Source organism: Mixophyes fleayi, chromosome 11 (genome assembly GCF_038048845.1).
Source record: "Mixophyes fleayi isolate aMixFle1 chromosome 11, aMixFle1.hap1, whole genome shotgun sequence".
Classification (NCBI taxonomy): Eukaryota; Metazoa; Chordata; class Amphibia; order Anura; family Limnodynastidae; genus Mixophyes; species Mixophyes fleayi.
In genome coordinates, this window is record NC_134412.1 from 39,885,837 (window position 1) to 40,174,194 (window position 288,358).

The following is a 288,358-nucleotide window of genomic DNA, read 5'->3' on the forward strand; positions in this document are numbered from 1 at the left end:
GCAACCAATCAGAATCTAGTTGTCATTTTATAGAATGTACTAAATAAATGATAACTAGAATCTGATTGGTTGCTATAAGCAAAAACTCCACTTTTCAAACCAGCCAGGAAAGTCGCTGCTTGCTCTTCTGCCTGTTGGAGTAGATTTTTTTACATGCTTTGCCACAAGCAGGGATGGGATCTGTAGTCCTCCATGAAATCCTTCATGTGCTTTACATTCTTCCCAGATGCCATGATGAATTTTCTGAAAATATATAAAACATGTATTGTAATATTTCCATCCACACAAAACTCATATCTAAACAAAGTCAGATGTAATAAAGTACTTCCATTGGTATAATAGCGCTGAACTGAAGATAAATCATGAAATCTGTTCGGAAAGTACCAAAACTGGAGTTGCAATGTCATGCAAAAACAGCCAGAACGGACAAAGGCTAATGGCGAATGAACGTTCGCCCACTATCTTGATAGAACTGCCTCTATTGGTTCATACCAATTGCATACGCCCACTTATGCTTGAAAATATTCTAGATAAACACAGAGGAGTCTCCAGCCGCACATGACAAGATGGAGGGAGATAAAAGTTGTGAAGGAAAAAGCAAAACCTATTAGAGGGAGATGGAGATGATGGTTAGAATTCTGGGCCAACATGACTACAATTGCTTAAAAAAAATTACAAGATAGTAAACTACAGAATGGAAATAATAATGTAAAGATTGATTAATATGTTAAGAGATGAACTGGGAAAAATAAGAATCAAGTTCCAGATACAGAAACTGATCAGATCTGAACAGGGACAAGGGAAGTTAAAACATTGGCATTAAAAAAGCGAGTATAAAACTTGGGAAAAGCTTGTTAACGATGTTATTAATGATGTCAATAATGATTTTGTACTCATCTCTTTATAGAAAGAAGAATATGCGATCAACTATTTACATCAACAAAGAAAAAAAAAGTAAAGAAGCCATACGCCGGCTGTTCCCAAACTGTGCGCCGCGGCTCCCAGGGGTGCCGCGGCGCTGTCTCAGGGGTGCCGCGGTCCAGCCATCAAAAAAAATAAACAGAAACACTTACCAATCCTCGCGGCGCCGGGACCCAGCATCCTCCTCTCTCACACAGCTGTCATATCAGTGACAGGCTGCGTGAGAGAGGAGGATGCTGGGTCCTGGCGCCGCGCGGATTGGTAAGTGTTTCTGTTTGTTTTCTTATGGCTGGCGTGCGGCAGAGGGGGCAAAGTGAGAGAGGGACAGAGGAGAGTGACAGCGTGACAGGAGGGGGACAGATGAGGGTGACAGCGTGACAGGAGGGGGACAGAGGAGAGTGACAGCGTGACAGGAGGGGGACAGAGGAGAGTGACAGGAGGGGGTCTGAGGAGAGGGACAGCGTGACAGGAGGGGGACAGCGTGGCAGAGGAGCTGGGACAGCTTGACAGAGGGCAGAGGAGCTGGGACAGCTTGACAGAGGGCAGAGGAGCTGGGACAGCTTGACAGAGGGCAGAGTAGGGGGACAGCGTGGCAGAGGAGCTGGGACAGCGTGACAGAGGGCAGAGGAGCTGGGACAGCGTGACAGAGGGCAGATGAGCTGGGACAGCTTGACAGAGGGCAGAGGAGCTGGACCAGCGTGACAGAGGGACGAGGAGGGGGACAGCGTGACAGAGGGCAGAGGAGGGGGACAGCAGGGCAGAGGAGTCGGACAGTGGGCAGAGGAGGAGGACAGCATGAGAGGGGCAGTGGAGGGGGACAGCGTGACAGAGGGCAGAGGAGGGGTGGCAGAGGGGGCAGCGTGAGAGAGGGCAGAGTGTCTGGATGCAGTGGGGGCATTTATGCATACAACTAAATAAGCATTTCTGTCCTGACCTAAATACTTATTACAATTTTTTGACCCAACTACTTCTAAAACAGGACTGCTCAGTAATTATTTTGGAGGGGTGCCTTAAAAAAATGATGGAGACTCTAAGGGTGCCGCGAACTGCAAAAGTTTGGGAATCACTGCTATACGCCATATGTGGAAATAAAAGAGAAAGTCACAGAAGGTAAATAACAATAGTAAAATGTCATGTTGTGTACCCTTTGCCTATATGTGAATATATCACATCTATATTTCATTACAGTTGGTATGGACCATCATGACAGCATACCAGAAAAAACCCAAGAGGGTCATCAACACAAAGTAATTTCAAGCATTGTTCAAGGTGAGCAAACTCTAGTAGTCCATTGAGTGTTAAAAATAAATGTTGTGTCCTGTTAATCGTGGAGCGTAACTGTTCTTTGGTTCTGTTCTTTACATAGATACTATCGTAATTTCAAACGAAAGTTCGGAAGGATAAAAGAAGTGGTCAAACAGGAAAGTTATCAGGCTTCTGGTGTAGTCAAAAAGATGTCAAAGCTGCAAGATTATCAACACATTGAGGGGAAACATTAATGATGTGAAAAAAATATTTGTTCACCTTGAACAAAATTATTTTGATTTATATCAAAGGTATGAGAAAATACTGCTGGAAGGCTCTATCCAGCTCAAATGTGGAATTCTCAATATAGCTCAATCATGGTCAAATCATATATAGAATTCAATCATAGTTAAATCGTATAGTTTAAATATTTAAAGTTAGGAAGTCCCTCTTTATCAATGGGTCAACACCAGCTTTCGCATGGGAAAAGTTTTGCCAGGTTAAGCCTATTTTACAAGTGCCGCCGCAGTCCTATCACTGTCACAGGATGGAGATAGCAGGGAATAGTAATAGAAAAATGTGTTATTTAAATAAAGCATTTGTTGTGTTCTGAGTGACCCAACATAATTATTTATAGAAAAAAACAACCTATATTTGTTTTATATATTAGACCAGTGGATCTGGAAGCCTAAGTCACAGCTTCCAGTTCCAGTGTACATGTGCATCCAGGACTAGCTTGCTAAGAGGCAAGAATACAGTTACCGTTGTCAGTCTGTATCACTCAGCGATATTTTCTTGGTGAATTGTGGTGATAAGGAGGTTTTCAAGCAGCCATAAAAAACAGCCCTATCACAACTTAACAATAGTAGTAACAAGGACTGTCTGTCCTTTCTGTTTCAAGGACTGTTGTCCAAAGATTTTTGAATTTCTGTTAGCATTTTCAATGTACAGTTTTCAATTGATGGAAATATTTCTAATAGCAAATATTGTTGCTGAATAAGGATCCAAATGAGCATAACTCTTAAAAGTTTAATAGCTGAGGTTTATAAGTTTGTTAAATAGAATTAGCGGTAATGCCATGGAGGTCATTTACAATGTTGAACAGTGATACAGCCAGGGGAGGGCTGGCAAATTACAGCCCGGGGGGGCAAGATTCAACTCAGCAGCCTAATAGGAACATTGTAAAGGAAAAATATTCAGGTGGCCCACTGACCCAGCCCAAGGTAGCCCACTATGGGACCGGCCCAGGGAACAGATGCCTCCCTGCCCCCCAGTCTAGTCTGCACCTGGATGCAGCACATTTTCTGTTGAGCAATTTCTCTTAATTTAATACTGCCTACTATCTCCTTTAATTGACTTCCTTAATTAAATGTAAACCCCCCTTCCCACCGGATTTTCCAATTGTTGGGCAGATTTTCCGATAGTGGACTATATGGGAACACCCTAAAATATATGCAATCTCCACCCTGTAAAATGTCATAACAATATCCTATCCCTAAAACGAAATCTTATTGAATTGGTGAGCATAATTAGGCTCATTATGGTGATATCTTAAGTTTCACATGGAATGCCCTGACCCAGACAGGTCCTCTCCTGACAAAATAACTTCTCTTCTTGCAACCGCCGCCACTGTGCAACTCTTTAACAATAAGTGCAATAGCGCACTACAACACATTACAGGGAGCAAACAGCTTTTGCAATGGCCTGCTGCATATTTTGTTTTTTTGAGTTGTATATTACTCCCAACATGTGAATAAAAATGTTTTAATTCATCTTAAACTCAGATTGGCATGTCAGATCTCATCTTAGCCCTACCTTATATGTTTCCAACCAGATGTTAACCAGAAAACAGCGTTTTCCATTTGTGCAATGGTTGTTATTTAAGTGTTTCTCTTAGAAGCATAGAAAACCTACAGATTCCTTATGTGTGACAAGTGTTACCGAGGCAATTGAGGCATCTTAAAGTAAACACAATCCATTATTAGTTCAGATTTTTTATCTACTTTCTTGGCAGCTATTCATGAAAAAAGTTTATTGTAGCAGCATCAGACTGCGAAGGAAGAAATGCTTCAATTAACTTTTGTTTGTCTTGGAATTAAACTCAGTACATGCCAGCATTCTCAACCTTTTTTTTCTTCTTTTGCCTTGTTCTTGTGTCTTTGACAGAAGTCATAGAGTGACTAAAATTGCAGTTTTAACTTTTTCCCTATATTTGTTTAAATTTGGACAATCTGGCTCCGCCCATGCTCCATCCTGATACAGGGCCACTGAAATATCCACAATGGATATGCATATGCAAATGTATTACTTGGCAGAAAATCTATACCTATTGTTATGTTTTTCAATTGATTTTTGTTTGATGGAGTGCAGCCAGCAGTTTGTCAGTAACTAAACCTCTTAATACACAACAATAGCAACCGTGACATTTACAGCTTATAACAAGGTACTTCCCATCATGGGGCATACCAATCATTATCACCTCATTACGTAATACATAATATGTATTAAACAAACTAATAAAACAGATATAAACAAATCTGTAGCTAATTTATTCATGTATTTAGTCATTTACACATCTTTACCATGTATTAATGTGGAAAACATTACAATATTATCAGTTGTTATAGATCTTCCAATTAAAGTATTTATAACCAACAGAGAAGTGAAACAGAATTTGCTTTTAAAATGTTAAAAATAGCCGAATCTCCATAGTGTCACTTTATACACTGCTGAATGCTATTTATATAAGAGAACAATTTGTAACATAGGGCGATGTATAAAATAAGCAATAATGCATTGGCACCGAAAGATTCTGGGGCTATTTTATAGTTGGGAGTACGTTATTTTTTTTGCATGAAATACATGTTTTTATACTGGACATGAACACCAAAAACGCATACATATACGTCTGTGTAAACATTTTTAGTGTGTTGTTTTGTTCCGTCCCCTTATGTCCAGAAAGGCTGAGTGCACATAATAATTACAACACAATTAAACATGGACGCATCCCCTTTTAACAAGTGTATCTCTTGTGGTTACTGGGGTGCATGTAAAACGAAACGCAATGATGACTATAAGCAGCACAATTTAGCCTCTTCTGATTGGCTGATTGCACATTGACCCCTCCCACTGAATAGTTAAATCATTAGCAACACTGCAATATTATATGAAGTCACAGCCATCTATTTGAAGTACTTAATTGACATTTACATTTCTGCAGGAAAGAAGATTAAAATTTGATGCAGAGTTGTTTTGTATTTACATTTTTTATTGATAATATGAGTTTTGCATTTTTCAATAATGTAATTTTTCAATTAGTATTAGTTTCTCCTGTTTCTATGACACTTCATTGCATTATTACATTGCATACAAATTTGGTAATACTACTTTAGCATTTACTACTAACACTGGCAAGCCACATGTCTATATGATCTCTAACCTAATGCTTAGTGTTAAGTATAAGCACTTGTTACGCTTGGTGTGTTTCTGGAGCAAATGCTACTGTTTTTGTAGCTAAGGGCATCTTCAAATACATTGGACTCATCACACGCACCTCTTTTTTACATGCTTTTCCTACATTTAGAGCATAAATACCTCTGTTAGAATCCTCTTACCACTGTTTGTATTGCTATAGCTTTATTGCAATTGTTTAGCATCACTGGTTCTTACACTGTTTTACCTGATATTGTCATCCCACATCTGTGCCTCTCCTCCCAACACACACCTCCTTCCATTGCTAGCACTTCTACATACTCCACCTTTTCTCTAACTAACCTACCCCCACCGATCTCTGACATCCCTGCCTCTTCCTCACTGCTAGAGCATCCTTGCCTCCAAATTTTCACCATCATGGCTGCTGGTGACATCAGCTCCAACCCCTAGTTCTACTCTATCAAAAATATAAAATACCCCCAACTCTGTAACCCCGACTAACTTGGCTACAATTCCACCCAACTCCAACTACTCCAAACTTATTCCCATCTTCACTCCCCTTCTCCTGTGCACTCTATAATGCTAGATCCATCTTCACACCCCACCTATTTCCTTGCCCTTAACCTACCTTTACCGAATCTGACCACCTCTCTGCTCTCTTTTCTTTGACTTTGTTACTCTGCCCTCATAGTTTCGTCTTAGCCTCCTACACCACCCTATGCCACATATCAGTCCCCTAGCAAACTATCTGCATCACTGAACAACATACTGGCACCCTTTGCTCCTACCTACCACACTATTTATTTTCCTAGCCCATTTTTTTTTTGTCTTTTCCTACCTCTGTGGTGTCTCTGATTTCAACAACTCCCCCTTTCCTATCTCTGACTACCATCTCCTCTCCTTTAGTGTGTCCAAACCCCTTCATCTCTCACCTCTCAAGGCCTCTCTTGCTAAGCACAACCTTACACTCTCGACCCTGCCATCTTCTCCTCCTCTCTGGACTTGCTTCTCTCCCCATCATCACCATCTCCTGCTCTGATCAGACTGTCGCACTCTTACCTCTAACCAGGACTCTGCCGCCCCAGCTGTCGCAATCTGCATACAACAGTCCCCACCACAATCTTGGCATTCTAAATTGACCCACTATCAATAAAAATGTTCTCAAATTGTGCTCCCACGCAGACTTCCTCTATTTCAAATTCTTTCTCTCCTCCTATGGTTCTATGCTCGCTCTATATTCAGTCATACTTTAAGTGTCTAATTTCCACCAAACCACATTGCCTTTTCACCACCTTCAGTTCCTTTCTTTGCCCCCTCCCTTCCTCCCTCACTGCACATGTGTCACGGGCACTAGGAGTCTTTACCCAGGGATCACCAGGTGATAGGCTTACCAGAGCAGTATAGGTGGTAATATGGTACTCTGGTAGCAGGGTGATCACGGAACAGGAAATAGCAGATGATGAGATGCTCAGGAAAGTCTATGACTAGCAGCACTGGCAATATGGAGGTAGTAATACACGAGGAACTGTATGGACAAAGGACACGTGAAGGTAGTCAGTGGTCTGCGGTAGCAAGTTGTACCACTGCTATAGTGAGGAGGAATGTCCAACAGAAACGAGGAGGTGATGAGAGTCAGCGGTCTGCGGATAGCAAGTTGTACCGCTGTCTGAGTGAAGGAATGGAATCCAAGTGGAGGTATCCGGGGAGTCAGTGGTCTGCGTTAGCAAGTTGTACCACTGCTATGTGAGAGGATACTGGAACAGGTGAAACTGGAAACAGGGGTCAGTGGTCTGCCACTAGCAAGTTGTACCACTGAAAATATATGTGAGGAGGTGCACGGGGAGAGACTGCAACACAATATATACACGGGCACCTTGACTTTGATCCACAGTAATATGCACAATATAAATGTATATATGACTGAACAACACTGCCAATATAGAAAGTCTCTTGAAGTAATCCAGCACGAGATAACACAGTCAATGGTGGCAATAGACTCAGCGGATAGCAAACTCCAGAGGAGAACCAACACAGTCCAGCAAGGTATGCAATACACAGCACAGTCAATGAGAAGTATGCATACCGTGGTTCAGGAGAAGGCAGTCAGACAGGAGTGCAGAGATACCTGAACGGCAGGAGGCCGGCAGGATGCAAAGTCCCTGGATGGGTGAAGCGGTGGTCTAGCAGGTGCAGCGCACAGGTAGGTAGACCAGCAGGGAACACAGGAAGGCGTGGAGAGCGGATCAGCAGTAGATGGATGAGTAGCGCTGAGGAGTAACAGCAGCGGGTCTCTGCGGGAACACGGAGGTAGCCAATAGCAACCAGCAGGTGCAGTAACGATGGGACACGGGAGAGCAGAGTTGAACTGGAACTGTTGATCACGGATAATAGCGGGTAGCAATAGTGGCAGCAGACACAAGGAAACACGGGAGAGTAGACAAGGACTGAAGACTGAAGCGCACAGGGGCAGCGGATAGGAATCAGCCAAACAGTCACGATGAAACACAGACGGGTTGCAGGTTGAAGACTGTAGTGCACGGAGGCAGCGGATAGGAATCAGCTAGCAGTCACGATGATGAAACACAGACGAGTTGCAGGTTGAAGACTGTAGTGCACGGAGGCAGCGGATAGGAATCAGCTAGCAGTCACGATGATGAAACACAGACGAGTTGCAGGTTGAAGACTGTAGTGCACGGAGGCAGCGGATAGGAATCAGCTGACAGTCACAATCATGAACAGGTGAGTGGAAGTGAATGAAAGACTGTAGTGCACGGAGGCAGCGGATAGGCATCAGCTAACAGTCCCAATAATACATGGTAGAGTTGAAGTGGTTAGAAGACTGTAGTGCACGGAGGCAGCGGATAGGAATCAGCTAACAGTCCCAATAATACATGGTAGAGTTGAAGTGGTTAGAAGACTGTAGTGCACGGAGGCAGCGGATAGGAATCAGCTAACAGTCCCAATAATACATGGTAGAGTTGAAGTGGTTAGAAGACTGTAGTGCACGGAGGCAGCGGATAGGAATCAGCTCACAGTCACGATGATACAGTAGATGGTAGAAGTGGTATGGGAACCACAGTAGTAGAAGTGGTTTGGAAACCACAGAGGTAGAAGTGGTTTGGAAACCACAGGAATCAGCTAGGCTGAATAAACGAGGAAACACAGGCACACCTTCAGAGACTCATGGGGAATGAGACTCCAAGATCAGGCAACGTGGTATTGACCACAGGTGCTTAATATAGGGAGGTTGCCTGATCTGCCAATTAAGTTAAAGGAACATACCCTGAAGGTTTAGAAAGGGCTGCGCATGCGCAGTCCCTCAGGATGGAGGACGGCCACGGTTCCTAAATGTCCGGGAAGAAGCACTCACAGTCCGGTGAGTGACAACATGACTTTGTCACCTGCTTTAGCTCTAAAATAGAGTCCATTCTACTCTCTTCAGGCGCTCGTCTGCCTTGGGCCCACATACCCTGTCCCCCTGCCCCCCTCAGTTTATGAAGTCTGCACCCCACCCTCCTCTACACCTGACCCTTTGACCTTATCCCTTCTTGTCTTCTCTGTTCCAACTCTCCTGTTGTTTGCTAATGCATTACCCATCTTCTCAATCTATCGCTCTCCTCTGGTACCTTCCCATCCTCATTCAAACATGTCCTGGTCGCCCCCATAGTAAAAAAAAATGCTCCCTCAACCATGCCTCTCTCTTAAAAATACCGTCACTCTTCCTCCTCCCATTCACCTCGAATATTCTTGAACAGGTTGCCTACAACTACCACACCACCTTCCTCTCCTCCCACTCCATCCTAGATCTGCTTCATTCTGGTTTTTGAACTCTATACCAAAACTAGCCTCCAGTATCACCTCTATGATGATGATACCCAAATCTGCTTCTCCTCCTCCGATCTATCCCCATCCCTACTCTCTTGTGTCTTTAATTTTATATTAGCCATCTCCTCTTGTATATAAAGCAGCACTTTCTTAAGTTGTACATATCTAAGTTGGAAATCATTTTTTCCCCCAAGATCCTCTCACCTCTCCTCCTCTCCCTCTCCATTGACAATACCACCCTCTCCCCTGTTCCTCAAGTCCGCTGACTGGATGTCATCCTTTCTTTCTCCCATGTTGCTCCCAACCTCTGGAGCGCATTCAATTAGACCACCCACCAGTTTCCAAGCCTTCAAATGTGCCATTAAAACTCATGTTTCAATCAATTCTATCAGCCGTACTCCTAACTCCTCTATTTCTGCTCCACCACTCAGTTCCACCCTCTCTGTGTCCACCCATCTCCTCTAGAATGTAAGTTCTCACAAGCAGGGCTCCCTTTCTTAGTGTTTTACTTATACGTAACTATGTAATCTTGCAGGCTGGAATTATGTAATTAGTTTGTGTTTATATTTATATAATTTTGTCAGTTTGTTTATTTTCGAACCCCCTATATACGGCACTGCAGAACTCTTGTGCCACCTTATAAATAAAAGATAACCTGTAAATGAGCCTCAATATGTCAAACACAGGACTTTCTATTAATAGAAACATTTATTTTATTCTATTGCACTTACAGTGGTATGTAATACAGTTATTTGAAGTTTTGTGAATATAAATGCATGACAACTATAGAAGTCTTACTTAAAAACACATTGCAATAGCACAAATGTAATGTAAGCCTTAAACAGTGCTGTAGCAAGAAAGTATGGTGTCTGGGGTGAGACCTTAATAAGCCCCTCTGCACCTTTTATTATCGTGCTCCTGATAAACCCTGTTTTACTAGTGATAGCTAATAAAACAGGGTTTTACTAGCTATCACTAGGTCTCCCTTTGTTAAATAGGTCCCTGTGAAATATTATGATAATATCGTTTTGGATCCAGGTCCATTGAACCCAGACAATAAAATTTTTAACATAAATAATAATTGTACATACAAACAGTGTTATTTTTTTCAAACTTATCCAGTTGAGTAGCTCAGCTGCCTCCTGGGGCTCATCCTCAAAATGAGGCTCAAGCAAAAAATAAATCCAGATATTGATGTGTTGAACTCGGCTCAGCTGATATGAAAGCCGTGTTTGCCCATCCCTGTCAACCAGTATATTACTGCCTGCTATATGCACACTGATGATATGAGTGACTGAGCGTGCTGATGATGAGTGTGCCTCCATGGACACCAAGCACTGTGTGAGCACCAGGCCAGAAGTAGCAGGCTTTGGTAGATTAAGACAATCTGGGGCCCTCGGATGTTCATGTGCCACTTGCCCATCCACACCCCACACTCTTCCAGTTTTGGGTGTCCCCCTTCTACTCTCACTTTGCCACATATCAGCCCTACTTTACCCATGTCATATATACTTTCCACCCATGCCACACTCTTCCCTTGTCACTTGTGACCCCTGCACTCTCACCTTCACAAATGTAACCCCCAACATCCCTTCCATTGTAACATATACCTGTTCCACTCTCCCCTTGTCATGTATGCCTCCCTCCCTTCACCACCACTACCACCAAACAGGTTCCTTCCTACCTGTAGTATGTGATAGAGGAGAGCTTGATGTATATATATTCTCTGCAGAGCACCAGTGACGCTCACTGATAACATCACGGACACTGCACAAATTACAGTACATTTGTTAAAAACTATTGATTTCTATAGGAAAGTTAATAAGTTCATTTTTCCAGTGTGGAAGGCAAACATACAATAATATAGTAATTCAATATATATAAAATAATTTGTACATTACGAAATAAACCGATTTGTGGATACCAAATGCTTTACTTGTTTTCCTTGCTCTGCTGTAATGCGGTGTCTCCACTGTCCGTGTGCATTCTCCATTCAACATGGGAATCAATGATCCCCCTTTCAGGCTTGGTTTGTACTTTGCCAGCCTTTGATGCATGGGCATATTAGTGGTTTTTTTAGCTGAATTTTGACATCTGAGTCCTTATGCATGTTTCAGTTTGTAGCATTTGTACACATAATTACATTTCATTCAGTTCAGAATTACACAGCTTTACTTACAATTATATAATTGAAACATATTTACATTGAATCATTTATTTTAAGTTTTTTAACCTTATAAATGTGATTCCTTATTGAATGGGGAAGGTATAGTTACATGTGCTCGAGAGGCCACCCAGTGCGAACATTGTAGGTATTGTGTTCTAAATAATGAGTTTCAGACTACGACTGAAGGGAATGTGAATGACATTTAGATTTTCTCATTCCAGTCGTTTGTCAGCCAACAAAAATGTTTTATTTGCGAGTAAAGTTTTGTGCATTTTCATAATAGGGTTTGCTTGTTAAGAGCTCTTACATTCCTGAGGTGTTGCTTCATGATGGTGTAATCGTAGTTAGTGTGTAATATATTTATATTGGCAACAGATTCACTTCAGGTGTGTCACATTTATTCATACAATGTCTTTCTGGTGTTTTTTTTAGCAGTTCACCTGCATGCTTGGTGTTTTTGTATAGATTTGGAAAAGCTAATAAAAGTCACTCACTAATGGTTATTTTAAAAAATACAGTCTGTGTGCTTATTTATTATCAGTTATGTAGGTACATATTAAAGTGCTTTTACAGAGTATACTTAATTGTTTACATCATCCCTGCCCCAGGGGAGCACACACACTAAGGTTAATTGGCATCGGATGAAATTAACCCATCAGTATGTCTGAGTGTGGGAGGAAACCAGAGCAACCAGCGGTAACCCACACAAACTGGGGGAGAACTTGCAAACTCCACACAGATAGGCCCCTGGTTGGAATTGAACCCATGACCCAAGCACTGTGAGACAGCAATGCTAACCACTGCTATCTTGCTGCCAGTACATATGCTATTTTGTCATGTTACATGCCTTTTTTGCTTGTACATGCCTGATTTCATGTAATGTTCATAAAATTTTCACACACAATTTTATGATGTGTGCAAGGGTGCAACATTTTGGTCAGATTGGGGGTGTTGACAACTAAATGCAGGTAAGAGCTTTATTTGCCACATTTCACCCCCACATGCAAAAATGATCGGGCCCAGTGTGCTTGTTTTTCGTGACAGGTTCTTTAAGTTAGATTAAAGTGGGAGGAGGCACATTTACTGGGTTATTTCTGGGAGAAAGGGGGGTTGTCCTAAAGTGCTAGAAGAATGTTATTACTGGTGCTGTTCCAAAATCAAATGATGAGAAGCTATAGATGTTCACTTTGTCATATAGGAGGCGGACAAATATGTGCATTTGCACAAATAGAAATGTAATGCGTGTCCGAAGATTTTGTAGATGATTATAAACTTTAATGTGTCTTCTGGTCATAGCTAAAAAACCAATAAAAGTAAATTATACAAATTCATGAATGATTATAATATTCCTGATCAGCCTCCACCTGATTTTTACCATATTCCATTCCATGGCGTGCAGTGACCTGATTGCGCCTGTGCTGTACAATGCCGTTGTGCATACGCTGGCCTGTGCAATGCTACTGCACATTTGCTGGTTGCTGCTTATGTGGCGCTCAACAATGCCTCAGCTTATGTGCACAACTGTCTTTCGGACTCTTACTCTGCACACTGTGCAGCGACAATGTCATTACCAGGGAGTGTGTGTAACGGAGTAGATGGAGCAGTTTGAGTGGGATTCCAAGCACTCCTTCATTGAGCATTTACAGGACTGTTCCCTTTTTTTTGGCGGAGGGTGCACAGCCTGTTCCTCCCTGTAAAATGCTTTGAATTCTCTGCCAGCTCCGATTCCGTGGAGATCGGTCCTCAACACTATATTTATAATGTATTTCTAGGCACACTTTAACCCATGAAATAAAAATCTTTAAACACACAAAAGTTACTACAAATGTAATAAATAGAATTCTGATTTCCTATCACTGTCATGATTAATTATACTTGCCTACTATCCAGAAATGTCCGGGAGACTCCTGCATTTCCTCCCAGAAAAGCAGGCACTCCCTGGGTCCTGGATGGAGGCGGGGCTAAATTACGCACTCTGAGGCTACACTGAGTAGTATTTTAGGAGAAAGAAAACCAGAAATTTAAATGAATAAAAGTAGGGGTTCTAAAGTGGTAGTAAGTTGGACTTTGATGTGACCTGGAAAACTAGAAGCAGAATGCATTTGCATACGTCCCAAAAATGTATACATATTAATACAGGACAAAATAAGCCCAACCCTCGATTTGCCTAAATCCCACTCCGATCGGCCACTTTTGGGTGAAACTCATCCTACTTTTGTGTAAGTGCCACCCCTTTCACAGTCCACATACCAGGACTGTTCCACCACAGTCAGGACTGTTGGGCGGTATGCATTTGCAGTGGGGAATCCATGCTGTGACGGCACCATGCACATTGAAATGTGCCAAGCAGCTAAGAAGGCATACTTGCATATAAAAAAAAACATCCTTCTGTGTCTGGTAGACGATTCTCCTTACCAAGTATGTTATGATCAGCAAATGTATTTATTTTTGTAGACCTTATAGTGTTTTTTCCATTCATTTATACCTGATTAAAAAAAGCAGCACACGACAGGTAATGTTTAGACCAATGTACAAATGCACTCCATGTTAAGTAATCATCACATTAGCAGCTTAAGGCCACAAACTAAAATTCACCAGAAGAGGAAAAGAAAACACATGGAAACAGTAATAGAAAAAAGAACAGGGGCGAGTAGGGACAGTGGGAAATAAACAGTGCAAAGTACAGAATGTCAAGAAGGGAAAAACAATAACAAAATAAATAAATAAATACCACTGTAGATTTAAAATATATAATAAAATGTATTTGTATAAGCATCAATACATATATAAAGCAAAAATTTAAAAAGAAAATATCAAAACATACTCCTCCAAACCATTAATCTGGACTAATTTTGGTCTTAAATTATATTGAAATCTCCTATAGTGCACATATAGGGAAAAAAACAGTCTCATAGACAATAATTCATTGCATAATCTGGAATTTTTGATAAGAGATCACTGGATTAGTCCAAGACACGATGGTATCTATTAAATTTTGCATATTCGCTGTATGATATACACCACATTATTATGTGGATCACAATTTCTTGTTCAGTCACGATCATTCATATGACAGAATCGTCAGTATAACAACCTGGATATACAGATCATACTCAGTACATCTGACTCATGAAGTCCTGCAAGCAGCTTTTAGCTCCGCCTGCTAGCGCTACAGACGGAATCACTCTTATGTAGCTTAAACTTGTTTTCTCTTCCTTATATAATAATCTTAACCCATCATCATCATTTATTTATATAGCGCCACTAATTCCGCAGCGCTGTACAGAGAACTCATTCACATCAGTCCCTGCCCCATTGGAGCTTACAGTCTAAATTCCCTAATATAGACACACACTCATACACAGACAGACAGAGAGGAAGAAACTAGGGTCAATTTTGTTAGCAGCCAATTAACCTACTAGTATGTTTTTGGAGTGTGGGAGTAAACCAGAGCACCCAGAGGAAACCCACGCAAACACAGGGAGAACATACAAACTCCACACAGATAAGGCCATGGTTGGGATTTGAATTCATGACCCCAGTGCTGTGAGGCAGAAGTGCTAACCACTGAGCCACTGTTCTGCCCCACTCCAGGCTTTGTAAAAAGGGGGAATGTGCAATATTGATGGTGGAATCCAACGGAGATTGTGATCTCTCCTTAAATCAGTCACTCCGATCAGTAGAAGTCCTGTGATCTTCTTCTCTAAGGAAACCACATATCAAAAGTGGAGAAGTAAGTTGAAAAGAAGGCTAACCAAACAACCAGCCATCTCTGAGGAAACCACACATCAATAGTGGAGAAACACGTCAGGGGAAATTCTTTGAACTGTGATCACAGGACTTAATTATAATTCTACTGATTATATATGCTTTTATATATGTATTAATGGTTATACAAAAAATTTATTTTATATATTTTAAATCTATGGTGGTATTTATAAGATAGGATCCATTTGCGTTTGTGTTTGTTTTTTTGTTTTCTTCCATTATAATTGAAGTTGATGCACAACAACTTCTATAAATAAGCAGCAATTTTTTCCTATCTAAGTATATTAATTGTTATTTGGATTGGTTTTGTATCTATACTATACGAGGTATAGACTGCTATAATCAGCGCCAGGTTTTTCTGCCCATTAGGGTTTAGAATTGTTAAAAACAATAACAGCTCATTTAATTAAATTTATCCTGAAAAAAAATAATCAAATGTGCTTGTCTACAGTAAGAACATGAGGAATATCTGAATGTTACATCCTTAGAAACATTTGCTTTACTGTGCTTCCCACATGAATGGTCTTCCTATACAGGAATATCTCCCTATGCTATAAAGGTTTGGAAATCTTTGTTCGTTATCTGTTAATTGTTTTTTAAATCTCTGGACACCGCTAACCCCTTGACATATGCCATCCCTAAAGGCTCATGCCCACTGTCACGAGCCGCGGTGGTACTCACAGCCGCCGCGGCTCGCATCCTCTCGATCCCAGCGTCCCGGCCGTCGCTATGACGACCGGAACGTCACTTCCTTCCAGCTCCCGACCGTTGCCAAGGCAACGGCCGGGCAGCGTCGCTGCAGCCAGGCGCGCCTGCGCATTAGGGGCTAATAGTTAGATTCAGCCTGTGGCTGAATTGGCAGTCTTTAGCCTGCAGGTGTGAGATTCTGATTGGCCTTTTTAGTATCTGGCAATTAGTCTGCAACTGTGGCTCTGTTTGTGATTGGCTCTTGGCTGCATTTAAGGCAATGAGGGCTGATGCCTCATTGCCGGTTATAGCGTTCTGTCCTCAGTTCTGCTACCTGCTTGTTCTCCCTGTTTGGTTATTATTACCTTTGATTGACTACCCGTGTATGACCTTTGCTTGTTCCTGGACCATTGAACCCTCGCTTCTTACCCTGACCATTTGCCTGAACTCCGGATTTTGCTCCTTTTGCTTGTGCACCTGACCTTTCGCCTGTCCCTGGATTTCGTACCTGTGCTAGTGACCTTTTGACCTTGGATCTCCTCCTCACTTCGGCCTGCCAATCACTCCACTCCTGGGTTCTCCTTTAAGTCAGTATACGTTACTCGACCCTCGGTCGGCCCGCAGCCAAGTCTGTCCCCACCACTAGGGGCTCCAGCGAATACCGGGCCTTCAGTGTAGTCCCCGAGTTTCACTGTACTGGCTTGGGAGTTCCTAACACCCACTGGCATCTTTTAAATGCGTTTGCTAGTATAAATCATATAAAAGGATCTGACATTAGAAATCATTATTTATAGTGTCACCAAACCCGTTGACAGTTTTATTTACATTGTGTTATGTTTAAATTAGGTAAATAATCTAAGTGGGAAACAATGTTACTTTAATTATCTTGTCAACTATTCTTATTACTTTGGTCCAATGCCAATTCTATTCAAAAAAGCTGTTTTTAAATGATCTGTTTAGGACAGCAACTCTATGGGCTAGATTTACTAAGCTGCGGGTTTGAAAAAGTGGGGATGTTGCCTATAGCAACCAATCAGATTCTAGCTGTCATTTTGTAGAAGGTACTAAATAAATGAAAGCTAGAATCTGATTGGTTGCTATAGGCAACATCCCCACTTTTTCAAACCCGCAGCTTAGTAAATCTGGCCCTATGTTTACTTACTCAAATTGCTTTGCCATGTACAAATTGTTTTCTTATATTTTACATTTAAAGTTCTAGAGGAGATTATGGTCAAGGTGTGAAAAACAAACAACTTGCAGCTTCCTCACAAAATGTTCTTAGAAACAATGAAATAATGCAGCTTGCTGACAAGTCTGCCTCCTCTGATCTTGGGCCTCAACCACTACTTGGTGTGAGAAAAGAACAGCTGCAGATACTTTCCAAGCAGCGAATGTAGTTAAGTAAATTGTGACAATAATATATCTCAATTTCTGCCAACCCTTGTTTAAAGGAAAGCTCCGGGAAAGGCAATTTTTAGAGCAACAATTATTGCTCATGTCTTTTCTTCCGATACCACAAGTTAAATTATAAAGTATGGAATGCCCTGATCAGCCCAAGCCACATACATGATCAATCCAACCACTCCCTAGCTATGCCCAACCAAAATAAAGTACATACTTGTAACAATTAATTGCATGTTCAGGTATCTGTTTTATCTGTAGGTGACAAGTATTTAATCCCTAAATAAAGGAGATGGAGAGTATTAACATACCTTACGGATAAGGATAAGTTCATCTTTTTTTTTCCATTAAACTAGATTTAATATACCCAAAGGGGCAATTTGTTTAGATACATTTTCCAACACAGTGTATTTATGTAGTCCTGTGCATACATGTGCTCCCACAACCTCATCATAGCTATATGAGATGATTATTTCAAAGCCAGTGATGTCTGGAAGATGATGCACTATGTTGACTGGGCTTATGGCAGTGGTTCCCAAACTGTGCGCAGTGGCTCCCTGGGGTGCCACGGCGATCTCACAGGGGTGCCGCGGCCAGGGCCAGTGATATTAAAGATATCAAAGCAAATGGATGGAGCAGTAGTAAAAATACTGATTTAATTGACTTTATTTTCACAGAATTACTTCATCCTAAAGGTAGCAACTGCCTTTAATCTATTAAAATAACAGAGCGAGCTGGTTAGGCTTTACTTCATATGCCCCCATGTGCAGAGTGGGAGCCACAGAATGATGGACTGCATAACCACTCTCCCACCCATCAAATTTTGCTATGGAGTATGGTGATGTAGTGTTCCAACCATTGAGGTAGCTGTAGGTGATTTCAGTAAAGAAATGCAGGGCTGACAATCCTGGTCATTTTAAAGTAATCCTCAAGATTATTAGGTACGTAATTGTAAAATTGCCCTGTACCTTTTCGTACACAATATTACCCCCAGTAGGTCTAGCTAAATGTGTTATGTAGCACAAACATTAGCATTTGTAGCTTGTATAGTTAACAGGATCTATCTCTTACCCCTACTGCGCCATAGAAGATGTGTTTTTCCTCATTTCCTATCTCTCAGAACTAAAGGGTTGCATTTGCGATTGTAATCACTCTCCAAAGCGATTCATAGAGTTTGGACAAAACTGATTTTGATACCAGAATAGTTTGTTTTATTCGCATTCATGCATCAGCCCATTTCTATTAAATGCTACTACCGAAGAACAAGCTTTCTGCTTCAGTGCTGTGGTAAGACCAGTGGGCGAAGTGGGCTGGTATTCGGTGATATGCCATACTGTCACTTCTCCTACTGCTTTTCATTGTAAAACTATCAAATTCCATTTCTAAATTTTCACTTCAACCACTGGGTAAAACAATAATACCAACCAGTTGTGTACTTTTGATTATAGTCTTGCAAGAGCTGTCATAGGCAGTTGACAAGAAAAGTGTAAAGCTTACAGTATTAACAAAGGGACACAACACTATTTGATAACAATGGACTATTTTGTCTATTTAAAAAACACAAAAAACTATAGTGTAATATAACACGTAAATAGGAATATATGCAGAAAATTATTTAGAGCATGGTGGTGTAAGCTTCTACAGTATACACATAGAAAAGATACAAATCTTGAGAATTACAGCCAGAGAGAACAAAATTAATTCGATAATCACATGTATCCTAGACTCCCAGTGTAAATGTTTTGACAAGCCAAGGAGTCACACGTAAAAAATGGATTTAAACATTTCTGATTGGATGGCTAGTCCAGCCTTTCATAAGTCAACGAGAGGCCTTGTGTCGTTTATTTAGTGCCATCTTTCATCCTGGTTGGGGAGTTTGCCAGGATTTTGTTTGGTGTTGACTAGGTTGGATCAAGAACAAAAAAACAGAATTGTTTTTCATTGGTCCTTTATAATGAGCATTCAACAAAGAGAATTGGTATTGTGTGTATTTGTTTAATTAAAATTAACTTCTATAAATTACGTTGGAGTATTTATTTCTGACTTTTATAGGTATAACAAAGAGAGTTCTTATGCAACCCCTGTCTAATATGCAGGGACCATTGAAAGACCTGCATGGCTGACCAATGCCGGTTACAGAATTTGTAGAGGGGCTCATGTTCACTATTATTTTGTTTTTATTATTTAAAGTTTTTCATTGACAGCTTTGATCTTCTGTTGTTAGGAAGGGCAGTGGTGCTTCAATATGAGGTTGTCATATTAATGCAGGATCAGAGCTGATAATAAAACAAATAAATAATTAAAAGAATTAGCAACATAACCTATAATTTCTGTAACAAGCCACAGGAAAGGGTGATTATAACTATAAGAGGGAAACCAGTAATGGTCTCTGCATAATTAATAAAGGGGTCCCCTATATGCTAAACTTAAAAAGTAATGAGAATCAGATGTCAAAGTCAAATAATTAAATGAAGTCGGCTAAACTGATTAATATTGTTTTACTGTGCGATTGCAATTAGTACGCTACGGTTAATAACGCAATCGCACAGGTAAACAACACACACTTACATTCACACTTACATTTTGTAAGTAGTAGACATTTATTAATGTTTCAATCAACATTAATTTATTAGTAAATGTATAACAGATTTTTTTATACATAGATAATACTACAGTCAAGGTAATTATAGTTCAGGTTCTCAGATATGTGTGGTCTCAAATTCCATATTTTACCAGCTGAAATTCGGTGTCAACAGAGTTGTCATTGCACATAAAGATCGCAAGTTATGAATGGTGTCAGAGATAAGCCCCTCTGGTTACTCCCTGATTTAATATCCTATCATATATTCTAACAGTCATACAATATCTTACCTCTATTTTGTCTGGAAACTGCTCATGAACCCCTTTATCTGTCTCAAACCACCCTCTGCGCACTTGTGACTTGGAAGCTTATTGTAAGGGAAAACATAGGATTCCAGCCCAAATCTCACACTCTCCTCTTTCTCTAAGGCTACAGATTTACTGGTCCCTTTCCCAACACAGACACCAGCTTCCACACCTCTCCACTAACTGCCACCAGCTACGTATAATGCCTGCAGCAAACCTATGACTCAATTCAATTGTGCACACTCGGTGCTCTGGTAGCTAAACAGTTAACTCTTCACACTCTGGTTTCTAAAGAGTTAACCCCAGCCAAGCAATCTTGCTCTTCGAAACAGACAATGGATTTGTTTAGAGCAATAAGGACATAACTATTAAATTGTTAGATTTAATATACAAAAGGTGCAATGCTTAAAGATAATAAAAAAAATATCAGATAAAGATTTGACATACAAATGAAAAATAGCAAACCGTTATAAAAACAAATAGTATAAAAGTACAGAGCACCACTTACTTATAATACTCTGCCTGGGGGTAGGCAGAAAAGAAGGACTGTCCTTCAATTAGATTGATCCCCAAGTAACTGAGAATTTGTTGTAACTGGGCTCCGCTTTTTAAAGACACCTTTACCTTTTCCCCACCTCCAGGGGGGTTGTGGTCAGTGACATTTTTTTACAATCACCATTTGCATGCTGCCTGATTTACTATCTACTAATACTATGTGACCTAACTTTTCTGTGGAGTGTCACACAGACCCAATTTTATTATTAATACATCCCCTATGTGCAGAGCTACCGAATACACACACAACAGACTCTCTGACTTCACATTTTACACTTTAGTAGCTCAATTTATCAATGGATTCATTTGATATACATATTTACACTGCAGTTATGATTTAGGACTTATTCCCCACAATTATGTGATAGGTTAACTTATAAATCACTGTAAGTTCTCTATGTTCATGACAAATGGTATGAGATTAATACTCAAAATCACTTTGTTTATGGGTCAGTTTAAACTGATTTTTCGGCGCAAAAACACGTATGCAACATTTGGAGTAAGCTGCCCCCACCTTTGGAGAAAGATTTAATGAACTGACCTATAACCAGCAGTCTACTGGAACATAGTGAACCCTGGATCAATGTAGAACTTTCTTAGTGTTATCTGTGAATATTTGTGACATCATCACTATTTATGTTAGCTCAAACTGTATATAAGCAAGCTCTTGGCCCAGTATTATATATTTTTGACTGCAGACTTCAAGACTGAAGCTGTACCTGAGTCCAGGGGTGCAGGCATATTGTATTTGGCTATACTTTCCTGTATTTTGTTATACCTTCTTATGCGTCATCATGGTTTGCTGTAATTCTGCTATCGTTTGCAATTAAATCTCTTTGTGAGTTGAAATCACAATAATCGCATTGGACAATATTTATTGGTAGTGACAATACAAACATAACACAGGATACAACAATGACCATGGTCAATATCATGAGATACCAAAGCAAGTTATGGACCCCACCTTATGTTCGGTATATAACAATCTTCATACTAAACGATGACCTCAAAAATGTACACCAAGATCTTAGCAAACAGACTTAATCCCCTTTTTTCTTCCCTCTTTCATCCTGTTCAGGTTGACAAGCTCCAGACAACACCAGACAGGCTTATCAACCTGATTCACTCTGTAGACTTGGTACTAGATGCTGAAAAAGCGTTTAACTGCATTGTCTGGGCCTTCATGCTTAGGGTGCTGAGGTCTAAGGGCTTTCACAGTAAGATTCTAGATAGCATAAACAACCTTATATTTCTCCCCAATGCAACGGTATCAGCTAATGGAGTTGCATTGCTCCTTTCTGTATCTCTAATGTGACAAGATATGGTTGTCCCCTCACCTGATTGATTTTTGTGTTTCACATTGAATAATTAACCGCCAAAATTCATGCAAACCTCAATATTTCTGGCATCAGAGTCAGAAAATTAAACACAACATTTTTCTATATACAGATGACATTCTACTTACGATGGTGGACTCTACAACATCCATTCCCCATCTTCTTGAAGAAATTGATAATTTTGGCCTACACGACAAAGTGAATCCCTAAAAATCTGGAGTCCTAGATGTCCATGCTAACTTCCGTCAGCTCCTTTCCCAGATAAAATCTGATTTGGAGACTGTTATGCATGTTTTATAGAACATTTAAGTGGTTAATACATGTTGTTTCAGTGAAAGTGATACTTCATCATCATCATCATTTATTTATATAGCGCCAACATATTCCGTAGCGCTTTACAATTGGGGATAAACATAATAAACTAATAAACAAACTGGGTAAAACATACAAAGAGGTGAGAAGGCCCTGCTGGCAAGCTTACAATCTATGGGACAATGGGAGATTGACACATGAGGTTAAGTATACATTTTGCATCTTGGCTCAGCCAGAATGCAAAGGTAAGGTGACTCATAAGCTAAATGATCCTGTCACACAACAATGTTGGTCAGGGGGTAGTTGTCTTGTGTGAAATTGTGTAACAGGCTAAAGGTAGTGAGGTTAAGAGGGTGGTTGAGGAATATTATAAGCTTGTCTGAATAGGTAGGTTTTCAGAGAACGCTTGAAATTTTGTAGACCAGAGGAGAGTCTTATTGTGCGTGGGAGAGAGTTCCATAGAGTGGGTGCAGCCCAAAAAAAGTCCTGTAACCGGGAATGGGAGGATGTAATGAGGGTGGATGAGAGACGCAGATCTTTTGCAGAACGGAGTTGCCGAGTTGGGAGATATTTTGAGACAAGAAGATGTATGTTGGTGCAGCTTTGTTGATGGCCTTGTAGGTTAGTAAAAGTATTTTATATTGGATTCGGTAGAAGACAGGCAGCCAGTGTAGAGACATACAGAGTGATTCAACAGAGGAATAGCTATTTGCAAGGAAAATCAGTCTTGCCGCAGCATGCAAAATAGATTTTAGGGGTTTGAGTCTGTTTTTGGGAAGACCAGTAAGGAGGGAATTGCAATAGTCAATGCGGGAGATGATTAGTGCATGAATTAAGGTTTTAGCAGTGTCTTGTGTGAGATATGTGCAGATTCTGGAAATGTTCTTTAGATGTATGTAACATGATTTAGATATAGAGTCAATGTGGGGAACAAAGGATAGGCGTGAATCAAGGATTACACCTAGGCAGCGAGCTTGTGGGGTGGGATTTATGGTCATGTTATCAACAGAGATAGAAATGTCAGGTATGCTCTTGTTGGCGGGTGGGAATATTATTAACTCTGTTTTAGAAAGATTAAGTTTGAATTGACGAGAGGACATCCAAGATGATATGGCAGAAAGACAGTCAGTTACACGGGACAACACAGATGTCGAGAGATCAGGAGAGGCTAGATAGATTTGGGTATCATCCGCATAGAGATGATACTGAAAGCCAAAGGAACTTATTAGATTTCCAAGAGAGGCGGTATAGATAGAGAACAGCAGAGGACCTAGCACCGAGCCTGTGATACTTGCATATTGTTAATATTTTACTGGATTGGTCCTGAGCCACAGTATTATGCATCTGTACTGAAAATTACTGAAGAATGAATGATCTCATTCATCTAAGATGCTCTAAATCACATATTAACTGATTGTGGATATTTTCTCTTGGTATTAGCCGTGACCCATCGAAATCATTAGACAAACAAAATCTGCATAGCACTATCTAAGCACATTGAACATTGTGTACAGTTTGTTACTATAACATATAACACATTTGCTATAGTGTGTGGATATTGCTTATATGCAGGAAACCTGGTTTTGTGCAGTTTGTTGGTCAGGTGTCCAAGTTAGACATTTTGAGGTTGAATTTTATGAAGGTATGAGTGAAAAGCAAAACTTGCAATGCCATGTTAGAACACGTAAGCAAGCAAACATGTCTCCTATACATATAATATTGTATTCTGATGAGTGAATCCCATTCACTGTGGGCTTCTAGTCACATTGGTTTGTTGTTATGAATGGATTGTCTGTTGACAATGGTTCTTCAGAGGTGTAACTAGAGGTGGTGCAGAAAAGACAGGTTGGATAGGACACACAAAATCACACTGGGGAGAAAAAAAGATCAAGTAGAGGAGGGGGTATAAAAATAAAAAAAATTGCAATGGACCCTGTGCAGTGTGACTGATAATGGAGCTTGCTATGTGATAGTACCTCATAACTCTCAGTAACTGGTTTTTACCTATACAAATTTTCTATTGTGCCATAGTTCTCTTGGTTACATAGCATATTGAGAAGGGGACATAACATTGTTAAAAAGGTTCTGTGGCATAAGTGTTCCAAATCTTGACCAAGAATGACGTATTCAGACGTTTAGCCAAGTAGTGATAAAAGTAAGCAGAATACTCTATTTTACTTGCATCTGAAATAGCAAAGCAATACAACTTTATAAATTACACTATTGCACATAAATATTGTTAATTTCCTGCAGTGTGTATCTCAATACGGCAAGTGCTGTATATGCATGTGTACCTACACCCATATTCAATGACATTTCTTTAGATCCGATTGTACTTGAATACAGACGTGCAAATGCCCAATTTACATACGTTTTTAAAAACAAATACACATTACAATCGTTTTGCATTCCTTAACGTGTGTATATATGTTCTATATATAAAATCTTCAGCAATCCCATTTCATGGAAGACACTTTTATTTGGTGTATTTGGAGGTTTGTTTGTATTTTAGTGTTTAGAGCAACGACTAGGACTTACCCTTGGGGGTACATTAACTAAACTGCGGGTTTGAAAAAGTGGAGATGTTGCCTATAGCAACCCATTAGATTCTAGTTGTCATTTATTTAGTACATTCTACAAAATGAAAGCTAGAATCTAATTGGTTGATAGAAGGCAACATCTCCAATTTTTCAAACCCGCAGTTTACTAAATATACCCCTTGGTATTGTTTTGTAATAAATATGTAAAATATATTTTCTCCAGTTGTTTAGTTTACTAAAAAGTTAACCTAAAAATAAATAGTTTAGATATTTTGAGATTAGGGAGATATTGAATATACACTATGTCATTTGTGGAATGACGTAAGGGTATACATGTTTTTTCTTCATTTGTTTTTTTTTTACTGTGTTTTGTCAGAGCAGACCATAATGAATCATATGAGATTAAAGTGTTCTTCCTATTGCCAACTGCCAGGTTCAGTGGAACTTTGATCTAAAAGTAGCTGGCATCTAATTCTCGACCACACCCCTATTTCCCCTTCAGCCAGGGAAATCCTTGGTGACATCATTATGATCTTGTACATCATTCAGTTTAAACACTATGAGTAATGATTAAGTGTCCATGAACAGACTTAAACAGATCTGGTAACAACACAGGCTTCATGCTGTTACTGTAAAACATGGTACTTTATAAAATCCATGTAAAGGGAAGGAGTTAAATACTGTGCAAACTATGGCTGTTGTGGAACATCCAGGTAATAACAGATGACATCATCAACAAAGATCACCTGGTAAGAATATGATTCTGACAAAGCTCATGTTTGTCCTCTAGAGGAAAATAATATAGCTTTGCACATTGGTAATGCAACTGATATATAAGCCCCATAGACCAAATGTACTCTGTCTAGTTGGCAAGAATCGTAGAATTTCTTTTTTTTATTTCTAGCTTTTTTTTTCCTATATAAAAAAAGCTAATTTTTGCTGTCTCCTACTCAACCCACGTACTCAGGCTACCTAACATATAGACAAAACTATCAGTTAATTAGTGATAATAACAAGCAACTCTTGTTTGCAATATATTGAAAATCAGCAGTCATTGAGGCCGAGGTAGAGAAGCCAGTGGTAGTCACTCCAGTGACAACCATCATGCCGACACCACTTAGCACGACAAGAAGATTCCGAATGCTGTAGTTCCGATATGGAGTTAATACACATGTTAAAAAACTGACTTACAACAATTTCAGCATCAGGACATAGCGGCAGTAAGATTTACATCACTTGAAAGAGCAAAAGTTACTTTCATGCTATTAAGGGGACAATGCCGGCTCTGTAATACTTTTAAGGAAGGGTTGGACAGTAGACAGCCGCCGGTCCCTGCACTGCCCCCTTAATAGCATGATGGCATAATTTAGACCCCTTGTGCAAAAATGTATCCACAAAAAAGACACTTCTAAATGCTATATTAAAGCATCAATGTAAATTATACACAGCTAGCTGCAAATTTGCAGTCAAGCAAACCATGTTGTACTGTAAGAGGTGCAAATGCAAACATTGATTTGCATGCAGGACAAATACTGCATGATTTAGCATGCTGCAAACATCATCATCACCATTTATTTATATAGCGCCACTGATTCCGCAGCGCTGTACAGAGCGCTCATTCACATCAGTCCCTGCCCCATTGGAGCTTACAGTCTAAATTCCCTAACATACACAGAGAGAGAGAGAGAGAGAGAGAGAGTGAGAGAGAGAGAGAGAGAGAGACTAGGGTCAATGTTTGATAGCAGCCAATTAACCTACTAGTATATTTTTGGAGTGTGGGAGGAAACCAGAGCACCCAGAGAAAACCCACGCACGCAAACACAGGGAAAACATACAAACTCCACACAGATAAGGCCATGGTCGGGAATTGAACTCATGACCCCAGCCCTGTGAGGCAGAAGTGCTAACCACTTAGCCACCGTGCTGGCCAGGCCTATTTTTATATTGCATTTTAGAGTTGACCTATGCCACAACCTCCTGACAACTCTGGCTCAGGTTGTGCACTTTACAAACTTTGCTCCCAGTTGCTGAATTTTCTCCTATCCATAAATCAGCCCCAATATGAACTATTAAGACTCAGATAAAGTAATTCCTAAAAAGTAAAACCCAAGTTAAAGCGTCCCCCTGCAGAGTACATGACGTGGCCACATGTAGTATTGTACTCTAATATAGAATGCTGCACTTGGGAGATCAGGAATGGGCTGTGGTCTAGAAGGAATTCATCATGGGTTCTATCAGAACAGTAATTAATGAAGGTATTTTGACTTTGATTTGTCCCTGCTCATTAACCTTTTAATCACATCCAATTGATGTCTGCTAATGTAGCTTCCTGGTCAGCGACCTTCTATTTGTATGATTGCCGCTACCTGCATGTTTGAGAAGAGTAGAATATTCTAGTACACCCCCAGTTCAAGAAATCTATATATTTATTGTGCAATTAAATGTTTAACACTTACTAGCATATCACTGCTATGGTGTATATGTGTTTATCTATAATATAAATGTCTAGTGGTGGGTGTTAGTCTGTCTGTGTGTGGAAAAAATAAAACCAAGCTGCAGCGCCACCTGCTGGGCGGAGTTATACACTGACCTACTAAATTCTTAGTGTGTGTGGGAAAAAAAATTCAGAAAGGGCTGAAATTTGGTATACTAAGATGTTTTTAATTTGTTAATTGTTAAAAGTGTTTATAAAGATTTAAAAAAAATATATATATGTTTCTTGAAGGAGAAGTGACAGTTGGGAGTGGTTGGTGGTTGCCGGGGGTGACAGTGGGGAGTGGTTGGTGGTTGAGGCCTGGGCTATGGCCCAAATGCATGACAAGAACCTTTTTAACACCTTAAGTAGCTTGATTTGACTAGAATGCATGAGTATCATGCACGGGTTAACTTGTATGATATATGTATGTATTGTGAGCATACCTCTACAGTTCTCATTCTACTATATAACTTTTACGTTTGTGAACACCCCACAAATTTTTGCCTTTGAAAATTGTTAGACAAAAGTAGAGTGTGATTGGCATTGAGAGGCTATAATAGGTAGGGCACATGAGGGGCTACAATCTGTGTTTCACTCTGGGGTAAATATGTGTAGGACGGCGGACTGACTGGAACTCCTGCCAACATGGAGGTCTCCATGGAGTATCCTTGAGGGAAAAACTAATATAGGTCTCTTACAAACGTAAAGACTGTATAATTTGCTCAGGAATTCATTAGCTACAGACCGCCCTTTACTCTGCATTAATATCTTCTTATCCACTCCTCTTTTGGCAATGCTGTCAATTCCCCCCCCCCCCTGTACTTTTATAGTCTACAGGTCCACGGAATTATAAGTACTCTATAAATATACATTCTTTAGTCCTCCTTATTGTATATGTTAGGATAGAATCAATGACATTTATAGATAAAGCCTGAAACTGTTGAAAATTAAATTTAAGGATCACATTTTCTTATCGATACTAGTCAATATCAGTTTTTTGCTAGAATGTGGTCAGAATATGGAATTTTAGGTTCTTTCTGCTAATATATGTATTAGTCCTTTGAACCTTGTGTTTGATACCGCTAGTGTTTTTTTTGTTGTTTATCATTATGATTGCTTGTAAAAATTCCAACGTTATCAGAGAGGAGTGTCTTCCAGAAGAGACCTTAGGATGACAAGGTACAAAGATGACTTCAATTAATCAATGTCATTCACACAAATGGATGTGTGAATGACATATGGCACACAGAGTTTCCTCCAAGATCTTCTATCTTTACATTGAAATTAACATTTCCATTAACTCATCCTAATTACACAGTGCAATGTAACAATGGATCATTGGTATTATTTATTTACTTATTTTTTGTTTGGTGTCATTGTTATTCTATGGAAAGGAGACAGATGGTTTAACAGGCATTCTAATACTTTAAGGTAATACTTTAAGGTAATTAAAATGTGGAAAAGTAATTAAAACATAATCTTTGTAAGGTACAACAAATCCAAATTCCAACATGGGTGTATGTGGAAATGACTCTTAAGGGGTAAATGTATTAAGCTGCGGGTTTAAAAGAGCAACCAATCAGATTCTAGCTGTCATTTTGAAGACTGTACTAAATAAATGATAACTAGAATCTGATTGGTTACTATAGGCAACATCTCCACTTTTTAAAACCCGCAGCTTGATAAATTTACCCCTAAGACGCTATTGAATTCCCCATTTCAAGAATTATCATATACGAAAAATGCAGGAATTGTAGGGTTCATCCAATTCCTGTCTCCTTTATTCACACCCATATTATTTCCCCATATAGTCTGCACATGAAAAGATCTATTCAGTTAATTTCCACATAATTTTCTCATATGTACAGTGAATTATTATGGTCTTAATCTACTCACCAAGTGATTCAGTGGCAGTGAGATTCAAGCACAACTATACGTTTGAATTCCACACCAATAAACATATATATATACATGCACCTGTATCCGTATGTATAGAAAGTGTCTATATAAACACATTCTGCAGCCAGAGACTCAGCAGTTCATGCTGCGTCTCCAGCTGTAGTCTGCAGCCTTGCTCCTCTTGAGGTAGAACCATCTCTCATTAACAACCCATGCAAGTACTATGCCACCAGGCATACTGATGCCAATGAATGCCTGGAGGAATGGCTCCCATCTGGTATAACCACCATATCAGAAGCCATCCAGTCAGGCAGTCTGCGGCCACCAATTATTTATTTGAAGCACGGTCCTGTGCTTTATCCATTACGAGGGCCCCCCATCTCACTGGAAGTGGCGAGGCTATTGTCATAGGGTGCGTAGCTAGATTCACAAAAATAAAATAAAAAAATCCTAACAAAATAAATATGCACAAATGACCAAAGCAGCAGACACCCTGGTATATAATATGTTTATTATTATTATCTGTCAGTTATAATTCACCACAAGTGGTGCACGGCACCGTACAGGGAGTGTACAGTATAACATTACATGGCAAAACAAAAAGCAAAATGGAGTAAGAAAGCACAAGCTGACCCTGTTTATTACGTGGTTTAGGGCTATCAGAATTTCCCATGGGGCCCTATATCTTCTAAAGAACTCTGCATTGACAACAGTGGGAAAAGTTACCCAAATAGGTGGTGAGGGGACAGTTAAGTGTGCACCCCCTTCCCAGCACTTGCATTGAATTTCCTCAGGTTTCTCCTCCCCAACAGCTTAGAAGGGGAGGAGCCGCTCCATCACATGAGCTGCACAGACTCCAGACTGCATTGAGTTGAATGGCAATGTCTCACTGTCCGGTGACTCCTCCACCAGCCAGGTCGTCTCTGTGGTGAGGTCTGCTCCAGGTATCCAGTAGCATACAGGACACAGGGGGTGCTTGAGGCATGACATCAGAGCGGTAGAGGATATTTCTAAGACTTTCAAATTGAGTTTTTTTCCCGCGAGCTACAAATTGTCCTTTCTCAACCAAATGTCTCCCAGTAAGGATTTTCTAGTAGAGAAACCTAACTGATTACCGAAACTCATCTGCAGCCTTTCCAAGTTAATGGTTATAGAAACTTTAATTGCAGCTGAATTCCTTTTCTGCTATTAATTGTGGATCATTATCTCATAAGCCTCTCCTTGCAGCCATAATATAACCTCCTTTCAGCTAGACCCTAACTTTCCCCTGCATCCAAATTCTAACCTCCCTCTTCAGCGGGGAGGACCTACATTTTTTTTAATGGAGGGAGAGGGGGGGGGGGGCTATTTAGTGTCCATCCCTGTTTTCACTCCTAACAGTATGGTCTGCCTTTAGTCAAACACTATGTATATGCTGCCCGGCCACAATCAGAAAGGCCAGACAGGATTTTCTGTGTGCCTCTCAGCCAACAGGCACATGTATACCCTAACCTTCCCCTGCAACCAGACTCTTACCTTCCCCTGCAGCCAGACCCTAACCTCCCCTGCAGCCAGACCATAACCTTCCCCTGCAGTCAAACTCTTACCTTCCCTGCAGCCAGACTCTTACCTTCCCTGCAGCCAGACTCTTACCTTCCCTGCAGCCAGACTCTTACCTTCCCTGCAGCCAGACTCTTACCTCCCCTGCAGCCAGACCCTAACCTCCCCTGTAGCCAGACCCTAACCTCCCCTGTAGCCAGACCCTAACCTCCCCTGCTGCCAGACCCTAACCTCCCCTGCTGCCAGACCCTAATCTCCCCTGCTGCCAGACCCTAATCTCCCCTGCTGCCAGACCCTAACCTCCCCTGCTGCCAGACCCTAACCTCCCCTGCAACCAGACTCTTACCTCCCCTGCAACCAGACTCTTACCTTCCCTGCAGCCAGACCCTAACTCCCCCTGCAGCCAGACCCTAACTCCCCCTGCAGCCAGACCCTAACTCCCCCTGCAGCCAGACCCTAACTCCCCCTGCAGCTAGACCCTAATCTCCTCCTGCAACCAGACCCTAATCTCCTCCTGCAACCAGACCCTAATCTCCTCCTGCAGCCAGACCCTAACCCCCTCCTGCAACCAGACCCTAATCTCCTCCTGCAGCCAGACCCTAATCTCCTCCTGCAGCCAGACCCTAATCTCCTCCTGCAGCCAGACTGTAATTTTCCTCTGCAGCCATCCACAAATCTCCCTCTGCAGGCACACCCAAACCTCCTCCTGCAACCAGAGGCTAAGTCTCCTGGACATTCCGGGAGAGTGGTCAAGTATGGTGTAAGCTTTCGAGCAGAACACTCGGAATTCATCTGTTTGTTAATACCCAGTCTTATTTGATTACTGTGTTCGTTCCCAGTTGTAACCCACTGTGGGGTATGCTAGCGTTATATAAATTACTGTTAATAATAATACTATAATGTACTACTAAGTATGAGCGATCCAGTCTATGGTTACCTGTCCCAAGAAGAAAAGAAACTAGCAGTAAGTCCTAAGGATGTGCTTAGAAAGGGACGGGTGTAATGTGTAGATAAAGGAGAAAGCCATAGATGAGAGAATTATAACACAGTTATGCTGTTGTGGAGAAAGCAGTAAGGAGATGACAGCATAAGTGGAGTAGATGTTAACTGCTGAAAAATGAAAAGCAGCTATTTGTTTTTACAGTCTGAGAGGCTATCATCAATAATTTGACACCACATATATTCTAGTGTCTCTACAGTTTAGTAATGTTAATTTTAAATTCATATTCCACTTTTGCATATTGCTCCTCATGTTGACAAGAACACAATAGGCTTATTAGAGAGGATTCTTCACAATTTACATATCTTAAGCAGTGGGGGAAGTGGAAACTTAGAAGTGTCGGTATGGAAAATGCGAATGGAATTTGATCGTTTGAAATTAACTTTATAGCCCCCGAGCCACCACTTAACATTAAGCCCCGGGCCCAAAACCTTAATCTGTAATAACAATAATTACACACACTAACACTATACACATAGAATATAAACACAGAGAACTTGGCCTACCTTGTCCCTAGCCAATTTTCCCGCAATACCTGTCTTTTTCCAATGTTTTAGGGGCAGGATTCTTTGCTTATCTAACACAATGGGGACTTTCTCTTACAAGGCCATCAACAAAGCTGCACCAACATACATCTCCTCTCTTGTCTCAAAATATCTCCCAACTCGGCAACTCCGTTCTGCAAAAGATCTGCGTCTCTCATCCACCCTCATTACATCCTCCCATTCCCGGTTACAGGACTTTTTTCGGGCTGCACCCACTCTATGGAACTCTCTCCCTCGCACAATAAGACTCTCCTCTGTTCTACAAACTTTCAAGCGTTCTCTGAAAACCTACCTATTCAGACAAGCGTATAATATTCCTCAACCACCATCTTAACCTCACTACCTTTAGCCTGTTACACAATTTCACACAAGACAATTACCCCCGGACCAACATTATTGTGTGACAGGATCATTTAGCTTATGAGTCACCCTACCTTTGCAGTCTGGCTGGGCCAAGATGCAAAATGTATACTTAACCTCATGTGTCAATCTCCCATTGTCCCATAGATTGTAAGCTTGCGAGCAGGGCCTTCTCACCTCTTTGTCTGTTTTACCCAGTTTGTTTATTAGTTTATTACGTTTGTCCCCAATTGTAAAGCGCTACGGAATATGTTGGCGCTATATAAATAAATGATGATGATGATGATGATGATGATAGTGGTCTCAAGTATATGCACATTCTGTTTTTCCTTATTTTCTACCTAGCCTCATGTCTGCTACCTTATATCTTATATTACTTCCACAAATCTTACTTGTCTATTGGAATTATATCTCTCCCCACTGCTTCCTCTCCTCATTTCTCCAGTACTCTTCCTGTCTACCCCTTGTCTCCATGGTCCTTCTTCTGCAGGCTCCTCTCACACACCCACTTGACTTATGTCTGTCTTTCTTGCATCCCTCATGGCTCCCTTGTACTCTGCCCACTTTATCTCTCCATTTTCTCAGCTAGACCTATGTGCCGTTATACCTTGCTTGTTACCTCTGTCCCGAAGTGTTGTCTCCTCCAACCGCTTGTGAGTTCCATAGTCCTATAGCTCCTAGATGCAAATTCACCATTAACTGATGCAGTTTTGACAGATAAACCTTCATTTTTATTATTTACGTGCACAGTTTTATGGCCTTTAACATAATTGTATGTTTTTCATTAATGATACACCATAAGCACTCTATTATTATTTCTTAACTATAAATTGTCAGTACAATCTGCTACTGGTTACAAATTTGAACAAGTAGAAGCTGCTATTATTCATAAGTACATTATTCATTAATCTTAATATTTCAACATTCTTATGGAGCAACAAACGCTGTATCATGACTCAACCTTATATCTCCTATCTTGTCTACAATTATTTGCTAGATATACTCTCTAATAGACTGTATCTAGCACTTACCTTAATTGTATATTACTGTGATGAAGAGAGTAGGACAAGACACGAAAGCCTTGATTCTTGGCTTATGTGTGACATTGAATCCCAAGCCCTTGTAGTCATTATAAGAAGGAGGGATGTGCGAGTGAGAGTGTGCCAAGACCTGAGACCAGCAAGGCAGTGTATCTGGGTTCCCGAAAGGGGGGTCCTAGGCCACATGGCTGCAAGAGGAGCCAGCATGTCTGGAAATTCTTGTGGAAGCACAGAAGCTGCATGTCTGATAAATAGGGATCTGGCTTAATGCCAAGAAAGGCAAAGAAGGGACAGCCTGTGTGTAACAGGCAAGAGAGACACCCCAGGACAACTTGAGCTGCAGAGTGCCTGTGAGGCCAGATGCCTGTTTGACTGATGTGAGTCACGTGACAACTACTTACTGAAACTATTTCATTGAAACCATCACTTAAGAATTTTGCTGCACGAGAAAAGAGATGTACTACCTTGTTCATTCAGTTAATTGCAATTTGAGAACTGTGCTAGATAAGTCAGACGATGTAAATTAAAGCTGTTCTTTTATTGCCGAGTGTGGGGGCGTGGCCTTGCGAATAGCATCATTGTGGCCCTGCCCATGCTGCTCAATGCTGTGATCCTTGGTATAATACAGCGGGGGCGGGGCAAGGATGACTACATTCAACACAATTCACTAGGAGATGGATAGTAGGCTGGAGGATGCACTGCTCCCAGACATTCCGGGACAGGAGGGAACTATGCTTTATTGTTCATTGGCCACAACTTTAATAATGAGAGACTGCACCACACTGCCATGCCTGTGTCGACACTAGACTTAACTGCTTGCCAGGAAACCTGTTCACCTAATCACCCACAACACCCTATCGGGATGGAGAGCTGATCTAGTAACCGGACTAGCCATGTTGCACCACCCACACAACACTGCCAGTAAACAGGTGGCTACATTTTGTTTAACAGTTGTGTGGTGTAAATGTCCTGTATTGTGCTTTCAGTGATCTCCTATTGCATTAGGATGCTATTTTTCCCGTATAACTGAAATTACGGGAAACAATAGTTTGTAAAGTTGTTTTGTTTTCTGCTAATGTTGATGTCTCATTCTCTGTTTGAACAATTTTGAATTTGAATATGCAGACCTACTGTCTACTATGAGCCTTACACAGCAGATCAATTTTCACAACATCTTTTCTCTTCTACAGTTATCAACAGATTGGTTCAGACTACCTAGGTATAGACAACATGAATGTTCTAAACAAATCACAAAACGGTTTGAAAAGTAGTGTCCCTAACAGGATCTAGGAGTAAATGTATCAATGTCCGGATTCTTCAACTCCGGCGTGTTCAGCGTCTTTGGCGATTAAATTTAAAGCGGTGCTGCATTGTAAAGGGAAAATGTCCGGATTCTTCAACTCCGGCGTGTTCAGCGTCTTCGGCGATTAAATTTAAAGCGGTGCTGCATTGTAAAGGGAAACTTCCCTTTACAATGTAGCGCCACTGTAAATTTAATCGCCGAAGACGCTGAACACGCCGGAGTTGAAGAATCCGGACATTGATACATTTACCCCCTAGTGTTTTCATAACCCATTGAATTATAGTTGGGCTTCGCTAGTGGTCTGTTTTTAAACCTTGTTTTAAACAGACCTGTTCATTACTTACTTTTAAATCTTTATTCTAAATCATATAACTTAACCCTTGAATTTATTTAACGAACCTACAAGATTTATCTACATACTTTTCTAGCTCCTAATAATGGCCACTAAGCAGGTTGTATGAGGTATAGCTTTTTCTGGCAGACGGTTGCTATCATCCTGCCCCACCCCTGTAGATTGTCTCTCTGTCATTGTCCAAGTATTTCAGTTCATTTCACACACAGCACACACCCTACCTGACTGACGGCACCTCCTGTTCCTGGCATACTGCCAAAGGGTGGTGAGCTTTTACTGTGCATTTTCTGCCCTTTTTTGGAAGTGAGAAAAACTAGTGTTTTACTCTCCTCCCACCTGCAAGCACATTTAGAAGTCTTGCGTGATCTACAGGGTGTGAGTTTAGGAGTGGCATATGTTATGCTAAACCTCTTTGTATATTACTGCATTTGGATTTTCAGGATTTAGAAAACAACTAACCATCTGCATGCAGTGCACTGTTAAAAATAACAATACACAGTTGTACAGTCAGGTATTAAAGTTTTATTACATTCTTTTTTTAAAAAAAACCTCTTATAATTGGCAATAGTAGGGTCATTACCTACTAGAGTAGGAATCAATGATGGTTTGTTCACACATACTCAAGTTAAAAGGAACAGGCCTCAAATATATATCAGCATAATATGTTACGGTGTATACACATAGGGCCTGATTCATTAAGAGAAAAGCAAAAAAATTAGTAAATTTGCATCTTGGCAAAACCATGTTATATTGGAGGGGGAGGTAAATTTAAAATGTGGGGACAGATTTAGAGTTGGGGATAAGGAATGTCCTAGAGCAACGTTAAATTTCAGTGTAAAAATAAAGCTATCAAATATTTGTGTGATTATATGAAAAAACAGCCATTATTTTCCTTACGCGCAAAATAATAAAGAAATTCGAACCCATTGTATTATATCATGGTTTGTCCAGGAGCAAAGTTACTCTTTTTTTTTTTTTTTCCTGCTTTGCTCTCCTTAACAAATCAGGACCATAAAAGTATAAAAAGTTTGTCTATCCATGTTTATTCAAATAAAATATTGGTAACCTGCAGTTCAGCCATGAGTATTTGTATAGGAAAATGGAGACAAGTTTTTGTTTTCCATTGAATGCCCAGGAATGGTGCTTTCATGCCCTAGTTCTCTGAACAAAGTGAGAAAACACAAAAAGGTGCAAAAGGGTGCGATCTTCAGGCCCTACTCCAAAGAGAAAGGGCCCCTCTTTCCCTGAACCCGACAACAAAATGGGGCAAGGTTCTTCAGACAAGCTAGGGGACCCCTTTGCCCTGGGAACTGCCAAAGCCTCACCCAGGTTTCAACAACTTGCCCATCTCCAGGAAGAGAGGGCATCTGAGAGGTTCATGGGGTGGGAATCTCAGGACCACATCAATTCCCCTAGATCTTCCAGGATACGGAAACATAAAAGCCTATCTGCACACAAAAAAAATCTGTGAAGCAAAAAACAAATAAGTGAAGGTGATAAACAAACTGTGTAATAAATAAATAGGTGCCAAGTGGGTACGGACCCAGCCTAATGGCTGTATTTTTATAAACATTTTCCTACCCAGCCTAAAGGCTAGGGCAAAAAGGAAGGCGGTGCTAAATTAAAGTGGTACAACGTGCTAGTTGCCAATAAAATCACTTGCCATGGTGCAGTAACTGTGATTTGCAGTTGTGACTAAGCACAGCTCTGCCACAACTACACCTGATCTTGGCCAAAAGGCTGAGATATTTACTGCATATAATTTCGTTAGTGATAGACCAATAGTTTTGATTCATGCCTATACAGACCACTTTCCTGCATTGACAAGTTGTGTCAAATTGAGTGTAAAAGTGCCAACTGACACTAGCTGGTAACTCGCCCAGTTATATAGCAAACTGTAGTCTTCTCACCTTCAGGCTAATGTCAGTGGACCAGTGGAGACAACAGGGCACATACTTACATTATCTGTTGGCACTGGCCATTTTTTTCAATGCTGCCCCATTATACACCCACCCCTATCGCTATAGCTCTCCATATGCAAAGTCACCACAGCATCCAATCTGTTCCATCCTCCTGGTGGATCCCTGAGAACTGCACATTGAAGTATTCCTAGGGGGTCCCCTGTTTATGTGCCTCACTAAGTTAAAGAAAGACTAAAATGTCTGCTCGATGGTGGTATGTCCTCACTGACCAATAGGAAACCGCAAGCTCCCTGCTTGCAGCTTCCTGTTGAAATGCACTTGTTTCAGTGTGCAGTTCTTCAAGGGGAAGCAGTGTAAATGAACTTTAAAGTTTAATTAAGAATGCTCCTTTAAGCAAATATTAATAATGTAAAACTAATTCATCCTAACTGAAATATGAATTAGTAAATTATTAATCTATAAAATAAACACGCAGAATAAGTAACATGTCATGCCTGGTGCCTAGAGATGGGTCACATTGCACCAAAACAGGATGCCACATTACAGATCGCTTTACAAAGGTGCAACAGGCTCGGTTCCCCAAGAACCAAGCACACCTGAACTTCGACGATCTGAGTATGGAGTCAAGCCGGCTTGGTACTTTTGCGTGCCATCGGAATTGAAAACGAGGCAAAACGTCATTGTTGCGTCGCTGGATCTTGCAAGTTTTGGATTCTATAAGTACCACTCTCCACGGCGATCCAGCGCCATTTCACAGAGGAACGCAGAAGGGGTAGCATGGTTCTTGGAAGTCTCTTTTGCAGTTGGGCAGCGTCATAGCTAGAAAAGAAAGAGGAGGGGTAGCAGTGTTCTTCAAAGTCTCCAGTGACATTCAGGAGAGCTCCAATGCTCCATTGCTAATTGTCATTGCTGAAATAGAAATAATAGGACTGGCAGTCTTGGTCTAAATCTGCAGTCAAATTGTACGGTGTTAAATAAGTAACATAGAAAGAGGAGAGCTCCATTGCTAATAATCATTGCTGAAACACAAATAATAGGTCTGGCAGGCATGGTCTTCCAAATCTGCAGTCACATTGTACTGTGTTATACAGGTAACATACAAAGAGGAGAGCTCCAGTGGTAATTGTCATTGCTGAAATACAAACAATAGTGCTGGCAGACTTGGTCTTCTAAATTTGCAGTCACATTCTACTGTGTTATATAGGTAAAATACAAAGAGGAGAGCTCTATTGCTCCATTGCTAATTGTCATTGCTGAAATACAAATAGGTCTGGCAGGCTTGGTCTTCTAAATCTGCAGTCACATTGTACTGTGTTATATAGGTAACATACAAAGAGGAGAGCTCCATTGCTAATTGTCATTGCTGAAATAGAAATAATAGGGCTGGCAGTCTTGGTCTTAATCTGCAGTGACATTGTATGGTGTTAAATAAGTAACATAGAAAGAGGAGAGCTCCATTGGTAACTGTCATTTGCTGAAATACAAACAATAGTGCTGGCAGACTTGGTCTTCTAAATGTGCAGTCACATTCTACTGTGTTAGATAGGTAAAATACAAAGAGGAGAGCTCTATTGCTAATTGTCATTGCTGAAATAGAAATAATAGGGCTGGCAGTCTTGGTCTAAACCTGCAGTCAACTTGTACCGTGTTATATAGCTCACACACAAACAGGAGAGCTCCATTGCTAATTGTCATTGCTGAAATAGAAATTATAGGGCTGGCAGTGTTGTTCTTATTCTGCAGTCACATTGTACTGTGTTTTCAAAATGGATTCACAGCAGTAATCCCAGTAAGACCAGGAGCACCAAGCAGCTGCTGGCACCAGTCATGATGATAGTAATCCCTCTACATCATCTGCTAAAGCCTATGTTGCATAGTGTTTTTAAGTCAGGAAAACAAAAATGTAAAAAAACACCTTTTACCCTGGTAAAGATAAAACGACCTGTAATCCAGGCAAAGTTATCTGCAGAAAAAAAATTAAATTACCAACATGCCATTGTATACACGCAGTGGCAAGGAAAGTATGAGGCCTTCTCCTTTGTCTATGAGTTCTAGTTCTGCAACTATCACTGAGGCATCTTCTTGTAAGTTAAGTCATGACCAAGCAAGACCTTGTCATTCTGACTCAAAAAGTGGTGCCCAAATACTTTTCCGTGTAAAAGCCAAGCTGGAAAAAAACAGTAAGGCATTAGAGGAAAATGTATGTTCAGATTCAGAAATTACACGAATCCCGAGGAGAGTCTATCAACGAGTGCTATGTGTAAGCCTGACCTTTCTGATAGTGTACCAATAAAGAAGGCCCCTTTCAGCATTTCTGCAGATGTGTGCATGAACAGCCCAAGTGTAGCTGGTGATACACAAATTGAGGATGCCACTTTGGAATTGCAACAGGATGAGGTGGATATTTGTGTAAGGGCGCTAATGAAGATGTTGATGAGGATGATGTTGTTTGTGTAAGTCCTGCACCAGTGGAAGCAGTTCTTGTACGTGATAAGAAGAAGGCCATCGAAATGTCTGGGCTTAAGACCAAAAAATTCACCTCTTATGTGTGGAATTATTTTTACCCAAATCCTGACAATAATTGTCTAGCCATTTGTATCGTTTGTAAAGCCACAGTCAGTAGAAGTAGGGACCTTAACCATCTAGGAACTTCGTCCATGTTACACTATTTGAACCAAGTTCATGGCAAGCTGTTGGGAAAATCGGAAACTTATGCTAAAAAAATAACAAGCAGTCCAGTATTAGCTAGGTCCCTTCTCTCAGCTAGATCCCGACACCTACAATCTACACCCACTACACCATCCTCATCAATATCCTCAGTAGCGATCGGAGTTAGTCCTGCATCCAAGTTGCTAAGGCTACATGACTCCTCCACTACCCTGGATTCCTCAGAAGAATTCTTGAGCGTTAGTTCCGCTGCTGCTGCTGCTGCTGGGAGGGGATCTTCATCCCAGAAGCAGACCAAGAAGAAGACTACTAGTAGTTTACAACAATTGACTGTTAAAAAATCCTTTGCAAGAGGAAGCAAGTATGAAAGCTGTCACCCAGTCGCAAAGTGGATCACAGACGCCATGACTACTATGCTAGTATTAGACCTGCGTCCAATATCCACTATCAATGCAGCTGGTTTTAGACAGTTACTTGAGGTCTTGTGTCCCTGTTACCAAATTCCATCACAACACCATTTTACTAGAAAAGCTATTCCTCACCTCTGCCAGAAGGTTCGTAAAAATGTAATTATTGGGCAACAAAATGCCATTCTACCCACTGTACACTTAGCCACAGATAGGTAGACAAGTGGAACTAAAGATTATATGACGGTGACAGCCAACTGGGTTTGTGATTCGCCTGCAGCTGCAGGAACAGCAGCAGCATGTACCCAAGTACGTCACATTTTTCAGAGGCAGACTACTCTGTGTTTCACCGGCTTCACTAAAAGGCATACAGCTGACAATCTGTTACAAAACTAAGGGATGTCATTACAACATGGCTTATCCCACTTGCACTCTCCTCAGGATATGTCATTTCTGATAACGCCACTAATATTGTGAGAGCATTACAGCTGGGTGAATTCCATCACATTCTCTGTTTTGCTCACACAATAAACTTGGTGGTGCAGAGCTTTTTAAAAAATGACAGGGACGTGCTGGAGATGCTGTCTGTGGCCTGTAAAACATCTGGACATTTCCGGCATTCAGTAACAGCATGTAGGAGATTGCAACAGCTACAAGAGCAATTTAATTTGCCCTGCCACCAACTGAATCAAGAGGTGGTAACAAGGCGGAACTCTACCCTGTATATGCTTCTGAGGATGGAGAACAGCGAAAAGCCATCCACGCACAAGCCATGCCATTGGGAAAGGAGGGGGATGTATTTTACTCAAGCGCAGTGGAGAATACTTTCCGTGTTGTGCAAGGTGCTGAAGCCATTCGAAGTAGTCACCTGTGAAGTGAGTTCAGACACTGCTAGCTTGAGCCAAGTGATTCCCTTAATTAGATTTTTGGAGAAAACAGCTTGAGAAACTGAAGGGGAAGGTTAAACAAAGCAATTACGCCAAGTATGTCAGAATTGTAGATCAAGTACTTTATTTGCATCGCCAGGATCCAAGAGTTATCAAAATCTTGAAATCGGATCACTACATTTTGGCGACTGTGCTTACTCCTAGGTATAAGAGCTATGTCTTCTCTTTGTTTCCAACTGACCCAGATCTCAAGAGATGCAAGGAGCTCCTGGTGAGCAAGATGCCAGCTCAAGTGTTACGTGACAGGACGGCGTCTCCTCCTTCAGTTTCTCAGTCAACTGCTACTAGGAAAAAAACTTAGCTTTCCCAAGAGACCCAGGGATGATGGAGATGACTCTGCACAACATTTGGACATCTGGTCTTGTCTACTGTAAAAGAATTGTCCAAAATTAGTGACACCTCTGCTGTAACTTCACCTGATCCTACTATCAGCTATCAACATCCAAAGAATGGTGGAGGATTATTTTACATTTTTTGAACTGTATAATGACAACAGTTTTATTAACAAAGAACAACGTTGCTTGCAGAAGTAATGTAAGCATGGATGTCTAAATAGACGTGTATATATATTACCTTCCACTTTGCTGCTCTTTCATCAGTTTTGCATAAAGTGTTTGTAAATCTGCACTTTATGTCAAAGGTACCTAACTATATTATAACTTTTGGGAATTGGGGCTGATTCGAAGCTCAGTGATGAACTTGCTTTTTGCTGTGAATTAGAATGGCTCTTTTTAGTGCATTGTCTGGCACCCTGGATTGGTCTTTGTCTGGTAAAAGCATGCATCCCGGGGGAGTCAGCGCTCGTCCTCATCATGTATTAGCTGTAAAATTACCAGTTATCCAAGCAACGGGTTGATCAAATGAACCATAACTGATTTCATGATTCATTCTCAGTTTCACTGTACCGGCCATGTGCTCAGGGTGACGGCGATCTCCTTGTCTTCATATTCCAAAGCTTAGTCTGCAGGGGCCAGTGACACACCCATTTGTTTTCTCAGGTCTCTTAGCTGTTCTTTAAACTGGACATATTTATCGTCCTGCCTCAAGACCTCCTCTGTATTATTCTTCTGAAGCGCAGTGTATCTCTCGTGTACAAACTATGTTAAGTCCGGGATCTCATCCAGTGGGTCACGTTTTAACTTAAGTACGGCCTTCTCAACTGCGTCTATATATTGGTTTAAATCTTTGTTCAATGCAGAGTAATCCAACATGACAGATTCCATGCTGCCCACATGTTCTGTGTCACAGTTTGTCTGAAGCAGATCTAATGCCACTCCAGTTGTAATATCCATTCCTGTGTCTACATAAGTTTAGCAGTTGTTCAGGGATGAGAGGGAGGTATCCACAGAGGAGAAGGAGATTATAGATGCAGCACGAGCTGACATGGTTTAATAATGTAGAGTTCATTGACAGCACTGTTGGGCTTAAGGCAGTAACGCTATTGGTAGCTTGTTTTGTGGGGGCCAAAAAAAACCCAAGCACTTCAGCCACAAAAGTGGCACTGCTTGTCGCTGGAGTGCTTGCTTTGTTAAACTGTACATGTCCATTTCAATATTCAATCTTACATAAGGGTGGGTGGGAGGTCCCAATGACAATTCCATCTTGCAACTCTTTTCTTTTCTGCCACTGCTATAGATGTGCTATGAACTGCCATGTGTTTGTGTCATTGCTCTGTCGCTTTGCATCAGCCAGGTCACTGCAGTCTTTGTTTGAAAGTGTATGAAAATAATATTGTGACCTGTGAGGTGGTCAAATTGACTGCAAATGACTTGAAATCAGTGTTTTTGAGGTTAATAATAATGTAGCAAAAAAAAGAGCAAAATTATGTGATTTTAGCAAAAAAATAGGGATTTTAGAAAAAAATAGAGATCCAAAACCAAAACATACAAGGGCGGTTTTGCCAAAACCAAAACACGAACTTAATCCAGATCCAAAACCAGAACACGGGGTCAGTGAACATCTCTAATTTCTAGTGATCTTCATTAATGCTTCACCATTCCACTGAATGCCATGTTGCACTTTATTTGTAAATTTACATTTTGTGGAACATAGTGTATTAACTTTCTGGAAGTCAATTCATTATGCTGTGTGGTGTGGTTGGTGTAGGACTGGGGACACTTAAAGCTAAATTAAATATTTTGCGGAACAGTTTGAAAATTTTGCTCATCTGTATTACTGTGCAAGACCCAGAATTTTGTGACTTTGCCACAAATCCGGGTTGTGTACCATCGGTCTATATCACAGCTATATAAGTAATTTGTAAGCAATTTTCTCTTGGAGTGACTACGGTGGTGTTTACACAATTATATGAATTATCAAGAAACATTAAATATGAAAGTGAAGTTACATAATTGGGTTGAAAACTGATTTCCTTTATAACATGATGTTTTAAGGACAATTGCAGGACATTTGCAAGTGTTTTTTTAAATAGGTTGTTTCTAAACATGCTCAAAGTAAATTACAAACTGTTTCATTTTTAACCCACAGTGTTGAAATCCTGTTGCAAAAACAAGGTGGTTTTATGGCTCTTGTTTTTTTTATTTTGTTTTGCTTTTTAGCAAGAAAAAGAAACGTTTGGTTGCTTCTCGGCCAGATGTTAAATATCAATTTTTCTAAGCCCTGAGAAGGACCCTTGCTGCCACAAGAAGCAAGATGTAGCACAGTCTCGCAAAAGCAAGAAAGATACTACACTGGATCTTAGCCAAAGGCAGAGAAACGATCTGATTGGTTGATATGGGCAACATCTCCCCTTTTTAAACCAGCAGCTTAATAAATATACTCCACACTGTTAATTCCAATATTCTGCCACCAGCATGTTTGTTTCAAGAGCTGAACTCCAGGCGCGGGCTGGCAAATTTCAGCCCGGGGGGCACACAGGCGGCCGCATCACGTGTCATGTGATGCGGCCGCCTGTGCACTGACGCGGCCGCATCGCATGTCATGTGATGCGGTCGCCGGTAATATTCAAGTAATATGGCATCCACGGGTGGGGGGGGGGGGGGGGTTGGGGGGGCGGCCGGCCCAAAATGCGGTTAGACTGAGCGGCCTTATAAGAAGCATCTGTTCCTCATTGCCCTAACTCAAACTACAATCAAAACCTAAAATCAACCTGCATTATCATTAATCGATGAATACACTATATTTCAGTTATGGTGTGATAAAGAGTGTATCAAACTGTTCCGCAAAATATTTAATTTAGCTTTAAGTGTCCCCAGTCCTACACCAACCACACCACACAGCATAATGAATTGACTTCCAGAAAGTTAATACACTATGTTCCACAAAATGTAAATTTACAAATAAAGTGCAACATGGCATTCAGTGGAATGGTGAAGCATTAATGAAGATCACTAGAAATTAGAGATGTTCACTGACCCCGTGTTCTGGTTTTGGATCTGGATTAAGTTCGTGTTTTGGTTTTGGCAAAACCGCCCTTGTATGTTTTGGTTTTGGATCTCTATTTTTTTCTAAAATCCCTATTTTTTTGCTAAAATCACATAATTTTGCTCTTTTTTTTGCTACATTATTATTAACCTCAAAAACACTGATTTCAAGTCATTTGCAGTCAATTTGACCACCTCACAGGTCACAATATTATTTTCATATTCTTCAAGTTTAATAAGCACATTAATTTGCTAAGAACACATAGACGGGACCTCAATAAATGTGGTTTAATATTAGAAATACAATGCTTAATATATAATATATAAATAATAAAGTGGACTGGAGGCCCCAGAAACATATACCATTTACTAAACACGGTTGGCCTCTAAAATTGTAACAATATTTGATAACATACAGTGACTTTATAATCATGCTTACAACTCAGTCCTCCAATCCTGTGAGGGAACTAGAGGAGGGATGTGTATATGCTAATGGTGAGGAAATTCACACCTGGCTGTGAATCACAGTCTATTCAGAAGCAGCCACACATTCTTATAACTGCCATATGTTTTCTCTGACACATCACAGAGATATAATTTTTCATTCAATAAACAGGTCATAATTTACCAGAGTATTGCATATTAAACATAGTATCTGAGGGGAGCTGGACCATACACCATGGTGCCAATTTGAATTTATCTCTATAAATCCTGGGCTGGACTCTGGACCTCTCTTAAGATGTAAATAACCCCATCTAACTATTTATACCCACAGCTTGTTGACACTTTCTTGCCAGGACAGACACCTTCTAATATAACATCCAGTTTGGAGAAAGCTAGGCAAATGTGAAAAATTAATTTTTTAAGATAGATATACTAAAACTTCTAAAAAGGAAAAGTGGAGGTGTTGCCCATAACAACCAATCAGATTCTAGCTATCATTTTCTAGAATGTACTAAATCAATTTTAGTTAGAATCTGATTGATTGCTATGGGCAACAGCTTCACTTTTCCTTTTTTGACATTTTAGTAAATCTATCCCCTTGTGTGCACAATAAGTTCACAATCTATATCTGGAAAAGAGGGACAGGACTGCCACCAGAAATTGCAGGGCCCAGTACAAATGTAACATGCAAGGCCCCCTTCCTTCCTTCCTTCTCTAACCCCAACTTCATTTTTAAATTATTCTCTACCCAACAACTGCCTTCTCCCCATTCTCTACAGTCACCCCCCCCCCATCCCCGGTTTCATCTAACCCCTGCAGTAGTTCACTTATGGCACCTCTCTATTGAAAGAGCTGTGACGTTATTAATTAATCTCTTTCCGGGAGGGGGCTGAGACTGGAGCAAATAGCAGCAGCTGTGGGGCCCCATCATCTTGGGAGTGGAGGCAGACATGCTGCCTACAAGAGGGCCTGCTGCTGCATCCTTACGTACACGCAGAGATCTCTCCCCACACCACGTCTCGCATCTCAGGCGCAGCTGGTGCCTAGTAGAAATGGCGTCTGCTACCTCCCTTAACTCACTGCGGAGGCCTCCGCCCCTAATAAATTTGTTTGGGCCCAGGGCTGATGGGGCCCAACTCAGCTCTGGGGCCCCTTACTGCTGTACTCCCTGTACCCCCTGATGGCGGCCCTGAAGAGGAGGACAAGTATTTTTACATTTATACTTTTACTTTATTAACTTGAGGTTACTATTTAGTTATAACATAGGCCATTAATAGTCAGTCCCTACAAACAAAATAATAAAGAGTATTTGTGAATATTGCAATCAGGTCGTTATGCAGAGAAACGAGATTGCTGTGAAAGTTATGAATGCAATCATTCACAGCTTAAACGACATATATCACAAGTGTGAAGATGAGTGATCAATTCTCAATATTTTATCAGCAACCTTGAACAGACAGCGCCTTTTATTACAGTACATGTCGAAGCCAAGCTTTTAATCTCTATCAGTCGAACAGTAATAACTGAATGACTAGTAATACTGTAGTTTCATATTTGTGAAAGACGACTTTTGCTACTTCCTGGTATTTCTGTATTTGTTTAGTTAGTGTCTCTGATTGGTATTTACTTAAATTGTTCACATGAATATATCATTAACAGTTGAAAAACTGCCTATATATTTTTATATCCATGTTTCAGTATTGTAAATGTAAGTAGACTTGCTGCTGTAAGTAACCACTTACTAATTCGATAGTGCAACACAGAATTATGTTATAATAAACAATAATTAGTGTGTGCTGTAACCCTGTTATTTGTCTCCCTAGTGATGTTTCCCATCTATGCAGACATATACACACCTCAGTTTCATTATCTTCTGCATATTTTATAAATTATGTAAAACCACCATTTATCAACTGAGACATGCTTACATGCAATGTCATTTCAAATATACAAAGAAAGCAAAACATTTAAGCTTGGTACACAGGGGCGCACGCAGGATTGTTATAAAAACACTGATAAAAACAAAAAACAAAAAAACAGCGAGAGAGCTGCTGCGCATGCGCAGCATCTCCGTTTCGGCAGCACTGTACTATACAGCAGCTATGGCGCTGTCAAAGAAGCGTCCATGGCGGTGCTGTATACAATACAGCACCACCGCGGACGCTTCTTTGACAGCGCCATGGCTGCTGTATAGTACAGTGCTGTATGTAGGAGCACTTTGTTAGTGGAGGGGAGGGGTTTCTGGAGACCCAGAAACCCCCCCTGCGTGCGCCACTTGTATACACTATACAAAATGTCTCCTGATGTGTTTTACCAACAATTAAAAGCAAAAATCCCGATCAGCATGCCGATTCATGTGTACACACTTAATGCATTTTACACGATTTACCTTCAGATCTGTACTCTTCATCTGTCATAACCGTCAGCTGAAAAGATTCTGACTCTGCACACTCCATAGAGATCTATGAACACTGTCATGAGTGCATATACACTGCAGGATTGGAACGACATCATTCCATCGTAGTCCAAGATTTTTAGTCTGGTTTAAAAATCAAATTAAATTATATGATGTGCTTTGCAACAATAATCGTACATCACTGCAGCGTACACAGTAATGCGATATCAAGCTGAACGGTCCTTCATCATTTGATTGGCCTGATAACAGCCTGAATACACTGTAGTGTGTACCCAGTCTTACATGATTTTGAAGATGCTTAACTTTTATAAATTTATTACTGTTGTTGTGTGAAAAGTAAGAATGGACTGTAGACAGTTAACACTACTCCAAACACACCCACTAAGAAGGTAAATATTTCAGGTTCTACATGAGCCATTGTATTTTTGTCTCCAAGTCTAACATATTCAAATAGTATACAAAGGTGTATGTAAAGCAATAAAAAGTAATGCCGTTCTTAGATAGTTGCTAAATGTCACTGACATACAGGAATAATCCTGACGGTCAAAGATGTGTCTTTGTTTTTTACATTAGGAAACATTTCTGTAAATGCTATAAATTGCATTTAATTAAGTATTTATATACAATAGAATGTATATTCTGGTTATTATCACAGTGCTGAACTGATGTACAATACGTTTAGGGTATCAATGCTCAGAGAAGTAAGAAGATAAAAGAACAGGATGCTCTGAAATCTGCTATAATGCTCAGTATTGGACAAGAACATGACCTGAAGGAGGTGGCTTTATGAGGAGAAAGAAGAGTATCAGTGCCAGAGTATGTATGAAATCAGGGTGGTCTTTTAAGACCTCTGCGGGCCCAAGGCAAAGATCCAATTAGTGGGTTTACATATACCTTGTAAGACACAATGGGCAACTGTATCCCAAAGGAAGATACAAAATATTGTTTTTCTTTAATTTGCTATTGGTACAAACTATGCTATGTGACAGTTTCTTACACAGATCTGTTGGATCTCAAACGTTTCATAGCTTCAATGAGATTTACCATTATTATTTGCCTACTTTTCATACCTGACGTTCAAGAGATGTGGAGGGCAGGTGTGGAAAGAAGAACGTGACTTGATGACTCTATTTGTATCATAAAGCGGACAGAGGATGCTACTTGTATAATTAAGTCCCTGCCCTGGGGCTTATGTTGAGTTGCGACTTTTGCACAAGAGCACAAAGCAGTAGTTTAGAAACTAGTGGTTTGTATGTATGTTCACATGTAAAAAAGCGTATTTTATGCCAAAACCGCAATTTCTGCTCAACTCAACATGAGCCCCTTAGTGTTCAATGTTGTGGACAAGGTTTAATGCAAATTATGTACTCACAGCACGTCCCCACCCACCTTGCAGGAAAATTGCCGGCTCTCTCGGGAGTTATGATTATGACCTACATTTGTACTTGAGTTACAGTGATACAAAGTATTTGATTTCTCTATTTCATTTAAGATCACCGCGATCTAGTAAATTGAAAGAGGCCACTCTCCTCTTTAAAATGTGGTCACTTTTCTTCCTAGGACACCAGGGACTTACTGACATATATGCACTTACTTATACTGATAATAAGTCAGATCGTGGGCCCCTGTCCTAATGCGGTGGCCCCAGGGAAAATGTCCTATTACATTCATAGTGAAGATGCAACACTTTGTGATTTTGCAGGCAAGATTAGTGCCCAGGGTGTGATTATGATGAAGGAGAAACACTTTTTGCAGCCATGCAAGATCAGGATTTTCATAGTGAACATTCCACATTTGCATTTCACCTTAATTTTCATATATATATATATATATATATATATATATATATATATATATATATATATATATATATATATATATTATATTTGCAGTCCTACAATAGTCTATAAATCATCCCTGCAGAAAGGATACCATAAATGGGTTTACTTTCTACAGTCATGGCCAAAAGTGTTGAGAGTGAGAGTGGCACAAGTATTGGTTTTCACAAAGTTTCCTGCTTCAGTGTTTTTAGACCCTTTTGTCAGATGTCACTATGTTATACTGAAGTACAATTACAAGTATTTCATAAGTGTCAAAGACTTTTATTGACAATTACATTAAGTTTATGCACAGAGTCAATATTTGCAGCATTGACCCTTCTTTTTGAAAACCTCTGCAATTCACCCTGGCATGCTGTTAATAAACTTCTGGGCCTCATACTGACTGGTGGCCCAAGTCCTCAATGGGATTTAGTTCTGGGGAGTTTTCTGGCCATGAACCCAAAATTTCAATGTTTTGATCCCTGAACCACTTAGTTATCACTTTTGCCTTATGGCAAGGTGCTCCATCATACTGGAAAAGGCATTGGTCATCACCAAACTGTTCTTGGATGGTTGGGAGGAGAAGTTGCTCTTGGAGGATGTTTTGGTACCATTCTTTATTCATGGCTGTGTTCTTAGGCAAAATTGGGAGTGAGCCCACTCCCTTGGTTGAGAAGCAGCCCCACACATGAATGATCTCAGGATGCTTTACTGTTTACATGACACAGGACTTATGGTAGCGCTCACCTTTCCTTCTCCGAACAAGCGTTTTTCCAGTTGCCCCAAACAATCTGAAAGGGGATTCATCAAAGAAAATAACTTTACCCGATTCCTCAGCAGTCCAATCCCTGGACTTTTTGCAGATATCAGTCTGTCCCTGATGTTTTTCCAGAAGAGAAGTGGCTTCTTTGCTGGCCTTCTTGACACCAGGCCATCCTCCAAAAGTCTTTGCCTCACTTTGTGTGCAGATGCACTCACACCTGCCTGCTGCCATTCCTGAGCAAGCTCTGCACTGGTGGGAGTGGGATCACTCGACAATTTTGCCTAAGAACACAGCCATGAATAAAGAATGGTACCAAAACATCCTCCAAGAGCAACTTCTACCAACCATCCAAGAAAAGTTTGGTGATGAACACTGCCTTTTCCAGCATGATGGAGCACCTTGCCATAAGGCAAAAGTGATAACTTGGGGATCAAAACATCAAAATTTTGGGTCCATGGCCGGGAAACTCCCCAGATCTTAATCCCATTGAGAACTTTTAGTCAATCCTCAAGAAGTGGATGGGCAAACAAAAACCCACAAATTCTGACAAACTTCAAGCATTGATTAGGCAACAAGGGGCGGCCATCAGTCAGTATGTGGCCCAGTAGTTGATTGACAGCATGCCAGGGCAAATTGCAGAGGTCTTCAAAAAGAAGGGTCAACACTGCAAATGTTGACTCTTTGCATAAACTTAATAAAAGTCTTTGAAACTTATGAAATGCTTGTAATTTTACTTCAGTATACCACCATAGCAACATCTGACAAAAAGGTCTAAAAAATACTGAAGCAAACTTAGTGAAAACCAATATTTGTGTCATTCTAAACCCTATTGGCCATGACTGTACATAGCTAAAAATGATTGCAAAACAGTTTATCATATTTAAAAAGTATGTTAACTATTTTTTGTTAAAAGGTAATATTCCAGACCACTTTTTGGTGATGACTTAAAGGTGCAGTCTATCTGTGATATGGACAGTGAGACTGTCAGTGTAACTGTTTTATGTATTTGTGTGAATTGTTAGTGCAGGGTAGGAAACTTTTCTCTTTTGTCTGTAAAATTTCTTTATGTAGCTCACTGATTTTATCTTACACCATTCTTATTCTTCTGCTTTGTTATCACTTGTCACTGGTGCCAGGCACCTTGTTTACTATGCATATTGTTTTTTTTGTATATTCATTATTTTTATATTTGAAATATTTGACAATGGGCTTAATTATGGTTTACATTTATTGATTTTATATAGGCAGAATGCAGTCAGGGCTGCTACATCAAACTATGGTAGTGGGATATATTATAGAATTAGTAAAAAAACTGTATATCAGGTCTCAATTGTCATAGTTATGCAGTCTTCCAGCCACTTCTTTTATATACACTTTGACCATACCTCCCCACATTTCTAATCAGAAAGTCAGGACAAAATAAGCCCCTGTTCTGCCCAAACTCCACCCACAAATGAACAATTTACTTTAAAACTCCACCCACTTTTGGTTAAGCCTGTGAATCGGGATGTCCCGCCAAAATCCAGACAGTTGGGAGGTATGCATTGACTCAACTACACCTGAGCTGACAGAATATATTAGTGGCAATCTAATTTACAGGGAAACATATTCCTAAAATACCACTCTGAGCAATCAGTGTCAGTCACGTAGCATAAATTATGTTGCTATGATCCATAGAGGCAAACACAGGTTTTCAAATGCTTGATTGAGGAGGGGACATGCCCACCCATGAAAGGGGTGTGGCCACCCAATGGAGGTGGTGTGTCTAGCCCCTGAATTTTCCCTTGTAATACTGTGCATACCACTACATACTGTGTGTAGCTCTCCCTTCATGCTACTCTTGCAGAATAGCACAACGGGGGACATACCTTCCAATTGTCCCCAGAGTGATGACTCTGTGGGACAGTGCAACTGAGTCACAAATCCTTCCCCCTCCATACACACACACTTTGAAGTTCCCACCCTCCCTATCCCTGGTAATTAATTTCTCACCCTCCCTCTCCCTGGTAATTCATTTTCTCACCCTCCGTATCAATGGTAATTCATTCCCATTTTCCTTCACACCCACCTTCTTGCAGTTCATCACCTCCATGCAATTAATTTCACATTGATCTAATACAGAGCACAGCATATATAATATGAATACTATGGATGTTGTATAGTATTATTTATTATAACTGTATGATGTACACTCTATGAGAAGATATATACACCCTATGAGGAGATCAATGTATATTTAGCTATATGTGATATTATGTAGAAATAAATCAAGGAGACCACACTGTCTTGCATAGCCTCTTCCCTGGGGTAAATATGATGCACGTTCACAAACATTGATAGAAGCAAATACCTGGATCCAGGAAACCGTATTTGATGCAGGGGTTGAAGTAGAAATGTACCAGTGGTGGAATTGAAAATGTAAGAGAATGCAGTTTGGTAGTTTTACAATGAAGGCAGTAGAAGTGGTGGTACTCACACCACTGATTAGGTAAATATAAAAAACATTTATAATAGAAGAATATATACACATTGTTCTCCTCATATAGTGTTCATAATGTAGTATAGTCAATGTAAATATAAAATTTCTTTGCGTTATTGCTGCCATGGGAGCTTTGAATGCTGGTTGGGGGCTAGTTTTGAGTCTCCTGAGCTGAGGAGACCAAGCTCCAACAAACAGGGCATCTCTATGATTACTCTGCCCTGAGCACTGATTGGTCGAATGGAACGGAATAAGCAGCCTCTTCTACTAACTCGACAAATCAGCATTCGTATGACTGCGTGAGATTCGAGAGAAGAGTGGGGTTGTTTCTGAGAGCCTGATCTAGTAATAACAATGTTCCTACACCTGTAGGGAAAGATGGGACACAATGCTAGATAATAATTATTATAATAATAAGCGAATATAATAAGCGGAGTCATGTGGCCACAGGACTGTATGTACTGTTGAGATATATGTGGCCTCTGGTTCCAGTTGAAATCAGGATATCTATCTATCTACCTATCTCAAAGTTGCCTCCTCTCGAACTTCTAGGAGTTCTCCTGGAGAGCGGTGCAACCTCCTGCAGCTGCCCACTTCCCTAGGGAAGAGGGTGGGGCTTAATGACACGATTCACTGTGAATCACGTCATCCTGGCACCGCCTCCCGCTGTTATAGGCCTAAAATTGAGATGTTGAGAAGTGGGCGTGACCTCCCCTCCAGGATCTCCAGGAGGGCAAATTGAAGACATTGGCAAGTACGATATATATTCACAGAATAAGGCATTTTTCATACATTTTCTTCTGTTATCACCATCATGAGATGACGATAACCGAACAATGACTGCGGCTATAAATGTGCCACTGTGATCCTTGTTAAATAGGCTACCATAGGCTTTGCATGAGTAAGCTTATCCCTTGAATCTTTTTGTGGGCAGGTATAGCAGAGATCTCTGCAGAAACTGCAATCTGCAAAGAAAAGTGTCAGTGTTACTGATACTGTGTTTCCTATTCATGATTTAATACCATAAACTTGAGTAGACTTCTGTTACACAAATGGAAGACCGGCACTAAGATCAGCGTCTAAGGAACTGGACACTTGGGGGGATATCCAATTGACGGCGGGATCGCCGAAAATCCCGCGCTCAAAAAATATTACCGTTATTACGGTAATCCTGCGCGGGAAAACTGTTAATACGGTAATTTGCTTGCTGGATTTCAGCTCGCAGCTCAGGGAGCTGCGAGCTGAAATCCAGCGAGATATTACCGCATTAACGGTAATATTTTTCGAGCGCGGGATTTTCGGCGATCCCGCCGTCAATTGAATATGCCCCTTACAGAGAAAAATATTACACCAGACTGAGGATCTCCTTTATTGCTAAATAACACCTGCATAACGGTCAGCATTTGAGAAATAGGACACCAGCTGAGAAAGCATATTGGTAAACTGGTGAAATTGTATATATCGGTTCCTTCAAGTGGTCTGGATTGATTTTGGGACATGTGATGCTAAAGGGCAAGTCATTTTTCTGGGATGAAACTTCTCACCTAAAAAAATTGAAAGTGGTGACTCTCTGGTCTGGCATTATATATGACAACTTTAACTTTTTACCTGTGCTGTTGGCTTAATTAAATCTGTATGACTGATTTGTACCAATTTTATTTGTATAGTGACCTTTGCTGATCCTGATTTAAAGTTATGGCTAATTTTTGGGCAATTGTATGTATTGTAATTATCATATTTTGTTATATTATCATAAAATTGATGTACTGTAATACTTAACTCACTCTGAAAAGAATTTACTATGTTCTAGGATATTTATAAGTGGATGAGAATTATATAGTGCTCTTGCTAACTACCTTTTTATGTTGCCTGTGGCAGGGAAGCAGGTATGATGTCATTATGGAAGTAGCATGACATTTTTGGAATGTGACAAATCCAGAGGGTCTGAATGTTTAAACAAGAGTAAGCAAAGTATGTGAGTGAGGGGGACAGTGATAAACATCTATATTTGGTTAATCGCCAATAAACAGAGTACATTCAATCTAGGTATACCTTATGCATCCCCTTGTACTAGACACAATTAAGCAAATAACATTTTGAATACTGTATTTTGGTTAAATGCAGACAAACATATATACAACAAATCACGTTGGACAAATCATTTCATGTTGGGCAAATCATTTCATGACTCCATCGAATGAGGGTTAGCTTAAGTTCCTTAAAACCGTGCATGGGCAAAGTGGTTTTTCCTAGTATGAGTTTTCTCTTATTAGAACATGTGATCATACAGGACCTGATCCATATTTGAACGCAATGTGAACGTACTTGCGGTTAAATAAATTGCACTTAACTTGCAGCACTTACACCTATATTCAAGTACAAGCGGTCTCAAGAAACATTTACATTTGAATATGGCTATAAGTACACTCTGGCTATATGGCACTTGCCATATGCAAACAGACTGCAGAATATGCACATATATAAGTCCCATCAGAATGCATGCCAAAAACAAAATACTGGTAAATAAAGGAACAACCCTTAATAGTATAATCATTAATAAAAATATATTTTTTGTTTTCATTTTTTTTTTTTTTTTACATGAAATACATAGATCAGTTTGTTCCTAATGTGTACTGTACATAAGATGCATTTTTACAGTATCTCTTGCAAACACAAGCTCTGGTAGCATACGTATCAGTCATCACTATCAGTCGGCACTTACACCTGCCCTGTAGCGGGTACAAGTGATTCAGCTAAATAACATTTGCCTAAGAGATGTCCAGAGCTTGAATTGGATGAATGTGTGCACTTGACATCAGCACGCCCTTACTGTACATTGCCTACGTGCGTCCGCCCTTTCCTGCCCCGTTCTGCCCTTCAAGTCGTAGGCATTTACATTTGGACATTAATTGGATGCATTTGCGTTAAATAAACCCCATAGTTTTTAAATGTAGTTTAGTACCCTGTACATTTAGTGCCAAACTGTAACAATTATTTACTGTATTATCATTCTAATATAAAGACCTTTCTGGTTTCTATATTGAGATCTGGAGAAGGGGATCCACATTTAAAAAAAAAAATGTATGACTTTAATAACTTTTAAAAGATTCTTATATGTGAGAGTCATTTGTCCTGAGAATAGAGTATTGTGTTATATAGTGTTATATATAATACGTTTTTCAGGAATTCCTGTTCTCCAGCCTCTGTTCTCTGTGTAAGAGAAAGAAGTAAAATAAGTGTAGTGAGAAAGTCTCATCTAAACTACCTGATCATCTAAAAACTGCAGACAGAACGAAACCCTTTACACCTTAGTCACAATAGGTACAAATAAGAAGTTGAGCCCAACCCTCTGTCTCCCAGGCACGATGTTTGTTTCTGAGGTTACAGCACTTTACATGGGAGAACAGTGCATTCCTGGCCCCTCCTAGCTCCGTGACATCAGGGACCTTTGCACTCCCACTCCTCTCACTTCCCGAAATGCTCTGACAGTTGAGTGTCTGGATGCACTGCGGGCTGCGAGAGACATCCACCTTGGCCGTATCTACCTGCATTACATTACAAGGAATATCCTTCTGATTTAGATATTTGGCCGCAGGAAGAAAGGTTCATTTGAATAAAGGTAATGTGTTTATTCCAACTAAGAATATAGCGTTAACTATGTATTACAGCATACTCATCGCTGTGCTTTAATGATATTCAGTGCATTCAAGAAAAGTTTCTTCAGTCTATCCCATTACCTTGGATTTTCTATAGCTTATCTTTTATTTAATGTGTGAGGTTGCAGATGTTGCAGAATCCACAATAGCCTATCTACTTGATAATCCTGGAAACCTTTATCACAATGAAAGGGCAGAGGTTAAATGACATTTAACTATTTTCCTCTTAGAGGTTCTTGTAACACAATACTTGGTAAAACTAATTTAGGAGCTAAAGGCTAATTGACTTCTTAGTGATTGGAGTGTATATGTGATCTTTACTGCTTTAGTTCCTACTCCAGAGTCATTTTGTTTATTTTTTGTTGGTGTTTTACATGAAACTATATTGAATTTTCCTGTGTGTGTAAGAAAATATAGCAATGATTATAATGCACTGTGTAAAGAGCTTTATAGAGTGGTGCTATAGAAATAAACAGGCATACATATATTCTTTACCCCAAATGTTTTGTTTTGTAGTAATCCAAATATTATTATATTTTTATTATTTATTGCAATCATTGTGGTGCTTATTCAAAAGGCACCGTTCCTGAGAGCTGCAGAACTGCTGACCAGTTATTCAAGTTGTTTTATTGCACAGCTAGGAAATAAGGTGAGAACACCTCCAAGCAATCCAGTGCATTATAGTGACAAACCCAGCACTTTAACTAGTCATTACAATAAACATTGTTTGTGTAAATGTAGCCAGAACTTTCTCTTATGCCTCACATAGTAAATGGTGATGTATAAGTTGTAAGGGACCATTCAGCCCTTGGAGACAGTGATGCAGGTGCACAGGTAGAAATAGCTAACTAGGATTCTAACATTTCTGTAAAGAAGAAAAATCACAGAAAATAAAACTGCAAATAACAAATTATTATTTTGGTTATGCAGGAAAATAGTCATTATTTTTTAATTATTTACTGGACTGCAACTACAAAACTACTATTCATTTAACAAATAATTTATGGAGAGGGTCAACTGCCAAAATGCAAATTTGCATTGAATACTTTTTGCGCAAGTGCGCCTTTTTGACTTTTATACAAGTGCACATCCGCAGTCACATTTATAACTCTCCTTTAATTAATTACATATTTTCCAGTGTTCTCCTTAAATACTGCTTGATTGAGGCTCATGTACGTCTTAAATAACGTATGACAGTAAGGTGACATTAATATAATTGTATTTTCCAATGTAAAGAGCACCTAGAGAGCATTATTGAAAGTACTCTGCAAAATATGGAGTAAGTGCCCTGCTGCAACTTGTTTTGTTGATTAGGAAACTAGATTTCCTTTTGCAGAGTGAGAATATTGAAATGAGATAAAGGAGTGGAGGGGGCACTTTTTTATGGGCGTTCCTTACTGTCTGCAAGAAGACTTGAATTTTGTACCAGCTTTCATCCTGTACTTTTAACAGGGTCCCATTTTGTTGCTTCATGTTGCACTAGAGGGGACAACCGGATTCCAAACAATGTGATAAAAAAAAATTCAGACAAACAAAAGTGTAATGTCATGAATAATTTAAGATGAGGTTATTTGTGTCTCGCCGCACACCAAGCACATTTCTAGTTCGCATGAAACGGAGGATCACCATTTAAACTAGTTTTTCTTTTCAATTACATGCATAGCCATTTTCATCTGTCTGGTGGCTGAGGCAGATGGGAGTGGCCACCGACCTAAGTAGCTGATGGAATTTTTATGCTGCCAAGTTAATCGGTGTGCTAGTTGCACACCTTAACACCGCTCTTTGTCTGTTTATGACAGATTATCTTTCTTTACTTATGGACTCAACTATTTGAAGTAAAAAAAAACAACTTCCCAGCCACTGCCCCATGTCTTCAAACTAGAAAGTCAGTGGTATTGCTAGGCCCCAGCCCCAGGGATCATACCCCATGTCACAATCACAGTGCCCGATGTCATGAGTCGAGGGTAAGCTTGTTTGATGAAAAGTGAGCTTCTAGTGTTAGCATGAGCACTGAATAACTGCTGAATAGTCTGATATAACGAGGCAAAGAGTTCCAGATAAGAAATGCAGCACTAGAGTGAGAGGTGTTTAGTAACTGATCCTGGGATGAATGTATTATGTTTGGGGAGAATTTGTAGAGATGACTTTTATGGGGTATTCGATTAGGTTTCCGGTTCGCAATAACGCATGTTACCGTGAAAAGTGCACAGTATTGACGGTAATATGGTACCGCAATAATGCAGATTTTCCTTCACAACCCTATGGGGAGCGCACGAAAATACACGTTATTGCGGTATACCGTGGATTGCCTTCGCGGCCCGTTCCGGAGCGTTACCGCGGACCGGAAACCCCCTAAGTGTGTAGGGTGGGGAGGATGGACGATTGGGAAGTTTTAAAAAAGTGTTGCAGTTAAACTCTTCTTTTACCATATTTTTGTTTTTTTTGCATCAAATATTGCAACCGGTCTCCGTTATTAGTCATTTTAATAAGCACAATCGGCAGCATGCAGTGTGTCCTTCAGTAGACATAAAGGCACACCAAAAGGCACACCTGTTCGTAACAAAAGAAAAAATCTCACACAATCACAAGTTTATCACAAATGTATTTAATAATGGTAAGCTTCTAAAATGTGATGGCGTTAGCATAGTTGCCAATAATCTCAAATGTCCAGAGACAGTCCCTGGTTTTAATCATCCCCCTTTGGGGTTCTTTGTTCTTGGACATTTCCTTAGTTATCATTACTGACCAACTACACAGTATAATTACATTTATTTTATACAACATGCATTTTTTACCATTTACTCTTATTTTCTGGGCTTAATAAGCTAACATTTATTCAAATTATTATCACTTAAATGACAAATAATGTATATTAATCTTGTTCAGTGCACAGGGCATGTTGTCATAAAGGATACTAGGGTCTGCCGAGACCCTGCAGTGTGACATGCTTACATTAATCTATTCAGCAGCAAAGTGCCCCTTAAACATATTTTCAAATATTATAAACCATGTATTAGTAACTTTTTAGGTAAAGCAGCAAATATTTTAGGTTTGATGGTCATTTATCAGAAATCTGTATTAGACAAAAGTTAATATATTTGCTTGTGTAGCGTTTAAACTACGATGTAACCTATCTCATGCTGACTACAGGTGGTGTGAGTTTAATTTGATGTGTCACATACACACTGTAGTGAATGGATGGAGCCAATATGACTCAATCCACTAATATTTCTTTTGTGCCCTTTGTTTGAATTAAACATTATCCATCTGTGTACTCACACAGGGACCCACCCCTCAAAACTTTGTGTACATTTAAATAAAGGAGGTACTATTGCTGAAAATAAAGGTGTCTATTTTGTAGCCATAAAGGATAAATTGCAATAGTATAATTTGTTATTAAAAAAAACTAAAGGAACATTTATTTTTAGAGTAATTCTTACTGCTCATTTGTTTGTAGAAATCAAACCAGAGGGCTTATTATGTCCCGCTGTACTCTGCATGCTGCCATATTACAGGGAGAGTGCACAATTTCCACATTCCAATACTTGTCATTGTCTAGCTACTTCCAATGATCGTATTACTGCATATTGTGTCAGTAGTTTTCATTTTCTTAAGCTATTAAGAACAAGTCTCAATTGTTATAAAACTGTTTTACTATTTTGGTTTGTATCCTTTGTGACTGATTCTACTCTTAATTCTACTGCATTAGCTGCTTAATGGAAAATGCTTAAAGACCACTACTTTGAGAGCATTTGTAGTTACATCTGTTTATGGAATATTGAGCAAGACATAAACGTCTCCCATTTTTCTAAAGTGGATGAATAAAATCGGGTTTCAGGCGATGTCAGCTATCCAATCTAGTGAATCCATTTTCAATGACTGATAGATACTCTGTATACTTTCCTCAGCAAGGCCTTGCAAACACAGGTGTTGTAAAAAGGTGTAGACAGACCTTTGTACTTTGTCATCGCTTTTAATAGAGTGTTTTAAATGTGCTCTCAAAGCTTCCCTGCAAAATAGTGTACTATGTTAACAGTAACATGTTACATTAACACCCACTAATGCTGCAGGCAACATTAAAATTGACGCAAAGCGGACACTTGTCAGTAAGTACGTGTACGTGTCTATTTTTTGCTTTTGTGGACAAGCAGGGTTAAATTGTGTTTGCCAGACTTTAAGAATCCATAGTAAACGGCTGATAGTAACACCTGTGTGTATCTTGAGTAGAGAGCATTATAACATGGTCCGTATCTTTACAAGAAGGAAGGCAGGTAGAAAATGTCTCTGTAATTTACAGCAGCTCACTTTCACTTGTTCATGGAGGAGGCATAGTGATAAAACCCAAACATGTTCCAGTCTGTTGAACTCGTCACAAATCACTCTCTGCTTAACTTGAGAGGTAGCAGCATAATGAGGCAGGTTACAATATGCCTTTAGCTGCTTGTGAAGTTGTGGGAAAATAACAGGTTGGGAAAGGACAATTTTGAGAGCTGTTGCATTTCAGAGCTTGTGCTAATTACAATTATAATTCAACCTAGTGCAGGAACAACCAGTCCTGGGAAAATAACTGATCGGAGGATACCTGGCCTGGGAAAGATCTGAGTGGTGAAAAGGAGGTTGAAAGGGAAAAAAAAGCGCTCCTCACTGCAAACGACGGGCGTGATGATGTCAGATAGCTGGCGCGGCAGCGTCAGATAAATATTTTTTATTTATTTATATTTTATTTTCTCTGGGCCCTAGCGAGGCCGCAAAAATTCTGCATTTGGGATGTGATTTTGACACCCCTGTTTTAAACCATCTAGCATGAATGATTGTACTGAAATTCAATTATTACAAGCTGAAAGGGCCGCAAAGACAACTGGGATCTCCATGGGTGATTTTAACTATTGTCATCTCCCTTTTTTTTTTTTTACTTATATCTGAACCCAACAGGCACAGTTGTGGGAAAAGAGACACCTGTCTGTAGGGAGCTGGAGAGGAATGCTATGTCAACACTGCACAATATATATTTATCTTCATGGTTCATATCTACACATTTCAGTTTTGTTTAGTGAACCTCTAAATTGGAGTTTTGTTTAGCTGTTATATATATATATATATATATATATATCTCACACACAAAGGCATGGCACTCTTAAGTAAACAATTCATTTATTTATAACCTTGTTGCCCTCCTCAGTACTTATCTGATGGTACAAGATATCCATTTCCAGTGAGGCGGCACTCAAGGATTTCAGCCAAATAGCCATGATGAATAAAAGGTGTTTTAATTAATTTTGTTCCAATGTTTAATTTTTTCAGCTTTCCCCAGGGACATCGTGATCATACACTTTATACATTTTTGTCTTGTTCACAAGACGTACTGTGCCATAAATACCATAAATATAGTAGAACATCGTCCCCCCGGATTGTGCGCAAAATGGGAAAATGATGGGCATCCAGCCAAAACTGACCCTGCCAAGCACATCTGAATATGATGAGAGTAGTGCAGTTGATGTGATATAGTTATGTTTTCTACAAATGTAGAGTAATGTACATGTTGCAAACATAGAATTACAGTTGCATAAATCATTACTTAGAGCATATCTTGAAGATGAAGTGTAATTTTGGCCAACTCTCTCCAAGAAGGACATAGGAAAACGTAAGAGCAGTGCTTGAAGTGGGCTGGTGTACGGTGGTCTGCCATATCCACTTCTCCTACTGCCTGTATTGTAAATTGTCATTCCATTCACTTACATTTTCCATGCCACCACTTTGATAAAAGGAGTGAAAAGTTAAAACCATAAAGAAAGGTTTAAAATGTTTGGTTTGTTTTACTTTAGAAAAAAGGCTCTTTAGAGTTTTATCTAGTAAATATAAATGTATAATATAGTAGGAGTAGTACAAAGATGTATAATTGTATCTCATATGAAGCTAAATTGGTAATGGCTGCGCTAGTGGCTTTGTTTTGCAAACAACAGGATCAACAGAATAAGAATTTATGTGAGGTTGAAACCTTACTATATAACTGGGATTGTTCACTTATGGTGTTTTTTTTTTTTTTTTAACAATGAGACTAATAATATATAATATATTGGTTGAGGTCAACAATGACATGTACAGCTTCATAGGAACTCCTTTAAAATACTCTCAGTGCTGTGAAGCAAATTGTGAATACAGCCTGGCAACATGTAGTTTTTAACTTGACACTTATAGTAATAACAATACTATTGCCCCAATAGCTGAACCTTTTACAAGTATTTGAGATAGTGTTTCTTTTACTGGATAGAGCACCTTTATCTGTTAATCTGTTTTTTCTTTTTTAGTGCTGGCAATAGAGCACTCCATTTTCTACCACCAAAGGGATTTGGGTGGGTTTTCTATCCACAGTACACCAACAGTAAATGTTAAATGTAAAATTAACACCACGGGGTAAATGTATCAAGCCGAGATTTTCCAGCGGGTTTGAAAAGTGGAGATGTTGCTTATCACAACTAAGCAAATTCTAGTTATCATTTATTTAGCACACTCTACAAAATGATAGCTAAGATCTGATTGGTTGTTATAGGTAACATCTCCACTTTTCAAACCCGCCGGAAACTTTCAGCTTGATACATTTACCCCCACATGTCAGATTGCTAAACATGTTTATGTTTAATTCAATCTGGGGAACGGATGCTAGAAGGGGGACGACTGAGGAATTGATAGGGTAGCAACTGGATTGAAAACGAGAAGGAGGTCTAGGATGTAAAAGCTGATCTTTAATCCGCTCATTCAATTTTTGCTGTACTTTTTCAAGCAATTTATGTGAAATGTGAACTAGTGAGACAGAAAACAACAGTGTATATTTATAATTACAATGCTGTTCCTGGCTATGTTGCCTGTTTTTTTAAAAAATATTTTACAGCTATCCTGCCACATAATAATTAGAGTGGGACAGGATTATCTGCTAAGACCAAGGGCATTCTACATTGTTTGCAAACTGTGAACTTGGCATGAACTTTGCATGAATGAAGAAAAGCACTACAGTTACAAAGTTAACTAGGAAGCATATTTATTCTATCATATTTTACTGATTATATTCCTGCCTTACTTTAAAAAAATGAATTGCAAATTTTCTTGTTTACTGATTTTTTTTCGTTCTACATGAAACCTTATTTTATTTGTAGTTTAATATCCTTTCTTTCTTTGAGATTTACGTTGACTCTTCCCATTAGGCGTCCTTTTCACATTCTGTACATATACAGTACATGAACTTTTATTATTTTGTTATATAGTAATCTAATTGTTTGTATGTGGCATCAAATAGGATCAATGCGATAAACTACATAAAATTTGCAAGGCCATTGTACATTTTTTTTCTGGCTTCTGTAATGCTAACTTTGTATCTGTCAAATCACCCAAATACGGCCAAACTCTTAGCATTTGTGGCCAGCACAATCAAAACTGATGATAGTTTATAAATATGTTTTAGCCATTAACCATATTAGCATGTGTTTAATTAGTCATCTTAATGTTAAGTAACCCCCTGTCATCCGCTTGTTCAGCCTGGCCCTAGAGATCCGCAAAAGTGCATACGAAGATTGCTTTATTTTCAGAGGAGCAGAAGTTTGCACTATCATCATCATCATCGTTTATTTGTAAGGCAAAACAAATTCCGCAACACCGGAATGCCAGCAAATCACCCACATATAAATTACACATAATAACAAGTCATACAAGTACGAATTACAAGTATGAATCATAAAAGTACATAAGTAGTAAAGATACAAGTACAAACTCCAAACATAAACACATACAATTAAACATAAAAATCAAAGTAAGAGCAGACATGAGGGCATAGGATAGAAAGGGCCCTGCTCGTGAGAGCTTGCAGCAATTGGGAGAAGTTAGAGGGCCTGATTCATTAAGGAACTAAAATTAAGAAGTTTCTTATTTAAGTCTCCTGGACAAAACCATGTTACAATGCAAGGGGTGAAAATTAGTTTTCTGTTTTGCACATAAGTTAAATACTGACTGTTTTTTCATGTAGCACACAAATATCATCTTTAAATTTCAGTGTACAAATAAGCTATCAAGTATTTGCATGCTACATGAAAAAAACAGTTAGTATTTAACTTATGTGGAAAACAGAATACTAGTTTTCACCCCTTGCATTGTAATATGGTTTTGTCCAGGAGACTTAAATAAGAAACTTCTTCATTTAAGTTCCTTAATGAATCGGGCCCAGAGTGAGGACATTCCTTATAAAATATAGAGAAGACAAACTAGTGCATGTAGCTGTGCTGAGCAGAACAAAAATGAGATTTTAATTTGCGGAGCAAGGGTTTTGAAATTAGAAAAACACCTGGAGAAGATGTATTTCCTTTGGTGCTCTTGCAGTATTAAGTGGCACATGGGTATTTTCACTCTGCAGAAGACTTGACTTGTGCACCAGCTCTGTGCTATGGAGATCAGGAATCATTTTATACTTTTAATGAGTCGCATGTTGCTCCTTCCAGTTGCACTTTGGTGAAGAAGTGAATTTCTAGATGCACTTTGCCCAAATTTTTAAATCACTCCACATACCAAGCTGCCCTTCTAGATTCCAGAGCTATAACCAGAGAGTGGAGAATAGATGAACACCTTGATGTGCTTTCGGCATTGAGTGTGCTTTTTAAATGTGGTCCAGAATTGACATTGCAAAATTAAATATTGGATTATTTAGATGTCATGTCATTGTGATGTCAGGAGAAGGTAAGGAGTCCTTAAGCATCCCTCCTAGCAGAACAGAGAGAATGGAGTTGTATAGCTCAGAGATCTAAATACAAGATGAGATTTTGAACCATTGGATGGTGTAGTCTCTTAATTTAATTTTCAGAGTCAATTTAAAGATTTAGTTATTTAAAGGTTTTTGAAAACGGCAATGTTTTTGAGTCCAGTGTGTGCAGCGATACTGATTTGAATGCAAGATGATTAAGGATTTTTACGCCAGTTAATGGTAACTAGGCCAGTTAGGTTACATATAATTGATGATAGTGTAGTGTTACGGTTACTACTATAAGTAATGCTTTTCTTTATATTTGTGTCATTATTAAATTCCGTAAATACTGGGTATTGCAGAGATTAGGAAATTAGAAAAGACAACTGTTTGTTATCAGCGATGTGAAAGTAACATCAGGGTAATGGAGTAATCCTCTTTAAAAATGAAGTGTTTTAAACATTTATTACTCTGGTTACCTATAAGAAGAGAGATCGTTTGGCTCATTTTTCATTAGAGTTGTGATTCAAGCTGCTATTAATGATTAAAGCTGGGTGCACATCTATGCAATCATCATGCAGATCACACGATTCGCGACAGTTTGGTCATGTTTTATTGTGCCAAAAAACATGGTTAATCTGTTGATTTGGTTTCCTAAACTACCTTTTAAATCACAATCAGCGATAGAACGATGTCAGACAGCGTATACTGCTATCTGTAGAGTGTCTATAGAGTTACAATCTATTCAGCAGGTGGTTATGAGAGATGCAGAGCACAGATCTGACGGTAAATTGTGTAGGTGTAGAAAAATCATCTGGACTTTCAATCGTTGGTGAAATCGTTACAGAAATTGCATCTGAAGTTAGATTACATAGGTGTGTACCCAGCTTTACAGTTTGCTTATTTCATGCAGTTACAATTGCAACCAGTCAGACGTTAGATGTAGTGAGCAAGATGACTATGGGATGTATGGTAGCAGCAGGACTGAAATCCATGGAGAGAATTACATGTAATTAAATGTACCTTACCTTCCAATGTTCCTGATTCTTGGGTGCTAAACTGGTGGGCTTTCAGGAAAGTGGGTGGGACTTTTTAAAAAAGTAGTTGGGTTTTGGGTGAACTGAATGCTTGGCTTGTCCATATTTTCTAACACTGTACATGAAGGGAGGGGGGAGAATGAACCTCTACTCGGGAACAAGCTTATATGCAAATGTCTTTGACACACAAATCACTTTTGTAAATTGACAACTGGGTTATAGGGCAACATTTTGGAAAAAATGCTTCATGGTACAAAACGTGTTGTTTAAAAAAAAAATCAAACCTAAAATTATTTTTGTATGTTCTCCCCTTGTTTAAGTGGGTTTCGTCCTGGTGCTCCGGTTTCCTCCACAGCACAAAAACATACTGGAAGGTTAATGGGCTTCTGACAAAATGGACCCTAGTTGTATGTGTGTGTGGTAGGGAATTTAGACTGAATGGGGAAGTGACTGTGGGAATGATTACATATACACTGTACAGTGCTGCGTATTATAATTGGTGCTATATAAGTAAATAATAATAATAATAATAATAATATTAATAAGTGGGATTGCACCTTTAATTGATGGGAGAACTGTCTATTATAACAGACACTGGATTCTAGTTTTTAGGGATGATTTGTCAGTGTCCAATGTTATGATTACCATTTGCAATGGACAATTTAATCTGTATACCTTAAAGCAAGCCCTGCAGACCTGGTTGAGTAATTGGAATTGGTGAGAAAGCTGTATCTGCGTGTGGGTGGCAGCATTTACTGCACATAAGTACTATATAAGTTGAATACTCAGGAGTCATAGTTATATTGTGTGATGACTTGCAGTATACATAACTAATAGAATATATATCCATATATGGTATATTAAAAATACATGTGTTGAATACATTTGTTAGATAAAATTAAATACTCACACATGCACAATTTATATATGCTTTGTTACTGTCTACATATTAATATGTGTATTCATAACGTGTATTTTCTTCTACATTCCTAAAAATAAAAGCTCATTAATGTATTAATATCATGTCCAAATCATTTTCTTTGCTCCATACTATAGTTTTTGTATACTCTATTTAAGGCTTTTAGGGGCATATTCAATTAGCATCCGTGCGCACCCCATAGGGTCGCGGGGGGAAAGCCGCGATGTTGCGGTACCGTAATGACAATTTACCACACAGCCGCGCGTAGGAGCGAATCCTAATTGAATTTGCCCCTTAGACTTTCAACTAGTAAAAGATTTTGTATACTGAAAAGCTCCTGTATATATGAAGTGCAGACAACAGGAACATTTACAATTAACTTGTATGCTTATGTAATCATCTCAAACGACAGAATCCCCCAATGCACAGGAGTGTACTTCATCTTTTAGACTAAAATTCCTCTTTGCATTAAAAGTAAATAAATTGTTTGAGGATATAGGTGCATTTATCGGATTATACAAAGTGCTGTTTTATACAAGAACAACTTTTAGCTTTTTAGATATAATTGTAATTTAAAGCACAATTTTAGTCTGTAAATGAAATGTACATGACTGCAAATAATTGACTGTTTGCAGTCATGTAAATTTCAACTTCTGTACAACTTAACTTCTGCTACCAATGATTGTACAATGAGAATTTGTTCACTGATGATTTTCACTTACTAGTTTACAGTAATGAGGCAGTGAGTGCTGGATTATAATGAGGATATGGAGGTGCATATTTGTCACAGAGAGATGAGGGGGCCTATCCCCTAAATGCATACTCCTGCCTATCCTGTTTTTGGGCTCTCCTTTTAGAGTTGGCTTTGTTGATCCGATGAGGGTCTGCAACTTCAAACATATTATGTGTTGTACCTAGCACAGGGGGAGCTATATGCTAGATATATTTCTATGGCATCTTTGCCTGCCCTCAGTCATATGTACAGTCTTTTTCTGACTTACCCATGCCTCAGGCACAGCATGTCCTGCCCCCAATTATGTCACACATACCAATTGCCACTATGCAACACCCCAAGTCCTTGTCTTGAGACTCGATTGTGACAGCTCAATAAGATTGACAGGAGTGCACTGGGAGGAAATAAAGGGAAGACATGGAAAATAATTGAAATGATGGTAACTGTATTGAAAGATCTTTACAAGCAGACATTTAACTACCTGCATACAAACTAGGTATCATGTAAGAATAATCTTTGATATATTTACCCCTTTTTAGTTATAAAGGGGAAAGTAAAAACTAGGGTCTCCCTTTGAATGATGCTCCATCATGCTTATAGAAAACAAAATGAACATTATCATTAGTGTGGTAGCATTATAAAATACACTTAATGTAATTTTAAACCCGTAATTTAGACTTGTTGAGCAAGAGAAATGTTGAAACACCCCTCCTCCTTCCACCAAATCTGCTGCCTTTACACAGCTGTCTCCATGCGCTTCAATATAGACACACCTTTGTCTATTCTGTTGTTTCAGGGTAGATTTGGCACCACACCCTTTCCCTGTTTAATGTTCTGGCTGAAGGATGATCTACTTGCATTCAGACACAGATTAGACTGAAGCATGGATGTAGACTTGTTCTTTCTGCCTGTTTTCTATTGGAGTAGCAGAATGAGTGAGCGTGGCTTCCTGCATACAGCACGGAAAATGTCTGAAAGATTGCCCATAAGAGAACTCCTCACACACATTCATCAAGTCTATGTATTTCCTTGAGATTCCTTTCTTAACCTCAATGTGTGTGAGGATTAAATCAATCATTGTCTTAAAACTCTTAGGGGGAATTCAATTCGGCCAGGAATAACGCAGCGCTAATAGTATTACAGTTAATACAGTAATTTTAACCCGGATTTCTGCTAGCGGCTCCCTGAGCCACGAGTAAAAAAAAAATCAACGTTAAAGATTACTGTGCTAATGGTAATAATGGGCACTATTATATAGTGCACAGGCCGCGTTACTTTCGCAAGTAACGCAACCAATTTAATTCCTCCCTGTAGATTATTTACATAAGGGCCATATTGTAGTTTTGTAGAGTTAACATTTCATTATATCAATTATGTCTTATTTAGAGGAAGGAGAAGAACACAATATGAGGCTAGTGCACCCTAATCTGAATTCTTTGTGTGACCACTATGTTGACTCGTACACACAGAATTTGTACTTGTTTTTTGTGTTGCTTGTAACTGCTCGAGCAGAACTCATACTTGGGTTTTGTACCACAAATCCACAATTATGCTTAATTGTATTTATTATTATACTTATGTGTATTTTATGCATCTGTATGCCGACTGTCCATGCTGCAGAATCTCTGGTGCCTTGTAAAAAAATGATGATGATGAAGTAGGTATAGGCTAAGGCTAAAAATATAAATGTACTGTATTACAGGGGGGGGGGGGGGTGCTAGCTGTGACAGCTGTTTTTTTGTGGTTATCAAAACATCTATAATGTGTGCTTTCGAGGAATCCGTATCTCAGATGATTAGATTTACCATCCAACTGGAAAGAACTAGATTTGTTCACTATTAAAGGAATACATTTGGATACAGACCTATTTTAATCCTCTTTAGGTTTTTGTACTGTGATGTACGTTTAGAAATATATATTTACAGCTAGAAGTATATATTCATATTTTGTCCCTCACATAAAAAATAAATCTACAATTAGGTTACAAGTTGCCTTAGTGGCTTGTACAGTGGACTCTGGCAGCCAAGAGTTCACAGTAAAAGCATTCTAGCCAGCTAGGCAATTAAGTGTTGGGTGCTAACTGATAGTTGTTAATGGCAGCTCCTGACAGTTGAAGCCAATTGGGTTAACCCATTGCATTGCGGTAGTATGGGGGCCTTGTACATTACTGGGAAGCTCTGTGTTTTACTTGGGGTCAGTCTGTGGTAGCAGTATGCTTTATTGGGGGCTTTGTGTATGTCTGGACAGTGTAAATTACTGGGTGTGGGGAGATAGATTTAGATTGCTTGTAATGGCCAATGAGGATTACTGGAGCAGTATGGCTCACTCAGCATTGGGAAGTTTGGGCTACTAGGAAGGGACCATGTTTGGATTGACAATACAGTGGTAACTGGAATAAAGCGAGATTTGTAATGCAGCTGTATGTAGAGCACACTCCTTTTTTTTACTTAACTTTTACTTCAATAACCAAGGTGGTCTTAATCTTCTACTGGCCAGGGGATGAATTCATAAATTAATAATTCTGTTCAGCTTTATGTGATTTAAAGCTCTCAGAAAACTTTACATATTGCAAAACTCTTTTACAGTATGCATGCTCAGTAAAATAAGTACCTGTAAAATTCATATTTTGGTCCTGATTCATTAAGGAAAGTAAGGCAAAAAAATGAGTAAGTTTTCTCCTGGACAAGACCATGTTACAATGCAAGGGGCACAAATAATTTTTTATTTTGCACATAAGTTAAATACTTACTATTTTTTCAAGCAGCAAACAAATACTTGATAGCTTTATGTTTACACTGAAATTTAAATATGATCTAGGACATGCTCTACCCCAAGAATAAATCTGCCATCACATTATAAATTTACATCACCCTCCAATGCAACATGGTTTTTCCAAGGTGCAAAGTTACTCATTTTTTTTGCTTTTCTTTTCTTAATGAAGCAGACCCTTTGGGGTATATTTACTAAGCTGTGGGTTTGAAAAAGTGAAGATGTTGCCTATAGCAATCAATCAGATTCTCGTTGTCATTTTGTAGAATGTACAAAACAAATGACAGCTAGAATCTTATTGGTTGCTATAGGCAACATCTCCACTTTTTCAAACCCACAATTCAGTAAATCTAGCCCTTTGTGTACTTCTTATATTTTTAACAAAGTAATTTTACCTGTAACTGAATATAGGGCAAACAGCAATGGACAAATTCCAAATGCCTAGGAGCCATAATTCCTACGGGATTTAATGCTAATATTATACCCATAATTGATGAGTTTACAGTGGATAAGAGGTGAGAAGGTTGAGAAACAGGTCACCCAGAAAGGAGGAGAAGGCATGAAATGATAGGGATTTTAGTGGTGACCTTAGATTGAAAAGCACTTACTAGATAGTACAATATAAAATTGAGAGGAACATGTTATTGCTAAGAATGTGTCTTCTTTTAAAGTCAAATATTTTATTATATAATATTGTGGTCAGCTTTATCAGTGTCTGTTGAACCTCATCTTTAGTTGCTGGAAATTACTCTTTGATCATTATGTCAATTAAAATGGAATTTCAGGTTGATTACAAATTTTATTACGCTTACAAATAATAAATGTTAATAGCCTTTATAAGGCTATCTACATAACTGAAACAAGGCTCGACCATATGTGCAAGCCCTAAAAACAATTGCCCTTATACACAAGCACTACTGAACAGAGCATGGAGAACCGATAGGAAGAGTACCAGTGTACTCTTTCAAATTCCATCATCCATTTTTAATGTCTGTCTGTAAATAACATCCATTTTTTAGATGTAAATGCAAGAGATACGGCATGTGACTAAAATACCAGCATATTTAAATTCTGATATGCAAAGTTAATGTTGACACAAACATGGACCTTAGGGTAACCTATCAACCTGAATTTTGCAGCAGCACTCAGGGCCCAATTATTAATATGCAGAGATAACAATGATTTATGATTGCTGCTTGTTGCGTCTTTAAAAAATCTGTTATCACCACAGTTTAACATCGCGTTTCGGCAGCTGAACGATACTCAGCCATGCTGGTCCAGAGCGGTAAGGGTTAACTTACTGCTTCAGCTGGCCAATCTCAGGAGATATATGCAGACTTGGACTTTTAATTCCACAAATAAAATAAAAAGAAAAAATTAAATATTAGACTAAAAATGTAATTATATATATATATATTTATTTTCCATTGAAAGAATGCTTTATTCAAAGAATTTGCTTCTAATATTGCCATACTGAGAATCTCTTTGAAACAAATTTCTCATGATGCAAATCCAGCATGAATGCTTAGAAATTATCTGTAGAGGCATAAAACTGCTGATCTCTGTTCTGTATTGAGGATGGCTGATGAATGAATAAAAATCCACCGTCGTTTGTATCTACTAGTGCAGAATGTTGTTTTGTGACTCTTCTGTGTTAAAACTTTCTTTCCTCCCCAAATGCAAGATTATTACTATTATATCGGGCTGCATGTTTGTACTTTTACCTATGCATTCCTATTCCCCCCCCCCCCCCTTTTTTTTCATTTTTGGATATATTTATCATAGAAATAACAGTTAAAGTTGACTAAGAGGTTATTTGTAACATGAAAAGCTAGAGACCATGATGTGAGTCTCTTTTATTAACAAATAAGTCACACAAAATAGCCAAAAATGTTAAATATTTGCTGGCCAGGCAGATCTAGTGTGTAAGCCAACATACTGTCTGTGTGTGTGTGTGTGTCCGTGGAATGAGCCAGGGGGCGCAGATTTGTTTGACTAGGCTGCAATACAGTGAGCAAAGCCAAAGAAAGTAAACAAACTGGCAGCCAGCCTGTTGTTATGCCGGTTGGATTGTGAAACCAGTTGGCCTACATGCCAGACTGACCCTTCAGTGTGTTATAATTATGTTTTTTAGTAAATATGTGCAACCTTTAAGGCTGGGTACACACTACAGAAAATTTCTGCCGATTAACAGTTTTACAAATGTCTGAAAAAGAAAAAGTCCTGATCAGCAGCCGATTCATGTGTATACACTAAACACGTTTTACAAGATTTACCTTCAGATCGGTGCTCTTCATCTGTCATAACCATCGGCTGAAAAGATCGTGACTCTGCACACTCCATAGAGATCTATGGACACTACCGGTCATGAGTGCATACACACTGCAAAACTGGAACGACATCGTTCTATCGTTTTCTAAACAAGATTTTTAGTTTGGCTTAAAAATAAAAGGAAATGATACGATGTGCTTTGGAACGATAATCGCTCATCGTTGGAGCGTACACAGTAATGCGCACACTCGTTTTTTTTTTTAAACATCTATTTTATTTGAATTTTCAAACATTATACATAAAATCATAGAAAACCATCCAGAAGCAGTCTGTCAAGGCAGTGTTATGCATGTTATGACAATATACAATAAGTTTATATGTGTATATGTATGTATATATATATATATATATATATATATATATATATATATGGAGGATGAGCAAAATAGGAAAGAACAAAAAAAGAAGGATAGACGTAGGTATTACTGACGTATTTCTGCTCCGGTGGACGATGTTATGGAGCGAATACAAGATATCAAGTCAGAAAAACAAACAGATTACAAAAGTTAACAACAAGTAGCTTTGAAGCAATTCACCTGACTAGAGAAGCCCTATAGGTACTTAAGCAAACGAGACCGCAGAGCGTGCACCGTGAAGAACCCAGGGGAACCATAGCTCTCCTGTTCTCCTGTGAGTGTACTATAGTCAGGGATGTGCGGGGGAGGGGGGGGGGGTTGCTGGGGGACGACAGTCTCAGAAACGCATCACAAACAGAGGTAATGGGAGAATGGAGAAATCAGTCACTTACCAGGGATCAATACAAAAACCAAGTTGTATTATCGAATATTTTTGAGTAGGCATCCGCTTATCATCATGTAAAGATTTGATGTTTGGACCTCATTTTGCGTAAAATTGAACTCCCCCTTTTTCAATATCTGGAAGCGTTGCCCTTCTGTCAAAATACAGTGTATTCAGTAGTTCAGCCTTCACTTCCTAGAGAAAAGGGAGGACAATCGTGAGAACCACCCTTAAGGAATGGCTTAATATCCTGGGACTCTCTCCTGGGGAATGATTGAGATCCAGCTGTCGTAGTTGGCCGGCAGGTCTACGGGCAGGGATGCACATTTGATGGAGTTGAGAAAAGATTGGACCTTGTTCCAGAATTTGTGGATCTTCCTGCATGACCACACATTATGGAATCAAGGGGCAGGCGCATGTTTACATTTGGGACACCCCCTGTCTCATCATCCACATAATGTTTCTTTGGGACTGGGAACCTCAAACTCATAAATCATTATTTGTCTACAGATTTGAAAAAAACATAAGTATTAAACCCCTGTGCTGTGGAATCTCCCAAGTTTATATAGATGAAAGATATTACCTTAATTGGCTTTAAATTAGCCTCTATCTTTGTCAATCAATAAAAAATAACCTGTTGACTTTTAGGAGTTGAATACTTCTGCAGGCCGCTATATAATGTCAGCGACTAGTACATAGAGCTGTAAAAGCCTCAGTTCCATAGCATCGGAGTTTAGGTGGCTCATTTATACTGGAAATCTTTGTTGCTGTCATACTTAGGAACAGCATATATGCCTTGTAAAGACTTTTTGAGATGTAAAACATTAAGTTGTCATCACATTGTCTGGGATGGAGATATTATATAACAAATGAATACATAATATTTGATAATGTATTATTAAATATGTATATTTAAGTATATGTAAAATATATCACTAATCAAAACATAAAATACTCTTATATTTAAGAACAAAGTGTTTGTGTGTGTGTGTGTGTGTGTGTGTGTGTATACATTGCGGGGTTTTAGCTCCTTTCCAGGTAGACTCAACAGCTCTTAGCGGCATTTACAGTCAAATAGTTAAATTATAAGGGTTTAAATCCAGTCTGGCTGGCTTTTATTGGCATCAAAACAAAAGTTACCATGCTTCTGGTCATAATCAAACATTAATATAAAATAACTCCTGCTCGTCTGAGCTCTGACAGGAAAGAAAATCCTGCCTTACCCAGTATATCCTACCAACACTGGTCAGATACAGAAACACAGGCCATTTCACAAATCCCCTCCAACACAGTTCTACAGACACACCCTGCTTGTAAGAGATCAGACCCCAGGTGATCTCTAACCCTATTAACCATTTCTAGAACACATAGGACAATGTCCTAGGAGAAAAATGCCTCCCTTCCCAGACTGTCTGTCACCTTTTTACAATATGGCCAGAATATGTGGACTCCCAGACATCACAACCATATGTGAATGTTGAACCTCTCATTCCAAAACCATGAGTGGTTTGAACTTCTGCACTGGGCGGTCCTGTGCAGTGAACTTGGGTGGTCTAGCGATTTGTGGCTGTTTATATTAGATGTTTCCACTTCACCATAACAACACTTACAGTTGAATGGGCAGCACGGTGACTTAGTGGTTAGCACTTCTACCTCACAGCACAGCGGTCATGATTTTGTTTCCCGACCATGGCCTTATCTGTGTGGAGTTTGTATGTTCTCCTCAGGTTTGCATGGGTTTTCTCCGGTTCCTTCGGTTTCCTCTCTCAGTCCAAAAACATACTAGTAGGTTAATTGGCTGCTAGACTGATGTTCGTGAGTTCTCTATACAGCGCTGCAGAATTAGTGGCGCTATATAAATAGTTGCTGATGATGAATGGGCTGTGTAGTAGGGCACAAATTTAATGAACAAATACACTAATTAGAAAGAGTATCCAGATACCTATGACCATGCAATATATAACTCAACAGTAAAGAGACTTTGGAGCTGTTCTTACTTCATATGTAACAACTCATACCTAATTTCCAGGAACAGATTTTAAAGATTTGATCCTGGGAATTTTTTTTGTCCCCTGTAAAATGTTGACATCTTTACAGTATAATGCTTATTTTATATACATAGTTGATGAGGTTGAAAAAAGACACCAGTCCATCAAGTTCAACCTATTTTGGATCTCCTGCGATCCCTCACTTATATTTGAAATTGATCCAGAGTAAGCAACAGCCAATCTGTTTCAATTGTGAAAATCCCCCCAGGCTCAATATTTCAGTCCTATTTTTACCCTATATCCACTACTATCCTTCATTTTAATTAACGGTCGTATCCCTGGATACACTTGTCCGCAAAAATTTGTCTAACCCTTTCTTAAACATATCTATTGAATCTGCCATCACAACCTTCCCTGGCAGTGAATTCCATATCTTGACTATCCTTACTTTAAATAAGTCAAAGTTCTTTGCTTGTTGTGAAATTTCCTCTCCTATAACCTTAGGGGGTGACCGCGTGTCCCGTGTATAGTCCTTTGGGTAAAAAGTTCCCATGAAAGTTCTCTGTATTGACCCATAATGTATTTCTACATAGTAATCATATCTCCTCTTAGACGCCTCTTTTCTAAAGTAAACATGCCTAAACTGGCTAACCTTTCCTCATAACTTAATGACTCCATATCCTTTATCAATTTTGTCGCCCTTCTCTGAACTCTTTCTAGTTTCAAATGATCTTTTTTGTAGAGTGGTGCCCAGAACTGTACTGCATATTGCCAATGATTTATACAGTGTCAACATTACACTGTCTTCCCTTGCATCTATACCCCTTTTTATGCATGCCAGTACTTTATTTGCCCTTGCAGCTGCTGCTTGACATTGAGCACTATTGCTAAGTCTACTGTCTACGAGCACTCCCAAATCCTTTTCCATTATAGATTCTCCTAAATTGATTCCATTTAATTTATAGATTGCGTTCTTGTTTTTGATCCCGAACTGCATAACCTTACAGTTATTCTCATTCCATTTGGCCGCCCAATCCTCCAGTTTATTTAAGTCCCTCTGTAGAGAAGCTACATCTTTCTCTGATTTTATTACCTTACAGAGTTTAGTGTCATCTGCAAAAATAGAAACTTTACTCTCTTAACCATCACCAAGGTCATTAATAAATATATTAAAAAAGGAGTGGTCCCAGCACGGAACCTTGAGGTACTCTACTTAATGCTTTTGACCAATTAGAAAATGTTCCATTTATCACAACTCTCTGTTCCCTATTCTCTAACCAGTTTTTGATCCAAGTACAATTCTCTCTATCCTCATTCTGTTTGTGCTAGTGAGTTCAGTAAAATGCCATTCAAGTAGGTAGGGCCTGTTTTTGAGTACATACTTTTAAACATTCCAAATGATTATTGTTCTGAGGATTTGTTTTCACACCTTAAATTACTCTTTACACTTGAATAGGGCAAGCACCTGTTACCAGGAGTACAGCCTTGAATGAAACGTTTTATGCATGTCATTACATAGTTTCATTAACTCAGAAACTTGGCCATATATGGGAATGGCATTCAGAATGACTACTGTGGTTTATAGCAACCAACAGTATCTTGTGGACTAGTGATACCGTGATTAATTTATGGCAGTCATTGGCTTTAGCACATAAACTGGGAACCAGGCACATGCTCACTGTATAACTCCCTCTAGCTGCTGTTTAGAAAATAATATTTTATAATGTTTTATGATAATTTTCTTCTTATTTTAAATTTAGATATGATTTAATAATTTCAGTGTCACAATTATAAATAGGAACAAGCTGATTGCAGGTGAGCCTACAGCAGTGCAAAAATCTGTCACAGAGTCACCTGCAGAAGTCTGCAGACATACTGAAATTATTACTCATGTACCTATTGTGTGGATGGAAATTGCCACATTAAAGCCATCAATAAAATTAGAACTCTGGCCAAAAATTTATGTATTTTCCATGGAGTTCTCTAAGTTGTGAGTTCGACTTATTTGGCATTTCAGCAAGTCTTCCTGTAGACTCCAACAGTCTAACACTCCTTTAAGGGAATGACCGCAAGGATGCAGTAAAAAAAATATGGTGGTTTTGGAAGATGTATATCACAGTTTTATTATTATTGTATATAAAAAGCACCAATGTATTCTCCATGTCTGTACAATAAGAAAATACAGTGGCCATGAAAAGTCCCTCTGACTTGTTTGCAGTTTGTTGTTCATAAATAATTTGGACAAATGATTGGATAACATTTTTTGGGACATTATAGTGGACTTTGTGTTGATTTGTGGGAATAAGTTTCAAATAAATCCATAATGGTTCTATGCTGTCACACAGCAAAATGTGATACAGTCCAATGGGGGAATGTATACCTTTTATAGCCACTGTATAACACTATATTAAATACAGACCATAGCTTGAGATAGAAGGACTTACGTCTCTGCTTGCAGGAGCTTACAGTCTAATAGGAAACAAATGAGTGCTATAATAGTAAGTTATCAGCGCTTATCCTTTAAACTGCATATCTGTGTGTGTCTAGCAAAATGAAAACATGAGGTATTAGTACATATTTTGATCAAAAGACTTAAGCCTGCATCCCAACGTCAAGGGTACCTCATTATATGCAGGTCCTACACTGACCTATATGCTTTAAACACTATTAAAATGCAGTTAAAATCAGATGCACTCACCTCCCAGTAATAGGGGTTTACATCTAGCAAAGGCTGGCTTGTGAGCCACACCCAAATGTGCCTTAAATAGGCTTGATGGACAGCTGCTATGACAATAAGGCAATATTTTGAAACAAAACCAGAGAAAAATAAGCCCGTGCTCGGTATATCCCACATTATATATGGTACCAGCTGCTTGGCAATAAGCCTGCGCTCGGTATATCCCATATTGTATGTGGTACCACACACAATATGGGATATACCGAGAGCTGGCTTATTTTTCTCTGGTTTGCTTCGGTATTATATCAGAGAATATGGTAGATTATGGCATACAGTGCAGTATAGTGTGACCACTAGTTGGGAAGAAGGTAGGTGAAAAACCATAGGTAGGTTAGTTTCCAGGAACCGCTTGAAGCTGTTGACGTTAGGGGATATCCTGCAAGTGCAAGATTATTCTAGAGGGCAGGTGCAGCATGGTGCGCCTGGGAAGGGAGAAAAATGGAGATTAGAGAGAAGAAATAGGTCAGTATAACATTATGGAGGGCTTCAAAGGTGAGAACAAATATCTTGAATTTAATCCTGACAGAGATCAGTGCAGTGACTGTCAGGGATATAGCACTGGAAAAATAGTAAGGACTATTAACCTAGCAGCCACATTCATGGTGGATTGCAGGCTGGTTAGTAGAGACTTACAATAATCAAGCTATGATTAGTGCTGTGGTAAGGACAGATGTATTTGATGGGCTAGCGACAGTCTGGATGTCAGAAGTTAGGGATAAGGCAGATGTGATCCCTAGACAACAGGCCTGTGGCGGAGAATTGCAGCATTGTTGATGGAAACAGAAATGTCAGATTAAATGTTAGTAGCGAAAGACCAGTAGTTTAGTTTTAAAGAGGTTAAGTTTAAGATAGAGGGAGGTTATCATGGAGCTTACAGCAGAAGTACCACCAGTAATGTCACAGAGAAGAGGGAATGCTTTTATTTTTCTTAACAGTTAATGCTGTTTTTTGTAACAGAAATACTTGTCTAAGAATAGCATTTTTGCCAACTATATGTGACTGCTTCTCCCTGCAATGAAAGCTAAGCTCATTTGTGCACACAAGGTGCTGAATCTATACATTCCTGTGTGTGGAGGACAGTGTTTCATACACATATGGTATGCAAGCTATTTCTCAGATACCTGTTTATGGCCGTTTTGAACTTTAACAATTCAAAGTTCTTCTTAGTACTTTATTTGTAACATGATTCTGTGCTTAATAAATATACTGGAACTCGTTTCTGAAGCACATTGAATGTGCACCACATTGTATCAGTACGACTAGGTCTTCCCAGTGTATTTCAAAGACCATGGCTTCTCTGCGGGAACGAAAAAATCTGATGGGCATTGTGGAAAAGTGTAAATGCCACATCAAAGTCCAACTTCCTACTTTTTAAAACGCTTTTCCCAGTTTTTTTTCTTAAAATACTGGTTGGCCTTGTCATATTTTAGGCTTAAATTAATCATGAGGTTGAAACAACAAAGAAAACCCTGTAGTTTTCCTTATATTAATTTGGTCACCCCGTCCCTGGAACCCTTTTCATTAGTTTTATTGCGTGTTTATGATATTCTTCTACTTTTATTAATCTGCACCTACAAATACTCTTCTCTGCCAACATAGGGCCCGATTTAGAGTCGGACACAAGTCCTTCTGTCCAGCGCAAAAAACACTTTTGGTCAAAGATCCGTCTCAGTTTGCACTGGGACGGATCTCCCTGTTGCACCTCTCTGCACTTTGAGCGGTGGAACAGGGGAGGTAGTGGGCGAGCCTAGCAATGTAAAGGCGTGTTCACGGACTTTACATGCTATTTTGAGAAAGCAAACGCAGATAGGTCTCTAGGAGGGGGGAGCAGTTTTTTTATTTTTTTAATTTTTTTACAGTTTTTTTTATTTTATTTTCTGCTTTACAGGGCGCTGTACATGATACAGTTGCACGAGGCAGATGAGGAGGCATGTTTGTACAATTTGCCGTGCCACTCAAAATACTGTGTAAATTATGGGATGCAATTTACACTTACAATTTCAATGTAATTTGCGTTTGACTCCAAATGAGGTCCATAGTGTCCTAACATTAGCCCTAAATCCAATTCTAAGCACTAACCTAACAGCTTTAACTAAGTCCTAAAGGATCTCTTTTATCGGAGTCCTAAAAGATCTCTTGCTGATCAAGTTGTAAACATGTCTCACACACACTGACTTGTACCGGTGGAAATATTTTTGTGATAAAGAACTTACTACATCCTAGGTCAATTAAATGAATTCACTTATTTGGAAAAATGTAAACTGCTCCTGCTAGACTGCTTTCGGCTTCCTAACAATCAACAATTTAATGGAAAATGGGAAACAAATACAAAACAATGAAATAAAAATCTCAGCTGACAACTAATTGCTTAATATTTACAGAATAATGTGAATTTATATAATAGTTTTGATCAAGTACAATTGCTCAGAAAAATGTACTGTGAAGCCATAATGGTACAGCTGTAGGTTATGTTACCTTAGTCCCTTAGATGTGTGCGAGTTATATACTTCTCTGTATAACTATCCTTCTATTCTGTATGTGTATAGTGTAAATAATTAAATTACAACTGAAACTTGCTCCTAAAATGTGCCAACATGATCCATTTTACCTGGGAATTAGTGTTCTGCAATTATGTCCACTTTGTTTCCCTGTGTTTTACCCTTGGCAGAAGTACATAATTGATGTAAGAAACTCAACTTATATACTATAGCATTGGTGAAGGACATATATTGGTGCTAGCATAGGTACTTGTTAATTATACAGGCGCCACTGTAAAAACTCAACAGCACTGCTCCCACTTGCACACGGTAGTACAGCACACCTGGTGGCAGCAGCAGCCCCTCCAGGGACCGGCCCCAGACTTTAGCACTAAGTCAATTGTACCTGCACAGTTCATCCTCTGCCATGTCAAGTGGCATGCATATAATTAACAAGTACCATTGTGTGTGTGTGTTTAGACACATAATTTGGTACTTGTTTCTAATATACATACAGATATAATCTCATTAATCCAACCCTCACATAAGCTCTCACATGGCATTACTACACCCCACCCCACATAATATTACTACACCCACCCAGATATAACTTTATTACACCCACCCAAGATAACATTACTACCCTCCCATATAATATCCATTCACCCCCTCACCCCAGATAACTTTGCAACAACACCCACCCAGATATTATTTTATTACACCCACCTAGATAACATTAATACCCTCCTCCTTAGATAACATTAATAACACCACCCTCCTCCTAGATACTTAACTAACCTTGAAAGAAACACTCTGGTCTCTGTGTGCAGAGGAGAGGGGTAGAGCTAGAAAGATATGGAGAAGGAAGGATCTTTGATAAATGGTGCAGGGCTCCAGCTGGGCCGGCCCCCTTTTTCCCTGGACTGACACTGTTAATCAGCATGTGGATCACCCGCTAGTTAATGTGGAATAGTAGTATGGTAACATAGTTACTTGTCTTTGTCTCCCTGGCCAAAAAGTTGCCAGCTGTCCACTGTTTTATCGTCACTCAGAACCGTAAAAGGTGAAGCTAAGTCACCCAAGGTGAGGGTCTGCCATCTCTCCGCAAGCAAAAGGTGCAACTATCGCCTTTAGTTGATCGCAAAATACACACAGCCTGCTCTCACTTCTACAATAGAGATGTCTACCTAGAGGAGGACACAGCTGGCTACATAGCCACAAGGAAAGCAGAATTCTTCAAGTTATATTGAAAAGATTTGTGTTGACTGTGCTCCCCCCTCCCCCCCCCAACGTCACTGCCCCAGTTTATAAAAACACACACAGCGAGTCAGGTGAACATTACAATTTTTATTAAAATACATTTTCATTGGTAATAACTGAGTCCCCATGTTTGTTAAAGGGCACTCTGCACATCTCTTGCTCTATGATTAGCTGTTGTTATAAAGCACGGTATGCAGATGCAGCACCAATTATTTAATGGAATGTCATAGTGGCGCTTTCACACCTGACATCTGCATCCCTTGTTTGATAATCTTCCTAGTGGATGTGAAATATCACAACACTATATAGCCATAGCCCAGTTCCTATATATCCTGAGTTAATAGTAAAGCCATACTTGCTGTGTTAAACATGATATTATGTTTCCTTGTATCTCACCAACTCTCATCTCTCCTATAATGTTAGTGCTTTCCATACAGTATTCTCACCATTGTTATTACAGCCCTTGTACACCGTTCCGCAGTATTCATTGCAGTTTATAAATAAAATATAGTTATAATAAATAACGACCTTACCCTGCTTTCTGTGTAAGTGCTTTTTAGTTCCATTCTGTACTTGGCTAATGGACTGCAATGTATTGTGCATTATTTCACAAATACTCATGTATTACTTTATAAAATGGCTGATCTTTATCTTGCATTGTATAATAAAAGTATGTACCCCCATACTTGAATACTGTGGTCGTACTCGTGACACCCTCTTACCTTGCACCCCTCACCCTCTACTTTATACATTTACAGGAGGTGGATGTTAATGAAATACAATTATCTTTATATAATAGAAAGAAATAATAAGCAGTGAAGGCGCTAGGTGAAAGTGTGAAACCAATAACAAAAGATGTGTACTAACACAAATCTGTGCAAATATATAAATAAAATCACATACAGTAGGCAGCTTCTCAGTCTTAGCACTTATTTGCAAGTGCCCAAAAACCTAAAAAATAAAACAGAGAAAAGAAGCCCCACACATAGTGTACCAAAAATAAAACCATCAATTTTTTATTAGTTTTATTTTTGGTACACTATGGCGCTTCTTTTCTCTGTTTTATCTTTTTATAATATTTTTTTGATTTTTAGACTGCTGGATAAATGATTTCACCTGTACCAGCAAGCAAATTGTGCAACTTGCCTTTTATTGGTAAATGAAGAGGTTTGGGATACCCGGTTCATGAATTTGAGGAGTGTACTTGCAATTTCAGAAACCAGGTCACAGATTAAGCCAGAGGCCACATGCGGTACTCCTGGACAGATTAATTCCTTTTCCAGTGATTCTGGTATCTAAGAGTCCTGTGCTTATAGATGTAACAGGTTAGCTGGCGAATGGATGGATTAGTCTTCTGTTTGGAATTTATGTTTAGCACATATGCGTCTTCTCAGCTCTCATAATGTGATCTAATGTACGGTGCCCTCTGCTCTCATAATGTGATCTAATGTACGGTGCCCTCTGCTCTCATAATGTGATCTAATGTACGCTGCCCTCTGCTCTCATAATGTGATCTAATGTACGGTGCCATCTGCTCTCATAATGTGATCTAATGTATGGTGCCCTCTGCTCATAATATGATCTAATGTACGGTGCCCTCTGCTCTCATAATGTCATCTAATGTACGGTGCCCTCTGCTCTCATAATATGATCTAATGTACGGTGCCCTCTGCTCTCATAATGTGATCTAATGTACGGTGCCCTCTGCTCTCATAATGTCATTAATGTACGGTGCCCTCTGCTCTCTTAATGTAATCTAATGTACGGTGCCCTCTGCTCTTTATAATGTCATTAATGTACGGTGCCCTCTTAATGTAATCTAATGTACGGTACCCTCTGCTCTCATAATGTCATTAATGTACGGTGCCCTCTGCTCTCATAATGTGATCTAATGTACAATGTGCATTTATCTCAATTCATTTACTGCCTTCCTTACAGAGAATGGTAATTCAGCAGTAAAATTAACCTCAACTGGGAAAGCAGTTAATTGAAAGAAATATGACCCACGCAAACCTTTTTCCAGTTATTTAAACCTTATTATACAACTCAACATTAAAACAAATATGTTTAGATTATTTCAGCTTGGAGTAATTTCCAAAGCTATATCATACTTACCAACTTTTCAATGTTGGCCTCCAGGAGATCCCGGGGCAGGTGAGCATGTGGGGAGCGGGGCTGGGGAATCGCATCATTTTGGCCACTCTCCCCGCGATGCAATGACGCAAATGCGACATTTTACAGCAGGGAGTGGTCCAAAGTGACGCGATTTCCTGAGAGTCGCATCATGGAGGCCCAAATCCTGTCCATTTTACTAGGAAATGGGCAGACGCGGGAGAATGCCCTACTCTCCTGGGAGTCTAGGAGACCTACTCAGAATTTGGGAGTCTCCCGGACATTCCAGAAAAGTGGACAAGTATGAGCTATATCTTGGTGTTTCCTTAATTGTGGTGGGAAGGTTTGTGTGTATATTATAACTGCCTGCTGGATTGTACATGCAGAGGCACTAAACAAACAATATTTTAACTATGTAAAGGTTGGACAGTACTGTCAGAACAGCTTGGCTTACTAGAAAAATATGGTATAACTTGCTCACTGGATGCTGCATTATGTTTTAGAGCACCTTTTCATTTTATTTCATATTCTTTTATCATATGTAAATAAATATGCATGTAGCAAATATAAATGACCATACAGGAACAGAAATGCAAAGTGTGTTTAAAATAGCCATTTACAACCCATATACAGGAGAAGTGGCGGTATAGCATTCCACCTTATACCAACCCACTTCAACCACTGTAAACATATATCTAAATATGTGTGTATATGTATATATACTGTGTGTGTATATCTATCTATCTATCTATCTATCTATATATATATATCTATATATATATATATATATATATATATATATATATATAGATATAGATATAGATACATATTTCTTCAGTACTGCTGCTAGATGGTCATGAGAAGGTACAAGGTATTACAGAGCCAACAAACCATCTCTTTGAGTTATATAAACATATGGCCCACCAAGAAATTTGCATCTTTCTGCACAGTTACCATTTATGACTATATTTCATGTAGTAGAATTTTACTCAGATCTCTTTATCATTTTTGATTGCATCTCATGAATATTTTCTTAGCTTACAAGAAAAAAATAGATTAATAGCAACTTGCGTTTCCTAATATATATAACTCTGAATAGTATCTAATACCAATGTCGCTGTTTTGCAAAAATAAATCTGATATTGCTTGTACAAACATTATGGTCCTTATTTCTCTCTAAGATGCCGTCCTGCTGCATTTGACGGCACAGTCTTTGGCAACTCTGTCTGTTGGTATTTTCCATTTTCTAAGGCCACATTTTCCTTGCAGTCAAAGAGTCAGGCACCACTAGAGTTTATGTCAACTTCACACACATAGGTCATTGTTATACCAAGGAACACGCACTTCCTTACCCGGGAGTTAGATTTTCCAATAGCTTTTCATTTTTTCCATAGTCTTTTTCTCCTTTCCTTTACTCCTGCAGTAGATCTGGCTCAAGCTCAAGTGCCATTTACTTTATTGGCTCTCCATTTCATTCACTGTGATGTAACATTATGTCACATCACAAGATCCCCGACATGTTTGATTGCTTGTGAAATTGGCAACTCTGTTGTGTTTCCTGTAGATTTATTATTATTACCTGACCTGCAGTCACTGTGCGTGAATCCATACAGTGTTAGATTTAAATAGAAAACTAAAACTAAATCTGAATGCAGCACAATTAAGAAATGATGGCACATTTTATGTACTTATGTGTATATTAATTTCTACGTGTATTTCTTCTAGGAACCTGATCAGTATCCAAGATGTCATCTCGAAATTCATATAGAGATGATGCCGAGCGCTACCTTTTTGTTGATCGAAACCCTATGGGGAACACCGCTATGCAGGCTGACTGGACGGCCAAGAAGCAGGTGTGGGTGCCCTCTGAAAAGCATGGGTTTGAAGCCGCCAGCATTAAAGAAGAACGTGGTGATGAGGTGGTGGTGGAACTGGCAGAGAACGGCAAAAAAGTAGTGATTAATAAGGATGACATCCAGAAGATGAACCCACCCAAGTTTACCAAGGTGGAGGACATGGCAGAACTGACCTGTTTGAATGAAGCATCGGTCCTACACAATCTCAAGGATCGTTATTACTCTGGACTTATCTATGTGAGTAACACTTACTAAAACAGTTTGATATGTCATTTAATAATATTTCTTTAAGGGTAACTACAGATTCTTGTGTTGACATTTATCATTAAACACTAACTCCACTCCAATTTGTTTTTGAAATTCATCTATATTATGACTCATGATAAGATGTTTTGAAAACCATTATTATTGTTTCTTCATTGTAGAAATTGCTATTTCAACATCTCTACTGGACACCAGGGGAATTTTATTTGCCCTGTATTTTAATTTGTTGAAATATACTAGTTTCAGCTTTCACATTCCACTCTACCTTCACTACAACAAACCTTGGCAGGCAACCAGAAACCTTTACTACCTGTCGCACATTATGGATGCATCCATGTTATGGGCTGAACCTATATTCACCATAACAAATAACTGGGTGTTAGGGACATCACTGAGGCATGAGGTACAAAGGGCATTCTCCTGATTATTGGTTGTGCCTACAAAATGACTGCAATGTGTGTAGGTTACAAGTACCTTTACTTACGTATAAGGCACTTATAAATGACAATTCTGTAGAGCCCACATCTCTGAATGACCATTTATGAATGGCTGTCAAAAATGGTGGTAGCACTCCCTGTAGCGCACCACCAGCACTCCACTCCCGCTGTCTGTGACAGCCTGTGGATCCAGTCTTGGGGTCAGAAAGCATTGCTTATAGTTACTGGCCCCACAATCACTAAACATAGCATCAAAACTAAACTATATGCGCTTCTAACGCACGCACAGCTTCCGTATTGGTAAGGGAAATCCACTAAGACATCACTTCAGTGTAAAACAGACTAGGGAAAGGCAGTGTATACTTAACAACGGAACTATAAGAACTATAAGAGCCTACTGAAAGGACCCCCTGGTTTTTTTAAAAAAAATCAGAATACATAAATAAAAGTTAAAATTTAAATATAAAAAACCACTACCCCTTTCTCAAATATTTATAAAAGTACACATATTTGGAATCTTTCTCTCTCACTTTCTGGAAAATTACATAATCACATTTTGTGTAAATGGATGGGCTTTATCTATGTTCGTGGAAGTAACCTTTTAAAGAATTTTAAATACATTTATTTTTTAACCATTTTTGTCTTTATGTTCCTGTATATTATATTTAAAATAGATAAAAAATTATATTTATTCAGATATAAAGCCCTATCTGCCCTACATTATACTACATTTTTCCCTATAAAGCCAACGCATCTCAACAGTGTGAAGGTAAAATTAAGGTACAATATGCATTGTGTCATTAAGAGGTTAAAATATTTTCCCAGCAGTCTTACCTTTAGTGCTGCAGAGAAGCAGATATATTTACATGCTGCTTTAAATAAATACATTTTATTTGCAAATCATATAATCATTTTAGGAATGTGAGTAGAGCCCTTAGTTGATTTCTTGGAAATACACTTCGACATCTGTATTTTTTGGATAAGCTGATAAGGGTTTCTTGTATTTGTTTTTGTTTTGCTGCGCATTGGCGACATATAAAAACGTGACTTATATTGTTCATTTTCCCTTGATTAACAGAACAGATTCATATTTTTGGGGTTTTTGCCACAGAAATGTTGGCTTTAGCCTGGGCTGTTTTATTAAATATATGAAAGACCGGTTTGCCTAGGAATATCAATACGATTCCGAGTAGATGGATGAAGAATTTAAAAATAGTAGAATTGATGTTATGCCCCTGGCGCTACAGTACTCAAATTATAAAGTTATTTGCTCTACTTTATTTTACAACACTGCTATAATATTTAAACGTGATACAAATGATTATTATTCATAGTTGTCTACTCTCCCGGAATGTCCGGGAGAGTTACGAATACGGGGTAGGTCTCCCGGACTCCCGGGAGAATAGGCCAGTCTCCCGCATCTGACCACTTCCTAGTTAAGTGGGCAGAGTTTGACACAAAATGACGCGATTGTCATGGAATTGCGTCAATTTGCCCCGCCCCCCCTCCACTGTAAAATTATGCATTTCGCCCCCCCCCTCCCCCGACACAAATACCCCCCCAGCATCTTCGGACGCCAACTTCCTGAAGATATTATTATTTAATGAAAACATTGACAACAGTGACATAGAGGCACAAGTTATTTACAATCACCAAATGGTGTTATTATTTTATTATCATTGTTTGAATACTCTGGTGCCAAGGGCATATTATCAACTCTATTTGTTTGAAATTTTCCATCGGTAACAGATAACAACCTACCTCCCCTTTGGCAACCATAAAATACCAATTAATACAAGGGGCAGTGTTATTTCCCTCCTGTACCTTTACACAATTGAAGAATTTGAAAAGCCTCCATCTTTAGTACAGATAGACAAACCGAGGATGTTAAGAGTTAACTCTCCTCTTACTTTTTTATTTTATCATCAGTAGTTTTTATTGAGAGAGATTTTCAAACTTTAGAGATACAGAAAGTAAAGTGGGGCGAGGAAATATAAAAACCAGCGGGAAATAAACGGGGGAGACAGGCAATGCATTATAAACAGTGCTCAACATTGTAAAAGGTTTGGAAAAAAGGTAAGAAATATTCAGAAATAGAAATATGGGCTTTATTATTATTATATTATTACGTCCATTATCCAGAAACATCACAGCGCATAATCTGCATGATTGGAAATGTAAAAAACATGTATATTCCTAAAAATGTTGTACAACAGCTTTGGGAAACTATTATATTTTACTGTGTTACAAAGGGATTTGGACCACTAATGTGATTTTTGTCCAGGGCCCACTAATATTTTATTATGGTCCCTGTCTGAGTGGTGCCCAAAGTGTTAAGAGGGGATATTAATAAAGAATAGGAGATTGTTCTCGTGCGTGTGTCTCACACTCACTGTGGGTCATGTTGTGTTGGACGCATTTTCGTACATAAACGCAGATGTAAAATATCTTACGCAAAAAATGGTGCGTTTACTGTACGGGTTTATTTTAAATTGTACTTATGTTACGATACATATAATTCAAAATGAACACATCGTTGCGTCCGCATAAAGATATATTTAAAGCGCATCAAGATGCGCTTTGAGTGTAACATGATGCGTCAGTATACTAGATATACCCTTCATCACCGTCAACCTGATGATGAATGGCGTTTTTGTTTGTTAAAATTAAAAAAGAATAGATAAATAAAAACGGTGTCCCAGTCCACCATAAAAAGGGATCCAAGCGCTCCTAGCTTGTGCTGGTTGTTGCAATTGTAAGTGTACGAATAGAGTGAGGTTCCTATGCACAAACAGCAACCAGCACCCGGCTATAACAAGGACACCGCATCATAATGTGGTACAGCCTCATCCTGTTCAGCATGAATTCCCTATAGGCCCATAATGCCACATAAAAAATACTGGTAAAGAAACACGAACATTGGGAAAAAATACTATAGTAAAATAAATAACCCACCAATTCCTTGTTTATTCCATTTATTCTCCAAAATCAACAGGGATCCTCTTCTTTCTTACAACATTTAATCCAAATGGAATAATACCAAAAAATATTGGCAACTCTAACCTGCTTCTTGCGGAGCCCCAAATGCGACTGATTGGTCAGAGCGTGAGAAAGCTGTTCTGATTGGTGAGTTGCGCCTAAACCCCAGTTGCTGACAGGATTCCTGGCTGTCAGTCATGACGGGACCCTGGAAGGAGCGAGTTAGCGTCGTCAATATGTGTGTTTTTCTCCATTTGAATTAAAAGAGGATCCCAGTGGATTTCGGTGCATAATGAATTATTAAACGAACGAATACGTAAGGAGGAACACGCCAGAGATACGCAAAAATCAAGATGCAGACACATGCATTTTTGGCGTGTATGCGAAAAAAGAAAATGCATAATTTACGCTACAAATTGGGGCTTATGTCTAACTCAAATTGACGTACATAGGGGTATATTACTAAACTGCGGGTTTCGAAGAGTGGAGATGTTGCCTATAGCAACCAATCAGATTCTAGCTGTCATTTTGTAGAATGCGCTAAATGAATGAAAGTTAGAATCTGATTGGTTGCCATAGGCAACATCTCCACTTTTTCAAACCCACAGTTTAGTAGATCTAGCCCATAGTGTGCATTCAATGTTTGTTCCCAATTGTAAAGCGCTACAGAATTTGCTGGCGCTATATAAATAAATGTTGATGATGATGATGATGATTGCAATGCATGGTAACCTCAGGATTAATACACCCAAGAATAGAGATTACTGAACCACAGTACTCAAGAACAAGGATGGAACTTGCTCTATTTTCTTCCGTACATGCTCTGTCTACACTCTTGTTGAATCTAAAATTATGGATGAGCCTTTAATGTTTATCTTAGATACAGCCCTGCATTTTAGATTTAAACTAAGTGCTTGTTCTTTATGCAGAGCACAGATTGAATACATTGTTTTTTTGACTCCCAATGTGTATTGTTTTTTCTTACAGTCAAAGTGTTCATATAATAAATGTAGTTTGAATATTTCATAGACAGGAGCTGATGTTCCTACATTGATCCTCTCATTTCCTTTTAACCTGCTTTGCGCATTCCAATACAGGGATTAGTAAACCTGTTTTCTGAGGACCTTGTGAAAGTACTGCATCCAGTAGACAGGTGGAAGCCTGCCCAGACTTGTATTTAAGGCAGGTGGATTAGTTTGTTGTTGTCTCTATGATACTTTGGAATGTAATGAGCTCATTGAAAATCCAGGTCTCTTCTTCAGAGGTGTGTGTATCATCACGCAGCAGACACCAGATGTGTTTTTAGGTCAGAATGTAAAACCGATAATGTGCATTTTCTTTAAAAATAATTATTATAGGTGGTACAATAAACTAAAGTGGCAGATGAGGGTAAAACAAGCCTGACTATTAAAAACAAGCTCCAGAATAAACAGTATATAAGAAAAGAAAAAACTGTAAAAAGACAGAAATTGAGGCAGGTTTGAGAAGGGCCACAGAATTGGGAAGGAATATCTGCTAAGATGACCACCACAGTGCACATTATTGGCCTGAGTCATGTTCGGACGTACATCGATTTTTGTAGCATATCTTGTGAGAACTAGCTTTGCACATGTTCAGAAACGGACCTTTCACCAACTAGCGCAATTGTATGTAATTCATGCCCGAACGCAAATGGCTTTTACGACTGCCTACAGCTTGAGAAGAAAAACTGGGGAGGGAAGGGGAGAATTAACTTAGGCCATGTACATTAAGGGGGTTCCGACGCAAATACGGCCAATTCATGTCTGCGTTTCTCAAAAGTGAGTTTGTTTTCAGCCGTGTCATTTGCAGTCACTACAGGGCTGGTGTAAGTGCCAACTGATAGTGATGACTGTTACTCCATAGTCTTTGATTTAAAAGTACACATGCGTGCCACTAGCTAGCACACAACATCATTATTTATGCAATGTAAAAAAAAGAAAATGAATTATTATTTGAAATTAAATATTAATATAAATGATTATGCAGATAACAGTTGTTTTTTTCTTAAAAAAAATTTTGTGTTCTATTATGACCTTTTATTGTATATATGCTTGTGCTTATAACGCAATCTATTTGGTGTGTCTACGTATGGCAAGTACCATGTAGGCATAGCGTAGCTGCAAATGGAAACGTATTTTGCGATATTCTTGGATTTGAATATGGTCAGAACTATGCAAGTGCTCTTTTTTCAAAATGTATTCGGTCTTGAATCGGGTCCTATGTAGCTAGGTGAAGATGACCTCTAGATTACTTTCTAAAAATAAGGGAAGAAAGACCAAAAAGATTATACACTGTAACACAGTGCTGGACCATTTCCAGAAGTTAGGAGCCAGAGCCAAACGTTTGTGAGAAACAATCTGTGGCATGCAGAATGTTCAAAATTTTTCGGAGTGGGTTTGCTCAACGCTCACCAACAGTAGCCAGCATGTGCCAGCAGCTTCCAAACACATTTTGCCAGCATGTTGTGGCTGTGCCCAACAGAGTAATCAGATAAGGATCAAAATTACAGGTAATTCCCACTGCAAAGTTTGCATCGTTGATCACTAGTTGGAGTTATCCTGTAAATTCAACAAACTACCTGCAGTTAAATGATGTATAACTAAGCAGAAAGGGAGTGATTTAAGGGCATATGAAAGCAGTTTGAGCAGTGTTTTGAATGAGGGCGGATACAGTAGAAGTGGACAGCTGCCAAAGCAAAACGAAGGAGCAATAACAGGTTTGTCTCCCCACGTGTAAGAGCGTTGCTCAATGGACATCCATTTCCTCTGTTTACTGTTAAGTGACCAGTCAGTCATTATGTCTAGCATAGATGCTTTCGAATTAACTTCAATACCTGGGAACATTTAGTGGTTTTTGAAAGGAAATAAATACAAAGTTTTGTTTCAAATGAATTGGAAAAAAAAACAACTGAATATCAGATGAAATGCATTCCAAGCAAATCTGATAAAAGGATAATACTATGTAATACATCATTCACTTGAATCCCAGCCAGCAGACAGAGAACTAGGATCAAAGCCATTTTATGACTCCTTAAGCTGATCTGGCATAGGGCAGCCTTCATAAAGTTCCAAGCTATCCAGGTGAATGTTATCTCTGCCTATGGACCTTTTGTGGTGCCTTCTAATAATAAATATTATGTTCAAGTATACTATATAGCCCTTCAGACTAAAGTGGGCTTGTCACCTGCACATTAAACGCAGATTATCTGGACAGCATACAAATAAGTATATGTCACATTTCTTGTTTGCTACAGCTGTATAATTTATTTACTTTTACATGTCTACATGAAGTAGTTATCACTATGCTTAAAGCAAACCTCTAGAACAGGGGGGCCAACCAGTCAGAGCCCAAGAGCCAAAAAATATCCTTAGATACGCAAAGAGCCAACTTTACCTTTTATATATGTGTGTGTGTGTGTGTATATATATATACATATACAGTATAAGCAAGCACATACATAACGCACACACATACATTGAAAATAAAATATAATTTACTAATATATTGCTAAGTGAAAAAGAAGATACCCAACAATGCCAAAATATTCAGAATAATCAATTCAGCTCTTACCTTGCTGTTGTGTCCAGCGGAGGAGGGTTCAAAGCATACTTACAGTCTCTCCACAGTAGCTTACGGTGCTTCTGTATCCACAATCGCTGTGGAGGGACCTGTTGAAATGGGGATAAAAAAAGTTATAAATAGCCAATATGCCCCTCAGATCTATTCACATTCCCACCAGATCTCACCACGTGCCCCTTGCATACACATCAGCCTATCTCCATGCCATGAAATTTTCCTACATGCCCCATACATGCCAATTAGGCTCCCCACTTGCCCCATACATGCCAATCAGCCTCCCATACATGCCAATCACCCCCCTCACATGCCTCATTCATACCAATCGGCCTCCCCACATGCCTCATACTTGTGGGCAGGGCAGCACGGTGGCTAAGTGGTTTGCCTTACAGCACTAGGGTCATGAGTTCAATTCCCGACCATGGCCTTATCTGTAAGGAGTTTGTATGTTCTCCCCGTGTTTGCGTGGGTTTCCTTCCACACTCCAAAAACATACTGGTAGGTTAATTGGCTGCTAACAAAATTGACCATAGTCTGTGTGTCTGTGTGTGTGTGTGTGTGTGTGTGTGTTAGACTGTAAGTCCCAATGGGGCAGGGACTGATGTGAGTGAGTTCTCTGTACAGCGCTGTGGAATTAGCGGAGCTATATAAATAAATGGTGATGACGATGATCACTAAGCCACCGTGCTGCCCAAGTTTTCCCTACCAAAGACTAGTCTCCACCACACATTTTTTTTGAACTCATGCCATGCCTCGATCAAAGGAGATTTCTGAGGAAAAAAGAGTTGTCGATACTCATTAGGCTGAAAAAGGTTCTAAAACGATTACTAAAGACGTTGGGCTTCACCAATCCACTGGCAGGCAGATAATATACAAATGGAGAAAATTCAATTCCATTATTACTCTCCCAGGAGTGGTCATCCAACAAAAATCACTCTTGCAAGCAAGGCATTCTTTATTATAATATTCCAGGAAATCACAAGAAGCCGCATGGTAATGTCAAAGGATCTGCAGGCCTCTCTCAATCTGGCTAATGCCAGTGTTCATGAGTCCGCTATCAGAAAAACACTGAAAAAGAATAGTGTGCATGGGAGGATAGCAAGGAGGAAGTCACTACTCTCCAAGAAGAATATTGCTGCCCGTTTAATGTTTGTAAAACAAAACACCTGAGTGCATACATTCAGAAATGAATTCACAAACTTTCCAGCACCATCTTCACATTATCAGCGGGAAGATTTTTAGCAGAACGATGTATTTTGGATGAAATTTATTATATTTGAGTTTATATATACAAAACACAATGGCTTTATGTGTTCCATCTTGGTAACTACATTCCCTTTCAAGCTCTAACAGTTTATGTTCATTCCACTATGTTGAATCGTTGTACAGTACCGCTACCAATTACATATCACGCTTCACTAGTCTTCAGGTGTGTCTCTTAACTGTCAGAAGCCATTCTGGGAGAGCTCTTCTGTTCAAATTCAATGGAAAAAGACAGCACAGAGGCAGTAACTGAAAAAGGTGTGGGCTCTGGTATCAGATTCCACCTGCCCAAAATCCTGCTGAACTATAGCAATAGTACAATTAAAGGAGTTGCCCACAAACATTAAATGTCAGTTTAGATAGAAGAAAGAGAGAGTCTGTTGGATGAAAAGCTCATGGTGTCAATGATAATTAGAAGAATTATGTGTAAATAAAGATATAGGACACAGCTATGTTAATTTAGGCCTCATAAAACACAGTTCTTAAAATCAGGTGTTGAATAATGTTCTTAGGCGAAGAGTTAATGGCCACGTTGCCGCCATTACAGTGCGAGGAAAAATTAGCGGAGATTCCAGTCTTGACATCAGCACAATGTGACTCTATGGACTGTTCCAGAGAATCCCCCCTTTAACGTCTGGAAAACGTGATTTGCCCCAAAAAATAATGTAAGCAAATGGAGAGTTTCTGACATGTTTCTGACAAGCGTTTACTTTGCATCAATATCAGTGTTGGCTGCAGTGTTCGTAAGTGTGAGCACCCAGTACAATATAATGTAATTCTGTGGGAGTGGGATTTAAGAACAAAATACAAATTCTTAGCTATGCTTTTAACAGGCATGTATTCCAACACATTGGTGATTATGAGCCCTAAGACGACATGCCCAATGCTTTTTTCTTTCTTTTAGCTATTGTTATGGAATTTTCTAAACTATAAGTTCTACATAATTAACAATAAAGTAGTCATATTTCTGTGCCTACAAAGCAAACCAGATTTGCTAACTTGCTAAATATTTTCATAAAGAGAGAGTATCAGAACTAAAGAGCTGTGTGCAGAAGCCAGTGCAGTATCTCTAACAGTGATTACTTTATTAGAGCAGTAAGCGTAAGCATACCTGGAGAAAGAAAATAACACATTTTCTCCTCTCATCTGGTTTAACAGTCCTCTGTGTCAGCTAATTTATTTAAAAAAATGGGATTATATTAAAAAGTTCTAAAGGATAACACAACCCAAAACTAATAATCTAGTTTCCAGTGGAGTTCAATGAGCTAGTATAAATGTACTTGCTGTTGATACAATGCCTTCCGGCAAGCACCCGAGTGGGGAAAGGGTACCGCCCTCAGGAGCCATCCACCCGCTTCTTACCATGTGTGTCCATCACCAGTATGCTGCCCCTCAATGTCAGCAGCTGGTGCACAGTGTGAGGCATGGGGGGGGAGGATGGGGAGTAAAAACATTGAATTAGTGGCATGATGTCACTCATTCAGTGTTTTATGCACCCTCTAAACCTTTGAGTCATAGGCATCCACCTAGGTTTGCCTAGTGGTAGTGCTGGAAAGTCGTTGATGCTATTTGATATTTCTGGTGTTTCAAAAGCTGTTAACAAATAGTCTACGAGGATACTTAGCTGATAAGCTGGTGCATCTAAGCACGGCACACACAATGCTGTCTCTTGGACCTTGGATCTCTACAATCTCCATCAGGTTATGTTTCTGTAATTTGATTATAACATACTTTTATTTTGCATAAAAAAATAATACACTTCAATAAATATTAACTTATTAACCCCCAATAACAAATAGGAATAAATGGTAAGTATGATCAGTGTAGACACATCCCTAAAACCTGGGACTGTCTCCGGAAACTCAGGAAAGTTGGCAATTATGCAAAAGTGAGATTTTGTTTTGCATGAGGACATATTTAAATGGATTCAAGGTGCACAGAGGGCTAATTCATAGATGTGATGAAAAGTCCATTTGAACTCCCCTTCCTCCTACCTCTGCTACATTATCCTCCCGATACCAACAGTTTTAGAATCCCCAGTAAGAAGAGCTATTTGCACTGCAAGTTTAGGCAGATGATACGGTAGAGGGGATCGGATGTATGCAGAGTTCCGCATGAGGTCCCTCTACCACTAAAGGGAAGAAAGAACATTCTTATACAGATATTGTTTATTCTAGCGGCAATTACAGACATGTGCACATTTCTCTGCAGGCCAGAATACAAATGATTAAAAAACAACTTATAATACACAAACGTTACTCGCAAATCATTGGAACACATAATAATAGTATAAATTATTTTTGAGACAAGCACTGTTTGGCACAATGGAGCTAGTTTAATCTATACATTAAATTTATCACAGGTACAATTTGGAAGAAAAGAGAAAACTTTTCTGAAGCAGCCAAAAGCAACGTCTGTGTCAAGTTTTTCATCAAATTGTCATGTCTTTAATCACTTGCTGGCTTCTGTTTCTTTTGGGCTTCAAACAGGAGTAGAAAGACAAGTGACAATTACATTTTCAGGTGAAGAGTCTTTTTGTTAATAACCCCTTTTAATTGCGACTTTCATCTATCGCCAAACCTATTGGCAGCTTTCCAGCAGTTAACAATTCGAAGGGAGTTTCTTTAACTGACTTAAAGCAGCAATTCCTCATGGAAGATTTATTTATCTATTCTGTAAGTAGCAAGTTAAGTACCTTTTAAGCATGCTTCTGATAGTCATTTTTCTTAGTTGTTCTTTTAAAAAAATCATTATCTCCTTTTCAAAATCTCTCCGGAGGGCAGACAAGTATGAATGCCATTGGCTCACAACTCTCAGCAAATGATATAATGGCATGAAATTGCTAGATAGGGAAGGAGGGCCACATTTTTGCAGCTTTCTCTTTTCTCATTGTGAATGTATGGGGTAATATGTATATGTTTGTAGTTAGGTATTATGGTTTACTATTACCAACAAATGTTTCAAACCTCGTGACAGGTACACTTTAAAGTGTAAGTCATATACTTAAAGTTCACTATGTCACTGGACAGCTCAGAAGCAGCATAACTATCACTTATGACATTGCACCTACCATTCTGAATTTAAATTGGATGAAAAATGCTCCTCCCTTGCTCCCTAGTGGTCAAATCATGTTTGCCTTAGGCATTACTTTAATACCTGCATGTTGAAGACCGTCCAGCAGGTGTCCCTATGGGGGTCCCTTCCTTGCTAATCCACAATAAACTCACAAGACCAACAGGTAATTCTCATTCAAAGACGATTACATGCAGCATATGTGCTGTAAACAGTAGGGAAGCTCAGGTAGTGTCAATAGAAGTGGTGTGTTTGTGAACACATTAATTAATGACCTACGGTTGCATGAAATGCTGGGCTAATTTGCATAATCACACATAAATACAATTATGGAGACTGAAAGCAGTAGGCTAGTAATTAATTAACTATCTCAGAAGTTATCATTTTTGTGTCATTAATACTACATTCAGCCTTTGGATTTTTGAGACCCAGGTGCATGATTTTGGCGTTGAACTGTAGTTGCTACACTCTTGTCCATTTCTCTAATCTCCCTATATCATCAATCATTTTGGTCGCCCCTCTATCTCCCCCAATGTATCTGCATAACTGCAAAAATGTAGACATTCCCTTCAATAACTGTAGTAATGGTTCCAATAAAGTTATTAAAGAAGACTGATCCAAGTGCAGACCCTTGGGATTCTCCACTGGTAATCTCTCCATCTTCTGAATGTATTATTTTTGCTATAACTCTGCTGTTTATCCTTGAGCCAATATCAGTGTTCTCCCCAGCACCTATTACCCGAGTGCTCCACCCAGCTGCTTTTACTTTCCACCAGGCTCGGAGCCCAACAGAGTCCTATTATAATAGAATAAACCATTGTTTCTCCTAGTATATCAGGCACTATGTGAGCACTACAGCCAGCAGTGTGTGTTAGACCACTGACCACCAGTCTGACCAGTCCTGGCAGGTGTGGGCAATAACCTCCAACATTTTCCAATATTATTGAAAAGTATTACACCTGCCTCCACTCAGCTACTTCTTAATGCCATCCAGATGGTAATATTTTTTGGGGAGAACACTGAATATTTTATCTACTCAACCACCTATGAAGCCATTCCCAATAGTTCTTCAACTACTACTACAGACTGTTCACAAACAAAAGTTCCATCCCTGGATGCAGAAAAGCGATTGATTAAAGAACTGTTTTTCTGATTAAACCTCACAACACTTGTAGAGAAGTACATATAATGCAAAATTACATCTAATAAATATGTACAAAAGAAAATGAATAAAACCAGAAACCTTTTCATCTTCCATCCGAGCAGTTATGGGAATACAACTTAGGAAGACAGTGGGAAAATTAGTTATGTTGATCACTCTCCAGTGATAAGAGCTCATAAAGTATCATTTTGGATCTTCTTAGGGAAGCAGTTCCATTCTGCCAAGCTGACATTATCCCCTTGGCTGCAAAATAGAGGTACCTGGGAATAGAGACAGTTTAAGACTGGCTAGAAGTCAAACAGGCATGTCTTTAATGATGTACTTGTCACAGACATTTTTTATACCATTCAGTATTTGAGACTAAGGGGGATATTCAATTGTTGCCGTTAACGCTCTCAAACGAGCGCTCTAAAAATATTAGCGTTAATACGGTAATTACTCGCTAAAATTCATCTCGCTGTGAGATGAAATTCAGCGAGTAAACTACCGTATTAACGGTATTTACGCGCATATTACCGTATAAACTGTAATATTTTTCGAGCGCTCGTTTTTTTTTGTTTTAGCGTGTTAAAAGCAACAATTGAATACCCCCCCTAAGAATAAAACTGCATTAAACATGGGGAGCTTAATGCAGTCATAATAATTAACCATTTATTTTAAGTTAATTGTATTGAATGTGGTTGCAAGGCAAACTGCATATATAAGATGTCTGAACACTGCCAGTAACTCAGATTGGTTAATAATAACCTATCAATAGAGGAGATTTCTCCCCATAATGGTCTTGAAGTGCCGGAGTGGTTGGGATTTGGACATAAATATATTTAACTAGATTGTTCAAAAAAATGTTTTGTGAAGTGAAAGCACTTTGCAGAATTTGAAGTAGACAAGAAATTATCTGATAACTACAAGATAACCTAGCACTAAGGGCTCCTTGAGACCACTCATATATATGTGAAAACTAATAAGCTTCACACTAGTTGGAAATATAGAAATCTGTTAAGATGACCATATATATTTTTTATTAAATTATTAGAAAATCAAAATGTGCGTGGGTGACAATAGATTATATACAGTCAGGGTTAGATGTTTTAATTGATTGACAATATGATGAGGAAAATTTTAATTTTAAATGGTCAAATTGAAGTTGTAATAAATTCATATGACCGAGGTCTACTAATGTTATGTGTGAAGTGATCGTCCATTCTTAATCTGATTGTGTATATCACAAAATGCGATCGCTACATTTGTGTTATAATTGAACATTTATCGCATATCAAGCCTATTCATTCTAATATGTGAATAGTTGTTGTATCTATGGACACCTTTTTATATTATGATTTTTTAATATTGTATGCTAGAGCAGGGTTCATCCCAAACTTTGTTATTCTGACATAGATACAATAAACAAGGAGCTCACTTAAAATGTCAGGACCATACATATATGCTATTATTATGCTATATTATCTGTACCACTTGTTGGCTACTGCTAATATATTATTAATTTTTTTTAACTTAAAGATTGCTTTGTGTACAAGTTGAGTTTGAATGTGTATTTATTAACATTGCCATGATAACTTTAGCATTAAAACATATGAAGGACATAGGGCAGTATTGTTGCCTTTGCACATTTGAGTTATCAAACTTATAAACTCTCAAAGAAAAATCTGACTGACAATAATTGCTAGGTATTGAGTGACTTTCTCCTCTCTAATTTACTGGCAAACAAGAACAGGGTAAAGAAGCCTGTAATTGTATGGAGTCATTCCCCTAACATAGTCTTTAAGAGTATCGTGAGGAATAGGTGTGGTCACTTTGGCTTCTATGGCAGGAAATAGATCTTGCTTCTCTTCCTTTCCTATTTTCATTGTGTATTCTTTATTTAACAGACATTTTAGTTTTCGCAACTTAGACATGTGTGTGCAGGTATATGTTCTAATGTACTTTATATAATACTCACTTGGTTTGAGCTAGAATAATCTCTCCTTTTCAATAACCGAGGAAGCTGCAGTGTTTGTTGCATTAAGCTGATTGGCAGTTGGATAGATCTCTCCTTTTCAATAACTGAGGAGGCTGCAATGTTTTACACCCACTAAGTTTATTGTACAAGGTGATCTCCTTGGTCAAATAAAAAATAATGCTCACCGTAGTATTTATTTTAAAGTCTTAAGTCTAACTCTTACATAGCTCTAAAATTAGCCCAAGTCATAAATCCGAACCCAATTCAAGGCTAACATTAGTCCCTGTCCAAAACCTAAAATCACCTCAACTTTTAACCTGACATATAATATGACATATAATATTAGTCAAAGTCCCAATGTAAGCTTCAGTCCTAACTAGATCCTAACCATAAACTTGTCTCGGGTCCTAAAACTATCCAAAATTGTAACAGCTAATACTCACAGGTGTTTTTTATAATGTGTTTTTTTTAACATATGTAACAGGTCTGACACTAGGAGGTAAATGTAGCAAGCTGAGAGTTTGTAAAGTGGAGGTGTTGCCTATAGCAACCAATCAGATTCTAGTTATCATTTATCTAGTACATTCTACAAAATGGTAGCTAGAATCTGATTGGTTGCTATAGGCAACATCTACACTTTACAAACTCTCAGCTTGCTACATTTAGCCCTAGAAATCATAAAAAACCATTGTAGTATAGTGCTCCTTGCTGTTTGTCTTGCATCACAGTAGCATTTTTACTTTTTACTTTTTTTTTGCATTTACCTTATATAGACTCAAATCTGGAAACTTACAGCAATGTTAGTAAAATAAAATATATCACATGTGATGTGTTTGTCATGCGTTATTACTAGTTTTATAAGCGCAAATAAAACACCAGTGGGTTTGAGAAATTATAAAACTGATCTTGCTTCTCCAATTGCTAGATAACCCTTCACAATTGAGTCTTACATACTTACATTAAAATGTAGTTTGCATGTCCATATTTATAATTTATAGACACAGAAATTGTTTGGTACATATTCACTCTGATTTATGATTATTTTTCTTTTTACCTGTGTGTATTCTTATCTGAACGCAGTTGTTAGTGCTTCTGCAATGAAATATTTTTTTTTTTGTTTGGTTTTAATAATTTTATGGGTGTGTCTTTGTTTTGAAAAAGGGTTTAAATAACAAGATTCCAATACAATGCCATCAGTGTGGAGGCAGTTAATTAACTAATGGCACAGCTAGCATGTGGAAAATATGGGCTAGTGTTCCCTAAACACAACCCTTATAGAAAAGTCCTTTTAACGTCTATCATCAAACCTGCGATGTATGTGCGAAAAGGGCTTTTGTATGCTGACACATACTCAGGCTAGAGGTTTTTGTGAAGTGAGCCATTTATTTTTGGAGGATTCTCAGTGGTTAAACAGCGGATTAATTTACACAAATTATTGCTTGAAATGTTGAGCTTTCCCATACTAACAACCCCTACAAGCAATTCTATATGTATCATAGATAAGTGCATTTAAACTAATACAAAATGTGTATATTGACTTTCACAGCAATTTAGGTTCAAAGTAAACTAGAAGTACACCTTCTTGGGTAGATACAAAAGCAAGGACAAAAAAAATATTGTGAAAGGATTAAAATCTATCAAACTTTCTAATAAAGAAAAAGTTGCTGTGTTTCCGATTGCAATTTATCTAGTACATTTTGTAGAATGAGCTAGATAAATGCTAGCTGGAATATTTTCCTTTTTAGAATGTTTGATAAATCCTACCCATAAAAGTGTAATCAAATTAAAGTCATTCATTAAACAAAAATAAACATTTAAAAAAATAGTAAAAAAAACCCCCAATATAACTGGATAGAAAAATATCAGCTAAGCAGGTTTACATGTATTTAAAGGCTTGACACTGAAAAGTATGTGTAAAGAGATTATAAGTATGTGTACATAGTATACATATTATTATATCAATAGAGCCATAAACCATAAATTGATGACCCCAGAACTTTGAGACAGCTATGCTAACCACTGTGCCGTCGTACTGTTCTATATGTTATGTGCTAATATTCAGTAATATTAAATCTCTACTTCTAATTTCTTTTAAATTGTTTTAAAGTAACTACTCTAATATTTTTATTTATTTCTGCAAAGATCAATATTGGGGACATGTAATAATGCTTCATATTGGAAAACTTTTGCTGAACCTTACAGTTGCTTACTTTAAGATTATTTCAAATTATTTTTGAACATAAATTGATGCTTGAAATATTTTTGATTTTCATGCAGACATACTCAGGCCTCTTCTGTGTAGTGATTAACCCATACAAGAACCTGCCCATATATACAGAACAAATAGTGGAAATGTATCGAGGAAAGAAACGCCATGAAATGCCTCCACACATCTACGCTATATCAGAAACTGCTTACCGTAGCATGCTTCAAGGTATGAGAAAAGCATACATATTTAACAATGATAATATATTCTCTTTTTGTCTAATAGTGGAAAAATGTATCTTGTGTGATCACATTATCTGTATACCTTTCTGTACCTAACAATAAAACAAGTTATTTTTTCATATAGCTAGACAGATCCAGGTAGAAAGTGTCTGCAAGTCTTTGCAAACCGGTGCCTTTTGATAGAACAGGTCGCATCCTATCTGCGTATAACTTGTTCGCAGCAATTTTATTTGGCTGTGATGCTTTTTGTACTTTCACTATCTGTATACAGCACTTTGTTTAACCTTTTTATATTTACACCTGGAAACTTCACCTGGGTGGGGGCAGCTAAAAGAGAAATTAATCAGAGTTTGCAAACGTTATGACCCTCACCCATTTGGCCTCAATGGTAAAAAGACTCATAAAACTAATCTTCAGTATGATCTGATACAAACGTTCTATGTAATAAAATAAATACATGAGAATGCAGTTCCAAATGTCACCACTTTGTTTTTGCACTGCTCCTGCAAATAATTTAATAACTTTTCACCTGAGAAAATGTCCACATGTCATCATGGCAATATTATTATTTGCATTTCTGTTTAATGTATTCAGTTAATTCTGCAACTTCTTTATTTATTTACAGATCGTGAAGATCAGTCAATTCTTTGCACGTAAGTAATAGATACTACTACTTACTACCCTACTTGATTTAAAACATGAATATAAACAAATATTAACTAAGAAAAAATATTATTTATATGTCATCTGGTAGTTTTGTCCTCCTGACATTCTTAGCAAAGCCCACAATTGAAACTAGCGATGCTGTCACAAATTAAACTATATTAGCAGTTTTCTTCTTTTATAACATTTTATATGTTGTGCTCTGCAGTACAACAAGCTCAGTTAGGCATTTTCATGCCTTTGTTTACATGGTATGCTATAAATTAGTGAAGAAATTTGTACTGGTGTACAGTATATCTCATTGTAGGACAACACAGCATTAAATATGAAATATTAATATGTTAAAAGGTCAGACAGCACACGATCTGGTACCACTAGTGTAAAATGTCCTCTTGGATGGCACAGCCTTTATACCTTATCTTTGGTAGATAAATGATAGCTAGATACCGCTAAGAATGTAATAAATTATTTTTTTTTACTTTGAACTCACTCCAATTTAGTTTCAGAGAGTGCAACTGAACTTAGGTCTAATATAAACCAATCTATGCATAGCAGTGTTCTCCCCAGCACCTATTTCCCGAGTGCTACACCCGGCTGTTTTTACTTGCCATCCGGCTCTTGGAGCCCTATTATTATAGAATAAACCATTGTTTCTCCTACTAGAGCAGCCACTATGTGAGCTCTGCAGCCAGCAGTGTGTGTTAGACCACTGACCACCAGTCTGACCAGTCCAGGCAGGTGTGGGTAATACATTTTTCCAACATTTTTCAATATTACTGCAGGTTATTACACTGCCCACAGCCGGCTACTTCTTAATGCCACCCAGCTAGAAAAAATGTTCCCTGGAGAACACTGCATATAATACTGTCGTTATTATATTAAGAGACGCTTTCTATTTGCAGTGGGGAATCAGGAGCTGGGAAGACAGAGAACACAAAGAAAGTTATCCAGTACCTGGCACATGTGGCATCTTCACACAAAGGGCGTAAAGAGCACACAGCTCCGGTAAGCCATCTGTTTTATAGCAGCCTCCTCCTTTATGTTAATTAAAAATGTTCAACAAGTTACAAGTCCAGAAAAATTAAATTACTGTGATATTTTGCGGTGTAGCTGGCTGCCTCAGGCAATTGCATTTTTGCTTTCCAACTTTTACTTTGCCATTCTGCACAATGTCATTGTGTACTGTATTTGTAAATTTGCTTTTATTGCAACCTATAGCCTACGAATAGAGTAGGGATGACACCAGCCAATTCATTCTGCTTTGTGATATGGATGGGCTAGGACTGAGAACATTAAGGCTTAATTCAGCCGGAAAGGCATGCAAACTTTTGTGACGGAATTATGCTGTCATTTGTGGGGGACTGTTTTAATTAGCCTCATTCTTCCCCTACTGACCGCTGTTAGTCACAGTAAATTAACTTCCCATGAAATCATTTCATTTAATTCCCTAACAAACAACTGACACCTTAAAATGTAATTGCATGTCAGTTTGTAAATTTACAAGTGCTTACATTGGCTTGCTGCAATCTGTCTTTGGGGGCTGTGTTTTTTCTTTCAAATCTAGAATACCGTCATCCAAACCTGCACCAAGTTATTAGGCATAGGGTCATATTTAGTATCATAGCACAAAGAAAAATGGTGTGTTTTAACACACAATAACCAATCAGATATCACCTTCAAGCAGTCTAGTGTGGTCGCAATATTGAAAGCTGATATTTGGTTGTTATCAGGCCCAGCGCTCCCATTAGGCAAAGTTAGGCAATTGCCTAGGGCGCCGGGCTCTGCAGGGTGCCTCAAAATTTAAAAAAATTGACTATGGTCGTTTAAAACTGCGGCAGCCGCCGCACAGCTTCCGAGAAATCCACGGGGAGGGGAGGGGGAAGGGGCTATGAATCCTACCTGCATTAAGCTGCTCCTCTCTGCTCTGTCTCCTCCCCTCTGCTCACTGACTGTCGGGCGTGACATCATCATCATGGCCCGATGGTGTCTGTGAGTGGAGGGGAGAAGACAGAGCAGAGAGGAGCAGCTTAATGCAGGTAAGATAAAGAAAGACGTGGGGAGGGAAGGGAAGCGCCAACTTTAACAGGGTACCCGCGGCGGGGGGCGCCGATTTTTAAAGGGGGGGGGGCACCGATTTTTAAAGGGGGGGGGCGCCGATTTTCACAGTGTGCCTAGGGCGCCAAGGACCCTAGCATCGGCGCTGGTTGTTATGGGTTACAGCACATTATTGCTCTGCACCATGTTATTAAATAAGCATTACAGTCTTCCGTTAGCACAGTTAGGTAGGTCCATGTACAATAGGTGTTACTGTAAATCATGTAATATGAAAAACAAACAAACAGTAATGTGCTATTTCATGCTGAAAAAAATTACAGCTATACTTAAATCTGCCAAAGGTTAAGTTACCAAATGACAAGAAGTAATCGCCTCTAGAGGTTTTGAGGATTTTCCTGAGCTCTTTATAAATATATCAGAGGTTCTCAATGTTATCATTGGTCAGACATTATACATAGGTGAGATATCTTGAAGTTGTTCAATGCAATTGAAGCATGTTACTTCAGACTTCACTATTGATGGCTGTGGCATTTTGTCACAAAGCTTTCTTTACTGACGGCGATTTGAACAATTAAATGCTGCAGTCATTTACTAAAATTGCTGCATTGTTAAAATAAGCAATGACATGGTACAGATAGCACAAGTGTGCTGCATCACTATGCTGTGCCATTAATGTTATGGATTGGGTCAGATTGGTGCAAACGGTGTAAAGTCAAATGTGTTTTTGGTTTGGGAACTGCACATACAGCTGTTTGATCCTTATAGTTAAGAATTTTGCAGCTCCTTAGTATTTTAAGGTACATTTGAATATGAACACTGTTTGCTATCAGTTTTCATTTGTTGCCCATCCACGTGTTCCTAGTATGGTAGTTTGTATGGGGAAAGAACAGCCTGTAGCCAATCAAGTTATAACATATTCAACATTTTTCTAGGCTTTGTAGCTGTGTATAAAACAAGTCTTATTATATCACTTTTGTCAAAGCTAACACATTTGTGCTTTGTGTGACATGTTTAAATTAATTTGCCAGAAATATGTGAAGGTTATAGGCAGTATTTTAATCAAAGGGTTATCAAAGTCCCTGTGTGCAACATGTAACCACAATAAATGTATGATCTTTATGTTGGTCCAGTAAAAGGTATACCAGCCTGCATAGAATACATTCTTCTGGGACAAGTCCCCCTACTGGACATGCAGACTGCAGACAGAGCAAACATGAAAACATCTAATATGTAAACAGTAATCTTCTTTATTTTATAATGTCTGCACGTGTCTCAATGAGATCACACATGTTGCATGAATTTTTGTGTGGCAATAAGTATGAATACTCTAGTATATGACTCCTAAATATACACAGAAGCAGCTCACTTTCTGCCTTAGGAGCTAGCAAAGTGTTGAGAGTGGCACATTCCGCTGCAGCGCAATGTCCTGCTGTTATATCTGTCAGCATTGGGCATTGTAGACTCTGGTTACTAACAGTCTTTGTTGATTATCTTGTACTCTTGTACTAATACCAGATGGAATCTTTCAAATCTATCAAACACCAGGCAAGTTTGACTGTGTGTGTGCATCCTGCATGATTTATGTAATGCATGCCACTAGCACATCTTTAGTCCTGCTCTTTTTACAGTGAGTATCAGATTAACAGTTTAGAGTGGTTATTGTCTTTAATTATCTTATCTAGCCATGCGTGTATAATTGTGGTTAAATACCACGATATTTAGCAATAGTTTAATTCATCCTAAGTCATTGGGTAATGACTTTAATACACAGGACATTTAAGAATAATAGGCACCACATTCCATACAAGCATGCATACATTTTAAAGGGAAGCTATCACCAGATTACAGCTTTTAATTTGTTGTGTACCATTACTTTTTCTGGAATTTAACATTTTATTTGAACAATATATAACACGACTTACATAGTAGAGTGCTTTGTTGTGTTACTTCCCTTTTTCAGTATGTTGTAATCTGTGAAGATTGTCAAAATATCTTCATTGACAGTAATAGTGGTACATCTAAAACACCTTAATGAAAGAAAATGATACCACCTACATCTGTTCTGTTATATTCACTTTTTATACACATACTCGGTCTGTATTGTGATAGCTTTTCTGTAAATGTTTTAGTTCCTATAGTCCAGTTGTTTAAAAACAGTTTAAGAGTTTGTCTGCTATTCACTCAAACCCTAATGTTGATGTGTATGTGTACGCTACACTCAGTGAAGGCAGACGTCTTGTGGACTCAATTTCCAGGATTTCAATTCAATAAGCAATAGTGACATTACTGAGGCATAAGGCACAGAGTGATGTCTGTAGTCCCTAATAAATTGATAGTTTGCATCCTGTAGAATAATGGTTCAGTCCACAAAATGGCTGCCTCCAGTGTGTGTAGGTGACGTAAACACACATGTCAGGATTTGAAACTAAAATTGGATATGAAGCTGGTCAATGTTAATTAGTGGTCAATGTTCATTTGTTAATTATTACAAGCTATTCACTATGGAAGAATCTGTCTGGAAAGCCTTAAAATTTTAGCCTGTGGTTACCTACATGATAATTGTAATTGTAATTATTAGTAGTTAGAGACATATTATATTTACCTCTTTACTTCATGTGAGAGGTACATTTGCAAATACATCATTCCTTGGGGTTATTTTTAAGAGACATATGTAAACAGGTGCAGCCTAGTCAATACTGAATTGATGTATTGCTTCCTTTGTGCTACTTGTGTTAAAATGCTTTCATATCTGTGGATTGAAATATTTACAATGACTTACAACCATTAAGAATTCTGCACACATCAGCTTTCACCAATGCAGTGTTTTTATTTGCATGAGACATCGGCAAGTAGCAAAATGTAACCAAATACAGTAATTCAATGTATGTTCACTGTATTGTTAAAGTTTTTCACTTTTGGGGTTCTTATGAAAATTGTTTATATATATATATATATATATATATATATATATATATATATATATATATATATATATATATATATATATATGTTAGGATTTCAACCCTAGGGACATAATACAGATTACATCTTCACAGGCTGGAATTATTATAGCAAAAACATGCTCCTACATTGTATTTATACAATCCCTAGTCATTGTCATATAGAATGTTTATGTTTATAGAAATCTGTGTAAAATATCTTGCTTCACATCAAGTAGTGCTTGTTACTTTAGTTTTATATATCATTTAGTTACTTACTTCATTGTATGTTTAGCATTTATTTTAATGATGTTTAATTTCTACCACATAGCCCATTATTAACACTATTCATCATCAGTTTTACCTACTTTATGTTGTGTTTTGTTATTTATTGCTCATTTTCATTTTCATTTTTTTGTTATCATTAACATTTGTTTTATGTATGTTTTTATTTTCTGTGCTGTTTGCGGTTTCGCCTCAGAACTCCAGCATTGTGTCTTACGTGAGTAACGCTCATTTTGTTTAATATTAGTTTCATTACGGCTTTTTTTTCATGTTTTACATTAAATGTGCTCATTTTACGTTCAGAAACAAATTAGTGGCCCGCACATTTTGTTATGACAATGAACAAGTGATTAAATTATTGACACTGCTTGCAAATTAACATTTTTCATCAGAAAAATGGATTTAGGTATGAGTTTATGTGGTGTGATGTTCTAATAGTGCTCCTCATCAGTATGTTGCTACCTGTGGAAAGTGTTGAGTTTCAGGTTGCACCTCACCATAAACTATAAGGCACCCCAATGCTTGTAGTTAATAAAACAGACTAATCAAAATAAAGTAGGATTGATATAACTCAACCAAAAGGATAATAAATAGGAAAACCTAATAATAGGAAAGAGGAGGAGCACCATAACCAAACAGAAATTGTAATAGGTTAATGAAAAGTAACTAAAAAAAATCATGTTTATTTTAACACACAATGGGTATGTATTGCTTGATAGGCAATTTAACCATAAGAAATCTTTAATAACAAAATTAAACACATTTTAATATGATATTTTTATTTTATATAGAGTATATTAAAAATCTTAAATATTTATCTTGACACAAAGCTTTGTTGATCTAGTGTAAGTTAGTCTATAGTGTGGCTTTGTGACCTGATGTTAAGCTGTGGAACAATACATAGGGCAGAGCATTCTCTTCCTATTTCATCTCATTATCTCTTGTGCATTGTATTAGGTATTATTTCTAAGCTGATTGAAACAACGTGGAATAGCCAGGCTCACACATGAGTGAGCTCTCTTTTAGCAGGGACAGTATCAGGTTCCTTCTCTGTCCTTAGGTTACAGTGTGATCTGATGCAAGCTGTAAGACCTGACAGAAAGGGGTAAACTGAATGTGGGTCATTTGCAGACAGACAGCACAGTGCAATGTTGTGGGTCTCACTCAGCATCGATACCGCTGCTGTTGCAGATGTACAAATGTAGGTTCAGACCTGAGTGATGACAAGACTGCCCATTTAACCTAGTGCATTAGGGTGAAAGGTCAGATGAAAGCATTGTCTATGTACCCATGTGGTTCTGAATGGGTTATAAAATAATGTGTGGGACATAGTTATTTCATGATATTTTTAAACTGTAAATTGTAAAACATTGGCGGAACTACCATGGACACAGCAGGTGCGGTGCACCGGGGCCCATGGAGATAATTGGGCCCGCTGCATGAGGAACTAGCAAGCTGTGGGCCCCGGTTCCCTCCTCCCTGCTTCCCTGCACCGGTGCCCATAGAGATAATGGGGCCCGCTGCATGGGGAACTAGCGAACTGTGGGCCCCGGTTCCCTCCTCCCTGCTTCCCTGCACCGGGGCCAACAGCTTGCTAGTTCCGCCTTTGTTTTAAATACATTATTGTTTGGGGCCATACAGTCATCCCAGCACAAAAGATGTCTAGTTGATTCCCCATTCAACCTAATGCTTAATTTCACTTTAATCTGGCATTATAAACATGGTCTTTTGCATTGTTCAGAAACTGCACAGCTGAAAGATTTAGGCAACACCTTTAAGTTTGCCATATCAACATCCTTTACAGCTGATTTAATATTAGCCAAATTGACTAAATATACTTTTGTGCTGCACCTGAAACACAATTGGAACTAAATGATTTAACACACCTCTGCCTGTCCTTCAAGGCAATTATTTGCACTTCTGCAAGTAATGCCATCTTGGCGCTCCAAGAAACATGAAGTTACAGATGTAAAATAAATGGCTCTATCCTGTTGCACTAAGCTGATTGTTTATAAGTGACTCTCTTTATGTTTTATATACGTACATTACTCTGCAACTTGCCATATTTGTTGTTTATTATTCTTAGGGAGAACTTGAGCATCAGCTTCTGCAGGCCAACCCCATACTGGAAGCCTTTGGTAATGCCAAGACTGTGAAAAATGATAACTCTTCACGATTTGTAAGTTGGTTTTCTTTCCTGGTGTTTTGTATTCCTACGCTTACATTATTTCAAATTGGAACACAAAGTGTCCCATCTGAAAAAATATATGAATAAAAATTGTCTTTCCCAATAAATCTAAACAGGAAAAAGTAAATCATCCCAATTAATTAAAGAGGCATTTATGTAACTGGTACACAGGAAAAAAATATATAGGGACCAATGCAGATGTTTTCTTTTATTTTCCTTTTTTACAGTTCAAATATAATTGGTTGCTTTAGGCTAAAGTATATTTTTCCTATCCGGCAGTTTTCCAAAATGCACTCAGCAAGTTAGATACATTTTCTACAAGCAAAAAATAGCTGTCTATACATGGCAATGAACACTAACATCAGAATAATATATATTTTATATTTGTTATATTTTGTATAGATAGGCATTCATTCTTTATAAAAATAACAGATAGAAATAATCTGGCTGATAACCTGTTTTCAGGACACATGTGCTTGCTGTAAATGTATAATTATTTACAATGACTTAATGGAAAAACAGCAAATTGAGACATGTCACGTATAATTTTTAATGGCATGTCACATAAATATTTTTTCCCTATTCTTTCTTTTTATTGCGCACTAGACATATATGTTGATATGTGGTTTTTTTTAGCTTGTTCCTCTACCTGTACCTGTTTACATAATTATTATTTAAAATCTTCTAGGGCAAATTTATCCGAATTAATTTTGATGTAGCTGGGTACATCGTTGGAGCCAACATTGAAACCTGTATCCTTTTGGCACGTTCATTTGCATTAAGGAGCTGGATTCCTGCACTTTACAAAGAATGAATTTAATTTACAATGTTGAGTTCTAATGTTGTTTTTGTTCCACAAACGAAATACATATTGGTATTGGGATTAAACGATATGTCCATGTTGTGGACATTTTTGTTATATGCATTTAAATGTCATAGACTCACTGGGTCTGTTTTCCAAACAGTGCTGCCTATTTAATTCAATTGTTGTTTAGATGTTCTCTTCACAGGTTTCACTTGTACAGCACAAAACCTACAGTACAAAAAGTACTCCCCAATGAAATAAAGATGTCCTCTGTAATCAGTAGAATATTTCCTGGGTGTATTTGGTGTAACAAGACAGCTTGATCTGGTATATATCCTCCCAACACGATATATAATAGAGCGCCAAAAGTTCATGGTATAACATTAGAAACCAGTAAACATGCCACTTGTCTACACTTAAGTACATGAAAATAGTTCTGCAGTTTCCTTTTCCCAGAAGAATATTACTTCAAAAAGCCAAAACATCAGGATAAATATCTTACCCAATATGCTGGTGACTCGTAACTTGAGGACAGATAATACTCACACTGGAATTCGCTGCTGCTCCAAATGTCTTCTTTCTGTGTTTTTTGTGTGGTAATCATATATATCAATGAGCCTAGAAAGTATCTCTTGGGCAATTAAATACAATTTATTAGCAACTACTTTGCATGCAGAATAGGTTAAAATACAATATAGACAAATGCTGAACATACTGCCCGCTTACTCTGTGTGTTCCATAGTGGAACGCAGTACTTCCGGGTACCGTCTAGCCCCAAATACCTGAAGAAGGCTTAAAATATAAGCTGAAACGGGTTTGATTCGCATAGTTCCACTACTTCTAACATGAGCTAGACGATATCCAGATGTACTGCGTTCCACAGGGAAACACATGGAAGAAATCTGCAGCGAGCAAGCGCTCCTGTAGTAAGCAGGCGCTATTGTCTTTTTATACCACTAACTATTCACCTGATTTCCATGGACATCTCTATTTCATTGGAAAGGACTATTTTCTTTTTAATATTTAACACTCCTAAGCATTATTTAGTACCAAACCTAAGGGAAGGTGGAGACATAAGATAACCTTAATTTATCACTGAACCATTTTATGTTGTAGGTGGATCAGACAGATTTAAAATGTACAGACAGATTTAGAGTTGGGAGGGAGCCATGTCCTAGCTCAACTCTAAATCAATGTGTAAACATAAAGCTCTGCAGTATTTGTGTCCCACATGCAAGAGAAGGTAGTATTTTCATTACATGCAGAAAAATGAACTTGCACATGTAAGCGAAAAAGTGGATGTATCCTGTAAGAATGTTTATTCTGCAACATGGTTTTATATGTGTAACCTGTTGTAGGGTTTGGAAGCAGAACACTCATGAAAAGAATATCCAGTATTTGTGGAACTGTATTGTTTTTATAACTGGTCAATAAAACCCAGAAGACATAGGTTACGTTATGCAAGCTGCAACAGACTTACATAAACCTCTATACATTTAGGACCTCATTTAGAGTCGGACGCCAAGTCTGTTTTAGGCGCAAGTGTCCAAGATGCAGGCGGATTTGGTGCTTTCTGCACATGCATGATAGTGTTTTTTTGTTGGATGCGCCTAAAACGAACTTTGCGTCCGACTCTAAGTGAGGTCCTTATTGTTAGTGTTACAAATAGATAAATGTTTCAGATCAGATAGATGTTGGATATTCATGTATTCATTAAATTATGCATTGGCCATGCAACAGTTTTCGAGTCATATAAGCTGTTAGTCGTTTGGGCTCTAGTCTAGCAAATTATGTAGATATCAGTGAATAGTTATTTAGCTGTAAAGATATCTGTTCAGAACCAAGGTGTTATAATTAAACTAGTAGGTGCTATTCTCTATGCTTTGCAATTAACCAGTTGTTTAGTAATCTATTTCTTAATAAGGTAAGCACTACTTTGAGAAACCTAATGATACTGACGTGTTACTTTATTGTTAATGACTTTGCCGTATTCTTTGTTATATAGTTCCTTAACCACTTGCTTTAGATTTACTGGAGAAATCTCGAGCGATCCGCCAAGCTAAAGATGAAAGAACATTCCATATTTTTTACCAACTTTTATCAGGGGCAGGAGAGCATGTAAAAAGTAAATTTTTATTTTCTATATTTTCCATGCAAATCCCAGACATTGGGGCCATGTTTAATGAAATTGTGTGATAGGACATTTTTGAGACCTTTAAGTCAAGTTTTTAATGCATGCCTGACAACATCACTGATTGGAAAATTGGGGCAAATTTGGCTATGCCCTCAATCCACTCAAACCAGGCTCATTTATGGTGCGGAAGTCTTGTTATGTTATTTTCTGTCCTGAAGAACAGAAAGCCATGAATAAGCAAAAGCACTGATTTAACCATAGTTGAGTTTTATTTCAGATATTGACAATTGCATCTAAAATGACACTGGAAATTGATACAAACTCCACTTATTGTTGAGTTACTGTATTTTACATACATGTGTTACCTAAAGTTGGGGAATGTAAATACCTAGTGGCCCATAGTAGTAATAATTGTGTTTATAATGTCATATATGTTGGCCGTCAAATATATTAACACTATTGCATATATAAAAATAATTAACATACTTAGCTATCGCCTTTGCATAATGTATACTAACCAAATCTATCATGTAGATTCACATGAAAATTGTTTCATATTGTAGAAAGCAATGCAGTGAAGTAAGGATAGCCAATGGCACTATTTTAGCTAAACTAGTTTACTTAACAGTGTTCTGGCATTATTGTTACAAAGCACACATTATACTGGGAACCACAGCACAAAATGTATTCTGGTTATTGTTTTCTAGCTGACTTGCTATTGGAAGGCTTCAACCAGTATCGCTTTCTGTCCAATGGTAACATCACTATTACTGGACAGCAAGACAAAGAGATCTTCCAAGAGACAATGGAGTCCATGAAAATCATGGGAATTAATCATGAAGAAATCATGTGTAAGTAACAGGCTGTCCCCGTTTTGATTATAAGCATTATTAACTGAAAGAATGTCATTGTAGAGCAGTTGCCATTACTGAGTGGGGAAATACTGCAGCTGTTTGAGAATGAGGCTAAGACTTAAGCTGGCTACTTGGTCCCACTGTAGTATGGCTGGATTTATGTTTTTATAACTCTCGGAGCATGTGAATTATATATCACGAAATCCGAATATTTAAGATATTGTAATGTGTAGCTATCAAATCAATTATGACATTTGCAACCCAAAATTTTCACTATAGATAGTTCATTTCTTTGACAATTGCGTGCTTTTAATATTGAGGGGAAAACTATTAACACAAATAAACACTGCTTTGTACTTTGTACCTTGATTTGGGTTGGACTCATCTCTTATCTTATCTAAGCTGAGGCTCCTCTTCCTTTAAGACTCACATACACATAATAAACCCTCTTAAGTTAATGATGCTTAAAATACTTATACTGCACCTTTGAAACACCAGGAAAGAAATAAGGGTGCTTTCCATGGAGCAATAATATTCTCTATACATTTCCGTTCTATGATAGTCTGACATAGAACACATCTGCATTGTCACTGAAATGTGGGAAATTTAATTTGCCTTTCACCTTCAGTTTGGTCTGAAAGTTAGTACATTTTAAAATAAAGGCAAACATGGGCAAGGTGTAACGGCTGTCCAGTTTCAGTACAAATCTAATCATTGCACGAGGAGGTTATAGTGTTACAAGACCAGGAAGTGTACTCCTGGGACAGCAAATCTAACCCTACCCGTTGTATGTGACCTAAATGCTGAATGACAACTATTTGTGTTAAAAATTATGTTACTATATTTTTTTTATTTTTCTCTCCTTTCAACTAGCTATGCTGAGGATGGTATCAGCAGTTCTCCAGTTCGGTAATATTGTTTTTCGGAAGGAGAGAAACACAGACCAAGCTTCCATGCCAGATAACACAGGTGTGTAGTTGTGTTTAGATATTGTGCGTCATGTACATACGCAGGTCTTTTAAAGGTGCCCCAAATATAAATGTATCCGATATAAAAACATACCATGGTACATTAGCTTAATATGTTGAAAAGTTTCCATAACGTAACTGAAGTAATCATTTTGAGATGGTGTCTTTTGTACTTTTCTATTTTGAACTACCTACCGTGGCATTGACATTTTTTTAAAGAGAGTTGTCAGTGGTGTAAACAAAATAAGCTTGACAGGTTTGTGATTTAATTGCCATGTCATTTGATATGGCTGACTGATATGCAGGAAATTAGGTATTCTACATGCTTCGTCTTTATTTCTAAGTATTCCTAATTGTCACAAACCAGCACTCACCTAAGCCTGTATGACGTGTGTGAGACAAAGGGTTAATCACTGCAAACCCACCTTCTGTGTCTAGCAATGTTTAAAATCCCCTTTTATGTCACACGTTGAGGGGCCTATTCAATTTTGCCGTGAATTACGTGGCGTTAACAGTATTACCGTTAATACGGTAATTTTTACCTGGATTTCATCTCGCAGCTCAGCGAGCCGCAAGTAAAAATCCACCAATGAAATTACCGTATTAAGGGTAATTATGTGCAGTTTTACCATATTAACGGTAAAACTGCTAACGTATCTGCAGAATTGAATCGGCCCCTTACTATTAATCCAAAACTGCCACCACCATGAGTTATTTTCAAAGCTAGCACCTTGCATGAGCTCTTACGTTCTTCCCTTAGCTCAGAATGTCATCACAATGCTTATCCCACTACAGATAAAGTTTAAATCAACCAGAATTCATTAACACTACAAAGACAGAACGTTATTAAATGGAATTTAATATGGCAAATAGCCACAATGCTTAAGGTAACAAAGAGAAAATGAATGAGATGACATGCAGTGTTAAAATGAAAACACAGTTTCTTAAAATAAAAAGGAATACAAACAGAAACAGAACTAATTTCACTTTGTGTAGCTGCACCTGGGAGAGGTTGGAAAAAGTGGGCGAATATCCAATTTGAAATTGGCTTCTAAAAAGATGACAATTGTTGATGACATACAGTGGCCTTTTAAATATGTTCCTTCAGCCTCCCTTGAGATGGCCCTCAGAGAGGCAGTGTATATGCTATGTTCATTTGGGGAGGAAATTCACACGCTGTGATTCACAGACTATTCAGAAATAGTCAGAAATTGTTATACAAGGCATAAGAATTATTTTTTGCCTTCAATGGACAGATCATAAATGTACCTACGTGTAGCCATGAAACATCCCTATAAAATATGGATTATTTGAGCCAATACTTAATTTCTATATATTTGCTATTAGGTTGATCTCTAAACTCGACATATTTGATTAATTCAATTGTCCTAATTATGAAAATATATAGCGGACATCTCGAATATTAATTATGGACAATGAGTTACATTGTAGTATATGAAATCTTGATGTCTGGACTTATAATGAACACAGCACTATCTTTTTTAAGCCCCATTTGGTGTCTACCTATAGCCTCTATCTTGACATGTTGGTTTAATCACTGTTCTGAGAAGACGCTGAGTCCCCATGCTATGACACAGAGCATAATGAACAATAGGGTGCCTGGTTATGACTAGTTATGACAAATGGTCAGTAATGTCAGCAAAGCTAAGTTAACCCCTTTGTTACCTTCCCACGGTGAGTTCAGAAATTACACAAAATATGTAGTTTAGTTATTTTTAACCCCTGACTATGTTATAACTATTACACTAATGTTAACTGATCCATTTGTGCTGTTTTTTCTGTAGCTGCACAGAAACTGTGCCATCTTTTGGGACTTAATGTCACAGAGTTCACTCGTGCCATCCTGATGCCAAAGATTAAAGTTGGGCGTGATTATGTCCAGAAGGCACAAACAAAGGAACAGGTAACAAATCTGAATATTTGTTAGCAATCAACCTAATTAAACGGGCATATTCCTGATTACGTTTTACAAATTGATACTGATTTCTGACTTTCCTCCTATGCAGGCTGATTTTGCTATTGAGGCACTTGCTAAAGCATTGTATGAAAGGCTTTTCCGCTGGCTGGTTCATCGCATTAACAGAGCTCTGGACAGGACCAAAAGACAAGGCGCGTCGTTCATAGGAATCCTGGACATAGCTGGCTTTGAAATCTTTGAGGTAAATATGAAGGTTTGGATGATATATTGTAATATAATTTGTCATTTTGACTTTAAGAGAACTATATTGTATTCGTGAGCAGGGTTTATTGTTGCTTTTATATTTTTCAGTAAATGTTCAGTGAATATGGATCCATTGGATACATTGTTCTGTACAAAGGACTTTTTTCTCTGTTTATTGGAATAATTTTGCTATACTTTTTCCCATTTTACAGTTACAAAGGGTTTCAGGTCGCATTTGCCCTCACAAGTCTCTCTTCTTTTTGTAATATAAGGGCCAGCAGTGAAAATGTGCCTTTCTTTACCTTAGGCTGAGGCATGCATGTGATTATAAGCCAGTCCAGCAGTGTGCCCACATGATTATATGCCAGTCCAGCAGTGTGCCCACATGATTATAAGCCAGTCCAGCAGTGTGCCCACATAATTATAAGTCAGTCCAGCAGTGTGCCCACATGATTATAAGCCAGTCCAGCAGTGTGCCCACATGATTATATGCCAGTCCAGCAGTGTGCCCACATGATTATATGCCAGTCCAGCAGTGTGCCCACATGATTATAAGCCAGTCCAGCAGTGTGCCCACATGATTATAAGCCAGTCCAGCAGTGTGCCCACATGATTATAAGCCAGTCCAGCAGTGTGCCCACATGATTATAAGCCAGTCCAGCAGTGTGCCCACATGATTATAAGTCAGTCCTGCAGTGTGCCCACATGATTATAACCCAGTCCAGCAGTGTGCCCACATGATTATAAGCCAGTTCAGCAGTGTGCCCACATGATTATAAGCCAGTTCAGCAGTGTACCCACATAATTATAAGTCAGTCCTGCAGTGTGCCCACATGATTATATGCCAGTCCTGCAGTGTGCCCACATGATTATAAGCCAGTCCTGCAGTGTGCCCACATGATTATAAGCCAGTTCAGCAGTGTACCCACATTATTATAAGTCAGTCCTGCAGTGTGCCCACATGATTATAAGCCAGTCCTGCAGTGGGACCACATTATTATATGTGCCCATTTGATCATATACTAGCCCAGCAGCGTCCAATTGATTTTATACCAGCCAATCAGAATGTTAAAACCATTATATAACATCCATTATTATGTATTGTTTCAGTAGAGTACACACTTTTTTATGTACAAGATGAGCAGAGTGCCACCACCATTATATTAACATTCAAAGTCCCCACTGGATTATATATTTAATTATATACTGTTACTGTAACTCACTCCTGTGTACTGATGGTGGTGTGTAACAAGCTAGCAGAAAAGGTAACTGAGCACCAATGCCAGTAAAAACAAGGCATGGTTCCTATTCCAATGCTGGCAGGCCTACCACCAAAGCAAGAGGGTAGGGGAGGGTGCAAAAGTATCATTGTAGTAACACTGACATCACTTCAACATCTCAGTCCCTCCTGCTTTATTAGGCTAGGCACAGCAAGTCCAACCCTCCATCAGCATATTCATTGAAACCATCCCCTGCTACGTTTGCTGAAACCATCCCCTGCTACGTTTGCTGAAACCATCCCCTGCTACGTTTGCTGAAACCATCCCCTGCTACGTTTGCTGAAACCATCCCTTGCTACGTTTGCTGAAACCATCCCCTGCTACGTTTGCTGAAACCATCCCCTGCTACGTTTGCTGAAACCATCCCCTGCTACGTTTGCTGAAACCATCCCCTGCTACGTTTGAGCGAACAAGATTTTGACTGAAGAACAGATTTAATAAAAAATGTTAAAACAAATGGCAGAAACTCAAGGGGCTCTTTGGGTCTTTGACAATTTCTCTCTTTGCCCACCCCAAATGCTGAGCCTGAATGGCCAGGGTAAATAGAACAGTTCATGCATCGCAGGCTTCAGGAGTAGCAGTGAATATCTTGCAGGAGTTGTTAATCTTTGCAGATCTTCATGTGTTTGCCTGTCAGTGTAAGCATGTATGAATTGGTGGAGCCCTTTACTTGTGTTACCCCAGGGTCAGAAGCTATAAGCCCTCTCATGTATTGAAATAATTAAATATTGCCCCCTGACCAAATTAATTGGTAGAATGCTTGCTGAGAATTAAAGAGTTAAAGTTTGTATAAAGCAATTATGAGAGATGATTATATAATTGTTTAATGAAGCAATAAGCGCCATGTATCATTTTACAAATAAGACCTTTTTTACCTACCACTTTCCAAACAACAAAACTACATATATAGAAGCGTAAAGCAAATGTTCACAGAATATTTGTTCACGCCCAAAAATAAATTATACATAGAACTTTGTCTGCCCTGACTCTGCAGTACAAGTCTGATTTATTGTGCTATCAAGAAATATGCATGACTGATATTTATGCATTGGTTATGTATGATTTAAATTTTCCATTGATTTTCCACACTTGCAAAATGTGATTACAGTCAGTGCAATGAGTGAAGAGAGAAAAATAATAATGCAAAAGTGAGCTCATCTGACTCTGGTGTCCATCATACCCTGCTTGTGCTCCTCCCCTGGTTCTGTCTGTTTTGACTAAACAAATATTGAGTGATTTTTGTATGTGTGGGATAGGCTTATTAAAGATAACCGTGTTGTCAGAAAAATATTACATTTGCATAAAAATTAGATAAAATAAGTTATATGACCAACTAACAGAAGGGAATTTGCAGAAGCATGGCGATGAAAGGTGCATGTTAAGTGAAATGTTCCTTCAAGGAAAGGGCTATTTGGTGGAACTGTATACACTATGTGAAACTTCCCACTGATTTTCACAGATTGATTAAAATTGTGTCCACTGCAAAATGTACTTAGTGCTGCACTGCTGATATTCCACTGCTGTCAGTGACAAGCATTGCTATATGTGTGTGTCATTCCTATGGAAAACACACCCTTAGTAAACACTATAGCATTAACAGCATAATGAACTATGTTGCCAACAGCAATCATTGTAGATTATAGTTATCATTTTTTAGAATATACTAGATAAATCATAGCTAGAATCTGATTGGTTGCTATGGACAATACCTTCTCTTTTCCTTATTAGAAGGTTTGATAAATCTATCCCCATGTGTATTTTGAACACATTCTTCTTAAGGATCCCTATTCCAAATAGAGTATGTCCTGCATTCGGCATGTAGTTTAAAAACAGCACAAAAACAACAGATGACTTTTGCATGACAAGCACCACGGGTACACACCATAATTATTAAAGACAAATCCAATCCAGTTATTTTTGAATTATTATTTTCATAGTTCATTACTAAATATAATGTGTTATTAGAGGTTAGAGACATTTTTGAAAGCCTTTGTTTCTGGCTAAATATTTTTCTTATGTTCTATCATTTACAGCTGAATTCATTTGAACAGTTATGTATTAATTATACAAATGAGAAATTGCAACAGCTCTTCAACCACACCATGTTCATTCTGGAGCAAGAGGAATACCAGCGGGAAGGGATTGAGTGGAACTTTATTGACTTTGGTCTGGACTTGCAGCCTTGTATTGATCTAATTGAGAGACCGGTAAGACGGAAATTCTCACACGCACAAAACATTTTCTCAGTAGACGTGCACGTATACCAAACGCTAGCCCTAAAATTGTGTAACTGTATCTGTAAGACAATCCCTATTATATACCATGATCTCTTCTGTTGCCCAGGCTAATCCTCCAGGTGTTCTGTCTTTGCTGGATGAAGAGTGCTGGTTCCCCAAAGCCACTGATAAAAGTTTTGTGGAAAAGGTAATCCAGGAACTCGGCACACACCCTAAATTCCAGAAGCCCAGGCAACTGCGAGACAAGGCCGATTTGTGCATAATCCATTATGCTGGAAAGGTGAGAGAAATAATCAGGGTTAAACTGTATATATACTATATCCTTTATTTGTAAAATAAATAGTCTTTTGGCATACTATTTTTGAACTGATACCATTTCAAAATTTGAAAGGCAAAGATTAAAAAGGTATTTTTGATCTTTTTTATCATCAATAGTTTTTATTATTAAGATTTTGTACGTATTGGGTGGGGGGGGGTACAGAAAAAGAAGGGGTACAGAGTGGGGAGCAGGCATAACAATAAATATCTATTTTTGAGACACTAGTCAGGAACAGCAGTATCGGGTTAGAGGGTCATAGGTTAGCACCATATTGAGAGCTCAGCTGAAAGTTGAGGGCGGGTCACCCGAAGTATTTGCAATCTTGATATTTGCCAACCATGAATGTCTAGTTGTCATCTTGTGCAAAGTACAGGTCTTACCCACTCATGTGCATGATGTCATACAGATTGGCAGGGCTAGTTTAGTCTAGCAGTGCTTTACATCAGAATTGGGATTTGGAGGGAGTAGATCACATGGAAAGCAAAATGATAATAGAAGTTTAGGCGGTTTTGTATTTAGGTAAATAAGGTTTAGGTCGGTGGACACATTTAAAACACACAGGTAAGAAGTGTATACAGGAGACAGGTGAACATTTCTGCAAATAGACTAAAGGTATCTAATGTGAAGAAAGGAGCATTTACACAGAGATAGTGGATTAGATAGACATGGAGGAAAGATTAAAATGCACACTGATTACAAGAATATATTGGGCAGACAAAAAAATAGAGATAAATGCAGATAGTCCTTATGTGGATGACAGGAGCACACAAATATCAGCACATTCTATATACTGTTAACAAATCCTGACTATATGTCATGTTCATCTCTTTGTGCTTAACTATTTTGCTGTTACTGTGTTAATTTTGTAAATACAGCTTCAGCACCAGTACTATAAACTAGTGTAAGGGTCACTAAAAAATAAATAGTTGGTCAACAATAGTTAATTCTGTTGGAAAATGCATTTTGTGTCATCTGCAAATAAGTAAGTAAAATTTAGAGTTGTCCAGGCAGAATTGCAATCCAAATATATTTTAAACATACTCAGCCATGATGCTTATTAGAGCCCCACATAAGCAGCCAACGGAATTACCATGTGTGTGGCAAACTACAGTGTCCTATGGTATTTACCATTTTCAGATCTAAATGACTCGCTGTTTTGTTACATAAGTCTACATACAGTAATATATAACAAATCACCATCTTATGTCAAATATCTTTAGTTCAGAAAACTATTCTGACATATGTATTTGTGAATGTTACTGTCACAAATACGTTCCCAGCGTCCCTGATATGGATGTTTACTGTAAGGTGTTACAAACAATTTTAGCACTCAGTCTTGCACTCAGGTTACAGATCTAAGTGAATCACTCCCATACAATTCTCTTACATCCATACACACCTATTTTCTGCTTCCACCTATTGAAACAGGGCAATATCTCCCCGAAAGCTCCAATGTACAGAGTTCACACACCAGCATTCACAGGATTAACATATCAAAATTCTGTTACACAAATGTGTATGCTGGCACACATTACACAATTGGTAGCCAAAAGAGTTAACAAGTCACATACCAGTATTCAAAGGGTTAATATGGACAAGCAATACTTCTGTTTATAAAAAAAAGGCTTATGGATTTGTTAGAGTATCAAGGACAAAATGTATTACATTTATTATAACAAGGTGCAGGGCATTTGGATGTAATAAAAACTTATAAAATAAATGCAATACAGTCATAAAAACAAAAGAGATACAAATTACAGAGAATAAACATTTACATATCATATAATCTGTATGCTAGGGACTATTTTGTTGCCCAAGGTGTGCTCCAATCACCCGGTGCAGTACAGAGACTGTACTGGGGCTTGGGTCTTTGGACCCTTCCCTAAAGGGAAAGGACTCTTTTTCTCCCCATACCCCAGAGAGGGATAAGGACCTTCAAGCCCCCCTTTGCAGATTGTTGGGGCCCCTTGATATCCCCGACCCCTGGAGAAATAAGGCCCCTTTGGATTGAGGGTCTTCAGTCCCTGCTCCGCTTCAAAGCTGTGGTGTGCCCCTTTCTCCCTGAGGCCGACCAAATGTTTTATATAGTTGGAGAGAGGGCTGCCCATAAGGATATCACCCATACCTCTCATAAAACGTACACACATAAAACGTGTAAAAATTGCATAGTACAAAAAAATGCTGGTGTCAAAGGGGCCAATTCAATTCTGCTGCGAATAGCGCGGCATTAACAGTATTACCATTAATACGGTAATTTTAACCTGGATTTTATCTCGCAGCTCAGGGAGCAGCGAGTAAAAAATCCTCTGTTGAAATTACCGTGTTAAGGGTAATTATGTGCAGTTTTACTGTATTAACGGTAAAACTGCTAACGCCGCGCTATTCTCGGCAGAATAGAATTGACCCCAAAGAGTTAAATAAATAAATAGTAAATAAAAAAGTGCCTGAATGCCCCAGCCTTATGCCCCCTATGTGTAAGCATTTTTCTTTCCCAGCCATTTGGTCAAGGCAAAGAAATTATTGAAATGAAAGTGTAATTGAAAAAATTTGCTGTGCAAAGTGCCTTACTAGGGCAAAGGTGTTCTCATCCACTGGTGCATGTTCATGCACCTCTGGCTTAGGGGGCACACTGCACCTCGGGCTTCCAGCAACCGGCCCCTTGGCTAGAGGACCATGTGTCGTCCCATTGTCTACAGGGGCGTCTTTAAGCTCCATTGCGAACATGAACATCTACACTTTAGCTTAGCCCAAAGGCTAAGAAGACCAATGATTTGCCAGATCAGGCACAGGGTGATTAAACATGTTTAGCTGGGAGGTGTTATTCATAGTTTTTCCAAAACTAATCCAAAATCTTTTATATTCCCTAACTTTCCTTGGGCATATCACAGAGAGATACAGAAAAGGAAGTGGGGCTTAGGCACAGTGGCTTAGGAAGATGGGAGGATACAGGTATAGGGAGGGTCATGTATTCTTATACTTGAATGATATTGGTAGTGTAATAGTGAAATTTCAAATAGACTGGTGTCTTTTGTGTGATGTTAATTCACAGTTTTAATGTCAAATGATGTCAAAAGTGTATAGTTAGTGTTGCTATTCTACTGTATAGGTGAGAATTAGTCACTATTTACAAAAACACAAACGTAAAAGTAGTCTGTGCAGAGTATCTGACACACGTGTAAAGACAATAAAGCAATTTCGGATTTGTTGTATTCTCATTCCAGGTTACTAGTAATAATGTCCTATGTTTTTAAGGCTTTCATTCAGTTCACTGTTCAAATAAAGGCAAGGGAGAATAAGTAGGAGATTCTTACAGTTCTGTAGTGTAGGTCAATAGTTTTTCCCTCCTGTTCCTTCTCAGAATGAGCACACCGAATGTATGACTTGCTGTGTTTCTTTATCCTTAACAATCATCATCTCCTTCTTTAATTTTGGAATGGGTATTTCTGATGTATTGCTTTCTCCTTTTTTCTCCAGATTGGACATATACATGAAATGAAAGCCAAGCATAGCGAAACACTATGGTAGTTAGTTCCTCCCACTTAGGGTGATATTTGTACTTACAAAAGGGCTTAAGTCAGTCGTATTAAGCACAGAGGTTATTGTAGTCTCGTTCTGGTCAGCGTGGAGTATTATGGAGAGAAGTAGAAATGCATATACTTATATTAAAGGGTTTTTTGTACTTAAAATAAGTTGCACTTACACACAAATTATCTTGTACAAGGCATTTATATCTATCTTACGATATCCTTCTCAATCAGCTTTTCTAAGCTATTGCTTAGATTCTTAATTGCAATTATGCAGTTACTGTAGGTTTTCCATACATCCGTATGGAAACACCTTATGCATTTTTTGTCCCTGAACATACATTGTCCCCAAGATGTCCCAAATCATGAACTTATTAAGAAATTGTTCTGCAGTGTTATATTTTCATATACAAATATAGGCTGCTTGTACCCTTTGAGCTGTCTATAGACGTGTTCTCTAGTCAGCATAGAGTTTTCACTGATTTACAACTAAAAGAACATAACACCGGTCTATGCCCACATCCTCTGACTTTACAAAGAAACTTTGATGTAGGTACTTATCAGATCAGATCCTGTGATTTGGAAGCCAGTTAGACTATTGTGGGACATTTCTTTCTTTCAACATACACAGCCAGGACAGCTTCCCATCAGGGGTCTGGAGCTGAATAAAATGAACTCCTCTTTTTACTGGCCAAAGTGAGTTTAGATGTTACACACAATAAATATTTCAGATATTTTAAGCCATGATTGTGAAAAAACTATGACAAATCACTTTTAATCATTTTATTTTAATTATATCGCCACAGTTATGTAATGGGTTAGACTCCTTAACTCTAGTTGCTCATTTACTACAGTTACTAAAGGTTATTTTTATATAAACCAACTTGCAATTTAGGTTCAGTTATCCTTAAGTTAGTCACTGACAAAGCCATGAGCACTATGATTTTGCTGAAGATGGACAGGTTTCGAATTCAACATATTGATATTCTGTTGCTATGAGCTGTAAAATAGTGGATTACTGTATACTAAAATGTTTTGGCTACTGATAGGTGGACTACAAAGCGGATGAATGGCTTATGAAGAATATGGATCCTTTGAATGACAACATTGCAACTCTCCTTCATCAGAGCACAGATAAATTCACTGCAGAGCTCTGGAAAGATGGTAAGTGCAAGACAAGTATGCTAAGCAGTTTAATGTACTACTAAGAAATTGAGTTCAGTAAATGTTTTTCAAAGTGTCCTTCAGGAAAAGTAATATTTCTCCTTCAGCAGTAGGGTACACAGATGGTGAGTTATCTTTCCACCCCAGGAGGCAGGGCACTGGAAAAATAATAACTGGCTCCTCCTCCTTCCCATGACCTCCTGTTCCCCTGCTCCTCCTCATGTTTTACAGTGCATAGTAATAATAGATGGGCACAGGACCTTTGCACTTGCTTGATTTTATAGTATTCATTTTTCAATTTATATTTTCAGTAAAAAAACTTACAATGTAGAATAATAGAGAGTTACAATGTTTCTCTGCCTCTCCATCTACCTGCTTTCATTGTCCCTCACCTGTGTGCAGGACCTTGGCTGCCTTGGGTGAGGAGGGGTCAGTCTTTGCTGCTAACCTCTGCAGCATCGCAATGCCTCTCGCACCAGTCACCTCAGCACCCCAGGCTGGAAGGACCGAATGGTGACTGCGGCAGCTTCTCGGAGGTCAAGACTTGCCAGAAGTGGCAAAGTGGGGGACGAGTGTTTTGTTTGGCATTTCAAGATGCCAGTCCCGATGCACGGTAGCAGTGATGCAGAGGAGGAGAACTGCAAGTTTCCTAGGGGTGTTCCTGGAGACTTCTGCTTGCAGGGTGTAAGACATGTTGGATGGCACTGAGACAATAGCGGCTCCTGTGAGGTGAGAGTGTTGTCAGTCATACAGGATCCTGTGCCTACTGCAGCCTCACTCCTCAGTGCTTTTAGCCTGTACCGTGACCACTCATCAGTCTAGCTTAGGGCATACTGTTGTTGCCTATGAGGATCTACTCCTGCCCTCCCACGATTCACAGTTTTTAGGGAAGTGTTTTGTCTTTCTACCTTTGCTTTCTGACTATTGAACCGAGTGACAATCCTCACTTTAGGTAGGATTGTCCGTTATTAAATTTTCCCTTCCGGGGTGTGGACATGTCAGGTTCTCAGTAATCCATGTCTAATAAACTCTGGTGCTAGGCCCTCAATCTTGGTGGTCCACAGTTATGTCTGTTTCAAATGCCAGACTAAATTATCTGCAGGGCAATCAGACCCCCTCTGTGCTACCTGCATCGCTTCACTGACCCATTCAGCACCCCCAGGTTTTGAAGCTCTCCGGGCAATGTCTGAGCCAGAGGTGACCCAATACCTTGAGCATTCTGTAAGCTTATCCTGGAGGAAATGGGTCTGAGTACATTAGACATTTCCATCCAGGAACTTGCCTGTAGTGGGTCCCTAATTTAGTCTGTTGTGAATCTTTAGAGAAAAATTTAAGCTGTTCTTCAAAAAACAAAAATCCTCTTTACCTGCTTACTAGGCACCTGTGGAATGTTTTGAATGAGTCGGTGGTGAGATCTTTTTTGAGTAAAGAGAGAGGCAAAACTTATGAAGATGATCAGTCCTGCTGATTATCTGTTGACATTCTTATCATGGGCGCTTGATAGGCAAATGGTCCATCCATTACAATGTTTTTCAGAGTCTTTTTCACATCCCTGGAAATAGATCTTTTGGGGTCAAGCCTAAATAATAATTACATAATAAGCTTTCCCTCTATAATACCAGGTCCTGGGGCAAAGCTGTGTTTTTCATTAACACATGGGCATTCCATTTCTAAATGTTCTATTTGACTCCACTGAGTTCTTCGGATCTTAAGTCAGTTCAGGTAAAAGGGGAGTTGGCATTGTTCCTCATCCACATTTGAGTAAGATAGTCTTGACCCACAGATCTTGTCAAACTTGATCAATCAACCTTAGCTTTTCTCTCTTAGGTCAAACTCTCTATCTCAGGGTCCCTTCTTTTGACAAGGGCTACCAGAAAGTTAAGTATTGGCATGGCCCCTGAAGGTAAGATTTTTAACTGAAAGGACCTTGTCGATCCATTTATTCAGACCATCCTGTGCGAACAGAGTAATGAAATAAACAGAGGGAGCACCAGGGGACTAAAACTTATAATGCCAAATATCTGTCATAAATATAGCGCAATCCGTGATTTAAAACAAACGTTTATTGTAAAAATTAAAAAGCGCATGATTACAATAGTTAATTGTATTATGTACTTCTCAAACAGAATGGAGGGTGCGTCTCCACATATATTTCCAAAGTATTTATTTTGCAATGTGTATATTGCACTAATCCCAAATGTCCAGGTCACTCAAGATAAGCAAATATAAATCATATACAGTGTGCACATTTTATTCCCACAAAACCAACAACTCAAACTGGTTCTTGGTGTTCCAAATATTTCAATAGCGCTAATTGAAGATCCAGTTCTCAAAATAAAGTGAGTGGCCAGTTCACTTATTATAGAAAAGCAAATTTATGCACATTGTTTATATATCACTGTCCTCAATCCAACAGTGTCTGGAGCTGTGTAAAAGTTACATGCATGTAGACACTTCTAGCATTATTTAGGGCTGATCTCACCCAGTCTGACGTGGTGATTATTAGGGAGAAGAATCTTCCTTTCTGGTTGATCACACAGCCGAAGAATGTACCACGTTTTGGGTCTCTCTCCAAACTGATGTTTTCACTGGTTGTACTCAGTCTTAGTCAGATTAAACACAGTTCCGATTTCCAAATTTTGGCATATAAAAACACATCAGTTATAAGATGAACACTTGTCTGCTTATTAACCCCTAGTGCTGGACGTGGGAAATAGAATCACTGACGTATAAAACTGACTTTCTCAAAGATGTGCAAACAGAATCCCTTTTCTTCCCGTGGCTATCATTACAATTAAAAATCCTACCAGGAAGGTGCCCCCCTTCTGCTGAAGTAGAAATGGGTTTTTTTTTTTGCACTTATTGTTAAATCCCTTTATCTGAGGCTGTATAGGGACACGGATAATCCCACATCTCTGTTTTACTTTGCTTTTTTTGTTATCTCTTTGCTTGGCTAATTAAAACTGAGGAGGAGCATGGAAACAGGGGAGTTATGAGAAAGAGGAGATGTCTGCTCTTTCTTTCTTGAGAGCCCTGCCTCGTTGGGGTAAACCACCATCTCTATCCCCCTTCGTTAGACGAAGGAATTTAACGGTAGCTATACAAACGCCATTTCTTCTTTCCTCCCACCAGTTTATGGTGGTCATTATTTTATTTATTTGTACTTACCTGTCTAGTGATTCCAGCATGGCTTGAACGGTATATGCTACAGCACTCAGCAAGCTACTCCCAGTCTACATGGAAGTGATTTCTCATTCAGATACACATTTCCTTGCAGTTCTTCTGCCTCTCTAATACACTGTAATTTGCTCCTTACAGTGAAGCTTATAGTACAGTGTCTGTACACTGATTAGGAAAAAGTATTATATTGGCTTGAGAACCCCTATGATTGTATTTATTAACATTACTGAGTGCTATGGTACTTGTTTGGCACAGTTTTTTTTTAAGTAGCAACCATAGTTGTCATCTTACACAGTATGTACCTTTACCCACCAAGCGTACTAAAAAATATGACTGAGGATGCATGGCACGTTTAAATAATAATAGGCTATATGTAATATAGTGTCATTGCTAAAAAAACAAAGATAAACTATAGTAACGCGATGGGTATCATCGTTAACAAGAGAAATAAATTACCTCGGTTAGTTTCATAGTATGGAGGGGCATAACTCTCATCCTAATCAGTTGTAGTCCAAAAGACATTAATGAAGTCTTGAATTAAGTCCTCAGCCCTTGCAACATGTTTGGATGTTGTTGTATAAAATTACACTTATCAATAGGAGGACACCTAATTCTCCTGTGGAGCAGCATGTACAGATGCCAAACTATCTTAAACAATGTTGGACACTAACAATACTTTTTTGCAAAGTATCTCTCAAACATTTAAGTAAGAGTAACCCCAGACACTCACTTACTCACCAAAATTGCCACTGACATTGAGCAATTGTCCAATACTACCTCAAGTATGGCCTTTACCATGTTGGTTAATGTAGCAGGAAGAAGACAGTTATCAGTATGTGTCCTTCTCATTAACAGGCCACAGTGAAGCCAGAAGTGATCGGACCATATGCCAAACAGCCTGATCTAGTTCAACTTGGCCACCCATGTATGTGGCCAAATTGGACAGTAATCTAGGCGCTTGTGCCGAGTGTTAGGATTGGCCCATGTGAACCGCCTTAAACAGTTCTTTCAGGTTAAGAGAACAAATTTGTATTCCCCATGTGAATTTGAATCCTCTGCTGTTTTATTTTTAATATTCTAGATAAGCAAGAAAGGATTTAACAATCCTATTCTTGTTCACAACCTTATTAACTGCATCCAGTGCAAAATAATGTTTAACAGCCTTATTCTGCAGGTGTAACTGAAAGTTTTCATGCATAAATAAGCAACCACCAATTGAAATCAATGCTTTGTCTGATGGTTGACTGCCTGCAACTAAACATAATGGGCCTGATTCATTAAGGAAAGGAAAGCAAAAAAACAAGTAACTTTGCACCTTGGCAAAACCATGTTGCATTGGAGGGGGAGGTAAATTTAAAATGTGATGGCAGAATTATAGTAGGGCATGTTCTAGATCAACTTTAAATTTCAGTGTACAAATAAAGCTATCAAGTATTTGTGTGCTACATGAAAAAACAGCCAGTATTTATCTTATGTGCAAAATAATTTGCACCCCCTACATTGTGACATGGTTTTGTCCACAAGAAAACTTACTAATTTTTTGCCTTACTTTCTTTAATGAATCAGGCCCAATGAATTAAAACTGAAGCTCTGATTTTTTTAATCGTGTCTTTTAATGACAATGTAAAGCTCAAACAAAACATGGTACATTATACTGTCCTAAAAAAATAATTTTGCTGTAAAGCATTACTTGGATGAGAAAAGCCTCTAAAACTTGTTTAGCATAAAACATTCTAACTATGTGTAAATATGTATGATTTGTATAGTGTCATTATATATTTGATATAAGCTTATGTTGTGACATACATTGTATCTTTATCTAACTTTACGCTGTTTTTATTTGTGAGTTACATGCTACCAATTGGATTTTCATTTCTACTATCCTCTGACCTATTCAACAAACTTTTGTTTCTCTCTCTTTGCTTTGCTATCCCCCCCCCCCTCATATTTCCCTAAAACCACCATTATATTCTAATGATACCCAATGAACATTTTTTCATGATATCTTTTGTATGTTATCCATTTTTTCTAAATTATTATTTTATATTTTTTTCTTGTTTATATCGATTTATATCTTTCCAAAATGCTCTATTATGAAATCCTGTCCTGACACCCAAACTTATTATATGCGCTGCCTTTTTTAATTTAATTGCATATATTGCCACTCCATTTCAAACACTATTTCCCTTTCCTACCTTGCAATGCCATATTTCTTCAGATATCCAGAATATTCAGGCAGTTTATTTCTTTGATACCTACGCTGTGCTGCCACAGGGTCCAAGTGAAAGTAGGTTACTTGGTTCTATGCTGTTATACACCATTCCCCAGCAGCCATGATTTATCCCCAGCATGCAGTTCAAAAACTAAAATGATGCTTGCTTACAGACTGTTTCATTTCTGGCTGTCACTTTCAGCATTCTCTGCTCCTGCTCTGACACATTAAAGGCATGCTATGTACTATTCAGATATGAAAAAAGACTATGAATACTTTGATGAGCTGTAAAAAAAACAAAATTACAATTAGAGTTACAATGATTAAAATAATAATTGGTTATCAATAATAATTTGTAACCAAATAAGATATCAAGTGTAACATTGAAATGTTTTTGTGTTTGTGTGTTAGGTTAAAAGCCCTACAAGAGAACTTGTCATTTGACATAGCCATTGTGTGGGCTGAACCAACAATCAGTTCACTGGAAAGACAGTTGTTATCAGGGCTTATCCTTAATACTGCAAATCTGTATGTATCTGGCAAAATTAAAGTATGAGGTATTGGTTCAAATTGTGATAAAAACATTTAAGCTTGCAATCCAATGTCAAGGGTATTGAGGCTGACATTGTAGTGAAGATTTGCTTTATAAACCATACCCAAATAATCTCTTGTTTGAAGCATAGATGTTAGTGTAGGACTTGCAAACAAGAGGACAATTGATGTTGGGTTCTAAGCTTAAATATTTTAATCAATATATGAACTAATACCACATACTTTAATTTTGCTAGATATATACAGATTTGCAAATAGTAAGTATAAGCTCTGTCAATGGCTGTGCTTATTGTTTGTATCCACATAGGGCATATCCATTGCCATGCAGTCTGTTTCCTGGACAGTATGGGATTATCCAAGTTTGGCCTTATTTCTTTTCTATTTTGTTTCCAAATATTGACTCTTGGGGGGTATTCAATTGTTAGCAAGTTTTCCCTGCAGCATTAAAAAAAAAAATCCCCCGCGGGTTTTTGGCGGCAATAGCGACCGTTTTGAGTTAGCGCAGCGGGAAAACTCGTGCAATTCAATTGAAAAAGAGGGAACCCTGCCCCGCGCGCTAAAAATTGTGTTTGCAAGATTTTAGGGGAGTGAAGGGAAGTTCTAACGCGGGCATGTATAACACAAGAAAAAGGTTATGCATACATTTCCATACATTAGATTGCATTACACATTGATAATATCTACATTACAGTACTTTATTTACCATACAATCATCTATACCACGTCAAAACACTTTACTACATTCATATTTGTACCAAAAACATACATAAATATAATTAATTAGTGATTTTTATATTTAATTTTTTTAATGTTTTATATAATTATTTTTTCACAAGAAAATCAACTTACACAAGTTAGGCATTAGTGATAAACATATGTTTAACTTTTTTTCCACATTATTACATGATTTTAAATACTTTTCAGAGGTTTTTTATTTTCTGTTAAAAATAAAAAACCTCTGAATGCCAAAGAGGTGCGAGATAAAACAGCATTTTTTTCCTGTTTTACCCGCCGCATTAAAAAACAATTGAATAGCTTTTAACGCGGATGCCTCTCGCACATCCTATACTTTCAATAGACCTTCTACTGGACCGCGAGAGGACCGTTGCATGAAAAAAAATGTAGCGTTAAAAATTAAATTGAATTGCGGGTAAAGTTAACTCACTCGAAAATGATAAAAAATAGCTTTAAACTGACTTAACATGGTCAAAAATAAAAACTCGCTGACAATTGAATTACCCCCCCCTAGGGTGGAATTCAATTCTGAGCGGTATTTTTTTTAACATCGCGGTAAGTGATTTTAACGCAGTTTTCACTCATTCCGGAGCACATTAACTTTACCCGTTTTTCAAATCTATTTTTAACGCACCATTTGCTTTTAGTTAACGGTCCCATCATAGTCAAGTAGATGATCCATTGAAAGTATAGGGAGGGAGGGAGAAGCGATAAAAGCTATTCAATTCTTTTTTAACGTGGCGCGGTAAACTGTCAAATCACCAGTTTTATCTCGCACCTCTCATGGCTGTGCAAAAAATTGAAAACATAAGAAAACTATTGAAATCATGTAATAATGTTAAAAAACAAAAATATTATGTTTCTCAGTAATGTAATGTTTTTTTACAAAAAGCATTTAAAAAATAAATAAATAAACACAATAATCACTAATTAAAATATGTATGTATGTATATGTACTAATGTGTTTGGTGATGGTATAGATATAAATTAGTGTGGTAAAAAAAAAAGTGCAGTATGTAGCAAGTATAAAATGGAAGGTTGTGTATTGCAATACAAATGTATGACAATCTATGCCAAATACTCACAGCCAGATGCATGCAGTCACTAAACGAACCAACGACTACCAGCAAATGACAGTTTGCTTATGGGCGCATTATTTTTTATATTCAAGATGACAGTGTTAAACCCTCCCCGTCATTCCTCTAAAAATTTGCTTACACCTATGAATAACGCGCAGTGGCAGCATTACCGGATTTCAAATTGAACACCACGATTTTTAGCGCTGCGTTAAGTAAGAACGGCCGCAATTACATTCCAAAGCCTGCGCGGATCGTTTTAATTTTTTTAAAAAAATAAACGCTGAGAATAGAATACCCCCCCCCCCCCTCATTGGCTTAGCTGCTTTCCATCCAGCCTATATCCAGCCTACTTGGGGGTGGTTTATACACCAGCCCTTTGTTACAGGTCAGCTGAAAGCTGAGTGCTTTTGATTCTAAATGAATTTTGGTGTTGTTTTAAGCCTTGACATTAGTGTAGGACGTACGAACAGGTGTACTTTTTAAGGAAGCAACAACAATTAATTTAATTTGAAGAGACTGACACACACAGCTGGCTTTGGTCATTCCGTCTGACCTTGTAGACCTCATCTTGTAAGAATAGGTTGGTCTGTCAGCATTGATAGAGGGTTTGACAAGTAACTACTCATCAAACCTCCCATTGTACAGAGTTAGACATTTGCTCACTTCCAAAATCATATATTGTATAGTAAAGTTCGAGAAAACCAACTGAGAAATTATTTGTGGATATTACATTTGAAAAATGATACTACAAAGCGTTTTTTATCACAGAAAAGTCACTGGGCAGACTAGATGTCCTGGGTGGTCTTTATCAAGTCTATGAATCTACTATATGTTCTAGAATTTATGTATATGCAGTGTTACACATGACATCTATTACTGCATAATTATATTTTGCAAGTCTACATTGTCACAATTGTGTTTGTAACAAATAGTATATATAATGTAGCCTGCCTTTGACTGACTGCATTGTTGATATGCAAAGTGGAGTATTTGTGCTATATCATGCTCCTGTGCAATGAAAATCACCTAAAGCTTAACATTGACTTGTGATGAATAAATCTGCATTTGACTACAGCTGTTAGCATTAAATGAGAATTTATTTAGTAGAAATATATAACTAAAGTATATAAAGTTCTACCTCCTACATGGTTAATCAGTTATGTGGTAAAAATAATTATATTTTCAGCCTAGATTCCAGCTGGTCGACAGTAGGGTCTTAAATCTTGGATACAATTTCATTTAGTGGGCTCTTTTTTGCTGATAGTTCTGATAAGCGGTACAGTATGTGTTATATATTCTTACTCTTCAAATTATCCTTATTGTTGCTTATGGGACAGTTTTACAGTTTGTGCTGCAATTGGCTGCTATTTAATGCATATATTTCAAATCAGTAATTGTGCATCCAAAATGCTAATACTGTACTGCCCAGAACCCCCTAATTCTATTTTTTTACTGGATAAATATCTAACTGGATCAGACCAACTAGCAAAAAACAAATAAAACATAAAACATGTCGATCACATTACCATTAATATATATATGTCTAATGTTTCTATTAAACCCACTGCTCTAGGTCAGTATGGTAGCTACAGTACTGTTCACAATGCTTGGATTAAGTTGTACACATACATGTTACTCATACATTATAGCAGAAAATCTGCAGAACACTGGGGACCTCACACCGTTTAGCTCCATCTAGTGCTCATTGGTATTAATTATAGCCTATGTCTGAGTGACAGTAGATCAGGCGTAGGAAACTTGCAACACTCGGTCAGTTGTCAATCAGTAAACTCCAGAAAGGCCAGTGATTCATCGCCACAGTTACAATCCCAGGATAGAGTGTTTCAACAGCATCATGGATGATTTGTAATAAATGTTAGATTAAGAGTTTATGACAACTCCTGCATTAGTGAAGATAATAGTGTACTGTAAGCCATATGGAAATGTTGGGCTAGTAGCAGCTTTAAGTTATTGTACTCTCAGAAATAATTGTTTTTAAGCTAAGCCTATATATTAACTCATTTGATGCTAGACCTTCCTGCAATGACAACTTTATTAATAATTTTTAAATCAAGATAGGCTGCATTTTTTAAAATATGTTTTACAATATAATATTATACAGGAATTGTGTTACACTTACACCAACATATTGTGCCTGCGTTGTAGTGCAGTGTCAATGTTGCACACTTAACCACTACAGGACTTCTGAATATTTGAACATCTTAATTGTGGCATTAAGCGTTCTGCAATAGCCACTGATCTTTTTTAAGCTCTTTTGTTGCCAATATTTTTCATTATGGCAAGTGCAGATATAAAAATGACCTTTTGCCACAGTGTTGTTTTATTTAGTCCCTTTTTCTAACTGCCACAATATACACAGTGGATAATGCATCCCATTTATTCCAACATGTTTGCTTTAATTCCACATCTCAAACTGATTTCTCTTGCCATCAGTGGATAGAATTGTGGGACTTGACCAAATGACTGGAATGTCTGAGATGTCGTTTGGGTCAACATACAAGACGAAGAAAGGAATGTTCCGCACAGTTGGACAACTGTATAAAGAATCTCTGTCGAAGCTTATGTCCACACTAAGAAACACCAATCCCAACTTTGTCCGCTGCATCATTCCCAACCATGAAAAGAGAGTAAGATCAGATTCAGAAATGTTGATTTCTATATGCATTCTACAACTTTATTTCACATTACATTGCATTCTCTGCCAGTCAAATGTACCTAAATGGAAGTTTATTTAATGTATTTTATCATAATTGAAATAAAATGTCAATTTCATATGTACTGTACATACTATGTATTTTTAGACATGTGCGGTACACACTATGGGCCTGACTCAAGTCCAAACTCAACTTACACATAAGTTGCACTTAACTTGAGTGTAGTTCCAACCATATTCAAATCCAAGCGTGTCTCAAGATATGTTTCCATTTGAAGCTGGGTGTAAGTACGCTCTGCCTACACAGTATTTGTCGTACGTAGACGGAACCAACTGCAGTATACGCACAAGCATATGTGCAATATAAGGTCACATCAGATAGCATAAAAAAAATGATATTCTAAAATAATTGAACAACTCGTTACAGTATTAGAGAAAGGGGCATCTATACCAGCGCTTCAAAGCCTCTGAATGTAAGAGCTGCTCAAGTATGGGATGTCCAGGTCCCAAAATACAATTGCAGAAATAAAGCGAAAAGGACCCCAGCACTAAACATATAAAAATATGGATTTTCTTCAACATTAAATACATAAATAAACATGCTTTTGATGCGTACTGTACATACAACACCTTGTATTGTCTGTCTTACTTGCATACACCTGTTCTGTGCTAGCTAGTGACACACATGCGTGTGGTTTTTAAAACAGACTATTCTGTGTCAGTCATCACTATTAGTCATCACTCACACCTGCCCTGTAGTTGGTGCAAATCATATGGGTGAAACTAAGTATATTTACGAGAAACCCAGGACTTGAATCGGCAGCATCGGCGTCAGCCCACCTTCTCTCCTTCACTCCCCTGTCCGCAGAGCTGGATTAAGGCTCTGGGGGGCCCGGGGCACTTTAGACAGGGGGGCCCCTATGATGTAACATGGTTATCATTTTATACAAATGCACAGGCAATACAGTGTGCACTACTGTTAATTGCACACAGCTCTGCCTTCACCAGCAGTACAGTGTGAAGCGGGACATACCTCCCAACTGTCCTTGTAGTCGGACCCAATCCTGACTACACGAGACAGTCACCCAAATTCAGGACTGCCCGACCAGATTCAGGACAGTTGGTAGACTGTCCTGCTCTCTTACCTGTTCTTATCACTGACCCCACCTGAGGCTGCTGGTGTCTTTAGCTCAGTTGCTGCTTGTCTGGATTCTGGAATGTTGGAGGCCCTATATGGAAAAAAAAATGGGTACATGAAATTTTAGAAAATTCCAACCAGCCCCAGCATTATTACCACAATAGTATTCCTATTTAATATATAAACAAATTTCCCTTCCTCCAAACAGCCTCAGCAATAAATTAAATGGCGTTTAAAAAATATAACCATTTCCCACATCCACGGCATTAAATAATTCATATCCACATTTAATAAAAAGACCTAATTTTCCCCAAAACAGACCAACATTCATTTTTGAACTTCCAAACCACCCTAGCATTAACTTTTAAGGTCCAATCACCCCATCTTAAATTGATAGACCCCACTATTAAATTAAATTGCCCCACCATCACCCCACAATAAAATAGCACCCATTAAATAATTAGCATCCACCTGCAATCCAAGATTAAATTAATAACCTACCTCCCACAATATATTAAGAACCCCCCTTCCCTCATACTTTTTATTAACATACTACCCCCTCTCCCTCACACATTTTATTAACATACTACCCCCTCTCCCTCACACATTTTATTAACATACTACCCCCCCTCACACACACATTATATTTACATACTACACCCACAAACTTTGTTCTATCCATGCACTGTATGACCTTGTTCTCTTCACACATGGGACGGCACCTGTCATGTGGTGCACGTCCCATGTGACACCAATAGCAGCCACACATAGGGTAAGGGGGGGAACGTATAGTAAGGATCCGCGGCCAATGATAGAAGTAATAGAGACTTGGGCCAGTGCAGGGACCTGCCCAAAATAGTCTCTTTTTTCTGTCCGGCCCAGCGGGCATATGCCCCCCAGCTCTCTGTCCCAGCCCGTCCCTGAAATTAGCATTGATACTGCACATTAAAAATAAAGAAGCACTGATAAAATGACATCAGTTTTGACATATATATATATATATATATCAAAATTGGTGTCATGTTATCATGGTTTCTTTTTTTTGAATGTGCGGTATCATTGCTATATATGTGAGTGTGTGTGTGTGTATGTATGTATGTATGTATGTATGTATGTATATATATATATATATATATATATATATATATATATATATATATATATTCTCTAATAATGATTAGATGATTAAGGATTATGACCCAGACCCACTCCTGTCACCCACAGACACCCAGTCACACTCAGACCCACTCCTATTACCTACAAACAGCCAGACCCACTCCTGTCACCCACAGACACTCAGACCCTCCCCTGTCACCCACAGACACTCAGACCCTCTCCTGTCACCCACAGACACTCAGACCCTCTCCTGTCACCCACAGACACTCAAACCCTCTCCTGTCACCCACAGACACTCAGACCCTCTCCTGTCACCCAGACACTCAGACCCTCTCCTGTCACCCACAGACACTCAGACCCTCTCCTGTCACCCACAGACACTCAGACCCTCTCCTGTCACCCACAGACACTCAGACCCTCTCCTGTCACCCACAGACACTCAAACCCGCTCCTGTCACCCACAGACACTCAGACCCTCTCCTGTCACCCAGACACTCAGACCCTCTCCTGTCACCCACAGACACTCAGACCCTCTCCTGTCACCCACAGACACTCAGACCCTCTCCTGTCACCCAGACACTCAGACCCTCTCCTGTCACCCACAGACACACAGACCCTCTCCTGTCACCCACAGACACTCAGACCCTCCCCTGTCACCCACAGACCCCCCATGTTCAGTCACCTTTGGTCAGGCCTCTGGCTGGCAGGTTAAGCTGGCCACTCTTCATGCCGCCTTGATCAGCCCCTGGGGCACCGCCGGCTCTCTGATCTATGAAGCTGTCCCGGGATTAGGAGCTGCTGCTGCTGCACATGCGCAGCAGCTCCATTTCGGCCTCTTAGAATGTACAGCAGCCACGGTGCTGCTTGTACATCAGGCCAGCTGACACATTTTGTGAGGGGTGAGGGGGAAGGGGGAAGGGGGGGGTTGCGCCTACGTCAGGGGGGCCCCACAGCCGCACGCACAAGCAGAAGAATCGGATCACCAACTGACAGGTGATCCGATCAGCGTGTGGCCGGCGGCGGCGGGGGGCCCTCAGAGAGAGGGGGGCCCGGGGCACATGCCCCCTGTGCCCCCCCCTTAATCCGGCCCTGCCTGTCCGCCTCTCAAGTTGTAGGCAGTCGTGTCATTTGTGTTCGAACATGAATTGCCTGCAGTTGCGTTTATTGGCATTATGTCTGTTTTTTAGCATGCGCAGAGCTGTTTCATGCAAGATATGCTATGCAAACAGCCGTATGTCCGAACATGTATATATCTGTCTAAACAATTATGAAATGTAGTCTATTCATTTTTCCTTTTACTTATTTTTATTAATTAGGCTGGAAAACTGGAACCTCACCTAGTCCTTGACCAGTTGCGCTGTAATGGAGTCCTAGAAGGAATCCGAATCTGCAGACAGGGATTTCCAAACCGAATAATCTTCCAGGAGTTCAAACAAAGGTAGTTGAATTTTTGAGTCACATTAGTAAAGAATTGGTTATGCTGCTAAATATGGAGGAGAACAGGACAATATAATTTAGGACGACTGTCAAAATGGTAGTTATAATTTCTATAGTGTTTTTTTTGGGGGGGGCCTCCATCTTTCTGGGGAGCCTCGAAAGACTATTGTATGATATCACTTTTCAATGGTATTTAGCTGTCAAACATGTTTTTCCTAACAGGCTCTCTCCATTTAAAAAAAATAGTAAAACACTGAGTTAAAACAATGGATAAAATGCATGGAGAGTGTCAGACATGAACTTTTGACAGAGAGTACCAGTTTGAGCTGGACTAACTGCACTGGCCACATTACTTATCCTCTGTGGCTCAGCCCACAGACATCACCAGCCCTACTTAGATATATTGAAGCTCAGCTTTTGCTTTCAAATTACGCTCTTCAAAGCGCTTTAATGTGTACATGTTTTTGAACAGAATTTGTTTTGTTTTGATGATATTTTAAGACTTAAATTCAATCAACTTTAAATGAAAAAAAAACCCAAACAAACAATAAAACAAAGCAATAGTGACATGCAATTTGAAATGCACAGGGGTAATTTTATCAAGCTGCGAGTTTCTGGCGGGATTGAAAGTGGAGATGTTGCTATAGCAACCAATCATATTCTAGCTGTCATTTTGTTGAATGCCCTAAATAAATGATAACTAGAATCCGACTGGTTGTTACAGGCAACATCTCCACTTTTCACACCCGTCGGAAACTCAGAGCTGGATACATTTACCCCTCAGTTGTTCAATATTTTCAATTTTATACTAATTGTTTGTTTTTATAACACAATCACAAAACATGTAATTGTGTTTGCCAAAATAAAACAATATATTCCTTCCATACAGCATTGTATGTATTTTAGTACATTCACAATGATAAACAGATTTAATTAATATTATATGTTGTTTCTAATCGTTAGGATATTTTCATTGAATGCATTTATAGGAAATTTCTGACATGTTTCATATGCTTACAAATAATTCTATTTGTAACCAAACTATAAAAAATATGCCATAGATGATTTTGCTATGTTGCTCATATAAAGAAGTTTTGACTGCAGTATCTCCCTACTCTATGCCATTAATGCCTGAGCTGGTGTTCCTCTATGTCAGACCTATGCAATCTGTTGTTCATCAAGGTGTTGTGAAACTATTTTGGGAACTTGTAGAGCCACAGGTTGAATACCATTGTTTTATGTAAACTGTGAGGTTGTGCCAGCTGAAAACTTGGCACATATTGCAGGCTACGTCTGTATACCGGTCTGGGTACAAAAAGCAAAACAGTGGCTTAGTGGTTAGCACTTCTGCCTCTCAGCACTGGGGTCATGAGTTCAATTCCCGACCATGGCCTTATCTGTGAGGAGTTTGTATGTTCCTCCGGGTACTTCGGTTTCCTCCCACACTCCAAAAAACATACTGGTAGGTTAATTGGCTGTTAACAAATTGACCCTAGTCTATCTGTGTGTGTGTGTGTGTGTGTGTATGTTAGGGAATTTAGACTGTAAGCTCCAATGTGGCAGGGACTGATGTGAGTGAGATCTCTCTACAGCGCTGCGGAATTAGTTGCGCTATATAAATAAATGGTGATGATGATGATGATGATGATGATTCACATTTTGAGATTATTTTTAAACTAACAGGAAATAAAATCTGCTTTCAAATACAGGTATGAGATTCTAACGCCAAATGCTATCCCCAAAGGATTTATGGATGGCAAACAAGCTTGTGCTATAATGGTAAGGCATTTTGAATTGTTTTCTCTTACAGAGCAAATATTTAATATTTATATTAGAAAAACTACATTATAACACTGTAGGGGAGGAGCTTCATAAAAGGTTCCTAAAAAAACGTGATGTGGTTGCTGTTACAACAAATAATTTAAGTTAACGTTTCCAGAAATTGAATTTAAAGCAAATTAAGCCTAAACCTAAAACACACATTTCTTTTTTTATGAGAGAGTGGATAATACAATTCACAAATATATATGTGCAAAAGTTCCTATACCTTGTCAGAACTTGGCATCCTATTTACAGTTACAGCTTTGTGTAAGAGTTACCCGTTGTCAGTTTTTTTATGTATAAGAACTCTATAAGAGGCTAGTTTCAGTGTCCATTAATTGTATTATTGACAAGAAGTCTGCGATGGTCACCACTTTACCAAATATATTATCCATATCAAATAATATATGTTCTGATAGGTTGCTAACATACATAAAGTATTCTGCATTGCTATTTTTGAACAGCTTTTGGATCTCACTACTATCATCCAATGTTAACATTAATTCAGTTCATCACTGGCATATTCTGCCTCCCTTTGTGATGTGACCAACTATTAACTTCCCATTTTGATCGCTCCTATTTACACAAACCCCAACCAGTTCCTTCACAGTGCGCAACAATTTGCTTTCCATGCTCTCTCCTCTTGTACCGCAGTATTCACCCTGGTATTACTGTTGTACATGTACAGTGCAAGATGTTCACTAGATGGCATTAGTGCTATTAAAGCACCCATAATTTTTTATAAATAATAAAGTGTTTTAATCATTACCTGTTTGTTCTCATTCAATACTGCTATTGTTATTATTGTTATTGTTTAGTGGTAAGGTGCCACAGTGCTCTGCAGCTCTGGATAGTGGGACATACATAAAATAGGAATATACAAGGTAGACAAGATAAATGCAGACATGAAAAGCAGGGATAGGGAGGGTGCTGCTTATGGGAGACCTTGTATTATAATAGGAAGACGCACAGCTGAAACAAGTGTGACTGAGTAGCGAAGTTGTGAGGGTGCTTTAGTGTGGGTAATATAGGTGGGAGAAGGGTAAGATCTAATAAGAAGATGGGTTTCCAGAGAACATTTCTTTGAACATTTAAAGACTTGAAAGCTGTGGGAGAGTGTGATCGGCGGGTATGGAATTTCGTAAGTGTGTAGTGACATGTGAGAAGTCTTGTAGGCGAAGGTGAGAAGTGTGTACCAGCATCGAGGCGCTAGTCAAAGGTAGCTCTAAGAGGGCGGGAGAGAGAGTATTTTGAGATGAAATTTGTGATGTGTAAAGGGGTGCAGTTGTTGAGGGCCTTGTAGGTATTGGTGAGTCATTTGAATTGGATTCTGGAGGACACACGGAGTGAGTGTAGGGCTTTCCAAAGTGGTGCAGCCGATGTGGAGCGTCGAGAGAAGTGAAGTCGGGGTAGATGGGTGAGGGGAATGCCGGAGAGTTGGTGGTTGCAGTGGTCAAGGTGGGAGATGATGACAGAGTGGATAAGAGTTCTACTAGCATGTTGTGTTAGAAAAGTGTGTATTCTGGCAATATTTCTAAGGTGGAGGCAACAGAACTGGGACAGAGACTTGGTGTAAGGAATAATTCATAGGGCAGAGTCAAGTGTGACACCAAGGCAGCAAGACTGAGGAAATTGTGGTGTTACTGATAGTGATGGAGATTTAAAGGGTGATTCTGAAAACATTACAAGGATTGACTGAAAGATTGATATTGACAGCTCTATGGGCAGATGCAGTTTGCTTGTTCCATAGCATAAGGCAGAGGTGCTCAAACTCAGTCCTCAAGTTCTACCAACAGTTCATGATTTCTTAAATTATGCACAGGGGAGTTAATCTATTTTCCTGTGTCAGTAGTTATCCCACCTGTTTCTACAGACAGAAATCCTGAAAACATGACATGTTGGTAGCTCTTGAAGACTGGGTTTGAGCATCTCTGGCATAAGGTAACAGAGCAGACAAGAGTAATGAGGAGAATGGAAGTCAGTTCATACTTTAACATATCAATACACATCATACATTATTTAATCCAGATTTACTAAATAAAAATACAATGCATTTTTGAAAACTTTCCTTTTAAGCTGTTATACTATACTGCTCTACTCTGTCTGTGCTGTATGTGTGTGTATGTTAAGGAATTTAGACTGTAAGCTCCAATGGGGCAGGGACTGATGTGAATGAGTTCTCTGTACAGCGCGGAATCAGTGGCGCTATATAAATAAATGGTGATGATGATGATAAATATAGTTTAGCTTTTATGTCTGAATGATGTCTCCGTGAGTGTAATATCTGTACATCTCATAAACAGTTATGGTAGTTTGTTGTTCAGTTTTTTTTATTTGCAACATTATAAATGTATTTGGTAAATTCTTTGAAAACTGTTATTAAAAAACGAAAGATTTGCAAAAAAATATGTTTACTATCTCTTTTTTAATTTTTATCCCAGATCAAGGCTTTGGAGCTAGACCCCAATTTATACCGCATAGGACAGAGTAAAATCTTCTTCCGAGCTGGAGTGTTAGCTCATCTGGAAGAGGAGAGAGATTTGAAAATCACAGATATAATTGTGCTCTTCCAAGCTGCTGCCAGAGGATACCTAGCCAGGAAGTGAGTTACAAGAAACCCTGATAACAAGGGAGACTTTTCTCAGTCCTTATTTAGGTTTTGTCATGTTGTACAATGTTGGCTAGACAATCCTTTCTCTCAGGGTACATGTTTACATGTTATTTGATCATTTTAAGGTCATTCATGGTGATGTGAACTTTAAAAGGTTTGCCCATTTTTTGCCAAATTCTATATTGATTGCCTAACCCCTCAGAGTAGAACATTGATGGGACCCTTCCCTGTGACCCTCACTATACCTTGTTACCATCAACTGGACAGTACCAATTGACAGGAAAAACAGAGACCTTTTTCTGCTAGAGGTTGTACTGTACAGGCGATGAAACTACTAGGGAATGGAAGTGTAAAGTGAATGCGGTACCTTATTAGACAGAAGCTGTGGCCATACAGTCAGTGCCATGTTCATTGCACATATCCTGCTTGAATGTTCAAGGCAACTGAATTTCCCTAGCAGCAAAAGACACATACCTGGCAGCTGGATTCAGGTAATGGTGAGTGTTTCAGGGGAAGCTCTCCAACTTATGTGCTACACTGCAGGGGTAATCCTTAAACTGGGCAGGTTCCTCTTTAAAGACACAATAAATGTAGTTTTGGATGGAGTTAAAGTAGTTATTTTAATAAAAAACAAAAGTATTCTTGTATTGCATGTGCCGTTCACCGATTCTTTCAACTTTGTTAACATTTATTAACATGTATTTGTTAACATTTTTAGTTTTGAATGAAGTTATCTTTTACGATTTTATAAATCCGTCAGAAGTTTGCTATGTTCTATTGTAGTGTATTGCATTAGTGACCTCTGTGAACATTTCTTTCTTGTGTGTTGACAGCTTTCCTATTATTACTCCTATTGGGATTGTCTATTTTCCCCCTAGGGGTTATTTTTTATCTGTTGTGGTTATAATGCTGTCTGTGGTTAATAAGGCACTGTAGTCAGGCATTTTTCCACCTCTCAGGGCTGCCACCAGAAATAGTGGAGTCTAGTCCAAATGAGACAACAGGCTCCCCCCCCGCAGATCCGAAAAATACATTGACACACCCACATCGCTCATCTTAAAAGACCCCACACACCCCTCCACCTGCTCCAAAATTACACCACATGTCATTCCGACTTCCCTCATGCTCCAAAATAGCCACACATGTCTGCAGACTCCCACAAGTACTTTACATCCCATCAGTCCTCCCCACATGACCCCTCAGGGGACCACATACTATTACACCGTTCCTGACAATAGGTTCACACAACAATAATGCACTCTTCACTTTATAGTATGTGACCAGGGGCAGCGATTGTTGATTGTCTTGATTTCACTGGCCTGCAGTATTCTCCTTAGGATTTCTCCAGCATGGATCAAAACGCTTTGTACACACAGTGATATGACAGGAGGCTGCTGCTTCTTATGCACTATGTTGTTAGCCATTGTAAAAGCTTCTGCATTTATACACAAACCTCCCTGTTTACCCACAGTATCACATGATCACCAGTAAAAAAAGTGGTGGTCATATAAATGTGGGGTGATAGGTAAAATTACTATATTAGTTGTTCCAAAAGATCTTATACTAGTAAGTATAAAACCAGACAGAATTCAAAGAAAGTGGCTCAACAATGCATAAAAAGTATTTGTTAATAAAAAAATATAAATTAAAAACAACAACTAATTAGTAAAGTTGAAGGTTACCCTTGTGCCTGGATGATAATAAATGGATATTAATCAATATATACATGTATTTCATTGTGTATATCATTATATAGCCTGATGTTGAAAATCTCTATGTGCTCCTCTAGCATATAATAATGTCTCATCACCATTACGTGTCTCTGTTTTCACAGATATGTAGGGAATAAAATGTCTGTTTCCCATCATATACTCCAAACAGGACAGGTTTAGTGGACCTCTTCTGTCTGTAATAAGAATCAGTTTTACTAATTAGGTGTTGTTTTTAATCTATATATTTTTTATTAATAAATATGTTATTACGCATTTTTTAATCATTCACATCCCTTTCTCTTTTATTAATAAGTACTTTATTATGCATTTTTAAACAGTATACTACATATAGCCCCACAAGCCTAAAGCTAGACAATATGCCCTATTTAGACAAAATACATTCATAGAGCCTCATATACTAGTACTGTATATAGTCAATATACCCCATATAGCCTCATATACCATAGAGAGTCAATATAACTATTGAGACCATGTAACTTCATACTGGTTGCAGACATACCCAAGCTTGAAGAGAATGATGGGGGTGATTTGAGAGAAGTTCTTAGTCATGGAAGCCGAAGGCAGGATCCAGAGACAATGTGTGACTCACAATTTATGGATTGGCACTTAGGTTTCCCCCAGTGTCTTGAGCCCCTGTCAATTGAAGTGGAGACAACATTAGTTAGTCCTTCAACATGCACAGTCTGCTGCAATAGAACAAAATTAGAACAAAATCTCTCAGAAAAAGCCTTACCTTGTCATTTCTTTAGTTCCTGATTCTTGACATGTTCTAGCGGCTCCCAGACACTGATGGATTGGGAGCGCACTGCACGGTGATGAGGTCACCGCACTCACCTATCAGGGACTGGGAGCAGCCACATTGCTGAAAATTAAACCATATATAAAAGTTAAGTTCAAGTGGGGGCGGAGCACACAAGTCACCGCCGGCCCTCTAGACAGTCCACGTCACTTACCCCTGTACGGCCCTGGCACCGCTACATATTTGCCAACTTTCTCTGATACTATCAGAACTAACTTTCTACATACTGTTTTCGAATTTGAAGATCTGTCCCTGGATGTGCCTGGTTTTTAAATTTGATTTATTGCTCGGTCCTACATCTATGCTCAATAGATGCAGTTTCCAGTATCATTTCTTAACCTGTGCACTGCAATGATCATGTCCAGTGGTGGTGGTTTGTTGGGTGGCTGTGGTGTCCTACAGTAAACTGGAAATAGTGTTAGCAAATTATCTCTATTTGGTATTCAGAGTGTGTTTTGTTATTTCAGACTATGCTTTTCCATGTAGTTCTTAAACATGTTTAAAATATGCATTTTTCCGAGTGTTTGTTTTTTATTTTGCATGCTTGTTCACTTTAACTCATCTGTTAGTTGACTTTAGGTCTTGTGTAAATTTAATTTTTTATGAAGGTAGGAACCCCCTTTAAATTTTGTACAAAGTTTATATGATCTGTGTTGCTTACCTTCAGTGAATGAAGGCAGCAGCCATTGTAGATGTCTTATGTGAAGGTACCTGTGTGTGCATCAGTAAGTCTGTAAGACTTTTATTTTTTCATTATGCAAAGTTAGAATAACACCAATATGACTTAACAGTGAAGAAACTGCCAGTTTAATTTTCTAATCTATTGAATTTGTTTTGATTTTGAAGTATAGTTTTTTTACAAAATTCAAACAATTCATTGTAGTAAGAGATCCATGTTTATTATATCTAGATATTCACAGTTTTTTTCTCACATGGAATTCTAAGGAAAAGAAAAATTACAAGCATTCATATGGGGAAAAATCAGTGTGTATGCATAATGCTTTATAACACAGGGATCCATAATGCCAATAACAATTATTATGATGCGATTGGCATGTAGCCATGCATAGCTTACAACATGTGTGTACCCTAAGTTTCGTTCTGCTTTTGATATTCTATTGTTTTTAATCAACCCTCCTGGTAAAGATAATGTAAGTTGTATTAAACGTCCACAATCTTCTTTTTCAGAGCTTTTACAAGGAGGCAGCAACAAATGAGTGCGTTGAAGGTGGTGCAACGAAACTGTGCTGCCTACCTGAAGCTGAGACACTGGCAGTGGTGGCGACTGTTTACCAAGGTTCAGAATTTTCACCCTCTGTCTTTTATGTATCTTACTCTTGTCATTTGATCCCTGCAGCTATCTATTGAGATGTTTTCCCCAAAACTAGCAGAACTGGAATGGTCCAATGTCTGGGACAAAATCCATTTGTCAGTAACACCCCACCCTGGCTGTTGTTTACCGGTCATTGTTCTACTGACCCTCAACAGGAGAATTACCCATACAGAGGTGTGAGCTGGGGGGGGGAGGGGTATTTCCCAAATAGCATGGTCCCAGACATTGGACTACCACCATTTTGATGTACACTATACAATTTATAGATTTTCATGCCATAAACAACTGTAGCAGATTTTAAACCAAATTTGACCTGCACATATATAGTTGATATGATTTTAGAGTAAAACATTTTAGTTGGATAATGCATTATATTTTTAGTATGAATTTGCGAAGGGAGTTTAATGAACAGCAATAGCAACAGTGACTCCTACGGGTTATAAAAACAAACTAGACAAAATGCAGGAAGTGTGAGTTCATGAAAACCAAGATATAGAAACTAAGGGCTAGATTTACTAAACTGCCGGTTTGAAAAAGTGGAGATGTTGCCTATAGCAACCAATCAGATTCTAGCTGTCATTTATTTAGTGCACTCTACAAAATGACAGCTAGAATCTGATGGTTGCTATAGGCAACATCTCCACTTTTTCTAACCCGCAGTTTAGTAAATATACCCCTAAGAGTGTAAATAATTGAACAGAGGAACCATTGCAGGGGCATTTGATACAGAACTTTCTTTTATTTTCATATATTTTACAATCTATTTATTTTCTTTTCTATAGGGGACATTCCAAAAACATGTAATCCCCCTGCATTTGCTTTGTGCTTGTAGTATGCTCACAAGAGCAACATTAACCAATTTTAATAGAAACACTGGAAATTTTTAAAGCCTTGGTTTTCAGGCACAGGTAATTATGGAAATAACACCATAATTGTTTAAGAGAATTATCCACATTGCAGTAGGCCCCGCTTATTACTGTCCTCCCCAGTGGGCCAGAATACAGTGGTGTGCCATACCGCCACTTGTCCTGCTGCATTAATTGTAAAACGGTCAAATTCCATTCACTTATATTTCCATACCGCCACTTCTAAATTTCCACTTCAACTACTGTTCCTCCCAGTCTGGAGGAATGTTATAGGCTTTTCCCCTAGGACACCCACCTATTTTCAAAGCATATAAGTTCAGGGGTTAAATTTATCAAGCTGCGAGTTTCTGGCAGGTTTGAAAAGTGGAGCTGTTGCCTGTAGCAACCGATCAGATTCTAGTTATCATTTATTTAGTACATTCTACAAAATGATAGCTAGAATCTGCTTGGTTGCTATAGGCAACATGTCCACTTTTCAAACCCGTCGGAAACTCGTAGCTTGATAAATTTACCCTCAGGTCTCTTTTCCATCTCTGGATCTATCTTCTCTCTAAGGTGCTTACAGAGTTAAAATGATCTGTAATTATAGCCAACATGACTTTAATTTTGTTTATGCAAGAAAATTAAATGTGTAACATATGGCATTTTGGAGAATGTCATATCTCTAATATTATCTACAAAACAGATGCATCAATGACAACATTGTATAGTTTTGTCCTCAAACCATACATTAAGCTGCAATACCCTTTAGTGCATTACTACTGCAATCATTGCATTATGATACACTATTTAATCTAAGCCTTGCATGTGACATTTCTAGTTATTCTGGGCAGCATACAATGGGGGTTATGTACTAACAAAGTGCAAGTGTGCAAGAAAAATTTAGCAAACAATCAGACATTTGCTTCCTTGTCTAACTTGCACTAAATCCCAATGACCCGGTGGTCTAAATATTCTTTATTTTCCCTTTCTTATAATCGTCTTTCTAAAACATTTAACAATTCATTTGTAAATACTTTTTAAATAAAACTCTTCAATAAATTGTGTCTTTAAACTCTTAAATGATTCTTCCTGCAGGTGAAGCCGTTGCTGCAAGTCACTCGGCAGGATGAAGTAATGCAGGCAAAGGTGGTAGAATTGCAGAAGGTAAAAGATAACCAGGTAAAGGCAGAGATGGACCTGAAAGAGATGGGAAATAAATATCAGCAGGTAAGGACATAAAAGCAATGTGGACACAGATTACCACTATTTACCATTTTTCTCCTTTTAGGACGACACATTTGCATGTTCCCGCTTCACAGTGGCTGTGTTTATAGACATTTGATCTGTAGTGATGCACCACTGTAAATACTATATATCAGTGATTACTAATGTAAATACTATACTACCAGTAAGGAAAACTGATTTAAGTTGGGTAATGCTAAAAATATGTACTGGGTTATAGCTTGATTTTTTTTTTACACATTGTCATCATCATATCCTAATGATATTTTAACTATTATGAATAATTATGACTTTAAAATAATGCATGTTGTGAATTAGGGGGTTAAGGAGGAAAAAGAAGCCAGTCATTAGTGGCTCTCTGAAGAACTTCAGATCTGAAGGCTTCTTCTTGCAAGGATAAGGTGTCCAAACAGCCTATTCTGCTGGGTGAAAGTATGAGAGAAAGGATATTTTGCTGTGTTGCAAATGGGATTAAGCGACACTTAAGCATTTAATGTGTACAGCTTTTTCTGAAGTTAATTCTATGGTTCAAGAAAAGAGGGTGGAAGCTTTAGCTCTTGGTTTATATTATCATCCAAGCCGATTTTAGGAAGGAAAGTAGGAACAGTTCTATGATCAACAGAAATATTTTGATATAATATAGTCCCTTGTAGTTCAGATGCTGGATTTAATTTACTGTATTTGGTGATGTGATCGCAACAAGCAGAAACACCTTCAGAGTTGGTTCCTCAAGAGGTTCGATTAGCTGTTCCATTAATTTCATTAACTCCACATAAAGTTCAGTAGCTGCAAGGATGTTTTGTCTTAGATCTTGATGGCTTTGAAAAGTACCGTATTTTATCAAGTGAATCAGACCCCATTCGTGGCCTAATTGGTAAAATAATACTACCTTTTTAATTTCTGCTCCCTGAAGATGAGGACTTTCTGCTCAACTCCTTCACATTGTCTGCGCTGACAAAATGTATTGCTGAAATGTGGGAAAGATCTGCCCAAATCATGATTTTGTGACATTCATCCAACTGGTGGCAATGCTTTATTTCCACCATATCTCAGACTCAGTCAAACATAGAAATTGTAAACTGCTTAGAAGGAGATATCCGAGTTGACCATCATTCCATGCTTTTGTAAAAAGGCAACTATTCTGTCTAGGTGGCATTTGAGTGACCTGTTCAAAGAGTTAGTCAATTAGTCAAACGTCGAGGTAGGGAACAATATAAGTAACTTCTTGATTGAGTGCTTCAGCAAGAACAACTACCTGCTTCCTGAGAATGTTAATGTATGTGTCTTAACTCTAGCCGAAAAAGTCTTTCTCAAGAATGTTTATTACTGGTCCTATGGTTTACATCTTGAATGTTTTCCTTTTTAGATACTGATTTAGATATCTTAGATTGTGAATCTATATATTTCTTTGGTGCAACAAAAACATAGGAGTAGACTCCATGACCTCTCTCTGACAGAGAAACTGGTTTAAGTACATAAATGTTGACAACGTCAACATTCATGTACTCAGTTAGTATCTGGTTAAAAAGTATGCTTTGTTGATTGTTGATATAGACTCTTCAATGAGGCAGACTTAGACATTTTCAATCGCAGCCCTCTAAGATGGTCCTTAGTATTTAAATATCTACTGATTTGAACTTCCATATTTTGTAAAAGAATGTTAACCTGCCTACTTTTTAAAAAAAATAATTTTTTTAAGGTTTTTACAGAATTTTACAAAAATGTAAAGAGAAGCAACATTGTGAAAAACAACATAGAGAGAGGTGGGAGCAAGGGATATGAGGGCAGGACCTTTTCCGACGTGCTATATGTGGAGATCAGTAACTGAGCATCAAACATGTAAACTTAGACATTGATGGAGAAGGCTAGAATCATATACAAGACATGTTGACAACCTCAAGACAATGACATAGAATGTTAAGTAAACAAATAATCTAGGAGAGGAGATGAGGAGGGGACAGGGCAGATAGGGGTGTTATTAAGGGGAAAAGACATGACTTCTAACATACCAGAAGCATGTATAAAACAAACATAACCAAACAAGGCGTAGAGTGTTGCACTGCGTGTTCTTACTCATAATCAGAACCTCTGAAACTACTATAGATGCAAGTCAAACCCTTAATCCACACCTTTCATTGACCTTTTTATATATATATATATATATATATATATATATATATATATATATAGAGAGAGAGAGAGAGAGATGTGTGTATGTGCGTGTTTTATTTTTTTATTTATGTGTACTGTGTTTTGCATTGCATACATTTAGGAAAATCTAAATAAATACAGATTTCTATTTTTATTGTTACCAGTTAAAAATGGAATAAACAATATATATATATTTTTATTTTTTCCCCAGTTGATGGAAGAGAAGAGCATTTTGGCAGAACAATTGCAGGCAGAGACAGAGTTGTTTGCAGAGGCGGAGGAGATGCGTGCTAGACTTGCAGCAAAGAAGCAGGAACTAGAGGAAATATTGCATGACTTGGAGTCTCGAGTGGAAGAAGAAGAAGAGAGGAACCTGCAGGTCCAAAATGAGAAGAAGAAGATGCAGCAACATGTGCAGGTAAAGTGGTATAGTATCATCCCCTCTGCATTCCACATATTGCCTTCACCTGTCTGTTCGTATGCACAAAAAAAACCCGGCCAGTTATTTATAGAATAAAATGATACAAGATTCCAATGTTATACTTTCCATTGTAAGCCTATGAAGGAACATCTGGGCAGGAAAGCAAAATATGAATTTAGAAAAATGTATTGCACAGTGGCTGTAATTCCTTGTAGATATCACAGGTTTCTAAAAAATCTTTGTCCTAAATCTTTGGTTACCCCAGTAATAATGCTGAGTGGATGTTTTCTGCTGTTCTTTGTAATTCAGGATTTAGAGGAGCAACTAGAGGAAGAAGAGGCCGCACGGCAGAAATTGCAGCTGGAGAAAGTAACTACAGAATCGAAGTTCAAGAAGATGGAAGAGGATATTCTCTTGTTAGCAGACCAAAATGCCAAACTCAGTAAGGTGTGTTCTATTTGTATTAAGAGGCAGAGGTTTAAGTGGTATTTTTTTTTTTTTTTTAAATCAATGAGACACACAGCATACACATATACATTTGGACACAATAAAAGATTTTGTTAATGGAAAATACTAAGTAAAGTACATAACCATTTCAATTATAACAGGAGAGGAAGTTGATGGAAGATCGTATTTCCGATTTTACTTCTAATATGGCTGAAGAAGAAGAAAAAGTAAAGAGTCTGAGTAAACTGCGCAACAAATATGAAGCCATCATCGCAGACATGGAAGGTAGGAAAATATTACTAAATATTTTTGTGTAAAGACCATGTGTATGTGCTTGTGTGTGTTATGGATCTTATTTTTCCTTTATTTATATAACTCCACAGCACTTTATAGTCAGGGAGAACTCGATAATGCATTGTGTCTTCTACACTACAAAGCAGTTGGTGCAGTCCCTTGGTCCCTTCCCCCTCCCTTGTGTAAAGAAGTTGTCCACATTTTCCACTTTGTCATATAACAAATAGATGGATATCCCTCCAATGTGGCCCTCACCGTTACCTGACCAACCATACAAAATATCTGAAGACAGTGGCTGCAGTTCAAACAGCAGAAGGACTCAGTACATTTAACCCAATTCATGTATTAGAATAGAATGCTCATGGTCTATCAAATCAGATCGGATTGACTGCGTTAACCTGTAAAGTGAACTGCAGCAGCTGTGTGCAAACAATTTTTTTTTTAAATGATTTGCACGAATTTTGATGAATATTTCAGACCGCTTAAAGAAAGAAGAAAAGGGAAGACAAGAGATGGAAAAGTCAAAGAGGAAGCTTGATGGAGAAACAAATGATTTACAAGAGCAGATTCTAGAACTTCAACAGCAGATTGAAGAACTAAAACAACAATTGGCCCGTAAAGAAGAAGAGCTGCAGGCTGCTCTGGCTAGGTAACTTTCAGAGGATAATTATATATTTTAATTGTATTATTGATATTGTCTTAAATTTTTAGCTTCCCATGGATGGGATTTTACATTTAATATATTGATCGCTTTATCTACACAGAATCGAAGAAGAAGCAGGACAAAAGAATAGTTTGCTGAAACAACTTCGTGAATTACAGTCTCAGATCGCTGAATTCCAAGAAGACTTGGACACTGAAAAGACTGCACGAGCAAAAGCAGAGAAGCAGCGCCGAGACCTAGGGGAAGAGCTGGAGGCACTGAAAACTGAGCTAGAAGACACTCTAGATTCTACAGCTACCCAGCAAGAACTTAGGTGAGAGAGAAAAGTACTACCATATACATATTCATACAATACAACTGGTATCATGGTATAGGTGTTTCTCAAAACATTTCTGTAACACCAACAAGCATCTTTAGAAATTCAAGGCAGATAAAGACTAAACCTCCAGTTTTATGTATCCCTCAATGTGACAAGTAAAAATAATCAGTACCTAGATATTTATTGGTTGATCAAAATGTTATGGAAATATTAATATCTGCTTTGGTGTACATGATGTATATACTGCTGCAGCTCTTTAACATAGATTTTTGGCTACAACTGTTCTTAACCATGGATAACCGTTGTACAGACAACAAATTCACTGTGGACTAGTCTTCAGGTCTATTCTATTATTATTATTTTTATTAGTAGTATTACCTTTTATTTATAAAGCACCAACATATTGTGTATCGCTGTACAGTGATCATGATACAAACAAAAAACATACAGTGGCATGAAAGACTACTTAAAGCTGGCCCTGCCCAAATGAGCTTACAATCGCAATACAATCTGTTCTAGAACAGTTACATTGTTGTTTCTTTTACTATGTACTGTAGGACAAAAAAAAATCATACTACAGAACCCAGTGGTTCCAAACCGTTTTGGTGGGGGCAGGGCCGGATTAAGACATTGTAGGCCCCTGGGCTAGGGGTACTGTGAGGCCCCCATTTACATCTACAATGTTTTACGTCATGATTAGTGTATACAAACTGTACTATGGTTCCTTACCAACACCTATGTGCTAGATAATCAAATACTGTTTATTATTCTATGTTCTCAATTTATTTTAGAGAATAAGTATTTTAAATATGGAACTATCTTTTATTGGTAGATTTGAAAAATTAATTTAGGGCATCAATCCCTTCTCTAATTAGATGTACCTATGGTGTAGATACAACAATGATGTTTTGATTTATGGAAAGGCAATTCATCAGCTATACAGAAAGAAAATATTCCCAGATCTTAATATTGGATTTAATATAGACAACCATAAAGTATTTATTTATATGCACTTCAAATCTGTTAATGCTTACATGTACTAATTCAGACAATTACAATAGACGAGCCATTTGTTTTTTTAGAGAAAGGATACAGTCGCAATTTTCTTAAGGCTATCAAGTTAGTGGTGGATAAAATTGGTGGGCAGCATCCAATAAAATAGCCAGTCTGTCCATATTCCAGATATTAGTGAACCTACTATAAAATTAAATTTTGAATCTGAATATCATCAGGGTCGTGGAAGAATAATATGTATTTATACAAACAATTTAAGTTACTTAATCTTGACACCATCCTTTTACCTATTCTTTCAAGACAAGCTAGCTATATTTTTACCAGAGCAAATCATTTGAAAATCAATTTAATACCATCTATAAAACTGGCTAAACTTATAATGGGAAGTCAATGAAAAACCTGTAATACATTTATGAGTAATATCAATTGATAATGTGAAGTTTGTGTTGATTAACATGTACATGCACCAGAACCCCCCGTTCCCGAGCACCTACCTACGAATCACGTCTTCTGGTCCCTCTCTCTCCCCTCTTCGCTGCAGACGACACCTTTATTCTTCTTGCCCTGCTGTCACTAGTGCTGGCACAGTGAGCGGTGCGCTGCTTGGTGAGGAGATCTCGTGAGACTATGACATAGAGATGTCATGGTCTCACTCTCACAAGTCCTCCTCACTAAGAAGCGCACCACACCCGCACTAGTGACAGCAGGGCAGCTAATGGAAATAGTTGCATAGAGTGACAGTCGGGGGCAGGGCCACCCCCGACCCGATGAAGAAGCCGGCTTAATTAAAAGAAGAAAAAAAAGTGACAGAACTCATAAAAATCCTTTTTAGGGCCCCCCAGCTGCCCGAGACCCCTGGGCTGTAGCCCAGAAAGCCCATTGGGTTAATCCGGCCCTGGGTGGGGGCACACCTGCTGATACACCTAGTTTAATGGCACATTAGTGTTTTACTATTGCATTACATAAAACCAAACTTGTGATTAGTTGAGATGATATATAGAGCTTCATTAATAGTAATTAAGTAATTTAAGTAAAGCAATGTATATAGTACAAGCTGCAGGAGGACATGCACAAGTCAGTAAATGAAATGAATCCAAATGAGGTAATTCTGAGCGATTAAAGTTGACACAGCTGAAAATTTACTCAAACTTTTTATTTTTAGTGAGATATAATCACTGTGACCATTTGCAAAAAAATAAAAATATTTATTGCAAACTACAAAAATATTGTAAACTAGTGTATACTCCATAGCTCATGTAGTCTTCCCATAAGATCATCATCATCATCACCATTTATTTATATAGCGCCACTGATTCCGCAGCGCTGTACAGAGAACTCATTCACATCAGTCCCTGCCCCATTGGAACTTACACTCTAAATTCCCTAACATACACAGAGACAGACTAGGGTAAATTTTGATAGCAGCCAATTAACCTACCAGTATGTTTTTGGAGTGTGGGAGGAAACCGGAGCACCCGGAGGAAACCCACGCAAACACGGGGAGAACATACAAACTCCACACAGATAAGGCCATGGTCGGGAATTGAACTCATGACTCCAGCACTGTGAGGCAGGAGTGCTGCCACATAAGACACCATTTCATAAACACAGCTACTTAAGTGCATGTTTGTTCCTTCTAATATGATATTCTTGGAAGGTGTTTCAGCTGTATATGATTTCTAAACTGTGTCACTAATTTAGGACAAAACGTGAGCTTGAAGTGACTGATCTAAAGAAGACAATTGAAGAAGAGACAAAAGTCCATGAGTCTCAAATCATTGATATGAGGCAGCGTCACACTCAGGCTCTGGAGGATCTCTCGGAACAGCTTGAGCAATCACGTAGGGTATGTGCAAAGTTTTAAAGATTTTCCTTGTAAATATCCTATTAAAAAGAACATGTTTGAATAAGTAAAACTTTTACTTGTTTGTAACCCGCATTGTTTAGTAAGCTTTTCAATGTGTCTTTGTAAGGGGGTTTCAAATTAAACTAAGCTTTTCAGGCAAGAGTACTACTGTGGGTAGCCAGTTTAAATGGATGCCCACTGTATGTAAGCAGTTGTGAGAATGTACAAATATATCTTCAAGGTAATCTTGCACAGGCAATAGTAGTACAGAAGTTGTAGAGATGAGGCTTCAGTGATTTTCACTTGTTTTCCTTTCAAAATAAAGGCTGCAAATAGCACAAATTTGGTTTCAGGAACAGATGTTGTTTTAGTTAGATGTAGACTAATTTCTAGTGTTAGTGGAATCATTAAGTAAAGTAAGGCAAAAAAAGGAGTAAATGTTCTCCGGGACAAACCATGTTACAATGCAAGGGGTGCAAATTAGTTTATTATTTTGCACATAAGTTAAATACTGGCTGTTTTTTCATGTAGCACACAAATACTTGATAGCTTTATTTTTACACTGAAATTTAAAGTTGATTAAGTCGTGCCTTACCCCAACTATAAATCTGTCCCCACATTTTAAATGTACCTCCCCCTCCAATGCAACACGGTTTTGCTCAAGTGCAGAGTTACTCCTCTTGTATGCTTTGCTCTCCTTTAAGGCTCAGGCCTCTGTCTTTGCCATACAAACTTGACATGTGTTTCTTAAGCATACCATTCAAATGAAAGCTGCATTCCAGTCATACAAGCACTGATACCCTCTACAAATTTGACATGCTCAAAGCACCTGGGTAACACTATCCTATTCTGCCTCAGACTGATCAGACATCATTTCAGTCCATTTTCTATCCTGTGTGCTTTGATCTGTGGAAAGAGTTTTTCACATTTCCATAGAGTATGGTCATTTGTTGAAATTCCCACAAGTTGACTAAGCAAAAGACATATATCCAAAATAATAAAATAAAAAAAAGAAAGGATTCTCAAAATTCTATCACAAACATACATATATGTATTTTCTTTTATAAATCTTTAAATAAAAAACCCTCAATATATGTATGTCTGAACAATAAAAAAGGAAATAATAAAATAAAAACCCATTAAATTATGTTTACAGTATTTTCCTAAATAAGAGCAGAAAGTTCTAATTGTATTGGATCTATGAACATTTTTCACGTCTAAGCAAGGCTATGCATCACGTCCTAAATGTGATATCTTCCATAAACCCTTTTATTGTGCATGTATTTTGTCATTTCTAGGATGGAAAATAAGTGAGCTTTAAAGGGCAACTAATGTGGGAATGTAGATTATAATGTCCAATCTGTCCCCGAATCACCACAAAATACACATTCCGACTATTGAAGTGGATCAAGGGGCTCACATAGCAAAGAATAACATACAGAAATTAAAAAGTTGGTTGTACCCCCATTTATCAATCTACTATCCTATACAAAGCATGCCAACTACAAGCAGGTCAATCAATCTATGTGGCACTAAGCTTCAGTTTACTGCCCTTACCTCCTCCCCTATCCCATAGCTGTACACGTCTGAACAGTTCTTGTTTTAAGTCAATTGTCGCCAAAGGCATAAGACCAACATTATAGGTGACATATTTGGTGTGATACAGCCCAGCAGTATACTTGCTTTGCTATTGCTTTCTTTTTATTAGTAATTTTGCTTACTGTTTAATCTCCTATTTACACACCACGGAAATGATTTATTAAAAAAATAGTTTTCTCCTGGACAAAACAATTACAATGCAAGGGGTGCATATTAGTTTATTATTTTGCACATAAGTTAAATACTGGCTGTTTTTTCATGTAGCACACAAATCATCATCATCGTCAGCTATTTATATAGTGCCACTAATTCCGCAGCGCTGTACAGAGAACTCTCACATCAGTCCCTGCCCCATTGAAGCTTACAGTCTAAATTCCCTAACATACACAGAAGGAGAGACACTAAGGTCAATTTGATAGCAGCCAATTAACCTACTAGTATGTTTATGGATCGCTTTATTTTTATACTGAAATTTAAAGTTGATCTAGGACATGCCCTTCCCCAACTATAAATCTGTCCCCACATTTTAAATTTAGCTCCCCCTCCACTGCAACATAGTTTTGCCAAGGTGCAAAGTTACTCATTTTTTTTGCTTTACTTTCCTTAATGAATCAGGCCCCACATGTTATATCAGTTGGTAATGATCTTATTAAGTGCTATTAAGGAGTTGTACACACTATTTATTTTATATTCCAACAGTGTTTAACTGCTGTATGTGTATTTTGTTTCTTTTTAGATCAAGGGAAATCTGGAGAAGGCAAAGCAGACCCTAGAGGGTGAGAACACCGACCTGACAAAGGAAGTCAAAAATCTTCATGCTTCTAAACAAGAATCAGAACAGAAAAGAAAAAAATTAGAGGGACAAGTGTCTGAACTTCAGATCCGAGCATCCGAGAGTGAAAAAGCCAAGAATGAATTGGCAGAAAAGTTACACAAAATACAGGTAACTGTAGCATATAATATTATATTGGCTGAACAGTATTTACGAAAGATTGATCAGAGTTATATCTGAGGTTTTCAGTAAGTATTGAGATCTCATTTGAGCTGTATAATTAAAGTAGAGTTGGTCACAGACCCCCGTGTTTTGGTTTTGGATTCGGTTTTGGATCTGGATTACCGTCGTGTTTTGGTTTTGCAAAAGCGCCATTGCGTGTTTTGGTTTTGGTTTTGTTTGATTTTGTTTTGCTATTTTGTTGGAAATTCAATGTTTTTTGAGCCTAAAATAACCCAATTTAGTGCTCCAACTGTTTCATAGATAAGTAATCTAATTGTAGAGGTAATAAATCATCCAAAAAACAGTTTAATTCCTGGTAGGTAGGCCTTCATTTATTCTACACACAAAACAGATTGTCTTCATCTATGCATATTGGCAATGCAGCCATCGTCTTTGGATGTATATTACACCCTACACTTATAGTTCAATATGTAAAGAAATGGAAAAAGGCAGTTTGCTTTCTGTCTCTATAGGCCCCCCTCCACTTGTTTAAAAAAAACAAAAAATTTAGCCGTTATAGACTGTATCAGCCGTTATAGACTGTACAATATTAATTGAAATGGACAAAGCCAGTTTGGTTTCTGGCTCTCTAGGCCCCCCTCCACTTGTCGAAAATACAATAAAATTCAGCCGTTATAGACTGTACAATATTAATTGAAATGGACAAAGCCAGCTTGGTTTCTGGCTCTCTAGGCCCCCCTCCACTTGTTGAAAATACTAAAAAATTCAGCCGTTATAGACTGTACAATATTAATTGAAATGGACAAAGCCAGTTTGGTTTCTGGCTCTCTAGGCCCCCCTCCACTTGTCGAAAATACAAAAAATTCAGCCATTATAGACTGTACAATATTAAGAGAAATGGACAAAGCCAGTTTGGGGTCACTCTGTCTATGACACCCTACCCTTAAGGATAAATTGCCCAAACAGCAGCCTTTCAAGACGGTACGTGATATGGAAATGCCACAAGTCCCTTTCCTCTTTGGGGGTAGATTGCACCCTACACTTACATAGAAAGTTTTAAAAAGATGTTATCGTCATCATCTTCAGCTTCATCCTCACCCTCATCAGTGTGTATGTCATCATCACAGACTATCAATTCAACGCCGCTTGAATCCGCCATTAGAGAACAGTCAGTGCTTGGATGTCTTGGATGGTAAAGGCCTTCCTCGTGGAAGATGTAGTTCATTTTTGTAAACATCATTTTCTCCACATTTTTGGGAAGTAACCTTCTACGGCGATCACTGACTAAGTTCCCTGCTGTGCTGAACACTCGTTCAGAGTACACACTGGAGGGTGGGCAGCTTAAGTATTGCAAAGCAAGTTTGTACATGGATTTCCAAATTGCCTGCTTTTCTTCCCAGTAAGGAAAGGGACTGTCTGACATTTCCATATCAACTACCTCTTGAAAGTAATCCTCCACCATCCTTTGCATTTTTATACTCGTATTGGATGGAGTTATGGGCAAAGTGACACATTTTTTTGAAAAATCCTTCAAACCAGCCCAGATGTTAAATTGTTCTGGTCTGCCCCCTGCATCTTCCTTGCTTCTTTTTGTGAAATTTAATTTTTTACGAGCAGCAGCAGCTTGAGAAAGTGAAGGAGGACACGTCGTCAAGCCGAGGCCCAGTTCAGCGGCCAACTTGCTGAGCAATAGTCCTTGCAAAAGTTCACATCTCGCTCATTTACAAGTAAAGACTCAATGTAAGTTTTAAACCTTGGATCAAGCACAATGGCCAAAACGTACTGATCCGAGCTCAAGATCTTAATAACTTGAGGATCATTGTGAAGCGAATTAAGTACTTGATCGACAAGGCCAACATACTTTGCTGAATTGCTTGCTTTCAGCTCCTCCTTCATTTTCTCAAGCTGCTTTTCCAATAGTCTAATTAAAGGAATGACTTGGCTCAAACTAGCAGAGTCTGCACTCACCTCACACGTCACAACTTCAAATGGTTTCAGCACCTTGCACAGCACTAAAAGGATTCCCCACTGTGCAAGAGTGAAATACATCCCCCCTCCTTTCCCAATGCTTGTGCAATATGCTTGGATGGCTTTGCGCTGTTCCTCCATCCTCTGAAGCATGTACAGGGTGGAATTCCACCTAGTTACCACCTCTTGCTTAAGTTGGTGGCAGGGCAAGTTAAACTGCTCTTGGAGCTGCTGTAATCTCCTACATGCTGTGGCCGAATGCCTGAAATGGCCTGAAATTTTACGGGCCACCGAAAGCATCTCCTGCACCTCACGGTTATTTCGTAGGAAGCTCTGCACCACCAAGTTGATGGTGTGAGCAAAACAGGGAATGTGTTGGAAATCACCCAGCTCACACTATATTGTTGGCGTTATCAGAAATGCCATACCCTGGGGAGAGTCCAAGTGGTATAAGCCATGCATCAATCACATCTCTCAGTTTGCGTAACAAATTGTCAGCTGTATGCCTGTTAGTGAAGCCGGTGATACAAAGAGTGGCCTTCCTGTGACAAATGTTACGTAGTGGTGTACATGCTGCTGCTGTTCCTGCTGGTGAAGGCGAATGACCAACCCAGTGGGCTGTCAGTCATATAGTCTTTGGTTTGGCCATTTCCACTTGTCCACATATCTGTGTTTAAGTGAACAGTGGGCAGAATGGCATTTTTCAGCGCAATCTCTACATTTTTACACACTTTTTGGTATAGTTGTGGAATTGCTTTACGGGAGAAATGGTGTCGCGATGGAATTCTGTAACGCGAACACAAAACCTCAATTAACTGTGAAAAACCAGCTGCGTTTATTGTGGAGATTGGACGCAGATCTAACACTAACATTGCAGCCATGGCGTCTGTGATTCGCTTGGCGACTGGGTGACTGCTGTCATATTTGCTTCCCCTCGCAAATGATTGTTTCACAGTTAATTGCTGAAATGTAGGACTGCTCATTTCCTTGACCTGCCTCTGGGATGACGATTCACCCCCAGCAGCAACAACAGCAGCAGCAGTGGGACTAACGCTTTCTTCAGAGGAATCAATAATAGTGCAGGAGTCATCCAGCCTTAAGTAGGATGCCAGGCTAACTCCGAGCGCTACTGAGGATATTGATGAGGATGGTGTGGTGGGTGTATTTTGTAGCCGTCGGGATGTCGGTGAGCGGAGGGTCTTAGCTAATGATGGAGTGCTTGTAATTTTTTGGGAAGAACTTTCAGCTTTTCCCAACACTTTGCCATGAACTCTCGTTAAATGGCGTAACATAGATGAGGTTCCAAGATGGTTAAGGTCCCTCCCTCGACTGACTGTGGCTTGACATACACTACAAATGGCTATACAATTGTTGTCTGGATTTGGGTAGAAATAATTCCACACATAAGAAGTGGATTTTTTTGTTTTATGCCCAGGCGTGACAATGGCCTTTTTCTTGTCACGTGCCAGAACTGCTGCCACTGGTGCAGGATTTACACAAACAACCTCATCCTCATCAACATCCTCATTAGCGCCCTCGTCGCCTACACAAATCTCCCCCTCATCCTCTTCTAATTCCAAAGTGGTATTCTCAATTTGTGTATCACCAGCTACACTCGGGCTATTAAGGCACACATCAGCAGAATGCTCACGATTAGACATCCCACTGTTGGATGGACTCTCCAGAGGGATTGGTGTCATTTGTGAATTAGAGCAAACATTATCCTCTAATGCCTTACTGTTATCTTGCAGCTCGGCTTTGACGCGTAACAGTAGTTGTGCACCAATTGTAGGCTCGGTAACTTTTTGGGATCTGCCACTAATAGCCAAAGGTGAAGGCCTCATTCTCTCTTTGCCACTGTGTAGAATGGCATGTTGGCAATTTTTTTTTTTATCGGCACTTAACTTTTGCTCAGTAACACTTTTTTTTCGCTTCAACACAGTAAAAAAAAATTGGGATTTTGTTTTTTGGACTGATTTCGAAACACTCTGTAGTTTGACATCGCCTTGTAGTTCTCTTGCATTAACTGGGGAACACTGTAAACATGGGGAATAGAGGTGGCTTTAGGAGTTCAGCCACTTTAAGAAATTCTTCACTGAAGTCTGGATAATGTCAGTTTTTTTTCAAGTGTCCATAGGAGCAGGGCACCTTTATATAGGGTTCTGCCTATGGCAGAACTAAATGTGTGTTTTATTTGTTTGTTTCTTCTTTACTTTTAGGTTACACTGCTGCTGGTAACAGCCATGCGGCTGTCAGGCAGTTCTGCACTCAGTGCTAGAATCGGAGAAAGAGGCACCGCAGGTGTCTCTCATGGCCAACCCTGTCCCTATTGCTAAATTGTCAAAAATAACAGAAATCCCTATTCTGAATGCCTCTTCACTTAGGAGTGATTCAGATAGAAAATGTGAAGCTATTTTAAAATCTATATGTGTGACTGCAGGTGCTCTTAGACCCATTCTGGATTCGGCCAGGGTAAATAAATTGGTTATTCAATGGTCAGACCAGCTTTGTGAGGGTCCTCTCTCCAGCAGACTTGTATCAGAATTATTAACTCTAGTGGTTAATATCCAGAATGCATTGGACTACTTAGGTGATGTGGCTTTCGATGCTCGTCCTATTTCGGCCTCAGTGGTAGGAGCGAAACAGACAGATGGGATGTGTAAGGCTACAGATGCTCAGGCTCCACTAACCGGTATTAGACTCCGCACCCGCTAGTACAGTGTCGCTAATGTGCCCCTGGTATTCACCAGGGACCCCAGCAAGGAGGTTTGGGCTTAGCTGCACAGGGCATGCAGGTCGCGGTTCTATTAGCCAGTTGCCAGTGTAGTGGTAGAGAGAGGTCAAACGGTCCGGGTCAGAAGCCAATTGGGAATACACAGTGCCAAGTGTGATCCGAAGAGAAGTCAGGCAGGCCAAGGTCGCAGGAGCAGAACGGGGGCTGAATCCAGGAGAATAGTCGACAAGCCGGGTCACAACAGGAACAATAGCACGATCCAGAATGTTAGTCTGGGAAGGCAGGTCAGGAACAATAGGTAAGAGATAACGCTAGAGGCAGGTGACCTAATACTCTGGCACCCTAATGGTGTCAGAGCAGAGTTTAAATAAAGGCAGGGATAGGCGGAGGACCAAGGGGGCGGTCAGACACGCTGACCTCCGGATATTAAGCGTCCCATTGCCTAGCAACGGGACGTGTCAGAGCGCGTGCGCCCGACAGTAAGAGAACGGCCAGGGACGCTGCATGCCTGTTGCTTGGCAACAGGACGCCCCCTGTTGAGTCTATCAGGCGGCCGTCCCTGCACAACAGAGGAAGAGCAGGGATGGCGCCTGAGAGCAAGAGTGGTATATTTTAGACACAGTTCTCCGTCCCCCATTGAGGACAACAAAAGGGAAGATAGGCCTGGTCTGGCAATAGACTAGTCATCAAACAGTTTGAGAAAGATGAGCACTTCGTCCACCCGGGATCTCCTTTGGTCGGTGCTCTTCTTCTCTTCAGGGACCAGTGGTTGAAAACTATTCGGGATTCCTAGGTGAGAGGAATCATGAATCAGGGTTACATCCTTAATAGGGACCATTTACTCTCCTCTGGAGTGATCATTTCTGTCCAGGAACATCAGAAAAGGTTGGGTTTGTATTCAAGTCTTTTTCTAGTCCAAAAGCCAGATGTTGCTTTTAAGCCTGTTTTGAACCTGAAAGACTTGAACCTCCGTCTTCAAGTTGACAGATTCAAGATGGGGTCCCTGAGATCTGTGATAAATGGCATGGGGAAGAACGATTTTCTGGTGTCCATGGATATCAGGGTCGCATACTTACATGTTCCAATTTGGGAGGGACCTCCTCAGGTTTTGGTTCATTATCAGCATTAATCAATATCAATTTCTTTTTCCATCCCTTTGGCCTAGTGTCTGCTCCAAGAGTGTTTACAAAGCTCATGGCAACAATGTCGGCTCTCATGAGAGCCGGAGGCGTAACTGTTATCCCTTAAATGTACGCCCTTCATTTCAAGACATACTAGGATGACAGCTCGGAGTTTAGAATCTTACGGGTGGCCCATAAATGACCAAAAATACTGTCTAGTTTGCACCAGGTGGATGATATTCCTAGGACTTCTATTTAATACAGTTCAGCAAAGAGTTTTCTTATGTGAGAACAAGATCCTCTCATTGCAGAGACTAATAAGGTCTGTTAGTTGTTTGACAGATCTTGATTCAACTGGGAATGACAGTCCTGAGAAAAATTATGTCAACCTTCGAGGTGGTTTAGTTTACTCAGTTCCACTTGAAGGCGTTCCAGATAGAACTTCTATTGAAATGGAACAAATCACACCATCACCAGTCCAGTCAATTCATCAAGTTGTCCTCCTTGGTAGGTCAATAGAGGGAGGGCCCACTCATGACTAGAGATTGGACAATTGTAACTACAGGTGCCAGTCTACATGGCTGGGGGGCACTGACACTACAGTGCCATCTTTAGGGGCTGTGGCCCCAACAGGAATCTTGACTTCCAATTGATGTACTGAAACTGACAGCGATTGAGAGAGCGGTTGGCCAGAGACTAAGCAATTAACAGTTAGAAAGATTACGTCTTTTATTCAGCAGGCATTTATTAGAGCAAGCTTGCCTGTTCTTTTGAATGTAAGGGCACATTCCACCATGACGTGAGAGCATCTTGGGCTGTGCGGTATGAATCCTCAGCGAAACAATTGTGCCCGGCAGCCACTTGTTCTTTTGTCCATATTTTCACTACATTTTACAGAGTTAACGTTTTTGTGTCCAAGGATGCTAGTTTTGGGAGGAATGTTTTTAACTTTTCAACCTCAGAGCCTTCCTTCTCTTTTGGGCTGCTTTGGGAACTCTCCATATTTTCAGTGTCCCCAAGTTGATGCAAGAGAAAAAGAGAATGTACTCATGTTAAATCCTTTTCTCGAAGTACATTGGGGGAATACTGGACACCCACCCATTTTACGCTGTGTGGTTTTGTCCTTTGTTTGTTTTAAATTTCTTGTTGTTAGGGAAGTTCATTATCCATGTTGTTTCTTCATCTTCTTACCCTTTGTTTGTTATGTTGTGAGCGCTCTTGTATTGGAGCTGTGTTAGAAAAATAACTGACAAAATCCCATCTAGGGGATACAGAGGGGGAGGAGTACAGGCTTCAGTGAAGAATTTCTTAAAGTGCCTGAGCTTCTACAACCACCTCTATACCTCATAGATCCAGTGTCCCCCAATGGAAAGGATTAAATGCCAGTACACAACTTCCTTTTTTCTTCATTTTCAGATTTTCATTTTCACGGATTCCAAAATAGTACAAAAAATCTGCAATGTTTTAAGAAATTTTAAATATTTAAAGTATTGCTTACTATGGCACACACCAATTTAGCTATTTTAATTTCTGTATTTGTGATTTGTGTGTTCACAGGCTGAAATGGACAGCATGTCTGGTGCACTTGGGTCCACAGAAAGCAAATCTATTAAGCTAAATAAAGACCTGTCTGCAGTGCAATCACAGCTGCAAGATGCCCAGGTATGTCATTCTTTCTTTTCACCTTAATTGACTACTTCCTTTCTTATCTTTGTATTCTTTCTATGTATCATATTTGGGTTTCTTTTTTTTTTCATATTAATTATTAGAACCATTTTGTTGTAAATAATTTTGCAGGAGCTATTGCAAGAGGAGACCAGACAAAAGTTGAACTTCAGTTCTAGAGTCAAGCAGTTGGAACAGGAGAAAAATAACCTCATGGAGAACTTAGAGGAAGATGAAGCACACAAGGGTCAGCTCAGCCGTCAAATTCAGGTTCTGCAACAACAGGTATGTTTTCTGTAGAATCAGCAAACTTATTTCAGTTAGTTACAATATGTAAATAACCTTATAGTTTAATGAAAGACTTGCTTCTGACAACAAATTGATTTCAGCATATTTTGTGTTTGAACTTTGTATTTGGCTCTTAGCTACTTGAGTCAAAGAAGAAAATGGAGGAAAATGGAGGTGCAGTTGAAGGGCTAGAGGAAGCCAAAAAGAAAATAGCAAAGGAGTTAGAGCTTATGCACCAACGTTTTGATGAAAAGCATCAAGTTAATGACAAGCTGGAAAAGACTAAAAATCGTTTGCAGCAAGAACTGGATGACCTAATCGTTGATTTAGAACAACAGCGGCAAATCGTTTCAAATCTGGAGAAAAAACAGAAGAAATTCGACCAGGTAAATACAGTATAAAGCAGTACATTTACAGATAACTGATATTAGTAAAATCACAAGTTTTTACCACTGGCTGTTACCAGCAGAAAAGTGCAGCATGACAACAATTATATTTAGTTATATGAATCAAATACCAATTAAAGTGAACCCGTTTTAAAAGCACCTGTAAATGACCAGAAGAGGCAGACATGTTATCTGTTTATGTGACTTTAGCCTATCAATTCACTAGGAACCGATTACATCACTGAGGCACTTTATGACCACTATTAATGAGATACTGCTTGGTAATATATTTATAGACTGCATTCTGATGAATATTGGCTCAGCCAACAAAATGCTACTGCAACTTTGTGTAGATGACAATAGTAAAACGGGGATGTCTGCCCCAGGACACTTGTCATTTGTTAGGTACTCGTCCAGGTTAGTGTCTTTAGTAACAATATTCTATATTCCACAGTGCCTGGAGTACTTTTGAAAGTCAGTGGTTCTGAAGCTAGTGTGCTGAGAGATGCTGATTGGACAAGATAAAAATCAAATTGGCACACTGGCTTCAGACCTGCAGAGCATCAGAATTTTAAGACTCTCAATGATAACAGGAGGTTCATAAATGGACTTCTCTTTTACTGGTTGTTGGTAGGAGGGCTGTATATTACAAGTTCTACTTTTTATACTTTTAGAAATTTTCCCAAACATACACATTAATCACTAACATGACTGCTTCTGCTGCTAATAGTCATTGTGTAACTACACATCTCTTTGACATATTCTGAAATATTTGATGATAGGTAATATAAATAAAATTTTACCTACAAACAACAATCTAATTTTCTCACAAACGGGTCCTATAAATAAAAGTTTAATTTCCTGTATAAGTAAACTGTCTGTTACAAATAAGATTAGAACATCTTTGCATGTTGCATACTTGCAGGATGTTATGGCAACCAGTGCAGCATAAACTTGTAGAACTATAGTAGAAGAGGTCTTCAAGTTTAGCAGCCACCTTTCCCGTAGAGACTAGTTACGCTCACAGGTACTCGGATGCCCCCAGGACTTACACTCACTGTAGTACAAGTTTATGTTCACACGGCAACGCACAGGTACAGGAGGTAATTCACAGGGTAGAGAAAGGCCAGAGATCTATGGACTGGACAGAGCACCGGTGGAGACATCAGGCACAAGCAGAGTCAAGGTCACAGGCAATGGTTCAGAGTCCAGGAAACAGGCAGAGGTCATACATAGAAAAAGCAATCCAAGGTTTCAACACCAATAAAGCACAGGAGCAGGCAGCAGTACTGAGACAGAACGCTATAACTGGCAGTGAGGCTCAGTCCTCACTGCCTTAAATAGTACAAAGGGCCATCGGGGAACAGCCCTACAAATGCTCCCACAGACTTGCATAATTAATCACTGGCATAGCAGCCAATAAAGAGCAGAGTGCCCAGCAGTATTCCAAAACCTAATCAGCCATATTTGGCTGAACTACACAGCCCTGCACGCGCGTGCCTGGCTGTTCGACAGCTGGCTGGGCGCGGCGATAGGGAGCCTGAAGAGTCCCGGTTGTTGCCTAGGCAACAGAGACGCAGGACCCGGAAGTGACGCCTCAGTCATCATGGAGATGGCCGGGCCACCGTGGCTGCTGACACATGAACATCACTTCCATAGCATTTTAGAGGTTTAACAATAAACACAAATAAACACAAATGTGTCACATGTGCTGTTAGATTATAATTGTAGTTTCTAAAGCTTTATTAATACTTTAAAAGTGAACACTTGATAGATTATAGCACCTTTCCATTAAATAACATCAGTTAATAGAATACTGTGATTTGTAAGGTGACTGTTTACTGCCACTGAACAGCATAAAACAGCTGTTCAGACATCATTGAAATGTAAGTTGCTGTTTTAAAATGGCTGATCAAAATAGCTCTGTGCCCTTCCTCCATCCAGCTCTAGAACCTGGCTGTCACCTTCTGATTTGGTTCCCAAAAATGCTATATAACCCCATATTGGGATTTCGGCAAGGGGATGCCACTTAAGTCTGGTGACATTACTTCAGGCTGCTAATAATAGTCTTGAATTGCTAGCTGACATACAGTATTGGCTTATATTACAAGTGATCTATTGCTGCAGTCACACTTTTGTACGCGGCACTGGGACAGGCTCCCCCTTCTCTGACATGCCCCCGGCCATGACTTTAGAAATTAAATAAAAAGTGAAACTGATGCATCTCCAAAACGCATAAATTGGTCTGTTCATGAAGGGGTGAAAACACTTTGGTGCTAGTTGGAAGTTAAGTAGCAAAATTGCTGTAGAAAGAAAAGTGTTTGAGTTTCACTAATAAAACTGTATTTATAGCACTTGCCTGTGCATGCACTTGTTTATTGCGTTTTGTAACTTTCTTATTGCAAAAGACATTTGTAATTTTTTTTAATTGTACCTGCTAAATATATTTGAAAGGCACTTTTAAATAAGTAGACAATTAAAGAAGTAGAAAAAAAATCACAACGCATGCTGCAAATTATACATATTTGTAGATTACACCATTTTTAAATCAGTTGTAGGTTCAGAAACTACCACACTAGCATTATGGCACGTACTCTGAAGAAAGATTCTGCTGGTATTTCAATAATGTACATAGAAAGATGTCCTTGTCACTGTTATTTTAGAGACATTTCTGTTTTTTACACATTCACATTGATAGATCCTTATTTCATGGTCTTAAGCAGACATAACAAGTCTTATTTATTAAATGGGTTTTCCATGAAATTTACTAAATACCCTCCCATTCCAATGATAGGAATTGGGTGGGTATGACCATCGCTATTCATTGTATTTAGCAGGATTCTGGCACTGGCATTGAACTGGATCTTCTGCAATGACCTTCGGTGCTGCTTGGCTCTCTCTTTAGCAGGGGAAATCTGACAAACAACTATATGGCTTTTAATTAGAACTGCTGCAAAGGATCATTCCTACTATGGAGAGAGCTGCACAGTGCTGAATGTGACCGGCACCTTGCTAAATACAGTAAATAGCGTTTGTCCATTGGAAAACCACCAAAGCACTATTATTGGCAAGTACTCTTCTTAATTAAAGTGGAATATCCCGTTAAATATTATCTTACAACAGCAGTTCTCCCCAGCACCTATTTCCCAGGTGCTCCACTCGGCTGTTTTTACTTCCCACCCGATTCATTGTTTTTCCTATTATAACAGGCACTGTGTGAGCACTACAGCCAACAGTGTGTGTTAGACCACTGACCACCAGTCTGACCAGTCCTGGCAGGTGTGGGCAATAAATAACCTTTAACATTTTTCAATATTATTACAAAATATTACAATTGCACCCATCCTGCTGCTTCTAATTGTCACCCAGCTGGCCAAATTTTCTAAGGAGAACACTGCAATAGTTTCACTGAGATAAAAAATATGTTCATTTACCCAAATGTTTCTTGGTGTATTGGTGACATGGGTCTGTTACAAGAACAATTGGCGATATCATGCCAGTTTGACAGAAATCAGTTTTAATACAGTAGTGGGAAAATAATTACATAATCATGATTGCTGTGGACAAATTTGTGCTCCAAACTGTAAATGATCTTCTTGGCAGTTGGCAGAGCATATATGTACATGCATAATATAAAATTGTGAGCAATACTGTTACCAAGAAGTCAGTGCGACCGTCATGTTTTATGTATTACCCTAATATGATTGTTTCTTCTAATGTATTTTTATTAATGTTGGTACGTCCTTTCTCCAGATGTTAGCAGAAGAGAAAAATATATCGGCACGCTATGCGGACGAGCGGGATAGAGCTGAGGCGGAGGCTCGTGAAAAGGAAACAAAGGCTCTGTCCCTAAGTCGATCCCTGGAAGAAGCTCTTGATCTAAAAGAGGATCTCGATAGACAGAATAAGTTACTGCGGGCAGAGATGGATGACCTTGTCAGCTCCAAGGATGATGTTGGCAAAAATGTAAGAGCTTTATTATCTTATTTCTTCCAGAGATTTTTTTGTGACACGGCTATTTGACTAATGTCATTTGCTAACAATCTGAATGTGCACATGTAGGTTCATGAGTTGGAGAGGGGTAAAAGAGCTTTGGAGCAACAGGTTCAGGATATGAAGACACAGATAGAAGAACTGGAAGATGAGCTTCAGGGCATTGAAGATGGAAAACTCCGCCTAGAAGTCAACATGCAGGCCATGAAAGCTCAGTTTGACAGGGATCTCCAAAACCGTGATGATTCAAATGATGAAAAGAAGAAACTGCTGTTCAAACAGGCGAGTTTACACACATAAATTATATGTGTGTGTGTGTGTGTGTCTGTGTGAAATGCTACATGTAAACAGAAATTTACAGATTCAGCTCCTGAAATCTACAACAATATGTGTTCTAGGTGCGAGATCTAGAGGTGGAGCTGGATGAAGAGCGCAAGCAGAAAGCTCAAATTGTTGCTGGCAAGAAAAAATTAGAGATGGACCTTCATGAAATGGAAATTCAAATTGATTCTGCTAATAAGGGCCGTGAAGAAGCAGTTAAGCAGCTAAAAAAACTACAGGTAAGTAATATTAAATGTACATATTATTTTTCCGTAGATTACTGTATCTTGGTATAATTAGATTTTTTTAATTTTATAAACTTGTTTTAAGAATTATATTTTTTGTACCTTATGTTAAAGTGGTAGGAACGAGTATGTACTACATATTGAACTTTTAACTCTGTAACAGCTTTCAGTTTTGCAAAAACTGTCATTTACAGTATTTTGTGCTTTCGCGCCCTCTGACAAAATCAGTTAATGTATTGGGGTGTGAATTAAAAATTGAAAGGGTGTGGAAAGCAGTCTGACTCGAACAATGAAGTTATCAACAATATAAAGATACATTGGCTCAGAAAATGTGTAAAACATATAGATTGGTAAAACATGCATTGAGAGGTTTATTTTCACATATCCCTCATGATAAAAATCGATAATTGAAACAACGGAAGTAACAGTTGACCTGACCTTTGTTACAGCTCCAGTTGAAAGAAGTATGGCGTGAAGTGGAGGAGACACGGTCATCTCGGGAGGAAATGTTTATTCAATCTAAAGAAAATGAGAAGAGACTGAAAAGTTTGGAGGCAGAACTTCTCCAGCTACAAGAGGTTTGTCATGTCTGGACAATGGGCATCTGAGAAATCTATAGTTACATCAACACAGGTGTTACTTAGGTCAACATGAATTTAAGAAAACTGGTTGAGATGAAAACCATTATTTCATTTGATTCATCCACAGATGTCACATATAGTAAAATGTGATTTTCTCTATGTTGCATCTAAAGGCTGTGTTACATTTGAGAATTGAAGTGTGTCTTTATGTACTTTGTTACAGGACTTGGCAGCTGCAGAGAGAGCCAAAAGACAAGCTCAGCAGGAAAGAGATGATCTGGCCGATGAGCTGGCTAATGGCGTTGGTGGCAAGTACGTGTCTGAGCTTCAGATTAGAAGCTATTACTGTGAACCTATGTTACATATCAATAGTTTGATATTGTTTTAGAACTAAAACAGTTACCCTTTGCCTGTTTTGTAGCTGTAGTCCTGCGATAGTTAATGAATACGTACATGTATATAAGAAAGCTGGAGTCCCTATTTTCATTCTTAAAAAAATTTACAGATTCTATTAGCCCACACTATAGATGTATTAGCAGTCATAGAAGGAGGATGACATACTGGAAATTGTAGATCAGAGGCATGAAAGTATTTTCTCAGAGTTAGGGGAAATATTGAAAACATAGAGGAACTGATGGGGCAGTGGCTGTGTCCTTGGACACAGCCAAGGCCTTTGATTCGGTGAAATGGTCTTTTCTGTGGAAGCTTACGGCAGATTTTGGGTTTGGCCCTAAATTTCTGGGTTGGGTGAAACTGCTTTATTCTGCTCCGGCGGCTAGAATGTGCATTAATGGCTACACATCCGCCTCGTTTTCCCTAGGGAGAGGCACACAAGGTTGCCCTCTCTCCTGCCCTATTTGGTCTCGCTACAAACGCTTTAGCTTGTCTTGTTCGGAGGCATCCCAAGATATGTGCGAAATGGATAACATTGCTCTATAAACAGACAATATGCTCTTTTTTTGGAAGTATGTAGATGGTTCCCTTAGCAAACTGCTGTCAGTGGTTGATGGGTTTGGTCTTTGAATCAACTGGTTCAAATTCAATATATTCCCCATTTATGGACACATACCACCGAATGCACAGTCTCACACCTTTCCGCAATGGACAACTCAATTTAAATACCTGGGGATACAGATTTCTACTTAACATAGACCGTGTCATTGAGTACATTAATACTAAACTCCATACATGGAGGAAACTTCCACTGTCCGTGACAGTCGTGTAAATTTAATAAAAATGATTATACAACCTAAGCTCCTTTATCCATTACAACATGCACCTGATTATATTCCTGAGCAGGTTTTCTCTAGGATTAACAAATATCTATCCTCACTAGTCTGGCGGGACAAAGGGGCACGTCAATATGAGTAGACAAGCTTTGCCTATTATCTTGCAGCTCAATTGTCACACTTGAAAGAATTGGTTGAGAGCAACCTTGGTGACACCCTTTGCTGGTTTTTATGTGGGCAGACGGGTTCCTCCGGGTCTCAGATGCAGATACTTCTGGGGTCCAGGGTCTCTAGGGATACAGCTACTCTTCTTAGACAGGCAGGTTTGGTTTGGAACCTGGTACATGAATCCTTGGATTATTTGGGCTGGGATTCCGAGACACCTCTTTGGGGAATTCTCAGTTGATTGAAGTTCTTAAACTGGAGACTGAAACTACTTGGCTTAAATATGGAGTTCGGTCTGTTGGCCAGCTCTACTCTGATACCTAGTTGAAGTAATTTGAAAAATTTGCGATTCCCAACAATTTTTTTTATCATCATCATCAACAACATTTATTTATATAGCGCCAGCAAATTCCGTAGCGCTTTACAATTGGGAACAAACATTAATAAAACAATACTGGGTAATACATACAGACAGAGAGGTAAGAGGGCCCTGTTCGCAGACTTACAATCTATGGGACAATGGGAGTTTGAAACACAAGGGCACGTGTTACATCATATTGCACATTGGACCAGCTAGAATGCAAAGTTAAAAAGTATTGAGTGGGCTGTGTGATTAGTCACACAGCAATGTTGGTCAGAGGGTTGTTGTCTTGTGTTAGCTGTGTAGAGGGTGGCAATAGGGTAACCTAGGAAGACTAAGATGCTGGTTGAGTTTATAATCTTGTCTGTAGAGGTGGGTTTTTAGAGAACGCTTGAAGGTTTGAAGACTAGAGGAAAGTCTTATTGTGTGAGGGAGGGAATTCCACAAAGTGGGTGCAGCCTGCAATAAGTCACTTATGTCCCCCCCTTGTCCCAGCTGTCAGGGAACAGCCTTATATACAGACAGATGAGCCGCCGCAGCTCGTAATAGTAATTAGGAAAAGTGGGTGCCAAAAAGTCAAGACAGACAGATTATCCTCACTATCTTTGATTAGTTTATACATGAATAACTGGAGATATAAAAATACAGATCCTGAACATGTATCAAATAAATAACACCGTTGTAAAGTAAAATAAATAAAAACTAATGTGGTTGTACCTGTGTATTGAAAGGTGTCATTCACATGTGAACATGGCTATTGAATGTTTAAATGCATGAAGTAATTTTATTACTATTTTCATGATTTTCACTCCTGTAGATCTGCCCTACTGGATGAGAAGCGTGCCCTGGAGGCAAGAATTGTTCAGCTTGAAGAGGAGCTTGATGAGGAGCAGAGTAATATGGAACTTCTAAATGACAGATATAGGAAATACACTCTACAGGTAAAGTACCATAGCAGTATTAATACAGAGAAGACAAGAAAATAAAAAAATAGTGGCAAAGTTGTTCAAGTTATCCTTTGCTCTACGTGCACAGTGATTAAACATGGAAGTTGTACCTCAGATGCAGTCTGCGCGCTTATAGCCTATAGATCTGCATACTGAGATTACTATACTCCCCATACTCACTAAAGAGAAGGTACATTCTGTATTGCAGGTGGATTCTGTTCTGTAGTAAGTATGGAGGTCACGTTTAGCATTGAGATCAGAGATCTTTATAGTGACAGGCAGTTGATGCAGCTTACTGTAACTGAAGTAAAACACTGTTATTTTAACCAGCGTGTACATAGGTATTGAAAATCAACCTTTACATTTATTTTCATATCACTAAGTATTGCAGCAAAGTAAAAAACTAAGAATAACTGTGACTGCCTACCAAGTTTTATTGTAGTATCTAGGAAAAAGAAGGCGGATGAGATCTCAAGCTGTCTTCATATTCTCTTGTCAGCTGAAATATCCAGCTCATAAGTGGATCTGTCTGCAGCACAGTTAAGAACAATTTGTTGCAATTATAACTATTTTCAGTTTCCTTCTCAACAAGAACTAGTCTCGGTCACACATAGCAAGTGACTGTGCTTTTTATACTGTCATTTGTTCAACGTATTGTTTCGAGAGCTGGCCGAAACACTGCAACTTTTGGCCCACGGGACAAGGACAAGCACTGTAGTCTCATCTGCTAGTTAACCGTAATAGGCTATTATTCAAAGAATACAGAAGTAGTTATTCATAGCAGTCCAGACGCTGTCGCCTTCTGCAGGATAGTCGTGTTTATGACTTATTTCTTTAATGAAGTCTTACAGTGAAATCTGCTATCATCATCATCATCATCATCATCATTTACTTCTATAGCGCCAGTAAATTCCGTAGCGCTTTACAATTGGGAACAAACATTGATAAGACAATACTGGGTAATACATACAGACAGAGAGGTAAGAGGGGCCTGCTCGCAAGCTTACAATCTATAGGACAATGGGAGTTAGAAACACAAGGGCATGTGCTACATGTTGATATCTAGTGAAAGAGTCACATACTATAGGTGCTTGGTACAGTGACATTGCCTGTTGAGTTGACTGTATACAGAACTAAAGAAAAAGCCTTATCTCTCTTGGTGTGACCAAGAGACAAATACCTACTGTCTCTATTGCCATTCTGTCCTTGATTCGTTCACTGTTTTAAATTGATGTAATGTGACAGTAGTTGGTGAAACTCAACCAGCATGCAGACAAATTATGTAGATTTAGAAATCTCTCCCTGATTGGTCTACTTTGGGCAGTGAATCTCCTAGATTATCACATTATCTGTTTTTTAAAATCCACTCTTCCGTGGCCTTCCTCTTATTCCCTGAAATCTAATGAAGCAATGAAGGAAGATTTGCCATGAAAACTATATTTATTGTACACTATGTTGCACAGATTATGAGTACCACACTGATGAAACAACTAGAGGCAAGATCATCACCTCTTTTAGCTTCTGAATAATACTTTGCATTGTAGTAACTCTTCATTTTTATTTGTAGTGAAACTTTCACATTAAGTAATCCTTCAACATTTGTGCACACCAATATCTTTTTGTTCATGTATTTGTCTTAAAGTTTTTCAGTTGCTCATTTTTTTGTACTCAGAAATTGGAGGCGAATGTAAATTTGCAGCTACAGTGCTTGATGTTTCCATTAGGTGGAGTCAATGACCACTGAACTGGCAGGAGAGAGAAGCTTCTCCCAGAAGGCAGAGAATGCCCGTCAGCAAATAGAGAGGCAGAACAAGGAACTCAAATTGAAATTAAATGAGATGGATTCCACTGTCAGATCTAAATACAAGATTACTATTGCTTCCCTGGAGGCTAAAATTGCTCAGTTGGAGGAGCAAATGGAACAAGAATCAAAGTGAGTGAAGAATATAATTTTTCAGTAAGAGACAAAGTCGAGTTTACTAATGGTTGTTTTTCAGAAATAGTGATCAAAATTGCTATTTTTAGTAATTTACAGCTCTACTTGCTAATCATTAAACCTATTAAAGGCAAATTAATCTATAAAATGTCAGTTTTATGAAAACTTGTGGGGAAAAAATTTGGACATTGTAGTATCACTGCAATCACTGTATTCACATTCTCAGTTATAAGTATAGAACAGGCATCATCTATGTTTTCACTGATTTCAGAAACTTGAGGTTGCTTCAAACCAGTGAGCTGAACGAGAAAACAAAACCGTATATGTGTGTTCAAGTATTTTTCCCCAAATGAATGGGGAAAATAACTTGTTTTTCCACTACAATAGAGGGACCCCACAGCGGTCTATTGTTCGGGCTAGCTGAGTATTTGGAGGATGCGGGCACACTGTCCAATTTGTTATTTATCACTTTAAGCCACTGGTTTCATTTTCCAAGAGCCCAAACAAAAAAAGAACTAATATATACTATACTGTAATATACACGTACATATAGAAACATTTCCTTCATCATACTCTTTCCATTGCCATTCATATCTCTCCCATTACCACCGTCATATGACTCTCTTTGCTCCTTCATATCTCTCATTGCTCCCTCATATGTCTCTCATTGCTCCCTCATATGTCTCTCATTTCTCCCTCATATGTCTCTCAATACCCTCTCATATGTCTCTCATTACCACCCTCCTATGTCTCTCATTGCTCCTTCATATGTCTCTCATTGCTCCCTCATGTGTCTCTCATTGCTCCCTCATGTGTCTCTCATTGCTCCCTCATGTGTCTCTCATTGCTCCCTCATGTGTCTCTCATTGCTCCCTCATGTGTCTCTCATTGCTCCCTCATGTGTCTCTCATTGCTCCCTCATGTGTCTCTCATTACCACCCTCATGTGTCTCTCATTACCACCCTCATATCTCTCTCATATCTCTCATTGCTCCCTCATGTGTCTCTCATTGCTCCCTCATGTGTCTCTCATTGCTCCCTCATGTGTCTCTCATTGCTCCCTCATGTGTCTCTCATTGCTCCCTCATATCTCTCCCATTACCACCCTCATATCTCTCTCATATCTCTCATTGCTCACTCATGTGTCTCTCATTGCTCCCTCAGATGTCTCTCATTGCTCCCTCATAACTCTCTCATTGCTCCCTCATGTCTCTCATTGCTCCCTCATGTGTCTCTCATTGCTCCCTCATATGTCTCTTATTGCTCCCTCAGATGTCTCTCATTGCTCCCTCATAACTCTCTCATTGCTCCCTCATGTGTCTCTCATTGCTCCCTCATGTGTCTCTCATTGCTCCCTCATGTGTCTCTCATTGCTCCCTCATGTGTCTCTCATTGCTCCCTCATAACTCTCTCATTGCTCCCTCATGTCTCTCATTGCTCCCTCATGTGTTTCTCATTGCTCCCTCATATGTCTCTTATTGCTCCCTCATGTGTCACTCATTGCTCCCTCATGTGTCTCTCAATACTCCCTCAAATGTCTCTCATTACCACCCTCATATGTCTCTCATTGCTCCTTCATATGTCTCACATTACCACCCTCATATGTCTCTCATTGCTCCCTCATGTGTCTCTCATTGTTCCCTCATGTATCTCTCATTGCTCCCTCAGATGTCTCTTATTGCTCCCTCATATGTCTTTCATTGCTCCCTCATGTGTCTCTCATTGCTCCTTCATGTGTCTCTCATTGCTCCCTCATATCTCTCCCATTACCACCCTCATATCTCTCATTGCTCCCTCATGTGTCTCTCATTGCTCCCTCATGTATCTCTCATTGCTCCCTCATGTGTCTCTCATTGCTCCCTCATGTGTCTCTTATTGCTCCCTCATATCTCTCCCATTACAACCCTCATATCTCTCCCATTACATCCCTCATATCTCTCTCATTGCTCCCTCATATCTCTCATTGCTCCCTCATGTGTCTCTTATTGCTCCCTCATATCTCTCCCATTACCACCCTCATATCTCTCTCATTGCTCCTTCATATGTCTCTCATTGCTCCCTCATATCTCTCCCATTACCACCCTCATATCTCTCTCATTGCTCCCTCATATGTCTCTTATTGCTCCCTCATACGTCTATCATTGCTCCCTCATCTCATTGCCACCCTCATATTTCTCTCGCAGAGAACCAGATATGTTTGTTAGTATTTTTAAAATAACCAAACAAGACACATCTCTGTTGAAGCCCCTAGTTCAGCGATGGGTAACAGGGCGGCCCTCCCAGCCATCACCTGCAGCCCCCAGCTCCTTCCTGCTTTATTGTCAGATTTGTTTGTTATAGCTTGTATCACTTATTTAAATGCCTGTTGATATGTTATTACAGTAGGTATCTTTCTTTGATTAAATGTATTATTTTAACTTATTGCTGAGATTAAGATTAATGTACATCCCTTTTGAAGGTTAGAGGGTCGCACAATGCGCCCCCTCAAAGTGTATCAGGTTGCCTTAGATTCTAGTCTGTGTTTCTTATAGCGGCATCATTATGATACAGAGAAAATAGACAAGTATGGACTTTATATTTCTATTTTTCCAGGGAGCGTGTTTTGGCTAACAAATTGGTGCGACGTGCTGAAAAGAGGCTGAAGGAGGTGCTCTTACAGGTAGAAGAAGAGCGAAGAAATGCGGATCAGTTTAAAGACCAGGTACACTCTCATCAATTCTGATTGTGACTTAAATGTTTTAGGATTTGCCCAAATTTATCCTCAAATTTCTTTAATCATAAGTCTACCATTATCATATTTATACAGTGTTTAATAGTGCATAGGTTACAGTTATTTTTATACTGCATTTGCAAGGGAATGATTTGGAATTAAGTTGTAAGAAACAGAAGCAACATATTACAGCTTTCATGAACATCAGTCACAGATCTGTCACTATTATAAAAAGGGGTAATAACAAGCCATTTATTTTATAGAATGAGAAAGCACATATCCGCATGAAGCAGCTCAAGCGCCAGTTGGAGGAAGCTGAAGAAGATGCATCACGAGCCAACTCAAATCGCCGCCGACTGCAGAGAGAGCTGGAAGATGTCACAGATTCAGCAGAGTCCATGAACAGAGAGGTGACCACACTTAGGAGCAGGCTAAGGTAAGCTTGGTGATTTTCTCTTTTTAAATTCGGTTTTGAATAGGGAGAGTAGCAAGCAGAATTCTATTCTTGATAAATCCACTTCAGTCACTGAGGTGTCATTTTGGCTGCCAGACCTGTAATTAATTTGGCATAGACAAATTTTTTTCCAAAGCCGTGCTTTAATCTTTAGTGTTGTCTTGGGTTAGAATTACATTGTATAGTTACTAGTCTGTTTCTGAAGTTATGGCATTTTACCTATTACGAACAATTAATGTGTAGACTTCAGACAGTTTATCAATGCAAACGTACAATGTAAATAACAGTAGGGTACAATGTGTGTAATAATTTCTATGTACACATTAGACAAAGTGAGAAAATCCTAAAGCTGGCACTAACACTGAATGATATGTACACATAGTTTTCATAATGTGAATCATTCTGCCCGATATTAGTTCTTAGCAGGACATTTATTTTAAGGATGTATGAATAGTTATAACAATTGGGGTAAATTGAATGTTGTCTTAGACTTTTCATAATCTCCAGCACGATAAGTCCTTTTACTTAGTACTGTTTTCTATAAGCCTTTTAAATACATGCCTCTCAACAGTTCTGATTTTCATGAGTAAAGGGTGTTTCCTGCTTGAAAAAAGGTGCTACCAATAGGGGTGGCATGCGGATCAGGGGTGTGACCTAATTTGTCTTTGAGTTTTCCCATGTTGAAGATTTAGAGATGTGAGACTAGTCACTGCTTGAACAATTTTGTAGCAGAAAATGGAAGTGTATATAAATTACACTTTGCAGACTACCGATAGATATTTCAAACCCTCTAAAAAGGAAAAGTAGAGGTGTTTCCCATAGCAACCAGTCTGATTCTAGCTATCATATGTACTATATGTACAATATTAATATCCCCCTGTTGCACACATTTATATCCCTTAATACCTCCCACTCCTGCCACTATGCAGTTCTCTCTCTATGCTAATCAGGAAGCCATCTCCAGCTGGCAAGCAAGTGCGTGAACAGATGCCATTGTGCATTGCCTACCTCTTTCAGTCGTTAAACCAGAGGGAAACACTCTAACCATACACAAGATTTCTGGGGCTGTCTCGCTCCATAATAACAGCTGCCTGATTCTTCAAAGTAAGACGTGATTTGCTCCCAATATATTAGTGGGAAATTGTGTTTCTCAAGAAAGACCACAGCCACAGGAACTGTTATTGACAGTGGAATATTAAGAAGTGTTTCTGATTTTAGTTTAGTGGCCCTTTTAAAAAAAAAAGTGTCAGACTTTTGTCAAAGATTTGTAAGGCTCCACAATGCCATACAGTAGGGGAAACAGGATATACATAAAACAGGGAAAAGGTTAAAAAAATAAATGCAGACAGGAAAACAAAGGGTCTGGAGGGCCCTACTCATGAAAGAGCTTACATTCTAAGTGGAAGAGGGCACAGCTGAAGCAAGAGCAGTGAGTGTTGTTCATAGCGGAGAGTGGGACAGTTGTGACCCTCACTAGTGTGAGTAGTATCATTGGGGCACAGTTCAGAGGTAGATCTAAGAGGGCAAGGAGGTGTATTTAGATGTGAGATTTGAGATGTATGAAGAGGTGGTGTTGCTTTGTAGGTAAGGGTGAGTAATTTGAATTAGATTCTGGAGGACACAGGGGGTCACTGTAGGGATTTGCAAAGTGGTGCACCAGATACAGAGTGGTGATAGAGGAAGATCAGTCTTGCAGCAACATTTAGAATGGATTGAAGTGGCAATACATGGGTGTCGGGAATGCCAGATAGCAGGAGGTTTCGGTAGATGAGAGAATGGATAAGAGTTTTGGTAGCATGTTGGTTATAAAAGAGCGTATTCTGGCATGTTTTTAAGGTGGAGTCAACAGGACTGGGAGAGAATCTGGATGTGAGAAATAAAGCAGAGGGCAAAGTCAAGTGTACCACCTAGGCAGGGGGCTTGGGACACTGAGGAAATTGTGGTGTTATTGACGGTGAGGGAGATTTGAGGGGAGGTGGTGACTTTGGGAGGAGGGATAGATGGTAGGTTTGTTTTGGTCATGTTGAGCTTTAGATAGTGTTAGGACATCCATGTGGAGATAGCAGTAAGATAGTTTGTTACATAAGATAGTACAGAAAGGGAAGATTTGGGTGCATCAGCGTAGAGGTGGAACTAGAGGGAATTTGTTCCCCAAGAGAAGAGATGTACAGTGAGAAGAGTAAAGAGCCAAGAACAGAGCCTTTTGGTACCTCAACAGATAGTGGGAGTGCAGGGGAGGATGTGCTAGAGGTAGAAACATTAAAGGAACAGTTCGATAGTTAGGAAGTGAACCTGGAAAGAACTGTGTCACAAAGGCTAATGGAGTGAAGGATGGCTAGAAGAGGGTGATCAACATTGTCAAAAACAGGAGGTTGAGTATGGAGAAATGACCCTTACACTTTGCTGTAAGTAGATCATTGATCACTTTTGTGAGAGCAGTTTTAATGAAATGTTGGAGGGGTAGCCTGATTGCAGAGAATCGAGAATGGAGTGAGAGGAGTGAAAGTGAGACAGGCAATTGTACTCCAGTTACTCAAGTAGAGACAAAGAGGATGAGAGAAATAGGGTAATAGTTGGAGATTGAGGCTTTTTTCTTTCGAATTGGTGAGATGAGTGTTGAAAGGAGGATGGTAATGTGCCAGTGGGAAAAGAAAGGTTGAAGAGATGAGCTGGAGGTGGGCATTCCGTGGGGGAGAGGCAGCAGAGAATATGGGAGGGAATATGGTCAAGGGGGCAGGTTGATGAGATGAGTGCAGAGACTTTATCTTCAATTACTGGAGAGAGAATGAATTGAGAAAACGTGGGTAGAGGGGGTGGAATTTGACATGAGGAAATATCTTGTTGAATGATATCGATTTTGTTTTTGAAGTAGGTGGCAAAATCATGGGCTGTGAGGGAGGAAGGCAGAGAAGGTGCAGGTGAGCAGAGTAGTGAGTTGAAGTTGACAAAGAGGCAACGTGAGTTAGAAGTCTGGGTGGATATTAGAGGTTTGAAGTATGTCTGTTTGGCAATTGAAAGGGAAGTGCTGTAAGATGAAAAGATGAGTATATAGTGGAGGAATCAGCAGCAATTTTTCAGGTAGCTGATCTGATCAGTGTGCCATGGTTGGGGTTTGGATCGTCGGAGACTGTATGCACCTGGAGCTGCATTATCTAGGCTCCAATGAGTGTTTTGTTGTAGAAAGAGGCAGCCTGATTAGGGAAGGACAGTGCAGTCATAGGAGAAAGTAGTTGTTTTAGTGAAAATGAGACGTGGATTGGGTTGAGTAATTGGATGTCACTTTGTACTTGTGGATTTGGTGCAGGGGGGAGGGCATATGGTAAGATGAGGCTGAAGGAAAGAAGGTTGTGATCGGAGAGTGGGGGAGGGGGCTAAATTTGAGAAATTAGAGAGAGAGCAGTAGCTGGAGAAGATAAGGTCAAGGAAGTAAGTGAAAGAAGTTTAGTGGGATTATCAATAGAAATGTTGTAATCACCTAGTATAAGAGTAGGCAGGTCAAAGGATAGGAAGTAAGGAAGCCAGGCTGCAAAGTTGTCAAGGAATTAGGAAACTGGATCTGTGTGATGATAAATGACAGCAAAACAAAGATGGAGAGAATAAAATAGATGGTTAGTGTCTTCTTCAAAGGAAGAAAACGATAGGAAGGTTTCTGAAGGTTGAAGGTATGACTTGGAAGTTGCAGCTGGGAGAAATTAGAATGCCGATTCTGAAAGTGTAGCTGAGGTAAAGTTCCCCATAGGAGAGAACTACAGGGGAAGTAGTGTCAGAGGAGGTGAGCCAGGTTTCTTTTAATGGCAAGGAGGTTGAGGGATTCAGAAATTAATAGATCATGAATGGATTCAAGATCTAGCATTCCAAAGTGCACAGTAGAAGAGAAGAGAGGGTAGTGAAGATAAGGGTAAGGTTGGCAGGATTAGAAGTACGGGGCGGATGGCAAGTCTAGTGGTTGAGCGAGGAGCGTTAAGTGAGATGCCACCAGCAGCCATAGGTACAAAGAGGACATGCGAGTATGGTATGTGGGTGTGAATGAAATTTCTCTTTATGTAGGATGTTGAGGTACAAGAAACAAAACAGTTCATGTGTGCAGACTAGCAAGGTGGGATCTAGAGAAGTTGAAATAATAATTGGGGAGGAAGAAATAGGATGATGAAGAGTGCAGAGGAGTTTGAAGTGTGGTGAAAACGAACAGGAGAAAAATATAGTGTAAATTGAGTAGGTGCATGATGGAGAGATGTAAGACATATGGTTGAATGTTATGAAAAAAGGAAGACAAATAGAAACATGTCTAATAAGGGCACTCTGTGTTAGTTATACATTATTAAAATTAGAATTGTTGTTACTACATTAAGTTTCCAATATCTATACCTGTCTTCTATCTAATCCAAACTACCAATTATGAGCTATCATAGATGTGGCTACATATTTGGATGACTTTTATCTGTTTATCAAGACAGATAATTTGCAGCATTTGGTTTCTTTATATAGAATCATAATAAAGATTATATAGAATAATAACACAACAACACAGCGCGGCTTGGCAAATTTTTGCCATTTTAATTGTTTTGTTTTTTTTATTATTATTTTTTTCACTTTATTATTTCTTTTTTATTTCGCTGCTAATGACACCTAGGTTAATTGGGAACATTCTAAGAATATTTTAAACTTAATCAATAAAAGGTATATTTTAATCAATGTATAACTAACACAGAGTGCCCTTATTAGACATGTTTCTATTTGTCTTCCTTATTTCATAACTTGAATTGCTATACATGCCTTAGGTGCACCAATCCAGTCATAAGATATTAACATAAGTAAAGCAATAGTTGACTGGATATGTGAATGCCTAGTGCGGTGGTTTAGAAATTCCTTTATATGGATGAATGTGTATTAGCTAGGGTAGGTAATGAGAGAGTTGGAAGGAACAATTAATCCCAATTGTGCAGGACAATGGAGGATGTGAAGAATACTTTACTGCCCCCTGGCAGGGGTTAATAGGGTAGGCATTTTCTGCAGCTCTGACAAGACAAGGTCCAATATGCCGACAGTTAGGTGCAGAGGGTCCAGCAGCCAAACAGAGATGGCAACAGCAATCACAATTGGGTTCAGTGGGCAGCTGAACAGATATTGCAATAGCAATGACAGTTGAGATCAGTGTCTCCAGCAGCTGAATAAAGTTGTTAGTTCGGTATATCCCAAAACAGCCTTGTTTTGGTGCCGTCGATCCTCAGCGTTAACTGTGACGTTTTGCCAACACTGTTCAGAAATTTACAATGCTTTATATTTGGGAGAATAAGGAAAACTGGGAGCTTGTGTAAAGAGCTGAGCTAATGTTACAGCTTACTTTAACTGCCATCCGCATGCCACTTCACCATTTTATCTTAATGCAACATCTCATAACTTTTGTATGCCTTATTTGTATATCCTAACTAAAAAGTACCTTGTACTTCTAGTAGTATATTCAGAGGGTTTCCATTGAAAACAGTGGATATAATCTATTTACAGGAGGGGAGAGTGTACTTACATTACACAAGTGTTCCTGTTTTTCTTTCTTTATATTGACACTATAGTATTCAGCATTTGCAGGTGAATCTAAGTGCACTTCTAGTTTCTGTAACCTTAAAGATATTCTATTTTCTGACATCATTTCTTTCTCTTGTTCTAATAACAGCAAGTTAGAGCGACAGCACCGCAAGTATGTGTATTTGCATGAACCTGTGTGTGAAAGATAATTTGCTTTGACTGCTACATTAACGTTCGCATACACAAATATCCAGCCAAAGTGTCCTGTATTGATGCAGATCATTGAGTTGCATGAAGCTAAATAGTGATAAACAACACCTGCTAACCTTGTTTCTTTCTTGCTGTGCTATGTAATATATTTAATTGGATCTACAGCAACCCATACCAAAGCAACCAATGTGATACTATAACAATTTTGGAGGTTTAATTAAAAATTTAAACATCTACTTACAAGATAGGTACATACAAGAAAAATAGTTTAATAATATACTACTTACTAACATACCACTTACATATACGTAAGTAGAACGTTATTTATATATTATATATATATATATATATATATATATATATATATATATATATATATATATATATATATATATATATTTTGTAAATCCCAGGTAGGTACAGTATAAAAATAATTAGCAAGATGATTGTTTAAAACTCTCCACCACATAATAAAGGGAACACGCCAAATATGAGCTTGTTCCAAACTTTGCATTTATCGCACACATCAGTTACAAACATTCACCTGTTGGAGTGATCTGATCCCACTTGCACTTTTTTTGTACATGATGTTGTGATCTCTGATCTCTGTGGCAACTCAGTTTAAATTGTGTTACATATGTTCACGGAAGAGTGAATTCAGGAAACCTGTCCACGGCAAAACTGCACATAAAATACATGTGCATGAGCCCGACTATCCCTGGTTGTACAGAAACATAGCGATCTATAATACAATGTAAATATTGTTTCAACAATTTGCCTATGTATGTGTAAAGGAAAAGTGAGAATAAAATATACAGTAATCAAATAAAATTGAGCCCAAATTACTATAATGTATTTATTAAAAAGGTTGTTTCAAGTATATTCTATTTGCTATGCTGCTCAAGGACAGATCTATACATGTACATTGTCTTTTGTGCAAATATGGTGCACAATTATTATTTTTTTTTATTTAAAATAGATCATCTGATTTTCATCACAAAATAAATTATCAAAAACATTATGACTTTTCATAAGTGAGGCACACAAGCTCATTGTTGTTGTCATCATAATAGCCAAACTAAGGGGGAATCTCAAGTTTTACAAGTTGTTTTATTAAAGCAATTTATATATTCTGTTGTGAAGGGGATTACTTCTGACCAGGACTTTCTCCTTGTAAGCAATGTAAGACTACCTGGATTTGTTGCATCTACACAGATATATATATATCTGTGACTTGGGAATAAGTATGTTCTGCCCTATGTTGCAGACAATGGAGGACTTCCATTTTTAGTTTTAGAACATTGTCAAAAGTTATCGTAATCTACAACAAAGAAGTTAAAACGTTCCAAGCATTATAATTTTTTTTTTAAATTATCAACAGGATGGCTTGCACATCATTATTAATGTTTTCTGTTGTCTTAGATTGAAATTGTTTGTAATCTACTATTTTTCTTAGTTTGCACTCCCATACCTCTCCCTCTTTGTCCAGTACAATACGGCTTTGCAGACAGGCAAGGCTACTGTTATGGCTCAGAAAAACTGGATTTTTTTTAAATGCATTTGTCATGCGTTTTAACCATACTTGCCAACTGTGACAGGATGGACCGCCTATACCACCCTGTCTCCTGTTGCTGGGAACTGGTTGAAGTTACTTTGCCACCGTTCACTTTCGTTATCCAAAATGCGCCAGCTTGCCGCAATAGGAGGGGTTTACACGTGCTGCCACCAATAGACTCCTTATCGGCATCCATAACCGGGTTTCTTCGGCATGAGTGACGCTGCTAGCGTACCCTGTTACTGGTGTACCTGGGCTGGTACCCCTGACCTTGTCCTATAGATCAGGGATGCTGTAGATGGATCCCCCCTGGCCTATCACACTGGCCAGAGCTGCTGGGTAGCGGGCAGAGTGGTGGTACTGGGTGCTGGGTCCAAACCTCAGTACAGCCGTGAACGGATTAGAGTTGGGGGCTCGACTAACTCTTCTCCCCTGGTGCCTCTTTGTGTGGGGCGTGAGGTTTATCTTTTAAATCTCCCGCCCAAACTGACTTCCAGGGACTGGGCGCCGTGGTCTGGCTCTGCTCCCTGGCTGAAACTAGTAGCAGGGGAGAGCAGCCAGATTCTGGGGCAGCAGTCCCTGCCTTGTCGCTAGTTGAAGCTATTTGAGCTAGGGAATTGGCTTCCTGGGACCCCGCTGTACCTCCTGGAACTATTTGCTTCCAGAAGGCTGGTTGTTCAGTCCCTCCGGCAGCCACTTCAAGATTAAGGAAGCAGACATATAAGCAAAATTGCTTGCAGGTCGTATTATCAATTGGGGATTATCAATTTAAGAAAAAAATGGTGTGAACATTTAAAGTTAAAGTAAAAGTACTGCAGTTTGTTTGCCCTCATATTTTAGTCTTATCACTTATACTTTATATTTGACTGCAATAGTGTTTCTATCACACAAGAACTGCTAAAGTTCTATGAATGTTGCCTGCTGCATCATGTGACTGGAACTTAACAAGAGAACCCCAGTGCTTACACTGCCTAAAGAAGCCTTACGTCTTTAAAGATGCAATCCTTCCCTATATGTTTAAAATATATCTGCATTTATAATAAAAACACCTTTCCATTTGCACTCTTTATAATAAACATATACATTGATTATAAAACATTGATTTTCAAGTGACTTATTGCAAAAAAAACAAAACAACACATAGTTAAATACTGTTAAATTAGAGAGATTGCAACTTTTGGATGAAAGACATAACTAATTCTTTGTAGTGCTTTGAAGTGTTATTTTTAAGTTAAATAACCTGATTAAAATAACCTACTGATTCTTTGCTATTTACTTCCCTCTAACTCCTTTAATTTCTGGCATGTTTTTGGCTGTGTCTCCTTGTGCTGTGCCATCCCTGTCTTATGTCTGACAATGTTGTGTCTCTTCATAGCCGCTTTTGCACTGCAAAAGAAAATAAAAACAGGTCCAAATTTATTACAGTCCAGGTGCTCATAACCACCCGGTGCACAAAGGAATCCCTGTCTGACATTCAAGGATGTTATGCCCATTGACGGCAAAAGCAGGACCCCTGCTGGGCAGAGCTATTAATGAGGAATAGCTGTGCACAGAGAGTTGCCTGTGCTTCAACCTGCTGAGTTATCAATATCCATTTCTTGATGTACATGGACACTTAACTTTCCTTATGTTAACCATTTTCACACACGATTTTACATAATCACATATGGCGCTAATAAAACACAGGCTGTGGTTTGAAAATGAACTATACATTCACTTCTCTTTTAATAGTATCTTTATAATACTAAGGGTTACATGTTTTTAAATATTGTGTATTTCTGTATATTTATTTGATATATTTACTAGCTGTAAAGTAGCAGCTTGTAATTGTGTTAGTGGTCATTACAGAAGCATTAAACTGCGATGAATACCAGAACCTATTTTGTCTTGGTGGCCTCCCAGTACTTGTCTCAATTGAATTTAAGTTCAGTATTTCAGTCGTTTGTACATTAAGTTCTATTAAAAGATTCAGTGACCCACTACCCTTTCAATAAAATATTTTGTTTAAATCAGGGTACTATTCCTTCTTCAGGCTAGAGACTCACAGTTTACAGAAGACAATGCCCTGATTGTTTATTTCAGGATACACTATATTTTAACTTGTTGTCATCATGTGAAGCGCTGTAAAATGCTGAGGAGTTAATGATTTTTGTTTTCCTTTGTGGGACTATATATTAAAATTTTAACACAGGGCCTGATTCATTAAGGAACTTAGGCAAGAAATTTCTTACTTAAGTCTCCTGGACAAAACCATGTTACAATGCAAGGGGTGCAAATTAGTTTTCTCTTTTGCACATAAACTTAAATAATGTCTGTTTTTCATGTAGCACACAAATATTAAAATTTCTTGCCTAAGTTTCTTAATGAATCAGCCCACAGACCCTAAAATGTAAGTTTGGTAGACAAATTAAATGCAAGCTGGTTGAGTACATTTATGTCATCATCAACATTTCATCATTATCAACATTTATTTATATAGCGCCAGCAAATTCCGTAGCGCTTTACAATTGGGAACAAACAAAGATGTCTTGTGGGAATATCATATTAAAATGCTTGCCTGTCATAAAAAATGCAAATATATATTGTATATTATTCTTTTCTCTTACTACAATGATGGGAGAAATCTGTCCACAAAAAGGGTATTTTTTGTTTAAAATAATTGTTGCAAAATGTGTAGGTTTTTAAGGGTGGATAAATAAATTTATATATGAATTTAGCCAATACAGATATGCCAGCATGACCCATTGAACCAAGTGATGCATTTATCTGGAGCAGCATTTTATACTTACCTCTTGGGGCACCTTTTGCTTACAGGATGAAAGTATGACTTATGTGCATTTTGCACTTGTAAACATGTCAGTGCAAACTGACAGCCCATTTGCTATAGAGATCATTGATGTGTATGATTACATCTGTTGTAACAGTCTACACTGCCAGAGTATATTGCACTTATAAACTCATTAATAAGGGTTATCAGTTGGACATCTCTTAAGTGACAAAAGCCAAAGGTCTGTTGTACTTCATGAGTCAGGTTGGGTAGTTGGCTCAAATTTTGCCATCAGAGATGCAGCTATTTCAACCATCCATTTCAATCATAAGGCTGTAGTAAAATGTTTAAAACATTATCTTGTTATTGGGGACATGAATTTCCACTGTCAAAATCAAGTGAAAACTCAATTTTTGTTTCCTTTGACTTGCAGGAGGGCACCTGTTCAGTTCACCACACGAACCATCCGCCAAGTCTACCAGCTTGAAACCGTCTCTGATGAGGAACCAGATGCACATAGTGGAGAGCCATCTGCCAATCATCAGCAGCAGCCTCAACCAGAGTGATGTCACCATACAACTAGAAGGGGGGTGGAGCTTCTAACTGTCCCTTTAAACCTAAAGACAGACTTGTTAACCAGAAACAAATGGAATGATACACCACTTAACATAGCGTAGAGACTGTTTTTGACAACTTAAATGACTTTTCAAAGAGTGACTAAACACTCCATATGAGTACATTTAATCCTTTGTCTTCTTATCTCAGCCATGATTTTCACAGAGCACTTTATATTGGATGAATTCAAAATTTTGGCAAAATGTGGGCATACTCATTTATACCTATATAGAAAAATAAATGGAGTACTGTGGGACATGTTGATATTTGAAGATCCGTCAAGGCGGCCCACTAGTGTAGTTAGCATCATTATGCCAGGGTTAATTTTAACAACAATATAAACAGTACCACTGAATTTCAGTGACTTTCATTCACAGTGGTGTGTTCCCGACCTATAGATAATATGACTCAGATCTTCCCCACTCAAGCTCAATTGAAAATAAGATGTAAACATAATTGGTGATAATTACATTTGTACCGTTAAGTGATATTTCAAATCACATTTCACACAAAGTACAGGCGTACTTCTGTTTAAATAATAGAATTATACTATATGAGTATCAAATTTGGTTAAATAGCAATAAATTAATTAATTATACCAAGCTTGTGCCCATTACCAGTAACAATACATGACACTGTGTATCCCCCTCATGCTTCCAAAGGCATTCCTTTAGTTACTGGTGTATAGAACCTTTTTTAATGTAATGGTATATATTCATCACTATTGTATTGCATCCCTCTAACAAGAAGAACTTTTATTCACAACTAGTGCTCTGGGTATTCTTATGTTTGTTTGCAGTGCAGATGCTGACCTTGATTTAAGCAGAATGTGTAAAATGGATTTTTACCTGATGAGATCTAGTCTTTGGCAGATTTTTACAGACAGAGAGCCGTCTAATATAATATAATAATATGGATATTCCTGATTGTCTTTTAAGTTATCAGAATGACTACACAGTCTTCCATTCTTCTTACATATCTAAAGTCTTAAATAGCTAAGAGCTTCTTGAATTAACAAAATCATGAAATATAGATGCAGACACTGTTTGATGAATGCTATAAATCTCATTTAATTGCTTGGAAACATAAAACTTGATTAAGTCACTTTCTTTCTAAGCCATGTCTTATTCTTATTTTATCTTTGAATATTGGGGTCATTTGTTTCCCTGTGTAGATGTATCATGGATAGGACTACAAAAAAGAGATGCATTTTACTGGTGTCTTCATGACAGTCGGCATTCATATATCCTGAAACACTAATAGACCTGTTGTTGAAAAGTGTATTTTACTTTCATTCCTACATCAGTGGTAATTCCCCCCCACTTTAAGAACCTCGTAACCTTTTCAAATCTGTAGGCAACATGACTGTCACTGGATAATGGCAGCTTTAATGCACCAAGTTATATGCCTATTAATATATATGTACAGACTGCACTTTTGCTGACTAATTAGTCCATAGTAAGCCTATTTAGCTCCAAATCACATCATGCAAGGGCTCAAAATGACAGCTTAACCGGATTAACTTCTGATTGGAGTCTGTGAGATGAAATCAGGAATGGTGGAGAATGCTAACTGTACTAATTGTGAATTTAGGATCCCTCCACTCAGGCCAAGTTGCCAGATCTACCAGTGTGTGGGCACCTTTACTACTCCGCTTCTCCATCTTCAGAGCAACAAAAGGGAATTAAATCTATACTAGGATTTTCCAATTTAGTTCAACCAAAGTCCAAGGACAAATACTTATCAATATAAGCAGGATATATGCTTTGGAAATTTAGTTTGGGGCTTTGTAGCACTTAAATTGAGAACTGATTTTTTTGTAAAAGCAAACTTAGCCTACAAAACACTCAAACAGGTCAGTATTTAGAGATATTGCTGCTTGGGCACAGGTGATCTTTTATTATAGCATAATTGTTAAAAGAAGAAACTGCCTAACACGGGACTCCTGCCTACAGGGTATACAATGATAAGATGCTGTCTGTTATACATCTGACCAGTATACAACATTATTGGAATACATTATTCACACACTGGATTTTGTTTTGATTTTTAAATAAATGTGCTTGTGAGCTCTATGGCATGACACTCAAAGTTTAATACAGTTGTTAAAATAGCATTAAATATTATTCAGTAAAATGCAATGCACAAATATTGTTCACTATTCCATGCTAGCAGACCTACTGAAGAGACTGATGTGTATGTATCTGCATGACTTTCATGTTCATTCTTAAAAATTAGTCTTATATTTTTCTGTCAATGGAATTTATAAAAGTTATTTTTAAAATGATTTAATTGAGAAGGCAGTTTTTTCCTTATCATTGTTTTTTGTTCTTTAATTGGATTTTGCTTTTTTTTTAATAAAGAAGAAATAAGAGGTGTGTGTAATTGACAAGTAAAGATGTACAAACTTCTTATAAAATTCTTATTCTCCTGTTAAATCTAAAAGCCACATCTACAATGAAGGAAAGGATACATAGCTTTTATTAAAATGTCATTAAACCTTTTTTCTTTATGCAATGTCTTTGTTTAGCTACCAAGCTCACATGGAAATTCCTAATTATTGATCTATTATATTGTCTTCATTGTAAATTCTGCCATCTGCAATTTTGTTTTTGCTTTTAAATTTATCTTGTGTGAAATATACACTTACATAAACTAAATGTGAATATGAAAATACACTATAATCATTCGAAACAGAACTCTAAAATTTTAACTTTTTGAAAATGCAATATAACTCATAAAATGTAATATAAGAGGCATGAATGAGTTTTTTCTGATTAGCTGTCCTCCTGTAGCATGTGTTGTGACTAACAGTTTATTTACTTATGTCACGGTTTTGGTATACTGGATTCTTGGATCTGCCCAACTTGGCGCTACTACCAGCAGGGCGCAGAGTGACCACCGCAAGGTGATTTGGACTTAGCGGCGTCCGCCCGCAGGTCACGGCCCCTACAAGGAGTGTCAGGCGAGACCCTAGGGGAGTGAATAATAAGATGTTATGACGAGACACGATGGAAGTGGCTGGAATGTAAACTCTATAGCCGGAGGTCCAGGGGAGACTGATGGATACAGGTGGAGCGTATGCTCTTCAGTCAAGTAGCGGAGTGAAGAATTCAACTAGCGGGTTAATGGAGGCTAGTGTGGCATGAGCAGTACAGCCTGTAGTGTAGTTGCTCAAAGATAGGTGCAGCGTGAACAGTCCAGCCAGCAGGGTCATGGGGACAAGTGGAGCTTGAGCAATACAGCCTGTAGTATAGTGACACAATAAGAGTAGGTGCAGCGTGAACAGTCCAGCTAGCAGAGTAATGGAGACAAGTGCAGTTTAGGCGGTTGGGCCCATAGTATAGCAGCACAGCAGAGACAGGTGCAGCGTGAACAGTCCAGCCAGCAAGGTAACAGAGACAAGTGCAGCTTGAGCGGTTTAGCCCGTAGTACAGCAGCACAGTGAAGACAGATGCAGCGTGAACGGTCCAGGCAGCAAGGTAACAGGCAGGTGCAGCTTGAGCGGTATAGCCCGTAGTATAGCAACACAGCGGAGACAGGTGCAGCGTGGACAATCCAGCTAGCAAGGTAATAGAGGCTGTTGCAGCTTGAGCAGTAAAGCCCGTAGTACAGCAGCACAGTGGAGACAGGTTCAGCGTGGACAATCCAACCAGAAGGGTAACGAGAACAAGGAGGCACTGAGGATCCAAGGTAAACGCACAGGAGACAAGACTAAGTCTAATCAGGTAGGTAACTTGATCTACAGGCACTGAGGAGAGAGAGGAAGTGCCTTTTCAAGTTTGGAGCCAGAACTGAGAACCAATGGAAAATGTGCAGAGGACATAAAGGCTTAGGGTCTGCGCAATGCGTAGAACCAAAGCCAGGACGCCAGCAGCTGAAGTATGCTTCAATGGGGAACAGGTAAGCGTCTCGGTTTTCGGTTGTGGAAGCCGAATGAGCGCCATGTGACAACTTACCTCAATTCAGTGACTTTAAAGGGTCTTCCACAGACCAAAGATAGTGTATTTATAGCTGCTCCAAATATAAAGACAATGTTAAAATACACCAACCACCTAGCAGGGTAGGGTACGTTATAGCAACTATCACTAACATGATACCACTTACCAGAGCTGGATTAAGGCTCTGGGGGGCCTGGGGCACTTTAGACAGGGGGGCCCCTAAAGTGTACTATGGCTATAATTTTAGACAAATACACAGACAATACTGTGTGCACTACTGTTAGGTGCAGGCAGCTCCCCCTTCATGAGCAGAGCAGTGTGAAGTGGGACATACCTCCCAACTGTCCCTGTAGTCGGGACAAAGTCCTGACTGATTGGGTCAGTCCCCAAACTCAGGACTGCCCCACCAGAATCAGGACAGTTGGCAGACTGTCCTGCTCTCTCCTACCTGTTTTTCACGCTTTCAATACTTGTTGCTGCCGCTTGGGTCCTAAGCTCAGTTGTGCTTGTCTGGATCCTGGAATGTTGGTTCCCTGTTTGGAAATAGAATAGGTACATGACATATAGAAATATCAGCAATGAGTGAACACAATAGACCTCCCTGCCTCTATGCAGTCTGACATTAAATCAAAACAATTCATGTTTTATTATTAGTGCCCCTTTTCTGTTACAAGTCCGACTGTAAAATAATTTTATTAATCTTTAATAAAAAGACCCATTTCCCCCAAACAACCCCAACATTAAATTAATAGTAATCACATTTATTAAATAAACCAATTTCCTACCATACATTAAATAACTTGCATTCACTTTTAAGAAATAGCAATCCTTTTTCCAAAACTCTGCCACACATTTAATTAATAGCGCCCAAACCACCCCAACATTAAATTAATCATCCCAACCTACATTGATAAGTCTGCACCAACCCCACTATTAAATTAAATTGCCCCACTATCACCCCACAAACAAAATAACGCCCATTAATTAGCCACTACCTACCTCACACATTACATTGCCACAAGCCCCCTGTTGCCCTCACACACATTATACTGCAACAAGCCCAGGGCCGTCTTTCCGACTGGGCATGATAGGCAGGTGCCCGGGGGCCCAGCGGGAAAGGGGGCCCAAGACAGCAAGACAGAACTGCTGTGAAAAAGAAATCCTGTGTAAAAAAAAACTGGAAAAAAAACCCACTTATCTTTTGCGGTCATCTGACCGTTCAGATCAGGCGGTCAGGTGACGATCCAGCTCCTTCCTTGGTCCCCTCTTCCGTGCTGTGCCCGCAGTGAATGCCCGACATTCACTGCGAGCACAGCACGGAGGAGCACAGAACAGAGAGACTCAGCGAGAAAAAGAAGAGAAGGGGATCGGACTTAAGGTAAGTAAAGGGGGCCCATATTTATATTTATATATATATATATATATATATATATTCACTGCAACAGAAGACAGGCAGGGCGACTCATAGTGTAATTCAAGTATAAAGAAAAGTAGCGATTGTATTAACATGCGTACCGTGAAGTTGAGGTAGAAAATCTTGAGATATGTTGGATTATCCTCAATAGCTGTACCTCTGGATCTCAGCTCAAATAGAAAAAAATGCAAACAGAAGCAAACATAGTGTAGTATTGTATATGATATAGTCTACACCACGTGAAAGTGACCATTTGCCAATGTCACAACTGTGAGAAAAGGTGTTATAACCCAGGTCCAAAAAAAAACCTATTCACATAGAACAGCAATAGAGATAGGTAATTATATAATCTGCGTACCAGACATCTCTGAAGAAACCAGCATTTCAATTGAAAAAGTGACACTTCTCTGATGTAAGCTCAGGCACTTTCTGTATATAGAGGATGAATTCCACAGCCAAACAATCTCCTTCATTTCAGAAGCTTTCGTCGCCTATATATATATATATATATATATATATATATATATATATATGTAAAAAAAAAAGTGATTATATAATCACTTTTTTTTACATATATGTATATAAAATCACTTTTTCTTTTACACACACACACACACACACACACACTATTTATATATAGTGTTGTTAAGGGGGACCTGCACAAGCCCCCCCTGCACAAGCCCCCTTGTCATCACACACACACACACATACACTTACCTAGCTATCTGCACCATCACTCTGCGCTGCTCAGACAGGAAGTGAAATGAGCACTTCCTGTCTGAGGCCAATCAGCAACAGGCAGCCTCAGGATTGGCTGCCTGTTGCTGCCACTGACCACCAATGACGTTTTTATTAACATGCTTTTTTCACCCCCCCTCCCCGGTCGCGGAAGGGGGGGTGCCGCGAGCTGGGGAGGGTGAAAAAGAAAATTAATAAAAACTTCCAGCAACTTCTCTCCTCCCTCAGAGAGAGGGGGGCCCATGGCACGTACCCCCTGTGCCCCCCCTTAATCCGGCTATGCCACTTACCCCAACAAGGATTAACCGACCGAATGTAATTTAAAAGAATTCCAATGAGATAACATCCCGTCACCTGTAAATGACGTCACTTTTAAACCCGACTGTATTATTTCTTGTCTTAAAGGGATAATTTAAGGAGGTCCAGGTCAGCAATGTGTTTTAGTGAGGTTTTTAAATTATAGAGGCGGCGCCTCCTTAAATTATCCCTTTAAGACCAGAAATAATACTGTCGGGTTTAAAAGTGACGTAATTTACAGGTGGCTGCATGTTACCTCATCGCATGTTACCTCATCGCATGTTACCTCATCGGAAGTCTTTTAAATCACATTAATAAACTTTCGGTCAAGTAATCCTTGTCGAGGTAAGTGGTATCGGGTTAGAGGTAGTCGGTTCAATGACTACCACCGACCTAGCATATCATTAAAAATATTTTTTAGGTTTAGTTCTACTTTAAGATACATAGGAGTAGAGGTTACTCCCAACACGGCCTGCACACGATTACCGTTACTACGGTAATTTCAATGCAGAGGAATTACCGTAGTACCAGTAATAATGCGCAGCTGTTACCATAGTAACGGTAATAGTGTGTGGGACGCGTTGTTCTAAAGAACAAACTGGGGAATTGACTCTATCCCATAGATGTAATGTATTTTTTATGATTGTTGTTTTCTATGGTAGAGTGGTCTTTACTAAAGTATTTATGTAACAGACATAAGCACCAAGCTAGCTTTCTGGGGTTTCTTCAAGACGTGAAAAAATAGGCAAGGAAAGAGACAAGTTCTGACTGAGTTAAACCATACAGCTGCCACAAATGCTGTGATAATCAGTGTGACACCCGGTGTATGCCACTGTCTTCACGCTACACTACACTAAAAAATACCCGTATTTGTGGCCAAATTGAGATGGGATTATGATGTTGTTTAAACCAATCTCCAGTATTGGGTATGGTGCGGCTAGCAAAACAAATTCCAGTGGAGCCAACTCGAGGCTTTTTAAATATTGCATGGTGAGACACTGGGACACTTTTATAAATGTTCTTAACTATACTGCATTTCTTTTTATCTGACCCATCCCCTGAAGCAAGTATTGGCGTCATGCATGTGCAAGAAGAAAGTTGAAACATTCCATGCACAGAAATATTAGATCTTTAAGACAGAAAAATATGTTCTGATCATGGCAGTAAAAGAGGTGCTTCAAGACCATGAAAGTAATTGTCTCCCAATATCCTATTAACATGTCATGATGAGACCATTTAAAGAACATTTAATTGTGTTGCATTTTTTTCACTGCAGAACACTTTAATATAAATGTATCCAATTATGTTGATCAATGTGGGGTGGTGGCTGTTCAGGGTTGTCAGTGTTCATTCTATTTATTCAGTCATAATAATTCCCATAATTTCTTCAATAGAAATACCATCTTAATTTATTATGCAAGTTATGAGATGAATCATAGATTAGATTACTTTGATTTTTAAAGTGATTAAATTTCTAATGTTATGGAACTTTTAAAATAAAAAAATGCAAAAGTCAATACAACAATACAATATTCAGTATAATTGTGCATAGTCTAGAGAGCATGAAGTATTCCTATTTGATATGAAATAACACCGATATCCAATTCCACTTTTCTGACAAAAGAGATACTGGCTTATTTTCATGAAAGGTCCCCCATAAGGTGCAATTTATGGGTATCCAGTGCAGTACATGTAGTATGATGAAATACTAATGGCTGTAGCCTAGTAAGGATTGTATTATTCAATGGGGTTTATATCTGCAAACAAGTTCACAAATACGTTTTATGACTATACCACCCAGATCTTTTAGCTGAAATCACTTAAAATATATTATGTGGTGAAATAAACTGACCAAGATCTGAGAGGGAAGGCCCTATTGATTACAACATGAGAGGTGTAAACATGGATTACAACATGAGAGGTGTAAACATGAATTACAACATGAGAGGTGTGAACATAGGGATAGTGTAACCATCTATTAATAAGGCCACAGATTCATATTGTCCTCATACTATATACATGAAACCCTTAGGATAACTGATACAAATAAATTGTGTTGTGCCTAGTGATGACATAAGGAAATGGATACCCTTATGATATTCAGTCCACTGGAGAGATCAGCTATTTGTACACAGTACTTACCAGTACGATATGTGATTATTAAATATAGTAGATTGCAACAGTACTACATAGTAAAGGCTATTTCATTGGAAACATTTTGCAAAAAGATAAAATATTTTACAAAATAATACAAATTGGTCACATAAGTTTATGTTTCACGCTCTATCAACAGTTAAATTGTAGTTTCAGTTGGAGTGTTTACTTTGCTTCCTAGGTGTCTAAGTAATCCATAAAGGATTTCAAGAGCTTCACAGTGGATGACCCATCTGTTTCTGTGGAAAATAGTAGTATATACCCGACAAAGACTACAGGTTTCCCTTACACCTTTTATGGCTTATCAGCTTCTTTTACTTAGTAATAGAATATTCGTTTACTTAGTAATAGAATACAACCTGCAGAAGCCATTGTCAGGAATGTTGCAAGGTTCTCAAAAGACCTATATTCGTAGTCTCTCCTGGCACTACTCCTAGCAGAACAACTTACAAGTCACCCGGTGCACTGGTTAGCAAGTTACTATAAATTGTACAGATTAAAGCACTATACCACAGAAAAAAAACATAATTAATAAAATATGTATTGGAATTCCCTAACATATCAGAACTTAATGATAATGCAGAGATAATTGTTTTGTTATTTTTATAGACATCACCACCCATGTCAGCTTTTAAGTTGAAAATTATATATACATAACATGCATACTCCTAACTGTCCCACTTCTGTCAATTTTAAGGGATGGTCCTTCACAATCAGGACAGTCCTGACTGCACCAGACTGTCAGGAACTATGTCCTGGTTACTGCTGGTCTGGGGGCTGCTCTAGTGTTGTAATGTTAGTGGAGGGCCGGGAGCATGCAGACAGCCTATCACTTCTAAAGTGCTAGGCACACCCAAGGAGAGAGTGATGCACCCTCAACATAGCATGGTTATGATTTCAATCTTTTCCAGATCTTCGATAGTCAGCATATCGATGCTGACTACCCCGACACTACTTACCCCGACGTGGAGAGACCGAAGGGCTCCTTCCCCAATCAGCATGCAGGACGACTTCTGTGTAAACCAACTGGAAGTCATGGCGATCCCTGAAGAAGCCGGCGCCAGCTGATGACGTCACTGATAACCGCAATGCAGTCATTGGTGCTGTGAAGGGGGTAATACTTACATTACCCCCTTCACAGCACCAATCCTTTTGCCAGAGATAAGGTCGATGGGGCAATCCCAAGGACAGTGAGGCGGTAGAGATTCTGCGTCAGTCTTGCTGAAGACGTCCAAGAAATCTGACTAGGCTTCAGGGAGGATAGGTAGAGCTGTAGATGTGAGACAAGAGATCAAAGTCTTGGCAGGCAGTACCAGAGACCGACATCGATGCTTGCATGTGGAACCCCAGGAGATAACCTGGACAAGGTGCCAGTCGAATTGGGGTGAATGTGATCTTAGTCAGGGTATTGCCAGTATTACTGGATTGATGGACTTTGGAAGAATTAGGAAACTTATTCATTCACAGTGGAGAGCTCCTACTGACAACCGTACCGGTTATGCGATCAATGGAGCTGTTGGTGACGTGGTTGCCATCTATAACAGTCAGAACCAAGTGCCGCGGCAATGGGTGAATGGAGAGATGGCGCTTGGAGGCCAACTCAGCAGATATGAAGTTCCCAGCGGATCCAGAGGCAACAAAGTTAAACCTGTATCTTACTAGGAAACATCCTGCAGATTGTGAATGCAAACCTTTCGGGTGGAGCCCTCATTAGAGTGACCTTTTAACTCTTTCCTTTCCAGATTGCTCAGCTTAGAGAGAACACTGGTCCCTCTCATGGTTACGTTCTCTGTGGAGTATATCCACCTTGATACATAGAGAGTTTAAATCATCCAGATCGGATGGATGGTCACGTGAAGCCAGGTCGTCCTTGATACGTTCGTTTAAGCTTTGCCAAAATGTAGCTACCAGTGCCTCATTATTCCAACGCAGTTCAGAAGAGAGAGTCCAAAACTGAACGGCATATTGGCCAGCAGTTAGGGAACCTTGATGAAGTGCCAGGAGACGTGAAACAGCTGATAAAATCCGGCCTGGCTCATTGAATACTTTCTGAAAATTCTTGATGAAACGAGAGGAGTTCTGGAGCATTGCATCGTCCCTCTCCCAAAGGGGAAAAGCCCAGGCTAGAGCTTGGCCCGTGAGGAGAGAAATTATGTATGCCACCTTGGGACGTTCTGAGACGAAATTCTCAGGAGCTAACTCAAATTGGATGGCGCATTGGTTGAGAAATCCCCAGTATTTCTTGGGATCACCGTCAAACTTTTCAGGCAAAGGGATTTGTAAACCTCTGGGGGCTGAAGTGCTAATGGTAGCCGCTGTAACAGAAGAGGAAACAATGACTGTTACTGGTACTGGGTTTGCAGGCAAAGATTCCTGGAGTATGTCCAGACGGGATACCACCCCCTGAAGGCACTGCAAAAGCTGAACTTGATTTGACTCTTGCTGATCCACTCTCTTGGCAGGATGAAATAGAAGATCTTGAGCGGAGGGTTCACCCTGACCACCCATCTTCTTAGCCAGAGTATACTGTCACAATCAGGTTACTAGCTGGTTGTCACAATAAGGTTGCTAGCTGGTATTTGCGCAGCTGAGCAAGGAGGCGTGGAGTCTACCGCACCCTCGGTATTCACCAGGGCCCCGACAAGGCAGTTTGGGCTTTGCTGTAAGAGGGTGCATAGGTCGCAGTTCTCCAAGACAGCCACCAATGTAGCAAGCAGAGTAAACAATGCGTAGTCAATCGATCCGGGTCAGAACCAACGGGCAGCGAGGTACCAAGGGAAATTCAAAGAGTAGTCAGAGGCAGGCCAAATGTCAGGAAACTGGAGCTAGCAGCAAGGTACAAGGTGAAATCCAAAAGGTAGGTCAGAGGGAAGCCAGGTCAGAAACAGGATCAGGAGCAGATGCATACAAGGTGCTGGAGCAGGGTGAAACCAATCCTCTGGCACCATAGTGATGCCAGAGCCTTCAATAAATACCCCCTAGTAAGGGCCTGTAAGGAGGGGGGGTGTTGGAGGTCAGAGACGCTGACCAGAAGCCGCCTGGTGTCCCCGTTGCCTAGCAACAGGACGTGGAGAGACGGCGCATGCTCACGCGTCGTGCCCGGAGCTAGGAAGGCCTAGTCCCGTTGCCTAGCAATATCAGATAGCAGATATCGGAAGTACAGGTAGCCGCCTCTCGCACCTGGAGATAGTGTGGAAGCGGCGCGTTACAGTAATGCCCCCTCTGGCATTGTGATTTACATCTCCCCTAGATTTGTGGCCCGACACTAGAACCCAGAGAAGAGACACAAGGAACCATTGCTTAGCAACAAAAGGCTTGGATGAGCCAATCATAGCAGAAGCATTTGAGAGTGGCAGTTGGAAGAAGAGTCAATTGAAGTTGTCAAAAGTCAGGAGATGGTGTGAGCCATGATGTTACTCCTACAGAGAAGGGGTGAACACTGCTGAGAGAGATAAATGTGTGGTAGAAAAATATTTTAAATGCAACTGTCCTATTAGCACAACAATGTTACTCACTTAAGAACTGTGCAGGAGGAGCTAGGACTATATCTGAGCTGTACATATCTGTTTTACTGATTGCAACCCAAGTATTGTCCTGGAATGCAAAGGAGTGTAAATAAAGGTATATATAGATGATCTGTTGTCCAGCTTACTGTTACACTGCATCATCACTCTACAAAACCTGTGTCTACTTTTAACAGACATTGCTGTAACACCTGCATGAGCATGGGCACTCTGGTCACGTACACCCTCAGCAAAGAGCTATCCAGAGAAAAGAGAATTGCACCCCAGGACCACATACACAGTCACAGGGGCTTACATAACTTTTAAAATGAAGATTACTTGGGGCGATCGTTAACACTTTTTTCAGTACTTGGACTTGTGGTTTTGTAAGTTCTAATTTTCTTAAATTAAACTCTGATTTTGTTTCTTTGTTTTTAATGTTAGTGTTTGCCTTTTTTCACCTCTGACTACTGCTTGACTCTGAAAAACATTTTTTTCTTTTTGTTGCTGTTGGGCTGCTTGTATTTTGCCGATTTATTGTAGGTCTGGCGGTGTATGTTGCTGGAGGAGGTATAAAATATTATCCATGCATTCTTCAGGCTCCTCCTCCTCTTTGCTCTCATTATACAAAGTAAAATTGTGGCGATCTGAAATATTTTGAATGGATGCTTTTGCTAAGTGATTTCTCTGATCCATATCCCTAATGCCTATTTTTAAGTTCTCTTTTTGCACATTGCATATCTTAGTGAATTACTTAATTTTTCTGTACAGATGTAGGCTTTATTAAAGGGTTTATAAGCCAGGCATACATACAGCCACATGTACAACAAACAATCAAGTCAAAGCACAAGAAAAGTTTGTTAATATTTGTTTTCATAGTAAAAAACACATTTACCATTAGGCTTGATATAATACAGTCGATATAATTTTCATCATGTATGACTGAAAGCAGCAAAAACATATTTCACAAAAAAAATCACAAAATCATATAATATATGCATGATCGATTCAGAGGTGAATTTGCAATCCACCAATCAGAAGTGTCTAGCTAATGCTGTCGACCGTACACCATCATCATCAGCATGTATTTGCACCAGCCCTAGGGCGCCTACAAGTTATATAGCCTTGACAGGACTTGCTTCTCAAGTTTCTTATGGTGATGAGGTACTATCAGATACGATTAATAAAGTATATAACCAGGCAGTGTTTTTATAAGAACATTTTGCTCTATGTACTTGAAATAAATTGCTGTTGGAGGAATACTGTGGGTGGAATGTATTATATCTGTGTTTAAGGATCTCTTGCTTTATCTGGATGTACTTTTCATGTGTTGTGGTGTGTGCCTTGTTTTTAGGTGACGGATGATGTTGGAAGCTGTCATTTGTTGTTTATGTGAGTGAGTGATATACCAGTGTCTCTGGGGCAGGGGTATCTTCAGTCTGGGGTTGGTTTTAGGTTCATAGGGTGTTCTGTTTTTTTTGTTGGTAAGTTGGTTGCATATGCAATGAAGAACATTATATCAATTATCCTTGTTGGTGGAAAATCAGTTAACAAGTTGTTTCTGAAGTTGACTGTGTTTTCTTTTTCTCTTATTTTCTTGCTGTTGATTGTGATTTAATATTGTATTTGTAGGTTGTGTCCCTGTAAAATGAATACTGTAATGTTGTATAGGTGGTTTAAGTGCTTTTGTCTATAGCTTGAAAATAGTATGTTTTATAGTTCTTTTTAGGTTATAAGTACAAGTACTCTGTATAGGACAGTGTTGTATATGTGGTTTGATAATTCAAATAGGAAGTTTTATAGCTCTTCATTGATTATAAGCACTGGTACTCAGTATGGCACTACAGGTAATTAGTATTGCTCTCACGGGAGTAGCTATTTGAATAATACCTAAACCTCCACAAATTTGCGAGAAAATTGCCCTCAGAGAATTCTTCATGAAGGACAAAGATGAAACCATTATCAACAACAGCCAAACATCTGAGTTCACCCACACAAACTTGAAAACACAATACCCAATTTACCTCAATAATGGTTTGGAAAGGATTCTGAACAAAAATAAATATATGAATATCTGGCAATAAAGAGTCCCAAACTTCCAGTTTTCTACTATCTAAGATACACACAAATCAAGAACACCCCACAGAAGACCTATTGTCTGCAATGTGGACAATGGTTACAAACCCACTAATGGAGAATCTGAACCATATAAGCCTATACCCAACACAGGACAGGGGAAATTCCAGTCAAAGAGACACCAGGATTATACCCTCACAGATGAAACAACAAATGATAGTTTTCTCACCTAAAAGAGGGTAAGAGGCACACATCACAACATGCGGTAATTATATTCAGAACCTTTACCACCCATACAATACTTTCCACACCCCCAACCCCCGCACACCATAGTATACCTCCAACTGCAATTTATTTCATGTGCTTACAATAGAGAACTAGCTCTAACATCTACACACCATTTCACCTCCTTCATAATTTATTAGTCTCATCTGATATATATGTATAGATATATATAGTCTGTCATTACTGTTACCATGTCTTAGGTGATCTCTGTGGCTTCCTTGATGGCAGCCATCGCCACATCATGACAGAGAAGAGGTATGCCTTTAATTAGGAAGATATTCCTCCTGATATACTGAACCTTGTCCAAACATTAAAATGGAACCATATAAATATATATGCACACTATATGGAAAAAAATTATATATACTGCGAAATATAATACATTTACCTGAATATGCTGAGGTATGGAGATAATCCTGTATTTCCCAACAAAAGTAAATAAATATAGGGGGTCAACATGCAGATAAAGGTGCATATGAATACTTATAATAAATACACTCACTCTATGAATGAATAAGGTCATGATTTTAGAAAAAGCTGTCACAAGCAGAGGATCCTCCAGGGTCAGGTATATTTTTCTAAATCATCATTATTTTATGACTAAAACAATGATTGTGCAAAACCTTATTACCATAAAATGTTAGAAAGCTAGTATACACTCACAAACATAGGTTAAGGATTAATAATGTTCATGTGTTTATGTCCAAGTTATACACTAATAAAATGTTATACTTAATTTTATGGGCAAGCAATGTAACACTTAATATGGTTTGTACAACATTTATTTGTTGTGTTGAAAAAACATATTGAAGGTTACCTAGGAAAGATAATCCAGTAAAAGCACGGGCTGGAACGGCACAGTAGAGCAGAGCTTCGGTGAATGATAGCCTGGGTAGGTTGATTTTACCCCTATCTGGAGGTGCAAGTTTAATTTTGTGGGTTAATGAAGATCTTGCTGAAAAATATGTCATTATCTTTGTTTCTAAAGCTTTAACTGTGTTTATCTTTACAATGGAACACATTTCAGTATGTTTTGTCCATCACAACAACAAATAAATATTATACAAACTGCTTTTTTAATAGATTGTAGTGTTGAGTATCATTGTATTTTGTACAATATATTAAGTGTGACATTGGAACATGACGTGGCACATGAAATTAAGATTAATATAGCAATGGAAACCATTATACATTTTTTTGTGTGTGTTTAACTTGAGACTGTTCGGCAAACATTGAGACTTTTTGGGGAAGGTAGGCAGTACACAAAGGTAGCATACCACAAATGAAATATGATGAGTTGTCTCTTGCAGGTAAAAGATAATAGATCATATATTTTAATACAGTGCCATAGCAATCTGCGATGATCAGGTACCTAAAATATTAAAGTGCTATAAAGCCTTAGGAACAGTCTGCATTTTTTTTGGGGTTCCATGACCATGAATGGATCCAATAATCTCAGCACTTTCTTGAGAATTTTACCATAGTAATATATAAATACACATTATTACCCTGTACCTTACGTTAGTGGATGTCAGGTTCCTTTTAAATCAAACAGCAGAAGTAGCAACAAGATGTGCCAACTAGTTCAAATCTGTTAGTACTTTCTGTCCTTTCTTCTCAGAGAACACAACAAATTTTGTGTTAAATTCATCTTCTCTGAAACACAGTTTTACGAAGCATCGTTAAATGTTTAAAGTTTTCTTTGTCCCTGCTGGTAGGTTATGCATAGATCATCTGACCCCCTGAAGTGAAAGTTCCTGATAAATTCCTGAGCTTCAGATGTTTCTGATCCTATCAGACCTAAAAGTAGGAAAAAGTGATCATTAGTGGACAACACAATAAAGTAAGACATAAATAAGACACAAAGCAAATAAGACATTTTATAACTAAATTATGCATTAAAATACATATTTAAAAACAAATTACTTTTGTAAGGGAACACCTTTAAAAATATGTAAAAGAAGGTATGTAAAAGTTTCCATTTTTTTGACTGTATGTGAAGCTTTGGTTAATTCATGCATTGTGCCCAAATGCAGCATTTCGTTCATTGTCAAAAGTGAATAAAAGTTTTGTTTCAAGTGTATGGCAGTAATACAGGTATCTATAAAAAAACATTGTCAATGCTAAAGAAATGTGCCATTTACCTGACCTCAAAACCTAAGATTTCGTTTATATAAATATTGGCTAATACATTAAGAAATATGGACATAATAGTCCCTGTTTGATGCATTTTGCACTCCGAACGTATGTGTAATTACTATAGTGATTTGATAGCTATATATTGTGGACTTATAGGTTTTAGGTTTTAATTACTTTAATTTATTGGCTTGTGATAACTTTTATTAAGTACAGTTTAGTTTTTGGTTTAGCTTTATTCAGTACTGTTCACCAATACTATTATATCATAAGCTAGAGTTATTAAACATTTGTTCTGGAATATAATACAGATCTGGTCTCTGGATACAACTTTATCCATTGCAGATAGAGCTGTGTGATATACCAGGATAACACATATAAACAGGTCAGCCTGATGATATAAATACATGACTAGAAAGCCCACAATAAAACCACCATGATGAAGCAATGTACTTTCTAAAATTTTCAGGAGGGTAAGCTAGTAAATTAAATCAGAAGATGGGTAGTCTTTTTAGACCCACTTGTCATTATCACATTTTAATCATAATATTAATAAAGTCAAAAGTTTTTTGGGTAAATAATATTAACTAGCTAGCAAACTAATATATGCAAAATATAAAACATTTTGTTTCCTATTTATGCAAGGAAACAATCTGTAAGTTGCTTTACTTTATCTTTCTGTACTTTAGATCAGTTTTAAACCTTATTTAGAGTGGTTCTGATTGATGTTCATATACCAAAGCCCATGTATTAAAGACTGTTAAAATAGTAATACAATATAGAAATGACTTTCTGACATTTAGAACATACGTTTGAATGTACCAATACCTTAAACCTAAAATACTTCTTATTAACACATTTTTTAGGGTGACCAAGTCTGGGAGACTGGAAAGAATAGCAGTACTTGTTTTCCCAATTCCCAGTTTAAAAAGACTTCTATGTGGCAACATTATGTGGTTCCATGAGACTTCTTGCAGTTTTCTTTATAATACAATTGGTGCATCTTACTTTTTCCATATATTTCCATTTTCTTACTAAGAGATGCTTATTTGAAGAGCCATTTGTATTTTAGTATAATTTCTCCTTTAATTACTTCTGGCAAACTTATCATTTTTAAATATCATGTTGTTTAAGTGTCACTTTATAATCATCAGGTTAAAGATGAGGCTTGCACGTGTCTGTGTGCTCTGCATCCACTGGAGCTGCTGCCGGTCTGGTGATAGCTTTGTATGAAGACAGAAACCGAAACATTTATAGGATCTAAGTTGTGAGTATTATATGTAATATATTAGCTACAATTAGATCCATCTTGCCTGGATCTATTAGTGCAGACAATGCAGGAAACCTAGTACAAAAAATAACCTTAGTTAGCAAGGAAGCAACTGCACTTGTGCTGTTCAAAGCAAGATGATGTAAGTCTTCTTATATGGAATCAGTATCTATGTTAGCATTAGTAATAAAAATGGGGACGCTGGAGGCTTCTCTAGTTTTGCGCATACAACGGCTACTACTGAGCAGGAATTTACAGTATGTATAGCATTCAAGTAGACTTTTATTTTTTTTTTAACAATGTCACTTTAAGATTTTGATATCTATCCATAAAATACAATGGGTTAATGGGTGTGCGGAAGTTCCATTGCAGGCACAAAACTTATTTGGCCAGCTGACCTGCTTGTATTCTTGCTATCAAAGTTAGTAAAGATTCTGTTTCAATATAAGAAGACTAGCAGCACTTTCCATTGCATTACCAAAGGTATATATGTGCCACAAAAACATATAAAATTCACTTGTGCAGACTAGAAAAGTGAAGGACAACTAAAACTTAAATTCAACTTGGTTTAACTGAAGCACTAATCACACACACAGCTTACTTCCCAACATTTGTCACACCCCCGGCAATAGGCTGTCCAATACTCCCCCTCCTCCAAACACCATTCGAGACACCCTTTCACCATTGCCTTGTCATGCAGAGCAGCAGTGAACGGCATGTACTTCCCAAATTTCACACCAGTGGGACAAAGCTGTCCTGATCGAGACGGCAGGACAGAGCCCTCAAATTGTGACTGTCCTGCATACATACACACACACACACACACACACACACACACACACACACACACACACACAATCCCATTTGCTGAAAAGGGTGTGGCCTCACCCCAAATAGGCATTGCTAGTATGAGTTTGGCAAGATACAGGTGTGGTGTATGGTAAAGGAGGCATGGTCTATTTTGTGTCCAAAATCCAGGGCCTGATCAACTACTAGGCTGACCAGGCTGCAGCCTGGGGCGCTGGGTCCCGGGGGGCGCTGCCCTATGGGTATTTTTCGGGGTGGGGGAGGGGGGGGGGTCGCCGCGGGGGGATGGACGGCTCGACAATCAAAATCAATGGTGGTCAGTGGTTAGCAACACACAGCCAATCGCCAGGCTGCCTGTTGCTGTGCAGCAGACAGGAAGCAGGACGTCTTCACTTCCTATCTGCTGATCTGAGGAGAGGAGCGACGCTGGCACAACTACAGGTAATTGAAGGGGGGAACTGCCCTGCATATCTATAGGGAGGGGGGGGACTGCCCTGCATATCTATAGGGAGGGGGGGGGAACTGCCCTGCATATCTATAGGGAGGGGGGGAACTGCCCTGCATATCTATAGGGAGGGGGGGGGAACTGCCCTGCATATCTATAGGGAGGGGGGGGAACTGCCCTGCATATCTATAGGGAGGGGGGGAACTGCCCTGCATATCTATAGGGAGGGGGGGAACTGCCCTGCATATCTATAGGGAGGGGGGGGGAACTGCCCTGCATATCTATAGGGAGGGAGAGGGGGGACTGTCATGCATATATATAGGGAGGGAGAGGGGGACTATCATACAAATCTATAGGGTGAGAGGGGGGGGGCTGCCATGAAAATCTATAGGGAGGGAGAGAGGTTGATATGTATGAAGGAGGGCAGAGGAGGGGGGCTGATATATGTGACTGGGGGAGTTTTGATGTGACGGGGGGGATAGCTAGCTAGCAGAGTGGAGGTAAGGAAAATAGCTGCAAGGGGGATGGATGCAGGGTGGGAGGTAAAGAAAATGGCTGCAGCAGGGGTTAAGGAAAATGGCTGTGGGGGGGTTGTGGTTAAGGAAAATGGCTGCAGGGGGTATTTAAAAAATACAGCAGCTTTGGGGGGCAGAATCTCATGATTGTGTGGTGGTCACATGGGTGGTCTCAGCAATCACTAGAATACTAAATATTAGTGAGATGGGGCTGGTAGAGGTTTGTATTTGATTGACAACAAATATTCAGATATTGCTTATATATGCCTGTCCAATGGGGTACTTTTAGCTGGCCATAATGGAGTGTTTTGTTTTAACTAAAGGGCCTAATCATTCAGGGTTTGCATTATAATACATTTTTGCATTTTCAAAACAGGACGCCAACTTTCCAGAAGCCAGCGAGAGGATAACAAAGTTGCAAGAGAGAAGAGCAAGAACAGGTAAGAGACAATGGCACAATCTGTCTAAATTTGAATGCTGGAGAATACACCTGAACATTCATATTCAGGAGTGTTCCTATACACCTATATATTCGGAGGAGGGTGTGGGGGGGGGGGGGGGCGCTGCGGCCGTATTAGCCTAGGGCGGCCAGAACCCTTAATCAGGCCCTGCCAAAATCCCAAAGATATGGCAATTCGACTTGTGCAGGCTATACCCCCATGTTTAAAAACTATAATACAAACTCTAACTAGCCTGTGGATTGTGGATTGTTATCTATAGGACATTTCTCAGTATGATGCGTCTTTAAATGTCTCAGTGAAAGGTACTAAAAGTGCTCTGGAGATGGATGGTTTTCATAATTGTAATTTAACATTGATGTTTGTGACTTCAAATTAAGTGGCCTATTTATCATTGGTGGGCAGTGGTACTTAAGTATATTGACTGCTGCTGATTGCAGCAAGGCAGAAACATGTACCGCTGCTATTCAAGAATACTTACCCTGCAATCCTCGGTGAAAAACACTCTCTGCAACGAGGCTCTTGTTTCATTGTGAAAGGGACTGGCTCTGTAATTTACTGCGCATGCGCCCATCTTTATCTGCAGATGTGCAACACAGTCAACCCTGGTCTAAGAAAGGGAGGAACATACATCCTGCGAAGAGGATCCTCTCCAGCAGGACCGCACGCCACTGGAAAATGTAAGTAACACCATCATTAGATGGCGTTATGTCTTTAGTGCTAGTGGTGAAAGCTTTCACCTCTTCATGAATTGATTGTTAACTGTGCCCATTCAGGTATAAGCTAAACAGCTCTAACAGCTCTGATTTCTCCCATGTTAAGTCTTTTTGTTAAGTAGGACAAAGTGCATTTTCTTGCATTTTCGCAACATTTTTAGACTCTTCACCGCTTCATAAATAGACCCCTAATTGTCACTGTCAGAAACTCACAATAAACAGATCCTAGAGTGCCCACAGTGAAATGTACAAGAATATATAAAGCAGGACAGATACACATTGCAGTGAGCCACCATTATTATTGAGAGATTTTTATGTATCACCAGTAAATTTCCGTGTATTTGTTGTTTATATTTAAGTAGCAGGTGCAACTTTTGGTATGACCTTTCCCCCCATCTTGTGCATGCTATTCATAGCTCTAAAAACCTTCTCAGCAGTAGCCCAGCAGTATAGAGGAAAATAGGGCTATGTCTATTAAAAGGATCTGTCAAAGTGAAAGCCATCCCATTTGTATGGAGTTGAAAATAACTAGGAAGGAGTTAGCCACTTTATGCATATTTGAACTGAATTGCAAGAGACAACATATTTGTCATCCCCATAGGCCCATATGGTTGCTGCAGGGATGGCAGACTTCCTCTCTTTTCAACATTTGTCTGTTGTGGCATATATACTGGCAGAATATGACAGATGATAGGTAGGGGAGGGTTGTTACAGACATGTGACATCCCTCAGAACTGTCTGCTCTGCTACGAAGAGCCAAATATCCGTCCATAGTTGGTAGAGCAAGCAGCTAAAGATAACTATATAATTGTATATAACTATCCACACACAGACGTGAGTGCGTGTATATATGTATATATATATATATATATATATATATATATATATATATATATGTATATGTGCATATATATAGTGACCATGTGAGGGGAGTAGGTACCATCTCCTGGTGTAGAATGTGACGAACAACAACAATACATTACTTGAATGCAGGATTTTGGGTGTAACTGGCCTCAACCAGTTTTATTAGCATATACAAAGTAAACAAAACACAAATAAAACCTTGCCTACCAGCACTTACTTAAACCATTGTGGAGACCCTCTCTCCTGTGCAGGCCTTATGGCAGAAAATCAAACATGTATTATTGCTCACCAGAGCAAAGTCTCTCAGGAGGCAACTAGCCTCCTCCCCAGGACTTAGATCCAGATTGAGGGAGACCTGCACCCTTTTACAGCCATCACTCAGGTGATTTATAATCATAAATAACTATATTACTGACAGGTAACATTAATTGCTTAATATTTTTTTTCTGTGTGTTCTTTTGAGATTGTATATGTCACATAGGTATTGTACATATTCTGCAGTGTCTGGTCTAGTAGAGCAGGGTAAAACTACACCAGTAGTCATTACCATACTTATATTTAGATACCTTCCTTGTTGACTTCAGGAGTACGAAGAAATGATTTACGTGAGGTTTATAACAAACGCAGAATGCGCTCAGTATGTGTGCCTTAATGACTCAGGCCCAGTATGTTTAGGATTGTTATCATGCTGGAAGGTAAACCATAGCGTTCATAGGGGCATATTCAATTGACGGCGGGATCGCCGAAAATCCCGCGCTCCAAAAATATTACCGTTAATACGGTAATATCTCGCTGGATTTCAGCTCAGGGAGCTGCGAGCTGAAATCCAGCGGGTAAATTACCGTATTAATGGTTTTTACGCGCAGGATTACCGTATTAACGGTAATATATTTGGAGCTCAGGATTTTCGGCGATCCTGCCGTCAATTGAATATGCCACATAAAGTTCAGTCCAGAGTTTTCTATTTTGGTCTCACCTGACCATATGACTACACGATTTGCTGTGCTTATGAACTTCTCTTTTATGTACAAAGTACAGTACACACTGGTGGCATCCACAAAAAAGCAGTGAGTTACATTATTTATATTGTAAGAAAGTACACATCCACCGCTTCTATGGAGATTTCCTATACAATGCTTTGCCCCAAAGAATGATCCATTGACAACGAAGACTGATCAAGAGGTAAAATCTGCTTCACCCCAGTAAGACCACTGCAATATTCTAAAAGCACTACAGTATGTAAACAAGGTAGGTGTAGGTGTTGTCCAAGGCATATTTTGTTTTTTATGTTGCGTATTAAAAAGGCAAAATATATTGATAAAAGGCAATTAATCAATTCAATATATGTGCTTTATATGTGGTATAATGAACTGAAGTGTGCTTCAGTTATTAATATTTAGCAGAAGTAACTAATTTCATACTTATTAGGTATAATATATTAACAACAATAATAATAATAATAATAATTAATAACAATAGAAAAAATACAGATTGAAAGCTTACCTTATCTTCACACTGGATTTTGTGCAATCACTGCTACCTTTGCATTGCTTACTGTAATAGTCTCTGTGCACTGTTGGCTTCTGCTCAACAGTGACATTTTTGCAGGGTTCTCTTGATATCCTGCTCCACTCTTGATGCTTACAGATCCATGTCCGCCCCTCTGCCTGTTGCGGAGATACTCTTTGTAATTTCGGGTAAGTAAAGTGTACAAGAAGGGATTGATACAGCTATTGCCATAGGTCAGACATGTCACTAGATTGTTGACATAAATCTCTGTTTGAACAGATACTCTCAGCTCATCTTGGCTGTAGAGGGGAGCTAACTGCCATAGCCAAAATGGGAGAAAGCAGGCCCAAAATGCAAGCACAATAATGAAGATCATCAATATCACTTTGTGTTTTGGAGATCTTTGTAGTTCTTTGTTCAGAAGACTTTTAGTTTGTGAGATCCAGTAAGCCCTAGCCAGTCTAGAGTACAAATAGCCAATAATAACACCAGGAGCAAGGATGCTGGTAGTGAACAGCACGGTAAGATAGGCTTTATATTGATCATCACTCCATATGGGAGTACATAATTTCCTTATGCTCCCATTGTCCAATGTCCTTTCTTCTTGGTGTATCATCAGCATCATGGGTAGTGTCAGAAAGAAGGAAAAAACCCAAACTCCACATGCCAAGCTCTTGCGGTAGCTTCTCGACCTTCTGACAGTATCAAAAGGTTTAGTCACAGCAATATACCTCTCTGTGCTCATTACGGTTAAGATGAAGATGCTGGCATGCATTGTCAGAAGATCCAGACTCAAAAGAACCCTACAGCCAACTTCTCCAAAGTACCAGTCCTTTACAAAGCTATTGTGTACAATAAATGGAATAGTTGAAAGATACAGAAGATCGGCCAACGCCAAATTAACTATGTGGATGTACATTGATGTGAACGTCGTCATAGAGATGCACATTACCACTAATATATAAAAGTTACCAACCACACCAGCAACACACATTAAAGATAGTAAGATGCCAATGACAGATGTAGCAATAAGGTCATCCGTAGAGTTATAAAGGAGGCTTCCATGGTTGGTGATATTGCTCGAAATATTTTTAAAATGAAAAGCCAGGTTTGTTTGATCAAATAGCTCCATGTTATTGTATTATTCAAAAATATTGTGGTCCAACTGGTAATGGGCAAAGTGAGAACCAATACAGAAGATCAAATGTTCATCTTAGGTGGGTGGCACTGAATATTGTCTCAAGGTTCCCAAACGTCAGAAAAGAATGGGCTTACAGTAAAATCACGTGACGTTGGTCAATATCTTTTCTCAAATCTAAGAAATGTTAGAGTTCATGTTCTTCTTTTCAAGTGACCTTGAAAGACATACAAGTTGATGAAGTTAATAAACAATTAAACAAAGTGGATAAAACCAATATATCAATATTTCAAATGTAGTGGTTCAGCGTTGACAATAACATTTTAAAAGAACATCAAAACAAAAACATTTTCACAGAGTGCACTTCATACAAACACATAATTCTCAGTCTCTGTGAGCACCAACATACATATTACTTATGTATATTTACTTAGGCCACATAACTATTAGTGTTTTCCATGTGTTTTGTTTTACCGCTAGTAAAAATGCTAGAGAACATGATTCATGTTTGATATGTGCTTTTTTAATAGTGTTTGCAGCCTTTACAATGTGTTCAAACACAGAAACGTATAGCAATGGAATAAATAGCGTTCCTAAAAATGTTAATGAACCAGAAAGCAGTACATGGAAAAACACCAATCGATATGGTAACACTAAAAATAATGATTTCTAATGTAGGGCCCATGTACATACATGCATTTTACAAACATTAGAAATGCACGTAAAACGCATTAATAAATGACAGTGTGTACGAAGCATTAAACTTTTCTTTGGTACTCTCTCTTCTATATCATCTTCTGTAACAGTGATTGGCTAGTGGCACTTGAAAGTTATTAACAACTATAAAAGGTGAAGCTGTCTGTTAAACTATCAAAAACTTTGCAGCCAATCATACACAGCACAGACTTTTTTTGTGGCGTTACTGAATATTACAGTTTTATCAGAAAGACAGTTGCTAATCTGTTGAAAGAACTTATGAAACATAACGAATATTAAATAATTTTCCACCTAGGCACACTGTCTTATACCTCAATTAAAGGGTGTGTTTATCTCTTTCTGACTCCTGAAATATTATGCACTCTTTGCTGGTTTGGCATTTTGTATTCCATCGTGCCAGCTTAGAGAAGCGAAATCTATTAACAATGAAACAAAATTTGAAAAGCAACCCACTGTTGTAAAGCCTCATACCCAGTGTATTGGCTTGCTGAAAACGACAAGTGTGGAACTATGCATAGGATCGTGTTCTAATAGCAAATATATCAGATTGACATTCTTGGGTTTAGTTGCAGAATGCAAGGGTTGCAAATTGACGTATTTTTTGCACGCAAGGAAACTACCGGCTGTTTTTTTCATGTAGCACACAAATACTTGATAGCTTCATTGTTACACTGAAATTAAAGTTGATCTATGACATGTCCTATCCCAACTATAAATCTGTCCCCACATTTTAAATTTAGTTTCCCCTCTAATGCAAAATGGTTTTGCCAAGGTGCAAAGTTACTCCTTTTCTTTGTTTTGCTCCTAACTCTAAATCAGGCCCTATAGTGTTTGCTGTATAATGTTCAGTATGCCAATGCTGCACTGTAAAATTATGTCTGTATTCACTAAAATATGATAAGCTCTTGTGTGAGTTATCTACTTACTGCAAGTTTGCAAATGATCATTGTATGGACCAAAGTTCAAGACGCCTTGTTATTTATATGGTGTGATCGAATAGTATTTAACATTGTAACAATTATTATTATATAATATTATTAATTTATGGTACTTAGTTTAAGTAACATTGCTATTTTAAGGAATTTCACTATTATGTAACAAATACCTGCATTCCTCCTGTTACCCCACTATCACTGGGAATTTACAGATGTAGACAACCCAAAAAGCTTTTTACAAAATTATTTATCACACAATTTACATTCAGACATTTTATTAATTTATTTAGGAAATGGTCCAGTAGCTTTGATTTTAGCCATCTTGCTTTGTATGCTGTGTAGATCATAAAACATAGGACAAAGTGTCAACAAAAATACAATGCAGAGCTAGATAAACTATATAAATAGTAAATAAATAATGGACTAATTATTCACTTTCAGCAATAGCAGCTTGTTTCAAATATCATGTTTAATTAAGGACAAAATAAAACTGCTAGAGCGAAAGACACATTAATACTATGTTCTGTTTCCACATGTTTTCTAAAATGTATTACAATATATATATTTACATTTTTAAGATATTTAATTTCATGTTAATCTATTTTTAGTTCACAAATGTAAAAGTTGTATGTTATAAATATGTAACACTAAGAAAACATAATTTATTAAATAATTAAATGCTTTAAATGCTGTCAGAAGCCCTAAATGTTGATCTGGTAAATGATCCAAAATAAAAAGCCTTGCAGATAACGTGTAGAAATAACTTACCTGGTCTGATGTCCCCAAGAAAGTGTTTTCTGTTTGTATCCTGGAGTGCCACACTGCAAACGCCAGCGAAAGTGAGAGGCAGAAAGAACTTACTGTTCATTTTCTAACCCTCTTTTCTCCTGGAAAAAAATAAAGCCTTCCTGGGCAGACAGGTTGGTAAAAAAAACCTCCCAGTCCTGTTGGCTCAGACGCTTTTTATGGCACTGAGCAACTTCAGTCCATTAGAAATGAAGACTAGTCATTCCATATTATTATATTTGGTTCGATTATACTATTATAATTATTTTCTTCCTTCAACAGTGATTCACTTGCTCTTCCAGATTCTATGCTCGTGGACCTAAAGAGTCACTGAGAAACATTACTGGGATCATCTGTCAGGTTTTCCTCTTTCTTTTTGTGGCTTATATGTGAATTCTCATATGTTAACATTCCATGCACCCTGCTAATATTGGTATGTCAAACCTCTTTTCCAAGTCCTCCATTCAAGCTCACTAATAATGTATCCTCTCTCAGCTGTTTTTTATATTCAAGCCATGTCTTCTTTGTACTTCGTGCCATCTACTTAGTTTGCCTTGTGCAATACACATTTTTTTGCTCCTAATTTATTAACTGTCTTATAGCCATGTTGTATAGCCATGTTTGTTAGTGATCACATATATGCAACCAAACTAATTTTTGCATCCCACCTGTTTTGTATGTAATAAAACCACCTCAGCTAGCAAAACCGAGAGGGAGAGGGGGCTTTTCTTGAGAAATCCATGTTTTGAGATCTTCTCTCTTCTACTAGTGCCTATAGTTCCTCAATGTTCCATGGCTCGCAGCCTTTAAATTGATTATAAATTCCTGCAAATGCTGGTTTTTAACATAGTTGGTTTTGATATAAGATGGGATATAGGATAAGAAAATGTGGCATTTCTGCTCACTGCTACCTCCTCTTTGTATTTATTAATCTTACCTTTGGAATGGATGTCTGAATGTTTGACTATATTGCCAGAGCTTAGATCTGCTCCTAGCAACCAGAAGGACATAGTTTTTGATATGAACGAGTGACTGACTGTACAAGAAGTTATAAAGGCTCTGTCAGAATCTTGTTAGAAAATGGATAGTATGCTCTGTTAACAGACAAAATACACTGGGCCTGATTCATTAAGGAATGTAAAGCAAAAAAATGAGTAACTTCGACCTTTGGCAAAACCATGTTACAATAAAAGGGCTGCAAATAAATTCATTATTTTGCACATAAGAAAAATACTGGTTGCATTTCATGTAGGATGCAAATACTTGATAGCTTCATTTTTACACTGACATTAAAATTTGATCTAGGACATGCTTTACCCCAACTATAAATCTGTCCTCACATTTTACATTTGCCTCCCCCTCCAATGCAACGTGGTTTTGCCAAGGTGCAAATTTACTATTTTTTTGCTTTACTTTTGATACTGAATCAGTCTCACTGTCATTATTAGGCCTGAATCACAACATAATCTGCAAAATTGCAATATATACAATTATTTTTGGAGAAATAGATGCCAACATTGGTATCCAAGTGATTCTAGATAATTATATTACTATTACTTACATTACAGTTATATATCATCTAGTCTGTAACATAGCAGAACATAAGATTGAGATTCTATTCTCCCTTGATGATATCTGAAACATGCATTCTTATCTGCAAAAAACATAAGACTAAGAATACCATTTCTTTGTAAATATAATTAAGCAATATAATGTTTAAAATATGTCTGCAATGGTAGTTAAATATAATAAAAGTTTTCTCCTGGACAAAACCATATTACAATGCAATATTAGTTTTTTTATTTTGCACATAAGTTAAATACTGGCTGTTTTTTTTTTGTAGCACACAAGTACCTGATAGCTTTATTTGTACACTGAAATTTAAAGTTGATCTAGGACATGCGCTTTCCCAACTATAAATCTGTCCTCACATTTTAAATTTAGCTCCCCCTCCAATGTATCATGGTTTTATGAAGGTTCAAAGTTACTAATTTTGTTGCTTTACTTTCCTAATTGATCAGGCCCAAAGTGTTTGGTAAGATTTTATTTGATGTCTCCTGAAATTAGAATTACTACTTGTCCCTCTGTAGAAACTCTACTGGATATTCTGTTATACTTTAAAAAAAGTGAGTAAAGCATTAACTGAAAAGGCTGCCATGTAAATAGCTTTTCCCAAAAGTCTATTCTTCTGAATAGGAGTAGCAAAATTTCATATTGGCTAAAGATCTCTTTACTTGTATTTTTTTAAGGCTGTAATTATAACAAAATACTTAAGGACATTGCTTATCTCCTTGGCTATGTTTGACATAAGTTGATAACTACAATAGTTTATGTTGTAGAAATGTCATCCTATCCTGTCCTTTTAATTTTAACTTATATATTGTTTTTTGTGAGCACTGGACAACAATTTTCTTTTGTTTGCACATACACATTGGTCTCAGTTGTCCTTGGCTGCCGTCTCAATTCACTTGTACACATTTCATTAATTTAAATAAACGCCCCTTTTCTTTTTCACTCATTTCTAGTTTGTTTTTCTAGGAGTTGACCACTCCCTCCAAGTGCTGCATGCTTTAGAAAATAGGGATTCAGGGAAGGTTTTAAATGTGACACCGTGAATATATGTTTGTTTCACGGGCTAGGGAGGGTCTCGCCTACAGGAGATGTCTTGATGTGGCAGGTGAGCTTAATCCCAATATAGCTATATTGTGCTCAAAATTCTCCTTTATGTATATGCTGACACATAGTGATTTATATATTGCTTGTTTGTGAGTGCCGGACAACAATCTTATGTTTGCACATCATCATCATCACCATTTATTTATATAGCGCCACTAATTCCGCAGCGCTGTACAAAGAACTCACTCACATCTTTCGCTGCCCCATTGGGGCTTACAGTCTAAATTCCCTAACATACACACACAGACTAGGGTCAATTTGTTAGCAGCCAATTAACTTACTAGTATGTTTTTGGGAGTGTGGGAGGAAACCGCAGCACCCGGAGGAAACTCGCACAAACACGGGGAGAACATACAAACTCCTCACAAATAAGGCCATGGTCGGGAATTGAACTCATGATCCCAGTGCTGTAAGGCAGAAGTGCTAACCACTAAGCCACCGTGCTTGCACATACACATTGGTCTCAGTTGTCCTTAGTTGCAGTCTCAGATGATTTTATTCACTTGTACACATTTCATTAATTTAAAGAAGCGCGCCTTTTCTCTTTCACTAATTTGAATTTAACCCTCTCCCTGTCACCATTTCGCACCCCTAAAATCCTAAAATCCTTGTGTTCTAGGCTGCAACCTAGTCTGTCTAATGGATTATCAGACCCCGATCCTATGTGCCGTAGAATATAACGGTAGTATAGTGGATGTGATATGATTACTATTAAAATGCTCCCTGTTGAAAACAGTTTGATAAGATTGCATTAAGTTTGTTATTAGGATGCAGATAATTCCATAATTATTTACTACAAAGAAAGACTGTCTGTATGAACAAGCTATAGATACCATTGACAGTGATTTTTCCTGATCAAGTTCTATTGACTGATTCAATGTGAAGTACGAAAAAATGGCATGGGTCTAGTATAGCTTCTTTTGACACAGGATGTATGGTAATGCCTTTAATATTGCATAAAGAAGGGAGAGGGTCTAGACTGGAAGAAAAAATATGACTTATGTGTTTGTTACTTTTAGATAACTAGAGGTCATTAATGTTTATATGCCATTCAGACACTGCTGTTGTATCCCCAATTGCGTTTCAAAATTTTAACTTTACGCTTAAAATTTTAGAACATAGCTCATGCGACCTGATTGTATTGGTGAAAGCACAACTCGTCAAATGCATTGAAAACACACTAATGCATTGCTAAAGTGCATCTAAAGTGTGAGTCAGTTTTAATGTGTTTTCCCCAATGCATATATGTGAACTAGTTCTTAATAATTTTATCTTGGTCGACTAAGGCATTATTCTATGTATAATTACATGACCTATGGTCCCTCTCATGTAGTGAAATTGTAACTCAGATGTATTGTTTTGCTAATATTAGTCTTCAGTAAATATTAACTTACACAGCATAAAGGAAAAGAATAGTTATTGAGAATTATACCATGCATATTGAACAAAAAAGTGTCACTGTGCATTTGCCCATGCATACAACAGAAATGTAGCCCCCAGTTCCACAAGTGTTAGTACCATAGGTGCAGAACTGAGTGTTTTGGTTCTGATTTCATGCCCAATCTGTAATGGTGCACCTAACTTCTGGTCAGTGTACCCTTGGACTAATTCAGACTCTTTACATCTCTGGGCTCTGTGGGTGTAGAAAAGGGGACCCTGAACATGCAACTTTAAAACCTAAGTGGACAATGGAAATCCTATGTGCATCAATACAGATAAAAATATGACTTGTGTTATCTTGGACACCAGACCATCGCCTGATACAATCCACTCTTTACTGAAAAACTCTGACACAAATTTGTGCAAAACAATTCAACAGTCCATCAATGTTGTTAGAGTTGACACTTCATGCCTTTGGGATAATCACTCTCACATTTCTTCTATGTATTATTATTATTATTAATTTTTATTTATAGGGTGCCACAAAGTATCCGTAGCGCCGTACAAGGACAAACAATGGCACAGTACAAGGTGAAACAGCACAGTACAAGTAACAGTAAGCACTATAACTCTGGGGGCTCAGGCACAGCATGAAAGAGAGGGAGGGAGGGGAAAAGTGAGTACACACCACTTTAAACAACTTTCATACTGTCAGGTCACTTTTCCTTCACTTGAATGTTCCTTATCCCTTACTCTCTCTGGACATAGATGTTACACACATGTTATCGGTTCCTGTGCTCATGGGATTGGATACCTGTCATCATGATTCTACTCACAGCTTAAGCTGATTAAGCAGTGTTTTAGGCTTGGCATGCTATAGGCCTCACCATGCCCGTAAATGCACTCAAAGTCTCTGCAGCTCCGCTTGGCTCTCATTTCTTTCCCCCTCAGAACTCTGCCTAGTGTATATCTCTTGACTACAGCTGTCTGTACCTCATCAGTATACCTGTCATTGTTTACCAGACAAGCCCAAGGCTATCATGATGGACAGTGCTCACTGCTATTAAACTCTTGGGCCTTTGTTAAAAATGAATAGTGAGACTAATCAAATTTAAACCTTTGTCTATCAGCAATGGTCTTCATTCTCTCAGCATATCTGTTGCACACAGAACTATATGAAATTCCTCTCTCTACTCTAAATCCTCCGATCCTGATACTAACTCCTAATAACCTTCAAGGGCAGAACTCTTAGTTAACCTTATAATGGATACATTCCAATAGCAATGTTTAGCTTAAAGAGGCCTTACATAAGGATAGATACTAAGATTTTCCTAATAAACACTAAAATAATTACATTAAAATAGAGTGTTAGACTATCACACTAAAAGTAAAGCCCACTTGGCATCCCCTCTAACCATTATGTATATATGTTTGTTTATATAGTAAACAACAATTATATATTATATTTTAACAACTTTATTTCCAGACTTTTACAATCCCATCCCTAGAAGCAGTTACTATAAAACCTTGCGTTGTTTGAAAGGTGGCCATGTCTGTAATAATATCATGATGTCCTGCAGGTAATGATTCGGGTCCTCTCCTAGGGGCATCTTCACTAGGCCCCATTGTATGTTTACTCTGAATTTCCTGTACAACTTCTGTGCCCTCAATTATCTTCCTGAAATAAGATACAGGTGGAAATTTGTTGGTGCTCCCTGCAATTATGTATGATCTCTTTGGACAGGCCAGATTCCAAAATCTTATTTTCATGTCCGATCCTGCCGTCAATAATATGGGGTTCCCATCGGCTGGGCTACAGTAAATCCCGTGAACACTGTGTGGTGAGGGCTGCATTTCTGAGAGTGGGGGTGCATTGCTGGCCCATAAGGTGAATCGTCTGTCTCCAGTCTCCATGTCCCACATGGAGACTTCATTATTGCCTTGAACAGCTGCTATGACCCAGGACTGATACATTGTATGCATGCTCAATGGATGCATGAGGAGGCGCCAAATCCGTGCCCGTGCAGGATGAGTATGGCTGGATATTGGCAACTGGAACCTCATATCCCAGCATGCCATTGTACCACTGCTGGTACCAATACAAAGCCAGCATTGGTGGATATCCACTGCAAATGAAGTTATCAGTCCCAATCATATATATATATATATATATATATATATATATATATATATATATATATATATAGTAACAGAAGGAGGCATTTAGCTGGCAATATGCAGAGAAAGCAGGGAAGTAGAGTAAAACATTGGCACAGTTATGTACCTTGGTGGAGATTAAACCAGGTAAAAACATGTGTAGTTTAAAATTGGTTTACTTACATGATTTAAAAGCTGCATCCTCTCAGCAAACAGACAGGGTGTGTCTGATAGTCTAAACAGAGCCAGGGATGGGTGTTTCCTTTTAAAGAGAAGGTGGGTGTGTCACCTGTCCATCAAGCTAGGCCTGTGGGAGAAGTGTCAGGTATAAAACCCAGCTTGTTTCATTGTTCAGGGAGATCAACGCTGGGCTAGCTAGCTGATCTGGACAGAGAGCTGGACTATGCATAGTAAGCGTCGAGGGTCTACATAATTGCTGTGCAAGTATACGGTGTCAAAACATTATTACCATCCTGACAATAAAGAACCATAAAAAGGAAGAAGTTGTACGCGTGTGCTTCTGCAGTAGCGGGCTCTTGCCACAATATATATATATATATATATATATATATATATATATTGTCATAAAGAGGAGCTACTGTCACCCAACCAAACTCTAGGTCCCAAATTAACAGCTGACACACAGTGAAACTGTTGGTTCAAATAGTTTAATGGCCAAAAACAAGGGGTTAAGCTTGCAGGCAGTCTACAGTGTCTGTTTATCTGAGTAATTATGCTCCTTTGTACAGACAAGTGAGACCCTACTTTTCCGTAGCAAGTCAGTCCAGCCTACCCTTAGCTGAGCCCAGCAGAGTGGCTGCAAACTATGTGCTGTACAAGGGCCGGTTGAAGCCAACTTCTTCAATAAGAAGGTGGCAAGCCAAACAATGCTTGCTATCTATTCCCCTTCGAACACCCATGCCATGCCACAGTGGGAATCTGATCAGGAATAAAAGGAAATTCAGCCCCAGTAATGAGAGACCTAACTTGGACTAACTGGGTATTATGGCTCCCAATGTACTACTGGTCAGGACCTGATATTGACAACACCTGGACTTGGCTAGAAAACTCTGCTGACTTTGTTTCTTTGTGTATCTGACAAAAGTGGGGTGAACTTGGGCTTGATCGCTGCCTTGCTGGCAGAGGAATGAGTACTAGAGTTCGGCTCAGCTGAAGCAACATCTGGGGAACTATAACAGTATGGTATGTTGAACCCCTGATACATTTACTGAAAGTGAAGTAGTCCTTACAATGTAGTTTGATCAAATAAAATGTTTCTGCTTTCATCAAGATAATTTCCTGAGTATGATTTATATCCACAACTGGTACTGTGTGTGTTGGCTGGTGCTGAGGTTGCCTTTGGTTCACACTGGGATCCTTCTCATTGATAAACACAGTAAAAGAGCTATCCTGATAGCTGGTGTCTTGACATTCACTAACAGCACAACTCACCAGCTATACAGATATTATTTACAGGAATTTACAAAAACATTAGCATTACTTGTGAATTATATATTAGGATGTTATGTAGCACTAGGTGATATCTGCCTAGTGACTGATTCTATTTGTTTATGTATTTTTTTGTGTGAGGACAAAATATACTTTTGCATCAGGGCCCTCCATTCCATAGTTTCACCAGTGGTTGGAGGTGATCTAGCAGCCATAGCACTGTTTGGTGTTGGTTTCAATTAGCCTGTGATACAGTATACTTTCCTTAACAGTATGTCTTTTGGGCAGGATGGGGGCAGCAGCTTTTTTTATACTAATCATGTGCCTGTTGAATAGCAGCTGCATTCATTACTTTTTCATTTTCACCACTTCTTCACAAGTGGGTTCTGACAATAGATTGTCTAATGGCATTTCAATTTCTGGCAATGTCACCAAAATTTGCAAACACATATTGCACACAATTAACAAATGTTTGCCACCCATTCCTTTTTTTAAATTCTAAATAAGTTGGATGAGGATGAGGATGCATCAGCAATACATTTTTTCTTTATTGCCACTGGCAATTGCATTACTTCCTTTATTAAACAATGTTCTCAGTAATGTGGGGTTGTCTGAGCACATTTGCCCATTTTTACTGGTTCCAGATTTAGACTTGTTACTTGATTGTAAATGTTCATCCCCATCTGACCACCTTAGAAGAAGGGTTGAGAGTTAATGTCAATTGGCATGTAAGCTCTCTCATGAGCAGGGCCCTCCTTACCTTTTGTTTTCCTGTCCACATTTATATTGTCTTCCTTTTGTGTTAAATCTTACCCACTGTCAGGTGCTACAGAACGCTCTGGCACCTTAAAAAATAAAAATAATAACAATAATATTCATCCTCATTATCCCTCTGAGGTTGGTTATCACATTGCAATAAATCTATCTATTTATGCAAACTGCTGTGAATAGTCATTGGCACTTAATTGTAATTTCAGATGTACAAAGCTTTCACCACTGCTAGAACCTGATATATTTTTTCTCAAAGTCCACAAGGGTCTTGCTAAATTAAAAAAGCATTAATTGTGTCATGATTTGATAAAGGGGTTGATAGAGATTCAAAAGTTTATAATCTGAACTACATTATTAACTTCAATAACACTAATTTCCGGTCATTTCCAACAAATTTTGACCACCTCACAGGTCACAGTATTATTTTCATCCAGTTTCAGCCAAAGACTGCAGCGAGCTAGCTGGATACAAAGCGACAGAGCAACGGCACAAACATATACGACAGTTTATAGTACATTTAGGAAACACAGCTGTTGCAGAAAAGAAAAGTAGTAGAAGATGGAATTGTCCTTGGGCCCTCCCACCCACTCTTATGTTGGATATTAAAAAGGACATGTACAGTTTAACAAATCAAGCACTTCAATAACAAGCCTAACGGTTTTGTGGCTGAAGTGTTTGGTTTGTTTGGGTTCCCACAAAGCAAGCTACCAATGGGCTTAAGGCAGCTAAGCTAAAAGTGCAGTGAATGAACTGTAAGACTGCAACAAGCTGGCTGGATACTAATTGACAGAGCAACTGCACAAACACACGGCAGTTCATAGCACATCTAGGAAACATTGCCACACAGCAGTGGCAGTAAGGAAAAGTGGTGCAAGATGGTGCAAGTCCTTAGGACCTCACACCCACCCTTAAATTGGACTGACATAACATTATTTATGGGCAGCAGACTCGGCAAGGTTATAAGGTCCACAATAAAATGACATCAACACTATTATTAAGACAACAATTGAAATGTACACAATATTTATTAGGTTGACAATTCAAATGTAGATAGTATTATCCATAACTCTAACCCTCTCCCTATCTCTAGACCTGTCCCTAACCCTGTCCCTACACCCATCCCTAATTCTATCCCTAGACCTGTCCCTATCATTATCTCTATTCCTGTCCCTAGACCTGTCCTTAACCATATCCATAGCCCTATAATAAATCCACCTCTTATGAGTGTAATTATTTTTATCCAAAACCTGACAACAGTTGTCTAGTCATTTGTAGCATTTGTAAACCCACAGTCAGTAGGAACCTCATCCATGTTACGTCATTTGAAGTGAGTTATGGCAAGCTTTTTTTGAAAATCAGAAACTTATCTTAAAAAAATAAGAACAAGCAGTCCAACATCAGCTAGCTCTCTTCTCTCAGCTATATCCCAGCACCTGCAATCTACACCACCAACCCCTTCATCATCACTCACTAGTGAATAGAGTTAGTCATCATCATCATCATCATCATTTATTTATTTATATAGCGCCACTAATTCCATAGTCCTGCATTCAATTTGCTAAGGCAAGATGACTCCTTGAGCATTAGGCCCACTTCTGCTGCTCCTGCTGCTGGGGATGGATTTTCAACCCAGAAGCAGGCCAATAAGAAGACTGCTTGTAGCTTAAAACAACAATTAACTGCAAGAGGAAGCAAGTATGACTGCCAATCCCACAGTGGATCACAGGCGCCATGGTGACTATGCTAGTATTAGATTTGCATCCAGTATCCATTAATGCATTAATCCAGTATTAATGCAGCAGGTTTTAGACAGTTGATTGAGGTCCTGTGTTCCCATTATCAAATTCCATCTTGACACCATTTTACTAGACAAGCAATTCCTCACCTGTACCAGGAGGTTACAAATAACTAAATTTTTGGGCTACAAACTGCCATTCTACCTACTGTACACTTAGCCACAGATATGTTGACAAGTGGAACTGGGCAAAGTAAACATTATATGACTGTGACAGCCCATTGGGTTGGTGAATCGCCTTCAGCAACAGGAACAGCAGCAGCATCTACCAAACAACGCCAGATCTTTCAGTGCAGGCTACTCTGTGTAGCAACGGCTTCACTAAGAGACATACCGATGACAACCTGTTCAAAAAAACTAAGGGATGTCACAGCAACATGGCTTATCCTGCTTGGACTCTCCTCGGGATATGTGATTTCTGATAACGCCACCAATATTGTGAGAGCATTACTGCAGGGTTTTTTCCATCACATTCCCTGTTTTGCTCACACAATCAACTTGGTGGTACAGAGTTTTTTAAAAAATGACAGTGACATGCAGGAGATGCTGTCTTTGTCTTTGTCCCGAGTTAAACACGGGAGTGTTTGACATCACAGCAAATCGCCAGAGATGACCAGCGATTTTGAAGATCAGGGTATAAATTACAGCTAAATACATTTGATAACTTTTGGACTAAATTTAAGCCGCAGAACAAATCGGACCTTGATACATTTACCCCCTGGTCTAAAAGACTTGCCTAAATATTGTGCCATCTCTGCCGTAAAGTGAACTACAATTTCCACGAGGAAGGCCTTTACCGGCAATTACATCTGAGTACAGAGACTTTTATAATGGTGGATTTCAGCAGGGATGAATTAATATTGTGTGATGATGATGTACACAGTGCAGAGGGTGAGAATGATGACAGTTTAGATTGCAGGTGGTGGGATCTAGTTGAGAGAAGGGAGCTAGCTGATGCTGGACTGCTTGTTGTCATTTTGGGTAGAATGGCATGTTGCTAATTTTATGTTTTTCTACAGTAAACTTTCCCTTTATTAGAGAGGAGTTTTTTTCTTTACCAATGTAAAAGTTTTTTTTTTGAATTTCAGTATCCCTGACTTAAACCCACTATGCCATTAGGCATAGGCTTTAGTAAATGATGTAGAAGGACTAGTATCATCATGACTGGTGACAGCAGCTGGTTGGTGCTCCTGCTCTTATATCAACTGATCATGATCCATATCGATGGCACTGGAGACTGGAGAGTGACAAGAACACCGCTACCCCTGTTTCTGTGTGAGCAATGGCACTGAATAATGGAGAGTGACAAGAGCACTGCTACCCCTGTTTCTGTGTGAACAATGAGCAATGGCACTTGAGACTGGAGAGTGAAAAGAACACTGCTCTCCCTGTTGCCGTGTGAGCAATGGCAATGAGCAATGTCACTGGAGTCTGGAGAGTGACATGAACACTGCTATCCCTGTTTCTGTGAGAGCAATGAGCAATGTCACTGGTGACTGGAGAGTGACAAAAACACTGATACCCCTGTTTCTGTGTGAGCAATGAGCAATGACACTGGAGGCTGGAGAGTGACAAGAACATTGCTACCCCTGTTTCTGTCTGATCAATGGCAATGAGTAATGTCACTGGAGACTGGAGAGTGACAAGAACCCTGCTACCCCCCTGTGTCTGTCTGAGCAATGGCGCTGGATCTCCGGTGGAAGGAGATACTTATGGAATCCAAAACCTGCGAGATTCAACGACAAGAGGATGACATTTTGCCTCGATTTCAGTTCCAAGGAAGTGGGAAAGTACTGAGCCATCTCGACTCGGTACTCGAATTTGTGATATTCAGAGGGGAGCTCAGTGTTTAGAAAACCAAGTCTGCGCATTCCTAGTTAGTATTGCTCTTTATCATTAGGTTATTTTATGGGAATCAAAAATGGGCTATTTTGGAATCAATTGTCTCACTTTTTTCATACTTTATACAACAAATACATTTAGAAATGACAATGGTTAAAAGCTGTCTAACTTATTGAACTAACCAATGACCTGCATTATACCAGACTGTCCTGAAGCCTGAACCAATGGAAACATGCCAAATCATATCTATTGTTTTCAATGTAACACCAACTGTATATAAACATGAGCTCTGGGACTAACAGACAGTCTTTTTGACCACAGACGTCAGGATTGACTGACTGTATGCTGGATCCAGAGTGCCTACGTATGTAGTCGGCTGTACTTATTTTATTGAATTGTTACTTTGCTACTTTTTGCTATTAAATCGCATTGTGAGTTGGAACAACACTATTCGAAGTGGACAATTTTTATTGAATAGCGACTAGACGACCATAACATAGACTTGCTTTCTCTAAAACAGGATGCAGGAAATTATAGCAAGTATTAGGATATCACAGATAAGTGTAAATTTTGTTAAGTATGAATTGCATTTAAATCTATGTTTGGAGAAACATATATTGTATCCTGATACTAAAAATAGCTGAGACATTGCGGAACCATCTTGGATCAGGGGGCTGGCTTACCCCCTGCCAGGAGTTATGTCACAAAGATCACTAGTACCACAGACTGGCGTGTGAACTGTCCTTGTTAGGACTACCTGCGCTAATAAACCTGCTTTGACGACTACTTACACTGCTGTAAATTGCTGTGACCTACAGATTAGACCCAAATCTAATCTGTTCTCCGATTGATCTGAGGTGGACCCAGCATTCCAGTGACAACATTTTGCCTGCTACCTACAGCTCTGGACAGCGTGTGGTGGAGGAGAGGTGGGGACAGCGTGTGGTGGAGGAGGGGGGGGGAGCAGCGTGTGGTGGAGGAGAGGGGGGGATAGTGTGTGGTGGATGAGGAGAGGGGGGATAGCGTGTGGTGGAGAAGAGGGGGGGATAGCATGTGGTGGATGAGGAGAGGTGGGGACAGTATTTGGTGGATGAGGAGAGGGGGGCAGCAATGTGGATGAGGAGAGGGGACAGTGTGTGATAAGGGGGCACTATGTGATGAAGGGGCCACAACCAAACGAATCTGCCAAAAATGTAAAATCTTATTTCAAAGAATACATAATCTTCATTTATATTATTCATAAAGCAATTCATGTTTGCTGTTTAATGTATTTACCGTATATACTCGAGTATAAGTCGACCCGAATATAAGCCGAGGCACCTAATTTTACCACAAAAAAATGGGAAAACGTATTGACTCGAGTATAAGCCTAGGGTGGGAAATGCAGCAGTTACTGGCTCTGACAAACCGTGCTTTAATGACTTGTTACAGGTCCATTCGTTTATATAAAAATCCAGACACCAAATTTATTCTATAGGTGGAATAAATTCTAATCAGATTATATCCCAGTTACTGATTCCAATCGTGACATGAATAACAATTTATGTTCTTAGACGTTCTGCCTCCATGGGGGAGACATTTGGCATTAAATCCTCTTTGTGCAGTTATTTTATGTTCTATTCAAAGCTGTCATTTCACACTGCAAAGTACAGTATAGCGCACAGGACGAATCAAGTTTGATTTTGAGTTAAGTACCATAAAAGCCATGCAGTCGTAATTCACATGAATACCACTTTTTCCGGATTACTGTGATACGGGAACATTTTAAAGCTTTCTACACAAGTGAAATAATTATTTCAGAGTCCAGTTACAATGTATAAGTTTGCCGCTGGCTGCAGCATATTACAACGGCCATTGTACATAAATCACACAGCCCGATTAAGGGAACCGTAGGTTAGGGAGAGAAAATTTCTACACCCAGAGGAAATAAAACCAAAAGACAACCGTTAAATTACATATCTGAGCACAATACTCACATGCAGTGAAATGCGGGCGCCGCTCACCCGGAAGCATACAGAGCAGAGCAGGTCACCAGCGCAGTGGAATCAGACAGTGCAGACAGGATATCTCACACTGCTGCCGCCGGCCACCTCAAGCAGGTACTTTTCATTGTGGTCCTGGAGCATCACTCGAGTATAAGCCGAGGGGAGGCTTTTCCAGCACAAAAAATGTGCTGAAAAACTCGGCTTATACTCGAGTATATACGGTATTTGTATTACTCTCTTTATTAAAGTGTATTATATGATTTGTATTAAAAGCAAAAGTATTCTTGAATGAACAAATAATGTATAAAAGAGGAGGGCGCAAATTTAATTTTTGCATGAGGGCACCCAACATGCTAGCACCGACCCTGCCTGCACAGCAGGAGGTCTGAGAGTTATAGAGTAAACCGTCTTGGAAAAGAGCATGATGTAATCTGAAAGCTGAACTCAGAAGGCGAGTTGGGTTGCAAACATTATTAAGACTATTCCCAGCAGCTCTCCTGCTGTTCAGGCTGGATATGGTCTACCCTGGAGAGAGCTTAGTACTTAAGTTGCTCTTATTTGAGTTCAATACAAAGAATTGTCTTTCAAACTTTTTTATACTAAGGACCATACAGAGGACAAGGGGTCATCAATTGTGAAGAGCATGCTAATGTGTTCTTTAAAGTAAGGGTAGTAGTAATAGTCTGTGTAGTTCCTTACCATATGAGAATAATTTAAACATTGGATGCCCATCTGACAAGCAATTGTATCTATTAGAGGATATTATTAAGGTGCACCATCCAGGGAATGTATGCAATGCAGCTATTTGTGTGGTCAGGAAGGATTTTATTTTCCCAAATGTGAGGCTAAATTGGTAACTGTAACACTAAGGTTTTCTTTTTCTTTGGATCAGCACAATTGGAATTTATGAAAGGTTGAACTTGATGGACCTGTTTAAACCCTACTAACTATGTAATAAACTGGTTCATTACCTTGAAGAGTTGTGTATTGATAAAGTTTAATTTATTCAACACCATGCACTACTTACCAATACTGTACAATTTTTGTTTTTGTATTTGCTATCTATTAGGTCTATGACATTTTAAAATAATGCTGATGTATAAAAAAAACAGCCATTATAAACAAAATGAATATTGTACTTCATGAGACTAAGAATCAGATGCTATTCTCAGAGGTTGTTGTCAGTATTGTGTAATCGTGATCATCAACGTTTTGATTTGGACATGCTTATATTTTCCCTACCTTAACTGACACTTTTCCCTGTATATCCTCTCTCCCTCCATATGCCACATTCCATAGAGTTGTGGTTTCTTAAATACTGTGGATGAAGTGAAGGGGGAGTAGATGGAAAGGTAGCAGAGTATCTCAGAGTTAGCCAAGTCAAACATACCAGGACAGCAGGATTTATTTAACATTGTGGCCTTCTTACAACAAATTTATCATGCCTTTGTGAGGAACAAATCTCTAACAATGACTAGCTATGCAATATGTATACCTATAATCACAATAAACAGACACATTTAACAATGATTTATTAGTGGAAATCCGATGCAAGGCTATTAGCTTGAATAGCAGCATCTAAACTGTCATTTGAAAGCAGCCTTTTATTATACTTTGCGCTCTCATATTGGGCCTGAGTCATTAAGGCACATATCTGGCTGTTTTGATCGCATCCTCCGCAAAATCATTCAGTGCATGCGCAGAACCGGCTGGTTCTTGATTTAAAAAAGGCTTGCTACGGCCTACATTTTAGGGGAGTGAACAGGGTGGGGAATTGGAAGTTAAACGTAAGCAATGTACAATAAGGGCGTTCTGGTACTATATGTTGTTACTGTCAGCAACCCTTCGTGTCTGTGAGTATGGGGTTCTCAATACCAAAATCTTTAGCAAGATGAGATAAAATGTCAGTGATAGTCGAGTGTGATTCACAAGAAATAACAAATAACATCTATTTATTCAGAGATGAGTAGTTAAATGAGAGTACTCCTTTTAGATACTATAAAGGTAAATCTCTGTCTCTGTGTCCTGATGGCAGGATTTGAGTGTACAAACTATACATAGCTGCTCAAATGTCACCCAGAGCTTATCATCATCATCATCATGACCATTTATTTATATAGCACCACTAATTCCGCAGCGCTGTACAGAGAACTCATACACATCAGTCCCTGCCCCATTGGAGCTTACAGTCTAAATTCCCTATCATATACACACACACACACACAGACTAGGGTCAATTAACCTACTAGTATGTTTTTGGAGTGTGGGAGGAAACCGGAGCACCCGGAGGAAACCCACGCAAACACAGGGAGAACATACAAACTCCACACAGATAAGGGCATGGTCCGGAATTGAACTCATGACCCTAGTGTTGTGAGGCAGAAGTACTAGCCACTTAGCCACCGTGCTGGCCATAATCTAATCTGGCTTATCAAACACGGGAATAACCACAGCTTGTCACAAGGTACAGTTATAGACTTCTCCTCATCAAACTCTGCCTCTTCTATTTGATAAAACACTGTTCACTCACTTATTTCTGAGGTACCTTGTCACAGTCTCTCACCATATGATGATATGACTCCTCTATGGTGCATACATCTGGAATCACTGATTCCCATGTTATTCTCCTTGTGCCTCCTCTGATCTGCCAGGCTGCCCCTTTCTCTCTCTCTATAGAGGACCAGAGTTTGACTTTGTGCCCTGCCCCCACACAATATTGTCTATATTGCGTGTCACTTTTGTGTAGTTGAAAGCCTTTATATTGGTCAAAGGGCACCATTTAGTTGCACTTTTAGGCTGATTCTATACTATTTCTAGTTGCATTATTTAATAAAGTGTGAAATTGTTTATTTAAAGAAAGACAAAACAAAGAAATGCAATACAATGTAATAAAAATAGTTATCTCTTTGCACTCTAGTAAGTAAGGCAAAACCAACAGTTGTAGTTTTGCATCAAGTTTACAACATTTAACGGCTAATTTATGGCCAAATCTGACATTTTCTGTGGAATTACATAACTGGAAACTCAATATAATTTCACTAATCTGTGATTGGTGGAGCCAGTGACTTGGTTGTACCCTGGTGTGTTTAAGGTCTAAACAAGGGAATCTCTACCCCTATACTCCCAGATCCTGTTCTGGGCCCTCAAAGCTATTCCTCTATAAGATTGCACCAGAGGACTTGCCAAATAACGAAGATCAATTGAGCACTGACACATATAACTTTGTATTATTTCCAGGCCAAATTTTCCACCAAAAACTAAATATTTGTGTTTTGGAAGGAGCTAGTACTTAACAAATATATATTAATGATGATATGATTTCCATATTCACGTATATGTTGTAAATAAGTTGTCAAATAAGTTGGACTTATGTTATATACATTTCACTAAGATAACACATGCATACACTTATCTACGTGATTTCTTCAATGTATTTTGTTGTTTTTATACATTTAAGTATTTGTAATATTTTCCCCTGTGAATATTATCAGATATGTATTGCACTGAACATTAGCAAGATGTTCCATTCAATATTTGCCATATGTAACATACAGTGATCTTACCCACAATTTTAGCTCACAGTATCTTATGAAAGAATCGCTTTGTTCAGTAAGCCAAGATGCTCTGATGTAAGTAGGAACCTGAACCTTAGAAAAAAACATTTTCTGCATGGATTAGGATTTTCCTTTTCCAGGATGATATAAACATCTGGTCAGTACCCTACTGTGATTGAAAATGTATTTTGATCACATAAAATGTTAATCTTTTACTGCAGTTTCTATTAAGGCGTCACTGAAATATTTCTTAGATGAGCAGGTGTAGTCCTAAATTAAGTTATGGTATGGGGAAAGCAATATATTGGAATTGAAGGTTTTTTAAAATGCTAGCGTTGTGCTGAAAAAAGACTACAGAAAATATACTTATGATTAAAATGTCAATGTTACTTTGTAGAAGTAACTTAAAAAACAATTGTTAGACCAACCTCGACATCAAACCTGTCTAGTATTTTCTTATTTCAGCAAAAATTCTTGACATCTGTTTTTCTAGTACACTTCAAATTTTTAAATGTGCCCTAATGGTAAAATGTACAGCTTTCAATTCTTCTGAGCTCCTGGGGCCAGTCTCAGTATGTTCTATCTCAATTTTCCATTCTGTGTTCCAGAACTATAAATTTGTTTCCTGTGGTCACTTTTTACTGACAAATCCTCATACCATATGTTAAGAGATTTGTGATTATGGCTAACTTTCCACAAAATGGAACTGAGACCCAGAAGGTTTTTTGCAAAATTGGAAATCTGTCACGCAAATACAGTACTCTTTTGAGAGGTCACACCCCTTCATTTGCGCCAATGCACCCAGTTCCATGGGGAAAATATGCATCGGCCAGGGGTATATCTTGAAATGCACTAGGTAGGCTAATATACGCATGCAAAGAAGCATTGCTGATTTATACTTTTTGTGGTTTGTAAATAACCCCACCAGGGCTGCCATCAGGGGGGTACTGTTGTACCGGGCCCGAGCTCACCAGGGGGCCCAGCGGCGGCGCAACACAAACTTACCAGGGAGCCCGCTGTCTTCCAGTCTCCGTTGGTCTCCACTGCATCTCTGCTGCTCTCCACTGGTTTGCGCTGCTCTCCGCTGCTGTCTGTTGCTGTCTTCAGCCTGGCTCTCAGCCTGACATCCAGGCAGCAGAATGCGATCGCAGGGGTGGAGGAATCATTCCCCTGCGATCATGTGATCTGCCTGTGAGAGCCAGGCAGCTGCCAATCATGATCGCAGGGGAATCACTGCTCCGCCCCTGCGATCATGTGATCTGACCTGACACCACTGTTCTCGCCGCCGCAGAAGAAGAAGGAGCAGCAGCTGCAACATCTCAAAATGTATACTTATACTATAAGTATATTTTAAAGATTTTTTTTCAGGTTTTTCTGTTTGGAGGGCTCATCGGGAGGAAGGGGGGGGGCGCATCATTTGTTCTGGGCCCCATGATTTCTGACGGCGGCCCTGAACCCCACTGTTGTAAAACTGAATAATTCTGGAGCCAGGAAAAGGCTAAAATAGCAGATGTCTAGTCCTTATCATATGTACAAATATGTGCGCATATACCTTATTTAACACAGAATGACTATTCAATGATATTGCAGTTAGTAGGGCAAGTGGCTTTGCATGGCTAGCTCTTACATGGAGGTGCAAATATTTGTCTGCTGCCCACAGAATGTTTTCTTTCTAGCAGTTACAAACTATTTTCTGCATATAGAAGGCTTAAAGTTGCACATTTTGCTTATTATATATGAGGTCATGGGCCCCTATTGTGAAATATAAGGATATTAGACGTCACCAATGAGTTCCATGGCATGCAGCCTCATGCTTTTATACAGGGGTCACAACTCTGAGTATTTGTTCTTACTGCAAATGTAGAGACACCACACCACATCTCTCATATTTTGCATAGTAGATACAATAAGTTATTGTTAGTTTCAGTACACAACTCTGCTATATTTCCCTCCCACAACAGTTTCTTCACAATCAATTAGTTTCTAAGTTTATTTAAATCTATAAAGTAGAAACAGCACATTTCAAATATAATAGTAGCACTGGCATGGACGTGAGACCTATAGGGGCTATCTTTGCTTCAGCTGCTGTCACTTCTCTCTACAAGTTTGAAGGCAGCTGTGGAGCTGTGGTACCACCACACAGTGTAAATCTTCCCCAATTTGTTTATGTTGTGAATGTTAGTGCATCACTTTTATTTGCATTTTTGTCTGCCGCTGTATCTGTATATCCCTTGGGTGTTCACGTGTCCCTTTGTTTCTAGGTCAGATGGGGGTTACTTTTTCTGCTCACATTTCATTAAACACCAATCTACCACAACATTAAAACCACCTGCCTAATATTGTGTAGGTACCTCTTGTGCCAGCAAAACTGCTCTGACCCATCTATGCATGGACTCCACAACACCCCTGAAGGTGTACTGTGGTATCTGGCGCCAAGACATTAGCAGCAGATCCTTTAAGTCCTGTAAGTTGCAAGGTGCACCTCCCACAGATGCTCGATCGGATTGAAATCTTGGGAATTTAGAGGCCAAGTCAACATCTTGAATTCTTTGTCATGTTTCTCAAACCATTCCTGAACAATTTTTGCAGTGTGGGAGGGCGCATTATCCTGCTGAAAGAGGCTACTGCCATCTTGGAATACTATTGCCATAAAGGAGTGTACTTGGTCTACAACAACGATTAGGCAGGTGGTGCATGTTAAAGTAACATCCACGTGATTGCCAAGACCCAAGGTTTCCTAGCAGAACATTGCCCAGAGCATCAAACTGCATCCGCCAACTTGCCTTATTCCCATAGGGCATTCTGGTGCCATCTCTTCCCCTGGTAAACTATGCACACGCACCAGGCCGTCCATCAGTCCACCTTCTTCCAATGCTCCATGGTCCAGTTCTGGTGCTCATTTGCCCATTGTAGGTGCTTCCGATGGACAGAGGTCAGCATGGGCACTCTGACCTGTCTGTGGTTACGCTGTCCCATACGCAACAAGCTGCGATGCACTGTGTGTTCTGACATCTTTTTAATGTTGTGGCTGATAGGTGTATATTTTGCTCACAATGGTAGCTGACCACTCTGTGACCAAAAGCCTTATTGTATCCTGGAATGTCAGAGGGTTGAATAATAAAATAAAGCGCTCACTGGTGTTTAGGTATGTTATACAATGTGACCCTGATATTGTATGTTTTCTGGAGACCCATTTGGAGGGGTGTAAGATACTCTCGCTTGAAAAACCTTGGATTGGGTGGGCTTATCAAGGCACCCACGCTTTCAATTCCAGAGGCATATCTGTTTTAGTACATAGTCTCCCTTTTCTGCTGAATGCTGTTGAAGTTGATTCCCAATACAGATTACTAAAGCTACAATTAACTCTGCTCGGTCACTGCTTTTAGTTGCATAGTTTTATATATACTGCGTTATTACAAGACACTGATCTTGAAGCAGTGTTGTTTATTGCTCAGAAAGGGTCATTATAAAGATCCTTATAGTTAGAGGTACTAGTGATCATCCAGAAGTACAGAACATCCAACCCAAGATTTTCTGAAATCTAAACTTCACCCTTGACAAAAACTACCTTTCACAGTTTTGGGGAGGATAAATCGTATTAAAATGATAATACAGCCCAAACTCCTTTATGTCCTGTAGCAGGCACCAGTCTTCCTACCCTTCTCTCTGTTTTGTAAAATTGACCAGTTTATCTCTTCCTTGGGGTGGGGCGGGAAAGGGGCAAAAATAAAATAAAAATTGTCTTATGTCATAGCACCTGGGTAATTTTGCCTTGTCGAACCTGAAACTATTTTATTATGCCTCCCAATTGGCTGATTTAAAATTTTAAGCGTCAGACACAGACTACCATGATCTTCATTGGGAGCTTTTACAGCAAGTTCCCAGCCGGCATATTGCCCTATAAATCTTGTCTGGGTTTTACCCCAGACGTTCGACCCGCCCCTCCCAGCTCATACAAGCTGTGAGAATTTGGAATGCTGCTCATGGTATTATTATTATTATTAGCCTTTATTTATAGCGTGTCACAAAATTTTTGCAACGCCGTACAGAAAAAAGACTTTGGACCATACAGGGTAAAACAGTACTGCACATTAAACAAAAAATACCAGGACTTCAAACGTTCCAAACAAAGCTAGCATAGTGAGATTGGAGCAAAATAATAAGAGAGATGAGAGGGAAGAGGGCCCTGCTCATATGAGCTACCATCCTAAAGGGAAGGCAGACAGACAAGAGGCACAAAGGTCAGAAGAGGATCAGCCACAAGAGGAGCTAGTGGCGGAAGGGGCATGAGAGAGGGTGAGGTAGTCAAGCATGGAGAGAGGGTTAGGGGAAAGGTTGGTAGGCTTTGAGGAACAGATGCGTTTTGAGTACCCCTTTGAAGGTGCAAAAATTAGGGGACAGTCGAATGGAGCGTGGGGGGTTGTTCCAATGGAGGGTTATACTACATGATAAGGGTGTGGATACCTGTGCTCCTCTGTGGGTAATACTAAACTTATTGAACTAAAATCAGTGAATGGGTACTCTTTGTGGATGAGACATGCAGTAGGGCAACTATATACTAACAACTATATGAGGAACTATCAAATAATTTGAACAACTTTAGAATGGAATTTGCGGACCCCAACACCATGTTTTATTGGTATCTTAAATTTAGGCATGTCTTATTGGCCCAATTTGAGCAAGGAGTCCCTTCTATTAAAGAAGCCCCTATCAAGACCCTTCTAAAGTCTTTAGGTTACTCGAAACTAACATCATTCATGTACTCCTATTTTTTGAGTGAACTTGCTACTACTAATCTTGCACACTTATGGGAAAAGTGGGAGGTGGATCCAAGCTCTCTCCAGGATGAGGACTGAGGGATAGTCCTTAGCAGCTCTCGCTGCTCGACTGTCTATCTGAAATTCAGATATACCTCCTGCACAGGACGTACCTTACTCCCTGTAGATTAGCTAAATTTGGTCAAGACCAGACTACTAACTGTCCTAAATGCGGTGATCCCTCTGGTTGATTCTGGCATCTCTTGTGGCAATGCCCTACAATCCAGCGCTTTTGATCTTGAGTCATTAATTGTATTAATAGAACTGGTATGACGGTACTGTTGTATTCACCAGACACATGCCTCTTTGGTCTGCACTTGGAAGATATGTTAAACAGACTGACGCGCCAATATATAGTAAATGTGCTTATGTTGGCCACGGTCTGTATAGCTAGATTATGGATGGTTTCTACTAGTCCTAGGCGTATATGTATCAAGCTGAGTGTTTTCCGGCGGGTTTGAAAAACCAATCAGATTCTAGCTATCATTTATTTAGTGCATTCTACAAAATGATAGCTAGAATCTGATTGGTTGCTATAGGCAACATCTCCACCTTTCAAACCCGCCGGCAAAAGCTCATCTTAATACATTTACCCCCTAATGTTTATGACTGGATTAAATTGGTTAATGATTGGGTGTATCATGAACGTTTTGTGTACACAAGTAGGAAATGTCCCTTGAAGTGAGAATATTTGGGGCTGATTGCTAGACTCCCCTTATGTCTTATCTTACTTGATGAGACCACTGTTGGATCACCACCCTTGTTGATACTGTTTTTTATGTATTTTTGTAACTTGCATAGTGTAAAACTTACGTTATCTTTTATTGATGCCTTTGAAACAAGCATATTCTATAATACGATGCATCTTCTTTATGTCATGCCTGAATGTCTGCAGTTAATGTTGTAATTGATTGGTTTTTTAGTCTTGTTTTTCGTGTAAAAAAACATTTTGAAAATAAACACTGGATTTAAAAATAAAAATTCTGCCCCAGTGATATGTTACTAAACTTTTGTTGATATCTTTGATGATTAGTGCACAAACGGATGCCATCTTTTTCTACATTAATTCAGAATTGACCAGGTCCCAGTGCATTGTTGGTAATTGAATAATGAAATCTGAAATGCTCATATTTTACACTACCAATAGCCATGCCCATTACTAGACTTATTTACAATTTATAAAACAGCTGAATATTATGCTGTTGAGCTTCTGAATGTAGCATTTTGTTCTATCCTTAATTTCTTGAAACCTTACATTTTATAAAACTATCCATAACATAATTGCATGTGAAAATGAGCAGCTGTTTTCTTGCTCAAAATATATTATGTTGTCAGTCTCTGTGGTGAGTAAGTTTGTCAGCTGTAGTATTTTATTTGTAAAACTCATTGCATGACTTCACAATACGAGGGTACAGTGTCTGTTCCTGTCCTTCTTGCCTTGACCCCTCAACAGGGAGCCTAACAATAATAGCATGGGCTGATTACGAGATGGATCAAATAAGGAAGGAATGATGGTATTAAGGCTTTGCATTCTCAGTGGCTGACTGGATCTATTTCAGGCTTTGTAAAAAAAATAGCTGTAGAACATTTTTGTCAATGCCAAAATAGACAGTCCAATGTCATTGTAATTTTCTCACCTCACTACCAAACCTTTTCCACATATTTATATACCTGTAATATAAGAATTGCAAAATACAGTATAGACAGTAATAATCTTATAACACAATGACATACAATCATGCCTTTCATGAGGTAGCAGTTTTACACAAGGTCGGTGCTAGCTCTGGGGTCACCATAGGCACTCGCTCCTAGCCTTGAATGACACCAGAATATCTAGAGTGTGTAAAATGGAGGCACTAAGATGATGAAAGGGATCTGCTTCTAGGAATGTGGTAGGGGCAGAGTGATAGTCTGCAACATATGGAGGCAGTTGGGGGATCTCTGTACGGTTTGGATGCTAATTTCTGACGGTGAAAATACAGACGGAAATAATACTGCCATCAAAAATGGAAATCCCGACTGTAAATATTGACATGGAGAAAATCCAGACAGTCTAAATACCTACCTACATGGAGAAGATACCGTCATGGGTAAAATACTGACAGTGTGATTGTCTGACTCCGAGGCTGTCACCAGTGATGCTTTTTCCTACACTGTCGGTCCCACTCACATTGCCGTTTTAATGCCGGTAATGTGACTGTCGACATTTTCAATGTCAGTATTTTATCCGTGTCTGTATTTTCTCCATGTAGGTATTTAGACTGTTGGGATTTTTTGGGACAGTTATATTTCAGATGGTGAATTTACTGTCAGAAATATTACTGCTACAGCTCTGTATAACAGGTGGCTGGCAATAGGGACATCCCTAGATTATATGCCTGGCAATAGGGGGTGTCTGTGCAACATATGGCTGGTTATTGGAGGTGTCAAGGCAGTGGGAGAGGATGGTGTATACAGGAGGCATATTTGAGAGCAGTGAACAAGCTATCTCTGAATCATCATGATATAAGAGATAATTGGTTGCTTTAAAGATAAATGTTATTGTTCCAAGGCAATGCATTTATAGCTTCCCGCAGAGAAGCATTTGAATGTACAGTTTCACTGCAAGCAATAAAGTGTTCTGACCATGGGTATAATTGGAAATTTGTGTGCCTCTATAACAACATTTTGAGGAAGCCCCCAAGTGGTCTAGTGCAGACTCTGCTTGTATTACTTTATTACTGCTGCCTGTCTTGGGCCATCCTCATCCTCTGGAGATTTTGGGTGACCAGCCTGCATTCTGTACTCCAGCCACCACCCCATAACACTCTGACTCACTCTACTCCTGATTCCATCCCCCTCCCCACCACTTGACTTCCTATACTTATTGCAAGAGTGTCTGGGTGTAGTTTTGGGCATTCTGCTCTGCTACAGCTCCCTCTGGTCCCTTGCAGATGCGCACCATCGGGTCCAACTTTACACACACAATATTTTTTTTTTTAAATTGTGGCCGTGACAGGGAGCTGGGGAAGTGAACCCTCTTAACTGTTGGACCTCCTCAACTGGCAGGCCCCATAGTACTTGCAATCCCTGATATGACTGTAGTTTCACCACTATTTCTATCTTTACATGTTTAATAATTATATTATATGGAAAAAGCAAGTCATGGTGAATTGGTAACAAAAGGGGATTAATGCTTTGCTTGATATACATGTACCATACATGTCTGGTGATCTGCCCCTTTTGGTTGTAACATTTTGTTTTAAGTCCTAAGAATACTTAGAACTACACTTAAGTTAGCTTTTCAGAAACATAACATCTTGCGTCTAAGGCATTATCAATGGATGTTCTGTCTTGTCTTCACATAAACAATCACAGCTGCCAAATAACTCATGTATAATCATATCCTTAAAGGTCTGTTAAACTATAAAGTAAAATATGTAATATATAATATTGTTCATATTAGCCTTTTCCATCAGCAGGACTTTTGAAATAATAGAATACGGTGATTGATGGTGGGCCATGAGAGGGACTTAAAGAAAGTATGGTAGAAATTTTGGAGAGAGAGATCAGCCTAAGCAGTGAGTTTAGAAGGAACTAAGGAGAGGAAGTGTGACAGAATTGACCTCCTCTGCCATCCTGTCAGGTTGCTGGGGACTGGGTGGGCCTGCCTTGCCGCCGTCCCCTTTCTTTATCCCAAACACGTCACCTCTAAACTCTATAGGGGGCACATTGGGGCCACCACCAGGCTCCTTCCCAGACACCTGGAACTGCTTCCTTCTGGATACACACTTGCTGCTAGGCAAACCCCTTGCTGGACCCTTGGGCTGTAACCCTGACCACTTCCTTTAGATCAGGGTTGCTGTGGACCTCTCAAAATGACAGAGCTGCAAGGTAGCGGGCAGAGCGTTGCTACTAGATACTGGGTCACAAGCCTCAAAACAGTTGGATAACAGATTAGAGTGGCCTAATCTGAAGGTAACCCGAATTACAGCAGGTACATAGGCGCCAAAGCAGTGACCATTACACATTAGTTAGAGGTACTAGTGATCATCCAGAAGTACAGATGGTATATACCATAAATACAAAATGCTGCTCTTTTTATACAGTTTCTGACATGCATGTTGGCAGGGGGTAAATTAGCCCTCTGTCCATCCCTGGCCCCACAAAGCCTGAGATATCACATTCAATGTTTAGCAGCAGGATGCAATATGTTCTCTATACTTGTATTTAACGTGATTTAAACTTAATAAAATTTACAACAATCAGTGATTTCCCAAACTACTTGCTGTGTCATTATACAGATAGTTCCCCTATCTCTCTAACAGGACACGCAGGATAAAAGGAGAATGACCCGCTGTTTTGTGTTCAAGCTAAAAAGCTGTGTTGTAAATGACCAAAAAATATAAATCAAAATAGCGCAAATTTTATATTTAAATGGTTTATTGTAAGCTTGGAGACGGATGGTGAACCTTCAATATTGATTATTATCTAATATATGGAGACCTGCTGCTGTGGTCTAATTAGGTTGGGCCTCTTAATGATTGTTAAAGGTACACCTCTTATTTGATGTTAGTGATCCAGTTATATATATAGAAGAGTCATGATAGTGGGTCTATTTTAAACTAACATAGTCTGTAAAAATCCTGGTACTTTGTACAAAATCCTGTGGCCCAAGCGGTTAAGAGCCTGATAAAGATGCAGTGAGACTGTGAGTTCAAAATATATCATGTCATCCCTTAGATGAAAGGAGTGGATAGAAGAAGAAAAGAATTGTAGAAATGACACTAATAAGGATATAGATATATATATATATATATATATATATATATATATATATATATATATATATATATATGTATATATATATAATATGTTTTGTGTACTTTTGTGTTTTGTATTTAATATTTTTCTGAGTTCATATTGATTTTTTTAAGATTATACAGATTTATTAATACTTTCAATAATGCTACAATTGAGGGCAGCTGAATACATAGTTGTCTAATTACATTTCAATTTGGATGATATGGCATTCTAGGAATCATTCTTAGTGGGATATTCATTTATACTGTTATTTATATATATTTAGTTTAATTTAAGATAATTATATACACAATGCCGTAAAGTTTTTTAAAAGTTTTTTTAAATGTTGATAGCAAGTTTGTTCATTGAATGCTTTCCTATTTTCTCATATGCAATTTCATGCACACGGCTGTACTTGGTTGTAATCAGCTTTTAGTATAAAAGGACACTCCCTGTGGGTTTTTCACACTATCAAGAGCTGTATGATATAGATTTCCTCTGAAGAAATTGCTGTGATGGCAAAGAAATGCGTTAGACTACAAATACCAGCATGCACAATGCACATTTATCTCACTGCATGGATTTATTTGATGAAGCCCTAACAAGTGGTAGACTTTTGGAACAGATTTTGGAGACTGGTAATAGAGCTATGACCGATTGGAGGAACATCAGTGGCAAGTGTTCACATAGTGAAGTACGCTAGTGGACAGACTACGGTATATCTCTGGATTGGATCCCCTCATATACTACGATGTCCCAGCACGGAGCTGCTGGTCAAGTTTCCGCAGGAGGAGCTTCAATCACAGCAGGGGTCACTAAACACATCAACAGTTCAATGGGTAATCCCTCAGTGTCAGATCAATATGTGAACATAGCTGTTTCCTTTACATCAAGAACTGTAAGTTTGTTCCATTATATGATTATTATCTTATGCATCAGAACCCGGTATATATGGACTTTATTGCATTAAATAAATTATTGTATTTGTATTTTACTTTCAGCATTGTGTGTGTTTTTTCTTGACTGGATCCAGCACTGTCTTTATTTCTATTTCTAAATAGATGTGTTGGTCACTTTTAGATCAGAAACTTAATTAATATGGGATTTCCTTTCTTCAAAAGTGTAACAAAAACAAGTTCCCTTTAACATGGCATACTACCTCAGAAACAATACATTTACAAGACAACTAATTGAAATACATTTAAATGTTAAGTTATTTCTAAGTCATCCAGCCACAGGAAGGATTGCAAGTATATACACCAGAAAGTAGAATGTTGCTTTATCAATGATCGGAGCTTGCACAATAATTTTAATGGTAGCTGTAAAAAACCTGTCTATCCAGTCACACTGATTCAGACACAGGGAGCAAACTTGTCATGCTTCCCACTGGCACTCTTTTGTAAATATCTCTCAATAGTTGTACATGCCCAGATGGAAACTTCTCCTATAGCTGCCTATATGTAGGCACATCTCGTGTCAACACGGGTTTGGATACATTATTCATTATTCAACTCTGCCTCAGTGTCTGTGCAAAATGTTTTCTTCTATAGTTTTTTGTGCTTTGTATTCCTATATATTTATACTATCTTTGTCAGGCACGGGACCCGCTGACCATCTGGTTGGGGTCCGGCGCTCCCACCTACCTCTGACTGCCACTCTGCTCTCTCAGCGAGTCCCCATTGCTTGCTCTGGCGGGCGCCATGATGCCTGTCAAAACTGCACATGTGTAAAACCAGCCCTTTTCAAAACTTCTCCCATTCACCTGATTAATTTTATTACATCTCAGCCCTGTCTCCTTACCTGAGTGCCAGATCTTCAGGTCTCTTCTCCTGTCTAGACGTGTTTCAGACTGGCTCCTGTTTTCCTGCTGCAGCTGAGTACTATCACCAATACCTGCTTTCAGCTCTCCAGTGTGTCAGCACTATCCTGCTGCAGAGCATTACTACCAATACCTGTTCTCAGGCCCCCTGTGTTACAGCGTCATCTGGCTGCAGGGTGTTTCTACCAGTCTCCATCTCCTGCACGTCGGTGCTTCTGTTTGTCATCTACCTGCAGACCATGGCACTTCCTCATGATCCTGACCCTAGGGGCCTCCTAGCTCCAGAGGACCTCTATGCCTCATCTACCTGCAGAATATATTGCTCGATATTACTCCTATCAGCAACCATCTTACTCCTTTGACTTGGTTCTCCTCTCTGTCTCGCTTGTGATCCTCCTTGAGAACCCCGACCTGCAGTTAGGTAGCCACAAACTTCCTTGTGGGGGTCCCAGATGAATACCTCCATTTCTGTTAGACTCCGCGCCTCTTGGAGGGTAGCATCAACCCAAGCAGACCATACAGGCCATCCTGACCCTAGAGCATGACATTCTGATTCTTTGTTTACCAACCCAGTCTGTTCTGACTATTTTTATACCAATTACCCTGACCAGAGCCATGTATTCTATTTATGAACCTTTGCTTCCAGCCACTGACCTTTGCACATTACTTTGACCTTGTGCTGCTATCACTAAACTCGTAGGGATCCCAATCTGTGTGTTCTCCTTGGTGAAGCCCATCACTTCCTTGCCTTGTAGGGTTCCCATTAAAATTTACCAACCCCAAGTTAGCCAGTACAAATTGCTAGTGACATAGTTGTTCTACATCTCAATCAAAGATTAGTTTGCTCAGGTCATGGATCCTGCTGACATTCTGCTTCTAGCTTTAACGCTGCAGTTTTTATTTAAGTGATTGAGATGTAGGAAAATTAAAATGCTAAAATAAGCCAACTTCTGCAAGTTCTTTCTAGCTGCATGGATGCGCTTTTGATCTCCATGGACACTACATCTGGCTTTACAGTTTAAAGTGCTAATTTACTCTCTTTACCTGTGTTACGTAACCCAACTGCTATCAAGTTGTGGATTCCTTCCCCTCTTAACTACTGTACAGTGGTGATCCACAGGCCTTTATGGTTTTTGATTCAATGTTCTATTCACTATGAATTTATGTCTGTGACCTTTGTTTGTAAACTTACCAAAGTAGAATGAAGCATTTCTTTGGATTTGGAATTACATTGAAATACTGGAACAAAGTGCACACTCTTTTTTTTTTTTTTTTTGTCTCACTATTTTCGGCAGCCAGTGATTCATCCTGCTAAGTAACCTATTCAGATTGGTCACTCCTGTCTGTTGAGGAGGATTATTCTCGTAGACTGTCTCTTGGTTTGTGTCACACTGTGGAACTAAGTATCACTTTCTGAATCAATGTACTATAAATTTTTGAGTTTGAATGCCGGGCTGTGGTCAGAGAGGCCATGCCACAGAGTATTAATTTCTCTGCAATAACTAGAAATTCCTGTGGCCATTTCTTATAACTCCTCTTTTTAAACTACCACCATCTTTGATTCAGGGGCTGCTGGAAACTGTATTCTAATTTGACATAGTCCAATGCTTCAATATCCCAACTGTTCCCCTTGGAAAACCACTAATCCTCATTGCCATTGATGGAACTTTCATTTGTGGTGGTTTTAGTAGTTTCCAAACAATTCTTCTCACGCTTCATAATGAACAACTTTAATTTCTTGTGAATCCATAATTGAACTTGAACTCTGGCCAAATTCCCTTGCCTTTTTGTGTAAGTAATTGCCTAGCAACATTGAACCCATCCCTATTCTGCCTCTATTCTATCAGGAAATTGCTTTGGAACTACTTTCTCTTTTCAGTCTGTATGCAGATATATTCTGCAGATGAAAGGCTAAAACAACTACTATCTGCATGGCCTTATGATTGTACCATCAATGTGATACCTGTTACTAAAGGTCAGGTATATCAGCTGTCATTCCCAAAACTGAAGTCCAGCTTTAATACATTGAGGAAAGTCCACATTTTATCTTAAAATCTTCATTTCCCTCAGGTGCTGATTACCTACAGATCTTCTGTCATGAGTGAGTCTGTGTAGGTGTATTATAGATGCTCATGTTCATTTAGTGACATGGTGCATGTTCATGTCATCAGGATCTCTCCATTTAAATTACTCATACTATTCTCAACAGGTTGTGTGATCATTTCTGTGTTTAAGTAACTTGTATTTGTCTGTCTGACCTTCTGAAACTTGTTCCTGATTCCAATAATTTGCTTATCACCCTGAGGTTTCTGTACTTAGTCTCCTTACCATGACTATGGACTATATACTGACCATGATTTTGTCTCATTTCCTTTAGATAGTCAGCTGCTGCCTACTGAGGGTAGTTCTGGTGCTCTGGCAGTCCCTGGTGAAAACCAGGGTTCCCATTAGCATTGGATATTTCTGAAATATACAGTGTAAACACTAATAACACAGTAGATCCGCATCCTAAAGTATTTGTTACAGTTTGCACAGGCCATTGACCTTGCTGACATTCTTCTAACACCCATGACTTGTACAGCTTTTCTGAGTATGCGGAGAAGCAAGAAAATAAACATGGCTAAATAATACATTTCTTGCAGGGCCTCTTTAATCATATGGATGCACTTCAGACCTCATTGGCTCCTCCACCCAGAACCTCAGTAAAATAGTACTTCCGTCCATATGCAAAGGTGGAAAATTCTTTGAGACACGCCTAAAGTCTGCAACAGTACCATGGAACATCAGGTTGATGTCAGTCGAACATCAAGCGTACTTATGGTCAACTCTGTTAAGACAGCCAGCACAAAATGTGACTTTGTTAAGTTTCAGGACAGGAAGATTGTGCTGTATTTCTCAATATTAAAATATCATCCAGGTAGACAATCACGAATTGATACAGAAGTTCCCTGAAGATCTCGTTGACGAAATCTTGAAAGACGGTAGGATTTTTGCATCATCATCATCATTTATTTATATAGCGCCACTGATTCTGCAGCGCTGTACAGAGAACTCATTCACATCTGTCCCTGCCCCATTGGGGCTTACAGTCTAAATTCTCTAACACACACAGAGAGAGAGAGAGAGAGAGAGACTAGGGTCAATTTTGACAGCAGCCAATTAAGTTTCTAGTATGTTTTTGGAGTGTGGGAGGAAACCGGAGCACCCGGAGGAAACCCACGCAAACACGCGGAGAACATACAAACTCTACACAGATAAGGCCATGGTCGGGAATTGAACTCATGACCTCAGCGCTGTGAGGCAGAAGTGCCACAGTGCTGCCCAAAAGGCATAACTAGATACTCGTAGTGCCCGTCGCGGGTGTTAAATGCCGTTTTCCACTCGTCACCTTTCCGAATGCGTATTAAATTGTAAGCCCCTCTGAGATCCAATTTGGAGAAAATCTTAGCACCCCGAATACGATCGAACAGCTCTGTAATAAGGGGAAGAGGGTAGCGACTCTTGATAGTAATAGCATTTAGGCGACGGTAGTCTATGCAGGGTCTTAAGGAGCCGTCTTTTTTTCTTTACCAAAAAGAATCCAGCCCCTGCGGGAGAGGTAGACTTCCTGATGAATCCTTTTTGAAGGTTGTCAGAGATATACAGAGACATAGCCTTTGTCTCTGGTAGGGAGAGTGGATAAACTCTACCCTTAGGAATAGTTTTGCCGGGTACCAGCTCGATGGGACAATCCCACGCACGATGTGGAGGAAGACTCTCAGCGGCAGTTTTAATGAATACGTCAAGGAACTCTAAATACGGCTCCGGAAGCTTGACCTGGGAGTCAAGAGAGAGACAAGGTAGGCGGGTGGGTGGGAGTACCTTTGAGAGACACCGGTCGAAACACAAAGTACCCCAGGAGGGTACCTGGGCATGAAGCCAATCAAATTGCGGTGAATGCATCCTGAGCCAGGGTAACCCTAGGATGATAGAGTTGATGGACTGCGGAATGACCAGAAACCTAATCCACTCATGGTGAAGAACCCCTACCTGCAACCGAACTTTAGAGGTGATACAGGTGATGGAACCGTTTCTGACTCGGTTACCGTCAACTGCGGTAAGAACCAATGGCTGCGGCAAAAGAGAACAGGGTATGTGAAGCTTGGGCACCAGAGTGGCAGAGATGAAGTTCCCTGCAGATCCAGAATCCACGAAGGCGGAACATTCCAGAGAGGCATCCGTAGACCTGAGGGTGACTGGCATCAGGAAGTTGGTATCCTTAGGAGGATAGGAAATATGGAGACTGGAGGTCAACCTCCCTTTCATTGCCTAGGAGGGGGAGTTTCCCGGCCTCTTTGGACAAGAAGACAAAAGGTGACCGGATTCCCCGCAATACAGACACAGACGGTTCCTTTCATCCCGAGACAAGCGAGAGCGCCCAATTTGATTCGGCTCTTAAGCTGAAGGAACTGGAGACTGAAAGCGGGGAGCCAAACAAACCAAGCGGCGATCCTGGTTTCTTTCAGCAGAACGTTCTTGATGGCGGATGTCCACTTTAATGCTAAGAGAAACCAACTCGTCAAGTTTGGTGGGAAGATCTCGGGAGGCGAGAGCGTCGGGGATGGGATCGGACAAACCTTGCCAATAGGTAGCCGTTAGAGCCTCATCATTCCAGCCCAATTCAGAGGCAAAGGTATGGAACTGAACAGCATATTGACCGCTGAGAAGGAACCTTGACGAAAGGCCAGAAGACTTGAGGCGGCAGAGGACACACGGCCGGGCTCGTCAAATACCTTTCGAAAGTTCTCGATAAAGGTGGCAGAATTATAGAGGGATACATCATTCCGCTCCCAAAGTGGGGAGGCCCAGGCCAGGGCTTGTCCAGTGAGGAGGGAAATAATGTAGGCTACTTTAGCTTTTTCGGAAGAGAAATTTTCCGGTGCCAGTTCAAATTGGATGGAGCATTGGTTAAGGAATCTGCAACATCCCTTGGGATTACCCTCATACTTCTCAGGTGTGGGAATCCGTAGGGTCCTAGAAGTAGCGACATTCCCACTAGAAGGAGAAGGAGTAGGAGCAGCCGCCTGAGGGATATTCAGGGAATCCAGACGGGAAATCACTCCTTGTATGCACTGTAGGAGTTGCGCCTGGTTGGATTCTTGCTGTTCCACCCGCTGTCCTAAATGGAGGAGTAGATCTCGAGCCGAGGGTTCTCTGGTACCATCGGTCATGGCGAGAGTAAACTGTCAGGCCGCAGGCCTTCTGAGGAGTATAATAGAGGAAACACTAACCGGTATTAGCACTACTGAACTAGTAGGTGCGGAGTCTAACGTACCCCTGGTGTTCGCCAGGGACCACCGCAAGGAGGTTTGGACTTCGCTGCACAGGGTACGCAGGTCGCGGTCCTACTAGCCAGTTGCCAGTGTAGTGTAGAAGGGTCAGACGGTCCGGGTCACGCCAATCAGGTATATACGGTACCAAGGGGGATCCGAAGGAATGATCGCCAAGCCGAGGTCACAGTACAATATGGGTCACACAGATAACGGGATAGTCCCCAAGCCGGGTAACAACAGAGAGCAGGAACTGTAGAAGCACAGTAGGAAGAACAGAAGCAGGAGAACCAGGCACACAGAATATTAAACCTGTCACTCTGGCACCCTAATGGGGCCAGAGCCAGGTTTAAATAGAGGTAAGGAGTCGCTGATTGGTAGGCTCAGGAGGCGACACAATACGGAGAAGAAGCATCCCATTGCCTAGCAACGGGACGGAAGCAGGGCGTATGCGCCCGACACAGCAGCCGATTCAGCAGCCGGAAGCCGCAGCGGGAGGTCAGACGTCCGTCCCCGTCTGACAGGGAATCAGAGGGGACGGCGTCTGACAGTATCTATAGACTACTAATAGATTCTAGAGTGTCACACATGCATTGTCAATCAAAATATGTCAGAAATTAGGAATATGATTATAAAGTTCAAACTCCAAAATGTATCTTTGAGTCAAAAAAAGTCAATCGATGTATTGATCACCTGTTTTTTAACTGTGTTGAAAAACACAGTGTGTACACTAGATACACACTGGTATAGTTGTCAACTTACTATTTGGTTATTGTGGTATTGGGATTTGTATGTGCACAATACAATTTGTGAGCATTTGACTGTTCAATTCATTTGGCTGCACAGATATTACAAGTCACAACAGATATAATTTTGACTGATTGTCTAACCATATATGGTTATAGATAGTGTTGGTATGTTTTTATGTTGCCCTAATGTATCATCCCCTTCCTGAATGTGCCCAATGTCACAAATCGGGGTCTTAGTCCTGTTTACACCACTCAGCGGTACCATATTACCGTATATCTTCCTCCTGGTCGTATGCAGCATGTCATCCTGGGACAAGCGTGACTTCTGTCTGCAGCACTGGAGGCTGCCATTTGGGTGAGACATTTGCTAAGCTTCCTGCTGAGTCTGAACACCTGATACCATTCCCCAATTGGCTTCCTCTGCAGACTATAAGAGTCCCCTCCTACACTCAGAAAGTTGCCAGTGCAACACTTCCTGGTTCCAAATCTACAAGTTGCTGTTTTGGCTGCTCCAGACTATCTGCTGTATACAGAGCTCTACCCTTCGTGTGTATTCAGCCTCATCCTGATTACTGCTTCTCCCCCCGCTGTGTACAGATCTTCATTGTTACCTCTGAGTGTATTCAGCCTCAACCTGCTGTTATACTATGGACATCTCTTAGTGAGTTCAACTTCTGCAGCTGCCATTATATGAACTGCAAACTTTAACCATTTGTGTGAATTCAACTTCATCTGTGGTGCCATTATATGAACTGCAAACACTTAACCATTTGTGTGAATTCAACTTCTGCTGCCATGATATGAACTGCAACATTAACCATTTGTGTGAATTCAACTTCATCTGTTATCTGAATATCAACTATTAACCAATTGTGAGTATTCAGCTTCATTCTACCGCTGGAATAAATACCTTGGTTTCTTATTCCTTGTGTGGAGTCACCTTCTTTATACCTGCAAGCAAGCTCTATGAGCAAGACATTCATCCAACCCCCCAGTTTCCACTACACTCCTGCCACAGCTAGTCCCTGGGGTCCCGAGACGGATCCCAGAAGCTCTATTGCCATGACACACGATCTTTTAATCTCAAGTTTTGCTTTATATTTGTTGAGACTATCAGGTGTCTCTAAGAAAGATTATTGGCAGCAACCAACCACTTTTTTCCTGTCTTGGGTAGCGTTGGCTGACTGATTTCTATAGTACTATGAATGAATAGTGTTACACATTTATACAAGTAAACAAAGGTGGCCTGCACTCATGCTAAAAAGTCCAAAGACTAGTAATATGAACTTCTTGATGGGCAGAGCATTCATTGGTAGCCAAGACTGGAGCTTTCAAATACTTTATTTTTAATTATGAGTGTTATGAGTAAGGTAGATCTGTGCAGTAATGCTACCTACCCTTGTGACTCAAACAAGGGGATTCTGATATATTTGCCTGTTAACATATACATCTACATCCAGTTACCATATATATCTACATACTTATATCCAGTTTGAGATTAAAATATCAATCTCAATTCCTCTTTTTGGCTAAGTTCAAGTGTAGTATCTGACCTAGTACAGTTGGTTTGGGATGCCTTAAATGGGTGGGTCTCCTTAGTCTGATGCCAGGCGGCTGGTGGTGTTTGGAGCCTAAGGTGCCTGTACCTCCAGGGGGCAGGGCCTGTAGGTGACCTGAAAATGCAGTAGTGGTGGGACTGGAACCCTCACCTTGAACAACTCCGTGTTAAAGGGGAGTGCCTGAGACTTGCAGTGGAGGCGGTCCCGAAGACCCATGTATTTAAATATGGAATATATGTAAATATGGAATGTATAAATATTATATAAATATTATCTACTATATAAATGCCTAGTGGCGTGTGTGAAAAAAAAAACCAAGCTGCAGCGCCACCTGCTGGGCAGAGTTATACACTGACCTATATATTTCTTGAAAGAGAAGTGACAGTTGGGAGTGGTTGGTGGTTGCCGTGGGTGACAGTGGGGAGTTTTTAACACCTTAAGTAGCTTGATGAAGGATGTGGCGATGAAGATGAAGGATGAGGTGATGGAGAAAAATGATGAGGTGGTGACATGTGCACAAAACCACGTTAAAAAAGGGCGCTTGTGTCGGGAAGTAACGCTCTTCCCCTGAGGAGGCCTGGGCTAGGCCCAAATGCATGACAAGAACCTTTTTAACACCTTAAGTAGCTTGATTTGACTAGAATGCATGAGTATCATGCACGGGTTAACTTGTATAGTATATTAGGGAAGTACAAGAAATATGTAAGTTGCCAAAAACATCTGTCTTGAGAAGACAATGAAAATGAAGTCCATATTCTGAGAAATGAAGACAGAATTTGACACATTGCAAAGAATACATGCATATATGATCAAGTTAATTGAATCAGCAAATGCAACAAAAGCAAAGTTACAAAATCATTCATTAAGACAACTTGCTGCAGACTTTTTCCAAAATTGGTGAAAGTTCGGACAGTTGTGACGGGATCATTAGAAAATAAACTGGAAATAAATTTAATGCTATAAATAGAAATATGAGAGCAAAAGCGGCTCAAAAATCACATACTTAAATCCAGATCGAAAACCAAAACTTCTCAGGATTTTTGGGCAAAACCGGTAGCAAAATCAAAACAAGAAGATGTTTTAGAACCAAAACCACATAAAAATCAAAATAGAGGGGTCAGTGCACATCTCTAATCAATATGTCTCCCCTTGCAGTCTGCTGTACATTGTGGAACTCCCTTATATCTTTGTGTACTCACCCTAGGTTGCTGTATATTGTCCCCCCATTGCTCCTCTTATATCTATATGTTCCCCCCTCCATGATGCCAAACACCTGATCTGCCACACTTAGACACCATATCCCTTCTCTTCTGCCAGAACCCTCACACCTGCAACATTCCCACTCCCTACAGCCAGACTCCTCATCCCCATACTCCCTTACCCTACTTCCAGGCACCCGATCTGCCACACTCTTCCTCTCTGTTACCAGTCACCTCATGCTGCCACTGGTCCTACCAGCACATTGTTCCCCCATTCAGTCATGCATTCATGCTGCTGTACCTCACATGCCATCGTTTTTACCTCACCTGCCATCAGTCTCCCCTACCAGACTCTAGGCTGGTCACCCTGTACCGCTTTCACTGGAGAAAGCAGAAGACCGAAGAGAGAAGACAGAAAATGAAAGAAGAGATTACATTAACTTTGATCCAGGTAAGTGCATGTGCAGTACGTTAATATACTATTATTTGTATTTTTTATGATTAAAATTAGCTTTTAGTTGCAAAATATTTACAATATAGATAATATATAATTTGTATAAAAGTTTTTTTTTTTAATTTAGACTTATTTAAATGAATAAATTATTTTTCTTTTGGTTTATTCTAAGGACACCATGATAGCTCGCTAGCATTATGTTGCTACTTTCACTTGAGCAGCTGTTATTAACCTTATCCGCCGCATGGCTAATGTGATGACTTAACTGACTTGAGGATGGCAGCAGGAGATTTGGAAAAAGCAGTTAGTGGAAGGAGTGACACAGAAGAGCTACAGTGACCTCCATATAATTAACAAGTATGAAAATAAAAAATAATTTTTATTTTGTGGCCTCCTTCTAGTTGCTAGCCTTATATCTCTGGTCATTGGCTTAACCCCTTTGGTGGTCCCTTTAATGACCCCATCCATAGCATTCTTTTGGTGGGCCCTTCATGGTGATAGGGTTATGTTAGCAACTCATAAAATCAGATTACGACAACCCTAAAAAAAACTTGGACCCAGATATATTGGCCCATTCAGGATCATCAAAAAGTGAATTCTGTTGTCTTCTGATTGGATCTTCCCAGATCATTGAAATTCCTAACATCTTTTAATATTATCTTTTCAAACTGGTCTTTTAGTCTAAGAAGTTTGGGTTTAATCATTCTATTAAACCTCCTGTAGTTGTCAAAGGACATCAAGAACTCATTGTAGAAAGAATCTTAAGTGGCTTCAAGGCTGAATTCACTAGTTTATTGGAAGGACTGCCGACCTTAGGAGAGATTTTGGAGAATCTGCGTGCAGAAGGATTGAAAAGAGCTTTTTGTAAACGGTTCCTGAGCAAGCCTGGATGTAGGAGTTCCCATCCTCAAGGGCAGGTACTGCAGTGAGCTATTACGAAGCTGGAATGCTACTTCCTATTGAGGATGTCGCTCTCATTGTATATCTGTCCTGGCTGGTTGCCTACAGCTGGGACGCTGTGGATCTGGCTGCAGGTCACATAACCACAATTGTCCTGTTAACTGCAGGGGAAACAATTGTTTGACCCTCATGACTTAACATGGCAGGGTGGGCTTAGCCAGTCTCTATACCTCATCGCTACTTGGTACCAAGGATAAACTTTTACTACTCTGAGATTAAGTCCTGGGGGCATCCGAGCACCTGTTAAAATAACACCGACTCTACAGTAAAGGCAGCTTGCTACAGGTGAAGACTTTTCACGTGCCCTGTTCTAAGAGTTTACCTAGGTTTCCAGTGGGAGCTGTTAGAATCTTAATAGTGAATCTAACTTTTGGAAAAGCATACACAGATTATAAATCAGTAGATAATGAAAGGTTTGTGGTCTAAATTTAAAGAATGTTGCACAGTGTTGATTAAAGAAATATTTTTTGTGATTTGTATTCATATTAATGAATCAATAGACAATCATGACTTTTAATCTATTGATAGTTTTGATACTATTATTTTATTGATGAAAGCTTGATTTATTGCTATAAGCATTTAATGGATGTTTCTTTTGATGTTTCATATACATAATGGCTTGCTTCTTACTGTTGCTGTTACAATAGCAGCTTAAATGACGAGGTGTGTGACTTAAAATAACAGTCTTTATTTTAGAACACAATTGATCAGCAACAAACAGTATATACAGAGTATCGGACACAGGATATCAGATGCAGACTAAGGTTCAGAATTAAATGCAGATTTATCAGGTTCAGTTAGAGGAGCCATTTGCATCATATACCTCATATTCATTTTTGGGATATGTTTATAGAGATTCTGATTAACAACAATAAACTCTGGGCCCAAGAGTTATGTGCACAGATGTCTAAGGTCGGCTGAAAACATTGCTATTAAGAAATCACTTTTTTTTTGTGGAAAAAAGAAGTATAAACAGAAAACAGGAACAAATCATAGGGTATATAATGATAAACAAATAAGTCATAAAGGCTGTAAAATATAAAAGCAGGACCATTTTAGGGTGAAACGAGGTATTAATATCACTTCAGCCAGTCTGCAACTCGTTTCTCACTCGTTTCTCACACTGAGAAATATAAAAACATATACTTTTTCTAGCCCTCTGGTTCTCCATATTTGTCAATCAAATTTAAACTTGTATATATTCTATTTGAAAGTAGTTAAAATGTCTGCCAGCATGTTTTTCTTATCTTGCAGACGAGTCCATTGTTTCAGCCTAGGCAAAAGGATTATTGTCCACCAGTCTTGTATGAATGTACATCATGATCACACCAGGAGGTCTCATATATTAGGATAGGGAAAAGGTCCACAGACAAAGCTCTATGTTTAATTACAGAGGACTGCATTATGTTTTTAAATGTAATGTGTCTGGATTGTGATCTTTCCTGTTTAAACAAACTCTGCTGTATAGCCACAGAACAATACCTATCCTTAATAATATCAAGAGTGGCTCATCTGCTATCCCTTTGTCTGTATGTTTATCTGTGAAAAGGTAAACACAGAAAAATACCAATCAGGCATTTCCTGAAATTGCTGAGGTCATTTTTGGGCTTAAAAGAGACCTCCAGAGGACAGCAAATAAGCATTCACTTCCGAGGGGTAGCTGAAGTCAGGCTGGTGTTGAGATATAGATCTCTGCCCCTGACAGGAAAGGGACAATCGGTCCCTGGAGTACTGACTTGGCCCTGATCTACCTCTCTAGGTCTTAAGGAGCTGTGTGTTCGCCGAAAGCGGAGTGACGGTGACTCAGGACCACTGCCTTACTGGTAGCCACAGAGAGCGAGCCGCGGTGGCTGTGAGTACCGCCGCAGCTCGTGACAGCCAGACAGTAGTGTTATTTGTTGCAGGTTATTTTTTAAAGATGTTTATTGCTGTTTGGTGATACCATTTTGTTAAATAAACTTATTTATTTTGTTTTGGATATTTGCTGGGTTATTTTGTACCTTGGATAGGTACCGGGTAGGCCAGATGTGCGGCAGAGAAGGTTACCTTAAACGCGGTATCTTCACACATGTAAAAAAGCAAAATACCACTAAGTTTGTTCACAAGATGTTGTCAATGTTATTTTTTATAGGTCAGGGAGGGAAAAGAAGAGGGAGGAGGGGTGGAACTGGTTGTCACAAGAGCATATCATCTAAAAAAGCTAAAAAAGGTATGGTAGGTGAAGGGCTCAACTGATGGGATGGGAGGAATCCAGATCTGGTGGGGCAGCACGGTGACTAAGTGGTTAGCACCTCTGCCTAACAGCACTGGGGTCATAAGTTCAATTCCCGACCATGGCCTTATCTGTGAGGAGTTTAAATGTTCTCCCCGTGTTTGCGTAGGTTTCCTCTGGGAATTTGGCTCGAAGTTCAACCAGGGTTAGAAGAGCTCCTCGTTGGAGAAGATCACCCATGAACTGAAAGCCTGAAGCAAGCCATTCATGAGGGAGATTGAAAGGCCCAGGGGGGAGTCCCAACTCCCAACTGTCCTTGCAGCCGCAGCAAACCCTGGCTAAGCAAGACAGCCACCTAAATTCAGGACTGCCCCACCAGATTCAGGACAGTTGGCACACTGTCCTGCTCTCTCCTACCTGTTGTCAGATTCACTACCTGTGGCTGCTGTGTTTAGCTCAGCTGCTGCTTGTCTGGATCCTATTACGCTGGAGTCCCTATTTGGAAAAAAAAAAGGGTACATGAAATTTAGAAAACTACAACCAGCACTGGCATTAATTCAATAGCACCCACATTTAATAATTAGGCCTCTCTCCAGCCCCAACATTAAATTAATAGTATTCACATATAATAAATAGGTCTATTTCCCTCCAACCAGCCCTGACATTGAATCAACAGTATTTCCATTCCCATGGGGCCTCCCCCAAAAAAACCAACAAAAAACCGAGAGAAAGCAGCTCCGTTTCGGCAGCACTGTACTATCCAGCAGCCGCAGCCCTGTCAAAGAATCGTCTGCAGCGGTGCTGTATACAATACAGCACCACCGGGAACGCTTCTTTCACAGCGCCTATATAGTGCTGTGCCGCTATGTAGGGGCACTTCTTTAGCGGAGGGGAGGGGTTTCTGGAGACCCAGAAACCCCTCCTGCGTGCGCCCCCTGCATTTAATAAATAGACCTATTTCCCTCCCTCCAGACAGCCCCAGCAATAAATGAATAGCATTTACATTTAATAAATATGCCTATTTCCCACAACCATACCCGGCATTAAATAATTCATATTCACATTTAATAAACACCCCTCCTCCCCAAACTCAGTCCCACATTCAATCAATAGCCCCAAACTACCCCAGCTTTAAATTAAAGGGTACATCATTCCATCTTAAATTAATACACCCCACTATTAAATTAAACTGCCCCGTCAATAAATTTAATTCCCCCACAATCACCCAACAAATAAAATAGCACCCATTATAGATTTAGCCCCACCTACTCTCCATGAAATTAATAGCCTACCCTCCACCCACATGATATCAAGAACCGCTACTCCCTTTCATCACAAATTATATTAAGACCTTCCCTCACTTTTATATTTCCCCCACACACATGTCTCTTGCACACCAGTGTTCCTCTTACATGCCCCCAGTTTACCAGCATTCCCCTCACATGACCCTCAACTTACCAGTGTTTTCCTCACATGCCCCCCAACTTACCAGCATTCCCACACACATGCCTCCAAGCTTACCAGCGCTCCCCTCACATGCCCCCCAGCTTAACATCATTCCCTCACATGCCCCCCAGCTTACCATCATTCCCCTCACATGCCCCCCAGCTTACCAGCATTCCTCTCACATGTCCCCCAGCTTCTCAGCATTCCCCTCACAGGCCCACCAGTTTCTCAGCATTCCTCTCACAGGCCCCCAGTTTACCAGCATTCTCCTCACATGCCCCCCCAGTTTACCATAGTTCCCCTTACATGCCACCAGCTTATCAGTGTTCCCCTCACATGCCTCCTGCACACCAATGTTCACCTCACATGCCTCCTGCACACCAATGTTCACCTCACATGCCTCCTGCACACCAATGTTCACTTCACATGCCTCCTGCACACAAACGTTCACCTCACATGCCCCCAGTTTACCATCATTTCCCTCACTTGACTCTCAGCTTACGAGCATTTCCCTCACATGACCCTCAGCTTACCAGCATTTCCCTCACATGACCCTCAGCTTACCAGCATTTCCCTCACATGACCCTCAGCTTACCAGCATTTCCCTCACATGACCCTCAGCTTACCAGCATTTCCCTCACATGACCCTCAGCTTACCAGCATTTCCCTCACATGACCCTCAGCTTACCAGCATTTCCCTCACATGACCCACAGCTTACCAGCATTTCCCTCACATGACCCTCAGCTTACCAGCATTTCCCTCACATGACCCTCAGCTTACCAGCATTTCCCTCACATGACCCTCAGCTTACCAGCATTTCCCTCACATGACCCTCAGCTTACTAGCATTTCCCTCACATGACCCACAGCTTACCAGCATTTCCCTCACATGACCCTCAGCTTACCAGCATTTCCCTCACATGACCCTCAGCTTACCAGCATTTCCCTCACATGCCCCCTGTTTCTCAGCATTCCCCTCACAGGCCCCCCCGTTTCTCAGAATTCCCCTCACAGGCCCCCCAGTTTCTCAGAATTCCCCTCACATGTCCCCAAGCTTACCAGCACTCCCCTCACATGCCCCCATGCTTACCAGAGCTCCCCTTGCATGCCCCCCAAGCTTACCAGCACTCCCCTCACATGCCCCCCAGCTTACCAGCACTCCCCTCACATGCCCCCCATCTTACCAGCATTCCCCTCACATGCCCCACCGCTTACAAGCATTCCCCTCACATGCCCCACAGCTTACCAGCAATCCCCTCACATGCCCCCTAACTTACCAGCATTCCCCTCACATGCCCCACCGCTTACAAGCATTCCCCTCACATGCCCCACAGCTTACCAGCAATCCCCTCACATGCCCCCCAACTTACCAGCGTTTTCCTAACAGGCCCCCAGCTTCTCAGCATTCCCCTCACAGGCCCACAGTTTACCAGTGGTCTCCTCACATGCACCCCAATTTACCATTGTTCCCCTTACATGTGCCCCAATTTACCATCATTCCCTTTGCATGCCTCCTTCACACCAGTGTTCCCATCACATGCCTTCTGCACACCAGTGTTCCCCTCACATGCCTTCTGCTCACCAGCATTCTTCTCACATGCCCCCCCTGCTCACAAGCGTTGCATCAAGCTTACCAACATCCTCTCCTGTGCAGCATGTGACCGCAGCACTCATGTGACCTGGCGATGTCAGAGGATCATTAACAGGAAGGGGAAATGTGCTGCTGGGAGGATCTGCTGCTCGGGCAAACGACTGGCCGGATCGGCCCATCTGGCCCTTCTGGTATTTGTTAATTCAGAAGGGCTCATTTGATCCTGGGAGACCTGCCTTTCCACACGAACCTCACCAGGGATTTTTGGATGGAGGCCAGTTTGGATAGAGGGACTATCAAGGGGAGAGTTTGGAAGTAATAAAGGAGTTTTGGAAGGATGTTTATCTTTATGGCAATTATCTGCCCAACAACAAAATGATAAGGGAGTGCCAAGAGAACAGTTCTGATTTAATTTTGGCAAATAGTCTATGATTGTTCTCCTGGTACCACGATCCATAGGAGTTGATGATAAATACGTCAAGCTATTTAATTTTCTTTTTGTGCCATTTAGAGTTGCATTGTGAAGTGAGAAGCTGACCATCTCAGCTAGGAAATTTGAGTAGCATAGCCTCAAACTTTGCAACATTAATGTTGTAGCCAAGGAGACAGTCATAAAGAGCCATAATCCTGAATAGGCTGGGAACAGTTATTCTAGGCCAGGGGTCGGCAACCACCGGCATGCATGCCAGATGTGGCACGCGGACCACTTTTGTCTGGCACGGTGGCGTTGTAGCTGTCTCACTAAAGCAGCCAATGACGGCCGAAACTGAGTTTCTGTGCATGCGTAGAAGCTCCGTTTCGGCCATCATCGGCTGGTTTACTAAAGCAGTTCCTGGATTTCTGGAGAGGAAGATGCGTGTCTCCAAAGGTAAGTAAGAGCAGCACTAAAAATTGAGGGGCACATCTATGTGACATACTATCAATAGGGTGGGGCAACTGTGGCATACTATGAATATGGGTGGGGCAACTGTGGCATACTATGAATATAGGTGGGGTAACTGTGGCATACTATTAATATGGGTGGGATACCTGTCCGGCATACTATGAATAGGGGGGGGCAACTGTATGGCTTACTATGAATAGGGGGGGGCAATTATGTGGCATACTATGAATATGTGGTACAACTACGTGGCATTCTATGAATTGGGGCACAACTGTAGCATACTATGAATTGCGGGCACATCTATGTGTCACGATATGAATTGGGTGCACAACTATGTGGCATGATGGGAACTGGTGCACTACTGTGTGGCATAACGTTTACTTGCTAGTCCCATTACTGTTAATATGATATTAGTATCATAAAATGAGATGTATATAATATGTCCAACTGGCACACCTGGGCTTGACTAGATTTTAGCTGGCACACAGATAGAAAAAGGTTGCCAACCCCTGCTCTAGGCTGTTGGAGAGTCAAGAGGACATCATCCGCAAAAATGGATAACTTGCTCTCAACTCCCCCCCCCCCTTCAATCTGCACACCCCTTACATCCAGGCAAGCTCAGATTTGTCACTGCCAGGGGCTCTATAACTAGGGCAATGATCAGAGGGGAGAAGATGCAGTGTTAACATGTACCATTGTGAATGCTGATGGTATCGGAGGGAGAGCCATTGACCATGACTCTTGCTGAAGGATGTGAATAGAGAGCTCGGATACCTGTGAGAAAGCTGTCAGATATGCCAAATTTCAGTAGAGCTTGATACATAAATCGCCAGGATATTCTAGCTAAAGCCTTCTTTGCATCTAGGGAGAGGATAACGGCAAGGTGTTCTCGGCACTGAGATTGTGAATCAGTTCAACGGCCTGGGATAATTCCCATCTGATGATAATGGACTAGGGAGAGATGGGGCTAATGCAATTATAGATGTCTTTTCCTTCTATGTGGTTTACCGAGATTCTAGCCTCTAGGGATTCCTTGGACCAAGGCATCCTCCTGAGGATAGAGTTGAAGAGAATATGCAGATGGGGGAGCAAGAGATCAGCATTTTTTTGTAGTAAACAGCCGTAAAGCCAGCAGGTCACCGAGTTGAGCAGTGGCTCGAAAAGATAAGTTGGGGAGAAAGCCCTTTTTAAAGGACAGAGTCCATGTATATATCCTGTAATTTGTTATTGCAATGTTTTCATATTTAATACATTTTGATGTTTTAAAATAACTAAATCAGGAAGTCGATTTCTATTGTTGTTAATTTATATGATTTAGGTATTAATAATTCATAATATTTTGTATATAAATGACATACTTTTTTGTTAATACAGATATGTAACTCATTGGTAGTAAGACAAATAACGCTGTTCTTTTTGTGTTTTTTCATATACTTGATAGAGAAAGAAGTTCTCTGGCTGATGAAGTGAGTATGGAAGTCTTCTTTATTCAGGTTAGGAGTGCCATATTCAGAAACCAGACACATATTTATACCCACTTATAACTATTATAATCATTATACATTTTGTATAATGTAATAGGATACTGTGTGTTCTGCCATGATAATGATATAATGCTTTTGATCTTATTAAAAAGTAATCTCATTAATTATTGGGTTATGATGCACTTTTAGACCATTTCACTATTATAGTCACAGGGAATAATATGCGCCCATGACATCACAGATGTACTTAAGCGGCATCATTTTGAAAAACATAATTGTACAGAACCTTTTTAAACATTTCGCCTAGTAACATGTCCCAGCTAGAAATCCACAAGAGACTCGCGCAATTCTATTGTTCTATACCACCCAAGTATTACACATCTATTGACCTCCATGTCAAAAAGCCCACCATTATGTGGTAATTGCTTTATAAATATACCAACCTATGATCAACTTCACTTTACTACATTATCAAAATAAACAAATCATTCATTGTTCCTTTCTCGTAGTTATCTAAAAATACAACTGTAAGGTATAACATATTTTACTTTACAAAGATAAGAACTTTTTTAATCATATACATGGTACATAAAATGCTCACATAAATTACAAATACACATTACAAATACATTATAGTTTAACAGACATGATGTTTTAATATATATTACCAAGCCTCTTCAGAAGTCTGTTTCCAGTTCAAATCTATGGATTAGAGTTCAGGCTCCACGTGCGCATCTTTCTCAAAGTGTTCATCATCTTCACCAACGTCATTATCAGTGTCCACACTATTATCAACAAGATATAGAGACAATTTTAGAAAGAGAGGTTATCCCAATAGAATACTAGCTAATGTCTATGAAGAAGTATCTGAGATGGATAGGACCAAGTTACTTATGGTTAAGGCAAAATCAGGCTCTGATATGGCAACAGAAAGTATAATCGGATGTCCAATGACATCATGAATGTAGTTAAGAAAAATTATTCTATTTTGAAACAGTATCCAACTCTGAGATCCATCTAAACAAAATATCTGAAGATTGTCTTTAAGAAAATAAATAATTTGAAGAACCTTTCAGCATCAAGTTTTATGAAAACAAGTCAAAAGACGAACAGGGTTCTAAATATATCAGACAGTATCCTGACGAAGCCTGATGGCTGCTATAAAGGTTTGAGATGCACTAACTTCACCTTCATTGCTAATAGAACAAAGTATTTTACCCATGATGGGATATTAGCAGTAGTTGTTCACTTAGTGGAAAGGGGGGTTCCTGTTGCCCATAAACACCCCTAAATATTATTATTAATTATTATTAATCTATCTGCCAATTGATAACCCAGAATCCGTGCGCTAGGGCATGCATTCTCGTAAGTCTTTTAGATGCATCCGTTAAATTCATCAAGTCCATATGTTTTAATTAAGAAAATATTGAGAATGTGGGTATATTGATCATAGTTTCTTTAACTCTAGTGAAACCACATTGGGGGTCTAAATAAATTGTGTTACATAATGAGGAGATAAAAATCTATTATACTCTATAATGTAGTTGACTTAACAAGTATTTTTAAAGAAGATTGATTCTATTTGAATGATGTGTATAGTTTGTGTATTTATATTAAAAATAGATAATACATAATGTAGGCAGTGATGGTTCTGTTGCATAGTTTTGCTGCCTACATTTTAGTGCACACTAAAGGTTAGAATATACCAAATGTGTTGAAATACAGATATGAAGTTGTTGGTATGATATGGTCAAATGAAATAATATTGTTGGAAGACATACTAGATTTTAATGAATCATTATAATGCCAAAAAATTGTTCTGAATGTATATTCTGAGTGATCTGGTTGTTGCAGACTAGTAAAAATTCTATATTGGGAATTATGCAGCTTTTTCAGATTTGATTATTAAATTGTTATGCTACATATTTTCATCTAGTTCATATGTACTAATCTAATTATAACTGTAGGGATGTAGTATTATTTGAATCCATGGAAGTTTAATTATGTGGCTTATATCTGTGAGTATATCTGGATACAATGTTTTTTAAAATATCTCCTTTAAGGTTCAGTTAATTGGATCCTACATACCTATGAACTAATTAAGGCTTGCATGAGCTTTTTACCTTTGCTTTCCATCAACCTACACACAGTACTCAGAGGCTTCCAATTATTTTATCCTAATACCCATTAAATCTTAGCAATTATGCCAACATACATGCACAATAATGAACTCTGTGGGCTGATTCATCAAGGCATGCATTCTGAGCGCAACCTGAGTTTAGTATTATACTCATGTTTCGGCGTTGCGCATGGCCGATTTTATCAAGGCACGGATCTCAAGATAAATTGCTAGATGAATTCAGTATGTCACAAGATCATAATGGGAATGCCGTCCTCTAGGGTGGACAGTTGCACTTCAGCCAGAAAATCACACAAATCCAGTTTTTCCAGTTCAAAAGTCTCAGCTAGTTCTATTTACCAGCTTGAAAACAGACCAAAAACAAACAAAATCCTAGCCATCTGGCTACTAACTAATACAGTGGGATACCCTCCCTAGAGTGAGGGGCTTAGTGTCCCTCACTCAAACCAAACAAATGTAACTCACAAAACAGTTTGCAGTTTCTCTCAGGAGATATCTGACCTCCACCACAGACAATGAGATGACAGAGAGGCAGCACAGTGGCCTAGTGGTTAGCACTTCTGCCTCACAGCACTGGGGTCATGAGTTTGATTCCCGACTATGGCCTTATCTGTGTGGAGTTTGTATATTCTCCCTGTGTTTGCGTGGGTTTCCTCCGGGTGCTCCGGTTTCCTCCCACACTCCAAAAAAACATACTGGTAGGTTAATTGGCTGCTAACAAAATTGACCCTAGTCTCTCCCTGTCAGTCTCCCCCTCTGTCTGTCTCCCCCCTCTGTCTGTCTCCCCCTCTGTATCTGTCTGTCTGTGAGTGTGTGTCTATTTTAGGGAATTTAGACTATAAGCTCCAATGGGGCAGGGACTGATGTGAATGGGTTCTCTGTACAGCGCTGCGGAATTAGTGGCGCTATATAAATAAGTAATGATGATGATGAGAAAGATCAGGAGTTGTACGTGTGTGGTGCCTTTTACAGGCACCCCACAGGTGCATTATTAATAATTTGTTATGTTGAGTTTGCTTCACATGTTTTTTTGTGTGGATTTATTAATACACTTTTTTCCAAAATTCCGAACTCAAGTCTCTGGTGTTCATTTACTTAAAACTTTACATTTAAACACAATTTCAAAATTTACTTACAGGAAAATTAGGGGGAAAGTACATAGGGGTCTATGCATCAATTATATTTGACACATAAAAGATGCGGAAACTACTTTTTCTTTTAGGTATGTTTGCTATGCATTACATGCCTAACGGAGGAGATTTCACAGAAATCTCCTCAGTTTAGGCAAATATTGTGCAGCATCACTGTTATGCCTTCAGCAGTTATGTATTTACATATGTATGTATTCTGTGTAAACTCCATCTAGTGGTCAGCTTGGTATTAACTTAAATTGAACTCTCAGAGCCTCTGTAGTTTATTCACCAATGCACTATGGCAGCTACAAGCCTCCATTTTAGATATTACATGCTAGAAGCAAGAGGTGCAGTATATCTCTCCCCTTAGCACAGCATCAATGGTAAGATTGCTCCCTAGTTATGCATTTTCACCATGTGTTTTCATGTTTGCATTACAATACATTTGTTCATGTTGTAAATGTATTTCCTTATTTCTGTATTACAGTTTTACCACTTGAATTATAACATTCTTAACTATTTGAATAAACAACATTGAAGTTAGAGTGGTTATGCTGTCTGTCTGATTATATTCAGGCTAAAGAGAAGACTATAGTGAAGACAGAACAATCACAGTCCCCATAAATTCTATGTGGACTGTGATGTTCTGCAATGCATCAAGCTTTTGATAAGCTTTGCACTGCACAGACAGGTAAAGCCATCTCAGGATGGCGTTACCTGTCATTTTCTATGGGATTCTGCTGAAGCCTCTCTGGCTTTGCAGAATACGATACAGTGTTAGTGCTGTGCGCATCACAGGCAGCACTAAGCTGCCGGTAAATAGAAAAAGAAGTTCGTAGCACAGGGGTCACTCTGCCGGGCTCCAAGAGTAGCTCTGGCATGGTGCATCTTACCAGTGCATAATTATGCATCACAGCAATTTGCCCAGCCCAGCCGCCGCGACTCTCCTACCTCCATACCGGCCGTCGCTATGGTGTCACTTCCGGGGCCAGGCCGACCGTTGCCGTAGCAATGGCCGGTCGCTAAGTAATTCAGCGCCGCGTCCCGGCACTGTGAGCAGCCGGGCGAGTGCGCTATTTTGCAAATAGCCTGTGGGCTAATTAATATTACTAATTATGTAAGTGGCACAGTCTGGGGGCAGTTTCAGAGCTAGGCTCTGATTGGTCACACTGTATATTTAAGGCAGGGAGGGCTTAGCCTCCCTGCCGGTTATAGCTTCCAGATCCCTGTGTTGCTGCCTGCTGCTATACTCCTGTGCTCCTGGTGTTAAGCCTTTGGATTGTTACCTACCGTGTATGACCCCTGCCTGTTTACTGGATTTGCCTTTTGCCTGTGCCCTTGACCTTTTGGCCTGTACCTCCGTTTCTGCTGATTTGCCCGTGACCTTGACCCTTGGCGTGTTTCCTGACAATTCTTCCTGGCAAGTGACCCCTGACCTCAGCCTGTTCTTTGGAATTGCTGTCTGCCATTACCCTCTGCTCCTGGGTTCCCCGCAACTGGTACATGCCACACGACCCTCTGTAGTCTGCAGCCAAGTCTGTCCCCACCACTAGGGGCTCCAGCGAACACCTGACTATCAGAGTAGACTCCGGGTGGTGTTGTACTGGTTGGAGGGGTTCCTGACAGATGTACCACATCTTATTGATACATAGAGCCCTTTTTTTTTTATAATATAGGCATTAATAATAAACAATAAAAAAAAGTAAAAAAAAAAAGTGTTTGTTGTTATAGATTGTTTCCCCCATAAAAAAAAACATTTATTAGGATGTTCTTAATGTCTACTGAACATACATTTTACAGTTGCTTGTGATTACAGACACATACATACAATACTGACATTACAAGGACTCATGACTTAGTCTATTCCTGGAGCTGGTGCAAGAAATACGTTAGAAAAACAAGTAACTTTGACAAGTAAGGCCACTTAGCCAAATGAGCTTAAAAACATACACTACATGGACAAAAGTATTTGGACGTTTGACGATTATACCAACAGGGACTGTAATGACATTGTATTCAAATACATATACTTTAATATGGAGTTGGTCCCCCTTTTTCAGCGATAACAGCTTCCACTCTTCTTGGAAAGCTTTCTACAAGATGTTGGAGTGTTTCTGTGGGAATTTGTGCCCATTCATTCTGTAGAGCATTTATGAGGTCAGGCACTGATGTTGGACAAGAAGACCTGGCTCACAATTTCCGTTCCAGTTCCTCCCAAAGGTGTTCGATGGGGTTGAGGTCAGGGCTCTGTGTGGGCCAGTCAAGTTCTTCTACACCAAACTCATCAAGCCATGTCTTTGTAGGACTTGCTTTGTGCACTGGGTGACAGTCATGTTGAAATAGAAAAGGGCCTTCCCCAAACTGTTGCCGCAAAGTTGGAAGCATAGTATTGTTCAAAATGACTTGGTATGCTGAAGCATTAAGATTGCCCTTCACTGGAGATAAAGGGCCTAGCCCAAAACCTGAAAAACAGCCGCATACCATTATCCCTCCTCTACCAAACATCACAGTTGGCATAATGCAGTCAGGCAGGTAACGTTCTCCCAGCATCCACCAAACCCAGAATCGCCCATTTGACTACCAGACATAGAAGCGTGATTCGCCACTCCACAGAACACGTTTCCACTGCTCCACAGTCCAGTGTTGCTGTGCTTTACATCATTCCATCTGATGCTTGGCATTGGTCTTGGTGATGTGTGGCTTGCATGCAGCTGCTCTGCCATGTTACTTACATGTGCTTACATTAATGCCAGTGGAAGTTTGGAACTCTTCAGCTATGGAATCAGCAGGCATTGGGGACTTTTGCGCACCATGCGCCTTAGCAGTCATTTACCGCGCTCTATAATTTTATGTGGTCTTCTGCTTTGTGGCTAAGTTGCTGTTGTTCCTAAATGCTGCCACTTTCTAATAATATATCACTTACAGTTGACCGTGGAATATGCAGCAGGGATGAAATTTCACGAACCATCTAATTGCAAAGTGTCGTGAACATAGAGAATTTACGGTTATTTATAAGGGTTAACCCATCACATAATTGTGGGGAATAAAGCCTAAATCATAACTGCATTGAAAATATGGTATATCAAATGAATGCATTGATAAATTGAGCTACTAAAGTGTAAAATGTTAAGTCAGGGAGTCTGTTGAGTGTGTATTCGGTGACTCTGCACATCCCTGTGTTAGAAGATAGCAATGTCACATGTGGCAGCTTCAAAGGTCCCTGCGGTGAGATATATCCTGTCCTGAGTTTTGACACCTGAATAGACTTTTAGGAACCACTCAGCATGGTGTCTGGATCAAAGAGACCATGTGCTGACTGGCTGTATTTTATTTAGACAAAAAGAATTCAGTTTTAAAATATGCCACTTAAAATTAATAAAAGTAGTAATCAACCACATATACTCAATAGCATGATGAAGGGCAGCTCAAATGTAAAATTAAGGAATCTGCCACACAGAGAAGTTGAGGAAATGAGAATAAGCTCAACTAATACCCTATACCTAGGCCTGTTTGATATCAATAGATGGGTAAATTCATAGGGGATCTATTAATAACAAAATTGGGTCTGTGTGACACTCCACAGAAAAGTTAGGTCACATAGTAGAATTGGGTAGTAAATAAGGCAACATGCAAATGGTGATTGTAAAACCGTGTCACAGACCTCAACCCCCCTGGAGATGGGGAAAAGGTAAAGGTGTCTTTAAAAAGCGGAGACCAGTTACAACAAATTGTCAGCTTCTTGTGAATCAATCTAATTTATGGACTGTCCATCTTTTCTGCTTATCCCACGGCATACAGATTATTATACGTAAGTGATGCTCTGTACTTTCATCCCATTTGTTTTTATAACTGTTTGCTATTTTTTACTTGTATGTCAAATCTTTATCTAAATTTTTTTTTATTATCTATAAGCATTGTACCTTTTGTATTTTAAATCTAACAATTTAATAGTTCTGTGCTTATTGCTCTAAACTAATCCATTGCCTATTTAGAAGAGAGATTGCTTGACTGGGGTTAACTCTTTATAAATCAGAGTGTGAAGGGTTAACTGGCTACCAGAGCACCAAGTGTGGGCAAATAGGTAATTAAGTCATTGATTTGCTATGGGCCTTATACATAGCTGGTGGCAGTTGCGGAGAGGTGTGAAGCGTGTGTCCATGTTGGGAAAAGGACCAGCGAAATCTGTAGCCTGAAAGAGAGAGGAGTGTGAGGTTTAGGCTGGAATCCTGTGTGTTCCCTTAGAGTAAGCTTCCAAGTCACAAGTGCGCAGAGGGCGGTTTGTGACAGATAAAGGGGTTCAGGATTGGTTTCCTGACAAAATAGAGGTGATATATTGTATGACTGTTGGAATATATGATAAGATATTAAATCAGGGAGTAGCAATAGGGGGCCTATTCCTGACACAAAGGTGGCATCCTTTCACAGTACAACGCTTGAAGTCACTGAGCTCTTCAGAGCGACCCAGTTTGTATCACAAATGTTTGCAAATGGAGACTGCATGGCTAGGTGCTTGATTTTATATACCTCTAGCAACGGGTCTGACTGGAACACCTCAATTCAATGAATAACAAGTATTTTTGTCCATATAGTGTATGTTTGTTCATAAATCATTAGCTTACCTATTAGGGGTTAATTCTGCTGACCTCTCCAGCCAATAGTATACCTGGGGGAGGTGCCGTCTCAGGCCCATATATTCTACCCCTAGTAGAATTGCTGCACAAATCTTGTGAAGCAGACATCCATGCTGAGAAGCTATATCCTACATTGTATTGCTTGTCTTCTGAATTGTTTGATATATCTGTCATCAGTATTTCTTTGTCTCCCCTTTCATATCCTGTCATTTGTACTTATTTTTCTTTTCCCCACTTTTGCTTTTCTTTAGTCTCTAATTTTTCCTTCCCCCTTCATAACTCCCCCCTTTCTCTCCCCCCTCCTCCTACACTTACAATTCAGGCTTGATGGGACATTGTCCCTATCCACTCAGCACTGCCTGTAGCTGGCAACATTGTGCGAGCATCGGAGTTTCATATGAACTCTGGCTGCTGTGGTCGTGCACTGGCTGCGGCTGGTGCTGCGTACCAGTCTCCGACACTGCCCATCTCTGGAGCTGCTCAACCACACACAGGCATAGTGTGGGGGCGGCAAAAGGAGGATCCCTTTATCCTGCCTGCTCCCAGCCTGCCCTTTTTGATCAAAACAGGGGTTTAACTCCTCCATCTCCTGCCTGCCCAACACTACTAATATGACAATGAGGGGGCTGGTCAAGGAGTCTCTCACAAGGACCCACAAGTTTGGATAGATGGTTGCAGATTAATATTGCACCCTCTTTTGCCTATAGGTGCCCCCCGTACAATAGGTGGCACATAACACACTTGACTATTCCCGTCCATTCCTCTACTTGCCCCTCACTTTCCAGCCAGTCAATTGTGGCTCCCCTGTGCACCAAGCAGTCTCACATTTCGGGCCTGAAGTTTTACTAACCCCTCTTCCATTCACTGACCCCCCAGTTAGCGCTCACAACCTCCAGGCCTATCCGGTATATCCCTCCCCAAACCTTTTTTCCCAGCAGTCCAGGGGATCCCACTATTTGCCAGGGGCTTATCACCAGTTACAAGGGGGCTGCAGCCATTGGCCCTCGCAGACCCCCCCCCCCCGCATTACCCAGGGCCATCCACACTGGGTAGTGCAGTGAGCACTCCCCTATTCACTGGGGGCACCCCCACCCCTCACCACTGGTCTCCTTGCCCTTCCCTCCCACTCTTTTACAGGATGTGCCCCCTAGTTTTCGCAAAGTAATTGGCAGCAGGTGCTTCACTCAGTCCCTCCTCAATCTAACACTAACCGCACGTCATGGTCGGATGCCAGTACCACCCACCGGATTTTCCTTTCACCCTTCCTACTGCCAGAATGAGTTCACCCACCTCCTGGACCTCCCAACCGCCACTACGGGAACTTTGGCCCCTACCACGTGGCTTCCAGTAGACATTGAATTTGGCCACCCTCCTGCCCCAGGTTTTGCCATTGATTCACCTGCCAGACACCCACCTTGACAGCCCGAGGTGGTTCCCCTACACATACGGTTTCAAGCCACTTTGAACATGGCCCTGATATTTCTTTGTATCCAGTAACGCAGGTTGCAAGGAGGTCAGGAGACGTTAATAGACATGGTGAGCAGGGGGAGTCAAGAAGTACAGTTGGACAGAGGTTTGACAAGTCACCACAGTGGTTCAACGGTTGCTCGAGGCATCTCTATCAGATTGCACAGTGGTTCTGCAGGGCAGTGAGTATGAGAGACACCAATTGTTCACACCACACACTTGTAGTCTTCCATTTTCCTCCTCAAGCAATGACTCCTCTGTCATTGGCGGCAGTAAAAAGCAAAGAGGGGTAGGCAAAGACGCCTATTGGTTCTTTACCAATTGGCTCGAGTTCTGTGCTTTTGTATCTACTTATCTGGAAACTAGACCAGAAGCGAATATTGACATATGGCGTTACTTCCACTTGATAACCAGTATGTTTAACAACGACAGGGCATCTGTCTGGCGCACCTATTACAAACATTTAGGACACAAGTTATTCAGGCCCCACAAAGTGGAGCAGGCTGTAGGTATCCAGCACAGGGGAGGCTTGGCACTCCCCTCCCACTCAAAAACAAGTGCTTTAATAACAGGACATGTTGGCGATGTGCAGCATGCAAATACTGGCATGTCTGCTTGCTCTGTCATGGTCCGCACCCAGTACGGGACTGTTCCAGACCCACAGAGGGGGCAGGGAGTGGTAGGGCAGCGTTGTGTACTACTCAGTAAGGCTCATTACAGGGCAGATGGCTTCACCTTTTTTCAGATAGCAGGTGGGCGGATTTCTTACTTAGGGGTTTCAGTGAAGGTTCTGGCTAGAGGTCACAAGGAGTGCAAAATGTCACAAGGGCCCATTTTCTTCCTCATCCATAGACAGGTTAGTGCTATCCCCAGTTGGGGTAGTGCCCAAGAAAGAAGCGGGTAAATTACAGATGATACAGAATCTGTCCCACCCCTCAGGGGGGTCCGCCAATGATGCTATATCAGCGGAAGACAGCTCGTTTACTTATCTGTCACTCGAAGATGCATTAGAATTGATTAGGTCATTTGGCGCGGGAGCATAGTTAGCAAAGCTGGACATTGAGGGCCCACTGCCTTGTCTGTCGTTCCTGGGCATAAAGATTGACACTTGGCTGGTTGTTGACAGTTGCCCATCGATAAGGTGGGGTCATGCAGTGTATCAATAAACAGAGCGTCTTGGCGTTGCTGGTGGTTGAATTGTTTCGACACCTAGTTTTGAGCTGCTAAGAACAAGATAAAAAAGTTTTGGGCAAACTACGTGTCGGGTGTAGACAATGACGCTGCAGACACTCTATTGTGGTTACAATGGTCGAGATTGAGGGACATGGCCCCGCTCGCCAATCTCATTGGCACCCTGTATCCATTTTTTGCTTGGCAGATTAGCGAGCTGGTATAGCAGGTCTCGTGGAAACGTCTTTGGCTCCTTCAACCATGAGAGCATATGTGTCAGTTTGTTGGGGTCGTGGGGCCAGTACGACCAGGTCAGAGCAATGACATGCTAGCGTTTTTGTTGTCCAGATACCAAGAGGGCGTCACTAAAGCGTCCATCGTGGCCTCATTGACTGGCATATCGTTAATGTCCCAGCTACACGGACTGGACAAAGGTTTTTTTTTTTTATATCAAATGGTGGGTAGAAAAGCACCCTGCAAGTGAGGATGTTAGGGACTGATGGACATCGTTATCCTGAGTTGATTGCTTGTGGTGCTCACCGAGAGCGAGCATGTTACGCTCTTATTTAGTACTGCTTTTTCACTGAGCAAATTAGTGGCACATTCAAAACGAGATGCTGGTTGCGCATCAAAGGCTAGGCACATTATTATTGCAATTAACCAGTTGTCTTGTAAATTCCTCAGGTCGAAGACTGATCAGATGGGCAGAGATCAATGGATATCCGTAATGGCCCAGGGGGATTAGTGCATATGTCCTGTTCAGTTGTGTTTCAGGTTTAAAGGGGTCCAACCCCAGAGGGCGGAGCCCTGGTTGATCCACACCAATGAAGCAACCAAATTTCAGTTCCAAGCAATCAATGGATTTAGACCCGGCCCTCTAAAGCAGCCACTCCTTGTGGATTGGGGGGCTACTACTGTGGCTACCTTTGTCCGCGGCATTAGACAAAGAACATGAGATGTATGCTTGGTCGCTTTCCCCACTCTTCCTTATCGGTAACCCAGGGCGTTGCTGCTTGTCGCTTTTAGAGAGGGCATGAAGGGATTTATTTTCCTATTTTTCCCTGGTTCCAGGCCTGATTAGTTACGTGCCTCCAGGGTTTTAACTTTTATAAGAGTTACCCTTCCCCACCCCTTATTACAATGCCTGTGCTACGCAGGTCCCCCAGATGCAGGGTACTGGTGTGTACAGACTACCACTGTCTGCATTTGATTAGGTATTAGGTTTGACCTCGACATCCCCGATCTTTTGTAATTTGTGGGGACTCCAAAAATAGATATACAGGAGCCCAATATATTGGATTATTAAAATTACCCCCTAATATGTTATTAACATGTGTACTTTATGCCGCTATTGGGTACTATTTAAGTTATAATACACAACACATACATCTACACTTTTAATATTTCGCAGCTTTTTGGTTATTTTAATATGATGTAATAAAAGTGAAGTTTTATATTATATACTATAATTCTTGTACAATTGGAAGTTTGGGGACTGGAGTGCTTCTTTTGCTCTTTTTTCTCTTTTTGTTTTGTTTATGGATGTTAGCATATAAGATTGCACCCTATCTATCTTAGAAATTTACATTTAGTCAAAGAGGATAGATATAGAGTCCCGTAGCTGTGTGCAACCTCATCTTTGATTTTGTGATAACATTTCGTCAGCACTAAGGCTGACTTTTTCAAAGATGTTTAGAGATCTTCCTTTTTAGCTATTTATACCCTTCCTTCATTTCTGATTGGTATAATGATCAATACTAATTGGAGACATCTGGGTGTTGTGAAAACATAGCACAATTTATATATTCAGTTAATGGAAACTAGAACATATAACAATAAAAAACATATTACAGGAGCACAATTATTCTCCCATGTATTATATGAAACAGCAAATAAAGAATCAAAAAAAGTAGAAATAGAAAAAAAAGGAATAAAAAAAATATCATCCATCAGTTACATGTGCCCTGGAACAGGTCTGAAAAAAAGCATACTTATGACAACACCAGGACTTAAATCGGCCTTGTCTGTGTAGGAACGCCTGTAGTGGACCTGGGCTAGGTTAGTCCACCCCTTACCTCCCCCGTTTCAACTCTCAAGCCATTAGGCAGCCATAAGTGTCATTTGCATTCGAACATGAATTGCATGCAATTGCGTTTATTGGCTTAAGTTCAGTTCTGGCATATGCACATTCACGCAAGATACAGCATGCAAATGGACTTAAGTTTGAATCAGGCCTAAAGCGTCTATGGTGATGGCTGCAGAGACTTCTCTCTGTACCTGGATGCTACTGCTAGCAACAGAGGTGAAAAGGGAAAGGGTCTTCGGATGAAGTGGCCAAAATTGCAGGAGCACCCCCAATCAAGTTGGCACTTCCAGAGTTGTCTCTATTAAATGCCAAGACATGGGCAGGATCGGCGGCCTTCAATACATCCACTTATGTCGCAGATAATGCTTGCAATGTGACACAAATTGGTTCATCCTCACTAGCAAGAGAAATGTCTCCATGCTGTCCCAAACTTACATGGAGGACAGAGCCTTCAAAACACGGATAATCTAACAAATAGCAGCTGACAAAGAAACCAATTATTAATGACCTAAAAGCCGCTTCTCTAAATAGAAATCAAACTGAACTCTATAATACAGAATGAAAATCCTAGTTAAGAACGCTCCTTACCTAAACTTTTATTTGTGCTGTTAATGTCTGAAGTCGCATACAGCTCTAACTCTCAGCAGCAAGTAAAGCTTTACATGGATTTATATCTCAACAATTCACAAACAGAAAGACTAATATGAAATGGTAAACACAGGAAGAGTAGTGTATCATTGATTTTTAAAATAAAAATATCACATCAGAAAAACTGGAACACAGCACTTCAAAATTATCATTAATCACCTTCTGGTGACAATATATTCAATATCTTCCCTTAATAATATCTTTATTCTCTAACAATCAGTATGAAACCTGAGTTTATCCCAAACTGCATTCCTCAGGACAACCTAGCAGACTGTCACTAAAGACAGAAGACCAACAGCAATTGAGGACCACTGGGTTTGAGCGCACACCACACTTCATATAAGAAAAGCACGTAGGGGAATCCCCCAACTGTAAAATGGTAATGTTACATCCCGGGTATTTCATTCCAGTAAAACCAGATAAAATTATATACATACTGAATTACTATTGACTGATATAAGTTGACAAACTCTTACAGAACTCCAAAGATACAGTACACACACTATATACTGTTCCTGCTATTTAGTAAGTCAGTTTAGATGGCTTTCTGTCTGTCTCCATCAAGTCTCTACTTTCTACCCTCCCTTCAACTCCCATGCTTTTACACCAGCATGCAAACACAAACGTTTAACTTGATGACTTGCTAACATCAGAGAAAACATTGTTCTGGTGTCAAAATTTATTTTACTGCCTCTTTGAAAAGGGGAAGCCTGGAACCTTCCCACGTCATCTACAGCCCTCCCAGAAATGTCTTATGTCTCAGATGAAAGACATACATCCCCTTGCCATGTTTGTCGACATACAGGGGTCTTTGGGTCAAAGCATGTATCAGACAGAGAGCTGCTAATAGGATTTATGGTTACTGACACACAGATGTGAAGAGAGAGAGAGAGTGGCAATTATTGTGAAACAAGCCTGGAAATACAGTTGGCTTTTGTTGACCACATGGCGCCAGAGAACAGGCTGATCCATGCTTGTAATTTTAGTTGCCTAAAAGGAATATGTGAATTGTATTAAATTGCTAGAAGTTGCAAAATAGGAAATATGCAATGTACAATTTATATCATTATTTTTTATTTTTATTATTTTTAAATAAATAATACTTATATTTATTTCATGTAACTTGGTAGTCTGTTTCTGTATCTACAGCAAACTAAGTAATCTTATTAGATGTCTATATTTAATACCCAGGTACCTCTTGCCTTAGATGATCCCCAGATATTCTCACATATATACAGGAATCTCTTTCATTAGTATAGACTGACTAAAGGATATAGCAAAAGCTTCTTAGAAACACTTTCAAACTGCCATAACTCCAGTTATATGCTATCACAGAAAGTTACCAAAATACTGCAGGACATGTAACTTTGCTTCAGGGATGATTGACTCTCTTTTTTTTTTCCTTTGGATACATTGCTTGAATCTTTGCAAAACAATGGCCCGATATTTTTTTCACCCCTATAAACATTTTTAAACTGATTTTATTAGATTTTGTTTTATACAGATGAAGATGAAAACATAAACTAGCTCTGATGTGGGAAGGGGTAACAGAAGAAAAGGGAGGTCATTAGAATCATGTCCCAATCTCCTCTCTGAAACACATTTGCTCCTCTTGTTTCAGCTTAGCCCTCTTTCACTTAGACTGTAAGCTCTATAATGAGCAGGGTCCTCCAAACCCTTTGTTGTCATGTCTGCATTTATCTTGTCTACCTTATGTCCCTAGTTTATGTATGTCCTCTTTTTCCTACTGTACTGTGCTGCGGAGCACTGTGGCACCTTACACATCTATGATAATAATAATAATGATAATAATAATTACAATATAGCAAATGTGAGGAAACGGGGTGCTACTGGACTGAGAACTTTGTATTTATCACCCGTTTCTCATGGTTTACTGTACTTTTTAATCCTTGGCCCAGTCTAAGTATGTACACCAGAGCATCAGTGTATTATGTAGGGATGTGCACCGGCGACTTTTGGTGTCTCGTGTTTTGTGTTTTGGATTCGGATTTTCGTGATGTTTTGGGTTCGGATTTGTTTCGCAAAACACCTGCCGAAAGGTTTTGGTTCGGATTTAAGGTTTTGGATTCGGATTTTTTTTTGAAAAAAGCATAAAAAGTTCAAAAATCAAGTTTTTGGGCTTATTTTCACTCCTACGCTATTATTAACTTCAATAACAAGCATTTCCACTAATTTACAGTGTATTCTGAACACCTCACAATATAGTTATTAGTCCAAAACGTTGCAACGAGGTATCTTTCTGGACTGCGTAGTGGAGTGGTCCCCACAATATAATAAGAAAACCATCAACTGGTCTTAATTGCACCAAAAAATGTACCTAGACTGCGTAGAGGAGTGGTCACCACAATATAATTTAAAAACCCTGAACTTGTATGATTCGCACCAATAAATGTATCTGGACTGCGTAGAGGAGTGGTCACCACAATATATATAATAAGAAAACCATCAACTGGTATGAATCGCACCAAAAAATGTACCTGGACTGCGTAGAGGAGTTGTCACTCACCACAATATAAATTATAAACCCTGAACTTGTATGAATCGCACCAATAAATGTATCTGGACTGCGTAGAGGAGTGGTCACCACAATATATATAATAAGAAAACCATCAACTGGTATGAATCACACCAAAAAATGTACCTGGACTGCGTAGAGGAGTGGTCACCACAATATAAATTAAAAACCCTGAACTTGTATGATTCGCACCAATAAATGTATCTGGACTCCGTAGAGGAGTGGGTCACCACAATATAATAAGAAAACCATCAACTGGTATGAATCGCACCAAAAAATGTACCTGGACTGCGTAGAGGAGTGGTCACCACAATATATATAATAAGAAAACCATCAACTGGTATGAATCGCTCCAAAAAATTTTACCTGGACTGCATAGAGGAGTGGTCACCACAATATAATTTGAAAACCCTGAACTTGTATGATTCGCACCAATAAATGTATCTGGACTGCATAGAGGAGTGGTCACCACAATATATTTAATAATAAAACATTCCACGGGTCTGAATTCCCCAAAAAAAATTCTGGACTGCGTAGTGGGGTGGCCCCGGTACCCAATTTGATATCGGGGCCACAATATAATAAATACACCCTCAACTGGTCAGAATTCCAAGGAACAGATGGCGGACACCGGATGGACGTCTAAAACAAGCATAGCAGTTAAGGGCGCAGTTCCTCTTTTTTGTGACTGCACAAACAATTAACGTAGTAATAGAAATGACAGTTTTTGTTTTTGTTTTAAATAGAGAAAGAAAGAAGGTAGTACTAGAAATGGCAGTTCTTTAGTTTCTTTTAAATAGAGAAAGAAAGAAGGTAGTACTAGAAATGGCAGTTTTGTTTTTCTTTTAAATAGAGAAAGAAAGAAGGTAGTACTAGAAATGGCAGTTATTTAGTTTCTTTTAAATAGAGAAAGAAAGAAGGTAGTACTAGAAATGGCAGTTTTTTGGTTTTTTTTAAATATAGAAAGAAAGAAGGTAGCAATAGAAATGGCAGTTCCTCTTTTTTGGAACTGCACAAACAGTGATGAAAATGAAGGTGGAGCTGTTGGCATGCCACGGTCCTCTTCAGAGGACAATCTCCTGACCAGCAGGTCTTTGCACCGCTGTAGACTTGTGTCCGCCGGAAACAGAGACACAACATACGCTTTAAACCGAGGATCGAGCACGGTGGCCAGAATGTATTCCTCTGACTTTAAAAGACTGACCACCCTCGGATCCTGGCAAAACGTACGAAGGGCTTCATCCACAAGAGCTACATGCTTGGTGGAATCGCAATGCTTTACCAGCTCCTCCCTCACTTTCTCCAGCTGCTTCTGCAAAAGCCTGATCAGGGGAATCACCTGACTCAAGCTGGCAGTGTCGGAACTGACTTCTCGTGTGGCAAGTTCAAATGGCTGCAGAACCTTGCACAACACGGAAATCATTCTCCAGTGCGCTTGACTCAGGCGCATCCCCACTCCTTTTCCTATGTCGTAGGTGGCTGTGTAGGCTTGAATGGCCTTTTGATGCTCCTCCATCCTCTGCAGCATATAGAGGGTGGAGTTCTAGCACGTCACTACCTCTAGTTAATTTAGATTGCAAGGCTTGTAAATACTTTGAAGATAAAAAAAGCAGGCTGCACAGACTGTGGAGCTAGAAAGTGAAATTAAATGGACCATGTCACTTTGGTGGCTATCTATGCCCCCGCCCTACACTTGTAGTTGAATATAAAAAAAGCAGCCTGCATAGACTGTAGAACTAGAAATTCAAATATACAAAGAAATGGACAAAGGCTGTTTGGTATCTGTCTGCATCAGATCCCCTCTCCACTAGGAGTAAAATAGAAAACTATTCAGCCGTTATATAATCTAGAATATAAATAGAAATTGAGAAAGGCAATTTGGTATCTGTCTGCATCATAATCATCAACATCCTCCTCAGCGCCAGCTACATCAATATCCTCCTCCCAGTGTACAACATTCACACCTTCATTAGCCAAATCTGTAACTGGACTGTGGGTGATCCTTCCAGCATATGCAGAGGGCGTGCTGCAAATGCTGGATGGAGTCACCTCTTCCCGTACAGTGATGGGAAGGTCAGGCTTCACAACCACCAACACCCTTGGACTCGCCTTGGGATTTGTGATGTCATCTGTTTAGAAGGCAGAGTTCTTTGCTGTTTTGTTGTTGTTGCTGACAGCATAACTCTCTTAAATTTTTTGTAGGGGGGGTAGGGCTTAGATCCTTGGGTGAAGCTGGACCGCTGGACCACTAGTCATGAACACGTGCCAGGGCCTAAGCCGTTCCTTGCCACTACGTGTCGTAAATGGCATATTGCCAACTTTACGTTTCTCCTCAGATGATTTTAAGTTTCTCTTTTTGCTATTTTTTGTGAACTTGGGCTTTTTGGACTTTACATGCCCTGTACTAGGAGATTGGGCATCGGGCTTGCCAGACGACGTTGATGGCATTTCATCGTCTATGTCATGACTAGTGGCAGCAGCTTCAGCATTAGGAGGAAGTGGGTCTTGATCTTTCCCTACTTTATACTCCAAATTTTGGTTTTCCATTATATGTAGCACAAGAGAGCGTACCCCTAAGCCACACACACTCGGCAAAGCCTTTAAAAATTATATGCGGCACAGGAGAGTAGCACTGGACTTATACTGCTGAATCAGTGAACTTTGTAATATATCAGTACCACTGGACTTATACTGCTGAATCAGTGAACTTTGTAATAGCAGTACCACTGGACTTATACTGCTGAATCAGTGAACTTTGTAATAGCAGTACCACTGGACTTATACTGCTGAATCAGTGAACTTTGTAATATATCAGTACCACTGGACTTATACTGCTGAATCAGTGAACTCTGTAAAAGCAGTACCACTGGACTTATACTGCTGAATCAGTGAACTTTGTAATAGCAGTACCACTGGACTTATACTGCTGAATCAGTGAACTTTGTAATAGCAGTACCACTGGACTTATACTGCTGAATCAGTGAACTTTGTAATATATCAGTACCACTGGACTTATACTGCTGAATCAGTGAACTTTGTAATAGCAGTACCACTGGACTTATACTGCTGAATCAGTGAACTTTGTAATAGCAGTACCACTGGACTTATACTGCTGAATCAGTGAACTTTGTAATATATCAGTACCACTGGACTTATACTGCTGAATCAGTGAACTTTGTAATAGCAGTACCACTGGACTTATACTGCTGAATCAGTGAACTTTGTAATAGCAGTACCACTGGACTTATACTGCTGAATCAGTGAACTTTGTAATATATCAGTACCACTGGACTTATACTGCTGAATCAGTGAACTTTGTAATAGCAGTACCACTGGACTTATACTGCTGAATCAGTGAACTTTGTAATATATCAGTACCACTGGACTTATACTGCTGAATCAGTGAACTTTGTAATAGCAGTACCACTGGACTTATACTGCTGAATCAGTGAACTTTGTAATATTTCAGTACCACTGGATTTATACTGCTGAATCAGTGAACTTTGTAATATATCAGTACCACTGGATTTATACTGCTGAATCAGTGAACTTTGTAATATATCAGTACCACTGGATTTATACTGCTGAATCAGTGAACTTTGTAATATATCAGTACCACTGGACTTATACTGCTGAATCAGTGAACTTTGTAATATATCAGTACCACTGGACTTATACTGCTGAATCAGTGAACTTTGTAGTAGCAGTACCACTGGACTTATACTGCTGAATCAGTGAACTTGGTAATATTGCAGTACCAATGGGCTTATACTGCAGGATTGATTTTGCAAATTTTGTTGTAATTAACAAAAAAATTTAATTAGTTTTTTGTATTTTTTTTATAACTTTTTTTAAATTTTTAAAACACTTGGGAATATTGGGGAAATAAGAACTATGCCCTTAGAAGCACAGAGCACAGGACACAGCACCACTGGACTGAACGGGACACAGCACAGGACCCAGCAGCACCATTGAACTCAAAATTGACAGAGCACAGCACACAACACCACTGGACTGATACTGCAGAACACAGCACAGCACAGCACAGAACTAAACAGCACAGCACGAGATCTACCAGGACAGAGGACCACCTAACACACCCTCCCTCTACCCTGATCAATGCCCGAGTGAAGATGGCGGCGACTAGCGGGGAATTTATAGGTTCCGAGTATCGCGAGATCCGACAGCGGGATTATGACTCCGAGCCTCGGTTTCAAGTTTTCATTTGGCGCCAATACCTGGATCTGTCTCGGATCCGACTCGGATCGGCAACGTTCGGGTGGGCTCGGATTCAGGAAATCCGAGTGCGCTCATCTCTAGTATTGTGTGTATTATTATTTCATGTTACTAGGTACATTTTGCTCTTGCTATTACCTGCAATATTGTATGTAGTATAAATATAAAGAATATTGCCATACTGTGTGAAAATAAAAGGACAGCAGCTGTCATTTTGCTTGTGTTAGCTAATGTAATTACCATTTGTCTCAAATGTCCATTGTTATGAGGTGCAGCTTAGATTTGGTTTGTAATCAGAACAATGTCTGAGAAAACTAGCTGGCAGCTCATGTTAATTAGCTAGGTCAACAGATAATCTGAGAGGTAATGAGGTTAGAACTTCTAAATGATATGCAATGTGCCTCCACAGTAATATATTGGCTGAAATAGCATTGGGAAATGTATCAATATGTATCAATATAAATGTTATTGTATCAAAATGTATCACAGATTCAGATGCCGTAACACTACTGATACTATGTGTCAAAGGTCTTATTGTTTCATGTAAGCGTGCAGTGTCATTCCCTGCTGTAATATTGTAACCACATGTTTAGTGTATCCAGCCAAAGTAGCTAATTGAGTGAAGCCATTCCATTGTGTAATCAAGGTAACAGGGACAGTATGTCTAGCAGCTAAAGTTTTCACTGAGAGACCCCTGCTGTACGGGGAAGGATTCAGACATTTTAACCTACTTCCTGTGTATACATGAAAAGAATATAGGGAGAGGAGAATGCTAAGGGAACTATTCTAGCTTGGAGGATCCTGGTGTACAAGACATCAGCAAAAAGGACTCTGGGCCAGGCATCGTGGTGCCGCTGGGGGAAACTCTACCAGGACAGGGTTGTGTGAGCCAATAACCGAGGCTGGGCGACACCATAACTGTTTTGCTAATCGGTAGTGGTAATATTGCGGGAGGATAAGACTCTGAAAGAGACTGAGGGCTAGATTTACTAAGCTGCGGGTTTGAAAAAGTGGGGATGTTGCCTATAGCAACCAATCAGATTCTAGCTGTCATTTTGTAGAAAGCACTAAACAAATGAAAGCTAGAATCTGATTGGTTGCTATAGGCAACATCCCCACTTTTTCAAACCCGCAGCTTAGTAAATCTAGCCCTGAGATTATTACTTTGGAGTGCTGACTGCAAGAGACTGCTGGAGGATACATGCTGCCATTTACCCAATAACTTGTGAACATCTTGTGGTGTTGTGCTGTCATAGTAAAGTCTTATTTTGGATATATTTTGGTCTACCCATGTGAGTTGAATCCCACAGAGGGTAACTGCCATGCCAGCATCCTCACAGCATGATACAGTGCGAGTACAGAAGCATGAAATTCAATTGTCCCAAATTAACTCAAATTTGGCTATGGAGACCCATATGGCATGGGCATATTTAAGGTATGTAAGCTTACCAACAATAAAAGATTTCCATGGTTGGGGGATCAAGTAACATTCAGAATGATGATGATGGTTTTGAGCCTAGGAAGAAGGCTTTCGGCAGGAATTGTCTATTAGAGAAGGGGATTGGTTCACATGATACCCTAAAACTGCATGGAAGGGTGAGAGGAGGCAGAAAAATCCCAGCATGGCATCAAGTATGTCCATGACCTGTATTCAGAAGTAATGCGTAGCCCTTACACCCCCAAGTACCTAAACACGCCTAGTGAGGGGATGGGTGGTAAATCTCTGGATTAGGGTAATCTCAACTCTTTCTCAATTTCTCAAAGCAGTGCTTCCACCTGAGTCATATTCTCTCTTTTA

General features: G+C 39.4%; 2 protein-coding genes and 1 long non-coding RNA gene across 3 annotated transcripts; 2 read left to right on the forward strand and 1 right to left on the reverse strand.

Annotated features, from left to right (window-relative positions):
* Positions 1-1,931: 1,931 nt before the first annotated feature.
* On the forward strand, positions 1,932-4,701 carry LOC142106700 (uncharacterized). Its single transcript, XR_012679756.1, has 3 exons — positions 1,932-2,031; positions 2,110-2,190; positions 2,288-4,701. It is a non-coding gene; the product is annotated as an uncharacterized LOC142106700 (long non-coding RNA).
* A 51,606-nt stretch (positions 4,702-56,307) lies between these two features.
* Positions 56,308-195,314, forward strand: LOC142107553 (myosin-10-like). Its single transcript, XM_075191051.1, has 42 exons — positions 56,308-56,457; positions 86,040-86,407; positions 103,179-103,335; positions 103,975-104,002; positions 104,915-105,017; positions 109,488-109,508; positions 111,378-111,470; positions 112,168-112,231; positions 114,311-114,409; positions 115,126-115,269; positions 116,146-116,241; positions 118,046-118,164; positions 118,268-118,420; positions 121,736-121,909; positions 122,046-122,219; positions 126,832-126,946; positions 137,159-137,352; positions 140,949-141,070; positions 142,779-142,848; positions 145,332-145,492; positions 149,222-149,330; positions 151,310-151,441; positions 153,819-154,025; positions 154,338-154,475; positions 154,637-154,760; positions 155,247-155,418; positions 155,534-155,746; positions 158,468-158,612; positions 160,948-161,154; positions 168,547-168,651; positions 168,787-168,939; positions 169,080-169,328; positions 173,082-173,294; positions 173,391-173,603; positions 173,720-173,881; positions 174,337-174,465; positions 174,692-174,780; positions 177,041-177,164; positions 178,895-179,103; positions 181,698-181,806; positions 182,079-182,251; positions 192,755-195,314. The coding sequence occupies exons 2-42, from the start codon at positions 86,060-86,062 to the stop codon at positions 192,885-192,887; spliced, it is 5,943 nt and encodes a 1,980-aa protein (XP_075047152.1). The 5' UTR covers positions 56,308-56,457; positions 86,040-86,059; the 3' UTR covers positions 192,888-195,314.
* Positions 195,315-216,065: 20,751 nt separating this feature from the next.
* On the reverse strand, positions 216,066-217,196 carry LOC142106608 (urotensin-2 receptor-like). Its single transcript, XM_075189610.1, has one exon. It carries the CDS (start codon positions 217,194-217,196, stop codon positions 216,066-216,068), a length of 1,131 nt encoding a protein of 376 aa, XP_075045711.1.
* Positions 217,197-288,358: the final 71,162 nt, after the last annotated feature.

Coding starts and splice junctions, on each gene's coding strand:
- LOC142107553 (XM_075191051.1), top strand. CDS start 86,060: ATGTCATCTCGAAATTCATATAGAGATGATGCCGAGCGCTACCTTTTT. Junction 122,220..126,831: donor TAATCCATTATGCTGGAAAG/GTGAGAGAAATA, acceptor GGCTACTGATAG/GTGGACTACAAAGCGGATGA. Junction 173,295..173,390: donor AGGATGATGTTGGCAAAAAT/GTAAGAGCTTTA, acceptor GTGCACATGTAG/GTTCATGAGTTGGAGAGGGG.
- LOC142106608 (XM_075189610.1), bottom strand. CDS start 217,196: ATGGAGCTATTTGATCAAACAAACCTGGCTTTTCATTTTAAAAATATT.